We start from the raw sequence: 250,806 nt of genomic DNA, 5'->3' as shown, positions 1-250,806 counted from the left end.
TGAACCGTGGGCTTGTTGTGTTCACCTGTTTCTCAGATTGCAAACCGAAATTAACTCGTTCATTAATTGCAACGGCTATTTTTAGAGATACTATAGCTTAGCTAATTTATATGCGTTTTGTATTTAGGATAATCTACGAGCCGCGAGAGTGAATTTAATGTCACGATAGATTTTATGCTTATATTTTTTATAAAACTTTTTTTTTATGCTTGAAGAACGCACATTCTTTGCGACTTCTGTACCTTAATAGCTCTGGAATAATCACAGTTTTGTTGTATTCGCGGCTTTTGAAGTAGGCTAACCTAGGATAAAAACATGCCAGCTGTAAACGTCATAGGCTAGTCCCAAGTAAAATGTATTTGTAAATGTCTCTAGCTAAATTTTATCTGGCGAACCTGATCATGAGAATCTTTACGACGTGTTTTGGAGATAGCAAGAAACTACAGTGTAGCCTATTTTTTACAGGTTCATATGTGGGGGACTTATTTCCATTTCTCAATAATAATGCCCTAGATTGAAACCATATTTATTTACTCTAAATCTAAATCAATCCATGTATTTTAAGTCAATGTGTAGGAGTGGAAGATTCTTAAAAACCCATGCATTCAATTTTAAGCAATTTTTTTTTTTTTTTTTTTTTTTTTGCTTTGTTTTACTAGTAGACTAACTCGTCAAATATATATATAAGGCAATGTAGCTGCAAATATGTCCCTTATTTTATTGTACCAAACACCAGGATTTATGGTTCATACTATATTTGCATCTGAAAAAGGCTGTGGCCACACATGGTTCAAATTACAATGCTACTGGAGCCATTTATGTCTTCATGACAGATAAGTCCCGGTCTTGAAATGTTCACATCTGTTGTATGCTGAATCCTTTGATCTTTTTGTGTCATAGCCTCTTCTCTGACAAGCAATCAGGCATCTTAATATCAGGGAAATGTCATGTCAGCGAGCCAGGAAATTGAAACGGCCTTTGAGGAACATTGGATTATACATGCCTGTACTTTTCAGTCATAGCCATGATGCAAGCTATTTACAATATGACCATTAATTATTAGTTTCATTAAAAATTCTTCTGATATTTTCAGGGGAAAAGCTTAAAACCACTTCTTCCACCTGTTTGCGTTTGCCAATCATCGTATACTCCTCCTGTAAAGTTATCACACAGTAAAATATTCAGTGTTAAATCAACTCTTACAGAGTACATTTTGCTCTAATAGAGTGAAGGTGAGTTGAATTAACCCTGGATATTTTGCTGTCCACAGCTAAACCATTCATTATTTTGTTTGTACAAAAAGCACATCCATGCAGGTGGTCACAGTCCACCACCCATCTATCCATCCATCCATTATCTAACCTGCTTATTCCCAGTTGGGGTAGCTGGGGCACTGGAGCCTATCCCAGCATGCACTGGGGTAGAGGCTGAAAAGCACTCTGGACAGGTCACCAATCCATCAAAGGCAACACACGCCATTCACTCACACACTCATGCCTCCAGGCAATTTAAACTATCCAATTAGCCTAACCTCCATGACTTTGGACAGTGGGAGGAAATAGGAGTACCTGGAGGAAACCCAAATGGACACGAGGAGACCGACAGACAGGTCCTGGCCAAAATTCAAACTGGGGACTTATTTGATGTGAGGTGACTGTGTTATTCACCGCACAGGTAACACACTCTCAAATAGCTTAATAGTGCAGAATCTGTCCTCACAAAAAGAGTAAATATTTACATTTTGACAATAGTTATGAAGGCCCATCATTAATATTCCTAGTTCCCAAAATGTGGGTTAGGACCCACTGGTGAATTATGGAAGGGATTGTGGATCACAGAATTATACTTTAAAAAATTATCATAAAAATTGCATGGAAAAAAATGTGTACTGACATTCAATGCAGTATAGTTAAAACACTGTGCTTGTTACATGCAGTGCAGTAATTACCCAGTACATATAGCTGCTTTAATATATATCAATATATTGATTTTAATTGTAATTTAGTTAGGGATGGGTCACATAAAATGCATTCATACCTTAAGTGGGCCATAAATTGGCCTTTTTAGACCAAGAGAGGCTAGTTGTTTTTTTTTCTTTTTTTCATTTTATCAAATTTATCTAAGAATATAGCATGCCTATTGTATTTTATACAGTAGAGTCTACAGCAGTGGAACCAACAATATATTTGGCAGCACCCGTGGTATGGTGTGCTTAATGTAAGTCAGGCAGCATTGCTATGAGAACTGTTGCTTAATTGGCCCCCTAGCTAGCTGTAGCATGCCGATAGGTTACTATTTTGTCCTTATTGAGAGCTACATCACCAATCTGAATCTTTGACTGGAACTGCACCATAGGCTGGCAAGTGACATCCTCGAAGGAGAGAGGGGTCAGTGCTTCTCTTGTTGCTCACAAAATGTAAATGTGAAATACGGAAAGGCGGTTGTGTTCTGAATACTGCTGGTGCTGACCTGTTATTGACCCCCTCCTTACACAGTAAATATTTTCATATTAAATCATCTTGAGGCCTGGATGACTGATGATAAATGAATGTGAATGTGGTAGATTAGCTCAAAATGGATTAAAGGAACAATGTTTAAAAAAATGAAAAGACTGCCAGTTGACTCAGGGCATGACTAACAAAGCTGTTAGTATAGATATCAAACATTTCCAGGTCAGCTGCAACACTCATATGGAAATAAATAAAAATGCTGCAGTTTTCAGCTCTGTGCTCAGCTCTGACATTAAAGTGAAATATTGCAATGTTTTTTTCTTTAAAAAAAAAAAATGATATTCAAACGTTTCCAGTACAATGAAGACATAAGATAAGGGTCTGTGTTGGAACCTTAGCAAAAGCAATGGCTACCATAAAATGAGCTAAGTATAATGGAAGAACACAATTAGACAACACACTGTTCTCATTCTGTAGTACAATATTGGGCTTTCCCTCCTTTACCACAGCAGATGATCCACATGGCATGTGTCACAAGTCACAGTTTCCAACTGATAACATATTTCAGGAAAAAACATAACAATTTTGCTGTGTACTTTCCACAGAGCTCTGTTGATTGAGAAGTGCATTTCAGATGTTTTTTTTTCCCATGGATTATTTTCCTAAAATTGCTTGAATCAGTGTTACTGCACACAGGCAGAGGCCATTGAACTAATTGCAGTGGTGTTAACGCTGTTTATGCTGATCACTGAAACAGCATAATGGGATTTGGTTTGTTGCCTGTTCTTTGGTCAGTCTCGGGTTATCATTATGGATTTTCTTTTCTTTGTACAGTTGTATTGAGCAGACCTTCTGCGCTCTGCCCTTAACCCTCTGTGCTGCTCTGAGACTGGTACACAGATTCTTATCCTCCTCCTCTGTAGGAAGAACACCTCTAAGAACACCGTTTATCTGATGGGAATACAACTGCTGTGGGCCAATTTCCTTTCCTCGCAACTGAGCTTGAGTTATATCCAGTTGCCTTCCGGCACATTAGCCACGCCCCAGCACCATGCCTTAATACCATAGTGACGTTATGCATCCTGTCAACATCACAGACAAAGCCCAGGACTTCAGCAGTTAGCGCTAGTAACGTTTCTGCTTTATCAGTGCAAAATCACTAGGAATCCAGAACCTGCCATCTCCTGTTTTTCTGAATACTTGTGCTGCTAATGTCTCCATGCACTGATGTTTCTTATGCTGAGTGACACATATCTGCAAGAATCATTGCTCCCCCCAGTCAGGAGGTGAGTTTACGACTTGTAGCACATCCACCTGTCCAATGACGCCCTTCGACAGACACATCACCTCGACATACCTGCAGTAATGCCTACAGTACCTTTACTCCTATATACATTCTGCATGTTCCTTAACTGGATAAATCTTATTTGAATTTTGTTGCAGCGCAAGCCATGTTTAATAACAATGTTAAAACATTCAGTGATGTTGCTCTGTTACATTGGACAGTTGGTATAAAGTAACTTCTCAGCTATATGGCTCTGGGTATAATAATAATAACAATAATAATAATAATAATAATAATCAAAGATAGCTCTCCACATAATTTCTGCAGTTTTGTATTACAGCTCCCAGAATCGCACTGTATAATGCAGAATTTGAACTTGCTGTGACTCAAGGTCTCTGCTTCCCTCATAAATAAAGCACACACATCTGTGCATACCTATGAAAATGCCTTATAAATATTTTCATAAAGCTTTTTCTACCTTTTGTTTTGTTTCCCAGCAAGTGGTGATAAATTATTTATAGTCCTACCATTAAATGTAATTACGTGCATAGGTTTCATGTATGCAGTACAGTAATAGATGCACAGGATAAAAGGACAGCATCACCCTGTATTCCACATGCTTGGTTTAAGAAGGGAGGAGATTTATGTTGTTAGCTGGCCATCGCGGCTGACCATCGATTCCAGTGACTGTCACGTGACCTTGTCCTTACAAAGATCCTTGCAGATGTTGTACGTTATTGTGCAAGTACACTCATCACAGGAGCGAGACAATAAGCACAGAGTTATTTTGGTCCTTGGCATTTTTGGTTCTCAGCTTGATAGTGTTTTACTGCACCTGAATCTATTTTCAAGAACAATATATTTTAGCTAAATTGCCATCAAGGTGCCTGAACAGAGCTCTGGGACCCTGCTGTGAGCATGGTACTGCTGTAAACACCACCTAGAGCCTCCTACCACAGGAACAACCCAAAACCGAGACACTGTGAAGTCTTCATTAAGATAAAATGGCAGTCTGCAAGACATCAAAGTGATGATTTGCTTTATGTTTGGTGTCGTTATGAGTTTCACCATGATCAAACTGGTATTTTCTAGTGCCTGTAATTATTTTTGATGGCCTGTGTATTATCAGCAGGGAGCTTACTTAACTCATTGAATTTTAATGCACTTTTTTTCGTACTTTCACTTGAAAGGTAAATTAGTGTTTTGTTCTTAACAATGCACCCCAATCAGATTCCACGGATATGACAAGTCCTGCTAAATGAGAGATTTATGCTAACTTTATTAAATGAACTCTACAGTGGTTAGTGTCACATAAAGGACAAAATGTGCATCCGTTTGTGCTCGAGCAGCCATATGATCTGGATCTTTGAAGTGCTGGAGTTTTATGTGGAGATTTGATTTATCTGGCAATTCTTGAAATCAAGACTTGAAATGTGAAATGATGTGAGAAGATACAAGCCCCGGCATGGTCTAAAAGAACCGGGTCAGCATGGCTAGGGGTTCCATAGTGATGCGAAACAAACACACAGAATCATCCTAATGCAGGATTGTTCTGAGCTGCAAAATCTCAAACATACTTCATCCAGAGTTATGATCGAAAAAATAAATGCTAGCATGAAACTGTTCAAAGACAGGTCTTTGGTACATTTTTAAAAGGGGTAAATTCCTTTTGAACTCTTCACGGTTCAGTAATCTAGCCAGGGGTCTCATGCTTCATCTTACCCTCAGTTATTTCTGAAGTACTCTTGGATGATCTGTGGATCTGCCAGTTTTACATTTTAACCTCTCAGTCATGTTGTGATATTGTACATTACATATTCGAGTTATCTACCTTTGTATTTGTTTGAAAAAAAAGTACATATTTTCATTATAATTCTTGACTTATTGATATCCATCAGGAAATCACAGGTGTTGAGAAAAGCAATTGACGCTGAAAGCATAACTAATACACAAAGAAGAAAGAGAGCAGCCTTCGAATTCCAAGTGAAGGCTTATCGAGTTTTTTTTTCTTTCTTTTTTATGGTGCAAAAATCAATGATTGCTTATAGTGTTAAAAAATGAAACAAATCAAAATAAATATACAATCCAGTGACCCGGCGTGTGCAAAGCATTTCCACGTCTTCTTCAGGCGTCGATGGACGCCTGTTGATATTCCTCAATTTACAAAGGTGCTCCTCTTTGATCTTCCCCCCACTCTTATCGCAGAGGAAAAACAAATTCACAGCAGTTAGTTCTTCCTGCAAATCTTTCACAAAGGCAACTTGCCAGAGACAAATCCCTGCCTTTTAGGTCCCACTGACAGAACTCTCAACTGCAGCATTACAAGTGAGGACATGTGTAGATGAGGAAGATACAACCATTGCTTGTGAGAATAGGAATCATGATACACATGTCACTTTAGCTTTGAAATCTACTTTGGATGCCAGCAAAAATAATCCAAAAATAAATGAAAAAAAATAAACACATCAAAATGTCTTCTTAAAGGGAATCGCCTGACATTTTATTCATTTGGGCATTGCCTCTGTGCCTTTGTATGTTTTGTTTGCTAAACAAGTCACAGGAAATTGATGAGGGTCACAAGAAATTGATGAGGGTTCTTGGAAACCTAAGACGATCATGTTCAAATGAAGCATGCCCTCAAACAAACTTCCTGACTGCTTAGCTCTCATTCCTGCTCCTCCTTATGACAAGTGCTCGTATTTTTCAATGCTTCGGGTGTGGAAAAGCATTTCTACCAACAACTTAGAAGAGAGTGCTGCAAAGTAATGAAAATATTTCATTTTGCTTAAAAAACATAAAGAAATAAAAATAAAAAACATATATTAAGTACTTACCCAAATGGAGCCAATTCAGCTGGATCTATAAAAAATTATATCCTGTTAAATCAGTTAATTTCACAGTGCGGGTATGTGCCTTTATGGAGCACAGCTCCCAGGGTTATTTATCTGTACTGAAAAAAATCAAATAAACATGTGCCCAGGACTGCACCTATCTATAACCCAATCTCAAAGCACTGTTTTGGGTGTTAATACTCACGACAGGAAAAGATGAGGCGATCCTTCTTTCTCATGAATAAATTGTTCTTCAGTTGTTTTTTAATTGTTCCGTAAGTTGGTGGTGGTTGTCTGATCAAAGCACAGAAACAAATTGGTTCAGTGAAAGCCCACGATGGCTCTAATCTCTGACTAGGGCTGGGGACCCATTGTACTACAGTACCTGCAACGATACCCAGAACACATTTGTCACTCTTAAGGCTGGCTTGTATTGCTCTAGATGGCACCGTGGAGCCTCAACTGGCGCAAATGGGGAAAAATGATGATAAGAAATCTACTTAGAATGTTGGCCTTTTGACATCTGTGAGGTGGCCTGAAAATGCCACTAACACACTTCCAAGAGTTTACCCTGAATCACTGCCCAGTGTATGCTAACCATAGATCTGATTCTTCGCCTACTATGTATTTTTGTGTCTCAATTGCATTATCTAATTTATGTGTGTGCATACCACAGGGGAGTGAACATGCAATTTATGTATCAAGTTACACACTTCAACCCATTAAGAGTCTTCTATAAGTGGTCTTGAGTACGACATGAGCTCAGCACACCTACATTTTTTTCTTTATTACATAACAATGCATGGAAAACCTATTTGTTGCCATGGTAATATGCATTACTGGAACATGCAGTGCGAGGTAAGTGTTTGGTCATCCTATTAAAAATGGCTTTTGGCTTCAGAAACTAAATGATTCCATTAACTGTCTGCTTATTTAAAAGGCAGTGTCAAAGGAATTATAAGATAAAAGTGCAGCCCTTGATTCTTTTTTCATATTTTAATGAATGTCTGTATGTAAATAATATGTTTATAGAAGTAAAGCATTAAAGTATACATTTATCCCTGGACCATGAAGCAGTTTGTGGTTTTGCCTTTATCTAATAACTTATAATTAAATGGCTAGCACACCCAACATTTTACATTTTATTTTCTTATAGCATTTCTGTATTACATAGGCATTTTGGCATCCTGGCCTGAGATGCATGCATTTTAAATCAAGTGTTATTTTCCTGCAAGTGCATGCTGGTTTGAGTGGGGATTTGGTAGATATAGGCCTGGGGTGGAGTCTCACCGAAAAGAAGGTGTTCTCCGTTGAATTCCCAGTTACCTAAATCCTGGCCTGAGATTTATACCCTCTTAATCTAGTTTTACCTGCACTGCTTTTGCTTGCACAAAATGTGGAGTAAATATGGCAAGCCTATCAGCCCTGCTCTGGCCAGGGCTTTACAGCTCAATGGTCAGCAATGCAATGCTGATTAGTCTGATTCCTCCATTTAGTTTTCATGTCTTGGGAATTTTGAGAAAAAAAATCACATGGAATTGTCCATTGACATAGACACACTTGGCTACTCAATAAATATAAACATTGGGCCTCATTCACCAATATCTTCCTAAGTTTTTTCTTAAATTTGTTCTTGAGAAAATTCCTAAGAAAAGTCTACGTCAGATTCACGACGTGTTCTTAAACCGCAGAATTGTTAGCACGTGTTCTTAAAATGATGAATCCAATTGTTCTCGTAAGTGTAAAGCGCGTGCCAGTTGTTCCTAATTAGCATAGGTAAACGCCCCGCCAATCCCCATAAAAGGGCATGAGACTGCAGGGCCGTGTGCGCACACAGAAATCGAAAAGAAAAGTTGAGAGCGAACAAAATCAATAATGCCTAAACGAAAATCTAAAGACGATGGAGCACCGGACTCCAAATGTAAGACAAAATTCAGTAGTTCTGCAGTGGAGGTTTTGCTGCAGGAAGTGAACAGCAAACGATCTGTCATATTTAGTAATGTCAGTAGTGTATATAAAATAACACAAAAAAGATGCATGGGATAATATTACTCGTTCAGTGAACGCTGTATCCGGAGAAGGGCGCACAACTGATGAAGTAAAAAAATGGTTTGATGTCAAATCTGAGGCAAAATAAATAAATAAATAAATAAAAATACTGGTGGGAGTGGGCGCAAGGAATTGTGTGTTATGCATTCAAACGACAAAGTGCTTCTCGTCACATTAGTACCGCTAATTAAATCAAGCGGCAGTAAACTGCATCGGAGTAAACCCGTCGCTGCAAGAACACTGCACAAAAAATGTATTGCCAGTCATTTTGGTGTCACCCCCCTAGTAACGTTCTCTTCTTCAACATGTCCATGTGTTTAAAAAGTGTTACTTAAGTGCTTCGTTTGCATTCAAAATTTAAACATTTGCTTTTCCAGTATAGACCAAATATTGCATAATTGAAACCCCCAAAAATAAAAGGTCACTACAATGGTTTGATTTTTATCATTTACTCCCGCTGAGGCAACCACCCTCTGAGATAGAACCTGGCACCCTAATGCTTTGTAAAATAATGAAAATAATTATTAAAAAATATTATAAATGATAAAAATATTATTGTAATTTAAATCCTATAATATTATACAACTGTAGAATTGAAGAAAACGCAATAACCAATTATTTTGCATGTCAGCACTCAAATGTGCGTAAGTGTGCTCTTGAGTGTGTGTAGATTATGTTCTTACCTAAGAACAAATCCCAAATAAGAAAACATTGGTGAATGTCCGAATCTTCCTGAAAGCTGCGTAAGTGAGTTTTAAGAAGAAAAAATTCTTCTTAAGAACAGTTGGTGAATGAGGCCCATTGTGACATGATGTGTAAAAAAATTTGTATTGTAGTCAAGTCTCTTCATGAGCTTACTTACATAGAAATACAACAACAAAATGCAAGGACAATACTCATTAAAGGTTAAGCCATAAAGGGATGGGTGTGTCCTGCAATAGCTTCAAAACCCTGATAAAAGATGCAAGATAAAAATCATCCTAACCCCCCCAAAAAAAAAAAAATATATATATGTGTATATATTTTTATATATTCAAAGATCATTACTTGATTAAATTGCAGATGATTAAAAGGCTGCAATAGTTCACATTTTCAACCAAAAGCTGCAGCTTTTTAAAAACCCTTCAAATTATTATTTTTTTTTAAACAATCGCCATCCTGCGGGAGCCTGGCACAGGCACCGATGCAGCGGGATCTTGAGAAACACCGGCTGGTACGGGCCTCCCCTTATGCCAAAGACCATGAGTGCCCCTGGAATTTTCAGTCAATAAAGCTGAAGTCTATCACAGCCTCGCTTTAAATCCAAATCGATCGGGTGGACTGTGCACTTCTGTCAGCCGCATAATCACGGAGGAAACCACTCACAATCTCTAATCACGATCCCCCGCGTGCCCGCGGCTTCCACACCAAAATTTTCACAACGGCCTATTCATGATCTCATCTCCTCACGTGAAGAAAAACTGCAGATTTCTTTTAAAGCTGTTCCAAAAGTCCTCGCTTCACACTGAAATGCTCTGCGGCAGAATCTGAACAGGTTTCCGTTTGTGTGTAGCATGGATGAATCCCCCCCCGCTCCCACTCCCATCCGTTTAGCCGTTTCGAGGCCTGTCTTGCTTCCAGGAAAACACAGGCCCAGAATATCTGAGGATCAGCAGGAGAGGCAGAGGGAGAGAGAGAGAGAGGAACTCAGAGAGTGAGCGAGTGAGAGAGAGCAGGAGAGAGAGAGAGAGCCTGTGCCAGCTGGTTGTGTTACTGTGGAGCTGTTAATGAAAGATGGCCTCCTTCCATATCTCCCCATAGCTTGTAGATTGTTCGGTCACACTCCAAGACTAGTGTGTGATTGGGAATCAACTAGCCTACCAAATGAAACCTCAGGGCTGAGCCCATTCCCCCTGGGAGGTTACACCATAAACATATAGCTATAGAAAAGAGGAATCCATTTATTTAAACTTTGATCCAAATATCACATTACCTTATCGTATTTTAACATGTTTTTCCATCTGATTAACACCTTAATCTGATAAGGTATGATGATCAGATGTCAGATGGTGCTTTCCCCAAATATAATACCCTGTCATCAGTATGTTTGCCTTACATTCTGTAATGAATAATTGCATTTAGATATTTACATCATAGCACTCACAACACAGATGAAAACAGAAATAAGGAATATAAATGTGCAGAACGGTTGCGCAATTACAGATGGCCTATCCTTGCAATATTGGATTAACACACAAAATAAGTACTGTGGATTCTGTGAACGAAAATGTCCCATGTACCATAGCAAGACAACATTCATTTGTCCATTGTTTCACTTTACAAAATGACGGGTGGTAAGAGCTTCCCTAAAAAGGAGATATGGGCGACTGAGAGAATGTAGACAAATCTCGATGGTCAGAACCATTTCTAGTGTTTTTGCTATTATAATCATCTCTCTGTGACTTATAGTAGCCTTCAGAAAATATAATGCGTTGCCTGTCCATTGTTGCTGGATATTGCTCTTCCATGGCTAATAGAAAATCTATAAAGCATTCATGCTGTCCAATGTTCTGTTTTCTAAAGTTGTGCTTTACCTTTTCATCATACCATTGAAGACACCTTTCAAGCAGCAGCTCAGAAGTGTCTTCTGGATCCTTATTTATTTGTGTGATTTTTCAATTAAATTTATGAATATGACACGTCCTCTGCACACACACATCAGTACTTGAAATTCAACGACTTGTATACTCATCACCTATAAAATACTCCAAAATACAGTTGGGTTAGTCCTGGAGTGTAGCAAACAGCAGTATTATAAATGGCTTTGGGGATCACTGTACAATCGCAGAAGCATATTAGCATATGTTGATAAAGACATGGGAAAATGCCATCTAATGCCTTTCAAACTCCACACTGGCCTGCTATTTCATGTGTACAGAGTGCTGGTGCTCAGTGCAGCGATGTGCCCCATGGCCTGAAATGAGATCCTGGCCATGCTGGTGTGGACTACGGCTGAGAGTGGGGCGGCAGCTGAAGAATATGTGTGGTAGCCAGGGCATTCCTGGATGACGGAAGACAATTTGGTATGGCTCCGCAAGTACAATTGCACATTAAAAATCTGGGGAAGAAAATAGATAGGTTTTTTACAAATTAATATAACACATCTTGACATGCATAATCTGAGACATCTCCTGGTGTGTTGTGCACTTAAGCTACACCATGAGCTACAAAGCCAAATGATTGCTGTAATACAACAGAGTTGCCTGGGTGGTGCGAAAGGGAATGACTTCATTAGAGAGAAGCGAGTTACTGCGTTCATGAAATTGCTCGTTATATATTTTGTGATTGGCTTCGGCAATGAATTATTTGTTCACGGAACTGTAAAATGGCCATTCAGCTAGCAGGATGAAACCCGCTTGGGGAGGGATGGGAGCTATCAGCGGCTCAATAAAGCCTGAATCTCTCTCTCTCAGGACACATACTGTATGTCATGCATGTCTATATACTCTGTCAGAAAAAGAGAGTGTTGATGGAAAATGGGTAGATAAGATTATAAGAGCCAATGACGAGGGGGCTGTGATGTCTTTCAAAATCATTTGATCAGAACTTTGTTCAAGAATCAAACAAGATGCAGTGCCAACCATGTTGGAAAAAAACAACATGGAAGTGCTCAAAATAATGTAAGATGCTCATGTTAAAGTACACATTGTGAATATTGCATATAATGTGTTTTATTTACATTAGCCTATTTATAATATTTAAAAATATTTCACCAGGTAAATCCTTTCATGTTAAAATTATAAAACATTTTCTACATTTAATATTACTAATTGGCAAAAGACAGGACGCAGGACAAGTGAAGAGAGAAGTGTTAAGAATAATGCACTTTTTGCATTCTCTTTACGCTAATACTACTTACTACCTCTTCAATTAGAGTAGGGCTACTCAACTCCAGGTCCTACGAGCCATCTATTTGCTCCAACCATGCACTACACCGCCTAATTTAACAAATTATTTTGCCTCCTTGGTTTAGAAAGTAAGGTCATTGGTAAAATATGGTGGTGTAATACGTGGCTGGGGCAAATACCTGCGGAACCTGCATCCCTAAAATACTGGAGTTGAGTGGCCCTAAGTTGGGTTGTGGGAGAGCTAATCAGTTAATTCAGCAATTTTCTACTTTTCTTGTACTTCTGTTTCATATGTTTAGTGAATAAAAAATTCTTAGATGCATTTGGGGTTCAACACGCAAAATGTTTTAGTAAATGGCTGTTTGGATTGGCTGTTGCATAATAAAAATTACCCTAAGCAATGACAAATTACACATTGACCTCAGAATCCTGAGGGACAAACACATTTAGTAGACTATCAAATAGCGCTGAATTTAAGACTATCTAATTCACGTTTATTAATACTATTTTATATTATTTCTATTCATTAATATTTTTGGTTTGTCTTTTGTAATGGAAGCTTTTGCTTTCATTTAGAATTGGTTAGGGAATCTTTGGGTTGCAGGAGGCTGATAGTGTTGCTCTGCGGGAACAGGGATGCTGGAGTTGCTCTACCTTCACCCATACTATATGAGGAATAAATAATGAAGATACGTGCTTTGTTATTCTATTTTGTACCTCAATTTCACAATGTGTTTACTGCATTAATGACACTAAGATAAATTTGAGGTTAGATACATACAATCTACTAGGCTGTTAGGACAGCTACTGGATTCATTGTAGTTTTCCTCACAAAACAGACCATGATTCTTTTTTATATAATCCTAACAACTTTTAACTTTAAACCAATATAACCAAGAATTTGAAATGTTGTGCAAGCTTTGAACAGCCCAACACTATGAGAATAAATAAATAAATGAATTTGAACCATATTGAATTGACTGAGGTGCTGAGTTTACAAACAGTGAAATCATTAGAAAATTGATCTGCATTAAAAAGAAGATTGGAACTGCACGCTATGGATGGAAGATGCAAAAACAGTTGAGAGAAACTCAGTGGAACAGAACTAGTCATCACAGAATAGATGCAATACAAAGTGAAACACACAAAGATCTGCCCATTTTTGTCATCCTTTATTTCATTGAAAAAATTAGTCTGCTCGCAATTCAGAGCTTAAATTCTCAACCATTTTCCAAGTGAAGACTGATATAGGAATGTATCTGGTTTTCAGAGAAGGATAATACAGGAAGGTTCAGACAATGGTATCACTGTTGACAGAGATATGGTCCAAGGCAAAGAATGCTCCTTTGTGCAATTCCAGTGGTGTTTTGATAGTTTTCTACAGAGACAGGAGACTGGGGATCGTAGTCCTATTTAGCATACACTGGTACCACCATGTCAGCCTTCATCTGTCATGGTGGAGACAGCTGATACCATCACACTGGGTCAACACTTTCATCACTTCCTGTTTCCTCATAATGCTTCAGAAAAGGCAGAATTTCTCATATGGCTCTTCCCAGCATCTTCCCAGTTTTTGATTGAGAGTCAGTAATTATTCTAAGGATCACATTCTCACATATGCTTTTAATGTTTGAGAACTATAGGCCGGGAAAAAGGTAGAAGCTGGACTCCACCAGTACTGTCCTTAGACATACTGTCATTTCACTGTTCACATTGTCTATGTAACTCTATGTTTCATGTTAGATCTTCCTTATAAAATAAATCTCAGACTTCTGCAAAAAAATAAATTAATTAAAAATAAAAAAACAAGAAAAAATGGAACTTAAGGCTAAAACTCTTTTCTATGGTTTTTGTATGCCTGAATTTTCCCGTGTTAATATATTTTGTTGGAATCGGTTACAACAAATGGGATAGGCTTTAGCCCCCTTACAACCCTGACCAGGAATAAGCAGGTTAGATAATGGATGGATGGAGTCTCTCTCTTGCTCTTCTGTCTGTGTTTAAGTGTTTTCTCTTTAAACAAAACCCACGAGACAGCTGAAGGTCTTGACATGTCAACCTTGATGCCACAAAGAGACAGACCTGTATGTTCCTCAAAGGTTTGAAATGTCTTTTTCAAAGTCCCAGCACTCACAATGCAATGCTCACTGGAGTCGGTTGCCTGGTGATGTCACAATAACAGGAACAACGCTTCTGCATCACTCTGGCACCACAAACCGGCCACTCAATACCTGATCCATAGTGTCAAGCCTTACAGCCTCAACACCATGGATCAGTCAGGATCACGCCAGGCAAAGACAAGCGGAAAGGACCTGTCTTCCGTGTTCCCAGAAAATCCCGCTGTGCCAGCCACTCTAGCCTGATCAATGGAGCCCGAGTGCTCTAGGGCATCTACTGAAGGGACCAGCAAGCAGGTGCTCTGCAGAAGGCAGTTCTGCTCAGAGTGGAGCATTTCTCCAGCTCCCTTCCCTCTTACCCATCTTTAATGAACAATAACAATCTCTCTAATTCATTCTAATTGCTTCCCCACCAGGGGTGGTTATTTGTTAAAGTGGTGAAGTCTTATTAGGCGCTGAATGTTTTTTCTCCCGTTTCTCAACCCTTGTGTTGGTTACATTTTCAAGATTTCTCACCCCAATCATCCCTTTCCAGCATTAGTTTGGTCTGACAAATTATTTAATAGATGAAGTGAGGGAAAACTTATGGGGCCAGCCATAATGTTGGCTACTCTGTAGAATTGCATGGTCTAGACGTATATGCATTAACAGTTTTTGTTGTAGGAGTGTGTGTGTGTGTGTGTGTAAGCAGAAAGGTGGGTCCCCATAAACCAGGAAACATTCGACCTAACCCTGCAAACCACATATATGCATATGTGTGTGTGTGTGCGCGCGCGTGTGTGCATGTATGTGTGTGTACACGTGCTTGTATGTGTGACTTTTATAATGTATAATCTTTTATTAAACAAATGCAGCACCCTTGCTTTCATGCAAGACTGGAGGGCTTTTGTGTGCCCTGCAACAAACAACTGGGAAGAACTGTGACTGCTCCTTTTGAAGTTTAAATTATTAACAGATTCTATTCACAACCACAGGATGAGTTTTTTATGCTGAGAAATGTGCATCTGTAGGGAAGGAAAAATGAACCTGGTTATAATCAATCAGATTGGCTATAAAGGTTCAGATCCAAGGATTCTCCCTTACAGTAGTGTCAATTGTACATTGACTGAGCCATTGAAAGACATACTTTCCTCAGTGTGTTACCTTTGCCTGAATTTTACATTGCCTGTATTGGTTCCCATATTCACATGTACTTACATGAAGCAACTCATTCTATAGTGTATTGAATATTGAATTCTAGACCATAGCCCATATAATTTGCAAATAAATCAACAAATCCAACCATTTCTTTGAATACTGCCCATCTCCATATTAGCAATACAACTGCATGGCATTGAGAACTGCATTGGGACTCTGAGTAATGGACCATAAGTAAAAATAAGATTTGTTCTTGGGAATTGGCTGCTTTTGCCACTCGTTTCAGTGTCCAAATAAATCCTTCCAAAAAATATTCAAATAGAGACCGCTTTGTTATTTCATTTTCATAAACAGTAACTATGTCTGCCAAATATGGAATCTTTAGACTAAATGGACAGTGAAGACTTCACTGTGTAATCTTTACACATGCACATGCATCATATTATCAATATTAAAGATGAATGTATTTTCTGCGCACATGCTGTAGCCATTCTCTAAAATAAGAAATGTATGTGAATTGGAGCAATTATAAGGGTCAGGTGGTTTGGGAAACACAAAATTTGCTAAATGTTTTGGAGCGTATATAAAACCATGGCTGTTTCAGGTTAAAAGAAACATGCACAGAATAGGTGTACACCTGATATACCTGAACAATGACTGCAGCCAGGATTTACAAAGCAAAGCAGCCTCTGTGGGGGTCCGTGACATGACAGGAACACATTGGCAGCACAGCCAGTACAGCTGACTAACTGCAGGACAGTCTGTGAAGAGATACCCAGGGTCTGCTGTTTCATTATAATGAAGTGGAATCATAGTGACACATGCTGAGCTCTCTGTCACACACACACACACACACACACGCACACATACACGCACACACACACACACACACAGACACATGCACACGCACACATACACACACGCACACGCGCTCACACACGCACATGTACACACACACCCACACCCACAAACACACAGAACAAACACACACACACACACACACACCTCAGTTTGATGCATGCTGATCAACTTGCATTTTTTGCCACTAATAAAATGAAGATTGAGTGTAACAAAGCTGGGCGCTTGAAGGCCAAATGCAAATTTGGTTTTCATTTGAGTCAGATAACATGCGCAAATATAAACGTATTTGGCCAGTGTTCAATCGAAGTTTATGCGTGAGTGATAATTGATGATTCATTTTAAGGTTGCGGTGTGTGGGGGCTTGGTCCATTCGTTTCAGTGCCGAGCTTGAAAACAGCAGTGCTCAGTCTTTCATGACTGAGATTGAAAGCCATTCTGTAGATGTGTTGTAATTCTTTTTGCAATCCTGAGATTTTTTTAAAAGGAGTACAGAGTAAATAAATTAAGTGGTACTTCACTTTTGGCATACAGCCCCTAACTGGCAGCAGGCTATGGATATACAGATCATTCTGTAGCTTTGATTCTGTTTAAAATGGTTTGCTACAGACCAGAGCAATGTAATGAATGAGCAACCAGATGGTCATTTCAGAAAAGTCAAGAGATCAAGATTAGTTTGTTTAACGAGGACAGATATCTGAACAACATTGAATTTAATAATTTGGAGGGGAAACAACCAGTAATGAGAGAAGAGTACAAGAGAGGAAGAGATGACAGGGAGAGGGTCAGGGGTTGTAATTCAAAATGTGGTTCTGTCTAACTTTTTCTGTTTGTACATGGTGGGGCTCTGAGTTTAAACAGTATTTATAGGGTTGCAATGGAAAATAGGGTTACTAGTGATGGAGAACAATTATTGAAGTCGTCTTAAGGCTGATACAGATACTGAGTATCAGAAGGGAAGAGTAGAGTTGGTTTAAATTATGAATGCCAGAATCACTGGAGGAGAGAAAGAAAGGGAGGAGGGGGGGACAACCTTTCGTCAGTGAGAGTGGAGTGGGTAGGTGTAGTTAGGTGGGAGAGGATGATGAAAATGGAGAGAAGAGAAGAGGGAGGGGCGGAGCCAGTAGATCTGCCAGCAGTTTGGAATTCTTCCATGTTTCCTGCTAAGCTCAGGTTTGCCATCACAGCATGAAGTATGGAGGTGAACATTGGAATGAAGTTCAGAGTTGGTTCTGACATGAATGTACTGTCACAAGCGCCTTCTGAGGAATGCTGGCAACCACTTGAGAAGAGCCTCCACAGCTGCTCTCCCAAAAATGCTAACATGAAAAGTAGGGTAGAAAGGTTAATATCCTGGCATACATAAATAAACTTTCTGGAGACATTTCGTTCTCAAAATGGCATGCTACAAACGTAATTTATTTAACCTTTGGTTTAGTTTTTCATTTAGTTGTGTTTGCAGATTTTTTCCTACATCCATCTGTAATTTTGTTTCTTTGCTGCTCTTCCCTGGACCCTCTTGAAAATGAAATGCTACATCTCAAGGGATTTTATCCGGCACATCTCACGTCTAAATAAATTGGAAATAAAGGTCATGGCAGAGCAGTTAACACAGAGCTTTGAGAGAGCCCAAGAGAGCAGGATGGCCGAAGAGGAAGTGACAGGAAGCTGATCAGGTTTAAGATCAGGGTGTGTAACGTTAAGCTATAATAACTTGCACAGGGCAGTAGGGGCCAGTGAACCAAGGGGCACAGGTTCTATATTTTACTGCAGCACTAAAGTGAAACAGCGAAACTCTCCACTGTTTCCCGACAGCCATTACAATATGATGTAAAAAACAAAGCGTGAACCCCTTACAAACCTTCAGATTTATCAACATGGAGAAATTGCTTCTTGGCCCTTTAATTACATTGCATGCTTGTTTGTTGTTGTTTTCCTTTAAAAAACAACAACATCCAAAGTACTGTAATAAGCATGTTCGACTGCATACCTCAACACATTTCCAAAGCGCTTTCCAAGTTTGATATTTATATTGTATTTGGCTCAATGTTTTATCTGTGGATTGAACAGCTTGTAATGTTTGGATGCACTTAAAGGGGTTTGCAGAGCCTGTTTATTCTTAGTATTTTTCCATTGTCAGAAATCATATATTGTCCAGATGCCCATCTGAAACAAATCTCTCCAGATAACAGTTTGCATATCAGAGATTACATTTTCTGATTAATTAGTATGTGTGGATTGTTCCAGATGGGTATCTGGACAAAAAGACTTGGGAGTATATTGAACTTTTCCACTCTTCTAAATGCAATCCAGGATGCGGATATTATACAGCAATCTTTCAGCCACACTGAAATGACTCCATAGGCCGTTCCATTGGCTGCTTTCATTTCTCAATGCAAATTCTTTGTTGCTTTGTTGCTTTGAGCACTTCATGAATTCTGAAATCAGTTTATTAACTTGCTTGACGAAAGACAGTGGCAAATTAACAGGCACCATGCTTAACTTATAACGGATAGTTGTATCAGCTTTATCAATTCTAGCTCTAAATGACAGACAAAAAGAGGACAAATTGGCCAGACATCAAACTTAATTTTTTGAAGATAATTGCCAGGTATAATACGTAGGTATTTTAAACCATCGGGTACACGAAGGGTCATACTTGCTTGTCTGGTTTATTGTGCAGAAATAATTTAAGGGCATTGTCCAATCACAAATAACTTCAATATACTTTTGACATTTAATGGCCTTGGCAACCGATTCAAGAGCTAAAACAAAAAGAGGCAAAAAAAAAAAAAAAAAAAAGGCAATGATGGGTAACCTTGTCTAGTTCCTCTTTCAAGGGTAAACGAAGAGGAATTTATATCATTCATAACTACCACTGCCTTGGGAATGCTGTGAAACACATGTGATCCGTCTTATAAAGGAACCACCAAAACTTTTGCAGCGTGTGAACAAAATATTAAGATTCAGCTTGATCAAGTGCCTTCTCGAAAACCAGCGAAGCTACTGCGGCAGGAAAATATATGGATGGCTGTACCGTGCTCTTCATCTCAGGACCGATTCACAAAACCATGCCAACACCCTCAGAGTCCAGCGCGGTTTGCTCACAGCATGATTCAGAGCTGCGCAAATGGCTCATGACAAAATGAAAAAAAATGATTATGTGACTACCATCGGGTAATCTAGGCCAAGAGCACTAAGGTACTGTTTACTTTATCATCACCTTGCGAACTTTTAAGGATGGCAGTCTCAATTCATTGCCCTGGCTAATACGGGGGGCCAGGTGCAGGGACAGGTGTGGGGGCCAGGAGTTATTCCCCTACAGGTACAATAAGACATCTGGTCCTTGGACTGCCGCTCAAGCAACGGAACCATTGCAGATGGACGCAAATGGTGTGAACACAATACCATCATAATGCCATTTAAAGCCGGGGAGAATTTAATTCTTTTCATGCAATTAATGGCAGTGTCATAGTCATAGTGGATTACGTTTCATGCCACTGAATTGTTTTTTTCCACACACTAAATAATTTATAAAAAATGTATTAATTTTTCACATGATTCACCATAACATTATAACCCCTTAGTACATTTTCAAAAATACGTACATGGATATTTACTACTTCTCAAACTTTAGTCTCATTCAACATCATGCAGATAACTAAAAATATGTTTGATAAATTAATATATGGGCAATGCGTAAATCTCTCATAGTTACATATAGGAGGTACTGTATATGAAGTAGTGTTGTCCTATAAAACATCTGTTATGGCTGAAGACTCGTGGGACCCGGGGATTCACAACAAAATCCGCCAAGTCAAATTTAGACATAATTAGAGGTGACTGAGCACAAAAAAGCCGGAGCAACACCAAGAGAAAAACAAACTCAGAGGGCATTAGAATATCGAACAAGTAAATAAAACGAAGGCACACACACACAGCGACTAAACAACGTGGTGCAATACAAAGTACGAATGACCAATACCGATACAATGCATCAAATAAAAAGGTATCAATGTTGTATCGAACCCAAGGCATTAAAGCCGCAGCGAAAGCAGAACGAACCAAAGCTATCGCACGACTAAAGTGGCACACAGACCATCCAATAAACACAAAAGTTGGTAAAGATGGAAGGGTTGTCACGAGCGGGCCCCCAAAACATGGTACCGCTCAAGACTGCCAAGTCACAATTACCAGCAGCCAGTTCCAAGGCCAAAACATGTTTAAAGCACCACAATGTCCTTTTGCAAAAAAATAGATAAATTTATGAAGACGTGGTACAAATTGGAAACACATAAACAGGGCAGAGCCAATAGAACAGACCTCTCTCTCTCAGACCAGAACCGATCTGAGCTGTCTAAATGTAACCGGATTGCAATTCTTCTGACCTCACTCACACTGAGGGACAGAGAGAGTTGAACAAAAGGGGAGAAAAGAGGGAGGTGAGTCTTCCGGCCCACTGCTGACCTACACTGGTTGACTGGAACTAAAAAGGTGAAGAAAATAAAGAAAACAACCATTTGACCACAATGCCAACCAGCAGTGTTACTTATAAATTAACCACAATAATTAAGGTAAACTGAAAGAAAATCACAAGTATAACAAAAGAACAAAACCGAGTCGCGGTGTGTTGCGGTGCGTACCTGCAGGATCAGAGAGAGAGAGGCTGCCTCGAATTGCCATCTTATGGCGCGTGTGTGGCTTGCACCCGCAACCAAACAGTGCACACGCATCGCACAAAACACACGACACAAAACACACTCACATGACAGAAAGAGAAAATTACAACTAAATTCAAGTATATAAAATAAATAACTAGGATCTACAGGTACACTGGGGCAAAGAGCCAAACACGGAGCCTATTTATCACGCCCTTAACATGGAACATGGAAGTGAAAAGGTTCCTCGTGAATCCCTCATACCTACATATATGATCATATACTACAGAAATAAAACTGCAGAGGTGGCATATATAGGGAAGAAACCAATAAAATGTCACACATAAAAATCTAACACTGTTTCCGGGGCTGCAGATGAATAGTTTTCAACAAATATGAAACCAGAGCGAATGTGTCCTATTGGAGACCCAAATAACAAAATACAAGCGGGCCACATCCAGCCTAGTGTAGAATCATCGACTAACATTCCATCAGCCCAGTTCTGGTACACGGAGTCAGGCCTCATTTGGCCGGAATCTTGGCTCGGCTCCACGCCGAATCCATCGGCCCAGATGTGGCACTCCCGTACATTGGCCACGGCTGCCTTTGACGGGCCAGACTCTGTGTGTGACGGGCCAGCTGCATTGCCCGATTCCAATAACTGGAAATATCCCCAACCACCTGCATGCCTGCATAAATAAATAAAAGTATTTATTTGCTACATATTATGGAAAATGTACACTATATAGACCATGTGTGTGTCTATGTGTAAAAAGCCGTAGAAGAATGGCAGAAGTTAATCAGATACTTAGACATTTCCTCATTTTTTCCTGTGTGTGCGACCTAGTACAAGAGTACAACTAATGTCAATGAAAAAGTCAATTGAACCATCACATATGATGAAGAATGGGCTCAATACAAGTAATTGCATTTTTTTTTTTAACATTTTTTTATTTTTCAAAAACATGTTATCTAAGCTTGTCAGTTAGAGGTATTGAATAACTTGACCCTTTTACAGGCAGTACATGCTATTCTGTGTGCGATTTGTAAGGAGTATAACAAACATGAATTCAAACACATTTCTGGAAAAGAAAATACTTTTGAAATCCACAGAACTGAACAGAAATCAACGATTTAACAAAGGCTGAAGGAGACAAGAAAATGAGCCAACATATTGTGAATACTAGTACGTATTACCCAGGCTGTCATTACAAGGAAACGTAAAGGATTCTGACATTACTATCATCGTGTTTGGAACATTGGGGACCATGCAACTCATCTTCATGTCTGCTGGCCCTCTCTTTCCTTCCAAACATCCCTGTCAGATGTAGCCACAGTGTGGTAAGCTCTTCAATGTCTCTGTCTGTTGTGCTCGAGGTATTCCTGACAGCGTCTACACATAAACAAAAGCAACAAAACAAGCAAAGTTTGTTCTAAAAGTTATTTTATATGTTTATATATTTCTCCCCACAGTATTACTGTGAACGATTATTTAATATAACTCAAAACAACTTCCTGGTAACAGGGCTTCTGTAAGTAAGCAGCTCTTCAGCAAATAAGCATACAAACGTGCTAGCCAATACTACATCCTCACTGTTTGACAAAAACACTGGGACATGAAGTTTCACATCTTTTCTTGAATTCAAGCTTCAAGCCAGCTAAAAAAAACACAAATTCATTCAATCAACGATAAAAAGTTTTGTTATTAAATATTTCAACTCACTGAAATTTCAACAAATATTAAATTTACTGCTATTTCACTTGCTGCCGGAATTGTCTCCTCTTTCGCACATTGATCAAATCCACCAGGATAGCAGCGTAATCAGCAAAACTGACCAATGAATGCATGAGTGAACTCCCACAGACAGTCCTCATACATCGAAGCTTCATAAAAATGATTTTTTCCTTGGGAACAAAATGCTGCAGTCGTCAGTGTTTGTAAGTGTAAAATGCAAATGACGTGACACAAATTTAAGAACAGATGACTCCATTCAAGGCTTGTGTTGTTATTCAGCATCTTAACTGGATTCATGGATTTTAAAACAGCACATTGATGTATCCCCTGTAATTACTGACGGTTCTGGAGCATATTCCCTTATTGGCTATCACCCATAATTGCCCCCAAATCAATGAAAACGCATCCAGGCCAGATATGTCGATGCCAGAACTGGATCACATCCCCGTCGCCATGACATCCGCTGCCAAACTCAGAAGGGAGTCGACCCGAGTAACGCACACCGAACATAGATCTGAGCCGAGTGCACCATTACTCAACCAATCTCGAGCCGATTCAGCACGCTAACTCAGGAGTAATCAAGAGAAAGGGCCTTCCGTCAAATTACAAAGCAGAGAGTTGGCTCAGAAACTTCTAAATTAGTGATGAGTTTCCAAGTAAACTGAGGAAATTGTCATTTACACCCATCAGCATTAAAAAAAGCATTGGCTTATATACTTTTGTTTGTGCTGAACTTCAGCTTCAGCGTTGAAATGCATCAATCCGTTGGTGGTGGCTTTTGAAATGTAAATGATGTCAATGGGTCAAATCAGCTTTCATTTCGGGTAGCACTCAATGCAATTTTATGTCACCGAGAGCACTTTGCAGAGTACTGTTCTCAAAGACATATAGGGTGGGGACCAGTCTGAATTGTAAAAGCTGGGAAAATGATTGCTTAACTCTGTGACCCTTGCGAAAGCCACCGTACTCCCCCAAAAATACACTGATAAAAAGGCAAGATGTTACATATGTATGAGTCAGGACACAACATGCCAGTGGCGGCCAGTCCAACGGAGAACGTAATGAGAGAGAGTGCAGGGCCGCTGTTTATATCCTCGGGGGCTTGGAATGGATGGCCCAGAGCATAGTGATAAGCCAGAGAATACCGGGGGACAGGAACTGAGGTGTGAGGGTAAAATCCCTTGCAAGCAAATCACTGGAGATAAATATATACATATAGCCAAGACCACTCATGATTGTATTATACCTCAGCTGGCCTGGCAAAATCCACTCAACTGATTTGTGAAAAATAGCATAAGAATGCATCTGGGTAATGATACATAGTCTGGGTGATCAACCAATTTTTATAATTACTGTGTAAAAAAGTAGCATTAAAGGCATTTTAAAAAATGTTTATCATCCGGTTGATGTCCTCAAACTATATCATGCTGCAGGAATATAGCTATGCAACAGCATGCACATTATTGCTACACACACACACATAGACGCACACACACGCACACACACCGCTCAGAATGACCGTGGCTATTGAGCAGCGGAGGACACTAAGATGAGCTGAGAGTAACAGTAACAGTGAGGACACCACAGCCTCAGTATCAGGAAATTGCTGCCAAGAAAGGTCACACAGCTGATTTAAAAAAACTGGGAAAATACCTCTCCCTCTGTTCCTGCGTTTTCGGTCCATAATGAATGAATGATCTGGAAGTGCAGGATAATGAAACTAAGAAGAACAGTACCTTCCTGACCACAATAAATACTCACATTTTAATGGATTTTTCAACACATTGAGGAACGTGCAGTATGTATCAATTAACTATGCTAGAAGCAGTCTATAATAATAATAATAATCATTTATAATAATACATTCATTATTCTTCTTTTTCTCTATTCTTCTTCTTCTTACTATTTACTGCTAGCTTTTATACTTAAACACAAAGCTTTACATGTATTATTTAAAAAAAAAAAACAGAGGCACAATATGGTAAAAATAAAACAAAGCATAAATACAAAATATACGGAGAAGGGACAACAATACGATATAATGACATAAAACTTAATTAAGAGATAAGACCAAATCACAACAAATGCAATTAAATAAAATAAGTGCAATAAAAACAATAAAAGGGCAAGTAGCAAACAAAACATTGTTCGTGAAACATTGAGTTCAAAGCAAGTTTATTAAAATCTTTGAAGGGATTTAAAAAACAGACAAAGATATTGCTGCACTAATCTCTTCAGACGACTATCTAGTTTTTAAGCTAGAGCATTCAAAAGGACTGAATAATTAGTCTATGGCAGTCAGGAATCTGTATGTCTCTTACATACCTTTCACCGTCCCCCTCAGAAGCTACATTTACATGCAGGATATTTCATAATTCCGAATACATTCATTCCAGCTGAAGATTCCAAATGAACTGCGTGCATGCACGCTGAGTAAAGTGATCTGGTTACAGTGTCTTTAAAGATACTGCAAGAACAGATTTGAACTTTCAGTGCACCCAATGTCCTTCTGGAACATTTCTGGGTCAAAAGCTTTCAGCTTCTCTGTAGTCAGCACATGTGTGGCATGCTTTATGACATTAACTAAGAGTTTGCAATATTTTTTTCTTACAGAATGGAAGAATTCACCCTCAAGGTTACAAACATTTCAGTTTCAAACAACCCCCATTCTCAGGGGCTTAGTATCTCAGGTTCTACTGTGTGTGTGTGTGTGTGTGTGTGTGTATATACACACACACACACACACACACAGTATTTATTTGTTACAGTATACTGCATATTGAATGACAGATTCCCAGGGTTCAGTTTACATCTTACAAACATTGTTGAAAATGACCAATTGTTTCCAAAGTTTTTATAATTTGCCAATGTAACTGTCACACGCCAGCATGACCCCCTGGGAGGGAGATGTGGCATTGCCGAGGGAAACCGTTGGGTGCTGCATGGAGAGCGAGAGAGCACACCCACACAAACACAAAATAAAATAAATGCAATCTTCACCCTTCCCCCTCATGGGTTCCAGGCAAAAAAATAAAAATAAAACAGCAAGCTAAAATAACAAAGACAGTAAAACAGAACGGCAGCTTTATTCAGTGGATTACTTTTCTCCGTCTTGATAAAAGAAACAAAACTGAAATTCAACGCGACTCAAATAAAGAAACACGCTCTCTGTTCAAGTTCCTGGTCGTGACTCCAAACTCTGAACCAGGAGCTTGAACTGAAACACGCTCTCGGTTCAAGCTCCTGGTCTTGACTCCGAACTGTGGAGAGCAGCACACCTTTAAGCACCTGTGCTGATTAGACAATGCAACCCAGGTGCATGTGCTCTCTCCACCAGACGGCGCAGCCGAGACCAATTCGCCGCGAATGCCACAGTAACCAATTTGAGACTTATGTGTCACTGTCAAGGCATATATGTAAATTTTGAAAAGTAGAGGTCTACAAACTAAACTTTGTAGGAGTTCACTTCCCATTTCACCTTTCCCAGATTCCTTATAAATTTACTCTTTGTATTCTATCCAGCAGCTAGTTTTGAACCAACTGAAATTTCTTCTCTCGTTCCTTCCAATTTTGTCTCATCTTGATGTAAGTTGTTCATGCATTACTCTATCAAAATCTTTTTTTTGTAAGTCAAAATGTCATAGGTCTGGTCTGACACCACCTTTGCCTTCTCCAAAGAGCTCAAAGAAGTTTGTGAGGCTTGAGCGTCCCTTCAAATACCATGTTGGCTTTCCATGGATATACGGTTTTTCAAGGAACTTCTTCATCTTGTCCTGTATTTTACTATGTACTATCTAATGTAAGCTAACTGACAGGCTGTAGGTCCCTGGATCAGTCCCCTTTTTATATCTCAGAACTGCTAGTTTGGTTCAAGTCATCTGGTATTTCTCCATTGTTTGCATCATTTTGTGTGTGTGTGTGTGTGCATGTGTGTGTGTGTGTGTGTGTGTGCCTGTTTGTGTTTGTGTGTGAATGTTTACTGATAGCTTTTTCCAGACCTAGTCTGACCTGAAGGTGTGAAACCGATTGGGAGTCATGGTTTAGTCATGTGGATTGCTGTGTGACCTATTTGTGTATTCACCACAAGTTACTATGCCAGAAAATATTAAGAAAAATGGGAACTGAGTAAATGATGTGTCTTAAGTACATACGAAGCAGTGAGCACCATTCAGGTGCGGCTCATCCATTAATTAAACACATAGCATGCAAGGCTGCAAGATGAGCTCTCAGTGACTGAAGCCTTTGGCAAGTGATTCCTTGACCTAGTAAAATGAAAGTGCCTGCAATACTTTAGATACATATTTGATTCAGGTCTGCACATAAATGTTTGAAGATCTGAGAAAAATCACTATTTATTCAGTTTGTCTGTGCGGTAGACTTTATCATCCAATACCAAAGTAGTCTGAACATATGAAAACTCGAGGTGAAGATTAGCAAAACATTTAACACTCCTACCTTCATAAAAGAAAGAAAGAAAAAAAATTAAGATTTGCATTAAATACATATCACATGCAACAGGCCAGCAATTCAAAGATTTTCCATTAAAGGTTGGCACCAAGGTGATTAATGCACTTAAAAAGAAGATGGATGACAAGCAGTTACTACCTCTCCAGAAAAAACGGTTCTCTGCAGGTATACGCTTTGGAAAAGAATGAATCAACGGGTTGAATATGACACACAGGACAAGCTGAACCAGGGACACGAGAGGGCATTTAGAATAATGCATAAATTAACCGCAGATTGCTGGCTTGAGCAATTCTCCCTTTGCTCTTGTTCATTCTGGGCAGGAAATTCAACTGAATATCATCTGACAGATTCTTCCTGCTGAACCAAGGAGAAATATAGCATGCTGTAGCATTTTAATAGGTACCTCGCTTTTGCAGCATGATGAAAAATTAAATGCAATTTATCACACATCACACTCACATTTGTGCTTGTGTTTTTGAGGGTAATGAATCAACAGTAGAGGAACTGAAGTCACGCATACACGCACACATGGAACAAACAACCCCACCCCTCAAAAAAAAAAAAGCATATTTCGAACCCAACAGTTCAGGGAGGCAACACATCTACATAAATATGCTGAAGGCCCATAGAAAATTCAACTAACCAGAATTACAGTGGCCATCTACATCTGTACTTGCAGTAACTGCAAACTGTTTCCGTTTCTTTCCAATTTGTATGGCTCAATTTTTTTTATTGAATGGGTATTCTAGAAATATGCACGTTCATTTGCACAGGCACAACTGCAAAATATACAATGGGATTCGGTCAGAGGAAAATTACATTTGAAGATGTAATAGAAAAACGGTAAATGGCGGGGAAGGGCAAATCATAACAGGCTGCATTTTGCAATACATAAAGTGGATGGCTTCCTAGTGGTTTTAAAAGATCCCCAGACTAGAATTCTCTCTAGAATGTGTATTGTGTCTTACATCATTACACAAACCTCAAACTGTAAATGCTTTCAGATAGACATTAAAAGGAGATTCCTCATTTCAATCCTTTTCAGCACCATGTATCGATTCACAATGTTACCCTCATTGAAAATTGAACACTTCTGGATTTGTTGTCTTCTGTTCTTTGTTGTTGCACGGTCAGTGCCTCCGTGACTGAGATTACACGCTCGCAGACCGGCAAACGTGGAAGCTCACACAAACACAGGCACACGCGTGAGCTGTCAGTATGACTCACTGGCCCTGAGCTCATTCTGGACCTGCTGAGACCAGCTGGGGCGTCGAGAGGATGTGGGAAGTGAGGAGAATTCTGATGGCCAAACTACAGCATTGTGCATAGCTCACTCCAGTGGGGAAGCTCGCTCGCATCTGCAGTTTGTCTGTAGGCTGTCAAATCAGGGGGAAGGGGAAGGGTAACCCCCCCCCCCCCCACACACACACACACACTCCTGCCTTCTGCCTTCGGCCATCTAGAACCCAAACCCCACTTCTTGCTTTTTTCGTTTCCAGGTGTTTACGGTTTTGAAGTCCTAAGCCTCCTCCCCCCACGCTGAGTCACCAAAGACCCCAAAGAACCTGACAAATCCACAGCAGAATAATGGAGCATTTTATGAGTCAACACTGAAAGATAAATGACTATTTAGTTTCTTGCTCTCACTCACTCTCCCAGTGGTATTTATAGATTTCCCTCTCTTTCCATCTTTCAGTGTTTTTCCGATTCCTCGTTTTGGTCTAAGGACCTCTGTTCATCATCCCTCCCTATTGTTTAATTTACTGCCCTCCTACTGGTGAAACTGAAGGAAACATACTTGCCGCCCATTCATGATCTTGAAAATACATGACCGCTCATCTGCAAATTTTTATCATGACAAGCATTGTTAATTTCTAAAATGTTGCTGAGAAATTGGACTGTTTTTTCCCCCCTGGTTTAAGTTAACTACTAAAAGGTTTCCACATCTCAGGATGTAAACCATTCCCAGTGACATCGCATGGGCAGAGTGCCAGGATCATAGTGCCTTTCTTCAGTTTCAAAGCTCATTTTTTAAAAAGAATCTGCAGTATTTCATCATATTATACTATGTATAGGTTCTCCCATAAGTCATTCGCCTGAATTGTGCTGCAGGCTACAGTAGCTCATGGTCCACTGTTTTTTGACTACAGATATCAGGACTTTTTTTGGAAAGGGCAACGGTATGGTGTCATTGCCGCTGTATGGAATACCTGCAACTTCTGGGTTTCAAGCCCTTTACTGTAAATAGGTATGGCTGGTACAGTAAGGGCGTTTGCTAAGCCACATAGATTATACTGTACATTATACAAATCATTTTGTTGTCCCTAAACAGGGGCTTTGTGAGATGAAAAGAGGACTGTCTTGTACACAAGTTGATAATCTTGGTTCTTAAACATTAAAAAAAAAAAAAAAAAAACATAAACATTGGAATTTCTGCACCATTACATAAGCCTCTAAAACACAGTGGGCGTTAATAATCAAATAACCAACTCTACTTATTACTCATAAGCTTTCTAGACAAGCAAAGTGATAAATGTAAATTGCAGAGAAACATGAAATGATAATAAACACAGTGTACACACATGTACATGTAAATGTATACATACACACATTTGGTGGGCATCATGATTGAGCATTTCGTAGTGTAGTCACATGTCTGCAAGGGAGGTTTTCAGTTGCCGAAGTTGCATAAAGAAATGAAGGAGAGCACAGCATTGCTTTGGAATAGCCCCTGTTAAGATTCTGTGAGATATATTGGTGAATGTCTCATTGTAACTTGGCATATTTCAGGGAGTACAAATTTACACATACTGTATATACAGAACCTGCACATGAAAGCAACTGTTTTTTACCTTAACCATTTTTGACATTCTCTACAGCTTAAGGTCTACGGGCTTTCATTTTCAACTTAGAACAAGCACCAAATTCAGACTCAGAAACCAGGTGAGGTTAGAGTGAGATTAAGCTTAAGTGTGTGGTAACAAAGAGGACTATCACACACTGAGACTCTCCAGGGCCAAGACTGGGAACCCCTGCTATTGACCTACCATAATCTACAAAGAGCACTGATTGTGTGAACACTGCTGGGGGAAAAATAAAATAAAAAAACAACAAAGCAACATCTAAGGCACTGCTCAGTAATATTTCTAGCATGAGAGACGGAGGGAACCTGCGTGTACAGGAGGCGGAAGTGTCGACTGGGAAGATTTGAAGCCTCCATGGCCAGTGAATATTTCATGTTCAAACCGGTCTGTGCCATAAGTTACATCCTTAATCTAAATTTAAACAGATTTTAAGCAAGTAACAATTCCTCCCTCTCAGTGTCATGGAGAGTCTTATGATCCAACTAAGATCAGTGATTATAATAGATCAAACAGACATTAGATATGTAGACACAAACAGTGTGTACTGAAAGAAGTTGTTGTCTTTTTTATTTGTTTGGGTTAAAAAAAAAAATTCCAAATCACTCTCTAAAATTTCACGCCAGGCTTTATTGTCACTTAGATCACAAATCATTTTGCCTTAATTGTGATGAAAATAATTATCAGTTTGGAATGACAATTGATGATCCAACCAATTTTGGAATCGCACCGTTCTGCTTTGATTGGCCACAGCTCTTTGTGTGTCTTTCAGCAGTTATGTTCTGCATTGTGGCTTGACCAGGCTGCAGAGTGAATCACGAACTCAAAGGAAATTAACAATTAGACTTTATAACAGCAACACAGGAACAAACAAGGCCACAATGTCTGTTGCAAACCATCAATACCATCAAAAATATCCTAAAATGCAGAAACATAGCTTACTACACCAGACATAATTTTCAATGCAGTGGCAGAACACGGTCAGCAGAACATAGGCATGCAGACACAGGTTAATTCACAAGCAAACACAAACGTGACTGTCACAAACAGTGCGTTAATGGTTTAAACAATTTCAGGCAACAAGACACGTAATGGTAGGACATGAAAGTCTAGGAGCCGACTAAACACATGGCAACTCTGTACTGGAGAGGGCTAGGAGGGGTCGATCGGCGGAAGCCTAGGAAGTAACGGGAAACAGCCTCTACTGTGGATGCTTGAGGGCAAAAGCACTGGCTGCCCATTGAATTCATTGTAGAAATCCGAGGTGATTTAACAACTAGAGAAAACCTCATTGGTCTATTTTTTGTGATCATACATTTCATTATGTGCAGTATTTTTTAAAACAATAGTTGTTTTGGTCCAGAAGTCCAGAAAATATGTATTAAAATGTGCATATTTTATTACATAATGCATAATTTTCCGATCTGCTTTTCATATAAAAACGTAATGGTCATCAATTGAGTTTCTAAATACCATGGAGGATGTTTTATTTTGCCTTCAAAAGTCTGATATTCCCCATTCAATTTAACAGGAGCTCCAGTGTTTTGCCCTCAACACGCGCAGTACAGGCTCGCTTCTGGGACTTCACAAGCTTAGGTTAGCTGAAGGCGTGCTTGCCTGTCTAGTTAAATATGCATGTCTATGACTTAAACCTACCTTTCATGAGATAAAACAAATTTCCTGCTTTAGTGTTTGCTAAGGCCATAGACAAGACTCAGATTTGTGATGTTTAGGACAGGGAGTCCAGCTTGCACCGGGCGACATGCTGTACTAACTGAGCCAGAAAAAAAAAAAAAGTTATGTCAGCGGGTGGCATAATGGGAGGCATGCGGTGTAATTGCTGTGGAACTGGGCTTGAGGTTCTGAGGTTGTAGGTCAGATTTTCCTGGAGGAACATTGCTGTTCCCTGAAACAAGAATTCAGTAAAAAAAAAATCAGTGAAAGCCCAGCTGTACGGGTGGACTGCATGTAAGAAGAATGTAAAGTGCGTAAATCACCATGGACAATCTGGTTAATGCCTAGAATGTAGACACAATTTTTCAAACATCAAATTGTAGACATAACGGGTTTTAGAGGAAACACCTTTACCACCATAAGCAAAAAATCAGAACTGGAGATCAATACCTGTGGTGTAAAGGTAGCCTTAAAGTCTGAAGTTTGTAGGTTTTGACAATTGCTAAAGCGAAAACTTTTGTGAATTCTGGCTTTTATGCAAATTCTATTTTAAAAAGGCCTTGTCTGTCTCCTTTCATCAAGGAGGAACAATTGGCCCATTTGCCCACATCAATTGTAAGGTTATTGACATTTTGGCAGAGCAACGTGAAGCTGATTTAAATGGCTGCCAGTTTGCCCAGAGTCCCTAATGCAAAATCATTTCAGCATTACAGACCCCTACAAAGTAAATGACAGTTCCAAGGTGAAGTGGACTGAAATTTCTTTTTCTTTTATGAGACAGATAGTTTTCCCCCCCAAAAAAACTGGATTTCACATTGTCATTGGAGGTCTCCAACTTAACTTTGAAAAACTCACATTAAAGTAAAAAAGATATTAGTGGAAATTAATGGTGTATTTTCTACTTGCTTTACATAAAAAAAAAAAAATACTGCAGATACATACATGTGTCAGATTAACAGAAACTTGGATGGGAGATTCCCATTCCCTTGTTCTTTAGCATTTTTCCTCACCAGATTGAGTTCTGACAAAGAAGTAGAAGTAACTAGCCTGCTAGTTTGTCTGCTGCTGCCAGCCAAAATCTCACAGCTTCATGAACATCCTTAAAAATAGACTTTTGAAATTTGATTTACAGTAGGCTGAATCTAATGTTGAAGTTATAGCTTTGTCGGGGTACAAGCTGGGACTTCAAAACCTAATATTTTATATGAAGCTGGGCATTCAAAGATAACTGGGGCCTTTTTTTTGGTGGGGTTGGGGGGTGGTCGGGGTTGAGGTTCACCAATTGATAGCATGTTTTTGGAAGTACCTTGTGGGGGGTTTTGAATACAAGGTTTTGAAGTCCCAGCTTGTTTCTCCCCATGGTCTAGGTTGCCCATTTGTAGAAATGGCTATCACATTCATATTACATGGTTCTCTCAGTTCAACACATATTCAACACAGCACAAAAAGACATAAAGGGCATAATGTCCCTCTGAAGTGGCATGAACAGCAGTTTTTACTGCCAGGACTATAGAACACCAAAGTGCGATCATGCAAAGGTTGCCCTATCCCACCACATCCCTGTGCATCAAACAGCATCTGAGGCATCGAAGGCTTGTCTGTCATACATTAGGCTTTAAAGCCTTCAGGAGGGATGTAGACTTCTACAATTTAGAGAGCTAAAACCCAAACACTGCACAGTTAACCTGCTGTTGAAAGAGCAATATAGTTATTTCATAGATAGGACCTTCGAAAACTACTTTTAAAAAAACAAAGACATTGGAAAAATAGGTGATTTGATTTTGGTGAGCTATACAAAAGCACACGTACGCACAATCACACACACACACACGCGCACACACAAGCACACACACATACACACAGGCAAACACACTCACACATACACATACACACACACACACACACGCACACACATACACACACACACACACGCGCACACACACACACTTGCCCCTAAGCAGACTAAGCTGTCCCCTCAGGCAGGCTCCTCTAGTCCAGGAGGCTGAGACACACAGAAGGCTGTGCCCCGTCGGCCCCGCGCCGCATTAGGCACAGAGTCCCGGCAGACCCGTGGAGACCAGGGCAAACGGTGGTAAAATGCCAGCGTGCTGGAGCACACACGGAAGGTGTGATGAGGCAGAAAGGGAAGAGAAATTGAGAGAAAAAGAAGGTCAGATCTGATAAAAACCGCCCGGCACTCGAGGGGCCTGGCGGTCGAGCGCCCGCAGCTCCTGTCACCGTGATAGCAGAGAGGTGATGAGGTCCCTGAGGGCGGCTCGCTCACTCCACCGAGCAGGAGAGGGAGGCCTTATTCAGCCAGGGTCAGAGCGGAGACCACCGGTCACCCCAAGCCAAGGGGCCGGGCCCCCGGCCATCCGAAAGCCACAAGCCTTAATCCACTTCTGCTCATATACTGCGTAACAAATTCTGATTTAGGTCCAAGTGAAAGGCTGTTTTTACAGACTGCCCATATGCTCTGGTTTTTATTTTAATTAATACAACTTCCCTCGTAACTCAGCTGACGGACAGCAGTGCGAGAAGAAGCAGAGGCTGGGAAGGTGGTCTTAGGAGGCGAGCGAGCTGTTAGACTCTGAAGAAGAGGCAGAGGCTATGAAGCAACGAGACACACGTCTCTGTAGGACGAATCGCTCAGCAGCGCCATGTCAGATCCTCTTAAACAGAGCTAAAGATTTAATGGGTAGGGAGAACTAAATGAATTAACAGCATTCAGTTTTCTTGTCCTTTATAATGAGCATTGTGGGTTAGCAGGGAGGGACTCTTTTTTTAAAGCTTCTAATTAACAATGAAATACATTGGCGGTGGAGAAACCGTGCCTGTTTTCAAACAACCTTATTTAAAGGTTTGGAATGCTCTGAGAAAGAAGTACCTCTGAGAGCATTTTTTTACAGTCAGAGCCCAAAGTCATCTCTGAAAAACTCTCACTTGTTCATATTCTAAGTGTATAAGAATTTACATCAGTGGGAGAGGGATTATTTTTCCCCTGGATGAAATGAAGCATTAGAACATTACACGTCTGGGAAAAATATGCAATGCGGGTGCACCAAAGGTTTATTTTATATAAATGAACCCATTAGAGCACAATAGTAAGCAGTTCTTGCTCCACAAAGTATTCTTGAAGGAGTATTTCGTCCTTGCAGGTGAAAACCACAAGATAAGCATTCGTTTTGACTTATTGCAGGTTAAAATTTGAATGCAACCATTTGCAAGCAATTCACATGCATTCTGGGCTGTTTTCCAGATTTTTTGACCAACTGGTAAAATTATTTTAGCATAAAGCCGTATGCCCGCAAAACTGAAGTGTATTTTAATTACACATTCACAAAATAGCTGGGGTCTTTCACACTTGGCAACTTTTTACCAATATTAACATTTCTTATTTAAAAATGAATTTACTCATACATATAACAACTACATGGTTCCCATGAAAAAATTGTGCAATTGGTAAGAGTGGTAAAATGGTAAAAGTTACTTCATCACTAAATGCCATTGACCAAGGATCACCAAAGAGCGACTGGAGTTTTTGCATGGCTGTTTGTCACAGGATGACTCACTGGTGAGTCACTTGAGTCATCCTATGATCACTTGACTGGTGATCACTGTTATCTAACAATGATGCAGGAATGGCAATGTGAAGTTGGTTATTAGACCATTTTGTTTTTATCCCAAGTCTGAACATAGCCATGGGTGACATAAGGAGTATCACAGATTTACGAAAACAGGAATGTTCACCTGAATTTTTGGAAAGCCCAGTCATATTTTTCTTGCATCTGAAATTGATTATTATTTTAAATTTTTTTCTTTGTTTTTTGTTTTTTTTTTCTAGATACTGTTCAAGCTTATGTACATATATCTTAGGCAACTAAAGATTCAAGGTGAAGATAATGGTACATGTGTTTTAATTAAACTTGATATTAATGTACGAAGAAAACAGCTTCTTACAGTATAGCGCAAAAATTAAACCATGTTAGTGAGAGTCAACTTGTTTTTTTTTACGTTAACAATTACCTTCTAACTTTAACAATTACCTTCTTACTACCAGACTCACATTATCTGCTCAATAGTTTTTTTTTTTTTTGTTTGTTAACCATGGTCACGTGACCTCCATGGATAAATAAAACATTACATAAATATTTCAGCTGTTTAGTGAGGGCTCTTACCACTGCCAGGAAAGATCACTCACGCAATATGTGTGAGGATAAATGACAATACATATTCATCTTTTGTTGGTTCTTAAGACCATGGTTATTGGGGATTGAATGTCATTAATACACAATGTGGGCTAATAATGTGTTATGGTTATATATGGCCAGAAGAAACATTGTGTTCTAATTAAGGGTTGGAATAACAGCTTGTACGGAACAGGGAATAGATGCTTTTATTTGTTCATTTTTTAAACCCTGGCATAGCAACTTCTCTGCATGCACCAAACAAAACAGTTAGACAGATTAAATAGAACCATGTCTTTTAGTATATCTGTGTATTGAGCCTTGCAGAGTAAAAATGGTAAAAATTGTGAATCCAAGAAAATTTCTTTGAACTTATAAGTTAACATTTGTTACAATAGTATTAAATTATATTATGTTATATTCAATTATATGATGTTTTTTTATGTCATTAGCACACAATTTCAGCTAATAATGTGTTATGATAATGTATAGCCAGAAGAAATAATGGGCCAGATGTACTAGTCCTTTTGTGACTAGTTTCAGATGCAGATGCATGTTGTGCATGAAACAGACACGCAGGGCTGGAAGCGCAGTATGAGTGTCATCTGTGTGTAAGTCTTCACAATGTGCACATCTTTCCTTAATGCATATGCAATTACGAGAGGATCATGCAAATAGCAGGCAGAGATAGGGTGGCTGACTGTCTATTCCGTTCAATTTACTAAAGTTCACACAAATAACGAGGGTCGATTTCTGCATGAAATTTCTCCACCTCTGAAGAGCAGGTGTAAATTAAGGTGCAAGCAAGATGTAGAGACAGATATATGCCTAGAAGATTCATTTCAAGAGAGAATCTTTACAACAAGAATCACAGTATTTCAACTCACCAAAATGTTTGCTAAAGTTATGGAGCAGTCACAGAGAAGCTGTTAAAAATCTTGGAAAACTGAGAAAAGAGAAAAAATTAATTTGCTAAATTAACCAATAGATCTCATGTGCAGCAGTTGTTACTATGGTAATGGTAACAAGTGCTTGAAGTTGCAAAAAATCAGTGGCCAATTGCCGCTGGTAAAAAAAAATACAAGTAAATGCATTGATAAACTGGTGTATTTAATAGTTTTTAATTGAATGGTCTATCACAAGAAAATAAATGTTTTATTTTTTTGCCCTTAATAGAACATTGTTAGAAGCATGCTATAGTTACATTACTAAAATACTGAAGAACAGGGCAACTATGTGTTTGCATTTATTTTTTTTAAAGTCCGATTTGGTACATGTTATAGCCTACATAGCAAGGTCTGAGTCTTTGATGGAGTGTCTGTCGGCACTGACAAGTTAAATGTTAATGCAGCAACAAGAGAAGGAGCGAGTAGCAACAAGACATGTTTTTTTTTATTCCAAAAACTGACTAAAGGCTGCATTATAGCTACCATCCAAAACTGCCAAAAAATCACAGTGGAAAAAAAAAAAGACAAAAGTCATGGGATCCCTGATGCCTGCGACTTCTGTGACAAACACACAGCCATAAAAATAATTACTTTCCTGGATGAAATAAAAGATGACCTGAAAGTTAGCACACAACATTCCCATTCCATCATGGCAAAAGTCAAGATCTTTGCAGCGCTACACTCTCTTGCATCTGCATTAATTCACTTAACGACTGCCGCCAGAGCTGGAATATCACGGTTAATATTTTGTCCGCAGTGCTGGATACACTCTTGGGGCACACCAACAAATGCATGTATTTGCCCACATTTCCCTGCATCCAATGAAGATATTCCATACACTAAACAGGAGTGCATTGAATATCTTCAAGGCTATCTATCTGCTTCATGTGCGAAATGTGATTAGGAGGCAGTCCCATTCGCTGATTGCGTAATTACAGTGGCTGTAGCCTTCGAAAATAAGACGTTAATTTCACGCAGACTGTGAACGCACCAACATACCCGCATCAGGCTGTAATTTTTGCAGTAAGTTTTATGTATGTAAATCTGACCCAATGTGTTCTAATTAAGTTTTGAATAACAACTTGCAAAGAACAGGGAATACATGCTTTATTTGTTCTTTTTTTAAACCCTGGCACAGAAACTTATTTTCATGGAAAGAAATATGAAAAAAAATTGTTAAGGCAGAATAAATAGGCACATGTTTTTTTTGTTTAGTATTTCTGTGGATTGAGTCATTTAGGTTGGTATGTAAAGAATTGACAAGCCAAGAAAATTTGATTAAATTGAAAAGTTGACATTTCGGTTTAATCAGTTTACAGCATCATATAATTTCATCAGTGGTATGAAATTATATGATGCTATATTGGGATTCATTTCCAACAATTCAGACAGGATTATAATAGTTAAATTATGACATAACTCAACACTAATGCACAGTTTGCAATGGCATTGGGAAACTGCTGGATCAGGTGATTGATATTGGCTCTGTGATTGATGCCAGGCATTATGATTGTTTTAGCAATTAAAAAAGGTCAATGCCCTATTTTTCATGCTGGTCCTTTGTTTTTGCTAAATCCCCAGAGACAGTAACCGACATAAAAAGCCTAGCAATTACCCCTGAGAAATGTGCCTAGAGACAGACTGGAGCAGCCATAGGTCACCATGATGAATTAAACCCGAGATGACAGTTCCTGTACATGACATTGAGAGTTCTATCCTCAAGTTAAGAGTTTTAAATCACTACAACACCCTGCATTCAACAAAACCACCAAGAAACAAGTAAAAAAAAAGTCTGGTCTTTCCAGTGATAAATCTCTGCTCTGTATTCTGGAGCATGTATTTCGTACACATTGCAGAGATGATACCGATTCCACAAATAGAAAATGCATTTCCACTAGAATGAAGTAATCTCATGAAGTCTGATGTAACACCAGAAACATTGACTAATTTGCCACAAAATGGCATGAATGTACCACCAGTATCGTATAACATGCAGAAAATTAATTTTTCCTTCTGTGAGCCAGTATGACTTGAGTCTGTCCTTCATGTTACTGATGGTCATATCCATTCAATGTTGTACAGAACATAACAACATTAGAATAATCTGATACAAATGAGAAAATGCCACAATCTCATGAATATGGAAGATACACTCAAAGAGACCAGAAGGCATAAATCTTCTTTTGAAATTATTTTAATTGCAGTGGTGCATTATGTACAAAAGCAGAATGAAATAAAAAAGTTGAATCTCTGTGTACGAGCAAGCTGAATACAATGTTTTTATTTATTCGTTTATTTAGTTTATTTAATTAATTAATTTGTTCCAGTTGGTATGTCCCGGCTTGAAGCAGCAGTGAATATGAGGTGGCGTAAGTGTGAAATGAATATGTGCTCTGATATACTTCCAGAGTCTGAACACATTTCATTGGTTTTACTGTTCAAGCTGCCCAAAAAGAAGAAGAAAAGAAAAATGTCTACTTGTCCTTTTTAATATTCCTAATAATATTACAATATAATATAACATTATTTTATAATATTAACTGGTGTCATTATAAGGAGACTACATTAAAAGGTTTGGTCTCAACACTGAAAAGGTTAAAGATGTAAAGGTTTTTGAATCCAGCCTGCATCTGCAAAATGGTGTCACATGATGATGACTACCTCATATACCCCAAACATTATCGCGCTTTGATCTGCACACTGCTATTTTAGCCCAGAGGCAGAAGTACAAATGCAACCCATTTGTATTTAAAATGGATTGTTAAGAGAGAAGAACACATAACCTGCTTTTGATGCACCAACCTCAATGGAACCAAGGAACTAATGTAAAAAAAGAAAGAATGTTCCAACATTTATTTGCAGGCTTGTGCTAGACATATTAAATAAACTATTCAATAAACAAACAAACAAATAAATAAATAGCCAGGGGCTTAAATTCCTAATAAGAAAGACTCCTACCAGCCTTAAATGAAGAACTATAGTTCTTCAGGGGCACTGTTTCACCTTTGAATACATGTTCCCCAGTGGTCAGGACATGCACTGAAGGCTGTGAGACGCCGAGGTCTTTGAAAATGACAGAACGGCCCTCACTGTGGTTTGTGAACTTAAAGCCGCCACGCTGAGCAAAGAGCACAGCGGCTAAAGGGACTCCACTCCCGCCATGTACCCATCTGCAAGCCAGAGGCTATTTCACTCCCTGAAGGCCACGCTGCTCCACTGCAGAGAACGAGTGCTGTGGTCTCTCGCTGACATTTGGGAACAAAAAATACTAATAATAACAAAAAGAAATAATAACAACAACAACAACAACAATAATAATACTAATAATAATAATGAAATATAAATAAAGAATAATAAAAAAAAGTGTCAATTTCTGATTTTTGCATTTCTGTTGAGCCTTGCAACAAATTATACCTTTGCTGATAGGTGCCTCCTGGACCTCATGAATCATTAATGCACCCTCAACCTGTCATTAACATGCATTGGCTGCTCCTACAGCTGGTCTGAGATGGTCCTAAGTGCCCGGGAACCGGGTAAAAACACATGATTCGTTTAATTTAATAAATACCTTCATTTCGTGGCTGACCTCGCAAGCGGACCAAGGTCCTTTGCAATATGCATTGACGGCACTGTTAATTTTATCGAGTGGAATGACTACCAGAACTTGATATTACAAAACACTCAGGCTTGAATGTTACGGCATATGCAAAATTTGTTAGAAAAAAATTCAACACAACAACAATTACAACAAGCAGACAGAAAAGCTAGCAGATTGTAGCTAGCAGCTAGCAGATCTGCCATTTTAGTTGTGAATGTGAGGTTGTCGTTTGTCCAGAGGGTTCTCCTCTGAATCTTGATTGTCCTTTAGAATAATTACAAAGAAAATCAGGGAGCTGGATGCCATTACTTGCGGACCTTCTGAATATTTATGTGATGTAAAAATAGGAAACGGTCGAGAACAGAAATGGGTCCTCGTAGCATACAAAAGCAAAATTGTACATTTTTTTAATTAAAATGTCAAAAAAGTAACCTAAATATTTGAGCTCAGATAGAAAATACACCTCCCCTCAGTGCTTTGCAGGATTGATTATAATGGTTTTTGATTTTAATTTTGACCTGAACTAATTTATCTGAGGTCTGCTTTCTGGCCTTTACTGAGCTTTTTTGTTTTCAGAAAACTACAGTCAGTGCCATCTGCCCCAACTCATTTTGCACTGTAATAGAATAGTAATTCCTCCCCAAACATCACCAGTCCTGGATCACTGGCACCACTGAGTTGGTGTTTATGGGCTCTTAAACGCAGGTCTAAAGTACATTAGACAGTAACATAAAAATGAAAGATGTCGAACCCTGCGGAAAGGGCTAAACTTTTGAAAACAGAAAAATGGCTGCGTGTGGTATGCGGTTTTTATGAGCGCCGTCTGAGGGGAGACAAAAAGGACAAATGATTCACTTGAAATATAATCTGATACTGAGTTGGCTGGGTTCAAGGACTGTCAACAGCAAACAGGAGACATGAAAGATGTTGGGGGGAAAATGAACCCCTTGATGTTTTGACTCTTTTGATTTGAGTTTACACATTCAATCCTCAGGAGTTTGAGCACCGTGTGTATTCACCGAGGAAATAAATCTCTGTGTACACAAGCATTTAAATCACAACAACCAACTGTTACTCAGAGTTCTCCAGCTCTTAGATGAAACCCAGGGTTCAGTTACTGCAGAGCGGTGCCATGTTGGTCACATTCCAAATGTCATCATGAGCCTTATTTATTTATTTTACAATGTATGAAAAGCATCCTTTATCCATTGCTGCCCCCGCCCCTTGTATAAATTTAATTTAGATTGGCTTACTGCAGTGTAGGCTATACTCATTAAAAATACTAGATATATAAAGTTCTAACTCTCTATTAGAAAATGCATCCATTTATGATCAACTGAAAGTTGTTATTGCCTGTTGTGCATAATTTTGCTTAGAGGTCAATGTTAATTATCCTGCAATGTGTCTGGCTGCATAATTAATTGCCAACAAGGCCTGTATTGACCGCATGGACAGAAATTGTGGGGTGTAACAAGAACAAGGGAAGTGTAGTTGTTACTTTTCAAACAAAACATCCCTGTGATGTCTGGAAGAGGGCTGGTGGAATGCGCACCCTGTAGCCAGATTTTTGAAAGCCCTGTCTGCTGAAAAACACCTAAGAGTAGCTGTATAAAACACACTCAGGGGTAGATCCTCTAAAGCCGCGTTTCCACCAAAATTACCCGGAACTTTCAGTCCCAGGAACTACTTTACCAGGAACTAAAAGGTTCCTTCAGCCAATGGTTGTCTGCGTTTCCACCGGGGTCTAAAGTACCGCGAAGATTAGGCAAATTAGCCCACTGACCTACGAAAAAGCGACGTTGTCGTCGGTCCATCTGTCATATGATTTCTTCTGTAACCCCATACTACCACCGAAGTAGCCTACATTATTTTCTAATAACCGGGACAGCCCGGAGGGGTTTATTCCACTTATATACAACGGGTTACCAACAATGACTATATATGGTTACTTTTGTATTTATTGATTTTCATATCCTCTCAAACACATTCATTATATTTTTATGCGAACATTCGCTTTCATGTCTTGACATCCGAAGCGACAGAATGCATTCACATTTATATGTATAACTGGCAACAACAGCAGAAAACAGAAAATTGAGTAAAATTACGGCAGTCTGAAAAAGCTAAAGGGAAGATTACTAGAATTAACCTGTTATTTTACCCGGACAAAAAGTGCGGAAGGTGATTTCCAGTTTGCTTGTACTGTATCACCAATGTTAATTACGCAGAACTACCGCATACCTCACATTTGTATCAAACGTTTTGAGTCAGTTACAACGGGCTAACAAAGAAAATCCGGAAGAAAATATTCAGCAACCGAATTAATCCGTTTGAATGTTTTAGTACGTAATATGCTGTCCCAGCACGAATGCTTAGCATTTTATAAAACGAATACTAAAGCAAGAAAAGAGCAGAAGAGCACACGTTATAATTCCAAGACGTTGGCAGGCTATAACCAAAAGTAGGCTACTGCGCCGCATAACATACAAGTTTGATTTGAAGTTATTATGAAAATAAATTTGTTTGCCGCTGCATATTTTCAAACATGGCGGAAAATAAATACAACACAAATGCTGCGAGTACTCAATCCAATCAGTACCAATCAGAAATGTTCAGCGCTGCAAGCTCCACCCAAAAGGTTCCTGTACTTTCGGAAAGTACTACCCCCCGAGCAGGAACCTTTTGGGGGGTAAAATAGAGCCCCAGGAACTAATTTTAGACCCTAGTTCCTGCGGTGGAAACGCACTGAGTTCCTCAAAAGGTTCCTAGTTCCGGGGTATAGTTCCTGCGGTGGAAACGCGGCTTAAGTCAGTGGTAACCAACCCTGTTCCTGGAGATCTACCATCCTGTAGGTTTTCATTCCAACCCTAATTCGGGTCACCTGACTCTACTGATTAGAACCTCAACAAGATGTCTATCTGTTGAATGAGGTGTGCCTTGTTAAGGTAGGAGCGAAAACCTAAAGGATGGTAGATCTCCAGGAACAGGGTTGTTTACCACTGCTCTAAGTAATAATACCAAGCAAAATTAATGTTGCGTTTTGGACATCAGTTACAATTGCGGGCTATGCCATATTGATGAGTAATTTGCTAAAATATTTCTGCAAATCACGTAACCACACCAAAATAGATAGTGAGCTTCTTAAAAACCTTGGTAACATTCATGCCAGCCAGAATATTTAAAAATAGGTCAACAAATTATCCACTGAACATTGTAGTTCTCTTTCACATCTGGGTACCTCAGTCTTTCCTGATGCAAATAACAGAACAACAGTGACCATGGTACTGCAATGGCTTCCTGGGTGCAAGAGCATTGCAATCAGTTTTTGCGTTGCTCTTTTAGCCTCTTCTGTGAGTTATTTTTACACCTTTGTAAAGTGCACACCTAAGTGGGACCTTGGAGTGCAATTATTTGCACCCCCTAAAGTGCATTGACCAAAGTCTTGTAACCATAATGAATACACACAGCAGTGGTTGTATCCTTTCTGTTGCCTTAGGCGAGATCATGGACTGAGAAATGGGGGGGGGGGACTGTATGGATGAAGAGCAATTGTGGACCGGGTGGTGGGGTGGGGGGAGTGACTGCGGCATGGAACGGGTGAGGGGTGGTACACTGGGAGGGGAGGGTGGGGGTTGGGGGGGGGGGGTTGTGTGGATGAGGAGTGATTGCAGACCTGGGAGGGGCCTGTGCCCTCTGTCTATCATGGAGGCAATGCATGGGTTATGAATCCCGCCCCCCCCACCCAGACGGATGGTGCTCTAGGCCTAGGCCTCTTGGCCATGACTATAACAGGCTCTAAATACACACATAGTACTCAGCCTCAGACAGCAGGCATCGGCACTCACCTCTATAAGCCTAATTATACAGTGGGGGTGGGGGCGAGCATATTGTTAGTTAACAAGATGTGAACTGGAAACCCTTGTGGTAGCCCACTATATTTTTAAGTCCCCAGGCCCAGCTGAAGTAATGTCATATGTACTGAACATGACATCACAAAAATAAATAAATAAATACATACATTTCCGAAACAATTGTCAGTGCCATTGACAAGAAGAAAAAGTCTTTTGGTTCTTATCAGAAATGACTGATACTACTGACTTCATGTAACAAAACTGTGCTGCATATATAAAAGCACCTTTAAATGTACCATCTGCTAAAACAGTGGGTAAGTTACTATGGCATTATGCAAGAACAATTAATGACATACAATAGCAAACAAAACTCCCCTCTAATTCTGAACACATTTCAGTTTTAACATAATCGTTCTGCACATTTAAAAGGACTCCAGTGTGGCAAAATGCAGCAGAACACCAACTGGCATATCCCCCTGCTGGTTGATGTGATTAGCTTAAAAAAGCAGGAAAAGAAGGATGTGCGTTTTGTTAAGTGCTATGTTAAATGAGATTTAAATCTACCATTTATTTAATCCTCTGTAAATGAAGCATTATAATAATAAAGCAGTGTGAGAAATCAGTGAAATATAATAAACCTCCACAAAAATGCAATGCCTCAACCAACATCTGTTCCCTTTTTAATAGCACAGGTTAGTGTGGTAGCTTGGTGCCCTTTTCATGTACGTAAATCTATACTTAAAACCACACCAAAAAGAACTAGAGAGAGAGAGAGAGAGAGAGAGAGTGAGAGAGAGAGAGAGAGAGTGAGAGAGGGAGAGGGAGAGAGGGAGGAGAGAGAGAGAAAGAGAGAGAGAGAGAGAGGGAGAGGGAGAGGGAGAGAGGGAGGGGGAGAGAGAGAGAGAGAGAGAGAGAGAGAGAGAGAGAGAGAGAGAGAGACATGTTCATTGCAGGATGGATGAAAACTTGAATAACATATATAATATAATAGAATATAATAAACATTATCCAATGACATCAAAATGGAGTTCTACCTAAATCTGGAATTGGCAAGATATTTTGTACGTCTCTTCACACAAGCCACTCACTGGGCTATTTATAGATGAGTCCCCCCCCCCCCCCCCCCACTGCACACTGTATGTGAATGACAAAATATCTTGTGTGCTATGTTTGATTATCAGGAGTGATGACAGTAATGTGGTCTGGTTATTTTCACCGCATCGTGCAGTCACTGTTCCATGCTCATTGGCACTGTACCCAGACGTGTTCCTAAGTGCTCCTGTGCTTCACATTTAGACAGTCTACTCTTATTCATAGGCTGCATCTCAGGAGGCTACAATATGTGACACCATAACCCAAAACGTAAAGCAGTTGACTATGAAGTTAACCTGGGTTCTTGGTTTTCCATGATGATTTTAAAGGTCAAACAAAAACCAGGAAACTCTATGGAGTATGAAAGTTCACAGGTCTAATCCTGAGGTTTGGGGGCATCTCACACCTTTGACTTGATTTGGTTTGTTGTGGATTAAATAAAACAACCTGAGACATGTAACGACAGGTGTTCTTGGTCTGTTTGAAAGCGAACTCTGGGGTGTTAGCTCCGCTTTACATTTGTGCAGCATCGAAGCAAACAAATCCAGTTTAGATTTGAAGGTGTACCACTCAGAATGAACATGCTCAACCCAATAATGAATCAAACAGAATTTACCGTCAGTGTAAACCAAAGTAAAGAAGATGTGTCGCATATACACTGCATGGCCAAAAGTACATGGACACCTGACATCCAACATCGCATCAAAAGTATGGGCATTAATATGGAATTGGTCCACCCTTTGCTGCTTATATACCCTCCACTCTTCTGGGTAGGCTTCATACTAGATGTTGGAGCATTGCTACAGGGATTTGCTTACATTCAGCCGGAAGAGCTTAGTGATGTTGTGCACTGATTGGGCGATCAGGCCTGGCTCACAGCTGGCTTTCCAATTGATTCCAAAGGTGTTGAGTGGGGTTGAGATCAGGGCTCTGTGCAGGCCAGTCAATTTTTTCCACACCGTTCTCGACAAAACCATTCCTACATGGACCTCGCTATGTGCTCGAGGGCATTGTCATACTGAAACAGAAAAGGGCCTTCCCAAACTGTTGCGGAAGCACAGCATGTGATTGTATGCTGTAGAATTAAGATTTGCTCTTACTGGAACTAAGCGGCCTAGCTTAAAACATGAATAACAGCCCCAGACCGAGGTGTGTCCAGATACTTTTGGTCATATAATGTACATTGAAAGTTATATCAATAAGAGCACAGAAAATATTTTCAAAAACACTGGAAATATTATCAATTAGGACAAGTTCAACCAGAGAACCTGGAACCTAAGAGCATGTATAAATATGTGATAAAAGCAACAGAACCTGGACCACAAATCCAAGGTAGATTTGGTATGCAACCAAGGAACCTAATTTATAAAGGAACTTCATTTAAAGAAGGCTCTGATTGAGTGAACTATACTTGAAATTTTCATATATAACTCCATCTAGGTATACTTGCTGTACATTGAGCCTCAGAACTGATATGTTGTAAATTTTTTACTCCTTTGAGTTCTCTGACACTTCCAGTCTAAAAAGCTAAACACCAGCAAATGTGACGGATGTGACAGCGAAGATATCTGAAGATATTTTGTCTGGCTAAAATATTGTGATTGAGCCTGTGACCACAATAGAGCCCACGGCTTTGGCGATGCAATATCACTGAGACAGTGGTTCAGTTCTCAGCTCTAGTACGTAAATGCATCTATTCCAAAAAGCCCCTCTAAATTCCCTGTTAACCTCCACAAATATACATGCTTGCCTTCTTGACGATCCCCATTTGTGTCGTTGGACACCTCCATTTTGCCTGCTTGAATACTCTTACTTTGCCTCTGAGAAAACACCAATTTTTCCACCTCGAGAATTCCTAAAACCCCCTGTAATACCATTACTTGCCCCACTGTTGTGTATTGAAGTAGACACAAGCAGGGGGTTGCCATGATCCAGTAGTACTGGGAATACATTTACTTTGTCCACCCTCCTGCTTATTATTATTATTATTATTATTATTATTATTATTATTATTATTATTATTATGAATAATAATAATAATAATAATAATAATTTATTTATTTATATATATTTTTTAAATATATATATATATATGTTGTGCTTTTGTTCCTTTACTTAGGATCGTAATAATGTAATACTGCTTTAAACTGATATAAACTAGTGTTTCTGATTGTAAAATTAGTCTAACCTCACGGTTCTGTCCAGATGATTTGTGTGGTGGCACTGTGCCATCCTACTCATTAATGCTCTATTTTTTTTCCCATAATGACAGCCTGTCTGTCTGGTCTCACTGCCACCAAACTTCATTTGCACTCCAACTTGCAAGACAAATGCACTGAATGTCAAAGATCCTTCTGTGATGAAAACTTCAGAACCTTTACGACTGTTATATAATGTATCGAATACATGACGGATTATAAGGCACATCCCACTCAACACACTGGCAAGTTCCTCCTCCAGAAACGTGTAGCCAGCGGACCACAGCTGGTGCTGGCACGGTCCAGATTTGATCGAGAACATTAGGATGCACCACTGCACAGCAAATTAGCCTCGACTGTGAACATCACATGAGACTGCAATTAAGTTTTTAAACAATTTGCACAGTTTGATAGCATCCACTCTGATTTTAAATCGCCTGCATGGAAGTACCACATTGATAAAAGCAATTTTAGGTAAATTAAGAATAGGTCCTTGGTTTGGTATCTTTAATGAACAAACAGAATACATTTGAACACTGCTTTAATATAAATATTTAGCTGTGGGACAGTAAGAGGAAGAATAACCTTTGAAATAAGGTTTTTATTTCACTTTGTTAATATCTGTGCGATTTAAAAAAAAAAAAAAAAACCTAAAGGTTATTCTCGTAAACACTAACATTTCAAACTTTTGGCAATGGGATGCCCGCCCATTAAGTTTTCCCTCTGGAGACACAATAAAGGCCCTGTAATCAGCCCGCCTTTACTGGAGTTAAAATTCCATCTTTGCTCTTATTCCGAGGACACAAAACTCAGCTCACGCTTATCGCTTACATCCCACTCCTAATTCCCTTCATCGGTGAGGTCTGCTGCCAGGAACTCAGCTAACACAGAATGGCATGGCACCAACATTGTGAGGACGTTTTGTGTTAGCGGGGTCTCCACTTGAACTGTTCAGCGTCCTGTAACAGCCCATGAATGTTTCCGATTCTCTACAGTAACCAAATGGACTTCTCCAGCTTTGTTAGGGCTGGAGTGAAAACCTGCAGGACAGTAGGTCTCCAGGAACAGGGTTGGCTAAATCATCATTGACAAATATTATTCTTAAATACACATATGACAGTTATACTATAATCAGTATAGTGAGGTGATAAAAACATTTTCACAAACACTGCTCTTATTGAGTTCTATGGTCTAGCCTTGGATCGAAGTTGCACAGGAGGAGCACGTGTTTGGCTGTCGCATCGCCAAAAAAAGAGATGGACTCATTTGGTAAGATCCTCCTGCCTCACTGCACACTGTTGACTACTCCGGGTGATTGGATGGCAGTAGCCGGTGATTGGATGGCGTGAGCCAGCCCGCACAGCTGCTGCACTTCTATGACTCAGCTGGCCATTTGCAGAGTGGAAAAGAGGTGGCTGTCAGACTTCTCTGTGGGTTTTGGAGGATGTTCACAGAATTTGAGCAATAATGTTGAGAGTATATAATGGACACAGGCATGCACTATGACCCCCCCACTATGACCCCCCCCCCCACCCCCCAAGTACATGTTGTATTACCTTAACATAGAGTAGTTTATCACAGTTATGGTATTGGTATTCAATAACTAAGTATTCACCGTCTCTGGGACTAAGGCTGATGCTCCCCCCTGTTGTAGATTTGATTGATCTTTGAGAATAGATTTTACTGAGGAGAAAATCTAAAAACAAGCTGTCATTTGCATGCCACACATTTGTGTGGTAGTCTGAAACTGTAGTGCTTTATATGGGGCAGACATTTATGTCATATCTATGCGATTATGGTTACTCTATGTGCACGGATGTTAATCTAAGGCCTATGGCAGATGGCACTGTACATTACTGAAGCAACATTTAGATTCATAATACAGCCTAATGCGCAATCGCTCTGATTTCTTAGATGAAAGGGTGCATGCAACCTTTATCCAAGGTCCTGGAAGAGTAGACAGCAGTATAGCAATATCTCCTGTGATTCACTTACGTTTTCTGGAAAAAAAGCAATTTTTCTATCCCCATTTTTACTTTTCCTCCTAGTTTGGTTTGTTGGATTACATGTATTTGGTGTGTCTCATCATTGAAAAATCCTCTGTCAATTTTGGAGATTACAGATGAGCAAAGTGCTCGGTACTTTCTTCTCTCATCAGTCATTCAGTTATGCAGTCATTCCACTGGAGAAATACAGCTGGGACAAACAGGGACAGGCAGGTGCCTGAGGGACCACAGGAGTAACTCTGGTCCAATGGAACCACACACCCCACCCCACACCCCCTCACTTTCACCCCATTCGACTTCTGGCCACAGCTGACACTGGTTTGGTCAAGCTTAAATACCCGGCCATGGGGTGGATCGCTACACTGAGAGCTTCATGAAGACAAGCCACACAGAAGCAAAGACATGCTTATGATGTAGCGCTGCAGTGACATGCTGATGACCATTATAGGTCAAAACTGCCTTGATTTGTTAATGAATAGCTGTGAGCATTGAAACAGTGTGAGAGTACATTCTTGCTCCTCCCCGAGCCACTCATTAGCCCATGAATGGAAAATTCAACAGAAGTATGATGCAACAATTCTTTGACAACAGAGGGCTTACAGGCACATTATACCTTTAGATATAAAAAAATCAAAATTAAAATGAAAATAAAATCCCCCCACTGCTGTTGTTTATCACCTTCTCTCCCACAAGCTGCAGAACCTCAGTTTGTTTTTCCCTTCTGTCAACCTGCCATCTGCCAGCATTGCATTGAAAGTGAACAAAATGCCTCGGGCAAGGTCAGTTTTCATACTGGGGAAGTACTGGACAAATAGTGATATTACCTTTGGACTCTATGTTGAATTGTGGCAAAAATAAATATTCCATTCTTGGTATTATCCAGTAAAGTTCTCATCCAACTCCATTTTCTGTAACTCTCTCATAATTATACAACTAATTATGTTAGTTCAGAATGGTAATGTCAGGCCTAACAAGCCATATGGCAATAATTTTACAAAACACAAATAAAACAGCCCTCAAATCATAAACCTGTTCACTGGATTAGAACTGATCTCCTTCTGGGATTGGTCTGGAGGCTTTTAAATCAATTATAATCTAAAGCCTTTGAGGAACTTGTAATCAGATCATCTTCTGTTGTGTGTCATTTCTAGTCTTCTTGCTAAAATGGTGGTGGAGAGGAAGAAGGAAGATGTAACATGTGCTGGAGAGATGGTCTTCTCTCAGTTTCCGGGCCTGTTTATGAGCTTTAACTAAAATAATTTCTTATTGTAATATCCTGCCCTTAAGTTTGTACTTTTTTTAGGCCTTGGCCCTGCCTAAAACAGTCTGGGCTAACTCATTTCTTTAGGTCACTGGTAACCAGCCCTGTTCCTGGAGATCTACTATCACATAGGTTTTCATTTCAGCCCTAATTTGGCACCCATGGCTCTACTAATTAGCAGCTCAACAAGATCCCTGGCAGTTGAATGAGACGTGCATTGTTGGGGTTAGAGTGGGTTAGGTTATCTGAATGATATTTGGGAGAGTTTAGACAGCTTGCATTTTATGCCCATTGATATATATTCATTCATTCATTCATTGCTGCTGGGAGGCTAACTTTACAATGTGATCTAATTGCACGCAGATGAAGTAATTACAGTAGCTTAGATTAATACCATATGACCCACAAAACTACTGATACCTCCATGTTTAACAATTCTATTTATTAATCTGTTCCATCTATTTCAGCTATCAGCTGGTTCCAACAACATGATTTTTCATTTTATGTCCAGTTGTCAATCAAGCATGGCTATATTTCTGCATCATATACATTTCCCCATCATAAACAAGCACTCATCCATGTATTCCAGGCCAAGTCTTTGTCCTGATTATCTAATGATCATATTCATAGGAACAAGAATTTAACACGATACAATATCACATTTAAGTAATTTTCAGACACTCGATACCAAGAAATGAAACCATTAAGCATTAAAAATGGGGACTAAATTATTAAGTGACAGCACATAGTTGTCGTTAGTTTGTGAGGGACTGCAGAGGGATAAAGCTGCTCCTGTTCTCCTTTTTAAATACAAGCATGACTGAGTTTTGAACTGCCCTAGTGCCATCAATGTTTTTTAATTGCAGTAGAGGGAATTAGCAACTTGTATCTGATACCATCAGTTCAGAAATAACGCACACACATGCACGCACACAAGTGCGGAATTGAACTCTTGAAGTTATGCATATCAAAGGCAATATAAAGTACGCATAAGGGAATCCTTAAAGCAACACCAAGTCTATTGTTCAATATGAATGAAAAGGCCTAATTCCCCACAACATACGGAGCTAGCCCTTAAAGTTAGCTTCTGACAGCTCGCACTGGCTAACCGTGTGTTGAAGAGGATAAGGAGAAAAACTCTGCACGAGAACCCAGAGTTAATTAAAAGACAAGGGCATTAACATATTATAAAATGTAAATTCATGTACAAAAGCATGAAAGAGCAGTCAAAACAAATGGAAAATGGAAAAGATACTGAGAGGTACAGCAGCCTGGGTTTGAATGCGCATCCCTTTCCCTTTATTGGCCCTGAAAATCAGTATGGCCTGTGTTTGCAAGAGACCAGCTGTCAAACTGTTCTGGGAGGAGTGTGTGTGTGTGTGAGTGTGTGCGTGCACACACATGTATTCGGTAAGTGATTGACAATTTTAGTATCTAAGGACAGAGTCTCATAGGACAAAGCCCAAAACAGGCTTACCTGTCATCCTCAAGAATCTCAATACTACAACATGGGGATTTAACAGAGCTCGTATTGCTTAATTAGATATCTATCAGGCCACAAGGTCACAAACATGAACACAGGCACAAAGAGAGATAGACAGACATTAACAAAAGTTAAACAGTTTTGTCTAGTGCTTGCCTGCACACTCCATAATTGGATGAGAATGGTGTCTTTCTGTTTGTCTGTCAGGTCTGTGGATGGAAGAACGAATATTGCCTTGCAGCTGATTAAAGTTGAAGGATTCCTCAGCTCATCATTTTCTTGGCTTGCCATTGCATTTTAATGAATCAAGTTCATGACCTTTGACTTCTCTATACTGCAGAAGCTGCATTTTGTGATTGATTACGATATTTAAGCAATGGCATGTCTCATTAAGACAGGCTATATCCAACAAATCCGCCATCTTGAAACATGTTGTGGATTTAAAAAGCTGGGTGAGTGCACACATGCACGCAATTCACAAAACAATCCAGATGCATAATATTTGCATTTACTTACCAACAATCTTATCAAAAAAAAAAAATAAAATAAATAAATAAAAAAAACTCAATGCTAAAACTGTTTCCTGGAAAGCCATAGTTTGATGTAAATACATAAACTGTTACACCTGTAATATATAGGTACTGCATTGCCTGTTGCATATGGAAAAATCTGTGTTTATCTACTAAAGGTGATTATCACAGACATTGTTTTATTGTCTTGTATGAAGAAGGGGAGCAAGCACACACGCTTTAACTGAGGCTATGCAGACAAAATGACATTCACGAGACTGCTTGTCTGATCAAACACAGCACCGCGGCTACCCAGAGCCCGGCTGCTGGGACAGACTGCAGGGCACAACATGTCATCAGATACTGCTGACTTAGAGCGTTCTGATAGGACAATCTGGGATCCGCGACTTAGAGAATCTTAATGCTCATGCTGCCTGCCAGGATTATAATCAGGCAACCAAATGTTATCTCCAATTAGACAGGCCTCCCTAATCTGTGTCTATAATGAACGCTGCGGCAAATATGGAGGAAGCAAATGGTATATGCACGTAAACAAACAGACTGCAAAATGGATGCAGTGGATGTAACGTCTGCGCTTCCTCACAATCTCTCTAGCATATTACTCTTTTCATTGCTTTCATCCCACACCCTGTGACTATTGTACACCCTACAGGATAGAGCAATGCAATTGAGCCTGTGCCTAGTGAAGGATAAACTTAACCCCACCCAGTACCTGGTGAGGAGAGACCAGTTTTGTTTTGCTGCCACAGACCCCTGGTCACAGAGGGAAAATGATTTGGAGTTCACAGGATTCAGAGTTCACTGATGTCTCAACAACTGTCAATAACCCTGCAATTGTGGTTGGTGCCTTTGCTGAGTAAGCCACTAACGGAGCCATGACACAGTGTTTTGTAATGAACCAATCAGAGCTTGGCTTAAGATGCTGACCACATTACAGTACCTGTGCAATCTCATTGGTGCCTGGTATATTGAAGTCTGAATGCCTTAACAAGAGATGGGCTGCATCACAATAAATGGCCTTTTTGGAGCACATTCTCATGCTACTTTATCAGTTATCCACACATAACCAGATATGTCACCTACAGCAACTCGCTCAGTGTTTAAAATAGTAGCTAAAGAGGAAAAGATACACAAAAACGAGTGTTAGTATTCTGTATATGTATATACATACGTAATAATGACACCCCTGTCCTGTACAGTGACTTAAAACCTTAATAGTTTTATTGGCTGCAAACGCTAAACTCATTTTGACCTCTGAAAGGAAGCATTGTCATTCTTTTATCAAAGACAGAGTGATCCAATTAACTGAGCAGCAGAGAGAATCACAGTTACCGTACAGGAAAGACCCAGCTAACAGTACCATTTTTTGTATTGATATAAACAAAACAAAAGTGGGGAAAAAAACTAAACAAAAGGTTCCACTAAAGTTGTCACAATGCAGACTCATTTTTCATAATATTATGGAAACATTAAAACAAAATTGCACAATCTTGTTTTACAGCATTACTGTGTCACACATCACTGCTACTTATCCAGTGCTACATTGTAACTAACTGCCAAGAGTGAATGCATAAAATGTATTCAGATTTGCAGTATACCCAAGGGAACTCAAACATATTTTTTTGGTTTCAATGAGGGAGCAGAAGTCAAAAGTACAATGTGTTCCTGATAAGGATTTTATGTAAATGAGAGCTGCATCCAACTCAGTTTATCAATGTTCACATCGCAAATCCACATTTTTATATTTGTAGGCTAATATCCTCATGTTCAGCACAGATATTCTTACCGAAAGAAAATCACTTATTTCATACAATATAATCTTTCACACGTTTTACCTGTTTGAACGGAATATAAAATGACACATTAAAAAGGAGAGGTGCACTGGATCTCTGGCATTACTGATTACCAGAGAAATTTAACCTCAAAATGGGAAACGCTAAAACAGTCTGGGTGAAATCCGACACGACTAATAGACCGCAAATACAATTTTGCTTATTTTCATTCTGTGCTTGAACATGTAAGCTGACCCAGCAGAGAGTACAGCCCGAGTCGATATGTCTTAGTGGATTTTAAACAAAGTTACGGCTCTTTCACGTATCGATTAGACACAGCAAACATACCGAGGTACCATTACATGGCCGAAGTGAATGGGTCATTTCCTCATCCCGTGAAATGTACGAGGCAAATTCTCAGGCCCGGTGTAGTCTGTGCCGGGGCCATTTTGAACAACACGCAGTAGAGCAGTCAGTTCATTATCCCTTTTGTGGTTTTGCAGAAAAATGGCCTCACAAAATAGTTCCATGAAAATGTAAAAGAATTAAATTGCAAGAATGGGCCGTTCGGTCCATCTAGGCATGCCACTTTACCTACTGATCGGAATGCATCCAACACCAGTTTAAAAAAAAATCTGATTTCAATTATATCTAAGTATTTTAAAATAAAGATCATGTGGTAGAGCCAGAAGCCCTTGAGGTATTCAAGACCAGGCTTGGTCCTTGAGATGAGAGACACTCCACAGAGATAGAGGGGGCCCTGGCGATTAGATAGACAGATAGACAAATAGACTGAGATAGAGTCCATTATTAAAAACCAAATAAATACAAACACCAGACTCCTGTTACAATCAAGCAAACTACAGACTGAAACATCTTAAAACCAAAAAATAAACAATAAAACAAGATCATGCTTAAAAAATAAAAAAATAAACATTAAAACATTAGGCTTTTGTTGAAAGAACATGACAGTAGATGAAAAGACTCCAAAGGGATGAAAAGACTCTGGAAAAAAATTGTCCTTGTCTTTAGAATGATTATTCTTCTGCTATTCTGCTGAAGAAAGCCTTTGGGTTCAATGGATCGGCAATTCATAAATTGCAACGACCCCAAAATTTTCCAAGCATAGCCATTCCATAGCCATTAGCAAGATCAGTCATAGTGACCTATATTATTCTGCTTCTCAGTTCAAATGTATTCAAAAATATATTCTGTGTTGTTAGTCCATTAAACACTGTTGAATGCAATGATAGGGTTATTTTTTTGTTTGAATGTTCTAGTTAAATTTATCCAATTAAGAACCTGTTGAAAGGCCTGCTCTCCTTAAACATTTTTATTTCCCAATCGTGAGGTCTCTGCTTTTCTATCACTGCCAGTCCCACTAAACTAGTTGATTAGTTTACTAAACACATCCATTCATCTGTATGAAAAATTAGCATTGGAGCAAAATGAAGCATTCATTGCTTTAAACCTGTGGCCTCTTGTTAGGACCACAAAACTGATATATGGGACACATTCAAAGAAAAGAAATCAACGTTTGGGACAGCAGAAATTATTTACATTTTGTTTGTCCTTTCGGTCCTACGGGAAATTTAAAGACGTTGTAACAGGACGAAAGCTTATTTTATGGAGTGAAACCTCCAAGCTGTGCCTATCCCCAGCTCTGTCCTAACTGTCTGAGCAATGCAGTTCAGCCCCTGTGTATAAACAGCATTGCAAATGTCTTCCATATTACAAAACGTGAAAGAAACAGAAGACGGGAAAAATAAAGATATCATTCTTCGAGATAATTTCCCGTTGTGTTTTGACCAGTGTTTGACCAGACGCTCTTATTTAAAGCCTGAGACGCATTAATACTGACTTATCACTACCACTTGGAGGCCAGCAGCCTCACCACATGGCATGGCATAAAGTCTGTTTGCCTTAGGGACCGATAAAGCCGCATAAAGCTTCTGAATGTTCTTTCTTCTGTCACCAAAGCAGGCTCTCACACCCATAGACCTGTTTTCCCCCCTCCATAGACCTTATAGCAAAGGCTAGAGCGAATCGATTGGAGAAATTATGCCATTATAGTATATTCTATAATACAGACCATGAGACTATTACTGTCCTGTCTCAGTGTAGAAGGAATCATGGGAATTAATGGCCATGGCTTTCTGTGGTCACTTGTTTATAGATAACCATTATGTTTGAGGCTCTTCTCTCTTTACAAGCCGTCAATACAATTATTGTCCGGTGATGTGTGTGCAACCACCGAACAAATTACATCAGCTCTCATTGTTAGAGAGATTTTTCACCCGGTGCTATTGGGGCTGTGATTCTAGCAATCTCCTTACAAACAAGTGTACCAACAAAAATCTGCATCATCCTGGCGTTAAAATACCTGATTTTAATGCATAGGAATTTAGAAAAAGTTTTTTTTTGTTGTTGTAATGAATCCTGTTCTGGAATAATACATAAAATAACCATTCAAAAGCAGCACTGTGACAGATCAGAAAATATCTGAAAGGGGAGCTAGCAGGCTTATTTTACACTTGTCTGTTTTGAACAATATCTCTGAAATCAGTGGATCAATGGAACACAACAGCAGTCTTAGATGTGCAATATAAATCAACCCGGTCTTTTGGTCGTAAAAATGGAAGAAATAAGAACCAAATAAGCTCTCTTCAGTGACATCATACCTTACTGTTCCTCTTTCTTTAATAACATTTATAATGGTAATATCATGGGAGTTACGTGCACATATAACATTCAGTGTTTAAGACCAATTTTATACATTTAACACGTGATTTGCATTCATATTTAATGTGGGCACGTGATATTAAGTTTATGTGCCGAGCACATATATTAGCAGTCCTATCCCAATAGAGTCACAGGACTTCAAAATGCATGTTGAATGTCACTGTGTTTGTGTTCATTGGGTTTTGATGAGGTGCGGATACATAGCTGTCTATCCTTGCTAAGCCCAAAGGCTGTTATTTGGCCCAAAGGCATGCTTGGATTGGAGAAAAAGAAAAAAACAATGGATAATAAACCTGTATTCTTCAGAACATCACAAAAACAACTGCATTCTTTTTTAAAGTGATGAAAAGAAGAGAGTGTAGACTAAAAGTCACTGGTACATCTCACACCTGTCTATGCAGCAGTGCTGACAGCTGAAATATTGTAAAAAAAAAAAAAAAACACTTTAATCTCTCCCTGTCTTTAAACTATGGCTGTCTTTTTAGTCTCCTTTACTTTCCTATAAAATAATTTCTGCCAACAAGGCCCTTAGTCTATGAACATGGGTTTTTCTGATACCTGACCATGCACCAAAGATGTCTGACTTGTCTCCTGTCAGTGATAAAATACACTGAGTGAGCACAGTAAGGGCAAAGTGGCAAACGATTAGAAACTGAAGCAAAAACAATGTTCTTTCAGTCTTGAGACTTAATCAACTTAACATTTGCTATTAAACTATTAAACAATATGCATAATATCTGTATCTCTCATTTTGGGATGCCGAGTACTACCGTCTGATCACTGAAGTATCCTGTTGATTAGAGCACCAACCTTAAAAAACAAATAAACAGACTTGGTAACGCAACTCAAAAAGCAAACTAAAAGAAAAGCAGTTTCAAACAAGGTGCTGAAAGACACCCATGGGAGTTCCCACTGAAAATTACAAAATGCAAATGCAAAAAAGGCTTCCTGAGACAGCCACTTAAATATGCCCCCAAAGCAGCAAACTGAAGTAACACCATATCCTTGGACGAAACTTAAAAGGCAAACCTCTGACTTCTTTTGTCTTTTCAGTATGCCTGAAGAAATACCCCATGAAATACACCCTGGTCTGCGATTGAAACCCACCCCCCCATCCCCCCCACATTCTGCACCCCCTGGCTATTTACAATTCCTACATGCCTGGCTCCATAGTTACCAGGAGTGCGAGGAAAGCCTATTATTTCAATCAGTGTTAGAGGGAAGAGAAAGGGAAAAAAATTCAAATCAAATTGCTTCTAATGAAATTAATTGCTTCTAGTCATTTGCCGAAGATATAAAAACTGTGGCGACGCTGTAGTCTCTGCCTGTGTGGCCATGATAGCTAGCACAGGGACTCTGTTCGTGCCGTGTTCTGTGCGATCAGCTTACCTTTGCTGATTTTATCGTGATGTGTGCTGTGCTCAGTTTTGTCTCCATCTGCTAGGTCTTCCGTGTAAGCCCACCTCCCTAATAACAAGAGCCCCATTGTTATTTTATTATTTGCTACTAAAAGTTTTTTGTTAGTGTTGTTAATAGTTTTTGCTTTCTAAAGTAAGAAAGCTCTATAGGGGTGTGCTGCCTATTTTATTTCTATCTGCCTTTTCCCCCTGTTTTTGGTGAGCTAGAAAGGGTAGACTGCATCTTTATTTTTCTTTGCGAGACCTAGCCTAGTTTCTTTTTCTGTTCTAGACAGAATGAGTGTTTGTTTGTTGTTTTGGCCTTGGCTACCCCGAAGACACAATGTTTCCTTGGGTTGTTGTTTATAAAAAATAACACGTTCTCTGCTCTTTTCTGTTTCCTGCCTAATTGCTCCTTGCTTCTCCTTCTCCATTTTCATGTTACTCCCCACTTTTTCCCTAGACATTGTTACGGGACACAATAGTCGACCTCAAATCTGAGTCACCATGTTTATGAGGAAAGCTGACTCCTCCCCTTTATTGGGGGGGGGGGGGGTAGGGGGTGCCCACAGTTCTGTGGCAGGAGAGCAGAAAGTGCACGTTTCTTGCTACTAAAGACTACCGGAGAACACACATCATCAGAATTCTGTGCTTCATCCTCAACCTCGCGACCTCATTAACCGCAAGAAAGACCCCTACTCACCCACGCACGGCTGGAAAACTGCCTACTGGTAGCTCTCCATTTTCAAAAAAGACACTTTCCCATGGCTAAAACCGCTGATTGGACAAAAATATAACCCCCACCCCCCATAGAGAAACCCTAACAGGACACATCATCAGGTGCAGCGATCAGCCGGGGACACCTTAGCTATTTAAACAAGCTGCTTTTCCTCTGGAGTCCCATTGCATTCGTCTGCTTATGACATAGCGTAGACTCGGAGCTGCATTGAATAAGCTGTAGGGCCCAGCCGGCTCTCAGTGAGAAGGCTTCACCTTCTCAATTGCAGCACTTAGGAAGCCTAGCAGGTATATTTGTTCCTGTAATTTGCAGGACAGGGGCCCCTTATTAGAGGCAGTTGTTGTGGTTCCGGAAAATGAAAGAGCAAGGAAATTGTCCCGAAGTACATGGAGAGACATTGAATATGCAGTGCAAGCTGACGTTAGTAAGAGCAGTCACAAGTACTGTATGTGATCCTAGGGTATCACTTTTTGGTCTTTGCTGGTCATGGACGAGTTGCTGAATTATTTGGAGAGAGGCCAGCAGAGGAAATGCAGCAATATAATTAGATCACACTTATTTTAATTATTTGATTAACTCAACAAGGGGGGTTGGGGGGGGGGGGGGGAGGGGGAGGAGGGTGGAGAGCTTGTTTAAAACCTATTTAGATAAGCGCTCAGATTTTTCATGGTAATACGAGTCTTATTTATATGGGCAATTATATTACATTTTTATCCTTGTTTTGTCTTTCCTCTCCTTTCCTTTCAGTGTCCAGTTGTTTTTGTCGACCCGCCTTGGCACTACAGCCTCCTCTGTTGATTTGGAACAAGGAGGTGTACTCTCATGAAGCACACTACAGAGAGGTAGAAAACAATCTAAAGCAGCCAGCTGGTGCTTCTTCAAACCTAGACCTACATAGCTTCAGCTATTCAGCAGGAGAAGTCTGCGGTAAGGTGTCTGGAAATATGAGCTGGCCCTTTCACTGCCTGTTTGCAGGGTGAATATGAATACGGTAGCTAGCATTGCAGTTTAATCTCATTTGCAATTACTTATCTTATTAAAAAAAACAACAGCAGGAAATAAAACACGTTCTTGAACAAGATGTTAATCCCAGATATGCGGGTTTAATTGGGACTGCTGTGTTGCTTTTCTCGATATTAATGTTTTGTCACTCCTCTACTCTCATTCTCTACCAAGAATGCTCAAACAGTTCCTTTAATGCCCCTCTTTGCTGCATTCAACTCTTCCTGAGAAGGCCTAGAGACATAGAGAGACAAGCGTCTGGGGGGGATGCAGGGGGCAGTCTTGATTGGCAAGCACGTTTGAGAGTGATGCAGTGCTACACTTTAAAGCTGACTGCCAGTCCTTTTCCCCCCGCCACTGAAAGCTCAGCATATTCAATAAAACAGAATTTGCAGAATTTCTGCACGCGGAGAGTGCGTCTTTATTTATTTTATCTCCAGCTAAACCTGCTGCACTGAGAGTTTAGAAAGCAGAAGCTTTTTGGTTTTTCTCTTTGTCAGATGACAAAAAGAACAGCAAAATAAGCAAAAAATAAGTGCTTACCCATACAATCATTTACACACACTTACTGTACAGTGACGGGCTGCTTTGACTGAAAATCAATTAGAAACATTTTAGCTACATTTTGAGAGTTCATTCAAATCTCGCAATCATGTAAGGAGTCATTTCTTACTCTACTTTTTGAGACAGATGAAATATTTAAAGTTTTGTGTGTGGAGTCTTGACTGAGGCAGTTCTGATGTTTGTAGCAACCCCCACAGTGAAGCACATAATTGGGACTGGGAACATCGTATTGAGAAAGAGGGCATCTGCCAAGTGGGACTGTCCCTATCTCATTGCGCACCAGGGACTAATTAAGTCGGCTGGGTGCTTGCGGTCTTCCTCAGCTGAACAACGCACTCTCCTCTGACACAGTCACTGCATCCATTCAGAAGATGGACCAAAAACAAACATGGGTGGCAGGGCAATTCGCCCTCCCGAATATGCTGAAGGTGTGGCAGTCGTGAGATGGACCTACGAACACGACTGTGTTCCACACAAAAAAAGAGAAGAAATCGGGGATACAAATTAGCTAAACATATATATATATATATATATATATATATATATCCCAACATGCATTTGCAGTGCAAAGACTGCACACTGCAGCTAAATCCCCTATCAGGGGCAGGCAGGTGGAACTTAAAGACCGGATTCCCCCCAGAATGCAGAGCTCATTACCTCCCTGAAAGGAAGTGACATTTGTTTATTGCTTCCTAGCACACTTTTTGCCAGTCTTAGGGTCGTCCTATTACTTATAGCCTTCACAATTTATGTGACATGATATAATTATCATTGTGCACTTTATGTGCTACTGTGCAGAAATCATTGCTTAGATGGCCTTATTTCATTTACCAAATGGAACGGGGGGAGAAATGGTGAGAATGCAGAGTGCACTAGCTATATTAATCTGTTTTGTAAAAGAAAAAAAAAACTGATTTATATTTCATATATACGCTCTATGATAATGCGCTTCTGGTTCTGCAGTCCCTCTGAGGAAGCGAATAGGCAGGAGTAATGAAGTTTGAGAATGAAAAGTAAGCATTCATACAGGCTCTGTACATGTGGTACCCCCGCCCGCTTTTGAAATGACGGAACGCTCACACCATTTTGTATCTCGACTTTTGACACTCTAGACAAATTCTAAATGCAGCCGTCTTTAATCGAAATGTATGCGCCTTTGGTGGTAGTTCCTCACAGAATGCTGTATCATCAGTTACAGTGTGCAGTCCCTGCCAGTCTGCCTGGCCCTGCCCCTATAGCCGCCAGAAGCTATCGATATTTCATTATAACGTTGTTCTGTAAACAATGCAAATGGCGGCTATTGTTTTTGTTTTGTGTTCCATCAAAGGAAAACCCCTACTGAGGAGTTTATTTCTGTGATTGAGTGAGTCTCCTGAGCGAGGACGCAAGCTGAATGATCTCACGCACAGTACCGAGGGTTAAAAGGCACCCTGGCTTGCAGCTGCTGCCAAGTTTGTCATGAAATAGGCTAACTTTTCCCCAGGCAAATAGCAGAGCTTCTTCTAATCTTCTCGAGTCGTGTATAAATGTGTATTATTCCCACATTAAAACTGAAACTCATGTGGGCCTGTTGCCAGTAAGAAATAGTCACACTGTTGGCTGTCTTTGAAAAATTGCTTTGTGTTGTTAAAAAAAGAAAGAAAAGGGGTGAGGGGAGAGGGAGGTCTATTACATATACCAATTACATGGCCAAATCATTTTCTTTTCATCTTTACAGACCAAGTCCGGCATATAAATTTGAACTTGTAGCTCAGTTTTAACTATTTTTGTTACTTTTCACACCACAGTCACTGGAAAACCAGCACTGTACACACAATATTATGATGGCAGGTATGTTTTTACAGATTTTCCTGCTGATTACATTATCATAAATGCTCCAGGCCCTCAAAGAATACATCTCCCCATTGGACATTTAGCTACATCAGCCAATGAAAACATTGGATACACACACAAAATTGACATATATAGAACTACACATGGTTAAAAAAAATTTTTGTGGCCTAGGAAGTTACTTCTCTGCTAGCTCACTGGGTAGCGTGTGTGCCTATGGGACCTTTGGACGAGTGACAGGCACGGGTTCAAATCCCCTCTCTGACTCAGACGAGTCTGAAACGTGTTACTCTGGCTTGCTTGCTAACTAATAATTGCCTAAAAATTGAAACATTTGAATAGCTTTTTCATCTGTATAGTCTTTGTGAGAAAATGATTTATATTCCTGAAATCCAAATGAAATACACCCACACTTTAGACAATTTTGCTTTTGACATTTTGATGGAGTCCAGAGTTTGATACCCTGCTAACGAGTTGACAGACAAAGTGCATAACATTAGTACAGAAAGCTTTGAAATTAAGCACCAAAATCTGGATTGCTATTTGGTCTGGAAGGTAATGTTACCAGTTATATGAAAACTGGCATAGATAATAACTTCTTCACAGCAGGTATATCGATTTTCTTTAAGTAAAAACGGTCAAATCACATGTAAAATATTGGAGTCTATCATTAGAGACAAGTTGGAAATATTTCTTGAAAATAGCAACATCCTAAGGGATAGCCAGCATGGTTTTCACAAGGGAAGGTCATGCCTGACAAAACGTCTGGTATTCTTCAAAGAAGCTGCCAAGTGCTTTGATTGTAACTTATGATATTATATACTTAGACATCCTAAAGGCAGTTAATAACATACCACATGAAAGGCTTGTTAGTAACTTGATGACAGTATGAATTAGAGAATGTATTTCAGAGTGAATTTGAACTGGCTGCATGGTAGAACACAAAGAATAGTAGTAGGAGGGGTAGCATTGCTTTGAAATACAGCTTGTTTAATTTGTATGAGCTAAGACAGCCGACGTTGTTTCTTGTAACTTGGCCTAATTTTTACTGTACTTTTATTAGCAGGCCTAGACTTGTTTTTCTCCAGATAGAACATAGGATAAGTAATTTTAAACACTGAAAACTGAAATGCGAGTACTGTAACACCTGTCTGCGGCAAAGCTAAAACCATCACAGTGTTCCCAAGAGCAGGGGTCTTAGTGGGTGTCACAGGACGGCTGATAGCATTCTAGTCCAGTGGATAAGAAATACCTCACTTTTGATCTCTTGGGAAAGCTGCAGTCTACCTATCTGCAATAATCCCAGGTGAAGCGGTTTAAACTTGGTCCTGGAAATGGATTGAGAGAGAGAGAGAGAGACAAAGATAAAGTGAGAGAGAGAGAGAGAGAGAGAGAGAGAGAGAGAGATGCGGATGAGCAAACATTTACAACTGACTAGGCCCAGGCAGCGGTAATTCCTTCTGGTAGGTGGGTTATTAATCATTTAAAGTATCTCATTATCACAGTCATTTTAATGAGTTGGATGGTTTGCACAGAGCAGATTAACTGACATTTATTACCAAGCAAAAAAGCAGGCAAGTCTGCAAAGCCACTGTGGTGTATCATGGTGGGTTGGAATGGTGCCATTTGTTGTGTGTGTTCCTGCATATGGGGAGAGTGACACTGTGTGAATGGTTATCACATATGATCATATAATAATTATATGTTAATATAATATATATTTATAATATATATTACCATGTGCATTTCCACGTATACATTTTTTTTCATTGTGCTTCGGAGATTTATTTTCTTGTTTCATGCATTTGTATTTGTGCTTGTTTTTTTGCCATTGTGTTTCCATATTTGTATTTGTGTTTTGTTATTTGTTAATGTGTGTTCCGATTCATATCCGTGTTGTGGCTATGTTGTGTTGCTTTGAATATCTTGGCCACCATTCAATATGGATAGTTTTTTTCACAATAGGTAACTCAGGAGCTGGAGTGTCACAATCGGGAATTATCTGAATCTGAGTTCTCAAGGACTGAGAATTATGAAGTGGGAGATGCAGACATTTTCTTCATTCATTTTTGTGGTCACCAAACAGTGTTTGAAGAAAAGAAAAGTTTTTATTTGCGTATAAGTCGAAGTTCAGGGCCAGTGTTTACTGAACTGTGTAATTGAATAATACGCAGCCAGAAAGCATTGTTGTACACCCAATGTCGATTAACTTCAATGGCAATCATAGACAATTGTTTGTACAGTAGAGCCAATTAAATAAAAAGGCTTTGGTGATTGGCAGATTGGTGTAAGCATGCCAAGTCACTAGTACTTAGCATCATCAAAAGTTCCTGGAACTGTGACAGCTCAATCTGACGCAAAGTCTGAGGTACTCTGACATAAGCCTTTCTGATTGAAACAGGTTCGGCTAACACTGGTTCAACCGTCGCTGACAGTTGATGGAAGCGGCGGAGAGTCTGACAGCAGACCCTGACAGGTGACACCGGTATTAAATGTCATTGGCTAGCTCAAATCATGATGGAGTGAAATAACCAGCTCCTCAGTTACCTGCTAAACACTCAGCTGCAAACAATTACTTTGTAGATGCAAATAATTTGACGCCCTCAACCCATCTAAAGAGTAGCTACTTTTTGTGTTATCCACTGTTTCTAAATCTTTAACATACATTACAATATGGAATAAAAATGATTTTTGAAAGTATGACAGACTAATTGAATTCATACTAACTACTGCAGGATGTAGTTTCATCTGAGTGGATGTTTGTAGCAGAGGTATACATAAAAGTAAAAGATTACATGTTTTATTACATGAAGCAGCTGGAGATGACATCGAGGCTCTGTTGCTGCTTTACATATAATTTATCAGTACCTACTGTATTTGCTTAGTGGACCCCTTTATCCCAACAATTTAAATGCTACTTCCTTTTTGCACATCTTTTCATATTTATTGGATATTTTAGAAGTAATATAGGACGCAATGTAGTGTCACACATGGAATATGAACCTTTCCATCTCTGGTCATACAAACATCTGTCCTATCTCATCCTGATCATTTCCCTGCTGTTTGCTTGTATGCAGTGAGATGTGATATGGCAACGCATCAGATGGTACAAGATAGCATCCCCCCACCTCCACACACACACACAACATGTTAAAAGAAACAAAACTGAAATTAAACGCAACCCAAATAAGGAAACACACTCTCGGTGTGAGCTCCCAGTCTTAGCCCCGAACTTTGGAGAGCAGCACACCTTTAAGCACCTGGCCTGATTAGCTAACGCAACCCAGGTGCGTGTGCTCTCTCCACCAGACGGCGTAGGCGAGACCAATCCGCTTCTGCGGCGGACCAAACGCTACAGTAAGTAATACATAAAATATTTAGAAATATGTATAAATGGTGAAACTATTTTTTTCCCCATTTTTGCTAAAGATTCTGTAGTTCTCATCCATTGACCTCGAGGGTCCCCACTTAGGGAACATGTGTTATGGAGTATATGTAGGGGGCGACATAGCTCAGGAGGTAAGAACGGTTTTCTGGCAGTCGGAGGGTTGCCGGTTCGATCCCCACCCTGGGCATGTCGAAGTGTCCCTGAGCAAGACACCTAACCCCTAATTGCTCTGGTGAATGCAAGGCATCAATTGTAAAGCGCTTTGGATAAAAGCGCTATATAAATGCAGTCCATTTACCATTTACCATCCATGTAGTGAAAAGTGATCTTGTAAAAACTTGGCTCAGTACAAATGTGGGCCACCCACCTAGAACTTAGAAAAACTTGAGAGGAAAAATACAAGATCAATAAACGCAGGTCTTTCTGAAGAAAAAATCTTTTTAATGAAGTATGATCCCCAGGCAGAATAGCCATCACTTGCATGACAGCTAATGAAGACTTGAACATAAGAGTAAAGAAATATTTTTGCAGGGCAACTGAAAAAGTTGGATGGTTCGTGTTCAATGTGTCAAGAAGAGAGGAAAGATCATACTCCATACAAATTAAATCAGCAGGAAGCTCTACAGAAAAAAAAAGGAATCTCTCTGGTGGTTTCTATGGTAACAGTGAAAGGAAAGTGAGTCAAATAGAATATTGTAGTAAAGTTAACAGTTTTGTCCTCTGCAATAACAAAACAACAAAGCGAAGAGGAACGCAAATCTTGAATGGAGCAAGCAGCCTTTCTTTTGAACTCTCCAGATTAGACTTGCGTGGCTGGGTAGTTGTCCGCAGGAAGCGGTGTGTTCACAGGGTGTACGTGTGCATAAGCGCATGTTCTGCTCATGTGTCTCATCACAGGCTTATAAGGATTCCATAAGCCGAACATTTCTACATTCTGAACAAGGTGGTATATGGTTTTGAGTATTGGCCATTCTCCAGGTTTTTATCAGTGACTGCTAATTGCTCCCTTTTTTACATTTTTCAATATTTATCGGTGCTACTAATCATTCATCAGCCAAAGTGTCAGATCCACTTTTATAATCAATTATTTTTGGTTGCTGCACGGGTTCCTGTACATCTTAAATCAAAGCCCCTCCTGTAATGTGAATCTTATTTTTGCTGTAATATGCCCAGAAGCTATAACCTATTTTAAAACATCAATTGAAACTGAGTGGATGTTTCCTTCCTCAGGTGTGTTCCACATAGCATTTAGGCCACTTTTGTAAGACAGTGCTGTAGAACAATAAATATAACTTCATTGACAGGTCACCCTCGTGTCTTTTTGCAGAGCTACATTTACAACAGAAGTCTACTTGGAAGTTTCGATTTACAGTAATTTACAGTAAGGGTAGTAAAAAAAATACAGTACAGTTTTACAGTAATGTTAGCAATTACAATGTTATAAGGACGGTGTACACAGTGGTAGACTGGGCTTGTAACGAAAGTCAGGTTCGATTCCGGTAGGACCTGCGTTGTATCTTGAGCAAGGTACTTAACCGAAATTGTTCAGTATATCCCGCTGTATAAATGGATACATGTAAATGCTATGTAAAATGCAGTAAGTCGCTTGGATAAGGTTGCTAAATCCTGTAATGTAATGTTATACTGTGTTTGCATTTACAGTCTGATCACCATTCAAAATATGGTCTGATTACTGTTTAAAATTCACACACTGGCTACCATTTATTCAATATCAACTTGTGATTGCAGATTGTGCAGAAGCTGAAATGTATGATAAGGAACACTTGTTTTTCCTCACGGTTCATGGTTAAGCTCGTTGAAATTTAGCCATCTAGCAATGGGAACATTGAGCAGTCAAGACAAACCAAGGCAGTGATGTCACAACCTAGCTTGTTCGAAGATAGCTGCACCCTTGTACAAAAAAAGGACTTTAGTTTATTTTAATATGGCTTGATTTCAAATTTGAATTCAAGGCATATCTATGGTAAAAAAACGAACAAACCAGATCCACATTACCAAATGCCTCAGGTCCCCTTTACCATTAACTAATATGCTAGGGGCTCCGGTTAGCAAAAGCATGTTGTGCTAATACCAGATGGTCTGCGGTATGGACGGTCTGCATTGGAAATATATTTTAAAATTTAAGACAAATTCAGAAAAGAATAAGTATCATAAAATAATATAGCCTACTGACTGAAGAAACAATGAAGGTATAATCCAGCTTTCTGAAGCCCAAACCTCTGGCCTCTGCCAGTTTCGATCTTCTGCCCTCTCAGCTTTTAAAAACTTTTAGCTTTTTGTCTCTGGTCAAAACATTTACATTGAATGTGAGATATTGTTTTTTGAACACTTGCCTGACCTTGTGACAAGTTTCTGTTAAAAAAAAATCATGGTCTGAAGTGGTCTGTTGTAGTTGTGAGTTAAAAGCCTTCATTCCATTATGACAAAAAGGTTTAAAATCACAGACTCAGCTCACCTGAGCCTTCAGCAAGTGTGGTTGCAAACAGGAAGCAGATCATCCTTAAATCCCAAACACTAACTACACTGCTCAAAAGAAGAAACAAAATTTAAAAACAGCATGAGAAATGGGCATCAAAAAATGTAGGAAAAAATGTTCACATTTTAATGGACTGGCAAACTTAATGGGACAACATAGCTATACTGTGTCTTCCAACCCAGAGATCCTCTACACACCCTTCAGCAAAGTGACAAGTACATGGCAGTTGATTTGTCTTTAAAAAAACATTCAACAATTTTTACTTATAAAAACGGGAATAACCAGTGTCCTCATTCAATCTTGGAAAGGATGTCACTTTTAAGGTACTGACTTGATAGCATCATGCAATTCCTGCAGGTTTTTAAACCACAAATTCATGCTGCAAACCTGTTCTACCTCATCCCAAAGGTGCTCTATTGGATTGAGATATGAGGACTGTGCAGGCCAGTGGAGTAAACTGAAGTCACTGTCATGTTCGTGGAATCAGCTTGAGATGATCCCTGCTTTATGATGCCAGGTTCATTATCCTGCTGCAAGAATCCATTTTTAAAAAGGGTCGACGGAGCCATTCATGCTGTTTACGCCAAATTCTCACCCTAATATCTGCATGTCCTGGGAGAAATTAAGATTTTCTGACCAGATGACTTTCTTTCAATGATCAGTCATCATGTTTTATTGATCACATGCCCACTGTATCCTCATCTTCCTGTTCTTAGCTGACAGGAGTAGAACTTGGTGTGCTCTTCTGCTGCTGTACTCCATGTGCTTTGTCATGTTCTGACATGTTATGCGTTCAAAGATACCCTTCTGCACACCACTGGTGTAAACAGCTGTAATCTGAGCATCTGTGGCCTTTCTGTTATAATGAATGAGTCTACCCTTTCTCTTCTGACCTCTCAATAACAAGGTTGTTTTCGCTCACAGAACTGGCATTCACTCAATGTTCTTTGCTTGTCGTACCATTCTTGGTAAACTCTAGAGACTGTACAGCATGAAAATCCCAGGGGGGCAGCAGTTTCTAAGATGCTGTGGAAGCTCCAGATCTAGCGCCGACATTCATACCATGGTCAAAGTTGCTTAGGCCACGTCTTGCCCATTCTAATGTGTAGTGGAATAACAGCTAAAGTTCTTCACAATGTCTGCATGCTCTATATTTTGAGTTGCAGCCTGACTTCTGGTGCATCACAACCTCAGTGGTTATATCAGATGCTCAGATTGCCGAGCTATCCCACGACCTCAGAAGGCCTTATAATAATTATTAAACAATTATTATAATATAGCATTTTGGCTTAGCAAAGAAGAAGGGTAGAAATATACAGCACTTCATTACTATAATGCTGCACGTGGGCTAAAAAAAGTAATGGAGCAAAAGGTAGACTGTAAATATATACCTCATTTCTATATTTACTGTAGCAAAAACTTTACAATATTTCACACTATTGCTTGTTTATGTAGGCTACACTGCAAATCAGACAAAAATAAGAATAATAAAAAACTCTTCTTGTTCAGATGGCTTCAAAAGAAAAAAAAACAACAACAGAAATTCTCCTTCATGCTGCCTGACTCAGTCACCATTAGTGTGGCTATGGTCTCACCAATCAGAGGAGGGAAAGGAAGTCCCTTTGATGACATGTCCTTTAGCTGCTGATTTACACATCCCAGAGCTGCTTTAACAAGCTCGAGCTCCTTACCTCAGCAGATGGTCTCTAGGCAATCTTGTACAACGGAATGTGAATCTTAACCTGGTTTCGCCTGCGCAGAGCCCTGAGCTGGAGCTGACTTGCCAGGAATTATGGGTAATGGAACCCCCCCCCCACCCAAGGTACATGCACAAACTGTCTGTCAGAAAGTCTGTTCTTCCCAATTAGAAAATTCGTTCTGAATCTTCCTGTCAAAATAGTTATGGGTCTAAATGTGCTATCAGGATTCAAGAGCAGGGTCGGGCTCAGTCGAGGCTGTCATAGAACCATCCAGAGGGAACCAATCTCAGGTGACATTATCCCAGTGGAGACACCTGTCACCTGCAGCTCAGTAAGCCACTGATACATATTCACAAAGTGTCACAGCCTTTTCCAGAAACCGCACTAAATTAGAAAAGGAAAGCACTTTGTGTCAAGGGCTTTGGCTTAGCGCTCAGCAATTAAGTTTCAATCAATGCCTAAAGCAATTTAAATTATTTATTTTTGCAGTGTGTAATGAATTATTACAGCATTTTTTTCTTTAAATGCTACCACATCCATTTTAAGAGCTCACACTGTTTCCCATGATCAAAATACAATGTAATTTATGTCTCAATTAAGAGAAAAACATCAAACCCGTACGGGAGAACAAAACAAATAAAACTAATTTGCATTGCCATTGGTTTTGTGTAACAGAATTTATTTTCAATTTTTTTTTTTAAACCATGAAGGTTGGAGTAACAAGCTGTGTGTTTTTTTTTTTTTTTTTTTGCCAGAGACACATATTTATCACCTGTAGGTATTTTACAGAACAATATCTCAACTCCTGTTCAACAGGTATGCCAGCATATATTATATTTGTTTATTTGTCCTCCCCTATCAATTTGGAACATAATACTGGGTTCCTTGAAAGCTGGCTTGAGTTCTTTATTTTCAGTTGTGTGTTTGTATTCACTTATCCTACTTCCCATCTCATATTAAAAAAAAAAAAAATTATCTGAAACTATTTCATTGGCAGGCAGGCAAATTATGCATCACTTAAAACCTCAAAGCACTGAAACTTAGTTTGAAAAAGACTGTCGGGGAAGCAAGGATTAATTAAAAATATGTTTATTTTCTGAATCCAGCGGTTACAAAAGTCAATGCCCTTGTTAAAATGTTCAGAACTCTGAATACTGAACGCAAGTGGTATTGTGTGCTAGGACCCCTCATTTAACCTGCATAAATATATATATTTTATGAAACTTTATTTAAAAATTATTGCTGAACATGATAATTTTCAATTGAATTGCCAAATTAGTTGATAGGTCAGTCTACAGTAACCTGGTGGAATCAACCAACCAACTCCATATAAGGTCTTAAGACTAAATAACCAAATGAAATAAGTCAATTAGAATAATGAATTGATATCATACATTCTGTATTCACTGTAGGCTTACTACTTCTAATTTACAAAACAGAGAACATTAAACAAGACAGATAAGCCAGACCTTACCATAGTATTACTCTCGTCCAGTGTCAGCACCACAGGGACAAAGGAAACCAGCTAAAAACACTAAGGAACTCTAACAAAGGAACCACCACCCAAATAAAAAGAGGAAAATGCTTATTCCTCAAGACTTCAAAACGAACTGCGACACATCACTGCTTTTTCCTGTGACCATCTTAAACACCATGATGTTGCAATGGCCACATTGAGTGATGGTGTGGGAGGACGGGCCCATCTATAAGTTACCTTATGTGGTTGAAAGCAAGGCTAAGAACCGTGATATTATTATCAAAAGATTCATAAATTTAGCCTCATGAATATGTTAGAAGATAATTCACTTCAGCTTTTGAATACCTCTAAAAAGCACTGAAGTTTATTTCTGCTTCTAACAACAGAGATGATATTTGTAGACAAATGATTGTTAAATCCAGCCACTCTACTTTCAGGCAAACTAATTTCCATGTTACAAAACCAACCAACCAACCAAAACAAACACAACCACAACAACAAGCACAACCACAACCACAACAACAACAAGCACAACCACAACCACAACAGCAAAAACAACAACAACAATAATAATAATCTTATTTCTTAAAGGACTTTTCATACAATGGTCTGCAGCCCAAAGTGTGGACGAGCACTTGCTTACCTCTCCACACTGTTTATGCTTTACCTTTGGAATCTTCAAATGAGGATATATTTAGATAAGTGGCTTACTTTTGTGCAAAGCCATTTTGTGCTTTGATATAAAGTATAAGTGCTTTAAAATCAACTCTAAAAGCCACAGGTAGCCAATGCTGGGTAGCTGGGTAGGACAGGACAAATGATGCGAAGCTTTCGCTATGTTTGGTTTGTTTTGTCTTTTATTTTATCTCATTGTTTGTGCCCAGAACCCATGTGAGGAAAAGGAATTTGTGTCATTTGTTTTTTTGTTTAATTTTTAGTGAAAATTGGAATTGCTGAATCTCTCTGTGACCATAAATGATATCCCAGCATGTTACACTGGCTCAGGTGGTGAAACAATGCTCATTTCTGAGTTGAGCATCACAATTTATCCTGCCCAGTGATTTAGGTATAAATTATAAAAAAGGAGGAACAATTACAACAGTAAAATGAATAATCATAATTATGATAATTGCCTCAGTCAGGCAATCAGACTTTTATTATTTTTGTCACACTTTATTTGAAGTTTATTTATCAACCTTTATTTATACAGCGTAGGTTGACTTTTACAGCAACACGTTGTTAATATCCCCCAGTTGCCCAAACCTGCAATCTTTGGATTGTGGTTGGAAACCAGGGTACTCCGGGTAGCCCACACATTCACGGGTAGAACATACTAACTCCACACAGAGTTTGGATGACTCTAAGATGCAGGCTTAAGCATGTATTTGCACATTCAGAGTATCAGGGCCGGCCCTAGGATTTTCGTGGCCCTAAACAAACATGTTTGAGCGAGGGGATGCTGTTGGATTATGTCGAGCGGGGTCGGGGGGTCGGGGGTGGGTGCTGTTGAATTCTGTCGAGTGGTGGGGCGGGGTCCGGACGGGGTGCTGTTGAATTCTGTCAAGCGGGGGGGGGGGGGGAGGTCGATTGGTAAAATCCTTCTTACATTACATTCTTATGTTCTGTTGCCATTCCATTTAAAATTTATACTGCTAGTTCCGCGATAGGGGATGAATAACGTAATTATTAAAATAACGTTATTTACCTTAGATAAACATTGGATCGTGTGCCCCCCGCCCCCTCGTGGTTGGGTGGCCCTAAACAACCGCATAGAGTGTTTATGCCATGGGCCGGCCCTGCAGAGTATGATGGCAAAGGATAAATTGACCAAATTGTTATGCTGAGGGCTGGCAGAGACTATATGCAGGTCTGCAAACTGTTTCTGACATTTTACTATTTCAGTGTCCCCACACCAAATCAATGTCTTTTATGTTTTTAAATCATGACAAGAACTATCCATAGCTTGCGTTGAACTAACAGTTCATCATGTGCACCGAGTGCTTCCAACAGCTTTCAGTTTCTTCTGAATTGAAAAATCAGCTCCATTTCTATATGACATTAATACGTCTGTAAATAATTTGTGATGTTTTTTTTAAATTTGAATTTGTGTTTTTGCTATTGTCAACTATAGACAACTATTATTTTGCTGCGGTTCTTGGAACGAAAATCGGTGTTCTTATCTTAAACTGTTGCTTGTTTGTTTATTATTAAATAATTATCAACTTAAAAGTTTTGTTGATAAAAATTTGAATGTGATTGAGAAGTGGCCATTCCACTAAGCAATTAAAATTGAAATCTGTGTAATTTTATTTTGTGTAAAATTTGTGTGAAGTTTTGAATGGAGAATTGGTTGGCAAACGGGTGGTATAGTAGGATAATGTCTATCATCCTGGGCCACATTAATGAACTATTCTGCAAGTTACCTTTCAGAATGTTTCACAAAAGTCATTGGAATAATAAATAATCAGCGCTTTTCGTGAGTGCAGATTGGTCTCTGTCTTTGCAGGTTCAAGCCTGGACTGTATCATTAACTGACAGGAATAGATAGGCCTAGTGGTGGTACATATTCTGTACTATCTGTGTAGCAACAGGGAGCATTAGAGCTAGCCAGGGCTCCTTGGGTTACTGCTGAGCTAGTTCCTCCCAGCATTGTAGCAGCTAGCCACAGGCTAACCGTTTTTATCAGAGAGAAACATTTCTGCCCCGATTGGTGCGGGCTCTCCTGTAGTACTCCATACCTTATTACCCGTCCCTGGGAAATTGAAGGTGTACCATCCCTGATATGGTTCGCGCGCTGATATTTCTGTGTCACCGCACCCGCGGCAAATCGAGTCGCTCGGGAGAGGAGGAAACGTGCGGCGCCTAGTTAGCGAGCGGCCCCGCTGCCTCACACGAGGGCCGAGCCCACCGCCAGTCCTCAGACCCCCTCTCCTCTGCCACAGGAAGCAGAGGCAGGCGGACCGCCTGCGACGGCATCTGCATGGCCCACAAAGAGGCGCGCCCCGCTCCCCCTCTCCTTCCGAAGGAAGTAAAGTATGGCGGCGCCTCACTTCCTCCCAGGATGCGTCGGTTTTCATCCCGGTTAATGATTCGGTGGTACTGCCTGTCATCTCCTGCGCTACGGATTCCCACTCTGGGGTCTCCTTTCCCTCCGCACTCCTGTCTTCCCACCATTCTGTCCATTCATACGCCCCTTCAGTCAACACAAGCCTCCATTCTTATCTTTTCTTTCTCTGCTGGCTTTCTTTCAGTCCTCCTTGCCGTCTCCTTGCTGATTTTATTCCAGCTACGTTTGTTCATTCTTTTATATCAGCTGCAAGGCAACATTACCTGACTTTACCTATTCAAAAATGCTAAATTTCATAGATTACATGCACGTCCTTTGTAGTTGTGAGATTATAGTGGTGAATAAATATGCTAATTTATACAATAGAAATGTAGGAATACAGACTGAATGCTCCACAGCATTGAATCTAACCCGCACCTGTAATTCTGAAGGGGGGAGATGGCCCCTTTCCTCCACTAGAAAGACATTTATCTCATTATGAAATTAAGCATAATTAGACCTTCCAGTTTTGTACCGTGAAATGAAATGCCGTTCTTTTTTTGCCTCCTCCTTGCATTGGGAATTTTCTTCCATAATTGCATGACATAAGGTTTGAGTTTCACAGGGATATCCCCCTTCTCATTATTCACAGAAAATTACTTTCATCACGTATTTGCAGACTAAAATCAATTAGCTTTAGAACATCAGACCGTAAAAAAAAGCAAAATACTGATGTATTGGGTACGCCGTTCGGTGAGCTCGAATAGGAATGTGTGGCATTCGTGTAAATAAAGCAGTGAATGAGACACGCTCATCTCAAATGACGGAGCCCAGATGGGCCGAGGGTCCCGGTCTCGTCGTCAAACGTTCTTCCGCTCGTCGCGTTCAGTAAACCCTGCGGGGCTGTATTTGGTAAATTGAAAACTTTGAGGCCGCCACTTGCTGGCACCTATATCCTTTTCTTCGGCTCTGCTGACAGAATCCATCTGTCAGGGCTCCAAATTTTTCAATCTTTTTCAGTGGCCTCTTGTGAGCTGTTTGAGGAGTTTTCACACCCGGGCAATTTTCCTAGTTCTCTCTGCTGCTTTAGGAGGAGTAGGGGTCGGTGGGTAAGAGGAAAGCATAAGGAAATGAGTCAGGGATGTTCAGGGCGATGCTTCTCTATTTGAATGTTCATTGCTATATGGCACACAGCTTGTCAGCTTTTAAAATGGCTACTACAAGTGCAACTGACAGGAACTTCTTGTTAGACATAAGCTCATAGCTCCTGATGGGCCGTTGTGATGCTTTCCTGCCCTTCTAAAACATCACATGAACAACTATAATCCTATCTTTTGCAGAAGAGGCAGATTTACCAATTCCCTGAGTTGAGCTAGCATTAGGCTTAATGTAACCAATAATTACTAGTAATGGCAAGTTCTGTAATTACCACTATTAACTTGCCAGCTGCATTTGTGTAAAAAAAGGAGCACTTACATTTATTGGCAAGTAAAGTTTAGGATAAATGTTGATTGAATCCAGGGCAAAGTATGAGTGCATCAGCAAATTAGCAGAAACCTTGAATTTCCTTTTTCCCAGGTTACAGCTGAGCTGAGATGCATAAATTATAGTGTACTGTGTGCTTGAATGACAAGTTCCTCTGTCACCATTTTTCAAGATATGTTTATATTTCAGCATTCTGACATGGAGTGGCTAATTAGCCTTTGTGGGTTGAGAAGTCTGAGAACTTGTTGTATATGTGTACTGTTTGTTGCTCCACGTGTGGTTGTTTTAATATTGCGAACTGAAGAGTGGAAGGAAAAATTGACATTTAATGAACAATGAAGATTTGTATTATATCAGCAGAAGAAAAAACATGCAGCTTGGTTTTATCAGCAAATCTGTGTCATTTTTAAACATGTTATAGTACCAAAAGTTACATAATGTGCTCCATAGGAGAGAAAGACTGAAATAGCTGCCTGTTGTCCTACAGATAACAAATAGAGATTTCCCAGTTAGGCTTGCTGTTCTCACAATGAATACGTTTTCATAACGGCTGTTCAAAACCCAGCTTCAGCCACAAAAATAGAAAAACAAAATGTATGCATCATTTTCTCAAATAAAAGCGCATGGATATCTTTAAAGTGCGATTAATCTGAGTGGATGATGCAGGCAGCTCTTGCACAATAGTTCACTGTTGCAGTCTTGAGTCCCTTCCCCTGGACCATACCACCAGCTGTGCAGGGCCCCTTTGAAGTAGGGTGCCAGTCAGCTGACCATGTTCCTCTTTATCATGAATGTTAATAGGCTGCACTTCACAACCCATGCCAGGGTTCTCACTGAAGGGGGTACAATGGAGGAAAGAACCACACAGATTAAAACTCTCAAGCGGATCCTAAAAACGGAACCTTATCAGATGAAATGACTCTCAGGCAAGGTCTGCTGGTGAAGGTCCATTTCTCAATTTTAAAGAATCAGAGTTCTTTAAAAAGAGAGAAAGAAAATTGCAGAAGAGAGAAGAATTGCCATGAGGAGTGTCTTTTGGGAAGCATGACAAATGGATAGCAGAGCCACAGAAAGCAAATGTCTGGATTCAACCAAATCTTCGACCATACAAATGAATTTTAATTTTACATTCTCCAATACAGTTTTTTTTAAAAAGTCAATGTCAAAGTCAAGGATGAGCACTGAAGTCCAGGGAGATGTACTTTATATTTAAGATTGCAATGTGCTTGAATAACAATGTCTCTTACATCGATCAAAACTGTAAGTGCTCTCTAACTGGCTTTTGTGGAGCTTAGAAGTTCTTTTGCACCCTTTTAATAATACACAGAGCAGTGAGTGCACGCAGGTTACAGGACACCATTGAGAATGCATTCACAGAATACACAGAAGTAAGGCTCTGCTGCCACCTGGTGGTTTTACTGTGTAACTAAGTAGATGTTGGAAAGTAGTGAGGAATCAGTATAAAAAAGCGAATTTACAAAAGGCCAGGCTGTTCCTGGGTTTCATCAGAACTCCTACTCTTAATGATCAAACACCAGTGTCGATCTATTCTAGTATATTATGATACCCAAATAATTTGTATATTTGCTGTAGTACTTGGTTGAACCACAAGTGAGCATACAAATGGGCATTTCAGAACTATACATTGACATTCCAGTGCACCAGGAGTTACATAATGTATCTAATGGATCATTTGTCTTCAATGTGCATTTCATTTCACAACTGTATTCTGCAATACACCTGTGACCTGTAACCTTTGGCATTCAACAGTGGAGGCTTAATTTTGTCTAGCAGTGAAAATAAACACTGCAAATTAGATTTCAGGTGGAAATATAATACAGCAATACACACATATCCAGTGCTGATCTACTTAAAGCACAATTACACAGGTATCAGAACCAGTGGGATCTTGAATTCAAAAGACTGTTGGTACCATCACCAAAACCTTATCACTTATTTCATTAATTAAAATGACACATATTTTCTAAAGAGTTTGGAGGGCCTTTGAATGCTTCTATACTGTAAGTAGAAAAAGGAAAGGAAAAGGACCAAAGAACACAAAGGCGTGGCACGTAAGGGGAAGCTGCCTCCCACAACATGATGCTAATTGGATTTATTTTTGTAAAGGGCCCCTCGTATTTAAGCCTTAGTGAGGATATTTGTTTTTTACTCTCTCCTTTTTGTAGTTCTCAGTATTGTGTCTCCTTTCTATAATGCTGGGAATCTTGTATAGCTTTTCCTGTGACATAAAGAATGTATAAAAGTGCATCCTATGGGCCATTTCATGTTTATTCAATTGCAACATATTTACTATATGTGGATTCTGAGATTGTGTGGCTCAGGGAAATGTGTTATTGTCATAAATTCTTACATACCAGGTGTTATTTTATACGTTTTAATTTACTGATTCACTCATGGCTACCTTATCCTTATACAGACCTAAGAAAGCATACTTCTTGCTCTTGCATTGCACTGAGCTTTCAGTAGATGGCACCACAACCAACCATTGGAGGGGTTTTCATTATGACATCCACTGAGAATATGAATAATTGATTTAATTGGCACACACACGGCCATTCATTTTGAATTTTGTGATTAAATCTTAGATCATATTGTTATAACTAATTCAAATTCAATTAACTTACTTATCCAGCTACAGAATCTATTTTGGCTTGATACAGAACGCATATAAAGAAGTGAATTAATGTTTGTCACAAGAGAAAAACAAAAATGTGCAGTTTAAAGTGATATTAGCACTATTAGTAGTTTTATACATTATTAGAGTTTTATACAAAACCGGCCAATACTGAGTTATAAGTATGTGCAATAAGCATATGCAAAGTCTGAGGTCGGCAACAGTTATAGTGCTTTTGTATTTCCTTAAGCATAAAATACCTATTTTAAATAGTTCTAAAACAAAATATTGTTAGGTATACTTAGATTATCTGAATGTGTAATGAATGTATAATGTCTCTGAAAGTGTTACTGCATAATATTTTATATTGTTGCTATAATAATAATAATAATAATAATAATAATAATAATAATAATAATAATAATAATAATAATAATAATAATGTAGGTAAACATAATACAGGATGTGGAATGGAAATGGAATGGGAAAAAAGAAAAGAAAAAAAAAGGAAAAAAATAGTACACACAGTGTAAATGCTGGCCCCTAGTGGCATCGGCTGCAATGGCTCACCAGACTGTAGAGACTAGTTTATTCTGCTGGGCTGTTTGTGGATTTCAATTCAGTTTTGTGATAGAAAAGTCAAAATACTGTAAATAAGACGGTACATTTGTAGAACATATAGACATTTAATTGAGGGCCTACAATGGGAAGCATGGACTATATGTGTGTGTGTGAGAGAGAGAGAGAGAGAGAGAGAGAGAGAGAGCTGGAAAGCTGAGGAGCTGGGCAGCTGAGAGGTGGAAAGGTAATAAGAGAGAGATTCTGACCTTGCATTTTACCTTTTAAACTGATGAATTCTCTTCACTAGGCTAAGCTTGCGTGCTACCAAAAAATATGGCCACAAGCAACAGTTTGGCTTGATATCAAGTGCACAAGCATCCAGACTGATTTGATTGGAGCCACCGTGTCATCAATCCTGTATTAGATTAAATTTAGAATCAAGCGGCCCGGGTCCTTCGTCCTATGGCTATCAGACAAGAATGCCATCATTATCCGTCTTTTCTTCCGCGTCTGTTTTTCTGAGAAACGGGAATGAGAGAGAGGCTACATTAAAGAGATCTGCGTGGGTTTATTTGATTTGACCTGGAGGGGAAAAGGATGTGCAGCTTGCTTTTAATCTAATGAATTTGGAAATGTTTAATTTTGGAAATGGTGAATTTGTGCTGGAAGCGAAACTACGTGGCACAGGACTGTGACATGGCAGCTGCTGTGGTATCACAGTTAAACAGGGCACTGGGAAAGCAGAGGAAACCGAGAAGAATGGCTCCCTTGCTTGTCCTTATGTATTGCTCTACACATGCATTTCGTTACGCAGTGCTACACGCATGGATTTTATGCCACACCCTGCTCGTGCATTACACTGTGGATCACTGTGTACATGCATTACATATTACTACACACCATACTATATAATACTGTTATACTGTAATACATTGCATTACTGTGCAAATGCATTACGTTTGTCACAATTTTATAAATGTATACACATATTACTGTATATAATGCTTACTATTGCTGCTATAATAATAATAATAAACATCTGTTTTATGAACTCAATCTAATGAACTATAAAATTGCATGCAATTTAGACAGCTTTAAAAAGCCCTAATTTCCCTTCATTGCAGTGACAAACAGGTTGTTTCCAGAGACAGGCAGGTGCACAGGGGAGCACTTAGTAAATCCACATGTTAGTAAATACTGTTATTCTTTGCATTATTCTCACAACACCTCTGCTTTTATAACAGTTTTCATTTTTCTCAGGAGAGCCCACTGCACATGGAGGTTTCAAAACCCTGCGCATTGATTAGCCTGGTGCAACTGGTGCAGCGCTACAATCCTCGAACATCTCTCACAAGATAAACTTGTGGCCGCAAGATAAAATTAAATCCCCACTGTAAAAAGCAATTACGTGACACATATGTTACACGCACACACACACACACACACAACATACACATTTTATAGCTGAATACTAGTTGTTTGTAATGGTAGAAACTTTCTATTTTTCCCAAGAAAACAATTTTCACAAGCTACAGCACAGCTTCTTTTCCCTTGATAAAAAAGCAAACTACACAAAAAGGAAAAAAAAAGGAAAAGTATCTTTTAAAAATATACAGCAAGCTAAAGAAACTAAATATGGAACATACAGTCTAAAGGGGATTATGGGAAATGAATGTTTGGTATGATAAAAGGCATTTGTTTTTATACCAATGCCTTACAGCCTCTTTTCACAGTAACATTGTGGGTCCCAGGCTGAAATTAATATAAAGTCTTCAGCTAATGTCTCTATGGCATCTTATTTATGTTTTCCAGTGAAGGGGTTTCCTTCTACAGATCAAACATACTGTATTTATACAGATACTTGAGTGAAACGTGAATAAAAAGCAAGATGTGAGCACTGTGCAGTCATTTAGGGCCACAACCGTCCCTGGGCCACACAATTCAAGTTGTGATTTATGTTGGAGCACTTTGGAGCCACAATAACATTCCTGTTTTGGGCCACCAAAACCATGTGTGTCCCCCAACTGCCACTTCAAAGGTCAGCAATCACCACTGGTGGCTTAATATCCTCAGCCTCTGATTGGCCGGAGACATTGCTGTTGGAGACTTTGTTTGGCTTTCCACGTACATCAAAACTTCATGAGAACATTCCTTCAGCATTTGACACACAAGTTCACCCCATGTTTTTGAAGGTCTCCCCTGACTTTGAGTCTACAGCAGTCTCTCTTCACTACGTGTAGAGTCTCTTTGCCCTATATTTCTGTGCTTTTTAATGCAATGGACAGAATGGAACATTTTGGGGATTTCTCAAATTTGCTGCAGATTTTCTGAACCAAGGCACCGCACAATAACAAGTCTACTGCCACCAGAGCAAACGACAGGCTTTTATTAATTTCCCAAAATAATCTTTGTTCTTGGCAGTAAGATACATTTGAGCAATATCATATCTACCCACTGGCGAAAGCTCAGCTACTGACTGTGTGTGTGTCTGAAATATTAATAAATTAACCCCTCAACCCTCATGTTTGAAAACTTCTCCACTAGAAAATAATTACTTACATTCAAGTTGTGCATCAATCCATATTATTTGCCCACAGTGCAGTAAATTCCCAACTTTGGGCAGATGATAGTGCAAAAATGATAGTCACAGGGTAATATTGAGTCTTTATTCAACAGTAGATGAATAAAGACTCCATTACGGTCATTATCGCATTTACCAATATTTCAGTTCTCCATTTTATCGTCCTTGACCAGGGCAACACGTTCGTTAGGTTAGAAATACTACAAGGGCACTGTAAAAGTGAAATAATTGATGACATTTATTTAAGTTGAAGTGAAAACCTTAGAATAAGATGTTAAAAAAAATCAATTGTTACTCTTTGTAATGTCATAGGGTCCGTCACTATTTATGAAGTACTATGTCCAAACAACATCTATAGGGCACTTATTTATGAAATCCCTTTGGGTCTATGCCAATAGTACCACACTGCATGGTGCAGTCAGTCTCCACTGAGATTAATATGGGCGACTTGCACAGAACTTAGAACTTACATCATGAATTTATTCTTAAAAAAATATTATTATTATTATTCTTGTAATTGGTTAATTCTGTTGAGAATTAGTGTACTGTTGATGGGCCTCTGTTTTAAAAAAAAGGTCTACAGTTTAACTAAAAACTAACACACAGTATAACTAATATTTTAACTAAAACAGCTGTTAACTATACATTAATTAGCTTTTCATTTAGTATGTATTGCTTCTCACTCAGGAAACGTATGCATTTAGTGAAATTGTATAAGAATAAAAAATAGATATTACAGAATCACAAGAAATAATACAAGGGCATACATATCTTTTTGTGGGAGTATTACATCATATCTATGGTTTTTCATTGGGAAACATATTCAGGCATGAAAATCATACAGCTCCTGTTTCATTTGCCCCAACTGAAATAATTTACACCAAGTCCCATTACTGCAACTGGGATCACAGTGTGACTTGTGCTTCAGTATGATGCCTTTTTTACGAGCAGAAACATGGGATTTTATTTTGGCCTTTGTTTGTTAAACCACTGACCAGCTGTTTCATAATCCACTCCAACCCATTGTTTCATTTACTGACATAATTCATATTTATCACAGACCTGGCCAGGTTATAGATTGCCACCATCCTTAGAGATGGAGCTTTGCTATCTTTGATGCAGGGTGATAGTAAATCACCATTCAGTTGACGGGGGTTGGTCCTGCAAACATTTGTTTGAACCAGTCCCCCTCTAGGAATTAAAAATGGCTCTAATATTTTGATGCAAGTTTCCCAAATTTAAATCCCCATTTGACAGATAACTCTGCATGCAACAGGCATGCACTGTTAGTGTAATTCTGATGGCAACGTGTCCATAAAATTATCGTTTGTCTTTTCTGTGACATACAGGATTTAATGCGGTTTTATCTCTGAAAATCCCTTTGGAGAGAAACACCTGTCAAACCAATGAATGAGCTCAATGAACAGGAAACCAATGTATAAAAAAAAAAAAAAATGCAAGCGGCTGTATCAGACTCACCGACACTGGACGTACTGGATTCAAGAGCTGCCTCGCGATTGGCCGGTTGTCCTGCCGGCCAAATCAGCACAGTGACTGAAGCCTGAGCGGGAGCCGCCATTAACACGATGCACGGCTCATTATGGACATAATGTGAGTCCCGAGACCCTAATATCCAGCCTCGTTCCCCGTCTCTGTTTACCACGTATTAAAAGAGAATGGATCTAATAAACAGCTAAACATGCCCTGCTCACACAGCAGGGGCGCAAGTTTTACGACAAAAGAGACACAGTCGTCTTGTTACTGTATAATAAGAACTTAAAAAACACTTTCCGAGTCATTATATTTATGTGTCTTCGGGGATGTGCTCTGAACTTCAAAACAACACTTTCCGTATCATTATGTGTGTTTTGCCTTCGGGGATGTCTTCTGAACTTCCACCCTGAACAAGTACAAACAGAGAGAAATCACTATCACAATTATCCACAATCACGTTCTCCCGCGAATGTGCACAGATTTGTTTTGAATAAACAATTAATGAAAAAAGACAAGGGCCTTTTATGAACTTGTACTCATAACATCGCTGTATTTTAAACAAATGAACTCAACTACATTTATGAAGTTTTCTTGTCTTACTACACAGTACAACAGGCAGAGTTGTTATTGCAGGCCATTTTGCTGTGGACTGAACGAGTCCTTATCTCTGATGGTTGCCATGTTAAACCAGATCAGAAAGGATACTTGCCATTGACCTGAGGAAGGTTTCCTATGTTTTACTTTTTTGTCCTCTATCAGTGCTCAAGTCCAGCTCAAAGTCAAAGCAGATCGTTTTTTTAGGGAAGTGAGTGTTACTCTAGAAAAAGTCTATGAGAGAAAGGAGCAAAAGGAGCATCGTGCGCTAATCTGACAAAGCTCCTTACAGGGTCCTCTGAGGAGGAAGCAGAACTGCCCGACCGCTTGATAAAAGAGGAGCGGAAGACAGCAACAAAGCCCACGTCGGGCTCTTTGAAGTTAACACGGAAGCAGGGGCTCATTTCATTAATCAAATCAATGCATTTAATGAGTGAACTGCCAGTGCACTGCTGCTGTGGCATAGCCCTGTGACAGAGCTGGGCTCTCACAATCTTTCCTGGTGATGGTCAACTTTTATTATTATTAATTATTATTAATTATTATTAATTATTATTATTATGCAATAGAATTAATATGTAGCATCTTTTATTGTGAAGGGGGTGGACTCACCACAGTCACCACCAATATAATGCAGCTATACATGGGTGATGCATGGCAGTCATTTTGCACCAGAATGCTAATAAACACATGAAGAGGGAGGGGATTTTTTAACTGGGGGAAGATTCTGTGGCCAGACTGAGAAAGGACAACAGGATACCCACTAGCCTCTTCCAGATGTTCCATAGGATCTGTGCAATGTGGTAATAAATACACACCATATTGGTACGCCATTATGTGTATTATAACTAAAGGCTATTTGGCACAGCGTATAGTTAAAATCCTCATTTTGCAATTAACTTGATAATCCATTACATTACATTACATACATTACAATCCATGTGCTTGATTCGGATAATGAGAAACCTGAGTTAATGCAGTAAGTTATATGCAGTTCTTTAACTGTCCTCAATGGGGGGCAGTGCTGTATTAGACATAGATGTTTCGATTTGATACAGTGCTTTCCGTCAAAGGCTTTTTTCTTTTTATTTTTTAAGCTGCAGTTATTGCTCTGAACACAGTCACCATTCTTCTTTCAGACTGGCAAATTGTGCATGCAACATGGCAAGCAGAAAAACTGCAGGAAGTACAAGACTCAGCACTGAACAAAGACAACATATCATATTCCATTTGGTTCTCTGCAAGGAGCTCAGTAATGTGCATCCAAGTTTACAGGCTTTTTAACAAGCCAAGAAAAAAATTTGACACTTTTTTTTTCCTCTTTAATTTGTGATGGTGGTGGATCAGTTTAATCATCTGAACAGAGCTGCACTTTTATAAACTTTGACTGTGTAGGCCTTTTTATTTTTGGTTATATATCTGAGAAATGAGTCGCTGAAATGTTTTGTTTTCAGTAACAAAATATAAAGTTGACAGATGAGGACAGGATATTCAGCCTATCAAGTGATCTTTTTCAGAAAGTCAGCAGACAGAGCTAGCGCTACCTCAGCCGACCCCAAACAAAACCAGCCCTGTCAGGGCATGTGGCGTTCACCAGAGCCTGGATAATTACCAATGTTCTCAGTATTCCGGAAGTAATTTTTATCTCAACATTAAACACCGTATCGCCAGATTAGACCTCGGCTGAGACAACCTCAGCTGTCAACCCTGGCTGAGTTGTCCATTTACTTATTTTGTGCAAACTTGGACAAATTAAACATTTAATGAAATGCAGGGTCCATGTATACCCGGCTGTCTAACAGCTTGTCAAACCCAACTGGAATTTAAAACAATACCTTTTAATAAACAGCAGCAAGAAAATGATGTAAATGAAGCACTGGTTTGAATCTTCTCTGCCGTGGATGACTGGATGAGATATTCTAAACGCACATACAATATGGCTTAGAGGAGGCCTCGTTTCTTTAAAAAAAATAAATGAGAAAATGTTGTGATAATTATGACAATATTCCTCACAGTAAATAAACCAAATAAATGATTAGACCTGACAGAACAGAGAGGCCTATTTGCAACATGATTACCATGTACGTTTGATTTCACATGTCCAGCGTTTTGCCACATTGCAATGCCATTTAATTTAAAAGCACCAGAAGTTTTGCTTCCTGGCACTAAGAGAAGGCATTACATTTTAATGCAACTTTCTAGTGAGCACAACTTTGATATATTGCTTCACCTAATGTGCTGTGCATCTCTCTTAGAAAGAAATGACATCAGAACTAGATCGACTTGCTTTATCTAATATTAATGATGACAAATTTTAATTCATGGTTCTCCTGGGTCATATTTCCCAGTCTGAGCACAACTGTATTGACACAATGTGCATATATCAAAATAAGTGGGTTTTCTACATGAAGTGTGATTCTTTTTTTTTTTGGTGAATTCTGGCAGTGACTGTTTATGGTCCAGACCTGGTTGGCCTTCAGCTTGACTACAGGGAGAGGGACGGTACAATACGATGCCGCCTGTGGTTATATATGGCAGATTCGTTTCCACGTGTAGCTCCAGGTAACATGCCAGGACAAACCTGCAGTCACAAATCATTGTTCTACAAGGATGTAAGCTTTCCCAGGTGGATGACAGTAAGCTGCCACTGACACTAAGAGTTGTAGATGGACTGGTGGGTGGGTGTTGGGGGGGAATCTCATCAAAACTGCAAGCTGCAAAGTGCTTAGTCATGTCTCAGGCCCAGACAACACAGTGCATTTAATACCATTTGTCATCATTTCCAACCTTTTGTACCTACTGTGCAGGGGTTTTCTTTTTTTTACATTACTAAACAATCAAATCATTGTTTTTAACGGAATCAGTTGTGTATTATTAATTGATTACGCAAGATTGTTTCAGGATCTTTAAATCCTTGACAGTTGGGGAGCAGGTTCATTTTTGTAATTAGACGTAACATCCACCTGGCAAAGCAAATATTACCTATGCTGATCAGCAATGTTATATGTACATTCCAAACATGTAAAATTGTTACTTAATTGTGTACAAAGATACCTACAATAAGGGCACTAAATTGATAAACTGGGCTTTCAATTAATTCATTGTCTTCATTAAATAAATAAAAAATCTGAAACAAGGTGTCACAATGTAAATGTAAAATTGCTTAAATCTGAAGTCTCTTTTTAAGAAAGTGCACTTTGTATTTACAACTAGCACAATTATTCACACATGTCCTTTCTAAGCTCGAGAAGACAAGGCAAATTGTTTTTTGATTTTCTGTTTAATAAATTTTGGAGTCTCTGCTTAGCACACGTTGGCAATTTAATCATGCTTTCTAACAATAAATGACTTCAGAGTGACAAATGAGAGAGAGAGTGAGGCGATGCTGAATTAAGTGAGCCTAATATGGAGATTGCAATTTGGCCAGAATAAAAAATAATCAGTTTGAATACCCACTACACAGTCTTATTTCATAAACCAAAGTCAATTAAATAATTTCATTTAATTCTGAATGTGATTTCCACACAGATATTAATCATGGGGACAGATAACATCCCACTGATAGGTTCAGTTCCACTGAGATCTGTTCGGGGGGGGTAAGCTATAGTCTATTCTGCCTATTAATAACATCAGATAACAGTTAGTTCATTTAAGCGTCTCATAAAATGAAGTTTTAACAAGGTAAAACCACAAGGTCAGGGAATTTGCTATTCCAGACCTACACACACACAGCCAAACAAAACACAACAACAAATAGCAGTAAAATTAAAAAACCTAATCAGGTATTACATGTTTTAAGATATCTGTTTGTTTGATGTCAGTGTTAAATAAAATGTTTCAATATTGAACTCCAACAGAAGGGGAGGCCAGTCCTTAATTCCGTTAGGTGATTGGTCAAGCTCGTCAGCTGGTTCAAGGTCATGGCAGATGCGTGGACTCCAGAGAAACGTCTTTGAAGTCGGGGACGCGGCAGGGTTCCAGTCAAGATGACTTTGGATGTGCACAGATTTCCACTTGGATCCAGCTACAAAGGAAATATTGGAGGAAAAGTCTGTACTTGTTCCTGAAAACAGCTGTTGATGGGAAACAAAGCAGCTTGATTTATTTCGCAGATGGTGGCCGGCCAACTCTGTCTCAGTGATAAGGTGAGGTGCCGGTTGAGATGTGCAGCAAGGTCCATCAAGGTGCTTCAGAAGATGTGTCTGGTCGGTTGAACAGTGTCTTTACCCGCAGAGCAAAGTTAAGTTTTTGGTAAATTTTTTATGCTGACGTGATGGAACCCCACATGCGTTCCCTGGAACCACATTGGTAGATGATTTTGGGCACCCAAACTTTTGATTGGCTCATTGTATTGGAGCTGCCAATCAAACATTCACCACCTGTTTAAAGCGTATTAAATCGAATTCTTCGTTTTCTTCTCAAGGGGAATCAGCACTGATCAAGCAGTGAGTTTATTGCAGGCTCACAAGAGGAAAAGGACAGGTACTTCATTATGGTTGACCAGAGATGTTAATTGTGAATGTGACTCCTGAGAGAGATGCTAATTGTGAATGTAACTTCCTGACCACACGCGGGTCAATCCTGTGGTCAGGAAGCCAGAAGGCACAAACTTTGCATAGTTACAATGTGACAGTAGCTAAGGGCAGAACATCTTTTACAACTCATTATCAATGGAAGACCAAACGACACCTTCATTTTTCAAAATGTCCACAGTTTGATGTTTTTCCTATTTATACATTATCTGCAATTGAATGAAGTCAAACTACTTTTCAAAGATACTGAATTATACTTCCAAAAACCCTCTGTAATATTTCTTGTGGTAATTCATTCAAGCAGATGCTGCAGCTAGCTCTATCTTCTTTTTGTCTGACATAGCAACAGTCGCTAATGAGGGCGGGATATTTTATTTGCTGGGCGCACAGCGCTCTCTCTCTCTCTCTCTCTCTCTCTCTCTCTCTCTTACACACACACACACACACACACACGCACACAATTCCATCCACTCAAAACTCACCGTGTCATGGTCTCCAATGTTCTAAATGCATGGGCGAAATTAAACAATAAAACCGCGCTTAATTAGACCGTGCTGTAAAATGTAGCTGTCCGCAGCACATTTCCGCCCGGGTTTCTTTGGCCCGTTTCCCCCTCCTGAGCTCCAGAAGGCTGGACAGGGCTCGTTTTCAGATTGTTTTGAGATTTACTCACAGACTGTATATCTGCAGCGGAGGAACACGATGGGCTTCACCCTGCTGCAGTAGGGCAGAAATCTGAGGTTACTGCTGCATGAGCTGCCGATAGCCACCAGGTAGCTGCAGGCTGCCAGGGTTCATCAGTGAGAAACATGCCTCGCCTATAGGATGGCTCAAAGTGCAGAAAATGGACTCTGGCTCATGGGCAAATGCACTGGAAAAGTGCTCCTGTATGGAAATTCAAAAAAAAAAAATAATAATAATAAATTAAAATAAATTTCAGAAAATTAGACAAATAAGTTGACAAAGTGGCATATCCCGCAACTGAAAAATGTTTCAGATTGCATGCAGGGTATTGCTGCACACCAAGGAGACAGGTATAAAAAAAGCAAACTGGCTCATGAAATTATAATGTTTGAAAAATTATTCAGATGGTTGGCCAGAGAACAAAGCTTTGTTGGTTCAAAGGCTGCTGGACAGCCCTAATGATTTCACACTAGGTAAAAAAGAAGAAAGAAAACATTCCACTGGCATATAATTTCCCCATATATTTTATCTTCAAGCCAGTCCAAAACGGTTTTCACTGCATAATGAAACATTCAGCAGGATTTTAATTTATATACAGCGTTTGTTTAAACCTGCCACACTCAGTTTAACTCTAAATATAAACAAAGAAAATGCTATAAATGCAGTCAATGCACAAACATTATGACAATACCATTAATGGAAAAATAGATATATTTTTTTAAATCTAATTTCTTGATTACGCATCATCTTGTAGGATTGCTGGCTGCCAGGGGGCCCACGGCTCCCCTACTTTCAGATAACATAGATTTGCAATGTTCTCCAATTAGTGAATTTCTGTAGAATCTGTAGTTATTACACAGCACGCAATACTCAATTCTGAGTGGTCAGTTGAGGCATTCTGCAGTCAGTTATTTTTGAATAGATGGCTGCTGTCTTGAGTAAGGCCTCTGTTGTTAGACCGTCAGGATGCTTTATTGTATAAAAAATACAAGGGGGGAGGGGTTAAAAAGAAAAAAAAAAAAAAACTGATATTCTGGTCAAAAACCAGATGTCTGGCGACCCTACCGCCAAGCCAAACTTGATTCATGTTCAGGGACACCCAAATATTGATTGCTGGCTATGCCACTGGGTTGGAGTCAACATGTGAACAAAGTATAAAGCTAGTCAAGTGTGATTGTGTCTCAGTGGCAAGCAATCGCATATTTGACTGCACAAATACAACGGTAATGGTGAACCTTTCATGTACAACTAATTGGCTCACTAATAATTTTATCCACACTGAAGTTGGGGTCATTCTGTCAATCATGACGCCATTGCATTGCCCATTTTAACTGGCCCCTCCCCCACTTCAAAATGTATTCCGGCACCACTGGTTGCTGATAACGGTCAACGCTGGTAGAAACATGATTCAGAACCAGAACATGGGGTGCTTCACTACGCTTGCAATAATTTTCTTAGGCTGGAGTAGCGGGATTGAGATGTAATGCCAATGCTAATGTAAAACAATTACATATTCCGGTTATCCAAGACTCATCTCTCGATCCTTTTAGAGAATAAAGACACTTCAGACTGGTCTCCCACCTGCATATTACAGGAACATTTTTCCATTTCCACATCCGTATCTATTTCACACATTTCTCATGTTTCGAATTAAGATGCCCAGAACAGGGTTTAGATTGAGTCCACCGATTTAAAACACTTTTTTTTTTTGGTTCTTCACCCTCCCTATTTGTAATGTCCAATCGTATTCACCATCCTGGCTCATTACTGCATCCCCTGCTATCGGGAGAAGGCAAACAAGCATCACACCTGAGCTATCACACCTGAGTCTAAAAGATAGTCGCAGACAGACATTAGTCAGGGTGGAGGAAGGCACTTCCTTCATGAGCAGATCCTGTTATTGGACCAAAACCCTCCCTTCCCTTGTGCCAGCTGCATGTTGCCCTCTATGGCCAGCCACACTGGCACAGGCAGGATTCGATAGGAGTCCATGGAGCCCGTCCATGCTCTCAATCAGTGGGATGAGCCACCCAGCAGCCTTCCCATTCCTGATGCTTTCTTTTCTTTTTTTTTTTACACAAAATGCCACAAATGCCTTTTCATGTCTCAAAAAATATTTTAACTGACACGTCATGTAATTATAAAATATAAAACACTCCACTTTGAGGCACGGTGGACAAGAAAGGTCAGATTTGACACAAAACTGGCACTGTGAGTTTTATGGTCAGTCACAGCGGGCTAAATGACAAGTCCCAAAAGGAATATTGATTGAACAAAAAATAGCCTGAGAAAAGTGTGTAGTAGGAGTATGTATTTTTTCTGAATGGCAAAATGTTCTTATAATACAATTCAGAAAGGCATGAGGCTGTGGTAGCCGCTTGCATACTGACTGAGCACTGTCCCCAAAAGCAGTAGGGGGTTTCTCATTTGGACATGACAGGGGTGGCGAGCTAGAACACACCCTACTGGGATAGGGAACATGGCTGACCTCACCCAGATTCTCACCGGAATTTGATGGATGTGGTTACAACTGTTTTAAAGACTCCAGTGGGCTATGTCAGATCAATACTTTGACACAGACAAAGGAATACATAATCATATAATTCTCTCCCCTGACCTATTCTAGTCAGAGCAACAGTAGAAGATTGATTATCATTTAAAGGACCTTAATCCCCACTGCCTTAAAAAAATATTTTCAAACTGATTAGTGGAATGTGCAACAGTATGGATATCAGAATAATTATTAAAGACACACTTTCAAGCTGAGAGAAGAAATATTTTTAAGATGTTGAGCAACCACTATTTTAGTTCAGCGTTTCCTTTTTGCTTTTCCAATAATCATTATGGAGGGAGGGGGCAATCTCGCAGAGACAAAGTAATTATTCTCTACACAGTACAATAAACGGGCGGAAGCAAGATTTGCAGAATAAATAGAGAAACACATTACAAATACATAAAAAAATCAATAAAGTACACTCCTTCACTCAAGCATAACATTTGCAGGGAAGGTTGATTAAACGCAATGATTTCCATTGGCAACTAGAAGAGGCCTTGTGCAGTAGCCATCGAACACAGAAACATGCAGCAATCCAAACACCAAAGGGATGGCACCTATTTTTCCAATTATCAAATGCTAGCACTAACTCAAGGTGCTGCCGAATTAGGGTGTGTCCAACTCAGTTTATGCAATTCTGTGGCTCCAGGCATCAGTGCAAAGTTGTAAAAATAATTTAACTGTGGGTGTGGTGGGGGTTTGGTTTCATTATTGCCAATCAGATCACCCTATTTCTTTCGCTTTAAAAATAGTGTGTTAGCGCTGCAGCCAACTGCTAATTTGGTCATGACCGAAGAGCAAGCACGTTCTGAGAGGCTCCGATACGAGCCGCTCTGCAAACCATCACTTGTGACATCGAAAGTAAGGTGAGACTGAATATTTATTTCCCCCCTCAACCATGGTATATTTTCCATTTAAATGCCAGTGCTAAAAACAATACTAAATGGTTCCCGTGAACGATTCTGCAGTGTGAGTGTTCTCTCCAGACTCTCCAGGAGCAGGAGGCAGCTGGTAGAGACACACCCCCCACCCCCCCCGCCCCAGTCGGCCTCTCCATCGCGTTGCTGCTGCTAACTGTTTCAACTTGGCAGGCATTGCGCTTGTAAACCAGACGACAGGAAAGAAGATGGTGCAGTTAGTTCAAATTTACTAGGCCTATAGTTTTCTTTTTTTGTTTTTTTGCTGTCTATTTTTGATCAATACCACTATTTAAAATAAACCACTGAAAACAAAAATCACCAGTTCCACTAAGTTTCATTCATTTCAGACATGCACTTGACAAAATAAATGTGCACTCACCAGGGAAACAGCTCAGTCTGTGCTCTCTGGTGCACTCTGTCCCTCTGTAATCTCCATTGCAATCAGCACATGTGGCTCTGTGTCTCTCTGTATGAAAGTCCTGCAGTGTGTCCTCTCTGAGCTCTAGGTATTTGTATGCATAAAGGATATAATAATAAGTAGTGCAGAATTTAAAATGAGCACTATTTCCCTCAAAAGCTCATGGATCAACAAAAAGACTTATTGCTCTCTGACTCATTCAAGTCATTAGTTGTCAACATTGCCCAAACAAATTGTCTCTGTATTGTTGCTATGCCCAAGGTGTTTTTCACCCGAAGAAAACCGACAACTTGGCACCGAAAAGGCCACGTACTGTAGATCTCTGATTCATATCAAACGCAGCCTGCCATCACTGCAGCGGGATTGAGATGTAATGCCAATGCTACCATATGAAAACAGATATAAATGTGGGTATGTGCGACCTCATACCAGCTGCAGCGTTGGAGCAGATGGAGCAGAGCTGGCTAGCATCATAAATATGTCAAGAGATAAGTGTCCAGCCTGTTCCCCAAATGTTCAGATTTATATTTACGAAGGACCAAACTGAAATTATTGATGAACAGGCACAGTAATGGGTTTAATTCTTCTATCTATGTGTACACAAGGCAATATCTCAATTTGCCCTGTAATTGTGTTAAATATGTATGCAAAACCACCTTTTGCTTTGCTTAATATCCTTGCAGCAGTTCTCTGTAATTGCACGGGCTCTTGTCATGTGCCGTATATTATTTCTCTAGTAGAATGTGTTTGCTCAGTGGATATTGATTCCCTCATTATTTTCAGATCATTTTCATATTCATCTGGGCACATCCATTTATATCGTGCTTTGTTGTCTGCATTTCAGTTCATTATCACACTGCCAATAATGACCAATAATGAATTGCCGGACTAGGCCAGAGCTGAAAATATCCACCAAACGGCCAGTGTAATTACAGGGCAGTCGAGTTCTCTACTCGGCCTTGACAGGGTTATTGTGCTGCTGCTGGCCCCATGGTGATCCACAAAACCTTTATTTGTGCACCCCAGGTTTCTCTCTCTCTCTCTCCTCTCTCTCTCTCTCAGACACAGACACACAGACTCACACACTCCACTTTCTGAGGGGTAATTCATTGGTAATGAGATTTTGTTTTCAGTGGTCATATGCTGTCCAAGTCACAGGAGCAAACCAAGACATTTCTCTCTTGAACAAGACACTGATTGGTTAAAATCAGTGTCAGTCAATGACAACACATGGTAATTCCACCCCGATTGTGATTCATTACTATCTCACTTTTTGTTTCCTATTAATAACCCAAAATGAGATGACTTTCATAAAATTAAAGTAAAAAAAGAAAAATACTAGTTGAAATCTTTAATATTTCAATTTTAGAGCATGACTGTATATGACAAGAGCATATTACATTGAATTGAAATATTGGATGAACTGTCAGTTTTTCAGTCTGACATGCATTTGGGAAAGAAATGCACTGAAACCTGCACTTATTTACAACTATACACTGCAGTGGTTGCGTTATTGGTGAAGAGATAAAGTGGCATTAAAACAGAAAATTGATGACAACCACAAGATCTGCAGGATCTATCGAACACGAGACCGGCCATATTTGAACACGATGACATGTTTAGTGTCGTGCATAAAATGACAACCAGGGGCCTGCCTGGCATTTTCATGGGGATGTGAAGCAATTCCTTTAATTATTTTTAAATGTATTTATATGTATTAAAAGCTTCTTTAAAGTTGTGTGGCTAACTGAGATTTCAACAAAGATAAAAATAATCTTGATTAATTATTGGTGAGGAGGAAAAGGACCAGAGGAGCTGTTAGTGTAGGTATATTAATGACATATGCCACTCAAAGCTGTATCTTACTGTTTTTAGACGGATAAAACTATATTGTGCATGGCCCCATTAAACTGCATTGCAGAGCAGAGTAGAGCAGTTTTTGGGATGACCAAAGCTCGATGAAGAAAGATGTGAAAAAATCATTATCATTACCGATCAGCATGGTGGAAATATTTCAGATAAACAGGTGCAAGTTTAAAATAAAATGAAATAAAAAAATGATGTGATCCTTTAATATGCCTGATCAAAGTTATATTTATACAGTATATTAAGGTTTAGCCATATTCAATCATGCACTCTTAAAGAAAAATGAATAATATATTTTTAAGGATGTATGTTATGTTAATTATTTATGAAGCATTAATAACTGCACTGTAATTTAGTGCTACTGCAGTGACCCTTACTACTTGCATTAATCATGCAAAAACCCTTTCCATATCATATTAGTATAAGAGGGGCAGCACATGGATGACTTATATCATCAGTCAGTGGTTCCTACACTGTGCAGTAGGATCCACAGGTGGCTAATGAGGGAGTAGGGTGGGTTATCAGAAACACAAGACAAAAAATGTAAACGGCTACATGTTATAGATTTTTCTCTCTCATTAACACCGAATGGAATACTGCACTAGTTAGTGCACATTCCGTTATTCTGAATACGCTTACAACATTTCCATTCCAGATTTGGGGATTAGGCCAGAATTGAATGAGAAGTAGGTCAGAACAAATTTCTAATTTTAGTGGGTGATGGGTTTGGAAGCCACCAATCTCAATAACACTGCGAAAAGTGCACATCTGAATCACTGTTTACACTAAGTGAAAGATTGAGCTGACACAAGAGTCAGAGACAGGATGAGAGGAAAGGGAGAGTTATAAAAACATCCTGTGCATTTACACATGGCATCTCACTGTGATACATTTGTTACTAAGTGGTTTTATGTAACAAAATAGTTGTGCTGTGTAGTCCACCACACCCTATTTGCCAAAGATACATGTTACACTAGTACAAAGCCAATGCAATTTCAGTGCCCTATTCTGATACAAATACAGTGAGCACATTCTAATGCAAGAGCTGGTGCACACAGTGGATAGGGCATACATACAATGTTATGGCTTGTTTTGAGTTGAAAGTGCTGCAAAGTATAGTGTGACCAAACACTGCCCAACAAGTTAGCTTTCCACATAAATAAAATACTTAAATAGTGTTTCTGAAGTTAATATCTATAAACATGTTATGTGTGCATGTGTTTATTCATTAAATGTATTTAATTGATGATATTGTATAATGATCACTCAGCAAGCAATCTAATACAATCAGTGTTTCAGAAAACACCATTGCATTGATTCTAGGACCAGACTGAAAACTTCGTATTGGAATTCCATCATTACCCCAAATGGCCACTAAGAAAATTGCTGTGGGAGTATAACTGAATGCTAATACATAGTGGGTATTTTAACACACAATTTGGTTAAGTTATAAAAAAGAGTGACTGGAAAGGTTATGTTTCACCTCATCATTCCAGCGAGATGACCAACCTAGAAGTTAGTAGGCACTTTATATTTTATACAAAATAAATAAGTAAATAAATGAATAATTTATTTGCAAATTGGCTCATTTCAAATATTGAGAACTAAGTCAATGAATCATATAGGTGGTGATTGGTGGCACATCCAACTAAGCATAATTTGTTACCTGGCCTCTGATTAAATATATTTGCATTTTTAATTGATTGCTGACGGTATACTGGAAAAACCCAGTGTGGTTCCATGTTCATAAATTAATCTGACTAAATAATAACACTTCTTCGGGAGAAATAAGAGACGGTGGCCAAAATCAATAGACTTTGACACACTTTGAAATCTGAGACTCAGAGCATGTACGGTCACATTCTTCCATGACCTTTCATCGCCTCGCTGAATTAGAGACACTTCAAAAGCTATGCAGAGGCAAAACGAAAAGATACGTTTCACAGGGAAACCTGGCACCACTTATATACTGCATAAAGGGACCCTTAGAATAGCCCTTCGTGTTTTTATTTCAATTACAATCCAGTATTTAAGGGTAGGCACTGATATTCCAATAAAAAAAAACTTTTTCAGTCCCGGGAGCAATTTGACAGGAGCCGACTTGATATTAGTGTTTCATGTAAAGCCTAAACCAAATTATATATAATACACTGCAGGTTGCATGCTTCAAATGCAGCCACTTGATATTGAAATGGATACACACATTTAAATAGACTGAGTGAAAGTAAAACATTTTTCAAAAGGAGAAGGAATAAAAAAATCTAAATTTAAATGCTTAAATAACTGTGAACCTGAAAGTGGAGTCATCTTTTCATAGCTGCTTCCACCTACAGAAAGCCTAATGTTAGAAACTACTTAATGTCCAATTATATCATGATGTGCAAACCACTTTCTGAATTACCATGCAAAACGGTGTCTTTGTAAAATACTGAATGACTGAAAAGATTGCAAATTATATTTCAAAAAAAATTTCTGAAACCACCTCTAGGTCAAAACACTTCATTGTGTTTTTTAAGATTTTATGCGCAGGGCTCTGCCTTTAAGCTGTATTTGAGGTAGTGCGCACTGGTAGTTTTTAATAAAAAATAGTAAGATCCAGAAGAAGTCGTAATTATTCATATTAGGATTTCTAGCCATTATTAGTTTGTGTACCACCAATGTTACATGTCGTGGGTGGCACTTAATGAAGATGCAAACTCAGAAGTGCGCCACATTCATTTATAGAGATCATGCACAACTAAGGAGTTTAATGTAAAACTGCAAAGAAACATTCTTAGAACTAATCTACAGGGATCTCACTATGAGAGAACATCTCTTTATTCTGTTAGGTTTAGAGTTATGAATATTCATATTCATTTTAGCTCTGATGATATTTAAAGGTTGTCATGGCAGCAGAATTTCAAACACAGCTAGCTAAATTAAAGAAAATGGTATCGTCAAACTATTAAACATACATAGGCTTCTCTTGATAATCTTGACAAGCTAATCTTGATAGGATGCTCTTCTTCTCTTGGCAGAATATCCATGATGTTTCAGATTCTGTGTGTGTGTGTGTGTATTTGTATGTGTGTGAAAATGTATGCCATCACCTAGCTTGGAAGTTAATTTGCTGACAGGCTTAAGACAAATGCATTTTTAATCGCAATGTACGCAGCAACTGGTGTAGGATATTAGATGTATGCATAGAATAGGAGCCCCAGAGCTCAGTGAGCTCACAAGATGCCTCTCCTTTCTTACATAACATCTGCAACCAGACAGTACAGTTTGTACATCAAATGCTGTACAAACTGTTCTTCAGAATCTAAGGACTATGTGCTTATCACCATTTTCAAAATCACATGAAACCCTGCCATCAGATTCACTGGGTTGACTGAAGGTTGGTTAGGTAATAATTACCCCTACTTTGATCATTAAACCTCATTTTCTAAAATACATATGCATATAGTACATTGCATACATGGTTAATGTACTATCTTCCATTAAAGGATTATGCAGCAAAGAAGCTGGTATAAAAATCATAGGATTACATAGGCTTCATGTAAACTACGCATAAAGCCCCTTTGACTCCAAGGGCTTTTCAAACACACTGAAGCATCAATGTGCAATGGGCGTTGACTGGACAAACCATACCATATGGACCTAACATATTCCAGGAGGAATCCAAAAAAAGGATTGTGATGCCTTTGCACCTGCTAAGTGCCAGTCCCCAAGTACCAGAAATAAAGTGCTGTATCTTTGTTAGTGCGTTTGGAGATAGCAGCCGATAAAAGGTGCAGCCTCGGATGTAAAAAGATGAAGACGGTTAAATTCCACTCCAAAATAAGGCCTGGTGACCGATTTGCTGGAAGAGGTCAGTAAAATTGTGGGCTCTAGCGAATACAGCAGTGTGAAAGCCAGCGGCAATGGAATTCACCAAGGTGCTAAATTAGATCGGCTCTGTTTTTTTTGGACAGTGCAATTTCCTAATTGGTGATGGCATGGCTAAACTATCACAGGGATAAGAGGGGATGGGGTGGGTAGGCAGGCAGTTCATATCTCTGTATTCACAGCAGATGTTCACATTGTCTTTCCACCCATACCTGTGCTCTTCTCTTCACCATGGATGAACATATGAATGAGCATACCACGAGCATTCTTTTTTTGGAGTGAATTTTCAAGTCAATGGAATGGAATGCATTACTGCAAATTTGGGGTGAAACACCAAAAAATAATGCTCCAAGAACTTCTGTCCTAAAAAGGAAATAGATTAAATAGAAACATAGATTCAAAGGAAAAGAAACACCAAAAGCTCAATCAAACTATTAGCCTCTGACCCTTGCATAAGTGAATGTTCAATAAATATTGGCAGGCTTTTAAATCATGCTGAATTTGAAATTCACTTATGGCATTATTAATTCACATTTTTAAACCCTGTTCGTAATTTTTATTGCATTCTTTTGTTTTTAATGACTTTGCTGCAAGAATGTACATAATTGCAAGTATACCTGGATTTTATATGGAAGTGTACCCCATTAATGCATTTTGTTTCATTGTTCATATGAAATGAAAATTTCTGTTTACTGCTAATACACAGTAAAGTTTAATGAGGTTGGGGTAAATGTCAAACTAACCTGGGTGCTGTTACCCTATTATTTTCTTTTGCAATGCTGTTAGTGGCACTATGCTATCTACTTCATTAAAGGTCTCTTTGAAAGTAAAATCCATTAGGAGGAAGACAGCTCTTCAAAGACAAGTAATGCCTCATTATGTTACAATACATTAAGGCCTTTTCTGAACGTGTGGGTTAGGTTTACTATCCTTGGATGTATTGCATGGGCAGCAATTATGCTAACTTCTTTTTAAGTAATTGAACTCATTCAGTTTGGCCCATTTAAAACCAGGGCAAAGCAAGCCTTTACAGAGAGACAATGTGTGTTCAGGTGACCGACTGGAAGTAGTCAACACAGACAGACTCCCCTCGCTCATGACCGACTGCTTGTCAGTCTGTCAGGCATGTGTGACTCTAAGGGACCAAGAGAAATGTATATTAAATAAAATATATATATACGGCAAATACTGACATCAATAATGAGGCCCAAATGACATTGTAATTACAGAGGAGATATTTTTTTATTTTTCTTAGTCCCCTCTTTGCTCCAATTACTATTCTTATATATCTACTACTAATATCTCTACTGAGAGAAGAGGAAAGAAAGACTAGCTTACAGTTCTCATAATGTATAATATCCTTATAGCTGTTTTTCTTGAATATGGATCAACAGGATTTTCAGCATAAAAATTTCTAATGTTTATTTTAAATTTGGTCTCAACCCCCTTCCGTAGTAAACAGTTTGCTGGCACAACTTGAGGTTGGCCTCCTGAGGGGCAAATTCGGTTTGTAAACTCATGTGCAGAGCACCAAACAGACTGCATCAAACCATGACCGAGCCAGTGCCAACTGTAGCACTGAGTCCCACAGGGTGACACAGAATAATCTCAATACATTTTCCCAAAATGGTGGGCCTGAACTTAGGAGACATGCATGCATGAAGAATGGGGTGGGGGAGGGGCTGGAGCCCAACCCAGCGTGCATGCATACAGTATGGGCAATTTATAGTCTCCAGTTAGCCTACTGCCTATCTTTGGACTGTGGGAGAAAACTCGTCAAAACCCATGCGTGGTACACTGGGAAACTTGCGAAATCCACACAGATAAGCCCTCGGTCAAAATTCAGAATCAATACCTACTTGTTGTAAGCAGGCAGTGAATCACAGTAACACAATGCCCAGTTCTTTAGATGTAAATAAGTTCATTTTTTAACCAGAACCAACAGCAGTAGAACACATTTGCAGCCAGACATTATGACATATTAGTTTCCTTCCCTTTCTCTGGTTTGAGCCTGGTACCAATGATGTTTCACAGGATCCCAGCAATGGGCTCCGAGCCATATATCTTTCCCCCAAAATAATTTCATTGGTATTGTCTTCCTCTAATACCATGTTATTTTTCCATTGAAATGACACACATTTGCTATGACACACGATGATTAAAATAATAAAAAAATGAATGGTTTCAAGTGAAGAAAACAGTCTATGTCTTTAGAGGTTCCTCAAAATAACACATCCTCACTTTTGTATTATCCATGTATTATGAAACAGGATTGTTGTAAAGAAACCATTACCATGACAAATGAATGTCTTGAATGCCATTATATCTACAGGATAGATTATGCAGAAGAAAAAAGTAAAATCTAGCTAAAGTGCAAACTAAGTACAGAGGCTCAGTGGGATTTCCTTTCAACCTGGCATTTCAAACATTCTCACTGCTTATATATATTTTTCCCCATGTAGAACGAGTAATAATAATGCCAATTTCTCTTGCAATGACAGCTGCTATACTTGAGGAAATGAAAACATGTCATTTAGAAGCAGAAGTTGACAGGTACAGGTACTTTACCTTGTACCCGAGAGCTTGCAGGTTCAAATCCCAGGTTGACGGCACGGTTGGGCAAAGTCTGTATTTAAACCTTGGTGATAACCCTGGACACAACACTTTGCCTTGGATGAAGGTGTCTGCTAAATAAATAAAACGTGATCATAAACTGTACATTCAATGTGATTGACCTGCTAATTGGTATCAAATCATGAAATTAAGGGCAGTGAATGGTTCAATTCTTATTCATTTTACAGTCATCAATTAGCAAGGCCTGTCAATACTCAAAATAAAATACATTCACTGTCTGTGACCCACAAACACAGTTTGGTGAGTTAATCAGTAAAAATAATTAGCCTGACTGACCACTTGTCAAAAAATAAATAAATACAGTTTCATACATTTGCATTTATTTAAGTGTTGGCTGAATCCAGGCCCATCTTGGTGCTCCAAATACATATCAGCATTCTAAGGGTTGCACCGATAGCCAGAGGAAACAATGTGACGAAAAAGCAGTGAGGTCAAAGAACCTGGTGAAGTTTATTTATTATATATATATATATATATATATATATATATATATATATATATATATAGGGTGCCAGTTTCCATAATGCAGTGTAAAATATGCATAGAACAAAAACTGTACCAAACAAAAGGAAAAATAAAGGGAAAGAAATGCAGCCATTTGCTAAATTTGACTAACCGTGTAACTCACAGTTTGCTACCCAAGTTGAATCAGGACTGACTGGAAGAACTCTAAACTCACAGATTTTTACCAAGTAGCTCCTCCCCTGACATAAGCCACCATGGATTAAATCAATTAATTTACAACAGCCAAACTACAATAAATGAACAATACAGTAAACATGATATCGATCATTTCTGTAATTGGTAACATAAGAAAATAAAATAAAGGCAGTCGAAATTAGTTACACGCAAATTATAAATAAACACAAAAATTCCCCCCTGTCACTCTAGACTGCAGTGGTAGCTGCCATCTACCACCGTCTACATTAGGTTGTTTTGTCCCTTGCTCTGTTTGGCAGTGCAACGAGTGCGTGGAGCTGAAGCGCGGAAGTGAGTCTCTTACTTTAACGTTATGTTTGCAAATGGTCAATAAAAAAAACTGTTGTGATGTTTGTATTATCAAAACTGCGTATAGTCACAAACCAAACATTTAAATTGCCACAGGAATACATAACACAAACGCAATTCTTCCCCAGATGGAATAAAGCCGGCTTTTGGCCAAAACGGAGTTTGCGCTCCTTTAATAAAAGAACGAATCACTTATCACTGGTTCTCTAACTCGGTCCTGGGGGACCCCTGTGTATGCTGGTTTTCATTCCAACCTCAACAGCAATCCCAGAGTTTTAACAAGCTGTTAAATTTTCTTAATTGGGTGCTTTTCATGTTTTATAGCTGGGGTCCCCAGTCTTATCCAGAAAGGGCCAGTGTGGGTGCACACACCTGATCCTGATTCTACTAATCAAGGTGCTTAGCAATGACTCTAGTGATTGATTAGTAGAATCAGGTGTGTGCACCCACACTGGCCCTTTCTGAAACCCCAGCTCTAAAACATGAAAAGCACTTAATTAAGAAAAATTAACAGCTTGTTAAAATTCTGGGATTGCTGTTGAGGTTGGAATGAAAACCAGCATACACAGGGGTCCCCCAGGACCGAGTTTGAGAACCACTGACTTAGCTTACCTGCTGGTTGCGGGCTGATTCCGTGACAAGCGTGAAGCTTTTATTACAACCACTATTTTGTTTATCCAAAATTTTTTGAATCATGCAAAAATGAGAAACATTGAAAAATGTTGTGTTCAGCCTTAAAAATAATTTTGACTGCCCATCACTTGCATGTGATAAGGAATTTAGTAACATCATTTTAAGAGTTGTTTGTATGGCTAGGGTAGGCAGAGGAAATCATAGTTCTAAGGCAGTGGTCTCCAACCCTGGTCCTGGAGAGCTACAGGGTCTGCTGGTTTTCATAGTGACTCTGCACTTCATGAATCAATTAGAGCAGTCAGCTCACCTGGTGTCTTGGGTCTCAATTGGGTGCAGATTTTAAGGTGAAAATAAAAAAGGAGCAGGCCCTGTAGCTCTCCAGGACCATGAATGGAGACCACTGATCTAAGGTATACGATCAGGTGGACTGTTGCATCAGAGTCTCTGTTTCCCTTGGCAGTTAACTGCCTGCCCTGGTTAACCTACTGCCTTTCAATTGAGCACACTGCCTCCTGAGTGGGGAGAAAAATGTATGATTAATTCCAACATTAAAATTTATGAATGTTTGTAACATGTTATGGAGTTAGGCAGTGCCTGTCAGGGGTAAAGTTCTGCACAAGGTTACAAAATGCACTGCAGATATTGCTGCATGTGAATACCCAACTCGCCCGGGAAAGTTATAAGCTTGTGAAGAGGAACGTTCTCAAAGATCAACTGATGTCCTTGGTGTCAAAAATACCAAGGCCTGGGTTTTCAGTCGCATAAAGTGGGATGTGTGAAAATGTGTGAACTTGTGAAATTTTGGGCCACTTACCGGGGAAAGTATTTGGACTTTGGTCTTAGGCTGAAGAATGTCTGTATTTGACCCTGCAGGCCTGACAACTTTCTGAAGGATTCACAATGATTCATTCATGACCACTGTCAGGTTCACTTTGAATCCTAAGGTCAATAAAGAAAAAACAGAATATGCACTTTTAATAATGACTTCATCCCTGAATTTATGGAATGCAGGAGGACAGTGTGTGTGGGCAGTTATCTTATTGCAAAACATCCACGTTGAATTTCCTGCAATTTCTATTCTGTCAACTGATTTTGTTGCTAAACATAATGAGAAAGGGAGTTCTTGCTATCCAAACTTTTTTTTACAGAAAAATTTTAAATGGTTTGACTAATCTGACTCTAGTATATTATCCCTTTGGTAGATCTTCAACCTGGCAATAGACAAAGCAAATATTTTTTTTAAAATATGAAAATATGCAGGAGATCTAAGGGATATCTACCAAATTCATTGTTTCTCCACTCATATATTCAGGTTTTCCCGATAAATTCCCTTACAAATTAAAGGAAAAACTTGAATAAATGAGTGGAGGAACATGGTTTTGCCTTACCCAAACCATGAAAAACAGACCAAGGGGTGTCCAGATACTATTGGTCATATATTGTATATGCTCTAATTTTGTTGCTCGTAATTGATTGTAGGCACTGCCATACAGTACAACATACATTCTCCCCAATTTGAGTATGATTTCCCATGCTTTTAAATATGAAAGGATGTTATTATGTGCTTATTGCTGATTATTGTTATAGCTCTCTTAATGTGTATGACTATGAAATAGATGTGTGATGGGGCAAAAGTCATAACCTGGAGCAACACTAAAAAATTAGAAATGATAAATTGAAATTAAGCTTGTGAAAATAATTTGGAAATTATTTATTTTATTTTATATACATTTTACATTGACAGCTCAAGAGGAATGAGAGGGATCAAAGGATTTATCCAGTGCTCTTATAGGTAAGTTGTCTTTCCTTGTAATTAGCATCCAATAAGCATTGCTCAGAATTTCATGTTAATGCTAAAGCATTTAATGTGCTTAAGTGTTACTACTTTTTCATGTTTTTGGCTTTTTCCTATCAAACATTTGACAAATGTCTGAATTATTCCTTTAAAGTAATGCTTAAAATATTATGAAGAAAGCAGGGAACTATTGTAGTTGGACATACCAAGGATATATTCACTACGACACATTCAAGCTTTGTGTAAATGCTACATGAAAGCAGAAACCTGACTTATTTTTTCACCGACTCAGCCAAGACATACCCTTTTTATGTACACTTAGAGAACACCTATTTATTAGCCTTGTAGTGTTAAACAAATCAATACTTTAATCTCCTTTGATATCATGGTTTTTTTGTTCTTTTGATCTTCAAAAGTTACAACATTACGATTGAAAATCTGTTGGCAGAGCCAGCCCCTGGCATAAACAGAGCAGTCATTTAGGGCCACACCAATCTTCACAATTCAAGTTTTTTTTATTGCAACACATTCATGTTTAGGACCACCAGAACCCTAGGGCCAGCTCTGTTTGGTGGTGCCATAAACAGGCACACAGTATTTGCTGGCTTTTTTTTCTCTCCCTGGTCATGCAATACACATGCTGGCACGCATGCAAGACTGTTTAGAGATGTCCACACACAAAAACGTATTTTTTTTTACTTGCAGCTTTGCCTTATGATCAAAGTCCTATGGTCTAAAATTTCTCTGAATAAAAGGCTCAATTGAATCAGTGTCAATTTATAGACACGACTGAATTCTAAAGAAAGCAATGGAAGCACATCCCTACTGTGAAGTGGTCCTGTAATGTTAAATAAAGCCCTCCTCCTTTCATGATATATTTAAAGCACTGTTATGGAGCCAAAACAATTTGTCATTGAAAGGACATCCAAAATGCATGTTTTAAAAAAATAAAATAAATGCACATGAATACACAAGCAAAAAACCAAGCTGCTGTCAATTTAACAGTTGACCCATGCCACACTTCTCTTTCTGAAGCAGAGGTATTCATGTATTCAGTGCTTGGCTAAATAGTGACTTATTCTGTCACTGATGTTGGCTTATGTCAAGCAGTACACTCTTAAGGGGTCCACAGAGGTCAGCTGCTGACAGAAAACTAAATAAATATGTTATACTCTATGTCCCTATGGTGAGAACCATAATGTTCACATGACCACTCCGATACTTCAGCTGTTTGGTCTATCCGAGGGGATTTTTACCGCAGTATGCATACATATGATTATTGAGACAGGACTTGATTTCTAAAAATAATGACTCATGACATAATGTAACATTGAGAATTGTTAACTTAAGATGCATTATATGAACCTGACTTGGGCTTATAGTTAAGACACGAGTCTAATTGTGATCATACTTGTGACTTTGTTCTATGTCTCCTATCAGAATAAAATACTCAGGCACTTCTTGATTGCAATATTGGATAAGATCGCTCTGGATAAGATTGTCTGCTAAATTAATTTAATGTAGTGTGTTGAAATATTTTAGGATCAGTTGCCAATTAAGAGAACATGCAAGCAACATGACAGTTTTTAATTCAAAACCACATGAGCATAATTATTTTTTGAGGAAAATCTTCAATCATATTTATAATTCAATAAAACAAATTCCAGAAATGTCATGACATGAAATGTGACAGCAGTTGTGATTTTCCAGAAACCCTTGCACTTCCAATTGTAGTCGTGCATACTGCTTGCATGAGCTTCTCCTATAGATAATTCTTAAAAAATAGAGTAGAATCCTTAGATGAAGATTAACAAGTCTAGTTTTAAGATAAAAAAAAAAAAGATTTTCCTCTTTGACAAGGGCTTGATCCCGCAGATTTTCCACTGGAGCATATTGACTTGGATACAGTCTTTCATCGTGAGCTTAGAAGACAAAGAGTAGGATTAATCACAACCTTGCCCTGACTGAAAGTAGCAAAAGCTGCCACAACTGTGTTCACTCAATCAACTCAGTGTCTACTATCCTGAGTGAAGCCTTTAAGCTAAACCTTGCTGTTAAATGCCTTAAACTTTACTGTTGGAGATTTGAGTGGAGACCATGCTGGAAGCACATTGTAATTATAATCTTATGAACACATGTTGTATGCACGGACCCTGTAATTGCTATAGTTGTTGATGCTGTTGAAGTTTCTGATACAGTAAATGTTTGTATAGCTTTGATTTAAGCATTATTGTATTTTATGATCGGACATGTTATAGTCGGCTAAATACACAAGTTCAAAATGCCATGTTTATTACACTTTATTATAAGTTCAGGATTTGCAATTTGGCATGAAAGTAGTCTGATGAAATTTTGCTGACTAAGCAGTTGATTCCCCCACAAATATGGGGGAGGGGGGGTTAGATTAAGTGTATGGCTGTTACAGTTACTCTAAACTGCTTGATGCCTGGAGGTTGTGTATTTCCACTGAATCAGTGGTCTGCTCTCCCCCTGCCCCCACAAATGCTTGCTGTAATAATTGAAGAAGTCGGTGTACCCCTCCCCCCATTGCCTGAATAGTATCCCTTTGTACTGCCGATTGATCAAAAGGTTTCACAATTCTCGAGAGGTTCGTTTGAAGACCAGAGCTTTCCCCCAGTTCCCTTGGGAGACAGTTGGAGGCAGTGGTGATGGATCTGAATTTGATGATTGTAGAGAGGAAATGATTGTCCACCCCAGAGAGGGGGTGGGGGGGTATCAAAAGAAATGTTTGGACTCATGGTTTCAAATGAGAATAAACTTTATCAGTTGGAAATTAATGTGATCAAGGGCTGTTTGGCAGCATACATCGCAGTGATCATGAAAAATAAGTCTTTTATGGGTCATTTCAAAAGAATTGATGGTCGCTGGAATTTTCCATTGCATTCTGACTGTGCATGTGCTGACAGAACACCAGAGACCATCAACAGAAACCCTCCCTCAGGGTTCCGCTGGCTGACTATGTGCTACCCTATAGCACCTCCAGCCAAAGCCACCACTGGCAGTGGCAGGATTCTATTTGGTACCGCTGGATTTATCACTGTGTAGAACACATGCTTTAACTGAATATGGCACCAAAAACCCATGAATGCCACTTTTTTGATAAGTGAAATTGAAACTATAAAACTGAACCTTCTTTGGTCATATTCTTTCACTCATAGTGAAGGGCTGACTCAGCTCTGATACCCCCCCCCCCCCCCCCAAAGGGAGAGACTTTTAAAAACCTGACCTAGCGAATGCTTTAATGTTCCGTGCTTTGCACCGCAGCCTCACACCTGCGTTGGGCTCAAGTTTTTATTCACTCTGGTTCTGGCACCCACACCCACACACAGTCTCTATTACAACTGTAATACTAAGTCCTGATCAGCTATATATTGGTTTGTAAGTTAAAATAAAGGACCTTCTGAAGTAGACATCATGCGACTCAGTGAAAAAACATTGATTCCTTCCAATGAGTGCGTTGACAGCCAATCAGTTTGGAGAAGGCATATTTCGTAGTGATGATGGAACTGAGTTAAATTGAATGCAACACAGTACTGACTACAGCTGTTGATTACCCAAATGCCAAATTTCCAAAGGTAGGGACCGAGGACAAAGAGAACATTTTGCCTCATGACAATCAAGCGCTGATTGCATTTCTTTTTATTTACATTGCAATCCCTTTATTTGAGGGTTGTTGAGAATTAGCTGTCCGATTTTACTACAGTAAGAGATACTTCAAATATAAAAAAATCCATTTTAATCATGGACTAACAATAGGGACTTGATGGAGTAAATACTAAAACACAATTCTTTTTTTCTGCAGATTTAAAGTAATAATCTCAAAGATTTTCATTAAAATAAATGTCTGTTAAGTCACTATCTATCGCCGAATTAGGTAACACAATGGTGATTGAGCCTATTATTATATTAATTTATATTATTATTATTATTATAACTAATTTATGATTAAAGAACTGGGTGTCTGTGGCGACATTCCTGGGAAAAAATCACAAGCGGCGCATACTTAGTGACGTGTTTTCCATCACCCATCAGTGGTTGGTCCGCCAGAGACGGTAGGCGGAGCTAACGCAACAGGCTTGCCCTTCAACTCACTTGTGTGTGAGCGGAGTACTGTTTTTTCTGGTGTCTGCTACAATAACAGAGAAAGTTATGGAACCCTAAAAAGTTCTTGTGTAACATGAGAGGTCATATTTGTTGATGTAGATTTCGTATTACATTTGATGACAATGTAACGTTACTAAATTACATAGCTATTTGCACAGCTAATGCTAGCTACCGGACCATGTCAACAAAGGAAACATTAGTTTAGACAGCGTTGCGCACAGTATCCATCTCTCAGATCAGGTAACGTTGCGTTAGCTAGCTAGCTAATGTAATTAACACAATCTAATGTCAGCTAACAATTAGAAAAAACGCTAGCTAACGCTACCGACCAGTACTGACCTCGCCAACCGTCTCTCGAATGCAATGCTACCTTGTTGCAATGTAATTAACTAAAGGGGCAGGCAACGGCTCTGCTACTATCCAGTTCACACCACTGCAGTTTTCTCTGCAACATTCTAAAACCGTTTCGTCTCATTGCGAATCATTGATCTGAACTGGCCTTAACGTTACTGTTATTTACATTGCCATCAAGTTCATCAGTATATTATAATGATAGGAATAAAGCCGGGGTGTACGTGGATCAGAGCCGGGTCTGATTTCTGTGTAAAGATGTCAAGCCGGCGAAAACTAAATAAAAGAATACAGCAGTATGGATTAGCATTGTTGTTATTTTATTACGCTTCCTCATATGTTCCTTCAGCCTTGATGCCCTTTTTTGATGAAATCTCCTTCAAAAATCTCCTGTTTTTGTTTTACTCTTCTTGTTCTGACTGCTAATTTAACACCAAGCTCAGCTTTATTCTTGAACAGTTTAGCTAGCAAAACCAGAGACACCAGGGGTAACATTTTGTAAGGCAGTTGTTTCAAAAATATTACACAACAGTCATTCACGAAAAAGACTGTTTATTGTGCACGAGACACATAATTGCACGAGCCACAGCGAATCCCGCAAATTCTTCTCTGCAGTGTAAAGATGTTCATACCGGGCAAAAGGTGGATAAAGAACGTGTGGGGAAATTGATCATCACTAATTCTACCCCAGATCTGCTACAGCATTTTAACCCGGCTCGGCAGTGTAAAGACAGTTTAAGTTAGCCTAATGTTAGACAATGAATGAGTATGTACATAACATTACTTTTATAACAACCATTTTTTATTCAGTAAATAATAAGTGTTATAGTTGGCGTGGCCCAGGGGCCAACTGACTGACGTCACTCAGGCGACAATGGTTGGATCCGGTTGGATCTATGGGAAGTGAGGTCCACCTGCAATTACCGCTTCTCGCCATTGGCACCGCCATAGAGAACGAAACTGAAATCTTTGAGATTGTAACTTTAACCTGCTTATATGTATAATTTCTTTGTTTTCCTGTTGCTTTGATAGTATTTTAAATGAAAAAGTAAATAATTAAACTAACACAGATTAATATGACAAAACCATTAAATAAAACCAGAAATATTCATCAGACACTAGGAAAAATATGTTGGCTCAGTGTCCACTGTACAGTGCAAAAGAATGCCCAGGACAGTGAATACCTACAAGATAAATGCCTAACCTATATAATAATGCATATACAAAGGTTTGGAGTAATTCTATATAACACTAAAATATTACTGCAGTGATCTTCATGCATATTTACAGAGATTATGGATAATTATAAAGCACTTTATACAGTAGATAAGTAATAATAGTTATTATTAATATTTAATGGTCATCATTAAACATAATCTACATTCCATGTTATACTGCTTTTCCCTGCTTTAATTCTGACCTTAAATTGGGGCGACTTCATTTCATGGGGAATGCACATGGGGGAAAGCACGTAAGAAAGGGAAGTTATTCAATTCAAAAGATCTGCACACAAGATCGGCAATCAACATTTTTCAGTTAAGATGTAACTAAAGTGTTGAATAATTCAGCATTCTCCTGTCATCAGTGAAATCGTGGGATATGTTATATGTAGATGAAGGCAGTATACCACGGTGCATGAATCTTTAGCCTTTCTGAATGTATTTACTTTGGATCCTTGTTTTTTGCTGCCGATACTGATGGCGAATCCATGCGAGCAGCATCGGCGGATACCGATACCCAATCTAATGTGCCGTGTGTATGCAATCCCTTTGCACTGTCTGTGAGTTATTCTACAATGTGACTGTGAAGATGCACTTTACGTGTCTACCGCTTTTGGACAGCCTATACGGAGGGAATTGCGCAAAAAACAAACTACAACCAGGTTTGCGCAATAAATTCAGTTTCTGAATATATGTAGGATTCTATGATGATTGATGATTTCTATGATGGTGCAATGCATGTTTTTCATGTAGCCTGGAGAGGAAGTGTGGGCAGGAAATGGGAGGGGCAATAGTGTCATTTTGGGTCACTTAACCAATCAATGCAGGTGGATGTGAAAAACATGGCCTCGCCCACCCAAAATGGCCTGTTCAGCACAAAGAATAAGAATAACTCGCTGGATGTATATTTAAAAAAAAAAAATTGACTGGAATGTTTTCTTTTTCTTCAAAAAACTTTATCAACACATTTGGTAGACCTTCTGGAATAATATGAAATTGCTAAAAATAGTATGACGTGGGATCTTTAAATGCATGGAATTAAAACAATTAATTTTCTTCATCTGTCTGTACAAGGCCTTTCAGGTACTTTTGTTGGAGTTTTTAATGGTTCTTGTAAAGCTTTTTTATTTTGTTTAACTGTCCTCTGAACAACCGAAAATATTTATAAATTAAACATTTATGTACATAGCCATAATCCATCCCATAATCAAATGCTTGTAAACAGACATTTAAAAAGAGATGATGCTTGCTTGGTATTATAAAATGTGTAGAACAGTTTTACTCGATGTTTATCTGCCACACAAACGGGAAATTCGTTTGCACTGTTCATGTTCCACACTTCATCAGACCTTTGGCACTACCTGGTGAGATCACCAACTATTCCTTTCCCATTTTATGGCTCCAGGTGGATACACAGTTGGTTCAGAAAGTAATGTACTGCTGTGCTGTGAACGGTAAGCAGTCATACAGAAGCTGTTCCTATTAGAGATTTCTATTTTTTGCCATTAAGCCTCAGAGTACCGTGGCAAATGTCATATGATTTTAAATGGTCTCTATTCTTCAATGGAGGCTGCTTTGATATGGTTAAAGTGCTATTTTCATTCATGGTGTGATGTGTGCTCACTCTAGCTCTACTGCTGATGTTAAGGGCAATGCTACAAACATGATTTCTCTCCTCCTTTCATCTCCCATATAGAGTAGGGAACTGCACAAAGCTCTTAAAACATCACTAGTTAAGTGTGTGTGTGTGTGTGTGTGCATGTGTGCGTGCGTGCGTGCGTGCGTGTGTGTGTGTGTTATTTTTTTTGTTGAAACACAAAAAAATAAGGCACTTTGCAGTAAGCAGCTCCTCATCAGGGAACAACATTTGAGAAGGGCTTTCAAGTGCAGTGTGTACTCGGTTTAACCTCAGTTGGTGCTTTTCAGTGGATCTTGGCCAGTTTGCTCTCCGTCCCTTGATTGCAGATGCAGTTCTGGTCCACGATATTTATGAATAGAAGTGACGCTGAACAGAAACACCCAAAAAATATTGTTCAGTACTACAGAGCAACGGGACCAGAACTCCTACAGCTCTTTAAAGCAGAGAAGTGACAAGAAGCCAGAAAAACCCCTCTTCCTCTGTCAGCAATGGCACAAAGACTCTCAAACAGCCCCCAATCATACTTGCTGTCTATCAAATGCCTCTAACTCTGATATGACAATATTTTACTAACACAAGAGCACCAGTCCCTGCCACTTCCTTCAGTCACTCAGATTGACGTGAGAGTTCCTCTCACTCACTTTTATTCCCAGATGTGCAGCTGCCTCCTGCTGTGCGGTTATCTCACATAAGTAGGTGGCAAAATTAAAGGCAATAAAAAGCATTTTCTTGGGATGGTAGGTCTGATTAATTCACTGCTTGAGAATGACCCATGGTGGTGGCTCTGAAGCATTCAAAAGGTGCTTTTCATACTTAAAAAAAAAATTCTTGTAAAATCTCACAGTTACTCATCCTGGTGAAATCTGAGGGAACTGATTGTAGGAGCTGTAAACCTGTGAACATTGTAATTCACCCTGAATAGTGGCGCCTCCAAATACATATACAGATTGAATATAATGTTTATATTCAATGTATTACATACATATTATGTGTTTCTATTCTTGTATGTATGCTAGCCGTCACATCTGTGAACTGCCTCACTTGTAAAAAGCCACAATGAATATATAAATTATATCGGTAACTGCAGCTGTTATTTCAGAACAGTATTGCTGGATTAGAAATTTGTAGCCTTGCAAGGTTGTTCCATGGAAATTTGCCTCGCTAAAACATTTCAGCTGTCATTTAATGACTTTCGGCTATCTGTTAACGAGATCTAATACATCACAGTACATTCACAAAACAGAATAGTGATAAGTGGCTTGTGCCAACAAGCGTTCAGACTGTAGCCAAATCGGTAAATGAACGTGTCCCTGAATCGAGGAACGACATCTCTCATATGCAGTGTAATCCCTCAGTAAGGACAGGTTCACATGTCTCACACAGTGATGAGTCTGTGCTTCTCCTGTCAGTTCTGGTGTCTTTTAACATTTCTTTGCGCAGGTTTTTTAGCACATCTATTTACATTTATTCATCATGTGCACTTTCATGTCTTTATTTTTCATATTTCCATAGTTTATCATAGGTCCTGAAAAAGTGGAAATATCAAGCGGTCATTTAACTGTGTTGTGCGTTACTGTTTTGATTAAGCCAGCTGCTCTCGCCCCAGGTTTAAACAATAAACATCCGGTCAGCACAAGTACCTCCACCCATCATTGCCCTTTACTGATCATTTCCTCCCCTGAGGTTCCACTTATAATAAAATGGTTTACATGTAGCTTACATATGAAAGTATGACTGTTTTTTATATTACTCATGTATGGGTGGAAAAAGTCCAGGGAAACTCGCACTACACGGCTGAACAGATATGCCTGTGCATTGCTAGAGACAATGGTCTCACCCTACACATTGGGGGCTTACCGTGCGCAAAGTAAATTCTCTCATATTTATGCATGGAAATGCATGGCTCGGGCCATTGTCAGGCCCTCCTGGCTCTGATAAACGTGCGCTTGATGGATTGGCCACCCTCTTCACCTGACACGAACCCAATAGAGCTCTGTCTGTCAGGGCGCCCTGGATCCGCGTTCGTGCCGTCAGTGGCCATGGCTACGCAATCTCTCTGAGCCGCATATAGCACCTCTCACTCAGCTGAATCTCCTTTGCCAGAGTGAAATAAAGGCTCTGGTAATGAAGCTGCCATGCCTGATATACTCAATTCTTTTTTTGATTTGGGTTCGATTTGATGATTTGGGTTCAATTACATGATATACGACAATGGGTCATTAGTGCCATATCATTAATGTCGTTGATATATTGATTTGCCTGTATGTAAATAGTCCACTGCAGATCGTAATTTTTTTCACGAATTAGCATTTTTATCGTGTTCATTAATCAGTGAAATTCCCAGTTTTTCCTTATAAAGTCATAAATCTGTGGGCCATTGTCCAGAATTGAAATAAAGACCGTAAAAAATTTAGGAAACGCATGCTTTGGTTTTCTCATATCCCTGAAAACTGTTGGGATGACAGATTTAGGCGTTCCAAATTCCATCATCGCAGAAACAAAACAAAAACCATTTGCTAAAACAGTTTGATTGACTGAAGCAGGTTGACAAATAAAAAAGGAGGGAGGAAAACAAATAAAAAACAACTATTGTCAAATAGAGTCCCACCTACTGGTAGATTAAATTTGGGGAAAATAGGCATTATTTCAATAGAATACAAACAAATGCAGTCTTACATCCAGCATGGAATTGAATAATCAAAGAAATGTAAATCTGACACGGGTGGTACAGGTTTAGATGGGAAGCACAAAGACTGAGAAGAGCTGAAGTTGGTGCAGAAGGCTTCCATAGCAATAGTGATGTTGTCGGCGTTATTGTGCAGGGACAGTGTCATTGGGCCTGAAAGAGGTTTGAAAAATTGCATTTTTCTCACTACGTGTAAACACCCCAGATCATGCATATATATTGGAAATGTTTTCCCATGAACATTGTTGAGAAAAAAAAAAAAGTTAAAGGAAATAGTTGTGGCGCTTTGTGAAAAATAATTTGTTAGATGAAAAAACGGAAACAAATAAGCACACCTTTTTTTGGAAAATGATTCCATACTATGGAAATTCACAGGACCTATTTTTGCAAACACGTAGGCCCTTTACTTCTGTTCCAATGGTCTTAGTATCTAAATCAAGCAGGAAAAAATGTATTGAGCATCTTTAGTGTAAATCTTTTAGTTTCCTGGTTGGTGCATTCAAACCTCTCCTCACGTTCATTGGCAGCCATTCTGCCTTTGCAAGTTGCAAGCCCCAATTAATTTTTTTGAAAGGCTTGCACTTCTTTCGATCTTCCAATTTAGATCTATCTTTTTTTTTACTAGAAACTAAGTCAGAAACTTGGGTATATGATAAAACAGATAAGTTTTATATACAATAGGTAATACTAACTTCATATTCCAGTAAATAACACAGTCACCCATGCAGTGTGAAACGAAATGTTGCCAGAACAATATGACCGTCGTTCCAGGTAACAGATCAGTTAGTGTTAAAATCAGAGCATTTTTACAGAAAGCCAGCAACAGGATTCAACAAAATGTTCAATCAATGTTAGAGTTTGTGGTTATACAGTTACATTTACATATATTCAAATTTGTTGAAAATACAGCATGAACTCTGATTGTTGTTTGTTATACGAGTTGCCTATAGCTGCAATTTCTACCACTGTGTCTTATTGGTTGTCTTTGTAAAACAATGGCGGACTCTCACATGCACGTGAGGTTTTGGAATACACAAATCTGTCTGTCTCCTACAGCACAAACTTTCTGTATCCTAACACAAGGAAAAGAGCAAGCTGAAGAATCAATGTTTGTTTAAATACATGACAAAGTTAGTTTAAGTAATGGACAATTTCATCCTAGTGTTAGTCTAATGTTAAGGTTAGCGGTAGATTCAAAGTCTTGCGGGTTTTCAAAATTTTTCATAACAAGGCTAAGAGTATTTCAAGCCTGACAGATTACAGATAGCCTTGCACGGTCTTAGTGTAATAATCCTGTGTGATAAATTATCATAGTGAAAAGCCAACCCTCCCTTGACAAAGAGGTGTGGCCTAGGCTCAGTGCGGGGCATAGATGCTAATATCATGTTTTTACCAAACCAAAGATGGGTGGCTCTGTAAAAAAAAAAAAAGTTGGGCAGAGACTGATCACAAAAGAGCAGTGCACGGCACATAAACAGTGAAACAGCATGATCTCTGTTTAATTTCAAATGCATCATTTGCGTGACAAAATAGGACAATTCATAAGAGAGGGACATGAGTGCATTTTCATGTAGCGTTGTTTTTGTTCTCTTTTGTACTCTGATCATCCAAATACTCAATTTCAAATCCAATCACACCTGAGCCTCAGGTCCTCTATCATGCTTTCCTGGAATCTCATACATATGGAACAGGCCTTATTAAAACATGTTAATCTTTAAAATGTCTGCCTATTCATACTAATCTCACATTAATTTTGCACTTTCACCATGTCGCATATAGTCTCTGTGGGCAAATAGGTCAATGCTAATAAATCTGATTATCATTAGGTGAATAAGGACTCTCATATTCAGGTTTGTTTAATTAAAACTGGCCCCCTCAGCCTCTCCACACCATCACCTTGCAGTCTGAATAAAACGCTAACAATAATTTCCATATGTATGATATTTAACTGTTTTCCCTCCTCAAGCTGGTACGCCCAATCCCTGCAGAGTACTGTGCATCTTTGGCCAGAAAGCGGCACGATATTTCCTAGGCAACGGAGTGAACGCAGATAAGCGGAGTTACCATAGAGCCGCAGTGATTTCATTTAGCCACATTCAATTTCATATCCAGATTAAGAGGTGATAGGTACTCTAAAGGCATCTAAATGGACTGACTTGGCAGTGCAGGTTTGGAATTGTGCACGTCAGCGTATACGCCATAATCGGTAATGGTATCTGACATGCTGGAGGCAGCGTTTATTTACACCAGAGAGATGGACGGGGTATGAACGATCCTCCTCAGGACATTACCCCGGCGTAAGCTCTTGATTTCCAAAATCTCTCCGGGAATTATGTTCCGAAGAACGTCTAACCATCGTTGGATAGTCCAGATGTTTGCAATCAATAAATCGCATGTTTGGAGAAAATGCAGCCGATGTATTTTCTCCAAACATGCGATTTATTGATTGATATTCTCAAATAAACAAAATGCATTTTGATTAGATTCAGCGGGAAAAAGACGTTGAGTTTGATGCGTTTGAACTTGATTTGGAGTCTGGGGACAGGCCCAAGCCTCAGCGTAAGGATGGGGTTTATGGGGAAGGGAGGCTGGAGAGATGCTGGAAACAGTTGGTGTTAGAGGGTGAGGGTCCGCCACATGCCAACACTCATACCTGTGATAGTAAAACATGCATTTTTACTGCCAGTTAAATATTTGCTGAAGAAAACTTCTGTTCTGAGGGTATGAAGACATTATGGCCAGCATGCAGTTATCATGCAAATCAGCTTACTTTAAAATATCACTGTTTATCACAGGTTTGGCTAATCTAAATAAACAAGGCAAGGGTACCCATCTGTGTGTGTACATACATGTGTGGCTGTGAGCAAATGCTAAGTATTAATATTAAAAGCAATTCACCAGCTAGCTACAGTTTTCACATATTGGCTACTCATCAACACCTTTTTGTGAGTCATATTTTAATAGCCAAATAGCTGTATCAGTATGGCACAGTATGAATGCAATTCATGTTTGGTCGCCCAGCGTGAATACCAAGCAGATCGGTGATTTGTCCTGTGTAAGTGGTTCTCAGACCTCAGGGGTCACCTGGTATGGGAAGGGGGTGGAGGGTCTACAAGTGAAACTTACCATACCCAGGGTAACATGCAGCATATCTACTGCATTTCCTCCATTGAGAATCTATACATTGAGAATCAGGGATAGACAGCGGATTTTGTTTGGCTTATCTTGCCCTGTGAAGAGAGCCTCACTCTACCCATACCTGGGGAAGGCTTTTTTCAAAGGAGTTGGTTGGTCAAAGGCCAGAGCTTTCATATGTTCCAATTCAGGGCAGGTTGTGTAGTCTTAACATAACCTGCCCCAGACCAGGCTAACTGTGCAGCAGTTACAAGTTACAATGGCAATATAACCCAGTCAGCTATGCGATACGGAAAACTCAGGGTTAAAGCTTAAGTTAGCTTGTTAACCCCATAATCTTGCTTTGTAGTGTACCACCCTGTCATACAGTAATACATACTGTAAGTCTGGATGGTTCAGCTCTTCAGAATTCTACAGGAAGCCATGGAAGACATCCTTCTGGCCCAAGGAAACCAGTATCCGTATGCAGGTGTGATATGCACCACTAATAACCTCAGCCCTGAGAGGGAGGCACACAGGTACCGACCACAGAAACACATTCCAAACAAGACTATTCACCAAATAAAGCCAAAACAGAAATAGGTTTCAGGAAGCTCAATGCATAACCTAGGGCAAGCAAGGAAAATACGGCCCTTTGGAAGTACAGTACAAGGGCCAGGGACGTTCACTAAATGTGCTGCTTTTAGTTTTCCTGTTACAGCAAATAGTTCTGTTGATTCCCAGTCACAGAGAAGAAAAAGAAGAAAAAAAAACACATGAACAAACAGACCCAAAGAAACCCTGAAAATTAACATTCACACCGAATGCAGAGGCAGTCATCCTGAGAGTGCGCAGTGCAGAATCTATTTTTCTGATGCTATTTTCGGTCAATGCGTTTCATAACCAAATCTAACCAAACCAAACTGGTCGTACTGCTGAGACTCCTTAAGCGTAGCATTAATACATACATAAAATATTGAAAATTGTCATACAGTACATTCCAATAAATTATTAATAGCTCAGAAAACACAGCTAGTATAAATATTGATTGTTTTAAGGGCACGATCACGATGGGATTCACTTTTTTTTGGCATTTGCAGGAGATGTTGGATACAAGCTCTCATTCATAAACAACAGGATCATTTGCACAGCATTAAACATTCATGCTTCGAAATGCATTCCGAAAATGTTTTTCTGTGGCATTATGCTACTGACTGGAGAACAAGATGAAAGCACTTTTGTTCCCTAAGATGAATTGGCTTTCACAGCTGTATATCATTGTTCACCATACACTGGATCTTTTCTGTGACAGGACATTGTGAGTGGAATATTGACATGGAAATGGATTCTTCTGTCCACTGTTCAGGGTCTACAGTACCATAAAAAGCAATGGCCAGCGAGAATTTTACCAATTAAAGTCAGAAAACAAACATTCATAAAGGTGATTGGCTTCATAAATATTAGTTAATAATAAAATACTGCAAATATTAAACAATAATGGTAATGTATTTCTCATAAATTTGAATGAGAAACATTTCAGTTATAGTGTGGCTCACAACCATGCAGGGCAGCACCATCATGGTGTGACTGGGTGCTCCAAAAGTTTGCATGTTGTCCACGTGGGTTTCCGCTGCTCTGGTTCTATTACATACAGGCATTTGCAGACTCTTATCAGCGACACATTCAAATGTAACCCTACCCGGCATATGCGAAACCCTGAGAAGAGGTCAGTAGGTTCCCACTTCAAGATGCAGGTTAGGTTAACTGGAGAGTCTGAACTGAGCATGTGCGAGTGAATGGTGTGTGCCATGTGATTTTTTGGCTTAATGATCTCATATTGTGGATATATTCTCTCAATTATTATAATAAACCATTGCAAAATCAAGTCAATGAATGGCTTTTGAAGTTTTCCTGATATATTACAATTATTATAGGGCATATATTATTGGTTGCTGGGGAAGTAAGCACAAAAAAAAGACTTTGCTGTTTGTTTGCTGAAAGGGACTGCTGTTTTGCTGGTACATTACTGGAGCAAATGCAGATGGGCATCTATATTTATTAAAATTAACTTCAAATGCCAGGGAACTGTACAGAATTGACCTGGCTGTTCAGATCTGTGAGAGACGGGAGTCTCTCAGGTGCTTCATTATGGGGTTGCTTGGCCCGCGGTTTGATGAAAGCGCCTTTCTGTTCTAATTTAAGAGTGCTCATTCAGCGACAACTTGAGGAACAATAGGGGTATTATTTCAGTGCGTTATTGCGGACGGAAATTATCTTCCAAGTTCAACTAATCATTTGTATGTTAATTTTTCCCTCGCAAGTGAATAAATATTATCCTCGTAGCATAAATTGTTGATGCATTAAATGACAATCAGCCACTCTTCGCCACAACCTCATATTTAATGACGGATTCTGGGGGAAGGCTTGCTGTAATAATACGGTCCTAGGAAATTCACGATGGCAAAGGTCACTCATAGTTATTCTGTTAGCGGTGGAGAAGGGTGAAAGTTAATCTCATGGCTGAATTATAGGTAAATAATTGACATGAAGACAGGAAAGGTCATCTCTCTCTGTCTCCATATTTTTTAGGGAACTTAGGAATCTCTCTTTTTTACATTTTTCTTGAGTGTGTGTTATATATTGCAAAACAACCAGCACTCAGTTGATTCAGTAAGAATATTTCATTTCCATTCTTTTTGCAGTAGTTCACTAACTGAAGTGGGCACAAGTGGTCAAATGGGTCCTGGTGGACTAATACACAAGGAATGAAATAAAAGTGTTATTTTATGAGTTTGAGGAGTTCAACAAGTCAAACCAACTAATATATTCTCTAGATCTATTTAAATGTATATGATGGGGCACTCATTTCCCCAAGCAGGCTTTTGAGGTAAGTAAGTTATGCACTAGCATCAATCAGAATGTATCTCTGATAAAGAAGAACTAAATGCAGGTGATAGTAACACAGCATGACAAGAGTCAATTTTGGCCATTGCCTGGTTTGCTAAATTTGTATTTGTGTACTAAAAACAAATGAAAACAATGAAACTTCCCTTTACATCTGCCAAAATGAAAATGTTAATTAGCTAATGTAATTGTAAACTTTTCTATTACATTTGCATATCATGTGCGCATATATTGTGCCAAAATGTAATTGAAAACGCAGATTGCATGAACAATTCTTTGTTTGAGACTGCATCATGTATGTCAAAATGTTAATGAAAATGCAATAATCCCTTTAATGTTTCTTCTTCATTAATGTCTTATACAATGCTGCCATCATGCAAATATTGCAAGTTCCTATCTGTGACTGTAAATGAGCCAAAACATCAAATCCAAATGGTTTATTTGGTTTGGCAATGTGTTTTCTTTACCCTCCTAGTACTACCGAAAGTGAAAATGGATGCTGTGCAATTTGGATTAACAATTTCATTTCCTCTGTGGGTGCTGTTCCAACCCTGCCAAAACGTGATTGAAAGATTTACTGCAAATTAAATACTCATGGGCAGGGTTTCTGAGAGGAAAGGGAAGTGCTGCTCAACCAGATTCTGTTTTAACCCGGAGGATGAACTTTATTGCCTACGGAATGTTTGTTACATTACAAATACTTTTAATTAGCTGGCTGTCTATTATGTGTGGTGATAAGCCATGTCATGAGCTATAATGTAGACACTGGAGAGCAAGAGGTCTGTGGCCAGACTAAGAGAAGCAGCAACTGTCTCAGATCAACAACAGATCTTGGTTTGCTATTGCAAGCCCATCAAATGCCACAGTTGCCATCACTGATCTAGCTGTACAGAAATTCCCCTACATTTAGGGATAAGCTATATAAAAGTAATAAATTCTGGCAACCAACCAGCGCAGGCAATTTGCATTTAAATTAACACTTTATTTATCATTATGGCAACGTTGTACTTAAGATGTTAAAGGAAAAGAAGAGCATTGGATTATTGCATTTTCATTTACATGTTCGCACGCATGATGCATACTTGCTAATGCAATTTGAAAGAATGTGGTTTTTATTGCATCTTGGCACAATATAAACACACACGATAAGTAAATGAAACGGCTCAGTATGCAATAACATTTACATTAACCAATTCATGTTCGCATTTTATATTTTGGCAGGTTTATGCTTACATACAAGTCAAACGTTGACTGAATCCCACTGCAATTCAAGCTAATTCTGTACTGTTGTGTTTGGCTGTCTCAACCCAACAATGGAGAAAACCCAGAGCAAACCTGATCTGTGTGCGAATGAAGGATTGTAAATGTAATGCTCCCAGATGTGCTGGCTTTAATGGCTGTGATGCAATACTCTGACCACATAATTATGCATCTGCTGGACATTATCATTATTAAGACTGGTATTATTTTCAAAATTCAGAGCAGAGTGAGTGTCATGCCCACTGGTTCTCTCAATTGGCATCACTGGCCCTAAGCCCCATGGCTTTGTGTTTTTATGCAAGGTTCAACCCACAGGTTTGATCCCCAGATAGAAAATTTCCATTGCACCCTGAACAAGGTGCTTACCCAGGTGAAAATATCATACTTTGTGTTAAATTGCTTGTACTAAAAGTTCTAAATGCACCAATGTCGTACGTTTGTAAAATTTCTGTACACGTTTAGTGTACTTAGTTGTACTTAAGTGTATTAAATTGGGACCCTTTTTTTTTAGCTACTCCATTATTAAAATGAAAGCTATTCAATAAAAGCTATTCATAGCACACACTATGAATAAAGGTGACAGCAATAACCTTACACATTTTATCCAGAGCCAGCGATCTGCCCCGTTGATACACATAAATGCCGCATTAAACAAAAACATTTGTCTGGAGGAGAACTTGAAGTGACATTCGTACTTTATTGTTTGTGCATTTGCTCATATTTCCTGACCATGCAGTCATTGCATCAGAAGAGTACACTGCATGCTATGGTCTATTGGAAGCTGCCCTTATAGGATGCTGGGTAAGGTTGGAACTGGCATAGTCAAGATTACACAGACCGTTGAATTAAAATAATGCGCCACTCAGCAGCACACCTGTGTGTTTTTACCCATTCTCATCTTTATAGTATAGTGTTATAATTAGAGAGACAATAAACACAGTTTTGCCCATAATGGATTTATGGATTTCTGTTTATGCTCATTAACAGCTTGTGCACAATTTCTGGTCATTAGCAAGACGCAATGTGACTCATGAATGCTCTGAAAATAACATTAGAGGCATGAATGACTACTTTTTGGAATATTTAAAAATGGACTCCCCGTCACTGTCCAGCAGCAACAGAAAGAACAGTGCTGCTAATGGCTTGTTTATGGAGGACTTCTGTAACAGGGGATTTGAATAAGAGTTCGTAGAACTCTAGGCCACCACTGCCAGTAGCATGGGCTCAGTTCAGACCTAAGTCCGGTCTCTAACTGACATTTTTGCTGGGCAACAAGGATTATTAAGTGACTATTGGCATGGGTCATGAATGACATTAGATCTTAGGTTGCGTGCAACATTTCATTCCTTGGTTGATGTTTGCAATATAAATGTGCTTGGCCTTTCAGTAATTCTGCTTCATCATATTTCATCAACAGCCATATGCAAGTAATTGACAGCTACTTCACACATGCAAGACTGTTCTTTATGCCGTTTTACAGAACATGTAAAGAGTATATTCAGCACTAACACGATAGATGAAACATGTTGTAATGAACAGGACTATTCATTGATGGCAGAATACTTTTATGACGAGCTCTGTGGAGAACAAAATTGTACACATACCTTTAATACCCCTAACATGACGCATACATTATGCTGTGTGCATGGAGAAACAATAAATAGAAAATCATTCTTTTTTAATTGGAACTGTAATTGCTGCGTCCAAATGCATTTCATGAAGTACATATTATTGTACTATTTATGGCTGCACTGTTTTCTGAAAGAACATTCTGTACACTTTTCACACACAAGTTCTGATTGTCCTTAATAGTGCTGTATTTAAATATATGTTCAAAAAAAGAGAAAAATTAGTACATTGAAATGTCTCATTACAGAACGTCCTTTTCTTGCCGAGGTTATCAAGATAGCCTGTCTAATTTGACGAGTCATATTTCTTCCCATCACAATCAAATTGCTTTTCAAGGTGCAAAGCAGAGATGCGGTTGTCACGGCATACATATAGATTCAAGATGGCAGGACATAGGGTATTACCAAAAGATGAAAACAAATTACAGAATAATGTATTAGGGTGATATCAACAACTGAAATTGAAAGAGAAGTTTTCAACAGTACAGGGAAATAGCAGTAGGGTGAAAATAGGATAAAATCAAGGAGATCAAAAAAAAAGAAAAGAACAACAACATTTTTGAATGCCAATTTGAATGAACCGCTACCGTATAATCCGAAAGGTCAAAATCAGTGATTGAGTAATTTGAATGGTGGTATGGCACAGATAAAACAGATAAAACAGTGGTGGAAAATTACTAAATCAAGAAGTGGGAAACAAAACAGCCATCAGTCTCTCTTCATGCATAAACATTGCATATTATGCCTGACTGAGATGTGGTGTATATTCATATAGAGGTTACAGGACACTAAAAAGACTCCCTTGGATTAGCTGTCTCAGAAAAAATATGCAATACCTGTGAGAAACCAAGGAATGACATGGGGTCGAGAGAGAAACCAATGGCAGAACCATCCTACAGAGACATGGTCTCCAGGTCTGTTGTTATTCCTGCATGCAACAGGACCAGGTCTAACCACCAGCACCTGAGATTGACCCATGAGTAACAGACAGAGACAGTTTTTTCATGATTCTGATCACGGTTGCATGACTTGTACGATTTTGATATTCTGCAAGCCAGGTGTTCCAAAATTGCAACTTCAAATCTTAAGGCCCCCTAGAATGACCACCCTGAAGCTGAAGCCAATAAAAGCATGAACTTTTCACAACTGTATCAAACGCACACTACAGGCTACAATGCAGTCGCCCTTTAATATGCATGTACATGGAAGCGTGTCTAAATCATGTTATTATATGACAAATCTATATATAACAAAACAATTGTTTAATGATTACAATCATTATATGGATAATATTACCGAAGATACAGTATATGCTGATGTATATGATGGGAGATGGTGCAAACAAAAACCGAATCCTGTGGCCTGGCACCCCTGCTTCTCAGGGCTTCTCATTTTGAAAACACAAGACTTCAGGCAGTCCTTCAACAGGAGTCAATTCTTTTTTCTTGTGGCAAGCTTTGTGTTATTGTGTAATTGTGTGTGTGGTTTTATGTTTTGTCCTACTTGTGGCATGTTTAACTCTTGTACAGACAACACATACACCAAACGTGTGGTTTTCCAACTGGGGGCTTCACTGCTTGAAGGGAACAGTTGTTTAAAATGTGAACACGTTGGTGAGTGAGCACCAGACGCGCATCCTCCTGACAGCCATTGGAGTGAGGAGCTGGTTGGCGTACTCTTGTCTGGAGAGATGAAAGAAACCCACCGTGAAAAGGAGAGTGGGTGGTCAGATTCAAAAAGTAGATTTGCAAATGATATTTATTTCTTTAGAGTTTGGGTGAAAGATAAAAGAATGTTGTTACCTTTAATTGACCTTCTTCGCTTTGGTGGTGCGGACAGCGATCAAAAGATTCCTGTTGTGTGTAAATGATAGAATGTACAGGAGAACTAGGCTTTGAAATCCTGACAGGATGTATTTCTGAAATATGAATGAGCTTTTGATCTATTTGCGTCCCGCTGACTATTGTTAAGGAATTAAGAAGTAAGAACCTTTCCATTAGTGAAGGACCAAAGCAAATTTCAACTAGTTGAATCAGTTCAGGTTCCTCTGATCATGGCCTGTTTCCAGAGCTACATTAATGCTTTAAAAATGTTTAACAGGGGATACGAGAAGAGCCCATGACATTTCTGTGAATAATATAATTTCTTTGCATATGGCATTACTATACTCATTGCCATATGTTTCCATATTTTCTGGGGGAAAAATAAAACAATATTGTTCAGTCTATAAAAAGAAAACTATTTTTAGACATAGCAAGCACCTTAAAACTGTTTCTGGTTTTAATAAATTTCCCAATACAACCAATATGAAACCAGTGAATAAATAAATATGGGTATAACGGTTCATTTCTGTGGACTTGATGTTGCTGCATGTTGATATAACGGGATCAGGTCAAGAGGACTAGCTAACCAGTGTGATCGTCAAAGTAATGTGTGTGGTTCTGTGTCCCAGTATAGACTAAATTGGTACCTGAATTTTGAAGGATACATGAAAAAATCAAGCAATATTGATTTGAATCCATTGATTGTTGGCCGGTAAAAGCAGGGGCACCTGGTTGACATTAAATTTGCATTTCAATTACCATTCATTGTATTTTAAATGGGTAGAAGACAAAGAGAGGGGGAGAAAAGAGCGCAATTTTTTATTGCTAAAAGCACTTATCTCACTAATTAATAATTTCCAATCATATGTGCTCTTACTTTTGTGAAATTGGGGTCAGGTTTATCGAGGGGGGTCTTGTTTCTTCTTCTCGCTGATTACAGCTTGCACTGAATTAATATAATCCCTCCATAAATTTCCATTCAAATAAAACTAGACTGTGACAGCCGCAGTGACAGAAGGTTATTTTAAAGTCAAATACTAGACAGACCAATATACTATAGCCATTTACACTATTCATTGTGTCACTGTGACAGTAAATTCAATTAACACGCTTGTGTTGTTCAGGCTGCAAGGTAACCCGGAGCCGTATGTCACTTTTGCATCATGCTGTGAGATGAAAAATATACCTTGATTTCCTCTTGACTTATTTCTCCAGGTATGCCGGTTTAATTCTGTAAAGTGGAGAAATCCAATTCAATTACTGAAACAGAGGTGGTCTGTCAACCAAAAATCTATCGGCTCAGTCCGCATTCTGAAAGATTTTTGAAATCTGCCCTACAAAGAAATGGAGTCAATCATGTAATTTTTTTTTATTTTATTTTTTAGGATAAACAATAAAATTCCTGGAGTGTACTGTAATTCCACTGCATTCCTGTCAATAGAACTCCAGTCAACTGTGAGGATGCATACAGGTACTATTGTCATCACCGACAGGAAAAGGATATGGCCTCACTAAAAAAGATCTGCAATTTTCATATGCTTTAAAAAGAGTGGCAGTATAGCACTTGACAACAACTCAAATATATTTTAAAGGCATATCTATTTCTGCATTGCTAGAAAAACGTAGGAACTGACAATTATTTCAAATTTCTTGCCAATTAAATCTTTACAACCTCGTGCACTGCATGTTTTTCCATTGATCTTGTCTATGGGAATGAGGATGGTGTTGTGGAAATACAATCAAAAAGGCACACGCGTTAGCCAACTGGCTGATGCTCTTTTTGTCAGTTACACAACACTGTGATTACAAGTTTTAAACAGGTGCAAGCAATTATTTCTCTCTGTCTTGAACATTTTTTGACAGTATGCCAAAAAATGAATTATTTAGAAATTGTTGTAAATAATAAAAGCATTTTCTTGCCATTTTATTGATTCTTAAATATAACAAGCTTTATGTTACTAGTTCTCAGAGTTCACTTTCTGGCAGCAGCTAATAAGACATGAGTTTTGTTAGCTGAGCTTTTTTAATGTAATACTGAATGTATTATTTGTTGAGCATAACAAAGAAGTTGACTCAAATCAACATCAACTTCAAAATAAATGTCAATTCATTTGTTTATCTCTACATAAACACAGGATAGTGAGTTCAGTGATAGAAAGGATACTTGCAGCTAGCTTTGGTTGCATTGACTAATGATTGAGGTGCTAATGCCCCAGTACATCAGAGATGGGAGTGCAGCTTAGAAAATTGATTGGTAGCGCACACAATCTGCAGGGAAAGTAAATGATTTACTGAATCATACATTTCTCATTGACATGGTGCAGCCCATGTTTTGGTAATGTCTTCTCAAGAGAATGCTAGTAGGAGTTGAAGAGGCACAGGAGCTGAACAAGCTACTCCTTTTGTAATTTATATAGTACTTCACCACCCCTTATTTAAATATCCAACATTGTGGATATTGGATGTATGTGTATACATTGGGGACCAATGTCTGAAGACACTACTAAGCACTTATTGTTTCCATTATTTAGCAAGGGGTAATACAATTATGATACTCCGTCTGCGCCCACCCCTGCCCATAGCCACCGCCGGCCGTGTGTGTAGGTATTTATTGAAGGTCAGAAATTGTTAGTACTTGGTGTGTCTGCCATTAACTGTGATTACTGCCTTGACTCTGCTTGGCATTGATTCCACCAGCTATTGCACCACCTTATCTTTCATTTCATCACAGCACTTTTGCAACACTTCCCATAGATGATCTGTTGATGTTACTTGATATTTGGCCTTTTCCCTCTTCAACTGATACCACATACAGTGAACTCCATAATGTTTGGGAACAATTCACATGTGGTTAAATTGCAGATTCTCATCTTTTATTAAATTAAAAGAGATTTAGAAATTACAGAACTTTTTATATAGCTCCAAATTTCAGGGCACTGTAATGTTCTGGAAAAATTGCTTCACAGGTAATTCTGATATTGGAATCCAAAGCACCCATCCTCATCTTGAAATACGGTGGTGGTGGGGGGGGGGGGTTGTTATGGTTTGGGCAGGTATGGCTGCCACAGGTACTGTCTCACTTGTCTTCATTCACAATGTCAATGAATTATGAAGTGTTCAAGCAAACACCTCTAAAAACATGAGATGGGGCTTTGTCCTACAGCAAGGCAATGGTTGCAAAACATACTTCTAAAGCAAAAAAGGAGTTTTTCACAGCCAAAAACTGAAAAATTGATCTGAAAATTGAACATGTGTTTCATATGCTGCAGAGAAAACGTCAGGCAACTAGCCCCAAAGACAAGCAGGGGCTGAAGATGACTGAAATACAGGCCTGACAGCATCACCAAAAACGATACTCAACACCTGGTGATGTCTATGGGTCAGTGACTTCAGGAAGTCATTGCATGGAAAGAATATGCGACAGAGGACCAAACATGACTACTTCCATTTTAATAACCTTAATATGTCCCAAACATTAGGGTGCCCTTCTGAGTACCATTTTTCTTTTTTCAACACATAGTTTTTATGTTGCTGTCCAAAGCTGGTGAGCTGTAGCATACTCTGAGACTAAAGCCTTTATCTCTATTTCACTGAGTAATCTAATCCAGATATTCCTACTTGCAATGAGAGAGTTTAGTTCCAGATACTAAAAATTGAACTGCACACCACATCCCATAGGATTCTAAAAATAATGTATCTTGCAGTACCTTGGAACTACCCTTACCCATCTCATTGATTCCAACATGGACCAAAACTACTGAAATATAAATAAATGAATAAATAAATATAAATAATAAATAAATATAGACCAAAATGACCTCAATAATCCATGAAGAAAACATGCTCTTTTGTTTATGTAAGTCAAAGTTTGAACAAGGGCAAATACTGACTGAATTCATACCACTGTCTTTTGGCACTGTATAGATCCAAGAAAAAGCTCCTCTACATCTCTACATGTTTTTGGAAGTTCGCGCATAAAGGAGGCTGTAATTTGTTTATATTATTTCCATCCAAGGACGAGAACTCTGAAATGAATTCTGCACAGTGGTTATATTTATTTATTTAGTTATTTAATTTTGATCTGCCCCTGTCTTGAACCCCTTGTCAATATATACCATATTATATATAATGTCAACTTCCAACACCGAGCAAAAAAAAAAGGATAACTACAAACAACAGAACAATCAATTATTTATACCTGCATAAAATACCTATCTGAAATAATTTGTCTGTAGAATAGATACGCTTTGTAACACTACAGGGAATAAGTGCATTCTCAAAGTATACATGATACATGATTACTATTACAATAAAAACAAACAATGTTCTCCATGTTATTTAATCTCTCTGCGTCTTTACTTCCACTGAGGTGTTGTCTTTTCCTTTGACGATTAATCTCATAAAAATATAATCACATACAAAAATGTAATCATATACATTTACATTTACTAAAATTATGTAAAATAAAATCTGTTTTCCTCCAAATATAGTCCAGTTCTGCTTGGCCGAGAAAAGCATGCTTGGTGGTGTAGTGAGAAGGCACGTGAACAATCCTGGCTCATTAAGTGAGTCAGTGGTTTTCACATCTTACAGAAGGATTTGTGAAGTCAGAGGTGTGAATAAAGATAAGCTGAGATAAAAAAATTAAAAGAAAATCCCAGCAGAGGCAGCAAAATGGTGCCTTTTTCACATTCGTATTTCAGCACGTCCAATCACTGCAGTCACTCTTTCACAGTTACGCATATTATGGGCTGGATTTATTTGCAATGCTCCAACAACCGTCACCATGCACAATAAAATACTAATCAGTATGCAGATCCAGAATTTACTGTACATGAAATGTAATACAGTGCAATAGGGGCACAGTACAATCTGTGACAGAAAGGATTGTTTGCAGATGCGTGTGCATGAAATACCCAACATAATGTTGTTGCTTTGGGAAGCAGGCGTTACTTTGATTCAGCTTGAGCATTCTGTCATGGCTACCATTGGCTAATACTACCTAAGAAATCACAAAATTAAATGGAGAGAGTATCTCCGTCTCAAACGTCACTACTAACGTCCCTAAATACATTTTTTTTTAAAAACATTCACCGAAACCCATGGGCTCTGAAGTCACACAACATTAAAGAAGTTGATGAAAGAATACCGAAAACTGTACAGCCACAAACTCACCGTTCCAATAGCTCTGATACCACATTTAAAAAATGATCTTATTGTTTGGGTCAGTTCTCTTTATAAGACTGGCCAGTAAAGAGCTTTTCATTTTTCATTCTGATCTGTAATCATGGCAACGGTTTGCCTGCTAGTTCATAATGCTGCCTGAATCATTCAGAGAGGCATCTTTACTCGGTCTCTACAAAGCTTTACTGAAAACCATATGGCTCTAAAAAAAATGTATTTACTTCTCAGTTGTCACATTAGAAAAGAGCCCTACACACTAAAATAGCACTCTAGAAATGTAAAGGGAAACATAGGAGAGAGCAGAAAAAGTTCAGCGTTGGGATTCGCTGGTCATCAATTCTAGGTTGAAGAGAAAAGAAAAGATACAATATAAAATAAAGGATAAACATAGACTGTGCACAACATTGTTGACATTTTTAAATTTAGATTCTCTTGTCCATGCCATTTCTCACCTTATCAAGTGGAGCAGGAATATTGGCTGCTGGTATTCCTTTTTTAGGGGGCATATCAAACTGGAGTAGGTCATTAACACGAAGGACATTATCATCATTAGCATTATTATTATTATTATTATTATCATCATTATTAGTAGTAGTGTAAGGTAGTGGTAGTATGTAGTAGTAGTGTATTAGTAGTAGTAGTAGTAGTAGTAGTAGTAGTGTAGTGTAGTAGTAGTAGTGTGTAGTGTGTGTAGTAGTAGTAGTAGTAGTAGTAGTAGTATAGTAGTAGTAGTAGTAGTAGTAGTAGTATTGTTATTGTTATTGTTGTTGCTGGTGTTGGTTTTGGTGTTTGTTTTGGTGTTGTTGCTGGTCTCATTCCTGTTGTTTCACTGCAGTTGACAAAGATAGACAGATGACATTTTGGGCAAAACAGAAATAACTTTAGAAGACCATTTTTTTTTTGAGTTTTCAATTTTCTGATGTACACTGACTGAGTCTGAGACTTTTAATTGTCGTACAAGTGCTGTGGCCACATTGTTGACTGTAGGAGAAATGCAAGTTATGGTCAGTTGATAATGTGATGAATAAGATGTAAAACAGTAAACCCATTTCATTTTAATGGTCATGCAACCCTCTAAATGAGGAGTGGTACAGCTTCGGGACAATGCAATTCAGGATGCAAAAAACCATAATGACTGAGGTTTGCCTATATGGAGATCTGTTTAAATTATTCTAATACTCAGAAGCTGATATAGACCTTCTACCAGTGGTTTTAACAAGCAAAGCAAAATGTTTTACACAATTTCTTTCTCAAGAAAAACATACGTTATTTTCCGCTTTCATTCCAAAAATGACCTGCTGATACAGAATTATATTGTCAGTATTACCTACAATGTTCTCACTTTTTCATACATGTTTCTGTCCCAGTGAAGCACCTACTATTATGAGTAAAGCAAGGAAGCATCTGCCATTATGGCTAAAGTTACATACATGTCATATGCCACAACAAATACAATTCTATTCAAAGGCATAACTTTAGTTTTAATACTAGGAGGAGGGGTGGGGGTGAAATGCATAGCCTGCACCCCGAGAACTGCAACCATCTGGGGGGTTCCGGAGGCATATATAGTAGAGTATATAATTATATATGAAATATATAATTGAACTTTGACCTTTGAAAGAGAGTAAAAACTGAACATACAGTGGTAACAAATGACCTTGTACAAACCTATTTTACCATGTACAGAGCACGATCTGTCTCCCCTGTTGTGGTGTAACTTACCGTCCCAGCTGATGCCTGGGTTTTTATTCAGCATCTCAACGAAATGAAACAACACAATATCAGAGGCTCAGGTCCCATTTCAATGCCAATTGGAGTTCTGAAGGATTCGGGAAGCTCCAGTGCTCTTAAAAAAATAAATAAAAAATAAACATTTGTGATTTTTGTAGCTGTTATAGAATCAGGGCAAGAATTATGAACTTTCACATACATTGCCCTGGGCTGTTTTTTATGTTAATGGTCACTTTGATATGCCCTGGTCAATAAGCAGTCTTAGCTATCGTATTGTCTATAAATGTTGAATATACATACTAATCATGTGGAAAAAGCTGGCCGATTATTTTCAGCTCGCAGATGGGAGTGAGAGGCAGGTGCAGGGAAAATAAATTCAGCAGGGAATCCATCCCTCCTTGCTTTCCTTTTTCACTACGGAGCCCTGAAGATGACAGAGTCAAAATTAAATTTTCTTCTAATCTGAACCTGCAAATTACCATTTCAAATCCACAATCCATTCATTAGAACCTGCAAATTACTAATTGGAGCTCTTAGTTTCACAATTCATTCCCTCAAATGATTGAGAGGAGCTCTCATTTGAATTACTAATCATAGGGTACAAATTATGAAGTCTGAAGGTACTGTTTATGAAGCTGAGGTTATGAATGACTAAAGTGAAGGTTCGAATAATTAAATCAGAAGAACAATTCGTGAAATGAGGGTTCAAAGCTGTAAGTTGAGCCCATGAAGGGAATGCTCAGCAGTTAGGGGCTCGTTAACTTTTGTTTTGTTTGAGCGTAGTGCGGTTCATTTGCATTCTTGTATCTCTTGCGCATGACACCAATGGATATGTACACTGGCCCATAATTTGTTATGTTCATAGTCTGGGCCCTCCTGATCAAAGTGTGATTTTAAAACCTAGAAAAACTGTCATTTTTTTCTGCCCTGTTTAAAAAGAAAACACCACCTTATCACCACCTTATATAAGAAGTGAATTTACATGCGTTGTAGGATGTGGGGGTGTCTATGACACATGCAGAGTGGGTAAGAACACCAAACAGTTGAGACCGATTGCCAATGAATGCCCAGTGGCTATATTTATTTCATCCTGCAAAGCGGAGAATTAAAATTCATGTAATTTAGCATTTTTTGACTTGAGTGCAGACTGATATTTCTCAGTTGTGACTGAGGAAAAATGAGTTGTAAAAAAAATGAGGGTGACAGTTGGACATGGGTAAACATTTGACATCCACTAAAAGAAGGTTTCTAGAAATAAATAACTGGACAATAATCCATGGAAGGTTACATGAAATTTTATACAATAAATAATATTTTGTCTATGTCTAAACATGCTTGTCTCTGGAGTCTCATCAAACAGAAAGTCCACAGGATAGCTCAAATAAGAATTTTGCTGGTAAGAATCACCTTTCAGCCCATCCTGACTTTTCTGACTGGCTAAATCAAAAGCAAACAAGTTACATTACATTACCAGCATGTAGCATACGCTCTTATCCAGAGCTACTTACACAACTTTTGCATCCATTTATACAGTCGGATGTACACTGAAGCAATGCAGGTGAAGTACCTTGCTCAAGGGTACAACGGCAGTGTCTGACCCAGGAATTGAACCTGTGACCTATGGGTTACAAGATCAGCTCCTTACCCATTGTACTAAACTGCCACTACTGTTACCAAGTTACCAAGTACTGCACCCATAGACACTTTAATTTAATTTCCCATTGCTTCTAACAAAACCATCATACCCCTGTACAGCATTTAAAAATACTACAGTAGTAATAAAACTTAATTTAACATGAGTGTTGCTTGTAAATATTGCTGTCAATCATCATCTGTGCTTAATTAATGGCAATTATTTTATCAACTTTATTGAGGTGGCACATTATTGAGGTGGGATAATTGAATGAGAAGAGGCTTGACAAAATGGCTATTGTGACCCCTAGCTGGCGAAGGACTGAAGCACAGTGCAAGAAGACAGGGGAGACTAACTGGTGGCCCTAGCTATAAGCAATCTTGTCAAACAGTAAAAGTAGAATTTATTTTCAAAATTATCATCTTCATTTAATCTAACGTAGTTGTACTCTGTCAGAGATATTCTCTTAATTTCAACCACAACATTTTTTATCAAGGGGGGTACATTGTGCTTAACCGCTTGTTGATGTTAGTGTGTGCAAATATAGGGTGGAAATCAGATATTTTATTTTGATTTAATATTACTGCCGTAAATCTACAAGCATCAGAAACTCCACAGACAAGTGTTTTGTTTGTACATTTATTATTCTGTATTGTGTCTGTGCCGATGATCTAGGCTTACTTCTGTATAATCCGGTGCATTTATCTTTCTGGGTCAGTAATAAAAGGTGCAGAGGATATTGTTGTGTTGAGACATTAAGCATGCACAGGTAATATCCATTTTTCTGCATTGATAATGGACTTGCCTAGCAACAGGTTCCCTAGGCATCACATTTACCATGAATGTAGGTAAATTAATAAACCTAGGTGGGCTGAATGGCCTATTCTTATCATCAGTTTCTGACATACTTTTATAAAGTAATCCAGGCAGACAAACTCAGCTCAGCTTTAGAAAAAGAATATTTTCAAAATATGAAATCATGAGGCCAACATGAAAGGGGGAGAGCTTTGTATTCTGAGAAGGTAGTTTGTTAATGTCAAAGCTTCACCTTAAATCACCCTTAAAGAACACCTTCCCTGCTGTAATATAATTAATACCACCTGCCACTAAAAGGCTTCTGGCCAATGAAGATGGTGCTCATTAGGTGAATGCCAGTGCTCCAATGTTCAGTGTGTTCTTCTTGAATATTTTATATGCAGCCGCTCTGTATGGTAGTGCATGAAGATCAAAAAGCCCCTAATGTACAGTAAACAGGTGTGACCTCTTACTATCTGAAAGGATATACAGCCGTGTAGTCCCAGGCTCAAGCACGGATACTGATGAGGAATCGGGTTGTCATGGACACCAGCAGATAATTCTGCAGCATTTCGGTTGAGAGGATGCTGTCCTTCTTTATTGAAGATGCGGTGTCACGAAACCCAACCTCTACCACCAGTACACACTTTATTCTTCAAGCAGAAGCTTCTACATTTAACCATGTAACTGAGAGATTGTGATTCATTCTGGAGCTAAAGCTAATGGTGTTTATGAAAATTGGACACTCCAGTACTTGATAAACCCCATTTTTCTCCCCAATTTTAAATTACTGTGCCACTCACAAGGAAAACTGCAGTTGAAGTGAATGCACACCATAAATGCACTCACTCAAAGCCAGTCACTGTTTTCTGCAATGTGCGCACACCTGGAGACCTTGCACTGATCTGAGGAGAGGGGTATCTCGTACTGTTTATAATTGAGAACGTGTATCTGTTCTTACTAACTACATCTGAGAACGTGCATCTGTTCTTACTATCTACAACTGAGAACGTGTATCTGTTCTTACTATCTACAACTGAGAACGTGTATCTGTTCTTACTATCTACATCTGAGAACGTGCATCTGTTCTTACTATCTATAACTGAGAACGTGTATCTGTTCTTACTATCTACAACTGAGAACGTGTATCTGTTCTTACTGTCTACAACTGAGAACGTGCATCTGTTCTTACTATCTACAACTGAGAATGTGTATCTGTTCTTACTGTCTACAACTGAGAACGTGCATCTGTTCGTACTGTCTACAACTGAGAACCTGTATCTGTTCTTACTATCTATAACTGAGAATGTGTATCTGTTCTTACTGTCTACAACTGAGAACGTGCATCTGTTCTTACTGTCTACAACTGATAACCTGTATCTGTTCTTACTGTCTACAGCTGAGAACGTGTATCTGTTCTTACTATCTACAACTGAGAACGTGTATCTGTTCTTACTGTCTACAACTGAGAATGTGCATCTGTTCTTACTGTTTACAACTGAGAACCTGTATCTGTTCTTACTGTCTACAGCTGAGAACGTGTATCTGTTCTTACTATCTACAACTGGGAACGTGTATCTGTTCTTACTGTCTACAACTGAGAACGTGCATCTGTTCTTACTGTCTACAACTGAGAACCTGTATCTGTTCTTACTGTCTACAGCTGAGAACGTGTATCTGTTCTTACTATCTACAACTGAGAACGTGTATCTGTTCTTACTGTCTACAACTGAGAACGTGCATCTGTTCTTACTGTCTACAACTGAGAACCTGTATCTGTTCTTACTGTCTACAGCTGAGAACGTGTATCTGTTCTTACTATCTACAACTGAGAACGTGTATCTGTTCTTACTGTCTACAACTGAGAACGTGCATCTGTTCTTACTGTCTACAACTGAGAACCTGTATCTGTTCTTACTGTCTACAGCTGAGAACGTGTATCTGTTCTTACTGTCTACAACTGAGAACGTGTATCTGTTCTTACTATCTACAACTGAGAAAGTGCATCTGTTCTTACTGTCTACAACTGAGAACCTGTATCTGTTCTTTCTATTTATAACTGAGAACGTGTATATGTTCTTACTGTCTACAACTGAGAACCTGTATCTGTTCTTACTATCTATAACTGAGAACCTGTATCTGTTCTTACTATCTATAACTGAGAACCTGTATATGTTCTTACTGTCTACAACTGAGAACCTGTATCTGTTCTTACTATCTATAACTGAGAACCTGTATCTGTTCTTACTATCTATAACTGAGAACCTGTATCTGTTCTTACTATCTATAACTGAGAACCTGTATCTGTTCTTACTGTCTACAGCTGGTAAGCTGTGGGCACTGAGAGCATATTTAGAAGGAAAGAATTTGATGATAACAACAACAACAAAAAAAAAAAACATTTACATTTACACTGGAATTTATTCAAATGTGTATATAATCTATTCTTATGGATATTTGCACAACTTAAAAAGGACTAGAGACAACCTAAAAAACGATCAATGACATTACATTACATTACAGGCATTAACGGACACTCTTATCCAGGGCGACTTACACAACTTACACAACAATCCTAAAGGGACCTTTTTTTCAAATATAAAAATGCATGAAATTATTTCTTAAAAACACACACAATGAAAACAGAACATTGCAAGTTCAGTAAAAGTGAATTTGACAATAATAATAGCTGCACTTTTTTGTTCTCTTGAGACAAGATTTCCATTTGAAAAAGAATTACAAGTAACGTTCCTCCCAATTTTCTCTAGATGTTGTCTTTTCATAATGGATTGAGGATATAAACTGCATTCTTCTGTCACACATAAGTGAGTACATTATTAATGCTGAAGGTTCTCCTTAAATGACCCTGTGACAAGGACATCTTCACAATGCCTGTAATCAGTGTCTCTTTCCACTAAAAGGCTTCTGGCTGTAAGGACAGGCCAAATCTATTGTTAACACTGGCTGATTTAAGGTGAGCATTTGACATTAATTAAGTACATTTTCAGAATACATTATAACGTTATTATAATGTATTCCGTTTACAAGCACCAAAAATGTTGGTTCTCTTTCAGAATTAGTTTACTCATATTTTTCACCTCAAACTTGCATGCAACTTTGATTAGACACACCTCAATACTTTGTTTTATTTTGAGTGTCACAAATTGCAATTTTAATTACAGAGGCTATGGCATGAAAGCCGCCTCCTCGATAGGTATTTTGATGCTTTTATTTTGAAATTTATTGAACAAAGAGAGCCAAACACAGTTTAACAATCCACCAGGAAAACAAACTTGAAGGGCTAAGGCAAAAATCAGAATCAATTAGAAAGACTCAACGGTCAAACGTGAAATCCAGTCTGTCAAGAAAAGTGGTCACTATCCACAAGTACCAAGCACAGAATTAGAAGAACTAGTCTTCACTCGTAAATGGCAGCGTTTTCAGACCAAGTAATCGGATATGGGACAAATATAGACATAAAACTTACAACAGAGGTCGTAACAGGTTTAAGGTAATTGAATGACACCTGCATGATCCAATCTCAAGTCATGAAATTTCATCAACAATAAGTTTCACCACAAACCGTGAAGTGTATGTATAGGCATTGGATCAGGTTTGTGTGGCAGTGTAGCAGCATCGGTTCACTGAATTAACACCCTAACACCGTCATCTTTACATTGCTTAAATTGTAAATTGTCTTTGTTTTTTTATTTCACCAGTGAGAACCTGATGTATGAATTGTTCATCCAAGCGAATATATACATTTTTCATATGCAGCCACTTAAACTTGTTGAGGCAGTGTTGGGTAAACAATTTCACTTGAGAATGTTCTCTCAGTGTAGCCTTGATCATTAATGTACAAATAAATGTTTTTGGTTCTATGAGTAGTATAATTGATAGAAATATTACAACTGATAGAGCAAGAATGTACCATGCCTGCAAAGGATTAATAGAAAGCATGTATTTATGCAGTTAAAAACAGGGTAGATAACATTTCAGGGAGGATAGTAAAAAAATTTTGGTGTAATCACAGCTGGCTAGTGCAAAAAAAGTCCTCAAGAATCACCCTAGTGCATGCATTTGTCTCTTTGAGGACCAAAGAAGTGTCAATAGCAGTAAAAAATCAGAATAAATTGCCAACACAATGGGTGTGTCAAATCAGCTATTTTGATACACTGTTAAGAAGCAAAAAACAAACCCAAATGCAGATTTCACACTTAGAATCAGCTCTTGACCTTTTGTTAGCTTCCATGTGCACAGGATAATGATGCGAACACACACAGCTGGCCAAGAAATAGCTGAGCAGCCAATTGTCAAATTACTTTCGCTCCACAAAAATGGGAGAACTATGCATAAAAACTACCTGACTGGACTACCTGACTGACTAAGTCTCACAAAAAAGTCTCAACAAAAATTGCATGTCGCAACTTTTGGAAATGCAGATATTTACGGCAGGGCAGCCGTTCGGAAATGTATCCGAAGCTAATACAAAATATGCTCCTGGTGTAAGGATCACAAAACATGGACTCCTGGGCAGCGTAAAAAAAGCCTTCAACCCTGTTGTCAGTGGTTAAAAATGTTAGTGGATCTGTAATGGTATGTACAGCAATCTCATGGGAGTCATTGGGCCAGATGATTGCATTACATGGTTGTATAATGGCCAAGGAATATGAAGCCATTTTACTCAAGCCGGTGCGCCCTATGGTGCAAACACTGCTCCCTCATAATGACCCTATATTCCAAGATCATAATGCCCTATACACACTGCTGAACAAATTCAATAACATGGCCTGCACAGTCGCCAGATCTAAACACCATGGAACCTTAATGGGAACTTCTGGAATACAGACTATAAAGTAGATTTCCGCCTCATTCATTACTCAAAGAACTAGAGGCTGTCTTTAAGAATGTCCAATATCCCACTATACACAGCTCAGGACTTAATATAACAGCATTCAATGATGGACTGAACCTGTTTTGTAGGCAAAGGGGGTGGCCCCACTCCTTATTATACACATGATTACCCAGAGTGCACCTCTCCAATATATAACGGGACATTTTGAACTTTGATATCTTTGCCATTTCACAGGTGGACTAGACACCACCTAAAAAGGAGAATAAAAAATGAAGACTTTTTTTTTGGAACCAATGGATCTCAACACAAGATGCTTGATATACTTCCATTGCCGTAGACCAAACTGAATTTGAATGAGACCTCAAAATTCTGAAATTCTAACAATGAAATGTCCATTGACTTAACATGTGAAAGACAAAATGCTAATTAAAATCAGGCTAGCTTCTCAAAGTTTAAATAATTCCATAATTCTAAATGAACATGAGAACAATGGAAAAGCTGTCATGTGCCATTCGTGAGTGAAGATTAGTTCTTCGAATTCTGTGCTCCGTACTTGTGGATAGTGATCACTTTGTTTGACTTTGTGTGTGACTTTTTGGGTGGGTGGTGCTGGAGCCTATCCCAGCGCGCACAGGGCGAGAGGCAGGCATACACCCTGGACAGGTCGCAAATCTATCGCAGGGCGCACATGCCATTCACTCGCACACTCATACCTATGGGCAATTTAGAGTCTTCAATTAGCCTGCCTGCATGCCTTTGGACTGTGGGAGGAAACCGGGGTACCTGGAGGAAGCATGAGCTGTTCATTTTAATTTTCTTACATTACCAGAATGGTATAAAACCATCCAGAATTAAGAACAATCTATTTTCCTACAATATATTTTCCCCCATATCTATCTGTGCTACATAGAACACTGACAGAATGATGTGTAGCATGCTTGTGTGACCTTTTCAATAACATATGTGCATTTTAAGAGTGGTTTGACCAACCAATCAGAACCAGAAGTGTCAATTATTTGATGGAAATTCATTGAATAATGGACACTTATTAAAAGGAACCTCTTCAGCATAACTCAATGGACTTCATTGAGATATGGTGCTGGAATAATCCGGAGAGTTTGATTGCATGCCCTCAAACAGTCTAAGTGCCTTTGATTGAATCTGGCCCAAGGATAGGAATGATGTGTCATCAAGAGTACATCTGACAACTAATGATTATTCATGAAGCAGTGTAGCCAGGACAAAACATCACTTGCTACTGGTATTTTGATAACGCATAACCCATTCCTACGCAGATATTTACCTCACTTAATATTTAATAAATTGAATGAATGAATTGGGCTCCCATGTGCATCAAAGAATAAAAAGCAACTAGATTTAAAGTTTCAGAATAAACTCATGCATGTGATTGTATTTTTCATTGTATAACGTGATAACGTATATCTACGTATTTCTGTGTGTGGTACTGTGTGAATAAGGTGAAAAATGCAGAAAGGAAAGACAAATGACAAACTATGAGGACCAAGTGTTGTACAGGTTAATTTAATTGGGAAGCTACAGCATGGGTAAGTAGGATCAATCATGTAAGGGATTATTAATAGTGTGGTGCCTTTGGCAATTATTATTATTATTATTATCCTGAGAAAAAACAGAAGTTTGCATGGAAAACAGCCTGCTTTCAGGCTGGACCTGACAGCCTTAGCACTGCAGGTTCGAATCTGGGTTATGTCATTACACGACCACAACTGGGAATGCCAGGGAACTATTGGCTCTTTCCCACCAGGGGAATGGTGAATTTAATTCAGCCATATTTTTCCCTGGGTTACCTAGCTATGCATTCACCTGCAAGTGAGTTTCCAGGCAACAAACGCCTTACAGCACTACAGGTAGTACTCTCGTTTCCAGGTGACTGCATCAGATGAATTTAGTTGGTTCAACTGTGGTGCTCATTGGGTGCCAATGGCGCAGTGGGAAGAGACACGATCGGTGATTCCAGACTGTCTAGAAAGCAAGTACATATTTGTGAGTGTGTGTGTGTATTTATGACCATGTTTGCCAGGCAAATAAATAAATGATGTAATATAAAGTCAACGTAGCCTGAAGACACTGTGGTGAAGCATCAGAGGGAGAGTCAGTGTCAGTGGCTTCTCGTGCTTTGAAATGTCTGAGAGATTCTATTTTTTCTTTGACCTGGTGTACCAGAGAAGGGACATGGCATGACACTCAGGTTAAAGCTTCTCCCCCTGGTTATCTCTGTTGTTGTTTCTGTCGAAGGGAGCCCGGGCCTGATTGCTGTGATCAGAGACATCTGCGGTGACAGATGTTCAGTGAGGAGAAGTTGCCGCGATGCTCCGATCGCAATCTACACAGGTCGCCCGTCTCCCCTTCTTCGTCCGCTGTTAGGTCACCCTGGTCACACTTTGTGAGTGCTCGTGTACGTCTTCTTTGCGTGTCTGTGTATGGATGGAGAAACCACTGTCCTCTGTAGCATCTGAAAAGTGGACAGCATCACAGGGATTTGCTTTGAGCATGCTGCAGCTTGCACCACTGACATAATGAATATACTGACATACTGCACTTCCAGGCCATCAAAAACCTGCATGGATTATCATTAGCTGCAACTTTATGCTGTTTTGTAATGAATCTATTATCTTCTCATCTACCACTTTATGAATAATTAAATTTAGATGCAAAGTGTATGGCATTTTATTCAGGACGGAGTGCAGCACGGTGGGTAAGGAACTGGGCTTGTAACCGAAAGGTTGCAGGTTCGATTCCCGGGTAGGACACTGCCGTTGTACCCTTGAGCAAGGTTCTTAACCGAAATTGCTTCAGTATATATCCAGCTGTATAAATGATACAATGTAAAAATGCTATGTAAAAGTTGTGTAAGTCGCTCTGGATAAGTCTGCTAAATGCCTGTAATGTAATGTATTCATTAACCAAATCATTTATTACACCTTATTACAAGGAATTAAGCTCGCACACTTCAGGACATCCTGCATATTAAATATTCATGATGTCGGAGACATAATGCATTGGTTTGGATGCATTAACATTAGAAAATTAACTTACAGTGACCTTTTGTTGATTTTATGACTTACCAAACAGTTCAAAATTACTGCCACCCCATTTGTGAGGGGGTTTCTTGCCTTTTGTGAAAGCAGCATTTGTTAAGTTGTGGTAAAAGAAAAGCCAAATCTGATAATTAATATTAATATTAAGTCAAAATTAAAATTCACCAATAAAGGTCAAACTGCCTTGATTCCAGTGCTGCAATTTTATACCAAAAGGTCAGGTCTTTCAGCTATTTCTATGAGAGAATTATTTTCTGTCCATAAAAAAAAGAAAAAAAAATCCATCATCTTATTATGATAATGAACGTTTGATAATGAATGTTTATGAGTGTAAATGGAACATTCTTATATGTAATGGGAGAGTTTCAAATGTTTGGGATGAGCTATTTGCCATTTGGTCAGTCCTGGGTAGGGGAGTTAAAAGTTAAACAGTGAACCAACAAATGAACCAACAAAAAAAAAAAAAAGGTTGAAGTGAGCCTCTTCAGCCTGCAAGTGCAAAATCTTTTTAGATGGCATTATTTGCTTAGCAGACAGCCTCATCTGGTACAGCTGACCTTACATATTGAATAGCACTGATGTACTGTACACACCCAGATATGTTTTCAAGCAACTCAAATAAAATATGACTGTCATGCCACCTGAGATCCTTCACCACCACACCACTGCTGCTTTGTTTAGTCAAAACAAATTGCAATAAAAAGCCGGATGTGAAATAAACACTGGGCTTTCAGCAGCATTTTAAAAGCAATATACTGAGGTTCATAGGTACAGAAATTCAGACACCTATTTAATCTCTTTGTGGGAATTAGCTATTCAGCTAGCCGATTTGGTTGGTAGCTTGTCTGTTATATGAAAATGACAAAAAAAAGCAGTTTAACATCTACACTCTCAAGGCAAGCAAAATTTGTGAGAACAATAATATAATATAAATTACACTGGTAATACAATTGGCTATTTCCTGCAGAAAAGTTGGCGATACAACATAATCAGAAGTAAACCCTGTGGTAGAATTTCCATTATTAACAATCAAATGAGCCATACTTCTTTAAATGTATTCATTTTAGTTTATGACAGGATGCCCTGGATGAAATATAAAACTTTTATTCAAAACGGAATACAAGTGTAACAACCTTTTTTTCACAAACACAGTTTGACAAGTAAATTCTGGTGATGCAGTTCTGGATACATTCTGGTGATAGGCCATTCGTGAACAAGTTGGCTATTTCACTCGGTTCTTTTAGGTGAAGGTCAGGAACTGATTCACATATCTGAAGAACTGATACTTTTTTTGTATGAACACAGGAAAAATAGTTAGATATGATCATATGGCTTCTGAGTTAGATACGATCATATGGTGTCTGATTTTGGCAATAACGGTGGCCTAATAAACTATACCATTAAAACATGACATGATTAAGACCCTGAACAGCTTCATGGAGGCAGCAGCAATTATTTTTTTATTATTTAAAGTTTATTTTTTATTTATTACTATTGTTACATTAACTGAAATTAGTTGGCTAACATTAACTAGCTAGCTAAGTCAACCACAATGGATGACAAAAGAAAATGTATATTTGGGGCAGTTTAAATTTTTTTTAAAGTTCTATAATTCCATGCCGGTCTTTGCTCGTTTTAATGCTTTCACTTTTTAAGGCAGGCAAAATGCATCCATCCATGGTTTTGTAATTGTTGCATACAATCATTTTTTACTTTCATAAATCATCATAATGAACCATTTCAGGGTGATTAACAAAAAAAAAAAAAAACTTCTCTCCTCCAAATCCACTAGAGTTTCTTCTCCACCCCTAATCATCTTGAGAATAACAGATAAATGCATTTTATTGAGACAGATCCAAAGACTGGTGTTAATAATGGTGAAAGTACCCAGGATGATGTCACTACATCCTTCCACTGCAGTGCTATATGTTGAAATGGGACTTTCCACTTTCTGACATCCTGCCATGGATTTGATGGATTGGGACCTCCAAGCTTAGAAGTGCCTGTCAAAAATAGACTTGTGGTTAATCTGTTTCAAGGTTGAAATTTGGTAAGCATCTGTGGTGGTTTTGTGACACGGATAGATTGCTGTTCTCTCTTTTCACGTTTGTTACCTGGGAGACAGTAATAGATATGATGATTTTCAAGCACTCATTTGTGATTGGATAAAACACATCACATTGGGCTGTTGGGTAGGTCACTCTTTTAAAGCACAGTTTGTTGATGTTCAGAAGAAAATGAATGTGAGTGAGTGTGTGTGCCTGTGAAAATCTGCATTCTAAACTGACTGGCTAAAAGGTCTATGTGCTATATTTAAAGATAACAGCAATCATCAATACACTGAAATTATGAATACTCGTACTCACTCACACCTACTCAGTCTCAGTTTAATTGGTGAATGTTCTTCAGGGAGCATTTGTATATTCAGCTATATCATTTTTCCTGTGGATGCCTGTAGTAAGTTTAAAATTTGGTTGTGAATGTGCACTCACCCAGAAACTGTGGTCTCCATGAGCTTAGTTACTCAATTAACCAAATTTTTTTGGTTAGATTAGCTGATTGAACACAGCCAGACTTGATTTCAGCTAGCCCTGTTGAATCTAAACCTTACTCATATTTAAACCTTACCATCAGAGATAAGTAGTCACTACAAAGTTTCTACTAACACACTATGCCATGATCAAAGGAAATTTCAGAAGAGATGACAAAAAAGTTGTTCAAATGTCAATCTGTAAAGGGTTACAAAGCCATTTCTAAGGTTCTGGGAGTCCACCGAACCAGACTGAGAGAACACTTCATGCAGGAAATTTTTTCCAAGGGTGCAGCAACAACTCATCCAGTCAACAAGTTACAGAAAATCCCAGAAGAACATTCAATGACTGCAGACCTCTCTAGACTCAGCTCCACCAAGGTCAGCATATATGACTCCATAATAAGAAAGTGACTGGGCAAAAATAGGATTCGTGGAACAGCAGCAAGGTGGAAACTACTATTATTATAAGTTACCCATAGTAATAATCTCACCTTCCAGACAAGCTTGTTTCATGTTTCCAAAGAGCATTGAATTCACACTACTGTCTGAAGCTGGCAGCTGGTAACATTGACCTACCATAAGGCCCTTTTCCTATTCCCTTATGAGCTTAGTCAATTTCTGGAATTTCCTGCGCATTATGATTTTATTTTACATGAAGAGCTACTCCCCCATCTCTCTTACTGCATTTAATCTTCCTAATGAGTGTATACCCATCTTCCTCCCCAAGCCATGTCTCTGTAATCCCAACTATGTCATAGCTCCTGCTATTCATAGTATCCTCAAGCTCCAAAAATGTAACTTTTTATACTGCTAGCATATAAACAAAGACATTTCAGATTGTTACTGCCATACATCCTCTCCCTTCCCCTCGCCCCCACCTTGCTAAACCACCCTTACAAAATTTAGCCTTAAAAAAATAAGGCTAAATATATAAATCACCCTTAAAAACCTGAATGTGTAGCTCTGCATGGGTGTTAAATGGTGTTCAATGGAGGATGATCGTCAGACAAACACAAATCACATTATATACCTTAACTTTGAGAAACGGTTCAATGGTATTAGTTTGAAATGAATAAAACACCATAAAAGCAATTGACAGCCCAAATCCCTTAACTGAGTCAGATAACATCCAAAATGTATTTTTAAATTCGGCCAGTTACAACAATGTCATCAGCCCTCAATTCATCTAATTCATGATAATTTATTTTTGTCATAAACATGTACTTTCTCATATGCTGTGCGGAACATCCATTAGGGGTGCAGACTCTGACCACAGTTGGCACTGGAGTGGTCAGCATTCAATGCCGGGCCATGTGGTGCATCTCAGCAGCCAGTAAAATAACAAAGCATTAAACCAGTAAAGAAATTAATTACTAATCAGTTACTGCACTATAATGCTTCTGGGTGGTTGTGCAAGGTTTACCAGTCCCTACACTTGCAACAAGGCTTTAACTGCGCTCCAGTGTAATTAAAAAACACTTTGCACTTCCCTTAACTTAAATGCAAACGTCAATTCATTAAGTATTTTACCAAGCAGACTTCTTTAGTCCACTTATCATACATTTTACCCTCGCCTAAATCATTCATACAGAACTTTGATGACTCTTCAGTGTAAGGAGGCAATACACATTTGTCATAAATGAATGATGTAATTGAGTATTTAGTACAATAGGAACCAAAAAGATTTAGCATTCACATAATAACATTTTTGCTCTAAAGATTTAGGCTCCATCTTACTTAATGCATGTTTGGAAAATGACAGAATAGTCTGAGTGCTATAATTGTGATGGAAGTTACTGTTTAACAGAACTCGGCCTTCTATGTTTGTACTGTAGCTCTGCGTATACATTCTAGTAGAAAGTACTCAATGTCCCTGTTTTTCCCCCACAATGCAATGGCCTCTAATTCTCTGACAAAACCATGTTCTTTTGAAAGATTATAATTATCAGTGCACCACAGACAGGATGGTGAACATTTGCAGATATGAAGTGTTTTGTTAGCCATCCATAGTTCTGAATACACAAGACATTTGATTACAAAGGGAGCAATATTGTGTGACAGGGCATCTTCAGTGCGTGCTTTCAGTACTGCGAATTGCATATGATCAAGATAGAGGGGGAACTTTGAAGGGAACTGTTGTCAGCACTAGCAGCGATTCAGTTGGTACGAAGCTGTGGATTGATTTTTTTTTTTGGCTGCATTTAAAAGGAGAGAAGGATGTCAGGCACTTGGTCACGACACATGACACCTGGAAGCCACAGTGAATATATTAACAGCTTCAAAGGTGTCTGCCATGAATTAATTATAATGAGTATTATTTGCATGGGTGAAATAAAAGAAACCACTATCTAAAATGGAAATTGTAAAATATAAAATCCCATTTTCTTTTATTTCATAACTAAGGCTTGCCACCATGAAAAATAATAACATGACAGCTGGTAAAGGGCTGTGAACATCCTCATTAATGCGCACTTGAAGATGTTTCTGAAAACAATTTGATAGTCATCAATGGCATTGTAGAATAAACCACTGCTGGTTGGGAATTAATTAATGAACAATTTATTTCTGTATCTACTGTCCATGATAGAAGTGAGGGTAAATTGAATAAACTCTAAAGAGAGCTCATGAACAGATCAGCCCATTAAACGTGCAACAGGTAGCTGCTGGTAAGTCATCTTTTGTTATATTTTGTTTTTATTTAGCCATAATGAAAAAGCTGTGCCAGTCCAGAAGAGAGGTAGCAACATCATTCTCGTTGGCTACATACCTTCCAAATGTACTGTTTGAACAGTAAGTTACAATCTTACTTCTTATACATTATTATTATATTATACATTATACGTTATACATTACATATCAGTTCCTGAACATTTATAGTTGCCTTGCTAGTTAGGTAGCAGATATTTGCCGAATGCAGTATTTAAATGCAGAATTAGCTACTGTACGTGTAGTTTAGCTTTGGATATAGCCAAGACAATAAAATGTTTCAGTACCACAGCTCGTGAGCATTTTTAAAAAACTTTTTTATTAGAGTATTTCCATGGCAAAAAAGTAAACACCCACGTCATCTAAATCAGCATGTCTACAACTGACTTCATTTTCATTAGGCTAATTAGAAAACTGAGCAAGTTTTTTTAATTGGGTTTCTTATACTTTGTTACTTTGCTAAATTTCAAAAGCACTGAACCACTCATAACGCACATAGTATCACATCTATACCTATCCTTCAGTGCAAACTATGTTGTTATTATCAATATGTTATGCATATATGTATGTATTTAGAATTTGTACTTTTGTTCTTGTTGTTCTTTGTTACCATAGTTAACTTGCACCGGTACTATAACTTATTTTCAGCATCTTTACATGCTGGTCTGGGTATGTTGTTAGCTGGAATGTTTAATTTCATGGTGGATTAAAAAAAATCTGTCATGTTCTGCAATCATTAAAAAAATATGCTAAAGATTATTTAAATTGCCTTAAATCACCATAGCTAATATGACACAACTTTTGCTTGTTTTTTCCGCCAAGAATAATTTCAAAATATTTTTGGGCCATTTGCGAAAGCAAAATTCCAGTTTTCTGGAACTTTAACTGTAGTCACACCACCAAGGCATCAAGTGATTGTGTCCCACCCAAATTGACTTGGAGGTGACAATATTGCATCATTGGTGGGGATTCAACATGCTTACTATGTACTTGTTTATCAATATAACCTGCACCCAAGTGTCATATGACTATATCTTTCAACGTAAAGGGAATTCTAGACTGGTTTTCTTTTAGAAGAGTAGCAGTCCTCCTGATTAAAATGAGCTCTCAGCCAAATCTCTACCTGTAGCGAGTGCAGAGATATAGCCCCAAACTACTGTGTGTGCTACAGGTGGCTGCTTCACTATAGAATACAAAAGGGCAGGTGCTAAGGGCAGTCTGTGGGCGAGGATCACGTGGGTATCATTCACATGTTTCCACTTCTACTGAATACGAACAGAGGGCCTGGGTGTTACTACTGGGCCTGGAAGCCATTATTCTACTTGCTAGCAAGCTAGCCAGTAAAGAAAGAAAATCTGTGTTTATGGTATTCAGTTCACTTTACTTTCATGCTGAAGTTGTACTGAAAACAAAATGGCTCTTTCCTGTAGTGTGGCAAATTGCAAGGGTTTAACTTCAGTGAAAGAATCTATTTATTTTTGCCTGCTACTGCAAGGTGAAGGTGAGTGAAAACAATGGCTGACTGGAATTTGGAACACTAAATATCCCTCAGATACACCTGAGACGCAGCTACAAAAATGTCCGAATGTATAGCAGGCACTTTTCATCTGCATGATTTTGAGAGCATTCAGGCAAGACTACTGAACATTCAGAGCAACCATCTATTAGCTTGGTAAAGGCCCCCTTTGCCTAGTATGCAAAGTCATGGGGTGGTGTTTCCAAAATGGAATTACCCATCCGTTGCAGGTGTTCAAAAATGAGAATGGGTAGAGGTGGACGTCATCATGGTGTATTCCTCTACAAAATTTGCACCTTTTTCTACCGATATTTCTGTGTAGAGGTTTTTTTGGCCAGACACAAAAAGAGACTTAATCAGTTACACCTTGATCTCTTAAATGAGGTTAATGTTGTTTTTTTGCGGTGGAATTTCACTTTAATTTCACAATCATATGACTACATACTTTTCGCACAAAGAAAAAAAAAAGGAAAGACTGCATTTTTCAGTGTGAAATGCCTGCATTCCTGTAGCTGCACACGTTGATACTATCTAATTAGCGTGAACGTTCATGTTCATGAAACATTCATGCTGCACTTTGCACTGATTACATGTGTAGCAGCGACTACAGTACATGTGGAGAGTGTAAATTTGCATCGGTTTCCACATTCCCACTCGTGAATTTTAAATACCCCCGTGGGAGCGCGAGAACTTCTAAGCCTTTGGACTGCATAATATCACCAAAGGTGATTAAAAAGTAACAATAATGACTTAAACGATGTAATGAAAAAAGGGTACTGCACAGTTTATCCAATTTCGGGGCATGCATCCTTAAAAAGGTCTTTGGGTTTTTGCATTTCCTGACCACTGGGTTCATAGGTAATTGCAAGCCAAACTCACAATTGCCTATAGGGTAATGCGCACAAGGCACTTAAAGAGAGCATGATTTCACTCGATGCATCAACCGCAGTCACATTCGCTGCAATCGTGTAAATGAGCCTCTGGCCCTGGGATCTCGTTTGATATATCGCTGTATTGCCTGCGTCCTCTCAGAATGGCTGCATATCACTTTTGGGCTTTGCTCAAGTACCCGATTCCTCATTGCGGCCCATTTAACGTGATTGATGTGCGCCGCGTTCAAAGCTCGCGCTACGTGCATAGCTCGGCCTTGGCGTGGCTCATTAACGGTCTTGTTATCGTATTTAGATTTTGCATATTTTAAGTGTCGAAGGTCATTTCTGGGCTCCTTTTAAGCCAGGCAGCCAGAGAACGGTGATTACATATGCCAGTCTTTGTCTGCCTCACTCCCCGTCTTATAAACAGCATGCCTGAAGCAATCCATCTAAAATATTCCACGGTAATTTGTTTCTGTATGTGAGAGATGCAAGCCAATAGCAATTTTATGTTACTACTTGAATGGATTTATTTATTTTGTTCTTTTGGCAGTTCCCAATTTTGTTGCTCTTAAAAAGGACTCTTAACAATATTGTGTCTGGAAATTGAACGCAGCGCAGTAAGGCTGGTTGTATATTGACATTTTTAAAAATCTTTCTTTAACGTCATGCAAATTGTTCTAGACATCATTTGAGAGATGTCTATTTGATGTGTCTGCATGGGTTTTTTGCTGTTTTTTTTTTTTTACAGTATAATAGATAAAATAACAGACAGTTTAATAGATAAAAGGCTGTTTGTACATTCATAATCAAAAAAACACATTCCATCATCTGGTATGTCTCTGATGTTGGAGTATTTTTTTATCCGCATCTGTTAATTTGGTTTAATTGGATTCAAAAATGAAAAAGTTCAAAACAAGGTCTGCATGTACTGACAGACTTATCGCAAAAAGAAATGATGCCATTCATTTGAAATGCTGAAACTCAGATGATTAATGCAGGAGGAAAAAAAAAATCTGACAGAGAGGACAAGGTATGATGCAACCGACGCAAATGTCAGGCAATACTTCAGAGGGCATTACAGCATAAATTTCAAGCATGACCTGCCATTTCCAAAACATGTCATCATGTTGACAGGACAGCAGGAGGTTTATTTTGCTTTTGCATGTGTTTGATTATTGTTTAATATTTACACTTCATAAATGTGATTCATGTCACTCCATTCTTTTCTTTACTGATATTTTTAACTGTTTGTATCAGCAGGGGTCACTATTCAGCAAAATTAAATAAAGTAAAGCAAAGTTACCTACCTGCTTCACATTGCGATATCTGAAAATATGCATACAACACTGGTGAGCCTGAGATCTTAATAATTTCTGGATGGAAATTTGTGTTTTTCAACTCACACAATTTAAATAAAACAATTAAGGCCAATTACAGTTCAGTAAGGCTATTATTAAGTACTATTATTTGTAATAATCAACATTTGTAATTAATCAGTAAAACATTTGCTAGTATATACTACGGTATGTGATGTGTAGTTTCTACAGTACTAATGCATTAACCTGATATGTATAAATGCATACATTTATTTTAGACAACATTTTGACTCCCTTTCGGTTTGACTTATCTTGATTGTTTAAAAATTGCCTCTTCATTAACAGGGTGCTAATAATCCTGGAGTGGGACCAAACGAAGGGTGAGGTTTATTAGGGGGCCCGTGTCAGGAGGTTTCTAGCCCCAGTGAGAGCCATGGTGGCAGGAGGAAGAGATGCCTGGCCGCTCTCCAGCAGAACCTCATTATTTCTGAGAGGCTGACCACAGTGCACAAGTGTGCTATTAGACAAGAGAAGGAACAGGAGTTTGAAGAAGGTTTTTTTAATTTTTTAAGAGCCTTCAAATAGCAATAAAATATATATTTTTTTAATATGCTGGCAGTTTCAATTTAAGATTCAAGCCAATGCAGATGCGTGTCATACATATTGCAAACTAATGTAAAATAAAATGTACTGGACCGTATCCATGCCGTCTCATCGTGTAAGCCTGTAAGAGGAGACTATTATGAACCTCAATTGGATTTAGATGCAAGCTACGGTGTAGTAAACTATACTACCTGCCATATTACCATTACCGCACACGCTGTGGAAATATTTCATCTACTTTGTTTCAACTGCTTTGACAAACCTGTTCGCTTTGTCCAACGCTATCTCAGAATGTAAAATATCATTCCATCTAGACAAAAAGCTCGCAAATGTCTAAGACAATGCCCCACGGAAATGTGACTGCCACAAAACAAAACTGTCTGTGAGTATCTCTGTAGAAATCAGGATAAAATTACCTCAGAGTCTACCCCCTGACTGAACCTTGACATGCAATTCTAAAGTTATGATGGTGCTATGAACTCAAAAGTGTTTCTTTTATATTTACTTTAATTGGAAAATGCCATGGTTTAGACTGTAGTAATAGACTTAAGCAATTGAACAATAAATCAATTAAATCTCCATTCTGTACAGATTAATTTGCCGAAGAGACAAAAGACATCACCTTGAGCTTGTGCCAATCTCTGTAAGACTATAAAACTCTTGCGTCATAAAGTCAGCGACCTGATTCTCTCAGTTGTATTTAAAAAATGATTTCAAAAGTTCATTATTCAACTCAGTTTGTCACCTCAGGCTGTCAGTCACTAGGCAACCTCAAAACAGGTGGTAAATTGTATGGTTCAAGAGGTGATAGTTTCAATAGGACTGCTACTTGACTATGCATCAGCATATCAACCAATAATGACACACCAGCCAATGGGCAGGCCTGAAGCAGTTCACCTTCACACTGGAAAACAAAACTTACTTACATTTAGAATGTTATGAAAACAGAAGAAGAAAAAAACACGTGTAAAAAGGTGCCTTACTGATGAGCAGACCAGTTCAGTTTTGTATCCAGTATAATAGAATAATGTACAGTCACAGGAGCCCACCATTAAAGAGCTTGCAACAGTTTATGGTTCTTCCAAACTAGATTCACTTATATTTATTATACTTTATTTATTTTTTTTAAAAACTGTTTATTCTTTAGCAAGTGAAACCAAAAATAAACCATGTTTTGCCCAGAACACAGCAATTGAGTTGTTTCTCTTCAATGTTGAAAAGACAACTTTGAGAGATTTGAGAAATAAAACCATGGGGATCAGATAAATGTCCCCAATGGTATGTTAAGTACAATCCATTTTGCATTGCTCTTTCATTCACCCAGCTCAAAATAGCTCGAAACCTAACAGTGATGTGTTTGAAAAGCTTTTCTATCATAGACACTAAATATGGTGACTAGGTGTATTTTGTTGGAAGATTTTCCCTAATTCATTTCAGCAAAGGGTCATTTTGTTTGTCTTTGTCAATAATAATTATTTAACGCTGAGGGGGCAAAAACAATAGAGCAGATATAATTGCCTGGTCATAATTACTAAATTTTACCCAAAATTATCTCATGTAGTATAATGAAGTTACACCCATAAGCGTAGTTTTGGGCACTTTGTTTGTGGGAATGTGTGTGACATACTCTTTTGACTTACAAAGCCGTTTGATTCCTCCCTACTCCCAATCACCAAGCCATAATTTTTTGTGGTCAATAAAATATTGGTTTTGACGACAAACTTTGTTCCTTCTGGGTGGATTCTGTATGTCTCGTCTCTTTGGTTTTGGTTTGGTTTGGTTTATTATAAACAGGCCGGATAGAGCAAGATGTAACTGTGCACTGTTGAAGTCCAGACATGCCAATGTGGACATAGGTTTTCCCAGAACGGTCTACATTTGTCCATATGCATTGCACAAATCACTTTTATGCAATCCCACAATGCAGTGTCAGTAGATACAGGAAACTCCCATTATGGGTGCATTGCATGACATCTAACTAGGTGCATTATATCATGTATATTCTGTATATATATATATACATTCATTTTAAGTCTCATATTTTATGGATGGCAATGAGTACTTTTGTAAACATTCCCCCAGCAGAGTTTGGGAAGCCTCCTCCTGCCAGTGTTTGATACAGCTTTGACATATTTGAACGATTGATCTGATCTCAGGAAATATTCATACTTCAGTGTTTAAGGTACATCAAAGTACTGCCATCACCTGAATGAAGCTGCCATGGGAAAAGATTAAACGCATTCAGTTCAGTTCAGTGAAACCTTAACTCAAGGAATGCTGGCTGAAATGTTTTTTTTTGTTGTTGTTGTTGTCATAAGCCAAAACAGGTGGATAGTGTAAATAGTGTCCCTGTCTTTTAAAAAGACGTGAATTTATTTGTAGGTCAAAGTTAAGGACAAATTCTGTCTGGATCCAAGCCGTATTTCCTCAGTAAGGCTGTGTGTGCTTCGGAGGATAAAGGTGCTTTTCACCCCCCCCCCCCCCCCTTACAGAGAATCTTCTTTAGACAAAGAGTATCCATTCCCACTTACAAAGGATGCCCTTCCATGAGAATTTGGCAGAATTTCAGTTCTGCTCCCGTTTTAGACTTTAAATCCTATGATGTTCCCCTTGTGTCTGAAGCAGAAAGAGAACTGAATGCAACTGTAATGAGAGCTCTGGGTAAGAAAGGCTTACCAGAATATCATCTGCATATAAAGATATTAAATGCGATTCTGTTCCAGCGGAGGCCTTGTATGCCTTTGTGGTGGCTAATTACTGCTGCTATGGGTTTTACTGCCTAGGCAAAGGGACGAGATAGAGACACCCCTTGCTTTGTGTCGCATGATAAATCTAAAGGGTCACGGAGTCGTCAGTTTATTTTTATTGAAGCTGTAGGCGAGCTGTATGGTAATTTAATCCAAGAGATTAAAAAAACCTGATCCAAAATTAAAATTAATCAGGGATGTTAAGGAATTAAGTAATCCCAACTCTATTGAACAGCTCCTGCAGCATTCATAGATATTTATTCTTTTAGGGGTAGTGAGCCCATTAGCAAGATGAATAGTATTTGAGAGAAAAAAAAAATCATATGACAAGATCAGCTTTGGATAAAACTCAGCTTGGTCTGTGTGAAATTTAAAAAAATATATAATTATCAGTACCCATTATCCTTAGAATTTAGCTACATAGTAATGTAGGAGCCCACATTTAATAAAAATACTGGGCAAAATGAGCTTCTAGGTGAAACATCCTTATCTTTCCCTCTTTCAGTAATGTGATGACTGTGAGACACAATGCACCCAGATGTTTCCAATCCAGTGCTGCTCTAATTACACTATATAGTATCTGACAGAGAACATGTGAATTTGTATGCAATCGCATGAATAAAAGAAAAAAAAATCTCGGCTGACATTCAGTTTTGTAATATGTATAAACAGCTTCAACAATTTATGAAGTGACTTGTTTATTATGACTGTTCTCTTATCTTCTGACAGAATTGTAAGGTTCTTAGATCTTTAATCTCATTTGCACATGGACTTGATATACTGTAGGTTACATTTCAGTTCGAAAGCATCATATTAGGGAAGATTATCTGTGCCTCAATTCACCACTTCTATCTTTCAAAAATTATAATTTTGCACCAATATTTATATTTTTAGATATATTTCTTACATTTTTGTCTTTGGCCCTGGAAAATAAAGCATCGAGTTGTGTTCAGTTTGAAAACAAACATGCATGCACACACGCATACACACACACACACAGTTCAAGAGATTAAAACCTGTGTAACCTAAGCTGCCATCAATGATGTAGCCAGTATTCCATTTTCAAAGTGCCAGCCAGTGCAATATTGACTTATGAAACATCGGCCACTGAGGTTCTGAATAGTGTTTAAACACCGTTTTGCATAGTGTCACATAATAAAATCCGAGCTTTGAAATGCACTGTTGGGTACTGTACAGGGCTCGTATTCGGACATGGTCAAAAACATTGCTTTTACAAATTACTATTTCAAATTCTCAGTTTACTAATTTGTTCCCCATGATTAATTTTCAAGCCCTAAAATAAATCAGGGATTTGTGAGGGTCATATTAGTCGCTGGATGAAACTATAAAGTCTGAAATTAATAATCATAGGACAAAGATAACTGTATTGTGTGTATGAATGAGACAGGGTTATGGAGTGAAACATCTCACGTCAGCGAGACAAGATATAGGTAAAGGGGGCATTTTGTGTTTGAACTTACTCAGCATATTTATTTGTGAAATCAGTATCATACAGTATCGGAGAGCCAGTTTGTCTATGAAAATGCTTTGAGTGTCTAATTTGTTCCCCTTGGATAAGTCACAGCACACGCTGCCTTGGCAAAACTGTCTGCTGCTTCTAGTGTCACCGTCTAACAATTCAGTTTTTCACTCTCATTGTTATTTGAGGAAGATATTTGAACAGCAGTTCCAATTTTACGTGGTAACTGCGAGAAAGAGACGTATGAGGAAGTGGATGGCTCCATATGTACATGTCATTGAGAGGCCAGCCTGCTAGCAGCATTTACTGCAAGAGATGGTCTTACTCCCTGTACTTCCTCAATGAAGCCTTGTTGTATGCCTGCATAAGGGAAAAGCTGCATAACGTACAATGACATGGCCACAGACCCCCACTCTGCCCTGGGGGAGGGAAATGGGGGGTGGGTTCAGCAAGGCTGAGATGCTCCCTTCTTACCTTCCCCAAAAGAGCAAGCAGCCAGTAAAATGTGCCCTTTAAATGATTTTATTATTGCAGACAGTGCATTTCAACTGATATACCCATAGCACATCAAGTCAAGTCATTGTTTATTTAAACAGGGGCTCAACACAGTATACATTTAAAAAACAAAATAAATGATAATATACAGCAATTGGGCAACAACTTACAACGCTTACATAGGGCTATTTGAGCAGGAAATGAAACCAGGAAATGACCCAAACATGGTGAGTCATAGCAATTGGTACTTGTGTCGGTTGCAATGGAATGTGAGGTGTTTGAAATCTGTTGGGAATAAATGATTAATTAAGATGTATTAATTTGAAATACCATGGACATTTATATTAATTATATTATATTAATTGAGACATAAAATCTACTTGATGGAATGTTCCTCATTAAAAAAAGAAAATACTTGGCATATTTCTATTTTGATTCATATTACCCTTACCAGTACCCTACAAAATAAATAAATAAATAAATAAAATAAATGATTGGTCTAAGCAGTATTAGTATGTTAGTACTATTGGTTTCCTCTGAAATTTCAGCGAGTCAAATTCTCTGTGGGAGCTCTGGTGTTTGCACTGCCTACCCAGCTTTGGAGACGCAGTCAATTCTGAATCAATGTATGATGCAGTCAGCCCACAGCTTTGTTATTTAAGTATTTTGGGCTGTTAAATTTCTCTCTGTGCCCTTTCTGCAGAGTCTAGAGAGCTCTGTATTGACTTTGGCTACACTAATAATATGGAACACTGTAAAGAACTTTTGCACCTTTGTCTTTACCCACATGGATCTGAAGCATAAAACCAGGTGCATTGGCCTAATGTGATCCAACGTGGAAAAATGAGAGACTTGCACACTAGTGTATAAAAATGGAAATAAATCTGAAGAGGAGGCTTCAGCAGAAGTATTGTAAAGTCCATAGTGTTCGAAAAGAACAACCAAACAATGAATGTTCTGGTCTTCATCAGTGTCTGGATGCACAAAGAAAAGGTTCGGAAAATAAATACCCGCACACTAGCGTATAAAAATGGAGGGTATCCGAAGAGGATTCAGCAGAAACGTAATTTATTTGAAAGTCCATAATGCTCGTAAAGTAGAGCAAACGAACACCCGAACAATGAACGTTTCGGCCAGACCAGTTCCATCAGACCGTCATCAGTCTCTAGATGCACAAAGAAGTTTTTTTTTTCCTTAAATAAATAAAATAATTAAAAAATGTGTGTGTTGTGTTTACTCAGTTTGCCTTTGTCTAATATTACATTATGGTGAATGATCATCATTCAGTGTACCAAATATGTGGTTATAGAGGAAATCAGGAAGGGGGCAAATATTTTTTTCACAGCACTGTAGCTCAGTGCATAGTCTGGTGGGCCTGCATGTTGCCAGATGCAAACCTAGGTGGACAAGCATGGCCCCTGTGCAGGGAGTAGCCTTTAATAGCCTGTTAAAGTCTTGAAAAGTCCTTTTTGTTTATGTAAATTCTTGGGAAAACACATATTACATGACAAAGCCCAGTGATTCGCTTTGTGAAGCCCTGTCTTTTTCATCATTGATTAATGCTGAGCATGTTTGCTTAGATTTCATACAATTTACATTGTCTGAGCTTGTCAGTTAAAAAAGCAAACAATACCATTTGGTAATGGAGCTTTTTAAATGGGGATGTGATTAGCCTATGATTTCTTTTACCTTGGATGCTTGAAATGTGAAGTTCTACTGTGCCCGACTGTTAACAGCATGCTTTGAACCAAGCAATAACAGTCCAAACAACAGAAGGCATTTTAGTCCCCCCACTACTCTCAGTAGAGAACATATTCTTCAACAATACCTTACATAAAACCTTTCCAACATTGGAGGCCAGCACTCACAGTGTAGCAAAAGAACACTGAAAATAAGATATTTCTCACAGAAATTTCCAAGGGCAAGCACAAAAAAAAAACATAACCTTGGCAGCAGCATTTTGAAGAATGATAGAGCTATATCCAAAATACCTAAAATAAAAAATCTAAATTTTCCATTCTAACCATTAAAATTTACAGCTGTAAAGTTATACCTCAAAACATGGTGAGACGCTTGGATTTGTCCTCTACCTGGATAACCATGTTGAAACAAAACCAGATGCTTTTTGGGTGTTTGGTAGCTTCGGTTTTCGTGGATATGCACAGTTGGCATACTTTGGTAGAAAATAGTTCTTGATGAAACCGTGCACAAAAAGGTCTGTGGATTTTCATGAGTAACCATGTCATTATACTTGAAAATACACATTGCCAATGAGTTTTTCTAATGTAACTTTTTGGCGCATTGAGTGCTACAAACAATGGCCCTGTTGAGGTCCATAGTATCAGGGTGCACAGATATCTAGAAAACTTGTCAAATCTCAGCAAAACTACTGTATCTGGATGGATAGATAGCACACCGGTAAGTGGAAATATTGCTTTATTTTACATTTTTCGGAGAACTGCCCCTTTAAGAACATTTAAGTAGCCTTCTATCATGTACACAATATTTCAAAACTGTGATGTATTCCTCTCCATGCAGGATGCTGAAAAACTGGTTCATGTATTTATCCTGGTTAGACTACTATAATGCACTGCTGTTTGGGTGCTCAAGTGCTACACTCAGTAAACTGTAACTTATCCAAAACTCAGCAGCTAGAATCCTGACTGCAAACAGAACACATTACTCCCATCCTTGCATTGCTGCATTTTCTCCAGTACAATATTGGACTGAGATGAAAGTCCTCCTATACAGCATTACATGGGTTAGCTCTATATTCCAGCCTGTGCCCTACACTCCAATGACGCTGGCCAGTTGACTAATCCCAGCACTTCCAAAATGTTGGCGGGTGGTCGGTCCTTCTCTTGCCAAACTCCCACTGTATGTCTTCCTGCTATAGTTAGGGAATAAGAAACTGTCACAATTTTAAAATCACACGGGAAACACACTTTTTATAGCCTCTTATACCTCCACTGACCTCAGTCTTTTAATACCCCTGGCAATTAATTTGTATCTGTTTATTTGTGTGTTCAGTTTTAGCAGTTTTTGTGTATTAATTCTCATTTATGATTTTATTCCATCATTATTAACAGCTTATTTAATTCATTTTCACAGCTTATATGTTCCTAACTCTTTTGTGTCTGGCTCTTTTATTCTTTTTACGCCTTGATTTGTAACGTATGTTGTGATCTTTCACTTTAAACTGAAAAACTGAATCTTATTGAGTTTAGAGTGAATCTACCTCTGAGCATACTTCCCTGTGCTACCCCCCCATGCTTCCACCACTGAAGGCAAAGGACATATATAAGTTTGACAATTAAAGCTTATTGTGAAAATTCTCCCTGAAGGAGACATTTGTGAGAACTTTATTTTTATTTTTTCTGAATTTCATAAATTAGATCTCAGTATGAATGAGAAAATGGCAAACTGAGATACAATTCCACAGCTACAACTGGGGTAAAGAGAAAATCCCAGCTAATAAGTTCAATCACAAAAGAACAGCATGAAAGCTAAAGATAAAAACAAAATAAAATGCATAATTTATATCTGGCCCCATTTCCGTTGCTCTGAAAGCTTTTTTGTGCTGGAAAATGTGCCCATCTCGGAAAATTCCAAACAAGCTTTTGTTCAGAAACTGAATTATGACAGATGATTTGTCCATTTTTTTCATGAAAAATATTTCATAACAAATATATAGTGCCAACCCAGAAAAGCAGAACTAGTTTAAAAATCAAATTGAAAGGAAAATGTCCGACTATGGAGAACATAATTTATTTAATAAGTATGCATTTGGTCAGTGACCTGTAGATAAAATTATGTGAAAACAGAATGTGTTTGGAAGTGGTCTGAAAATGTCCTTGAATGACACAGTAACCTTAAATGTGTAACACAGAGTTCCAGGGCGGCATGGTGGTGCAGTGGGTAACACTTTCTGTGTTCGCGTGTTCTCCCCATGTTTGCGTGGGTACTCCAGTTTCCTCCCACAGTCCCAAGACATGCAGGCAGTGGTTTGAGTGCCCTCCAATAGATTGCCAACCTGTCCAGTGTGTATTCCTGCGTCTCACCCAATGCATGCTGGGATAGGTTACAGCACCCCCCCGCAACTCTGACCAGGATAAGCAGCAATGGATAATGGTTGGCTGGACATGGATTTCCAAGACATAGAAGTATATGTTGCTTTACATTGATGAAAACCAACAAAATTGTACACAACAAATGTAAAATAATCAAATATTCTATCGTGTTCATTTTGTAACAACTCACCTCATTGCCACGGACCTGAACACATGACCAACAAGATAAATGTTTTACCTTTTTTTTTTTAAATGGACATAAACTAAATAATTTATACAGATGGGAGAGAAATTAAAGGAAAAACCAATATAAAGTGTCTTAGCAAGGCCACCAGAACAGATTCAGTGTGCCTTGGCATAGATTCTCTGGAATTCTGCTGGAACGCCATTCTTCCAAAAGGAATTCCCTGATTTGCTATTTTGATGATGGTAGTGGAGAGCACTGTATAACAGGTGTCTGTCCAAAATCTCCCATTGGTGTTTCAATGGGTTGAGATCTGGTGATTGTGAAGGCAATAGCATAGGATTCACATCATTTTCGTATTCATCAAACCATTCAGTAACCCCCTGTTCCCTGTGGATGGGGTAATTTCCATCCTGGAAGAGATCACTCCCATCAGGATATATATGTTCCATCATAGGATAAAGGAGATCACTCAGAATAACTTTTAAAAAAAATTATTTTCAGTGACCCTTCCCTCTGAGGAGACAAGTGGACCTAAACCATGCCAGGAAAATGCCCCCCACAGCATATCACAGCCACCGAACCCCCTCACTGTAGGGGTCAAGCATTCAGGTCTGTACTATTTTCTTGGTGTACGCCACACATGCACTCACCCACTTGCCGAGAATATGGTGAAGGATGACCATATCACCTTTTCCCCTTCTCTGTAGACCACTGCCTATGATTTTTGCAACACTGAACTCTCAAATGTGCACTCGTTTTTGTAATGAGTGGTTTTTGCAGTGAAACCCTACTACTGTATAATATCCTGCAGTTGTTGACAGACTGTTCTTGCTGACACAGTCTGATCACATCCTGCATTGACATTCTCACCTGAGGAAGAGTTGCTCTTCTGTTTTTACTTACATATCGCGTGATATGATATTTTATCTGCAGGAACGGCAGAACTGCCAATATGCCAATTGCCACTATGCATTGTTTTTGTAAATATAACATGAAAAATCACACAAGTACATAATTATCAATTTTTCTACAATGGATTTGCATATGAGAGTATTATTGTAGTAGCAGCATGTGTTTGTGGAAATACAGCCTTGATGCGATGCACAATTTCTTGCTTGTCTGCCGTATATTTTCACTGTTCATATAAGTGCATTAATAATACCAAAAAAAAGAGGACACAATAGGACCAAGACGTCTGTTTCAGTTCAGAGGTCTTGGTCCTATTTTGCCCAACCCATGGTAATGCATACACATTTACTGTGGATCATGGTTATGGTTATACACTTTGTTGTATGTCGCTCTGGATAAGAGCGTCTGCCAAATGCCTGTAATGTAATGTAATGTAAATCATGGAACTACAAAACGGGTGAGAAGTCAGGAAAATTTTAGAAGACTCAGTACTGCCATGGCATAGGATTGTATACATTGGTGAACAAAGGAGTGTAAAAGTGAACTGAATTCAAAGATCAGACGTGGTATTTTCGCATTGGGAAAAAGATCTCATTACTAACAGTACTGTAATAAAAAATTATTTGTCAGACCACACCTTTCACTTCAGGTTCCTAAAAATTCTGTGGTCACATGGTCTGCAGGAACATGTGGGTAATTCTACTGTCTTTATAATTCTCACTCTTCACATGTAGCATTTTGCTGCTGTTTCTACATTTTAATTATACCTGCTGGTCTTCATTCGCATCATGTCTGAGTAGCTTTCACCTCTCTGGGAAAAACGTGTCATTTCCGCGAGTGAATTCTCGGTTGATGGGTATGATGGCTGACACTAGGATAATTGCAGCTGGCATTCCATGCCAAAAGGACAGATGTATTCAGAAGAGGCTATTAATTACTAGGTGGCAGGTAGAATAGTTTGAGCTATTAGCCTTTGTTATTCATTGACTCTTGACTGGGTATGTCCAAGTAATAAAGTACAATTTCTATAATAATAATAATAATAATAATAATAATAATAATAATAGATTTTACATAGCACCTTACAGAATCGCAAAGCTCTCCACGAGGGGTAAACCCTGAACTATCTGAAATTATATTTAAAATATTGAAACCCGGTCCTCCAAGTAAACCTACAGGTTGTCTATTATTTATAAAGATAAGGATTTTTACCTGAGTCAGTCCCCAAGTGAGGGAGGAGGGTGGGGTATACTATAAAGCCAGATTGTGAGGTTAGCCAGCTAATTTAAGGTTTAACCCAGGGTTTTCCATATCATGGAGCTGACTCACTTTTTATGGGGATATATCTCCAAGGTAACGTGTGCTGCGCGGATATCCTGGCATCTAATTGGATTCATTTTATTTGCTTTATCTTCAATAAATGGTAAGGGGATTGGCAACTTAAACAAAAGTAAATTTGATATATTTTTTTTTTAAACAAGTATTAAACAAATTTCTGAAGATGGATGATTAAAGAGAACCTAAAGAGAACTAGACAGGTAAGAAAAGAGAGAGAGACAGATTTATGAGTAAGCTGATATATTTCATTTATGATGATGAATTACATGGATCATATTGTCATTAAACGATGCAAGACTGCTTCTGGGGAGGAAGGCACTGTGTTAGCAACACACACACACACACACACACACACACACACACTCACAATGCATATTCCTTGCCAAGTTCATGGGAAAGACAGATGTTGTTTATGGAACACGTCTGAGTGGTTCTTAGCCAACGGCTGCATCAGGTGATTGCCCGTCACCCTTGGGAATGCTGCTTTTAATGTCAGCTCTCCCAGGAGAGCGGAGGGAGCCTTGCAGTGGAGCCCTGAGTTACCTGCGCTAGCAAACAGACGGCCGTTTCAGGTAACGGCGGGAAGCAGGGAAACGGGGGTGTTGGGGCGCTGCTCCACTGAGCTGGGAGAAGAGGTGTGCAGGGTTATTTCGCCATCTAATTTCCCAAGAACCCTGCCAGCCGGAACCGGAATGTATTGGGTTCAAAAGAGTGGAACTCTCTCCGAAAACCATGAGCATCAGCATGTTAGTCCTCGGCTGGTCTGGAAATCAATTTTGAGGGAAATGTGGAAAGAGCCATCAGGCCCTCTTTCTCTTCCTGAGTACATCTGAGTACATCTGTGCTTTGAGAAAGAGGATTTCTTTTTTCCTTTGCTGATCTTTCAAATATGTAGGCCAAAAGGCTGTGAAGAGTGACCTTGCCCTCTGGCAATGTCAGGACAGTACTCATTACACGTTATTGGCTGAATGAAAGAAATTCATGTATTACTTTTTCATGCGTATTTAACTCGAATTGCACTTTCAACCGGAAGGCATGCACTTTTTTTCATTTATTAACTACAGACAGTGAGTGAAATAGAGAAAAATAAATCTGATATTCAGCGGACAGATTTAAACGATGACCCTTGTTTAAAGCCAAGTGTACTGTTTCCATTCAACATCGCATTAGTCATATAAAGAAAAAAAAATCAAATTAAGACCTACCACCACGTTTTGTGCAACAAAAGAGCCATGCACAGCCACCCAAAGGTGATAAATGTAAGTTGTGTTTCGCCCACATTCATGATGTAGAAGTCGGTAAAAACCTGCTTCTACGTAAACAAGTCAACATCCCTGCCCCTCTTCTTGATTGATGGGTAGGCTAAGCATTATGTATTTAAATTGATCGAATACAATTGCACATATCCTGTTTATTTAAAACTGCCTGCGGTCAAGTTGTGACAGCCTGGACAGAGATTTTTTTGCTTCTTTTTAGATTCGCTTAGCGTTAAATCCTTTTAGTCTTTCCTGGCACTGTGTGTGTGTGTGTACGTGTACATTTATAGATGTAGCTTTCAAATCTATTGGCATCTTTGATCACAATTAGTGGCTTGTACAGAATTGTTAATGAAATAGGATAATAACTAATAATCATAAGACCATTCCTGTCCCCTTCATAATTGTAATTTGAATAATTCAGAAGTAAGATTATTTAAATGACTACATCATCATCACCTTGTAATTCTCGTAATTTTCTTAATTTTAATAACCACTTTTGTAATTGAAACTGATTTTTATGTGAGGTGCCCATTCCATTTCTCTTACATTAAAATCCTATAAGGAACTATTTAAAGGACATTAGGTTATGTAAATTGCTTATCAGTTTCATTGTCTCCATTAATGATACATTGTGAATGGAGTGGCACAAATTGATGGTGCAGACCTAGTAACGATCAGTCTGCGTGCCTCTTGCTCTGATTAGATGTGAATCTTTGGCTGTGAACTGGGACATGTTATGAATGATTAAGACTCAATTTATAGAAATTATAAACACGGATAGGCATAACATTTCATTGGGCGGTCTCATTTCATTGGGAGGCTGGGGGGAAAAAAAAAGTATAATTATATGCTATTTGTAAGCACAAGCCTCCGTGGGAAACGAAATGTACCCTGCCATTTAAATTCTAGCCTTTTTTTTTATTAAAAGAAAGTTTCTGTTGTATTATCTTTGCTTCTTGTCATATAAGCTTAAAAGCCTGGCTGTTAAATGCTGGTTGGATGGAGGATATCTTTAAATGATCAATCCTTGCAAGTTGGATTTTAGTGCTTTTGAAATAGGTATCATCCCCTGAGAAATATTTGCAGATTTAAAATACCTATTAGCCCTATTGTATAAATCCTGCCTTAGCACACAATCATAAGTTCATACGTTACAGCATTAAGAGCAGGTGAAAAAATCATAGACAGCAACACGACACAAATAGCAAACACCAAAGTCACGATGCCTACACCATCACAGAATCATAAATTCACTTCAAGCCACGCAGACCATTTTTTAGCCTTCTAAACTGACATGCATTACGCATCTGATTTTGTCTCAGCCATTGTTTTAGCGCTACTGTAAATGCTGTGTAGCTGTCTAATATGGATTGGTATAGTATTTCACATCTCTACTACTCTAATTGAAAAATCAGGCTGTCCAAATGTTGGTGACCAAAAATGTGTATAGCAATCACCTCTACCGGTTGAACTGGTTAATCTAAAACAAGGGTTGCTGTTTACATATTGTTTGAGAGATGGTGGAGCTAAGGCATGAATAATCTTATATAATGAGCAGAGATTTCACGTGAAAATGAAATTATTGAGCGTCAGGAGATTATGCCTCTTATAGATACTGCAGTGATGATTAGATATAGTTTTTTTTCCAGCCAAATACATTCAGCATTTGTTTATAAAAGGTACAAATTGGTTTAAAAGTATTATCATTTTCCTGTAACCAGGTAGTACAATATGCTAAATGAAAAAATTCCATTGCGTGCATGTTCACCTTTGCTGCATCTGTGCTCATTTGATGTCACATGAATCTAATTTGGGCCAAGGTATATTTAATCGATCCACACGTTTAAACATTACATGTTTCTTGAAACTTAAGGTACTATCCTTGATAACACCTATGTATTTAAAATACAAAACTTTCTAAATATTTTGCCCTTTCACTGTAATTTGCGGAGAGAGGGAGCCATTTTTTTCTTATTAACACAGAAACAGTTTTGGATACACGAGAGTAAGTCAGCTAGTCTGCTATCCTTTTCAACACAGTTGTGAGTTTGTCTGCAACTTGTTGTTTTGTCTTGTGAATAACGACGGATCCCCTAATACTGACATCATTGAGCTTAGCTTTTAAACAGGACTCATCCTGCATGCTCCAGTGGTGCCCATTACACTGCTGCACAGGAGTTCTGACTGATTTTCAAAACTCTTAATTTATCCCAGTTTCCCCCCCATCTATCTCTGTGCCGTGCAACCTGTTGTCAGAATTTCCACTTTTAAATATTCACGGATAGTTTCACCACTCGCTCAATTATTGACAGGATGTGACACTGGCAAATGCAAGCTTTCTCTAGGGTATGCCTCAAAGCAAGCTCTTTCATCTGCACTGGAATATAAGTGCTTGGCTCTCAGACCACACAATATGCCAGTCTCTTTGATCATATGGGTTTTTTTTTCCTTTTTCGGTGCCTGCTAAACACACTTCCAGAGTGCTTTACTGCACATTAGCAAATTCAAGTGACCCCTGGGCTGTTGCATCATTGTTTTCAAGTGAAAGTGCACCAGCACATTATTTTGATTGAAAACATTGTGTGAAGTGAAGTATGGGTATGGATTTAAAAGGCCACTGCAGATAATTTTTTTGTCCAACCTTTGTTTATGCTGACTGGGAAATGTATGTGGCTGGTACACATTATATCCGATGTCTGAGATCCATTCCTGTTGTTCTAGACCACAAACCTGAACCGTCTTCATTCACTTCCTCCATTCACGGTCTGTGTTAAGTGTTTTTTGTTCACATCCTTCAGCGCTATGAACAGTAAATTTTGGAATAAACTCCCTGGAACATGGAGTTGAACTTTTAACTCTCTCTGAGAGTTGAAACTGAACTCTTGAGTTGATTTTTAAAATGAACCCTTTCACACCATTCACTCTCACTTACTTAAAAATCCTTCCTCAGCTTATAATGCTCTGCCGGCTCCCTAATGCACCTAAGAGGTGCAGTGTTGCATTCATTCCTTGTGTGACTCAGTTTGTTTTGGCCATATGTATAAAAACAGCAGTGATGTGTACACAGTTTACCCGGTAAGGATGTAAATACCCTCAAATTAAAGCTGACAATATGAAATTTAACCTCATATTCACTATTTAAAATCCAATGTTCTGGATTATAGAGGCAAAACAAAAAAACAATACATGAATAACATTAAACACTGGTTAAATCAGAAGATAAATTAGATCCCCAACATTTTGGCAGTCACATGAGGAGACCTACCCATTGGCAGAAATTGTCCAGCACCATTCTTGCTCTCTCCCTCTACAAGTGAGAGTCCTGGACCCTTCGGGCAAGATAGTGCCACACCAGTGACACGAGCATGTGACATAAAAATATTTGTAGAGCCAAAAAAAAAAAAAAACGACAACAGACTGGGAACACCGACCTTGGATCAGAGCTTTAGTGACAGCTTCCACTCTTCCTCTGGATACTATGGATGGCCTCTCGTTGTAACAGACAGCCTGGCAGCACAGATGCCCGCACAGCAGTGCGTTCAGATCAAAGATGTTTCAGAGTCATGGTGTGCCGCGTGAGGCCATCTCCACAGCGAGGTGGAACGCTCTGGCGCCAAGCGACCATGGAACTGTCACATGTATTATGATCAGGAATTTATAACTACTGTACTTCAGCCAATCAACGCATTCCCTGGGACAATGGGAGGTGGAAGAAGCCAGTATAGTACACTGCAGTAAATCGTGTGGGTGTATACTAGAGGATATACAGGATACTTCTAAGGGGACAATGCTGAATATGCGTATTCATTCCATCAGACTGGCTGTTTTGTGATATAAAGTGGGATCATGCTGCTCTTTGGAAAGGTAGGTTTCTGTGGATTTGACATCCTGGATATCAAAGCACATAGTCCATCAGCACCATTGTTAAAGAAAAACTCTGTTCTCACCCTCAGGACATTTGTCTGGATGAGAGGTGTAATACATTCTCCCTACAGCCTTGCCTTCACTAACTGTGGGGAGAAAAAACTTTTTAAAAAATAAACCTTGGGGGCCTCTTGTCCTCATTTTAATCACACTGTCATTAGTTACACTGCGAAGCAGGTGTGCATCATTACATGTGTACCTACATTCCAATTGACCAGAAGCACATTAAATCATGTTAAGTGGTAGGCTCTCCTTGAATACACAGAAGGTTACCCAAATGCTGCAATGAAAGATTACCTATTCTAGCAGACCGCTAGAGAAGTGGTCACTATATTCTTGAAGACTGATTATGTGACTTGTTCATAGTTTACAACTCCTTACGTGCTCTGCCAGAAAGAGGAGACTCTTTATTTTGGCAGAGTAAGTAAAAGTTGTATAATGTTTTAACTAAACTGGAGTACATCCAAAGGTTGTGGCACAGCAGTGGGGGCCTAATGAGCCATTTGTAAGAGCCTACATCTTCAAATCTGGCTGAATTACGGGATAAAGTACTTTTCCCAGTCTGAGGCCATTTAGAAAAGTCTAATGAGGAAGGCTGGCTTCTGACAAGATGGAGGAGACACAATTGTCAACACCGCTTAGAGTGATGAGACACCGGGCGCTGTCGTTCATGTTCAGAAGGAAGGCTCAGTTTAATGTTTAGCCAAAATTATTTTACAGTTTCACTCACAAATGCCTGCAACAAAACCACAGAGGTATGCCTGCTGAAAGACTGCCGCATTATTGAAGTAACAGAGGACAAAAGCTCTCGTTCAATCATTTATTCAAGCAATCGAATCAAATATTTATTTTGTATATCACGAGTAACTTAACACAAAGCCAAATTGTGGAAAACTATGAATACCTTCCTAGAAGCAATGCAAAAAAAAAAAAAAAGTCTGCAAAAGATCTAGCTATGGTACTACTCTGAATTTCTAAGAGTGGTCCCATGATGACCAAGAGCCAAGTTGTTTTTAAGAACAAAGCTTATATGAAAGCTATTAAAACTCAGCTAAGCTGAGATCTTAGACTTGATCTCTGGAAATATTGACTCATGGATTTTTAAAGTTTAAACTACTATATGCAAGCAGACGCAGGTAAATGACAATAAACAGCAAGGAAGTAAGTACCTCTGTTCTTGGAGGAAGCAAACATCAGAACAGACAGGATTGGTGTTTGCACCCTCTAATTTCTCTATTTATTATTTTGCTCAGATACATATTCCAGGAGATAGCTAACTGCATTGATCTTACTCTGCATTCAGGCAAGGGCAATGACCTGAACTGTAGTATTGTCGTGACAGCTCAGGTCTTACAGGCTAATAAGTAGAAAATAAGACTATTTAACCTGCGTATACTATCATCCTGAGAGGCAAACGAAGGTCAAATAAAATCTATACTCCAGTATAATTTTTACCATTGGAATAGCAGGCAGCTATTTCCCCATAGGCCCCATTTCAATGAAACTGAATGGATTCATACCTCTTAAATGTGGTGAGTCTTTCACAAAAAAAAGGTCAACAGGGCATGTTTTCCAGGCCAATGCTTAATCAGTATGGAATTAACAGGTTCAGCTAAAGCACAATAATCATGTTAGATTTGTTGCAGTTGATCTGACAAAACGGGATTATTCCATCATTGTTCTGGTTTAGCTAGTCCCTTCCTTATCTCATGCAAATCTGGGGTTAGCAACAAGTGAATCTTAGTTCATTACGATTAGGCCATCATTTATAATTAAAGTCAATAAATATTTTCTTGATTTGGCCCCAAAACAATTGCTAATTGGTTCCCTTCAGTTCATACTCTGAATCTGACTCCAGGCACTGCTTTAATGTCTATTGATTCATGTTTCAGCATAGTACATTAATCGAAGACTATGATACTATCAGGAAGGGGGAAGGAGAAAGGTAAATTATTGACACTGAGAATTATGGGTATCTGTTTGAGATATTGAGCTTTAAAGTTCTTGTCGGTTCATTGGTTTTTATAACTCAGGACTTCCTAAAAATGGGAATTACACCTGGATTTGATATATTTTACATAATTTAACCACTATATAGGCAAAGATGATAAATATGCAATTTATTTGTTCATAACTCATTTTCGAGTTAGCAAAAAAAAACATTAGTAAGAACCCTGTAATTCTCACATCCCAATCTATAGTTATGGCAAAAATGCAAGCAAACCACTGACCCCCAAAACATTCAGGATAAAGCAGTCTGTTTTGCAAGTTCAGAAGCTTTGCAACTTTTTTTTCTTTTTTCCCCGCTATCGGCTATATTGTTGCAGACACTGCCGGAGCTATAAAGTTGTTCATTCCTAAGCAGGGATTGGTGGCCTGCAGTGTCAATCATACATTTTCTAAAGGTCAATTGACAGGCTTGAGGTACAATACCAACCAAGGAATAGGCAAAGTAAGAACAAACCACACCCATGAATGCGAACGATTAGCTGAAAGAGGAAGATAACAATAATTTAAAAAATCAAAATACCTGTTTTTTTATTTATTAAAATTGGTTAAAAAATAAAATAAAAACAACATTAGAAATATTCTCAATTCAAGTAAAAGAAATACAAAGAAATGTTTGAAGGCATTTACTTTGAGAAATGCATTTCACTGGAAAAATGTCCAAATAATTGCTCGGTTCTCACACCTCATCTAGTGTCTCTGGTCTGCACTGGCTGTGGACTCTAAGTTGCAAACAGAGACGGAGCAAATCTCCAGGACCAGGGCCACAGACCCCTAGACTGGCTCCATGCAGAGGAACTCATCTGCTGGCTGTTAGGAGAAAAGCAAGGTGGAGGTGGCCATAAATATCGAGGACTCATGGGAAATAAAAAAAGAGCCGTGCCAGCAAGCATTACAATGCTTCTTGAATACATCACTGTTTCTCGTGCTTATCATTACGATCTGGAGGCTCATTTAAAAAACATGGAAACCTGCTAAATGTAAAGAAAAGCTGAAGTCGGGCCAAAAGAAAGAGGGAAAATGAGCTGCGAGAATATTGTACCTCAGTAAACAAAAAATAAAAAACTTGAATTTCCCTAGCACAGCAGAGTGAGACTTGGTGTCAGGTGCCCTGCAGCATAAATGATAGATGTATGCGCAGAGAAACAGTCTGTTTGCCACCAGAAGTCTTGGCGAGCCACACCAGTGTCCCTGCATCATTCTCCTGTGCTACTGTGTTTTTTTTTTTTTTCTGAATATTTCCTCTGGTCTCTTTCAACTCAATAACTCTGGAAGGTGCAGCTGTGGTATACAGGTATACACATTTGGTTGATGGCTTCATATACACATCCCTGAATGTATTATGTATAACCTCCCGGTGTGTCATTCTTTCTTTCCCTTCCTACTTCAATCTGCTCTGCTCATAGTGAGGTCTTTGTGACATAGGATATTACCCTCATATCATGTTGACATTTTAAGAATCCTTGTTTCTGTTGTATTTTGAGGAGGACCATCTTGGAATAATTGGTCATTTACTGCTGCTTGTTGTTCAAGTTGTTCAAGCTATTTGACAGAATTCATTCATAAATTATTATGATGCTAATCTGTGAATGCTTGAATTATGACTTCCATCAACATTCCATCAACTTCCATGTTATTCTCACTGACCCTCGGTTTACAATAAATCTGATTGATTTGTTTATGTTGCCAGATATACTCTGAAAATGAAGCCACAGATAATCCATAATAAGTGGTCTCGTTAGTTTTTTCATCTCTCATGAACAGGGCAGCCACTCAGAGGCCCGGGACTGAATTCTGTGAGTGGGGTTGGCCTCGGAGAAACGGGCCATGCTCATTGCGCACGCGCTTCCATTTAGCGAGCAAACACACTTCTGACGGGCGATCTATCCCCGGATCTGCTCTGGCGTTCAAGTCACTCTCCAGACCCCGCTGTCGCTAGCAGCAGGCGTTTATTTACCACTGGAATGAATGGAAATTAAGATTTTCTTCAGTGCTTTTCAGGTTATGAAGACCTGCTGTTTCTGTTTATCTGGGAGCTGGCTGATTATGGAGGGTGAGCGTGTGTGTGTTGTGTGTGTGTGTGTGTGTGTGTGTGTGTAAGGGTGGGGGTGGGGGAGTGGGGGGGGGGGGTTAGATATTTATATGCATTAAAACGGTTGTGATTCAAAGCACATACAATTTATAGGCGTTTGAGGGGACTGTCAGTGGGATTCTGCAGCCAAGGCAGACATTGGACTTTTGAGAGCTATTGCATGCACTGCATTTTCAAGGCTGGGTAAATGTGCTCAGCCGTAGGTTAAAAAGGCCCGGTGACTGATGTCTCTTTTCCGTTACTGCTGCGACTGTGTTTCCGCGCCGCGGTAATGAACACAACCCAGTGATTACTTTATAATGCCTCATGATGTAGCTGCTATGATGACTATACACAAAAGTAGCAATTTTCCAGGAGATTTTTGCTGCTGGCTTTTTGTAATTTATTTATTTTTCATGATTGCTTGCCGTATTCATACTTTCTTTCCTGACTTACCTTGGCCCGGGAATTATTTTAGTAATGAATGCATCACATTTATAAAGGACCTTCGAGCTCTTTCAAATATTGCAATGGTTTTTTTACAACGAAGGAGATTCAGCTTCCACATGCGTGATGTTTTTTTTTCAGCCAGATCCAAACACTGGTCGATTGAGTTCGTTCAGTCTGCGTGGACAAGATGCACATGAAGTTTATTGTTCCAACACAATTACAAAGTTCAACTAACATACGACAGAGTGAAAAGAAGGCACAGCTGATAGGAGGCCTTTTTTCCCGAGGAGAGAACACATGCGTCTGCCCTCTCTTGGATTGTTCTTGGTACAGGGATACTCAAATCTGGCCCTTGAGCCCCGCAGCACTGCTGGTTTTTTATTCTGCTGTAATCACGGACTGATTTAGACCTGGGACACCAAGTGAGCGGGTTCTGGCCAATCAGTGACATTAATCAGTGATATTAATCATTAATCAATGGACAACTAGGTGGAGAAGAGCAGCAGCAGGCCCAGATTTTAAGTGTCTAGGCTGTAGGATGTAGACATGATGAGAATAAATCAAAATCATGGAACATTGTATTTATTTATTTATTTATTTATTTATTTATTTACTTACTTACTGCAGATACTGTCAGCCAGCACACTTTCCTGCCCCACAAAGACAGACAGCAGTGATTCCATTGATTCTGGAGAATCAATTAGTCTGATTTTGAGCGTCTGATTTTGATAATTACAAGCTGGTGATTGGTAATTGCTACATGATGCAATTTATCATTCATTTCCCTGTATATGGACAGATTGAGGAAAAAAAAAGCTAAACTGGCTTGATCTATGAAGGGTATTTCAAATTCATCTCAAGACAGAAAAGTAAGGCTTAAATTTGAAAGGTGGAGATAGTTGATTTGTTACATTTTAATGGCACTGTTCTTCAGTCATTAACCCCTTCATTCATATTCCAAATCTCACCAATTTTCAGCCTTTTAGTTAAATGAAGATGTCCTTTAGTTTGTTCTGGATCGTAAACTCCTCGACAACAGTGTGCAAAATCTGAGGGTGATATGGAGACCTATAAAAGATATATGAAGCAAAAGGTAATCAGTGCATTCTGGTACCTCTTAATGTCTCTAAATCTAGCCAGCTTTGTGCATTGCTGCGAATCATAACATTATTATATATTTCACTACAAATCAACAGTTTTGATTCATGAAACTGTGAAGGTCTATGATATCTGCAGGTCCAAAAACCTATCCAAAACTGAATAAAAATTATAACTGTTTTAGCAAATGGATTGTTCAAGACAGTAATTGACCGCTCAGTCTTAAAATGAACATCTTTACGTGTAAAACAAATGGTAAGATATATGTATATTTTTTCCATATTTAGTCACAGATATTGATAGTAGAATTATGAGGTATAATTACTAGGGATGGGTATGATTAAGATTTTAAAGGTACCAATGCTGCTTATCGATACTGATACTCTTATCGCTACTACTCCTCATAATTCTGAGCAAAAAAGAGTCATGTAGTGAAAGACTTAAGTTATTTTATTGTTTTTGGCAGAACATGACTATAGTTCTTCAGCTTCTCACAAGCTAAATGGGGTAGTAATTAGGTTTCAGGGCTATTGTCATCTCCCTACAGTGGGAAAATATTAACAACTAGAAGTTGTGTTGAATGTTCTGTGCAAAGCAAAAAGCACGCTCTTTTAAATGATAGGCAAATGTGATTTAATGCACCAGCCGATCAGTGCATTTATTTGTATGATTTACCTACCGTACCAGTGGCAACTGCCCACTGATTAAAAATAAAATAAAATAAATACACTTTTTACTGTTGTCACAGCTGTGCATGTTTTTTTTTCCCCATTTCTGCGCATAAAATCTATTGGTTAATTAAATAAAATAATGTTTTCAACACTCTGCCTCTCTTTTCAGTTTAAAAAAAATTGTTTTTTTACATTTTTAATAACGTCGTGACTACTCTCAGACAAACATCCAGCCTTTATTGCTTGGCTGTAATAATGAATTAATAATAATCCATATTAATAATCTGTTGTGTTTGATGATTTCTTGCTCGGGAAGTTGAAATAATGTGAATCTTTTTGCAAAGATTCTCTCAGGGCGTCTTCAATACCTCTACCTGTGTCTCCATCTTGCGCCTTGTTTTACACCTGCTCTTTGGAGTCAGAGAAATGTCACACGCAAATTGGCCCTCGTTAATTTAGCTAACTGTGGTAAATGTTACGGAATACATAAACAGCCAGGCTTACAATATCTCTCCGTTATTTGTGTGGTCCTCCCTTAAGCGTACCTTGCGATGACTCACATAGATCACACGCATGCTGCACTTCTAACCCTACGCGCCTCTTAAGAAGCACAAGATACACGAGACGCATGTTTCTGGGGCAAAATGCATCATATCAGCGTCTGAAAATAGTCGGAAAAGGCTTAGTAAATCTGGCCTTAGAACTGAATATGAATTCCAGGTCCCCTTGCAAAAATTGTGCACTATGTGAAGTCATTTTAAGGAACACTGATTATGACTGCTGACATGAAGTATTCAAACTGAAATCTTGACATTATTGTCTAAGTGCAGGAGGGGGAAAAAACGTGCACCCTGACTGGTCGACTTACATTCATATAGGTCAATTACAATAAGGTATGACTGCCATATGTTTGTCAAAAGTTCTGCCAGACAACAGATGAACTGTTTCTGCTGTGTGCCTTACTATAGTGCAAAATGATTTAGGTTTATCTGAGTTGTATTTCTTTTTATCTGACTTAGTCTGACTCTGTGGCAGAAGTGCCAGTCAGAAATTGAGAAATTAAACTTAAACTGGGAGTCTCATTCTCTTTTATATTGTTAGAGGTGGCGCTGCCATGGCTTCCTGCTGAGACAAAATAAAGCGTTTTGCATATTAAAGACTCCTTTTATTAATGATTTTTTTAAAATAAATACAAAGTTCTGTCTTACTGAGTGAATGCTGTGACAGTATGTCTCTTTGCTGTTTAAACTAGATTTAATCAATGTTTGATTTGTGGTACAGGATCTCAACAAATGTGGGGGAATTAGACATTCTGAGGTTGTGTCACTGCCCATTTAGCAATAAATTGGTGGCATGTGGTGCTAACATTTGGGGGACCCCTGATTTAACTGAATATGAGGTATAGAGATTGACAATAAAATTTGCCCCATGGTTCTTATTGAAGTTGGCATGACAGTCAAATGCAACTAGCTGCCCATTACATTCTGCTAAAGATATTCACTATCATTGGCATACAGTTTCTGTAAAAACAAAAGAGGGACTCCTAAATACATCACACCATCATGGCCAGTCAGCCAGTTGGAAAAAAAAATTATAAAACCTTGATACTACTAATAAATAGATTTATATGAAAATAAAATTTTGCCTAGGCCTGGATATATTCATATAAACATACATATATCCAAAGTACATTCAACTGCTTTGTATGCTAGAAATTTCATTTGGATGTCCCAAATCTTTTCCAGGATTTTACTACCGACATGCAGAATCAATACTGTTAACTAATTAGTCCAGTATAAAACATTAATTAATTAATTAATTTATTTGTATATAGATTTGATGCCATGCCATATCTTTTTTTTTTTTTTTTTAAATCTGTTTCTGGCAGAGTTTTTTCTTTTCCTGCCCTACAAACTAAATAAATGTGAACTTCCTTTTCTTCAGCAGGCCATTTCTAGTAAAGATAAGCTGCCCTTATCTCCACTGAAAACAAGTTTATCCGGCCAGTATCTAGTGTACTGCAATGGAAACCTTTTTACTCTTTGATTTGGGGGCTTTGTACATCTCAGGGACAGCTTTGCAGCAAAACTGTGATATGGGGAATAATGGGGTAATGGGCACAGGATCGGCATAAATCAGATAATTTGTCTGGAAAACCTTTATCCTTTTAACACGTTTTACAGATTCTATAACTGACAAATGATGAATGAGTTCTAGTGCACTGGCAGGAGGCTGTGCAAACTGCTCTCTAATGGAGGTGAGACGCATACAGTAAAATGTTCAGTGTAAAATAAAACCCTAATGGAGTACATTTGGTCCCAACCAAAATCATATAAACTCTGTTAGTTGATTTATTAGTGAGTTTTTTTTCTCTCTGCGCAGAGCCCCAGAGCACAGCTGCCTCCATGTGAAAGTTTTTTTTGGAGAGATGACAGGATGCAGACCTGTTTAACTTTTACTACCTGTACGGCAGTGTCAGTTTTGTTTGGGTACTTTCGTCTTTTCTTTGATCAGTCGGAACTGCAAAACCACCCAAAGTTTATAGGTGTTTGCGTACTGTGCTTTTTCATACGACCTATCACTGACCCATCCCCGACCAGCCCCACTTTCTGTAAACGAACTGATTCGCAATGGGAAACACCTCAGCACAATAACTGGAAGAAAACAGACCCACCACAGTTGTTTATATATCTGTTAACTCGTGGCGGTAGTCTGCTGGCTTGTGAGTGAGAGAACTGTTAAAAGCCGCTTTACCACCCACACAAAATATCCTTCCATGCTTCTCAGCGGTATTCCTACGCAGATGGGTCATGTCTAAGAGCTAGCCGTGATCTCCCTTTCTGGTCACTAGCATTGAGCAGCAGAAGCTTCCCTTGTTTCTCTTGTAGCTCTTAGTGGTCCAAACGTACTTCCTCTTAATTCATACAGTAAGGAAAGCACACGGTGATAATTCCAACAGTCAGGCTCAATGTTACTTACCCACAGCTATAAAATTCAATGAATAATGAAACAAATTATGAACATGTAGTAATAAAATTTACAAGCACTTTATCGTTGGTCATGGGCCCTTAGGGGACCTGGGCCCTGAGCCCAAACTGTCTGTAAAATGCTTTGAGGCCTCGGTCCTTCATGGACTATATCACTAAAATTTACTGAGTATGCTGCCGGTAAGATATGTATGTGTTTAGTGAGATTAAATCCAACAGACCTGGACGTGCTATTGATTAGTGAATGAAGGCTGCTTTAGAGCTGATTCAGATCAGAGCAATTCATTATTGACAGTACGATTTAATTAATATATGTTTAAGAGACTTGGAGAAATATTGGCAGTTAGTGAAATGTTCACAGCTTCACAAGGATGAAACTAATTATATTTGTTGATATGGGAGTTTTAACTGAATGGCTCAAGCCATCCATTTTTCCCTTGTTTACTGAATCCACTATACTGTATTTGCATTTCTTGGGTAGATCGCTTCAAACATTTTACTAGTACATTTAATTAAAAAAAATTTAAAAGTGCAAAAAATTCTAATAAACAAACAAATATTCTAACAAATATTTTCATTCTGAAATGAGACTTTGTTGACCCTTTTAGATGGTCTAATAAAATATGTAAAAATATGCTGCAGAAAGCTCTGATTGTCAAGACATTTCTCAAGGTAAGAAAATTAATTGATACCATTTTTACAGTGCAAAATCCCTTTTAACTCATAGATTAATGCAGGTACTAAAATCAGCATACACAGTGTGACAAGTTCAGCAATTACCAGCATGAATTTACAAAACTGGCGGTAGGAGAACAAATAAATAAACGAAAAACTTTGTGCGCTCTAAATCGATGTAAAGGGAAAAATCTTACTGAGTTCAGGCCCTAGTCCCTTTTTAATTTATGGTGGTATTATTTGAATATGTGATTCAAATAATTGTATTTATGTTGTCCCTGATATCCGGGTTAAAACATAGCACGCAGGGAGGTTGCTGCTTATTTCCACTCTTGCTGGGCTCGGAGCGTGGTACAGCCAGCACAGGCTTTGGACCCATCCCCATGGGGTTAATTAGGGGGCATCACTTCACTTCCCAGACAGTCATGCTAAATCTACAGAGAAACCTCAGAAACACTCAGCTGTACAGCTAACAACATGTCCTTTTACCAACCATGACGCATCGGATCCAGACCTGGTAATTAGCGAGACAGGCCCCACGGTCTCTGAAGCCAGACTCAAAGCACATTGTGTCCGCAGTGGCACTGGGAAACCTCTGCCATGAAACACAGGGGGTTAGCAGTTGAGAAAAGCAGTGGGGAAAACTCATGGAATGTAAGGGTTATTTTAATACTATATTTGTTGTTACAGGTTAATGGGGAATTAGTGGGACGGGGGGGGGGTGGTGAGGATTGAGCCTATTCACTTATAAATAATCTGATTATTTATTTATTTACTGTGTGTGGCATTGCAACCAACCATGGAAGTCAAACATATTGCTGTTCAAATTTCAACCAAGTCCACAGGAAACGTTTACCAAAAAAAAAAAAAAAAAAGGACATCTCTGCCTTAGCATGGTGGACAGTTGCTAATTGTGTTGCAGTGGGTACCTGAAATTCAATCCCAAAGCAGATACTAGATACCATTGATATGCTGGATTCATAGGTGGACATGCAATTGGGCTAGGAGTAGGGCAGTGACAATGGATGTAGTTGCAGCTGGTATACTTCTGGTTGTGTTCCCTTTCCCACCAATTTGGAATCACATTCTATCAGTGTCTATTTCTGCAGCATCTGCTGTTGATTCAGGAGAGCACAGACAAGCATGCTTCTCCAAAGCTCCAAGTTTTCAGACTATAGTTTACAAGTGGGGATTGCACATAATTTTTTTCCTGTCTCTTCATATGCAGCTGAACAGCTGGACTTGGGGGCACACAGTGGACCTGTGGGGGTCACTGGTGTGTGTCGAGACTCATCCTGGCAGAATAAAATACTCCAATCCCTGGATGATGCTCCAGGTGGCCTGTAGGGCTGTCAGCTACAGTAGGCACTGGCACAAGATTCAGATTCAGTAAAAACCCACGGGCTCATCCACACACTAGAAAAATTTGCTTTAAACCAGGAGTCACCCAGCAGCTTTAAGGTTACATGTGTTTTAATAGTAAATCCCCATTATGTAAAACAAACAAAAATAATCCTGTAGAAATAAACATGTTCCATGCTCAGGTAACTGTTTTGAGTCTGTAACAAATAAGCAAATGTTAATCTGTTAAGGTTTTACAATTAATTTATTTTCCCCCAACTTCTGTCTTGCATTTTTTCCAAGCTAAAACAGTCACATTCTGACTGAAGCCGATGTGCATTTCAGATTTAATTTGCCCTCAGACCACAGTATTTTATTAATATTTGAAAGTCAAAAGGGATTTTTTTTATCAATATGTTCTTACGCCTTACCACTGGCTAAATTAAACTTTGATAAGAAAATGAAGGAAAAAAAAAAAAGAAAAGTGACAGAGATCAGAGCAAAAAATAAATATAAATAAAAGAATGAGAGTAGGCAGTGGCATGTGGCTTTACTGCAGATATTTGTTTTGTCACTGTGACTGAGATGCTTGCCTGTCATGTTATTATGTGTCTTTCTGGAGCCAAACTAGCTGTACTGTAGCTGTGAGGATGCCCCCGGCTCTGCCTCAGCACTGTTGCTAATTAGAGTAAAAGTATACAGGTAGAAACATGGCATATTTCCTCAGAGAGACGAGCTTGATGTCCCGTGTCCAAGTCAAGCAATGTTTTTGTCATAAAAATTCAATTATCTCTTTTTCCACAGAATGAGTCAATTACATTCTCCGTGGATATTTTTACATTTTTTTTCCCTGGTCCACTTTCGTTAATTAGACAACAAATGTGTGATGGTAATTATCATAATTAAGCACATAACTACTGTAAATCTTAGCATCATAAAACACAAACATGAAATTATCCATAGCAGTAAAACATTTTGGGGGTTGTCTTGCAAATTCAAATTCCAAGTCTTGTGAGTTAAAGTGTCCTGCAAATTGTAATTTTAATATTTGGTTCTCTTTTCATTACTGGCATTAGTTGCCTCTGTAGGGCAGTTTACCGAAGTGTGCCCTTATCAGCACCCCAAAGGAAAACAGACTGTTTACTGTGTTGACAGGGAGTCAGTAGGGTGTGATAAAGAGGGAGTGCTCAGTTGCAAAACAACCTACTGGATCAGCATTATGTAAACCTTAGGTTCTCCATAATACAGTGTAATCATGTTTGTTATTGTTGTAAAGGCGATGTCTATTACTGATTGACTCTTACCATTACACACCTAGCAGTTTTAAGGTCCTAACAAACACATAGACCTCAGTATATCTGCACCCTGTGGTCACTTGCTCATACACTTGTTTTGTAGCAAGATACGCAATTGTATCTATGCAGGCTTCACAAGCCCGAGGCACGTCCGCATCTACCAAGATAGATAGCGATCTGTATGGAGCCACACTACTGACACAAAGCAGTCTCCTCCTTCTATCCATAACTGTTCGCACAGAGGAAAAGTTAAAACAGTATTTTGGAGTTGCAAAAATTGAGATATCATTTCATTAACCCCATTCCAATTGCACCAGGTAAAGCTGCACGCATTCTGTCGCTGGTTTGATACTTCCGCTGTTTGGTGTATCCTGAGGGGAATATTACACCTCCTTAATTTTCATGGCCAGAGACCCTTCCTTCCTAAGTGCACTGTCATTTGTTTGGAATTCCCAGTCAAGTTTGTAGGCCCGTTCCATCGCTGCAACCTTCACCATTAATTCCAGAGAATACCGTCAAGCATGCACAGAAAACATGTTTTTCGCGCTACAGTCCAACAGCTGAGCTGTGTAGTCAGTACATTGGAGAATATCACTTAATTTGCAGCTGGTGCTGGCAGACGTCTTGCTTCTGATATTTAAATGGAAGATTTGTATCAGTGTGATCACTAAAATGAAAAAAAAAAAACATGCAGCAACTGATAATTTCCAAAATGAGCATTTATAAGAACCACACAACATAGATTATGACACCATGGTGATGCAGCTAACATTTTGAAAGCAGTGTTTTAAAGCCCTTGACTGCTTCAGAACTGACACTACTAAAGGCCGGATCACTGTTTTGAGCATCGGCTGTGTTTGTAGTTGTATTGCCTGTGGCAAGGGGTCCGGAGACAAGATCCTGTTTTCTCCTTCTGTTTTTCCCCCATGATGACATGGTACGTGCTCCAGTTAAAACCCGTATTTAAACTTTTGTAATGTTGACCTTCATGCCGTGATTGTGGCTGGAAAAATGAATAAATTAGCTAGCACTTACAAATGTGACACTAGTAACACAATATTTTGCCTTCAAAAGGAAACACCTGCACTGTAGGAACAGACAAGTTTGTGTACATATGCAGTACTTTCACTGCACCTCGATCTAATGACATTAGTCAGACAGGTATTAGAGCCATGTAATGTATTAAACTGATTAAAGATTCCTATGAATGCATTCCCTATTGGTATGCAAATATATGCTCCAGGCTGTGGGTGTGTGTGGGTGTGTGCGCGCATGTGCGTGTGTGCATGCGTGTGTGTTTTTTTAATCTAATTTTATTTCTTTATTTTTTTCTCAACAATACTCAGGCTGGCTTGGTTGACCCCCTGAGCTTGGTATAAAGCATGTGACTGATTGGACCGAACAGCCGTAATATAAAAGGTCTGAATTAGGTTCTAGTAAGAACACTTACACAATATACTTGTTTTCCCCAATAGCCCAAACTGTCAAAAAAGTACACTGACTCCCTGGTAATTCCCACAGAGCGCACTATAAAAACTGTTAAGAACATTTGGCCATTTTTGCCGAGAAGACTTGTATTTGTTGGATTTTATACATGTGAAAGGTACTACTGTGTCAAATTGATGCAGGTACACAATAATAAACACTAACTGTTGTGGATTTAACTCAGCACCTTTTCTACACTGATAATTCAGAATTTTGCATCCATCCAAATCCAATTTTTCTTTTTGGCTTTTCGTGACAGTAGCCCTAGAAATCAAATGTTCAGTTCAGTAGCCTTTTTATTGCAGTTTTGGCCACTGGCGAGTGGAGAAGTAGGACACAGAAGGACTGAAACATGAACATAAATTTCAGCTCCACACAAAAAAACAAAAGATTGAATATCAGAGAAAGCAAAGCCGTGCATCTTTGCCTCGGGGGTGTCTGACCCAGGCTAAGGATGCATGCCTATCAATTATAATAATACAAGTGTCAGGTTTCATTTCCAGAAAAGGTTATGAAGTTATATGTCCAAACATCTGCTTCAAATGTTGTAGGCTGATTTACCTATTTTGAACTTTAAAACTTTTCTTCTTTCTAAATAAATAAATAAATAGCAGTAAACTGCAGTTACAGTGAGCTCCATAATGTGAGTAGATTTCATGGATTTCATGTGTTGGACATCACTGCAATGCCTATTACTGGGCTGTCGAAAGATTCCGGTTCAAATTTTTTTTTTATCTTCCCTCATCTCTCCTACAGGATATTGCTGATGTGACCCATGCATATTTTCCTTTAGTTATTATTTTTTCATTCAGGATTATTATTTATTTCCTGGGTAATATTAGCAATATCCACATGTTAGTCCACTTGGACTGTTTTGATAAAGTAAATAACACCTTAAAAAAAACGCAGTTTCCTTTGTAGGAATGCCTAACCAAGTGGCAGCCTCATTAATCAAGATGTGTTTTTACCTGAACATCCTGCTGTTAATCAAAGCTCACCTTTCATAAAAATTAATAAATTAATTTAACTACATTTACAAGCACCCTTGAGTGCATCGATTTTAATAATCTCATCTCTGGAGTACCTCTTCAAGAATTTCCCTGTATGCAGAGGAGAAAAATGAGCCAACCAATTAGCCACTCTATGGGCAGAGACAAGCTGATACCTGGAGATCTGTACTAGCTGCTGCTAGGCGAACAGCATTCGAGTTATACAGTTAAAAATGAGCGGTATATTTTCATTTTCGTATTAAATGTTAAAATGGCTTTTCATTCATAAGGCATCATCCATCCTGACCTTGGAAATCAATCAAAAAAGCCTGACCTTGCTTTGCTTCCACAGTGTAAAGCACTCTTGGTCCTGTGGAGATTCAAGCACTGTGGTAATCAATGTCTCTCAGGAAAAAAAAAAAAAAAGGTTGTGCTGTGATTGGCTGACACAGTCTTTTTTTTCCATGGCTGGCTGTCCATTGACAGTGCTGACAACAATGCCTGTTTTTGAGTTCAGTTACGTTAATTTATGAGATTCTCATTTATGCTGGGTCGGCTGTTGAAATAATTGATGTATAATTTCAGCTCTCAGGAAAGGTGCCAGGGATTTGTAAAGTTCACAGAAGGCCAAGCTTAAATCAGAAAACTCATTTCAGTCCAGCCAAGCCAGTTTTTTTTGTTTGTTCTTTTTTCAGTGTGGGCTACAGGAAACAGCTTGCAAAGCATCGGAATTATCCCCCTTACACCTCAAACGTTCAACAGCCAGTGAAATCCATTATGCCGGTATCCTCTGCTGACGTGCACCTTATAAGCATGTGCTCGTTGTCTGAATTAAGGAGAGTATATTGTAAATATGAGCTACACCACTAACTGCAACAGCTTATTTTGCTGATGGTGTCTAATGTTGTGCCAATCCTTCACCAAGCAGGGTAATCACCTGATAACACCGTTTGATTTTATTGATTTTATTAACACTGTATGGCACCATTTGACATACGTTAAGTGCAAAATTATGAAGGGGTGGGAGATTCTCCAACTTGGAACCTTGGAGGTTGAAGATATACAGTATGAGATATATGGTAAGAGAACAGAAGAGGTAATAGACAACGTGGTTTGCAGGGAGAGCAGAACCTGATCATCACTATCATTTGTGGTTATTGGAGCAAGAACAGACATGTTGTTTGTTTTACCTACAGTGTAGGTGGTAATATTTATTAGTAAGCAAAGTGAACTATTATTTGTTCTGTAGTTTTAACAGCATACATTAATCTTCTTGAAAACTGGTCATTGTATATTAGTGAGATTGCCCATTATGGCACCTCACCAACACACATACTTACCTTGCCACACACACAGTGGCCGCCAGTCAGTCTGAGATTTGCAGGCACAGGTGGTCTTCCGTGGTAGGAGGCTTTGCTGAAATACTAGCAAGCTAAGCGAGTTGAAAGCAAGTGCCTGCGTACACTGTCAGCTAAAAGCTTTTATGTTTTGTTTGCAGTGAAAAACTGCTTCCTTTCATTAAAATACGTGGCACCGGAATACTTGTTGTCATTCTGCGAGTGCAACACTTGTAACCGCTTTCTGTGTGCCACATCGTTTCTTCCTCGGTTGAGGAGACCGGGACAAGTGAAAAAGCTGGGTCACTCGTTTTCACACTTAAAAACAAAAACCTGATATGTCTTGAGAAGGGGTTCTCCAGTTCCTTCCACACGAGTGAAAAAAGATTATCCTGTGCGCTTGTTCTGTAGGGAATAGCTTTCCAGGTGTTATTGTACAGTCCAGTTAAATCATATTGAAGTGAAACAGAATTCCAATGGAGCCAGTCAAGCCTCCAACAGAACTGAAAGATAATCTTTATCCCTTCAAATCTGAAATGATTTATGGGGAAGGGAATTCCAAGGCTGACACAATGGGAAATCCATGTACCTGTTTATTTATTTAATTTTTTATTCATTCATGTAATGGTAAATCTGTTCGTGACAATTTGATGGTGATTTTTCTTCACCATATCAAGACAAGGACAGTTAATAAAACATTAAAAATGCATTGTTGTTGATTTTGCTGATTTCAAGATATTGCATTCACTGCTATAAAAATTAGAGCCACCCTTTTCAAGAGCAGTGGCTCTACTGACAAGTTTCTCATTGTGAAACAGAGCAGTAATGCAATCAGCCGTATTTGCTAAGTGTCAAGTTGGTACAATTATGTATGTTTTTATGCATATGTTATATTTTTAAGAAATGCATGTAGAAAAAATGACAAAAAAAGAAAACAGATGGCTTTGTTTCTCTATTTTTACATCTCATACTTTGGCAGAGTGATAAACAACCTGCTGTCATCCTCTCTTGTAAAAAAACTTACGGGTGTGAACTTACTGGTGTGGGCTTCCCTTTTCTGGCGCAAATATAAACATACCGTAAGAATTCAGGTTGTTGAAAAATTTACGACGTTGAGTGGAAATATGAAAGCCTGATTTTAAAAAATTCAGCAGAATAGGGAAGACGTGTAGTGTAGTGTAGGCTTGCGTCTGGGAGGTTACAGGCTCAAATCCAAGGTGGGGCACTGCTGCTGTATCCTTAATCTGAACTGCTGAAGTAAATATCCGGGGGTGTACTGCAAAGGAAGTGTAACATACCCAGGGTTTCTTTATGTTAAGTGGCTTGGCAAAACTTAATGACAGCAATCAGGTTTAACCGGTATCACCAAGGTGGTTATCAACTTGAGTTAATACGGGCTTTGGTAATAATGAGCCTATAGTGGAACAGCATACTCTATACTCAAGCAGGGCATTTTTCTCTCGTCAGGAAAAAATACTGATACGGACAGATATAAGGGACACTAAGAACATAAAACTATCATAATGGCAAAAAAGGCAACGCCATTAGCAACAACAACGCCTTGGAGCAGCATTGGAAAAAGATTTGCTAATGGTGCAAATTTGTTAGTTAATACCTTTTTTATCTTATTACTCATAATGAATAAATCTACACTCTTAATATATTGTCCTACCGTGTTTACCTTACTGCTTATAACGAATAAATCTGCATTCTTCATATATTGTCCTACAGTTTATTTCTAATGTGACAACTGCACATTCTAGAGCTCCTAAACTTTAAACTTGATACAGGATATTTAAAATTCTGCCTGAAGCAATCACAGTTTATTCATTAACTCAATAACAGTGAGACTCAAGCCTATCCCTGATCCATAATTAAGGGATAAGTGGATATGGACATGAAGGGCTCAAGAAGCTTGCATATGTAAGATATTCCATCCATTAAGAATCTGTATCTTTCAAAAGCTGGCAGATGTAGAGCTGGCAGATGTAGATCTCTAAAAAATTGGGGTCTCTACCCTGCAAAGAGACCCCCAAGCTCCACGGGATTCTCCAGGAATGGATACACATTTTTCCATGGAGTTGATTGTTCAAAGGGTGGTGCTTTAATAGTTTTAATCCATTAGCCTGCAACAGACCAGGTTAGCCATGCAGCATACAGTGAGTTACCATGGCTGTATCACCCGATTTAAAGTGAGTCAGCTTTGTGATATGGAAAACCCAGGGTTAAATCCCATCATCTCTTAAATGTATTTATACTATTATGAGTGAGTGTGCTCAGAAAATAAATACTAAAATAATATCATGTAACATATGAGCATCTCTTAAACAAAGTGGCATAGCAATTTTATTAGTTGAATGAGCATCTCTGCTCATTCAGTTGTTTAAGATTCAAGACCTTACAGCTTCAGTCATTTAATGAACAGGCTGATACCGTGGCAGATGTGTCCCAATTAATGGTCCTGTCTGTTTTTTTTTTTTTTTTGTGTGATTGGTATTGTATGTTAAATAATAATACTGCACATCACACTTGTTTTCAGGGAATTAAAATATTGCCTCGTTCTAAAAGAAAATTGTAGCACAGTGCACTTCTGAGTTAGCAAAACTTAAAATAGGCAAATAGGCAGCTGAAAAAAAGTATTTGTACTGTATTTGTACCCCCTTGAAGATCAATTAGCAGTGTGGGGATTGCCTGCCATAGATGCCTGCCGTATTAACAAGACCACCCCTAATTCGAATGCAGTAAGTTTTATGAGAAATCATTAGCTTGTAATTAACATCTTTTTTGCACAATAATCCCACGGGTTCCCGCGCAGTTTGGTGCTTAGTTTCAGTCACCTGGAATTAGCTTTTTTTCCCTGAAAATGCAGGAGTTTATCGAGGCTGGGAAAGGAAACACGAGACCTGGGGAAAGAGCACCTTTTCACAGCCAGCTTAACAATGATGGGAACCGTGAGCCTAAAATATGTGATTAAAATGCAAAACAACCTGAAAGCCAAAGCGAGCCCATTTAAGACACGGACAGCCAAAAGTAATTAGTTTGATCATGTTATGACAAGCTAAGGGACAGGGGAAATTATTGGAAAGATTTTTCTTTTCCTTTTTTGTCTCCAAATGGGGTGTAAAATGGGCTTCATGGAACTAGGACGGGGAATATCACAATTTAATATTTTTATTTTCATTTTTTTTTTTTCATCAGAGAATAATTTGTATAAAGTATTGGTCACATGAAACAAAAGAATAGTAGTCCAACAGAAGTCCTGCTCTAGGTAAGCATAAGAGCGTATCCTTGGTGTCCACTATAGGGGATGAAGGTGTAATACTGCATTCTGTCTCTCTCTCTCTCTCTCTCTCTCTCTCTCTGTGTGAGAGAAATTTTGATACACAAAACACACAGGGACACACTGATGTTTGTTGGTATTTAAATGTATACAAATATAGAAATTATTCTGAAAAATTCTCACTAGGGAGGTTTCCACAGTGCAGCACAGAAGAATTGTGCTGGTGAAAAGCATTTAAAAGAGACCTTTTAGCAATGAAATACCCCCTCCCACTGAGGGTTTTAGCCATGGTGTGGCTTCATGAGCACTATGATGGGGATCTACTGGTTAGGAGAACGACCAGGTTGTATTATGGAAATGATTTCTATGATGGGTCTTTCTTTGTCTTATAAGTGAGTTTGTCAGGCAGGAAGATATATGTATGCCATTCTTTCATGGTTCATCCCTTTGGAAATTAAAAGCACTTTTTAAGAGATTTGGGGTTACGCTGTTCTCTTTGCTTGGCTGCAAAGAAACTTCAGCTCAAAATGAAACTGGAGACAATGAGCTTATGGTATGAATCTAGCTGCTCAAGGTTCACTCACAGATGTGACATTTGAATGATGAAGATGAAGACACACCAGTGCTAAGGAGTAAATACCAATTATATTTCGCTGTGTATTCGATTTTTAAAAAGCAATAAAAAACCATCATTTTCAGAATTCCTGGGCTATGACTCTGAAAGTGTAATCAAAAGAAAATTGGAAGAAAGAAGGCTCTTGTTTTTGCCTTCTGAATTACCTGTCTTAGCCTTTGGTACTTGTGCATAAATTTCATAAAAAGTTACTGACAGTATTTACATGCAGAGAATATGTGGAATATTGGAAGATTCTGAATATAGTTTAAAATTTATATCAGATGTCTGCTCATAAAATTGGTGCTCTTGGTTTCAAATAACGCATCTAACCAAGCTTAATTTTTTTATTATCCTCTAAAATTTTCATTAATCTCAGTCACCGAATAAAACATTTTTTTAAGGAACATTGATTTGGAGCGCCATGTTATAGAGAGCATCAACATGAGAGTTCAAAGTTTGTACAGTGCGCTTTAACTTTGAGAACAAGAGTGATGGTAGTCCGAGAAACATTTCAAAATGCGTAAACTTTAGTATTAAAAATGGACATATATTCTAAATGCCCTTCATTGCAGAAAATTCAGCAAATGGTTCAGGAATTTGCAACCAGAAGGCACCCTAATGGATGTTGGTATAATGCTGCATTTGTATGACTAAGGATTTTGCAACTATATGTATTTCTTTATTCATCTTTTTGCTACCACCCCTAAACCATTAATTTGCTGCTGTGATAAATAAATACATTTAGATTGCAGTACTATTTCATACGGTGGCTCTGAAGTGCAAAACACAAAAACAAAAAGAAAATGCAAAAAAACAAAAACTTTCGGCCCTGAGGTGCAGATGCAACATACAAAAACAAAAAGGAGTGGTCCTGAGGTGCAGATGCAACATACAAAAACAAAAATGTGCAGCCCTGAAGTGCAAATACAACATACAAAAACAAAAAGGAGCAGCCCTGAGGTGCAAAACACAAACATACAAAAACTAGCAGCCCTGAGGTGCAGATGCAACATACAAAGATAAAAACTAGTAGCCCCAAAGTGCAACAGTGCACTTTGGGGGTACTAGTTTTTGTATGTTTGTGTTTTTCACCTCAGGTTTTTTTTTTTGTTTGTTTTTGTTTTTGTTTTTGTGTTTTCTTTTTGTATTTGTGTTTTGCACTTCAGAGCTGCAGGTTTTTGTTTTTGTATGTTGTATTTGCACTCCAGGGCTGAAAGTTTTGTTTTTTTATTTTCTTTTTGTATTTGTGTTTTGCACTTCAGAGCTGCACATTTTTGTTTTTGTATGTTGCATCTGCACCTTAGGACCACTCTTTTTTGTTTTTGTATGTTGCATCTGCACCTCAGGGCCGAAAGTTTTTGTTTTTGCGTTTTCTTTTTGTTTTTGTGTTTTGCACTTCAGAGTACCATATCAGAGCCACTGTAATTTCATTCCATGGAAAGCTTTAAATGTTTATGGCTGAAGAAAATTATAAAGGCATAATGTTTCCAGAACGCGCCATAACTTTGAAAAAAACAAAAAAAACATTCTGGGCCAGTTAGGGAGGCACTGCTACACACTGCAGCCTTGTTAGCTGTAAGGTTTTGGCGCCCGGCATGAAATAACGTTCTGATTATGGCATGCTTCAGGAACAGCCATTTTAACGTTGAGTAATAAAATATTTCAAGCTGGCGATAACAATATTTAGAATTTGTAATGAAATAGATAGTGTCTGGCAAATGCAGACAAAAGTACTACAAAACACTGTTTCCTTAAACTGAAGCAGTTATTTGTAAATATCTACATTCCTTATCAATATAGGATGTCACGGCTGGGACCTTTTATTAAACAGGCTTTGGCTTAAGCCGCAAACCAATGGGCAAAACATGGAAATAACTCATGGAGGAGGAGAGAGTGTCACCCCATTTCCGTGCCCTAAAAAACTGTCTGCAACTGTTTATTCCTGCACTTTTTTGCACCTTTTGGTGGCCCCTTTTTAGTAGTTTATTTAATGCACAATATGTACTAAGGTTCGTTAAGTGTCTACTGAACATTTTCATATAGATCTTGTTGCTACACTGTTATGGATACTTTTCTCTGTACTACTTTTGCTTTTGGTTAACCTACATAAGAGCACGTATGAACTTTTTAAAAAAGTTGCTATTCATAAGAGTGTCAGCTACATAAAGGCAATTCAGTCTAATGAGTCTATAATAGAATTTAAGATTATAGCCAGAATTCAATCTCAATTTGTCCTTATCTTCACAGATACAGTTTGGTAAATTACTTTTGGCCAACTTGCCAAACTGTGTTTGTGAACTAGTAAGTGAGACCCACAAGGATAACTCCATCACCACCTTACTGTCCATGGCTCTGTCCAAAAACCAAACCAACTTTAAGCAAAAAACATGGTGTGCTTTCTGGTAGGATTATTTCAATTACAAAGGGCTAGCACATTGATGGTCATGCCTTGCTTTCACTGCTCCTGAATGCTAAACTTTGAGTGCTTATTTCTTTCAAACAGTGCCCTAGATTTGGGACTTGAATGGACATTGTAAGCATATAAAAAACACAATTTTAGTGGAGTATTGATTTATTAATACAATGACCTCAAAGCCCATCCTCAGTGCTCAGAAAAAGGAGTCACCTTGCCTCGTGAACAAAGCACACACACACACAAACACACGCGTGCGCATACACTTGTCAGAAAATCATTGCTTCTGGCAGGAGAGGTTTCTGTGGTCCATACGTGTAAAATGCAGAGGCAGGTGCGCTTTAACACATTAGCATTAAGGTGCAATGCACATTTCCTTGTACCAGGCTTTATTGCCATTAGTTCATCCATCCATTGTCTATACCCTCTTATCCTGGGCCGGGTCTTGGGGGGTGATGGAGCCTATCCCAGCGGACACTGGGCAAGAGGCAGGAATGCACCCTAGACAGGTCGCCAATCTATTGCAGGGCACATGCACCCCATTCACTCACACACATACCTATCTACAACCATGTCGCCTTTGAGACTTCTTAAGAAATAAGTGAACAAATCATCTGTAACTCCTCTCAAGCTGCTCCCCCTTTGTACTTTGTGATTGACATTTAGAACTTCTGGACAACTTTGCTTCCTTACTGGCAATAGAGTCCAATTCCCTCTCTCAAAGGTACCATAGTTCCTCAGGTTTATATGCTGGGTCATCAGCTTTTCTGACTTACTGTTGTCTTTCATTTGCATCTTCCATGTGGTGCCAATCAAGTTAACTTTGACAACCAGTGTTTTATCTTGTATTCCTTGACTAATGATTTCAGCAACTCCATTTAAGGTTAACAGGATTCAAAAGATCTTTCATCATGTTAACTGTCAATGTTCCTTCGCTTGAGAACAGTACACCTCTAAAAGCATGTGTGAATGTGTTGTAAAAGCATGCGTTCATTATGTTAAAAGTACCTACTGGTCACAGGGGACATGCAAACTAGAATATTTTAATAGTTTCACAACTTTGCATTTTGAATGCCTCAGTGATAATAAACATCTTTGAATCTTGTGATTGTGGTTAATACTTAAATAGCATGGAGAGGTGGAGTGATGAGTTGAAAATTTGATATTTTATAGCACATAAAAAATTTAGAAAAGCTCAACCAAAGATTCACTCTTCTGCACATTGAGTAAATGGAAGCTTCCTGGCACAAATCTCCCAACTGGTGGTTTGGCTCCATATAGGATTATTGTGTCTCTTACGGATGTTTATATACTTGGGACCACTCTCAGGCTATTAAAGGCTACAGAGCTTTCACTTTTGCTTCTGTAATCTTCCCACAGCACAATGCTTCTTTTCCCATTATTACCTGGTTTAATAGACTCTATTTGTCAGTCACCTCCACCTCTGGAAAAAGAAAATCTCACCTTACCGAAACCATTAAGGACACAACAGGGCTTTAGAATGGCTCCAGCAATAAGCCCCAGAGTGTAAAGGGTAGCCTTTAAACTCTTTGTGCCCCGAGAATTCTAACATGATTTTCTTCTGAATGAGTCGCTGTGTGAATGGTATGAAGTAGATTTTTTTTTCTTCTGCTGAGATAGATTGTTTTCATAAAGTAAACATGGTCATGAAAATATTTCCAAAATTATTCCAAAAATATGGATGAATAAAAAACTGGAAAAAAGGTTGAAAAAATGGCAAGAGAAGAACATCAAAGTTCAGGGTCTCCAGTCAATGTCTGCAGTGCCAGGTTACTTTTTCACAGCATACTGCGTGTTCATGAAAATATGGATTAGGAAACGCACCCCATCTGGGCATTTCAACAGAAGCTGAAACACTGCACATAACAAAATCTTTGCGTCTCTGTTGAGATGTCTTTGTGCATGTATCATTTAAAAAAAATAAAAATAGGAAATGCTAAAATGTATGCAAGGGAAAGCTATATTTCAGTGTAGTGTGATCCACGATGTTAATTCCTTTTAAGAGTTGCATGCACAGTTTGGATTTCACATGTATTTATACATTTTTAATATGTATTTGTACATTCAACTGCTCTATGTGCTGCAGCAGTGAAGCTCTGTGAGTCTGAGCCATATGCCTATGAATCTGACATTCTGTGTGAAGTTAGAAATGTTAAAAAAAGGTTTTTCATGGATAAATAATGACTCATGGTATTTCAGCACTGTAAAACAGTATGAAGTCAACTGGCGGTGTGTAAATAAGAGACATAATTTAAAGGTATTAAATTACCAATTTATTGTGGTACTTTTTCAGAATCTTTGTAATCCAGTACATTACAAAATTCTGAAATATTTGAAATGTCACTGATGAGACAGGTTTCATTGCTAACAAGTTCCCAGTGGTCTCTGTGTGGCTATATGTATCACAATGTTAGCGGTTCCAGTGCAGTCTGCTGCAGGGATAACTCAACGGGGAAGCCAAACAGGGTGAATTTAGAAACATATACAATATTTATAGGCATACTGTGTAGGATTTTTGATTTGTAAATATTATAAAATAACTATGTTAAGGCATATGTATGATGCACTGGCAATCTCAGTTTAATTTGTGTACCCTTTACCTGCACTTATTATTCTAAAATGTGTTTGGGACGTTTCTGGGCATGATGCACTTTTCTGTGCAGGGAGGGGTGGGCGTGGCTACAGAGCCTGTGGTTTGGGATCAGATTCCAACAAAATGTTTGTTGATAGTCCTGCAGCTGCTAAGAAGCCTAGAAACAGCAAAGCAAAAAGACAACCTGACAGGGTCTCATTCAAAAATTAGTCAACCTCGGAATTACTTTTCTTCAATGGCATCAGCTGAAGTTCCCCAAGGGGATGAGAAGTGATGCTGTTTTCTGTTGGATCTGTTAGTAATGTTACTTTTGGCTAGTTACCTCATGCAGCTAGATGCCCGAGGTTGGGTAGCTTTTGTATTGAATTCTGTTCTTCAATTAAGATGTGTTTCCCCCCTATGGGAACTGCTGTTACTGTTTATAGTTGCTAACAACTTAAAAAAGGCTACGGATAACTTAATGAAGAAGTAATTCACTTTACAAGTATATTAGCTAGTGATAGGGCTGGGCGATATGTCGTAGTGATAATTATCGCGAGCAATAACAGTAGTCACCACTGTGCGGCATACCGCTTTTCTTTTTTTGTCTTTTTCTCTTTAATTATACCTGACGTGATAGCAAACAACCACGCTTTTGGAGGCCGCGTGAAACGCTTTCCGACAAAAAAAACATCACCTATTGCTTGACCGTAAGACAGCCAGCAAGGCCTTGCAGCTTCAGCATGATTGGCAGAAAGACATCACATGATCACACGGAAGCTGTGCGACGTTGCTGCTGATTGGCTGTCTTGGCTGTCAACACCCAGTCGGTAAAGGCGGTCATGTTTTTCTCCGGAAGCATTTTACACAGCCTCTTTAGTTGTTTAGTAACCCTTCAGGTATAATTAAAAAGAAAGGTGATATGCCATACGGTGGCGACGACCATTATTGCACACAATAATTATCACTGCGATATATCGCTCAGCTCTAGCTAGCGATGATTGATGCAGGCACTGGAACTTCACCAAATATGAGGGCATAATATTGGTAACCATACTGTCCAAGCCTGTTTACAAGAAGATGGCCCCTTTGGTCAATTGCAGTGTTTTTAGATTTAAACCTCCAGACAGCACAACTGCATTACAACTGAAACAGATATCCAAATCTGTGAAATAAGGATTAGCTGTAATGCAGTTCTCTGGTATATGTGGTTTAAACCAGGGGTTTAAACTCCAGATAAGACCATTGCAATTGACCCCATGAGACAGCCCAGCTGATCTTAAATAGGCCCCCAGTTAGCTTCATCTGGGAATATTTCAATCAATCAACACATCATGCACACTAATCTAGTCCGTTCATGAAAATGGTGAATAATGCTTATTATGCAGATGTTTTGTACAGAAAATAAAAATATCTGAAAAAAACACACCACATACCCACACACTTTTTTCAACACTTATGTGTTGTGTGTGTATACACATGCCTGATTTTGTGTACATATTTGTTTTTGTTTTTGTTTGTGCACAGAATTTCAGTGTCCACATTTATGTGAGCCTGTTTAAAAGTGTGTGTGTGTTTTTGTACTTTGTGTGTGTGTATTCATGTGTATGCGTCTTGTAGGCGGCAGTGTAGTATAATGGTTAAGGAGTTAGTCTTGTAACCCTTGAGCAAGGTACTTAACCTGCATTGCTCTAGTATATATCCAGCTGTGTAATTGGATACAAAGTAAGTCGCTCTGGATAAGAGCGTCTGCTACATGAATTAATGGCTGAAAAGCCTTCTGATGAAGTTAAGTGGAATTTACCGTGTCTTTCTAGCACCATTTACCAATAAATAATTGACTTGCTTAATTTGAATGGTCAGTATTATGTGTGTGTGTATATCAGTGTTAGTCTTAGTGACTAACAGTTTGCATGGTTTTGATTTAGCATGCTAGCTTGCAGGGATTGCCAGCCTGTCAAAAGTGCAGGCACTGTTGCCAGTCACACATAGCGACTGCTCTAATGTCACAGCTTTCATGATATTTATGTCTCAATGTCAATTTCAAATATAGTTTTGAAGCTTTTAAAAGTAAGATTCCAAGATAGCACTGGAGTTTTGCGTCATTTGGAGGCTAGCCAGCTTGTCACCTGTCACCAGTAACATCACATCAGCTGCTTTCGTGGCTACAAGCTAATGCATTGGGTTTCATTTGATTTTACTCTAAACATGTCTTTACTTTCATTTTCTGTATGTCTTAATGTCAAATTCAGGGTAAAATATAGTTTTAAAGGTTTTAAACATAAGATGACAAGATTGCACTGGAGTTGTGTGTCATTTGGGGGCTAGCCAGCTTGTCACCTGTCACCAGTCGCATCATATCAGCTGCTTTCATGGCTACAAACTAATGCATTGGGTTTCATCTGATTTTATTCAAAAACGGTCTTTGCTCGCATTATCTATATCTCAATGTCAAATTCTGAGTTAATGTAGTCTTAAAAGTTTTAAACGTAAGATGGCAAGGTAGCAGTGGAGTTTCGGTTACCGAGACCTAGCCCTTTGTAATGTTAGTTATTTCCCTGATCTCCCCTGCACTAACGCATATAGCCTACTGGCAAGAGATAGCCAAAGATTTAAGGCTGGCTAACATAGCTGGAAATACTAGTCCTGATTATTTACTCTTTCGTGTGGATGCTTTGATCACAATGCTGTGAGTAATTCTGGTATACACATTAGGTGCTCTTGACCTAAAGGGACTTAACAAAGAATTTAGCTGGTTGCCTTTGTATGATAATTCTGCACTGATGCCTCCATTTGATGCTGCTGCTAGACAAACAGCATCACCTTACGTGAGTTACGATGTATTTGTAGTTGTTTTTTTATTACTTTTTTGTAGCAGAAAGCAGGGAAATACTTGGGAAGATGCACCGCTGTAATATTATGTGCTTTTGTAATGTATTGTGTTTTTGCATCATTTTAATATATTATGGCAAAAGTATACATTTCTGCTATAAATATGTCTCTGCTATATGCTTTTCAATAGCACTCCCATGTAATGTTAAAGACATTATCACCATCAAAATGTCATTTAATGTCCCATAAGACATATTTCAGTCAGTCAGCATTCAACACTGCATTTTCTCTGAATGCATTTCTCTCCATTTATAACATCCAGCTGTTCAATATTTGCAGACCCGTTTCATCATAGCAATGCCTTCTGTGAACTGACAGAAGACATTGCTCCCACTGGATTGTCAGTTCAGTCACTGGCATACAATGAGACAAGGACACTCCCACTGACCCCCCCTCACTGGGCATTACTATGGAAAAATTATACCGCACTCCAATGATCCATCATGCCAAGTCCATTCACAAAACTTTGAGTGCCCCTGAATGTTCATTTTCAAAAAGCTATTCACTAGCTTGCCTTAACTTCTCCAAGAGACCCATAGAAAATATATTGTGTGTTTTCAGTCTTGAAAGTTTGCAGTGAATTATGGGTCCTGTAAGCTTTCAAGTCTTCTGTTAAGGGCCTCTGTAAGAGTAATTCCCCTGAGTGAGGTCTGTGAGGGTGGAACAAATAATTGATCGGGATGCAGCCCAAGTCTGACCGGAAACAAATCTTAAATTTGAGAAGAAAAAAAAAAAGTTTGTTTGGAACCAGAATGCGTAGCATTTTTAGGTGAACTTTGTGTGAAAGCATCCCAAGTTGCATAGTGCGTGATGGCAACGAGAAAAGAGGGTCTGTGAGATTCTTAACAATGTACTGCAGTCCATGGGGAAGAGGAAATGTAGCTGTATTAACAAAGGTTTTCATTTATCAGAGATTATGTCAATGCAGATTTGTACCTCTGGTGTTTTTAAATATACTAATTACAAAAATTAGGCTCTTTTTCTGAATCCTCCTTGGATGTAATGTACATCCTAGTGTGGAAAAATGCATTTTGAGGTGTATACTGTTATATAAATGGCTGCCTAGGCTCAAAGCTGATGCAGTTCCTTTGCACATAATTCCTAAATAAAATGGCATAAGTACTGGTGCAGAGGAATAAGAAAATCTGTGGTTTTGAGGGAACCTTCATTGTTGCACACTGATTATGGAGTTCTCGCTTTCCATGGTAAAGTATCACCTATAGTGAGATATGACAGACGATGTGTCAATTATTCACCAAAGTTAACAAAGGTACATTTTTAATAGCCACCCAACCATTTGGCAATATGTCACGAAGCAGTTCTGAAGCATGTACTATTGCAAGATTATATCTTGTTTATCAAAGGCAATAATTTAGCTGAGCTGACCGTTGTGAAATTAAATGTATAACAATAATCATGAACTGGCACTGTAACGCTGCACATGCAGTAGGTAACATCAAGACAATATTTCACTTATTTCACTTGTCAGTTTAACATGGTGTTATTATCATTGCAGTCAAAAGGATCATTTTCTTGAAGGTCACCACAATTCAACAACCAGACTGGACATGTGGCATAATTCGCCAAGCCGTACTCTACACTGGGAATGGCATTGCCTGCCTGACAAAAAAAAAAATGTGGCAAATTATTGAATGTGGTTTATGTGATGTATGGTTATAGCTGTGCTCCAATTTTTACCACTTCAGCATGCCTGTCATAATACGGTTCTTCATCAGACTAATATACACTTAGCTTTTAGTCCGGCTCATGAAATGTTCACGCTGTAAATGTCTAGCCGTTTAACAGCATGGGGTTTTCACCACAAACCTGTTTCGTCCCATTAAACATGCCACCGAAGTGTTTTGCGGCCTGACTAGCAAGTAGATTGAATCGGATCGACTGCAGAGTTTCAAAAAAGATTGCCCATTGTTTATGTCTGGATGGAAAGCAGTTTCGTCCCATGAGACTGGCAGTAGACAGGGAGTGAGAATCTATCCCCATGTGTTCTGATGTACCAGTTTTTCAGCTTAATTCACATTCAATGTATGTGTCCATGCACAGTTGCTTTATTTATTTATGAAAATTTCCAACGTTTGAAACCGTCTGTAAAAAATATACTGATGTTTAAGTGGGATGTATACTTTCTATGGAAGCTTAAATGTCTTTGCACATTCAGTTGTAGCAATAATTTGTGAGGTGGGCTTATTTGGGACACCTATGGATTTTATTGCTATACTGGATACCTATTAGGCTCAGTCCATAAATCTATTATTTATGTGATATATTTTCATTCCATGTATGAATAAATTATAAATTAAGTCATAAAACTTCAAATGGGAAGCGAATGTGCACGAGGTAAGCATTTGCAGATCTGGGGGTAAGATGCAAAAGATGGAATTTGAATCTAGTCTACAGTGAGCTTCATGATGTTTGGGAAAAAGACATTTATTTCTTAATTTGGCTCTTTACTCCACTTAGATTTTTTATTCAAACAATTCACATGTGGTTAAAGTTCAGATTCTCATCTTTTATCCTTCATTACCATGTCGAAATGACAGCACCTTTTTATATAGTCCCCCATTTCAGGCTCCATAATGTTTGGAACAAATGGCTTCACATGTGTTTCTAATTAGTCTGCTGTGTTCAATTGCTTCCTTAGTACAGGTATAAAAGAGCTTTCACTATGTAGTCTTTGATTGCCTTTGCAGTCTGCTATTGGTGTTTGTCAACATGAGGACCAGGATTGTGCTAATGAAAGTCAAGGAAGCCATTATGAGACTGATAAAAAAAAATGGGGGGGGGGGGGGGAGTCAAATGCATTGGCCGAACCTCATTAAGAAAAAAGAGAGCACTGGTGAGCTCAGTAATCACAATAGGCGTGGTAGGCTAAGAAAGACCTGTACAGTTGATGATCGTAGAATTCTCACCATTACGAATGAAAACCCCAAACGCCTGTCCGACATCAGAAACACACTTCAGGATGTGTCTGTGACTACTGTCCACAGAAGGCTTCATGAACAGAACTACAGATGAAAACCTCTAGTTAGCCTAAAAAAACAGGGTGGCCAGGTTATAGTTTGCTAAGATGTGCTTAAAAGAGCCTGCAGAGTTCTGGAAAGAGGTCTTGTGGACAGGTGGGGCCAGGATTCACTTGTATCAGAGAGATAGCAAGAGCAAATTGTGGAGGCCTAAAGGAACTGCCCAAGATTCAAAGCACCCCCCTCTCCTCTATGAAACATGGTGGTGGGGCTGTTATGGTTTGGGCATGTATGACTGCTACAGGGTCACTTGTCTTAATGATGTGACTGCTGATAGCTGCAGGAGAATAAATTCCGAACTGAACAAGCATGTCATACGCTGAAGAGAAAACTTAAGGCTACTAGTCCCCAAAACAACCAGGAGCTGAAGATAGCTGCAGTACAGGCCTGGCAGTGCATCACCAGAGAAGATACACAGCAGTTGGTGATGCCTATGCATCACAGACTTCAAACAGTGATTGTATGTGACAAAGTACTAAAGTCTACTTTCATTTTCATACTATTTAAACACTATGCCCCAAATATTATGGTGTCCTGAAATAGGGGGTATGTATAATTGGTGTCATTTCTACATGGTGAAACCAAAGTGTATACCCTTAAAAGCTGTGAATGCATACTTTTACCACATGTAAATTGTTTGCTATCAAACAATTTTGCTATCAAACAATTTACATGTGGTAAAAGTATGCATTCACAGCGTTTAAGGGTATACACTTTGGTTTCACCATGTAGAAATGACACCAATTATACATAACACCATGTAGAAATGACACCAATTATACATAACACCATGTAGAAATGACACCAATTATACATAACATTACTGACTGACACCTGACTAGTAAAAAAAGTGATATACCAAATCCATTTGATTGGTTGCTGGTTGTCAGTTTGAAAGATGCCCTTCAGTCCAGCTGTCCCCCGGAGGAGATGTTTTTGAAGTGAGTGGGAGGTGGACTGGGTTGATGTTTTCCTCTGTGATCTTGCTGTGCCTGTCCTGAGCGCTCCAGCCCTGTTTGGAGTGCAGCCGCTCATGGGAGCACAACCCTATGAAATGTTAGCAGGGGGGTTACCTCTTCCTCCTACTTGGACTACAAATGTGTAACGGCCTCTGTGGTGGATATGTAGGGATCTTTGCACTCTTTACTTTCCCTAGGATGGATAATAAGGTACTAGAAGTTGATCAATTCAAAAAAACATAATAATCAAACTAAAATTTTTCCACATGAACTAAAGCAGATGTACAAGAGCCATTTGAAAGAGCCATTTGGGAGTAATCTCCTGTCAAACATTTTATCTTGTGACAAAGCAGTGTCGAAAATGTCCTTCAGCTGTCATGCATGGCATTGGAAAGGCCCTTTTTCCGTAAGCATATCAAAGATTAACCCTATTAGAACATGGCTTATTTTAGATATTTTTTATTATTTAAAAAAACAATAAAAAACATGTATTTGGGCATAAACGGTTGTACAACAGTAACAGTCAATACCAACCACAAGGAGGTCAGGGGATCAGCAGATTGATTTTGTTTAATTTATTTTGGCAAGCAAAGATTATACCAGCACAGAGCATATAAATTAAGCTTTCAAAGGATATACGACATGTTAGTATGCTGCAAGAGGTGCCAAAGCTGGAGAGCTATAATTACCTTAGTGCAGCTGAAATCCCGCCAGCACAGTGTCTGGCATTGCACAGGATAAAGGAGGATCACATTATAATTAATTTTGATTGAGAAACATCCAAGAGATACTTAAATGTTGAGATAAGAAAAGTTCAGTTTCTGAGGACAAAATATACATTTCTTCTTATGTGGGTTTATGAAATGAAACTTTTCATAAAAATGGCATCTTGAAATATTACTTTCCTTTCTCCTGTAAAGTCTCTTAAAATGTAGTCCAAATACTTGTTCCCTGAAATGTATTTCTCAGATTTGGTTTGAGTCCCATAATAGTTGCATTCTACTGCTTGCACTTCAGTCATACTGTGGGTTGATCTATTTTTCTCTTCGAATAATTTCATTTGCCGCATATTTCAAAAGAATATTTTTCTCTGGCTTACTGCTCAGTGCAAAGTCCAAAATTAGCCCACTTTTGGGCTCTAAAAAATCCAGTGTTGTACCTGATGTTTGAAAATAGATTTTTTTTTTTGGGTTAATATCACACTTAGTGATTATAAATGTGCCTCTGTTGATACCATATTTTTTGTATTATTTGGAGTGACACGGATGTTGTCCACTACTGTTCACAGCTCTAGCTGTAATGTAATAAAATTATATAGGATTTTTCAGATATAGATTAGCTGAGAATTTATTTTTGTTTGGTTTTTGGTACAATACCTTTCCTTGCAGGGTTTGTTTCACCAAGAAATAGGCAGACTTTCCTGGTGAAATTGACTCGGACACATCAATATATGCCTATCATTTAGTGTTTGACAGACAATGTTGTCTTCAGAGAGCCTATTGTATTTCTTTTCATGATTTCGGAGGGTATACGTAGTTAAGTGTATGTCTTGTTAGATATGCTGGAAAAGGAATGCATAGAGCATTCCGTTTCCTATCGCTGATGTTTTTGGGAAATGACTGTGCCCGTGTTGTAGGTGGATAGCACCTCCAGCAGCTCCTCGGGTCACTGAGAGCACAGTGGCAGCTACAGAGCGCATCTGGCAACCTGCGGTTGGTGATAATGGTTGAGAGTAATTGCTCAACAGTAAGACACACAGAGGTGAGAGGCTGTGGCCAAACAATAAATAAAAAAAACACACTACTTCTGTTTTTACAGAACTTAAGGCCCTTCCCATAGTAAAACAAAAGGTGTGCTGTTTGATACTATTAAAGCACATTTTGATGCCTCAAACAAACAAAAAAAAGATTTTAAGATTTTAGCGATGTGTGTTGTTTCCACCGTTTTAACTGTGTCACAAGGCATGCACTACACTGTCATAAGAGTGGCATAACACCCATCAAAACCTCTATGACGTGATAGAGTGTATCAGCTTGTGACAGATGCCATTACACTCTCTTAATGTATGCAATGCAAATGATCAAATTGTTAATGTGAGGCTTTATTATTATTTCAAAATTGCCATGCCATTTGTCATGAGCTGTAATATGCTCACATAGCTGGCAATGCTCACATAGTATTATGCCATGCTTATGGGCTATGGTAGTGTTTATGTAGATTTTAATGTTGTATAGTTCAGATTTTACCATCAATTTCATGGTGCCTCGCATTTGTAGTGTTACACTGATCAGCAAATAATATAATTTTCAGAACACAGGTCATTAACATTATTAAATCCTTACTGTTTTGGCCTTTCCGCTCCTGCTTTCTCACATTTACTTACCTTGTAGCTTTTTGCACTTTATTTAATGAGATATTACCAAATACACCGCAACAAGTTTGCCAAAACACAACGGGTCAACAGCAAACTTTTCTCATTAAATGCATACCTTCAGCCACAACTGGTGTGAATTTAAATGCCAGTGTTTGCATTCAGTGAGAAATCTGTGTCTGACGGGGCAGGAGGTTTTGACACCTAGCTACCAGCCATCACCAACTTGGACTTGACAGTGTCACTCCCATGAGACACTGTATGGAGAGTAGGGTCCCAACGGAGAGGGCCTTCCTCCAGCAACACCACCAAGCAGGCCACATGGGTAAAAACCGATACCCGCAGGCTTTCAAAAAATCTTTAAAAAAAAATGCCATTTTAAACAATGAAGTGAAGGATGCGATGACTACATCATAGATATTGTGTTGGTTATAAATCCTGGTTAATCCTTGACATGATTTATGAAATGGACCGGCTTATGGATAATCATCATCACTGATATTATTTGAGCTGGATAAGGTCTGTTGAGACCATTAAGTCATTTGAGATATTTAATGAAATATAAAATAAATTATTTTAAATAAATTAAAGACAGGTGCTTTAATACTGTTTTACTGATTTTATCGTGTGTGCGTGTTTGTCGGAGGGTGGAGGTGGGGAGGGGTCTGTGGAGCACAGCAATTCATACATAATGTCTATGGAAGGTCATCTGTCAAAGTGTGGATCTTTTTTTGGTACCATTAATGACACGTGCAGGTACAGGTACAGTTTAAATGGAAACTTACTATGCTATTCCTCTCTGCCTCCTAAACCACACTTGGAGTACTTTTGTGAACCTCACACATTTTCAGTGTACTTCCTGTTTGGTGGAAAACTGATGGAGATTGTTACAGTTTGATAAGTTTGTCTGTGTTGTGCATCATTCTTGTACATAATTAATAGTATATTAACAATACATTATAAAAATGTAAGTCTGATTTGCTCCAAAAGTGAAAATAGTTGCCATTAGGGAGCTGAAAGGGAATTTTATTGTATTTTCTCTCTCTCTGTCAAGCACAAGACTAGCCACTAGCTACACATTTAGCAAACTCAGCATATTATTTAGCTGAGAAGTGGTTTTTATAGTGTCTCAGCCTGTCAGGACCAAACTCTGGAGTCGGGAAGTTTTCATTAGACAGGTAGCTTGTGTTTATTGTCACCAAGTGAATGCTAGTGTAATATGATTCCTGGTGTATTCCTTATGTTCATCTAATGATAGTTTGATGTCATCTGATTTGGGAAGCATTTGAACATGATTTTATGTGCAATATGTACTTACCTAGTCATAAGGAAAGGTTTTCAATTATTTTCATCTGGTGAACATGAGTTTATTATAATATGATTCTGGGTGCAATTGCATATATTTTGTCCATGCTATAAATAAACTACCTAGCTCTAAAGAGGGGTTTTCCTCCCCCTAGTTTCTGATCCTAGCCATTGAATCATCTTGAGCACTTAGGGTAAAGCAGAGGACTCTTTGTCTTCAATGTCCTTTTATTCTGGGAGAGTTAGCCAGGGGCTCAAGTCTGGCCACGGCTGTGCAAAAGCTGCACAAAGGTTGCTTTTCTGGAAACAGATTGCCAGGAGTCATTTGTTTGTGACCGTTGCCAGCTCGCTGAGCATCTTGAGAGGAAGATCCTCCATTTCAAGAATCAGCTGGACTCCACTGTTCAGCTCAGGTAGAGTTCCTGGAACTAATTAGTGCATATTTTCAGGAGATAGTGTGCATTCCAGTTCAGGGAAGGAGGAAGACTACAGACCAAACAGGGAGAGATGCTTGGGTGACATGAGAAATGTGTGTTTGTGCATATTTTGGTGGAATCCCCAAATACTGTAGTGTCCAATGAATTCTATACCTTTCAGTAAGTAGACTCGGTCTTTGATTCAATCGGGAAGTTCTGTAATTAAGTTTGTAAGCCAAGCAGAGGTATCGAGAAGTGTGGTCAGTCAACCTACGAACATTCTTCCATTTCAGCTCTGTGGAGAAAGTTAGAGGGGAGAGGAAAGTCGGAGTATATACTGTGTATATATACTATTTATTGCTATCATAGGAAATTCTTCATCACCCAAAATGGCTCAGAAGAGTTTTTCCGTACAGGTAGCATTGGACAGCAACCTGTGAAGAGGATCAAAATTTGTCAGGGACTGACAGCTTACCGATGAGGAAGTAAATTATCAGGAATCAGCCTGTTTGAGGATAAGTGCTTCTATATATTTAGACGGCAGGTGCAGTTTTCTATCTGCCAAGTGATGGCTTGGTGGGGCAGCATTCCCCCTACCTATACAGCACCGAGAGTTTGGCACTTCTCAGGGTTTCCTACAGAAATAATCACAATGACCACAAATAATCGACCCTTAAATAGGGATGTGTTACAGTTTCAGACAGCACTGTATGATGGGAACATGAAACAAGCTTGTCAGGAAGGAGAGACCGTTGCTATGGTTGAGTTCAGTTACCCCTCTGTTAATTGGAACTTGGTGACAGGGCAAGGAAATTATAGGAGTTTATAGTCGCTGTTAATGTTTTTTTTTTTTTCTTGTTTGTTGGCATTGTATGTTGCTCAGCCTACACAAGGAATATCAGTCCTGGACCTGGTTTTGTGTAATAATCCTGACAGAATTTGCATTTCGGAGCTAGTAGAGCCCCTTGAGAGAAGTGATTGGATCACAGTTAGTTTTGATGTAGGCTATTTTGGCAAATTTGGACTGCCTCCACCAACTTTTAACTTCAGACCTAACTTCAATAACTTTAAGATGCAAGATAATTTTAGTAATAAAGAGTAGTACAACTTCTTGAAACTATGGATGAAAAGTAGCAGTTTCCAAAGGGTTATTCTTGGTGTGCAGTGTAAATTCATTCCAAAATAAACAAACAAATGAATAAATTTTTCTGGAAGAATTTGAGGCATGGTATGAAATAAATGATAGAACTCAGAGAGATTAGGTAGAATACTACCACATATCTGTGCTTAGATTTTAAAATGTGTACCCTCTAAAAAACCTGATGAAATAAGAAATACCTGATGACTGGAAGCAAGGTAATAGTATATCAATATATAAGAAGGGGGACCATATTGATCCAGTCCTTTCTGTCGTTTAATTATTTCTTAAACAATTGTTTAAATATTAATTGAAACAAACATCGTAAGGAATATCCAACATTTATTTATTTATTTGTTTGTTTGTTTGTTTGTTTGTTTGTTTACTGGCTCCAGAGTAGAACACAAAGAGTATGGGCACAATGGATCTTATCTCAGCAAGGTACTGTGGGAAGGGAATTACAGTCCTACGAGGATATTTATTGGATCTGTATTGCATTTTCTCATTTGATCTACATAGGTTCATTGGAACCACATTTGTTAAATTTGCAGATGATACAAAACGAAAGGGTTTAAATCACAGTTTGTAATCTACTAAAGTAATAAAAAAAAAATTAAATGGAATTCAGAGGTGGGTGAAAACCTGGCTAATTAAATTCAGTATATCTAACTGGCTTACCTACTGAATACAAATTAAGACAGGACTACTTTATAGGGGAACGATATTAAACAGTGTTCAATTGGAAATATCTTTGGGAACGGTAGTTGATGAAAACCTAGCAGGGTCTAGGTACTATGCTGTAAAGAAAATGCTAATAGGATGTTGGGGTATATTGAACAAAATGCCAAGTATAATCCAAAGGAAGCTATATTGATGTGATGCAATACCTTTATCAGACTACACTGTTCTGGGCACACTATTAGAAAAACACAGACATGAAAACTTAGTACTTGAAAGATAGAAACTCAAGAAAGGGCAACTAAATTGGTCCCTGGTCTGAAATGTATATTTTATCAAGAAAGCATTCAGATAATTTATTAGTAAGCTTAGTAAAGACAAACTACTGAGGACTTGTTTTAGGTTTTCAAACTCTTAAATAGGATTGACAGTGTGAACTACAATAGATTTTTCCAGGCAGTAGAATAAGAGTCACAGATGGAAATTAGCAGAAGGTGAATTCTGCTCAGAAATATGGATTTGTTTCTTTACACTGAGAGTTGTCAATGCATGGAGCAGCTAATCAGACCATGTAGCAGAGGCCAGGACCCTAGGGGAGTTCAGGTACAGGCTTGAGACGACGGGAGAGACACACTATTATGTAGGTGAATGGCGACTGCAACATACTCTCTAGTCTGTAGGTAAATGGCAAGCTGGTCTGAACGGCCTTTTCTCATCATTATTCATTTTTATGTTTTTGTGTTCTTAATAGGACCTGAAAAAGTACTCAATAAAATGTGATCTCTATTGGACTTGGTATAATCTTTAAAGTTTAGTTAACATTGCTCATTTTACTTTGTACATAAACCTGGTATGAATCATTAAAAAGACACTTTCATACAGCTAACTAAACAGAACAAGGCAATTTTGAGAGAGTAGATTCCTGCGTATTAAACATAACTGGCAAAATGGGCTCGACTTTATTAATAAAAATTATGGCATACAGCCCAGAAGAGCAGGCTTTGCCCATTTAGCCTTTTTTTTCTTACTTTTTTTTCTCTTTCCTTTTCCTCCTTTTTCTTCGAGGCAATTCTTAAGTGAGTGGTCCTGCTTTCGGACGGCATGTGGTTTCCATCACAAATGTCCATTTGCGGACCATTAAATGATTGAATTTCAGTCCCGATGGTATCATTGGAACAGCTCTTAGTGTGTCTGAGGCTGCTGATGTGTACTTCTATAAATAGGACATACTCTTCCACCAGGGCTTTATCCCGCTGGATGCTGACCGCATCTCTTCTGTGTGGGATAAACTCACAAAAGGGATGCGATAAGAACAACTCTGTGACCCTGACGATATTCCGCGAACGTGTGTGTGTGCGTGTGTGCGTGCGTGCATGCGTGCGAGTGTATGTTTTGGTGCTTGTGATTGACAGTTAGCGTATATGCACGTCGATTGGTTGTAGCATGTGTGTTAGAAGCACTGTTTGAATTCAGTGTGTTTCGGAAAAATGAGACTGCATGCATATTTTTTCTGGGAGGAGCAGGTGTATGGAATGTATTGGAAGCAGGTGTTCAGCATTTTGACTTGTATATGGGGAGGCGGGGGCAGTCACTGTCTTTGTGTACACGTACACCTGTGGCAGTCTCCTCCTTTTACAGCTGTGAAATTTTGCCTGTTTTTAATACTCACATTCATAGATTTAAAAAAAAAAATGATATTGTGTCAGCTAGCTGTCACTCGTGTTGGTTTGAACATGTCAAGGTGATATGACCAAAAAAAAAAATACAACAAATAGAACAAATATCCTAATAATGAAAGAAAAATGTCAAAAAAACAAGCCCTTTACCGGGAAAACACTAGTATTCACAACAGTAGTATGCCAAAAAAATAAGACGTATGAAACCACAGCATACTGAACAAAACAAAATTCCACGAAAACCTAAAAATGGAGAATGTTTTGAATAATTTCCATACTGTTACGCTTGAATAACAAGACAGAATGCTGGCTGCAAGCTACTGAGTCTTTTATTTTCCTACTCTGAAACTCCCCACCCCAGTGCCCTAAATGCCCTACGTGATTTACAACATTCAACAATCACAAACAATATCAGCCATTACAGAGAATGCTAAGCACAATGGATTAATGTTGAATAATGAAATTATATAACTGAACAAAATATCTTATGAGCTGATGCAACACATACTAATGTTGAAGCTAATTTGAAATAGCCATTTCATTAAGACCAGTTATGTACGATTCTTTTCTCTTTTTTTCATTCCAGCTAAAGTTGCAACAGCACGTTCAATCTGTAATCCCATGATAAAGTTAGTGGCTTATCTTTATTCAGTAAACTGACTGGAGTCCTATTTACATTAGAATACCTACAAACAATTTGTCCTTGTGTTGGTATAAACAAAACTGCAGATTTTTTTATTTATCTCAGCCTACCGTGCATGAAAATGTTTTGCTGGGTATAAATGCAGAGTAAACATAAATGTCATATTTTGAAAAGGAACCAGAAAAAAAGACTCTGAATAAAGGCTATTTTAAGAAGCACTGCTCATGTCTGGAGCTGTTGAAATCTCTTGAAACAGGGTATCACATAAAATGTCTGTCTCTGTGTTGGAAGTTGTGGGCAGGTGTGATACTTGGTCTCCAAGTGCATTTGATATCGGGATATTAGGAAGACGGGACCCTTAAAGTCACATCTCTGCATCAAAGATGTATGCCCACAGTATGGGAAACAAAGAAGAGGCAAGCCAGCTGAACCGGTGGCAACAGACGTTCAAGTATGAATATAAACAATTATACGAAATCCCGAGCTGCATCCACTGTAAACAACGTTTTGTAGACTTTAACCAACAGGTAAAGTTTCAGATTGCAGCTTCTGAATAATTACAAAAACGATAGTGTGCAATTCAGTGACTGTCCACCCAATGTGTCATGAGGTGTTAGTAACACAACAAATTGCCTTCTTGTATCTAAGAATGTTACTTTAGATCTCAGAACACTAAGGAGAAATCAAAGGTCCAGAGAACTCATACAGAAAACAAAAAATGAACAGCCAATTTTTTTTGGTGTCGGATCACAGTGGTTAAAATGGGTGAATACTTACTAACTAGATGATAATAAAATAACAACAATATTGTTCAGACAATAACAGAGCAGCATTCCAAAATCATTACTGCAGTGCTCATTGCGTTCAACCATTTGACGCCCAGACATTTCCTTTTGGGGGTGGGGAGGGCGGCCGTCTGGGCTTTGTAAGGTCGAATCACACGAAACACAGTCCTGCAAGTGTTACACAATGGAAACATCAATTTGCATGTAAGGAATAATGAGTTAAATCGGGCCTGTACAGGACATTGACAAAACACAGTCATAGCAATTAGGAATCGTGCAATCAGCCAGCGCCAGATACAATGTATAGGCACTTTTCATTAAATTAGTGGCAATTATGCATTCGATTGCTAATATCACTGACTAATCACGGTAATTGATGGAAATTAAGTCACTCACTTTGTTTGAGCAATTTCACTCTTCAAATGAAATCAAGTCATTTTAATAATCAATTCACAAATGCAATCAAAGAGTATGACGTTTGGACAAATTAATGTGAATTGTTATACATGATAATCAGAAATAATGATTACAATCATGGCAGCAGACAGGTTCAATCTAGGGGGCATAAACATTGGCTTCAGTGCAATCTAGTGTGATTATTATTTTCTTTTAAAATCCAATATTCTACAATATTTTGGGGTGGGACTCTCAAAAGATTACAATGAACTGTACTTAAACAACAGTACTACAGTACACAACCGTACTCCACCCACCCCCCCTCCCCCCTTAATTACGTGAAGGTGATTTAAATGCATAAACGAGCAGCTGCATTTATATTGACAGAAAAATGTTTTGACAATATGGAATGACACCTGGTAGGGTAACTACCAGGGCTACCAGTGACAAAAATGAGGCTTGATTGTTTGTCAGAATTTTTTAAGAAGGCTGGTAAAGTAATAGACAGCTAGTTTTTGAAGATCTTACCGACAACGGTGTGCATCTTTAGCAATCCAGCATGGTGCCATTATCCCAATGGCTATTTGTTGAAGTGTGTCACTCCCACACTTGGAAGATTGCTGACTGTGGAGTTGATTACTGGAAATAGATTAATAGCAGACTTTCCTCCCCTGTGCACACCCTGATTGACAGGTTTGGTACTAGGGGTGGGGGATAGGGAAAAAAATATCTGTGGTATGAAGCAGAAACTTTTTACATCCAAATTGCCTGAAGACTGCAGTTCTGCTTTATGAGTTGGGAAGCAAATATTTATCTGCTGGCTTGGCACAGTCAACACAGCTTAATGAGCCATGCACATTCACACTGGACCAGAATATAGTGAATTCCTGCATTTGATTTAGTAGCAAAGCATTTTTTTCCCTAAATTTTTTTTTTTTTTAAATCATTAATTTCTTGTGATAATAGTCTCAGAAAGATGTATTTATTTCACTTTATTTTAGTGTTCTGAAAGTTCAGCATCACTGAAAATGTATCAATGGCCAAACAAACATTCAAGAGAAGCAAATATGTGCTCCTCGAGTGTGCCCTTATTTACACTCGCATTCAAACTTTGTTTTCTCATAAATTAACAATGAAAAATGGTGCATCTCAATGCAGACAAGCATGAATGTATACTTGAAAAAAATCCTTCCAAGTTTGTCAAGCAGTTGTCTAATTTGTTAACGGTGGCAATAAAGTGTATAAAATAATTGCTGGGGTCATTATTGAAATGGAAAACACGTAAGGGCATAAACCTTGTGAAGCTCAATCTTCTCAAATTTAGCTTCTATAATTAAGTGACATTTATTGAGTTCCTATCATTCTTTCATTTGCTACATTTTTCAGCTTCCCATAATTTATTTTAATTAATTTCAGGTATGCATTTTGATGAGGAAATGGAATGCATAGCAAAATCAGAGCACAACACATTTAATGTTGGAAAACACACACACACACACACACACACACACACACACACACGCACAGCTGGTTCTAGGCATCGGTGGCATAGGTGGTCTCCTAGGGTACCATTAGTCTGGGGGGCCCCAAAGAGGTCTGTAGTCTCTATCACCAGCACATCCCCTTACCAAGCCAGCACACACACACACACACACACACACACACGCTCATGCCCATACACACACATGTACAGCGTAGGAGAGGCCATTTTAACTTTATGGGAGGGATACTGTTTAGAAGCTAATGTACCTGTATCATGTTATGTGGGATTGTCAATGTCAAAGTGGACAGCTTCATGTCATTTCAGAACTGTATAATCCAAACAGGTTTTCATATTGTAGATGGAAGAAAGTTTCTTTCATTTATTTTTCTTTTTTTACAACAGAAGAGTACTGTGTCTTTCCAAGCATGGTATGACTGGCATTAGCCTACATGCTTTGAAGGACACAGGTCTGGGATTGATAAGGTGAAGGCATGTTTTTGGCTCAAATGTATTTATTGGTTAGCGAGGCTAATTATTCCTGATTAATCATTAAAACAATGAAGCCCCACCATCAGGTTTAGCTACAGAGAAAGTCAATGAAAGGTGTTTTAAATGACACTGCAATGCATCACAGCAGATGTGTGGATAATGAACTGTGAGCACTGCTACATCCAATAAAGCCTCCTAAAAACGTACTCAAAACGGTTTCTTATTTAAACAAGGCAGTTGAGCTGTATTTTCATTGTAACACTTAATCAACTTTCAGAACATTTTCAGCAAAATCATTTAGATTTCACATTTTAAATCATGTTTTGGTGAGCCAGTAATAATCACATGCCTAGGTGGCACACTGTAACACAGCCTTCGCAAAATTCTGAACTGTACTCCAGCACTACACTAGCATCAAGATACTCAACATGGTCTCAGTCACAACTATACTGACGCTTGGGCAGAAGCCCTTGTAGAAGAAGTGTCCTTTGATGTCACTTCTGGATGCTTTATGTAGACCCTCAGGGCTCTGTTTCCCAGAATCAAGGTTGCATGGCAACATAAACAAACAAAAAACATGACCTTCGTAATTGACTGCTGGTTTAAACATCCATGCACAGTATGCTCTTTAGAACCAACAGCATATTGTCCCGTAAATATTGCAGATATTAACGATTGATCTTAACAATTGCTGTTTTTTTGTTACTTCAGTACAGAAAACAGTAGCAATGGAATGGTTTGTTGCTAAGGTTCTTTGACTGGCCAGATCAAACATACTGTAAGACATTCAGTTTGGCTTGAGAAAACATTTTCTATACCTTCTACTCATTGTAAACCCACTTTTGCCTTGTGCCACGTACACTGGCACAATTCAGACATCAAAAAATGATTGAAGCCTCTATCCATTTGTATTTTTTGTCCGTGCCATATATTTGCCCATTGTGATTGAGTTTTCAAAATAGTGCCTTAAGTGGAAAAGGACTGAATCTAAACTGTGATTGCAATGCACAGTTTTATATTTTCAAACCTTTCAAATTAATTTAGAAATTTAATAATGCATGGTATTATAAATATAGCTTTCCATAAGTGATTTCAGTTTACATTCATAAGCCTGCGTGAATAATAGTAATAATAATACTGGTATGGCCAATCACAGAAGCTATTCCAAAAACAATCCCCTCTAGCTGTGTTAAGCAATTTGCTGAAGTAAATTGGCCGTGGAAGATTGGCATTGCATCAAGTCATATGGTTAAAAAAAATGCGGAACTGCTATTCCAGTGTCCACTGTAGACTTTGTATTTGTATTCCTGATTCCAACCATGATTTCTGATTCCAGCCATTTTTTAAAGAAGGATTATCACAAAAACTGAGAAAATATGAACAGATATGTTTTCATGATATATATTTTTTTTAATTCATCACCATAATCCACTACCACCAGATGTATTTTGTGGTTCTATTGCAGTTAGTTTCTCACACATTAATGTAATTAGTGAATGTACACTGAGAATCAGAGCTCATGTATAAATTGTCTAGGTGTGGAATTGATTGTATTTTCTTAGTGGATGTGATAATTTATGCTCCAGAGATCAAAGACTTGTAAAATGTGTTCCGTGCCAAAGCCTTCTCTATCAATAAGTGCTATAAGTCTAAAATGTAAACCATCGCCTATGTGCCAAATCTTTAGTTAGGCCCAGTGGTAATTATATCTACAGCAGGTAAAAACAGTGACTTGTATCTTGCTGGTTTTTGTCCAGTCACTGTCCCTGGCCATTTGACACTTAGAGGTGTATCTCTGGTCTAATGAGATTTGACCTTTTCAGTTTTTAGCCCGAAACTACTGTCTCAGGGAATTAGATACTGTGCGGTTTATTCCTGTATCACTGTCTCGGATGATTCAGCCAACATCTAAATATATTAAAACACACCTTCACGTGATACCTTTCATTTCATCAGTTTTCTTTTCTTTTTTGTGCTGCTGTTAATTTAATTTGTATGTTCTGTATGTGCAGTTAACATACTAATGGTTATATTATATTATATTATCCATCCATTATCTATACCTGCTTATCCTGGGAAGGTCTGCAGGGGGTGTTGGAGCCTATCCTACCATGCATTAGGCAAGAGGCAGGAATACACCCAGGACAGGCCGCCAATCTATCGCAGGACACACACACCATTCACTCACACACTCATACCTATGGGCAATTTAGAGTCTCCTATTAGCCTACCCGCATGTCTTTGGACTGTGGGAGGAAACCAGAGTACTCGGAGGAAACCCACACAGACATGGGGAGAAGCAGACCCACGCAGGCACTTTGACTACAAGCCAAAAGTTATTATCTAAATAGTAGAATGAACCGCTGAGTTTAAACTAATTTTGGGGCAATTTTATGTCCATAAACTGAATTTAAAGAGCGGACCAGGGGAGGACCATGAGACATGGTCATATTACATATTTATCTCATACTGTTTGACAAGCAGAAGTGTATCTTATCTGCCTTTTCATTTATATCATTGGTGCTTCTAGTGACAGGAATGCAAGAAACTAATTGTAGCAGTGGGTAATGTACAACAGCCATTTTGTGCCAACACTCACCACACTTCAGTTGAGCTGGAGAGGGAGGGGTTATCATGTCAATTACACTGGAGAACGATTAGAGAAAGCCAAGTTGGGACTTTGCCAAGGAAACAAGGGAAGCAAATGTCCTTTGTGATAAATGCCATGGGATCTTTAATAACCACAGAAAGTCAGGACAGTGGTTTAACGTCTCATCTGAAAGGTGGCATATTACCCATGACAGGGCATTCAAACAGGGCACAGTTTTTCAGGAGCCCTGCTGCTACAAAAACATCACTTCCAGCTGTAAGAAAGCTTTCCCTGAGGGCCTCCCATCCCAGTACTAACTAAGCCAGGCCCTGCTTACAGTAGCTTTAGTCACCAGGCAAGAGAAAATCAATGGGTCATATTTCACCCGTGCATCCATAGTCAGCCCATTGTGCTGAACACACGAGAACCAGGAAAGATGAGGTGGCCAGATGGATGGACATCAGCAAACAAAGCAAGCTGGGATTGCTTTACAAAATAATTAGTTAATCAAATATTGACATGCCATCATACAAAAAACTGAGTAATTGCAAATGATAACTATGGCCTGTTTTGCCTCCATACTCCTGTTATCATGCTTAATTATTCATCAGTAATTACTTACTTACTTAATATTATTATTATTATTGTTATTATGGCAGCATTGGGGTGGCTAAATTCCATGCAATTTTAAAGAATCCTTTTCCATAAATGATGGTACAAACTTTGTCCTCTGCCGCGGTATGGAAGCCGTGTAAAAATAACATACGGTGGCGTTCCATGCGTTTTCCACACCAGGCAGTTTTAAAAGGAAAGTCTGCTGAGGTGTACTGCCTTCTTCATTTCTTTTTATAGAATAGACAATTAGTGGGGAACCCATTAACTCCATGCTTGAGTTGCGGAGAGATGGAGAACAGGAAATTAGAGCTAGTCTTTATTTACGCAGGTAACGGGACATTAGCAATGGAAAAAGGAACTGTGTGACCCCTGGGGCACGGCACAGGATGTGGATGAATAGTGTGTCGAGGGAAAGCAGACAGCCCTTTTAATTAATTAAATTGTAATTTTGTCTCTCTATTTTTCAAGTTATTAAAATACTCATTCAACATGGGTATTCTAACCAGGGCATGTCTTATATTCTCTGCTGATTTAGAAGACGGTTCCAAGGTAGTTACTGTTTGTGACTGATGAATAGGATGGCAACGATAATTTAGGTTTCAGTGATCTTTGTTTGTTCTTTGTTTTAACAAATCTTAATTGCAACAAAGGGACAGATTCATCAAACAATTCCAAACAGGAGAAAAAAAGAGAATGGTGCTCAGATTGAATTTTGTTTTTATATTATATAAAAGAACAACTGATAAATATGATAGTGCTAATGATGCATGCAAGGCAAGCTTTCAAATCTTCTGTTTTTAAGTAATCGCCACTAGAATTCATAATAAAATGTGCAATATACTATACATTTGCCTAGCAGACATACTATCCAGGGTATTTTCCTAAAATGCAATTTTGGTTGAAAAAAAAAAAAAACGCAGTTCCTTAAACATTACATTACATGAAACATTGTGGAGCAAAGCTTACACACTTTGCCAGTGACAGAGCACTTTTACATGTTAAATTCACCACACTTTTCCCAGATACCTCAGTTATATTTTTCCTTTCCAGAAGGCTCTTTCATTTGAAGTCTGAGACATACTCCATTTCCATACCTAGGAAGAAAAATGCTTCTTCTTACCTTCCTCTTTTGGTATTCAGAGACTCTAATGAATAAAACATACAAGACCCAATTAAGTCTGGACTACATTCTCTCCCATTCAAACCTTGATGATCTTCCGACTGCTTTCTTAAAAACTGGAAATTAGCCTGCTTCAGTTACTTCTATGATACATTCACAAATATAAGAACATAACAATAGTCCTGAACACCAAAATCTGTGACAGTGTTTCCAGCTGTATGTGCTATTGTCAGGCTTCATTTCTTTAAAACTTTACCAGTGAAGCTTGTGAAAATGAAGGGGATGCTTGGAGATGCATAAGGCTATCCCTACTGTCCACATTCTAGCATTTGTCTGGTCCTTCTCTCTTCTGCCACAGCATCAATAAAGGTCCCATTGAATCCGCCCGCTGCTTACCTTCCAGGATAATTTCACATGGAATAAACCAAAGTGTTTTCACCATAATGATAACGTGATTTACCAAATTAGGAGGTGTTCCTGGATCAACATGTCTTCTTGTACTTGGAACAACATTCCTATAAACCAACAATTGTCCTAAAGAATTGTCATCAGCCAAACAATCTTCCACCCCTGAGCCATTTCAAAATTCCCTCAAAAACACACCAGTCTCCAGGGAGCTAAGCTATTTGTGCACCATAGCTTTGCATTTCTGTTTGCAAAATTGAACAAAACCATAGATTTTTACTGAAACTATTTTTGTGGCATCTTATTTCCATCATATGAGCACTATTAGTGGCTTGTATCTGTAGCTGAGGTAGTGCAGTGCCTAACTGAACTAAGATAGCTAGCTAGTCGCTAGTTCAGCCTTATGGGTTTAAATGGCCCAGGTGGAACAATACAAAAAAAGAATTTTCCAACATGAAACTTTGTGCTTGTCTCAATTTTTCCAATGAGCATGAAAAATAACACATTTACATTTGGTGCATATGCTACAACCCCCTACACATTATATTCATATTATAGAGGTTACAGAGAGTAACAAGGTGAAAAAAAGTGTTAAAAATGGTGAAATATCAATTGAAACTCTCTGGTCTTTGTAAATATGAAAGAAAAAGTTATTTTACTTTCTGTCACATGACCTTACTCCCTTATTTGCACTCACACATGTGCACACACCTGCTGTCTGGAGGATCTCCCCCAGCATGTGAAGGGGTTTTGTGTCCCTTACCACTGCTAACCCAAAACACAGCTCTACTAAAGGTTGGCCATTCCAAGAATAATTTTCTGAACTGAGTCAGGTCTCAGCAGCTCAAAGGCCCATGATTGCACACACTCAAACACACATACACACTCACAAATGGTGTTCCAAAAACTGACTGCAAGAACCGTCCTGACCTTTATTCTTCTGTGACATACCCACCATATGTTTCCTTCTATAGTATGAGAAACTGCAGTGTATCATCCCAAACTGTTTTATTTTCCCACGCTCTACACCACACACATCGAGGGGGAGGGGAAAATAGAGTTGTGTGTGATAGTGTGTGGGACTCTGTAGTGTGAAAAACTACAATATTTTCTGAGAACATTCTATTTTCCCACACTGCACCCCTCATACCGGTACATAGTGGGGTAGGGGGAAATAAGAGTTGTGTATCACTGAGTGCATCAGAGTGCGGGTACCTTCCATAATCATTGGCACACTGTCAGGGAGGTCATTATGAATAAACGATTTAGGATTCAGAAGGCCCTGGAGCAAATTTTGTAGGATGCAGACTTGGAGGAAGAGGTGTCTGAACAAGAGGACAATGTGGAATTCACTTCTGATCATGAGAGTGAATTTGAGGAGCATGACTCCCAGCCAGCAGAAAAAATGGCATATATTTTCAAGAACAGTCAGGTTGAATGAGAGTGCCACCATGTTCAGCCAATATACCAATACAATAAGGATAATTGTATTGTAGCTGATGTAGCACAGTGCTTATCTGAGCTAAGATGGCTAGCTAGTTAGTAGTTACATTTCACTGTTAGTAGGTAAACTTTATGGTTAGCAAATTAATGCTTAACTAATTAAGTTGTTACACTGGATAATTGGCCTATCTATCGAAAGAGTGGATACAATTTTTATGTGAAATGGCAACAAATTGGTAACATTAAGTAACCTTAGTTACAACAGGAAAACAATTGGGGAAAAAGGATTAACAACAATTAGGTCATTGAAAATCAAGACTTTAGTGAGCATAAACGTGCTATTAGACATAGAGATCATGCATCTCCAATAGCCAATCATTTTGCCAAAATGATTATGCTTTATGTTGCATAGGCATTGAAGCGGTAACCTGCAAAAGGAGAGGAGGTGATTTAGATAATTATGTATTAAGGAGAGAAATCTTTTTGGATTTTTCGGCTAGGGACATTGCATATATGGTCAGAATGGTCAGAAACACAAAATCACAGGGCAAACAAACCAGAAGGGAACAAGTCAGTGGTCACACATGAGATATAATCAACAAACAAACCAGAATAGCTAGTTGGGAATTGGAATCAAACAAAAATAGGGTCAAATATGCAGTCAAGTGAAAATATACAACGCACTAAGCATGAGTTCGTCAAGAGGTAGACTCCACTGCTAAGTGGAAAACTGCGGCATTTTCAAGTAACCGGAGACGGAAACAGCCAATCAGATGACGAACCAGAAAGGTAAACGCTAACTTATGAGACTTAAGTAACTTACTAACTTAAGAATGTCAGCACGCATTGACATCCGTCTAGCAGAATAAAAAAAGTGTCATGCAAAAATTGCTGTAGAACTTAAACAGTAAATACTGCTACTACTATGACTATGACAGATGATGATAATAATATGTAAGTTTCTTCCAAATTGCTCCTGGAATTCTGCAACATAAGTGCATAATGTTGTAAATATGGAAATATAAGTACAGTCAAGTACTTGGGGATAGCTCTTTGATGTATGAAGATACAAAGAAGCAATTTTCTTATGCAAATGAAACCAATTAATAGATGCCCGAGAAACAGTCTGACCTTTCTCAGTTTTGCTGATTAATTTAAATTAAAATAAAGAAAAGTTTTGAGTTGCATCCCAGGAACAATCAGCCCCCTGTGTAAAAAAGCAATAAATTCTCTGAAGCAACAACTTCAGGCCAAAAAAATAAAAATAAAAAATGGTTTTAAGAGGTCACAGAGCTGTGTTTGTGTGTGGCTAACGCTATGGATAGCTGGAAACAATAGGCAACCAGTTAATGCTTATACAGTCAATGTGTCATAAAATATAATGTGTGCAAGGAAAGATGTGTCATAAAACTTATCTGTTCTGTGATCTAGAGAGTATTTTGCACTGTGCTAAACCTGTCACTGCTACATTCCATAGATCTCAGCCTCAGATTGGACGTACAGTGCATTAATGACATAATGGAATATCTTTCCTTTATTAATCCTTTAAAATGTACAAACATCTTTATCAAATCCAAATTTAAGCACCTTTTCCTGCAAGATTGAGACAAAAATCATTCTTTGCTCACACATTTTATTTCAGGAACTAGTTTCTTTTTGTTACCCTTTTTTTGGGTTGTTATCCATATTATTATTACCTTACAGTAACTGAAATTTCACAATGCATAGAGAACATACTTGCATGCACTTCAATACATAGCAACACTATTAAAGTTACTATGCTATTCCACGTGACATTAATATGACACTGAATATTGCAAGTAATGATATTAAAACGATTTGAATAATCTGAAGAGATCTGTGCTCACTCTACCCCACTTTAAATGACTGCTGGAACAATGATTCTTTCAGAGGTCCCAGCACTTCATTCAGGTGCATGACCAGCACACACTGCCTTTAAAATTATCCAATCATCACTTACAGTATGCTCCATGAATGATGTAGTACGGCACTATAATCACTGCCCGTGGCTGTGAATTCATAGCGATGCTTTTGAATATGTTATTGGGAGTTATGTTGCTATTCTTTGCCATATCCAAATGCCTGTTTGTATCATTACCTCTACAATGCTGGTCGTGAGGATCATCGAATGCATTTTTCAGCACGATTTTTCACACTGCTCCAGCTGGAATTTCAGCAGGCTAAATGTCTGCTGAAGCTGTGATAAATTTGTTCAGATCTGATAGGAAAAATGTCAGAATCCCGTGGATTCCTTATATTTCATCCATCATCACAATGAGGTCATTACAATATTTCATATTTTTGATGCATGGCATCGCCTTGCATTCAGGTTGAAACATCAGTCTACGGCTTCAAAGACTCCAAGTCTTTTTTTATCCCCTCATTCCAAGTGATTGACCACAGCCATGTTCCGATGGCTCTAACTGAGTCATGAAGTGCTTGGCTCGTAATAATGGGCTGTCAGTATTGTACCCCTACAAGCCCCTCCGCTAACATCAAAGATCTGTCGGAAATCAGAATGAGAATCCACGATGACCCACGACACGCAACACGCCGACATCAGTATTCCACGCTCAAGAATGTTCCACTTTGAAACTCATCAAGTGTGCTGATTGGAATAATACACATACTTACACATGTTTTAAACCAAGCAAATGGGAGTATTTCTTTTTAAACTTTAGTTGACTTTAAGCTGTTCGTGAAGTAATAAAAACTCTACGCTTGGCTGCTGAATAAACATTTACATGAAACAACATACATGCGCACACACATGCCTGCCCACAGTTTAGCTGTTGAGAGGCACTTCTGAGATTCTGCTTGGGGTTCTTTTAGGGAAGATAAGAATTGATTACAGTCCCACCAGGTTAATAAGGTTGTAAGTGATTATGTGATTACAATTAGCCCCGTTTCATTTAGTGCTAATTTCATATGAAGTTCTCTTGTTTTAAAGTCTCACAGAAAGTTTGAAGAGAAAACTATCACAAGCCACTATATGTAGAAGCCATTGAGAGCAGAATGCACAATACAAACCTCTCATTAGCAACAAGAATCGAAAGGCTAGATTAGAATTCACCAGAAAAATGCAGAGACAAGCCAGAAGACTTCTGGAACAAAACCTTCTGGACAGAGGAGACCAGAATAAACCTTTACTAAAGCGAAGCAAGGTGGAAAGTGTGGAGAAAGGAAGGAACAGCCCACGGTCTGAAGCATAGCATCTCGTCTGTGAAATGCTGCTACCATACTTTTAGAGGGCACCGTGACTTGCGTGAGCTTTGCGCCAGATGTGCTGATTAAACAGTGGAATGTGGATGTACTACAGCGATTTAGATTTTAAATCTGCGTGCATTGGTGCCTCTGAAGTGGAATTTGCCGAAAAAACCTTGGGCAGAGGTCACTGGGAAAAAAAAGACAGCTTGCAAGCTCCAAGAAAGAAAAAAAAAATGAAATGCCCAGTTGGAAGAACTTTGAAATGAAGCCAGTGCTAGGAGCCATAGATATCATCATGTGGAAAGAAAAGGCAGTTACAGCACAGGTACAGAATGTGCAAATTCACTTATTGCCTTTATATACTTGTTCCTTTAAGCTCATTAGGTCGTCTATATACAGGCTGGGAACAGAAATGTCGTGGACAGTGTGTGAGTGTGTGTGTGTGTGTGTTTGTGTGGTTGCCAGATGGTGAGCAGGGGTTGAGGTTGCCAGATGGTGGCTGCATGAAAAGTGAACCGCAATTAAAGGACAGCCAAAATGACCGTCATCTGCTCCATCATCTCCCGCACGCACCCTGAATTAACACTCCTGTGTCTCTTGATAAGGTTAATTGCTCGTGTTTAACAGAAATCGCTATAACAGGTGTGTCTGTGGGGTGGGGCAGGGTGGGGTCGTGTGAGGGGGTGTCACCCGCCAGTGTAAGGGCCTTCTATTAGGTTGGGGTATGGTGTTCTTATTTTAGTTGGTTCACAGGTTGGATGAACTTGCATCATCTTCAGGAGTGCCTGTCAAAGAACAAGAGAAAACTCAATTCTAAATCAAAATGATTATACTTTAAAGTCTTTTTTTTTCTATATTTAGTTTTGATCTTGCTTACTTTTCTTCCTTTCTTTTTATCTAAGTACATCTTGTCCTGACCTCCTCTGGCTGAATTTTTCATATTACAGCTTTAAAAAAAAAAACATTGAAATTGGAACTTCTGTTGCCATTTAGCTGAATGATTGGTGGACCAATCAAAGAGTAGAATGGCTGCTTATATTTCCCACATGTATTTTCCTCATACTTTAAGCCAAAAGCAGTTGATGTTCTGTATGCTCATTCTGCCAATCATAACGAACACACATTTGATCCATTTTTTAACAATGATGTAAAGTATTTATATGTCTGAAAGCCTTTTCCACCACAGAATAGGAAAAGGAGAGTAAAAAATAGGAGTATAGCAATATGAGAAAGAGGACTGTGCTTTTAAGAACATAAAAATAATAGTAATGTTTGATTCTAAGAAAAGGCCATTCAGCTCATGAAGATTTGTCATTTTGTCTTAGTACTATTGAGTTTTGGGAAGAGTGACAAGGTCAAAGTATTGAATATAATCCCCACTTCAGATAGAACGATAGAAAGATGAAGTAGACTTTTATAATATCCATTCCTGTCTTTTTCTTTACGGAAAAAAATATTATATATCATTCGCTCACTGTCTAAAACAAAATTTTGAAAAATCATGATGTCATTAACTTTGCTGATTCCAAATATTACATCTGAAAAATTAAACCATTCAAGTTTGGGGATTTGAGGGATATTTATTTATTTTATTTTTTTTGGAGAAACTTTTCAGGGGACTGGATGTAAAGTGAGATACCATGACATTTCTCTGCAAAAAGGATATGTTGATTCCACTTCTGCAGTTGGGACAGAAAAAACCTATATCCCACAGTGAGGCGAAGATGGCACAACTGATGCCGACTGAGGAAGAGAACTGCCATTGATCAAAAAAGTAAAGGTAATATAAGGATAGATCCATTACCAATTAATCACAACTTCAATGTGAATTTTTAACACTGCATGCACTTTAAATGTCTGGTTTTTCAGGTTAAGTCAGGAAACTCCTAGATTTACTCTTGGAATATTGGGCAGAAAAAAAGATGAAAGCAGGGGGACTTTCGCTTCATTGTTTTAACTTAAAGTGTGTATGTTTCTGTGAATGTACTTGCCAGAGTGAGACATACTTATGACTGACAACTGTAAGCAACCACTGAAGGAACAAGGTGTCACCCCTCATTCACCCCCCACCCCCTGCCAACCATCCCTCTATCCCCGGCTGCTGGCCATAAAAAGTTAGATCCCTTCAAGGTATTGTCGTACATACTGAGGAATTCATCCAGCGATAGCAATAAGGTATGCAATGTACCGTAGTTATAGATCAATTACTGACAGGTCAATTACAGCCAGGGGTACACAGAAGTGGCTGCTTTTGGCTTACTTCACCGATAAGAGGCATTGTGTGTTTGGGTTTAAGTTCAGGTGAACCCGGGTCACCACCGTGTAATGGAAATGGCATGCAAGCCGCATGACCAAGAATGAGGGCAATTTTAAACAAGTGGGTCCGTTGAGAGTGGGCGTGGCCTGACTTAATTACCCTGAACTTAATTAACCTATTTTCAATGCCATATATATATATATATATATATATATACAAATTTGCAATATTAGACTAAAATATATTTTTTTATGTTGGAAAACACCAAGATTTAAATAACAGCAATAAGATGTAAATATAAGGCCTCGGTGGCTTAGCCAGGAATTGAAATTTCAAACTGACAAACTTTGGAACAAGCAAAGTTGTTTAATTGAGAGGGGAGAATAATTACTTTTCCAGTTTTCTGGTACTGTAAACCATAAATAAATAAACCTAAATAAATACTGCAGCAAATCACAATACAAAAAATATGTTTGAGACAGCCATGCATGAAATTAATAAGATTAAGATTGCAGTTAATTTAGATGGAAATGATCAGCTTGATCATGAGCGAGCCAGGGGTCTTTTACTCTGCTGCTCTGTCTTGGTAAACCATCACATAGCCTGAAAAAGAGGTGGTTGAAATTTTATCTTCAGCCTTATCATAGAAATCAACCTGTTTTCATTTAGCTTTGCTTGATTAACAAGTGTGCCAATTATCTGCTTAACCTGTACTCATAATTGTGTCTAATTTTGTCGTGTTCTCATTCATCACTTAACGTTTAGGAATTTAAATGACAAGAAATAGTTCAATTTAGTAAAATCAATGCAGTCATTACAAATAACACCATTTTAAATCCAAGACTTAATTAAACAACTTGAGAAAATCAATGTTTTCATTTAAACAGCAGAATCTGCACCAAGAACTTGTGTTTATAATAAATAAACAATGGCTGTGGACGCAGACAACATGCAGTAAATTTATGCACAACTCAACTCATGTAGTAAATTTATGCACAACTCAAATAATCTCTGGATATGGGAAAACAACTGTATGAAGAAGGGTGTAATGATGCTGAATAGCAACAATAATAAAGTTAAGAGTATTTGTTGATGATCGTCATGGATAATTATTAAAATAATGAACTGCTATATAAATAAAACAAAATAAATCAAGTCATGGCCCATGGATAATGCATTTTCTCTCAGTAAAGCTCATTTTGTGTTACTAAATGTTGCCCACGATTGTGTTTCATACGGCAATTTCACAGTCAATGTGGAATTGTGGGCTACATGTAGTGTGTGTGTGTGTGTGTGTGTGTGTGTGTGTGTGTGTGTGAGTGTGTGTGGACATGTATCACTATCTTTGTGAGAACCAAATGTCCCCACAAGTTCAAGAGGCTGTTTTAGGGTTAGGACATAGGGTTAGGGTTACAATTAGGTTAAGGTTAGGGTTAAGGTTAGGCATGTCGTGGTTGGAGTTAGGGTTAGGGTTAGAGGTTACGGAATGAATGTAATAAATGGGAAGTCCTCACAAGTATAGCAATAAATTATTGTGTGTGTGGACATGTATTACAATCTTTGTGAGAACCAAATGTCCCCACAAGGATAGAAAGATGAGGAAAATTACGCAAGGTGGGGACCTTTTGCTGGTCCCCACAAGTTCAAGAGGCTGTTTTAGGGTTAGGACATAGGGTTAGGGTTACAATTAGGTTAAGGTTAGGTTTAAGGTTAGGCATGTCGTGGTTGGGGTTAGGGTTAGAGGTTACGGAATGAATGTAGTCAATGGGAAGTCCTCACAAGTATAGCAATAAATTCTTGTGTGTGTGTGTGTGTGTGTGATCTGTCCAGCTGATAGTTTTTCATCTCATTTCTCACCATTTCTGAAAATAAATAATTAACATTTTAAAGTATGAACAAAATTTATCAGAGGATTAGCATAAAATGTCAAGTGCCAAATTGGCTGCTCTACTTGGAAAATCAAAAAAAAGAAAAAAAACAGGTGAAAGTAAATGTGAAGTGTGAAGTATTTTCCTGTAGAATGAATTTTCACCAAAATTATTTCAACTGAAAAACAAAAATCTAATTTTGAATGATATTTCTTTCCAATTTAACTTTCACATTACTTCTCGAGCAAACAATGCATTGTGTGTGACCGAGGCTATGAGGAAGCTACAGTATTAGTTAGAGACAGTGCAGTCAACACATGCTTCCGATTGAGAAGTTTCAGGTGACCACTAAGCATTACGGCTTTCTCTTTTTTATTGAAATGTTTTGGTTTGAGGGGTTGCCTTCTGTCTGGATTTTGGGTGGGGACTGTAGATGTTTTCACAGACTGGGGGGGGGGTGGGGAAGGGGTGGGTGTTATGATCATGAAACCAAACTGAATAAAGTCCACCTTGCATTGCAAATTAGTATTGCCAGAGACTAAACATCCTCACCATTTAATTGAATTGATTATCTGGATGGACATGTGGACAAATCCATATATGGGCTGTTGGCCTTGAGATTGACACGTGCCTTAGAACAACGATCTATGAGCACCTACTTCCAATGCAAAATTTGAGTGTATGTATAACAAAGTGTAAAACACACTATTCCACATCAAAGTCCAAAAGGTTTTTTTTTTCCTTCGGGATAAATTCTTGGGGTTTCAATGTTATATACAGCTTCAGAGAAAACATGTAAAAATCTAATCCCGCTCTACGTTGTGCATTTTTATTTTAAACCAGCAGCGTGTTCACTCTGACCTCAATTTACTAATTGCAGACATAAATTTCATAATTCATGCCCTCAAATTATTTACCAGAACCCTCCTGTGAAAGAGTAATTACGGGGTTTGAATTCGTAAATTGAAGGTTACAAATTGTAATCAGAGGGTGAAACATTAAGGAGGATGTTTTTCTCCTCGCTGTTTGACTGCATCGTCCCTGTACAGTACTGAGATATCCTTTCAGTTTAAATGTTACCTTTTTCTGCACCGTGGTGCCAAAATGAGCTGTTCAAACTAAACTGTTCTGTTAGTGACTCTAACGTGGAGGTACAATCTGCACTAAGGTATTTAGGTATTTATTATTTAAGACCAGTTACTCTATGCCCTTATTACACCATAATGAAGCAGACTTAAGCATTCTGGATTATGAATATAATTTACATGTTATTGGATAAAACAATTGGCATTATTCTGGTGATTCCTGAGCATTACGTACCCCAGGAGTTACTAGTGGCCACTCCTTCCAGTGGAATGTATTTCTGATGTCCTCCCGTCATTGTGTCATCATTTAATAATTTTGATTTAAGCAAAACATAGTGCATACATTTGAAACAACACCAATATATATTGCAAAAGGTTATGACTGCAACTTCACAAATATATGCTCAATATTTCCCATACTTTGGATCATACTGTATAGAATGGATCAATGGGAAAGCTTGTAAATTGACTTGCAGCTGTTTATTTGTCTCACAAGCTGAATTTTACACAGGAGCAAGTATTTGTATGTAATCACCCATGATTATGCAGAGCTCTGCTCCCCAGGTATAAAAATATGAACTGGAGAAATAGAATAAGCATAGTTTTCTACTAATGCTATAAATGACTGCAGCAGAACTGCAGTGGGGAAATGGGATAGGCAAAGGGGCTGCTCTTTCTGCTTGGACAGTTCTCCCTGCTGTACCCCAAAGCAGCGGAGATCTTCAGCACCACGGACAGCGACAGCCGCACTGGCGTGAGTGCATAACGAAGGTTCAGCTGCTCTTGCTGCTGGTTGCATTCATAAGCCCTGACATAAGGGCACTTTTTTGTTTGTGTTTATAAACACGTGAGATTCAACAGGAGGTAGTTTGGCTCCTAAATGTCAGTAACGTCAAGTTACTTTACAAGTAATGTAAAGTTGTGCTTGAGAAAAGCTCTGCCTAAATCTTTAGCCTTTTATTGCTGTTTATTTGAAAACTGCTCGAAGAGTAGAATATAATAAAGTGGTTTTTCAAAGTATTGCTTTTGCTGTATGGAGTGCATCATATGCTGTATTTTTGAAAATTGTTTATCATACCTTCTGAGAATTTGGCAACCTAAGAAGATCTGAACATACTTTTATCTGTGAATCTGATATTTGGATGTTCTTTGAATTTTGTGTTACAAAGGCAACCCATGATCTTTGTCTGGGGAGGGACCTCGTGGGGGTGGGGGGGTCTGCATCTGCCAGATCTGCTAGATTGTCTTGATTGAAATCCACCTGTTCATACCATTACCTTGGTTTCCAAAATGCCTGATTCATCCCTAAGCAAGCACTCCAAACCCTGGTGAAAATCAAATGTAGTCAAATTTTACACCATCACTGAAAACCAAGTGTTAAATCTAATGTAATATAGTGTTACCTGATCACTCCAAGCCCAGAGTTAACTCTGATGTAAAGTGGTGCCAGTCACACTAAACCCCTGAGTGTACATTTGTAGTGTAGAGCTCTTATTGTATCAATAGACACGGCAAGCATATCTTTCATATTTTATATTAAAATGTTTTGGATACAGTAACCTGTGACTGCGTGGTCCAGTCCCAGTCATGCCATTGCCAGCTATGGCTGGAGCTCCGTATTAGCAAGGCAACAACTGGCCCAGCCTCTCCAGAGAATGATGGGGGTGAGCTGGACTAGTTCTGTTTATCTCATCGCTCTCTAGCAGCCACTCCTGGTCAGACCAGGCGCCTGCAGATGCACAAACTGAGAATGTGCTGTCCCCTCCTTCAACATGGGCAGTATATGATTGGTCTGCAGGGTGGGAAATTGCGAAAATAGGAATCACATGACTTGAAGAAGTCAACTCCTAAAGTCAGCTAGAAGGGCTGCTGTCAGGAGATCAACAAGTTCAGTTGAGTTTGGGGTTGGGGAAAAATGGGATAAAATCAGGAATAAAATATAAATACATTTTTTACACTTTAGATGCAGTACATCTGAAGGGCTGATGCATTTATTGAAATTACTGTACTCAAGGAGACACAACACACAACATCTAGGACAAGCACAGTATTTTTGGCCTGTGGCAGGCTCTTTCTCTCTCTCTCACCTGTTTATATAATGGTTGGTTATTGTTTACTTATTATTCAGCCTATTGTTCACACAGAGAGGTATGCACAGAGACAGTATGCAACATAAATATTGACAATAACTGATTAGAGCTCATCACAATAATGCATTATACAATCAGCCATATTTACATGCTATGAATTCATAATTTGTAGGGTGCAGTCCTCAATCCACACAATCTATAAAATAGAAACTTCTCTGAATGCATGGCCCACCAGTTTGTCCTACAAAACAACAATGCTTCAAAGAATAGCTTTGTAATATTCTACTGTGCTCACCATTTTTAAATGAATTTGACAATAATTAGATGACATTGTGAAGGAAATAAACACACTGTGTTTTTACAATTGTGCCAAATAATGAAGCTGGCAAGCTAATTTTAGAGCACCCTATTTAACATGTTGCATGGAAAGTTCGCTAACTAGCTATTCCATGTGTTGGTTGGTTAGCTTGCTCTATCTCTGCTGTGGTAGTTAAATCATGCTACAACTTTATGAATCATGTCAGTAGGGCCACTGAAAAGACGTATACTATAGGTATACCGTAGTTTTAGCCAAACAAAAAAAAAAAGAAGGAAAATGAAAAATTGATAACTATTCATCTGATTATGAGGCAGGAAATTAATTTTTAGCTAAGGTTGGCAACACTGAATTGAACACTGATTGAAAACGTCCTAAAATGTATTCCACAGGATATTGTCTATGAACTTGACATGTCTTGGATAGAGCGCACAATATGCACACATTTTCAAGGACGAACTGCTTGCTTATTTACATCTCTGAAATAAGTCAGACTGATCACCAAGCACAGATGGATTGACAGGGTATTCTTTATTTGTAAACTGAAAGATTGACATGGTATCCTGCTCATGACATACATGTGGGCCTCACATGCCCATACAGACACTCAAAAGACTGTGTTTGAAAACACATTCGGTTTACCGGTCTATATTTTCAAATCTGTTTGGGTTGAAGGGCCGTGTAAAAACTCTGCTTGGATTCTGCGTTGGCGAGATGCAGAGCAGGTGTGTGCTAATGATTAAATCATCTTTAATTATGCATTTAATTAAATGCCCTATCTCATATCAGATTTCATAACTGTTCAAGAGTAGCACGAGGATTAAGGAGATAATAAGGAAGACACAAAAAGTGTTGGAGCCGGGGAATGAGAAATGAACAGTCAAAACAATCCCAGAGAACAAAGTGAGTATCAGTATGTCAAAACAATGCATTCCACTGCGGATGTCAAAAATACTCATCAGCCTCCTATGTGCCTTAGTATACCCAAAAGAAATAATTCCCTTCCCATTATTTGACTAGTAATCGGGTTCGATAAATATGCTCCTTTTATTTAAAAATATACTCTTAAGCCACACATTGATTTAGCCAAACATTGACTGTAGTGTTTTCTGTACACTATTGACTGTTTTTGCATCTCATTTTGCTCCCAACAGTAATTAAAATACTAGTTCCATCAAGTTGTATATTACATAGAAAGATTTGTAGCATTAAATAAACTCAAATAGAATACATATCGCACTGATATACATATGAGGCTATTATGGTCTTTTACACATATAAATTCTGTCAGTGTTGAATCTACACTGATAATTTTACACTGTACTGTGCATGTAGGGTTACCATAATCTGAGTAATGAGAAAATATTCAACTATTTTACTATAAGTCATTCTCCAAAGTTAGTTTAACAGGGGAACTATTTCTATGTTACTATGTTCTATGTACTATGTTAGTACAATTTGCATATTGTGTTGCAGATGTAATACAATATGCGAATAGATGTTTGCTTCCAAAATGTATTTTTGTGCTCTTGCAACTCCACTTTGTTGTAATAAACTTTTGATTCAGTCAAAAGCAGTGAAGTGCATATTGAGAACACAGTGAAAGTCAGTATTTGGTCAATTTGATAGTTCGGATTATCATACCTTTATATTAGATATTAAATCTTGTTGGGAGATTTGGTGGGGAACACATTTTGAGTGAGAATACATTTTCCGCACACTGTTCTGTCTATTATTGCTAAAAGCAATATTTGGAGAGGCAATAAATGTCCTAGCATGGCTTTATATATTGTTTAATAAGTAGGAACCTGTGTGAGATTAGCTTTGCATTTTTATTAAATTGCATTATTTATCTTATTTGAGGGGAGCTTACATAGTTTATATTTTACAAACAGCAGAACCCACTTGCACCGGATGTTTTTGCTGCCTGTATTCCTCTTAGGTATCATGTTTAAGGGAACAGCAGTGCTCTGCCAGGGAAATGAACATGAATCATTCTGTTTACAATTGTAATTACCTGATTACAGCACACTTCTGCAGATCTTTGGCTGTCATATCTTTATTATTTTAATAATTATAATAATAATAATAATACATGCATTATTTTCTTATAATATAATATAATATACAATGATGTAAAGTATACAGTACAAGTCTGGTTTACCTACTTTTTCTAGTCTCACATTATTCTGGGTTAAATAACAAGTTTCAGAAGACATATTCATTAGAGAATAAACATGAGAAATGCATTATACAGATCTGCTTGCAAGAATAGACACATATTTCTAGGATAAGCCAAGGTGTGATACTGGGTAGTGCAAATGGCTATAATGCCAGCATGGTTTTACTGGCATTAAAATTCAAATATTGTTGTAATGTATTGATAAATTACATCCTTTGTTTAAAAAGCAATTAACTGCATTAAGCCCTGTTGGATAGATTTCGCTGACACATTACAGATGAGCGGCCTGCTTTGAATATGACTGTAAGATTCATGGATCATTAAAAAATAATCTCAGGAAAAGGTCAGGTGTGATCTTCAGATGCAGCATGAAATACATGGGGGATAAGCATAAATGTTTAAATCCATTCCAGGCTCTCAATTATTTTTAATGGTAAAAAATAAATAAAGAAATATTATCTGCTTGCAACTTCTGTTCTTCAATGTGTCAAATCTTCTTGGGAATCCCCAGAAGGAAACATTGTTCTTCACTTTCCCCTTTGGTGGAGTCCAGTTTTGTTTATTTTTAAAAAAAGAGATGCCTACTTGCGATGACCTAACCAAAAAGGTGAGGCTGCTTTTGAGGGCAGCCATTATTTCAGAGAAAATAATGTTCCCTCATTTTGCCAGCAGCCCTAAGTGGTGAAATATCAAGGTCTTCTAACCTTTGTGTTGTCCTCAAATGCCCTATTTGTTTTCAGCATTAAATTTGATATTATATAGAAATAGTTAAACTTTGTCCTTTTATATTTTTTATAAAAGCAGTATACCATTCAATGTACACAGATTGTCTTATGAGTCTTTTTTTTAACCCTGCAGTTATGAAATTATAAGTCATAGAGGAACACAGTCATGTAGTATGTGCCTCACAACTATTACAGCAAAAAAATAAAAATAAATAATAATGATAAATCAGTTATAATGTCTATGAAAACAAGTGGGGTAGACTGAAGAAATACAGTCTCCCTGGACTGTGAAGTAAGAAAAAGTTATTCACTGATTTATTGATGAGAGACACAGAACATATTGATTTAAGGTTTAAAATTCAATGAAGCGGTTTATCACAGGGGGTCCAGTGAAGGTAGGTCTTTTTTGACCCTGTGGGCATGGGCTGTATGCTTTATATGAAGACAACACCAAGGGAAAGGTACTTCATACACATTTACCCCTGGATATTAATACACTGTTAACATGGCAAACTTGAATTCATTTTTATTTACGTTTTTTGTCAGTGTTGATCTGTGACAGCCTATGTCCCAAAATGTAGAATGGAAGCAATCAAAATTATGAATGGGGTGGCAAGGGGGTGGCATGGAGACTTTCAGGGGTGGCAAGACCAAAGCGTAGTTTTCATGGGTACAAAAGTTTTTAAAAAATGAATTTCATAATGTATCGGTTGATTTTAATAATTGGGCTCGTTCAAAAACTAGATTCAACCTTCAGCTGAAGTTCACTAAGGGGATGGACGTGTTGTGGAGTTAGCCTGTTTTCTGTTGCACTTGTAAGTAACGTTACGTTTAGCAAGTTACCATATGAAGCTAGATGCCCAAGGCTAGGTAGCTTTTGTATCAAATTCTGTTCTTCCGTCAAGATGTCTCCCCCCCTTTTTTCAGGCACATTGCACGTTGCCAAGGATGTAAGAGATATGAGATATAGATATTTTATCTCTTTGGGCAAGGTCTTTTTAGGAACAGACAATATGATTAATGCACTCCATAAGTGTGGATAGTTCCCATTTTTCATTGAGTAGCAAAGAGGGAGGGCTGACTAATTAGCACACAATTCACTGAGTCAAGTCTGTGCACTTCATGTGTTTAGTTTTCTAAACGCTGCATATATCTCTTTTTTGATAGAGCATTTTTTATACGGGCGGCAGTATAGTATAATGGGTAAGAAGCTGATCTTGTAACCGAAAGGACACAGGTTCAATTCCCAGGTGGGGCACTGCCATTGCATCCTTGAGCAAGGTAATTAACCTGCATTGCTTCAGTATATATCCAGCTGTATCAATGGATGCAATGTAAACTCTATGTAAAAATTGTTCAAGAAAAACCAACATAAAGTGTCTTAATAAGGTGTTGGGCCACCATGAGCCACCAGAACAGCTTCTATGCGCCTTGGCATAATTTCTACAAGTTTCTGGAACTCTACTGGAGGGATGGTACACCATTCTTCTAAAAAATATTCCCTCAGTTGGTGTTTTGATGATGGTGGTGGAGAGTGCTATCTAGCACGTTGGTCCAAAATCTCCCACAGGTGTTCAATTGAGTTGAGATCTGGTGACTGTGAAGGCCATAGATATGATTCATCATTTTCATATCAAACCATTCAGTGACCGTCCATGACCTGTGAATGGGGGCATTGTCATCCTGGAAGAGACCACTCCCATCACACCCATATATATGTATATATATACTCTATATGACCAATAATATTGGGACACCCCTTGGTCTGGGGCTGTTTTTCATGGTTTGGCATAGGCCCCCTGGTTCCAGTCAAGGCAAATCTTAATGCAATAGCATACAATAACATTCTAATCGATTCTGTGTTTCCCCAACAGTTTGGGGAAGGCTCTTTTCTGTTTCAGCATGACAATGCACTGGGCACACAGCAAGGTTCATATAGAAGCGGTTTTGTCAAAAATGGTGTAGTAGAACTTGATTGACCTGCACAGAGCCCTGACCTCAACCCCATCCAACATATCAATTGGAAAGCCAACCGTGAGCCAGGTGTAATCATCCAATCTGTGCCCGATCTCACTAATGCTCTTTTGGCTGAATGGAAACAAATCCCTGCAGCAATGCTCCAACATCTTGTATAAAGCCTTCCCAGAAGGGTTGTTATTGCAGAAAAGGGTGGACTGTCTCCACATCAATGCCCATAATATTGGATGACTGTTGGATGTCAGGTGTCCACATACTTTTGGCTTCCTCACATTGTTATACCTGATCTACAATCACATTGTTTCACAAACAGCTTTTCTTTTTAATTGCAATGAGTAACGGTTTCTATGCTTTGGTCATGTCTCTGGGTTTTTGGTGGCGCTATAGCCAGGGATTAGACAGTTGTCTAGTTCACCATGAAAACCTGCGGAACAATACGCATCATTGCCACTGTAATCCACTGGAGCCTTTGACATCATGTTTTTCACTTCTAGCCCTGCATATTGCAGAGGGGAAAGCAGGTGAATCAATAAAACAACTTCAACAAGATTTTTTAAAATTGTTTAAAAATAAGAAAATGAGATTAAGTAAAAACAAATGCAATACAGTTTAAACGAATCACAAGAGGGACAGCGTTAAGGATGTTACCACTATTCTACCTCAATCCCTGGACATTCTAATCTCTGCTAAATCTCCAGTAAAATAAAAAAATAAACACAAAGAAAATCTATTGACAAAAAATTGAGCATTACATTCAGCAAGACTTGTCATTTTCTTGCTCTTGTTCTATCACAGAGCCTTAAAGTCATCCATAATCTTGGGCAGCAGCATCCCCACACATAGGCATGCTCACCTGAACCTGCTCAGCTACCAACTCAGGTGTGGACCACTGCCTTTCATAAGCACAGCCTGCCTCTATTTTAAGGCATTCATTTTTTCATTTTTTTTAAATCGCTTATATTGGTTATATAACTTTTATTTTGAAATAAAAAAACCTGTTGAACATTGATTTTTATTGAAAGCCCTTCACCACTGATGTGAGTGTCATGAAAATCAAAACCGAAAGCTGTTAAATGAGCTCTTAAATGGGGGTGGCTTCACCTTGGAAAGAGTTGTATCTTTGGAACACAGAGATCTGGATTTGTATTTCAGAACCTATTATGGAGAACTCTGCTTTACAAAGCAACATGGATGAATGTGATTTGATGAATGAAAAGCAGTAAAACTACTTGGCTTGGTGTATCTGACGGCCTTGAAGTATACTGTTGTTTCCTAATATCCTGTTTGCGCCCCAAGTATATTAGCAAGCCCTACATTATTATGTTACATCATTGTGATATGTGTTAATCAAATTGCTGCTAGTCCCCCATGTCTAGCTTTACTCTGGCATCGTGCCTTCCGTGCCCTTTTTCTGATTAAAAAAAAAAGCTTCAAAATAGATGCATTTTGTCACCACCTCCATTTTGGTCTCTGCTCCTGGGTACTATGCTTTTGTGAGCCCTGACACCTGACTAAGCAGAAACACCAGTGAAACCATTATGTCATCCTGAAATGGGGACACAGTGCATAAAAAGTGCTGTTACTTCTACATGGTGAAACCAAAATTTGCAATTTAACCACATATCAATTTTTTGATAACAAATCTAAAATTATGGAGTACAGAGACAAATCAAGAAAAAATATGGCTTTGTCCCAAACATTATGGAGCTTACTGTATATCATAGGCAGGACTACAACAATCCCTTGGCTGCACAATCCCCTTTTTTTATTTTTTTTATTTTTTGGCTTCTCATGGTTTATTCCTTACATATGGGAGCTAACAGGACAGCCGGCCAGAATCATCCATAACCTACAAATTATAGAAATAAACTGATCTTTATCACACTTATATCTCATAGGTTGCCCATGGATAGGAGATTTAATAGGACTTAATTCGACCTGACATACACCAGGGTGTAAGGTTACTCAAAAGAGATTATTCGAGATTATTCACATTTCAGTTATAAATAAACTTAACATGCTGGCTGGCTTTCAACAGAATTTACGCGCTGACTTTTTACAAGTTTTCTCATGAGGCTAAATTGAAGTGATCTTTGGAGCAAATGAAATAGTTTTCTGTTAAGATTATTATTATTATTATTATTGATTTATTTATTTATTTAACAAAGATATTAAATCATATGTAAATTTGAAATTAAATTAAAAATTCCACCTATATATACAGTGTATATATATGTGTGTGTGTGTGCGTGCGTGCGTGCGTGCGTGCGTGCGTGCGTGTGTTTGAATTTTTATTGTGATATAAAGCAGGAAAATAATGTGGGACATTATGTTCAAAATGCCTTATATCCTGGCAAGACTGAACAAGTACTTAATATTCTTCAGTGCTCTTAAATTCACTCAATCTCCGCTCTCTCAGCTGGTGGCCAATTCCTTACTTGTTCGTGTAAAATTCTTTACGGCGATCTGAATAAAAGATGACATAGTGTAGCTGTAGCTGCAAATGAAATGGACACTTTCACTTTTTATTGCAAAGGCAATTTATTTGTTCTCCATAGATCTGTTTAAGAAACTTCTCGGAGAGTGGAGTTCAGCTAGTATTCAGAAATAAGGAAAATATATTCCGCGATGGAAGTCCTTATCAGGATCAGGACCAGGCAATGAAGCACAAGGTAGATTTTTTACTAATGGTATAGAATATTTTATTTCTATCTTTTGAATTATTCAGTCATGTCCCTTATTCAGGTACATCCCTTATTTTACTTGACACAGTCAGTATCTGCAAGATTCTCAATAGAAAAAAAAGCAGTGTGAAGGAGATGCCTTCACTGTAATTTGACATTGCATGTACTGAAAAATGTTTGTGTGGGTATGCATTTTTTTCTTTCTTTTTTTGGATAGTTTCATCTCAACAAAAACATGTCTTCAATGTGCAAGAATGCCCAGTTTTCCACATACAACGCACTTTTTATACATAAGTCATTCATTCGGACTTGCCAAATCTAGGCTGCCAAGTTGCAATGAACAATATTGTATATCTTAGCTCACAAAAATGTAAAAAGCTCTATGCAAAAGCAATGCTAACGTTTCCTAGATTATTTAATGTAACGTGGCCCTGTGTTTTTTTCATTTTACCATCTGAAGAGAATGTGGTCAACTTTGTGGGTTACATGAAAGTGTGAAATGGCAATCATTTATTGTGGAAATAATCTGCAATTCAGCTGTGTTACACTTGAAAATGATTTTTAAAAATGACTACACTATATGTTGAAACAATTATCTGCCGCCTGTGGTTCAGCTGTATGAAAAGCACATAATGAATAAAGTGAATGTATTATTATTATTATTATTATTATTGTATAAAAAACAGATTTTATTTAATTTTACATGGTGAACGAAATCTAGTTATTGTACTTTGAGTATGCTTCTAGAGCTAGCTTGACCTCACATTGGTTTAACTTTCACTACCTGTAGGAGTATGCCGCGTTCATGCTACACTATTGTGTGAGGTTGGAACCTACATGGCATAATTATGTGCAACATCTACCTATTCTGGCAGCTCTGTTTTTACTTACTTTCTAATCTTATCTTTGCTTATTGTAGTTCATTATTTCTTATGTTGTTTTTTACTGTTTTTCCTTTGTATACACAAGGACGCTCACAGGCTAACATTAAGCACTTCATTGCATGCTAACAACAACCTATTTGCTGTATTGTTGACAACATTTGACAAATAAACTTTAATTTGATTTAATCACTTAGCTAACAAGGCAATAGATTAATTAATAGGCAGAATTATAGCTTCAAGCAAATGTAAGTGTGTCCATCTAAATTACGGTATTGGAATTAAACTGGGAGTGTGATCATCTACAAAGTTTTATCCAAAACAGGCACCTCCTCCTGGGACATTCGGGATAAGTTTGTTTTGGAAGTTCCCCAACAACACCTCCTGACAAAACTTGTTGAAGTTTTTATCCTTTTTTTCTACTGAAAACCCTGAAAAGTGCCAATCTCTCATGCCCCACCAAACCATAACTTCCCAATTACAGTATTACTGGCTTTTTCCCTAAATTGCCCAAACATGCTGTTTAAAGCAATTGTATGCATTGTAGCTTGTCAGTTTCTCAGGTTTTTTGTACTATACAGTGTAAAATGCTTCTTTAAGCCTAGCTTTAATATAGTTTTCCCCTTTCTTACAGGGTCAATTTTATCCATTTTTTGTCTTTTTTAATGAACTCTTTGAATCTGTAGATAAAAACAAGAACATTGCGACTTTAATTGAATTGTGTTTTGAAGTTTGGGGGAATGTTGATTACATTCCAGCCTGCATCTCTGTAAACCTCATTTTACAAAACTATTCCCTGCCAAAAATCTGCCTTTATCAGTGAAGTATTATTTGGATAATGGGATTTCTTTAAGTGGGCAGTGTAGGAGTGTCATGTTTTCTTATTCATTTTCTCTGATTCACCAGAGTTCAGCGTTGCAAAGCCTTCAAAGCAAAATACCCTGTGGTTGACTATTTATGAAATTGATTTTTATTTTTATTTTATGAGACTGAATGCAAAAGTCATTAAGTTTGCTTTGGAATGTTGTATAAATATATTATAGCATGCTTTATGAAGGCTGTAAAGTCTGACCCAAATAAGATCATGAAAAAAGTCATATTAAAAAAAAAAATGAAATAAATATATTTTTTTAAACTGAAGAATGAAAATTATTCATGCATTGTGCATGATTCAGTTGGAACAGTGTGTGCTGATTGCTTTCAGATATTGTGGAGCCTCAATGGAGGAGTCAATGTGTTGTCAGACATCTAGCACTACGATTATGACCTTGAAGAAACAATGTAATTGAACAGGGCAAACTTTTTCAAGGTTCATATAATATTATATTGTTGGGAAAGTTAAAAGTCATTCTGATACCCTAATCTAGGCATGCAATCTATGGGCCCCACCTCCTGCAGAGCTGTCTCTGAAGAGACTCCAGAAGACAAAGCTCTTTATGGGATCAGAGGCCCCAAGATTCCTTTTGATTTTAAGTTTGAATGGAATTTGTGAACTTTAATTGAAATCAATGATTGAAAATCTTTGTTCATACAGATAATGGTTGTTAAAGATAACAGTTGAAATTTATAATTCTAGAAGCAGTTCCAGTTATAAGCGGAAACCAACACAGTTTGATTTGGTTTTCTCTCATGGAAAATACTTTGGAAAATATATTGTTAGAAAGCCAGTGTAATGGGAAACACGTTGGTTGTCTTTGGAGGTGGGATGCTGACTTGATACCTATGGGTCAGCCCCCAACAAGATACAGGATTTAACCCAATGTGGTATGCTTACAGAGAATCATTAAAGAGACTGTAAAGGTACAGTCCCCTCCAAAAGTATTGGGACAGCAAGGTCAATTCCTTTGTTTTTGCTATACACTGAAGACAATTGAGTTTGAGGTCAAAAGATGTACATGAGATGACAGGTCTGAATTTCAGCTTTTATTTCCTGGTATTTTTATCTAGATTTGTTAAACAACTTATAACATATCACCTTTTGTATCAGACAACCCAATGTTTAGGTGAGCAAAAGTTTTGGAACATGTGACTTACAGATGTTTCTTTTTGCCCAGATGTGTCCTGTTAGATTGATTGGTTAAACAATAAATAGTTTGAATGTCTACTCTTGGTTTTAGCCTTGGGTTTTGCCTGTGAAAACTGCATTTGTGTTATAAAAGATAAACTAACATGAAGACCAGAGAGCTGTCTTTGGGAGAAAAGCAAGCTTAGAAATCGATCAGAGCCATTGCACAAGCATTGGGGATAGCATGTACGACAACTTGGAATGTCCTGAAAAAGAAAGAAACCGCTGGCGTACTGAGCAACAGATATCAAACAGGTCGACCAAGGAAAACAACAGCAGTTGATGACAGAAACATTGTGAAAGCTGTGAAGAAAAACCTCAAAACATCAGTTAGTGACATCACAAACAATCTCCACAGGACAGGGGTGAAGGTATCTCAATCAACCGTTCGAAGAAGACTTAGAGAGCAGCAATATAAAGGCTATACCACAAGATGCAAACCACTCATCAGTAGTAAGAATCGGAAGACGAGATTACAATTTGCTAAGAAGCACAGAGATGAGCCACAAAAGTTCTGGAACAAAGTTTTATGGACTGATGAGACCAAGATTAACCTCTACCAAAGTGATGGAAAGGCCAAAGTGTGGAGAACGAAGGGATCTGCTCATGATCCAAAACATATAAGCTCATCTGTGAAGCATGGTGGAGGAAGTGTCATGGCTTGGGCTTGCATGGCTGCTTCTGGAGTGGGCTCACTAATCTTTATTGATGATGTAACTCATGATGGTAGCAGCAGGATGAATTCAGAAGTCTACAAAAACATTCTGTCTGCCAACTTACGGAGAAATGCATCCAAACTAATTGGGAGGAACTTCATCATGCAGCAAGACAATGACCCAAAACACACTGCCAACACAACAAAGGATTTCATTAGGGAGAAATGTGGAAAAAAAAAAAAGAAAAGTGGAAAAGTTAGACTGGCCAAGTCAATCACCAGACCTTAACCCAATTGAGCATGCATTTCACCTCCTGAAGAGGAGATTGAAGGGAAAAAGCCCCCGAAACAAACAACAACTGAAAGAGGCTGCAGTAAAAGCCTGGAAAAGCATCACAAAAGAAGAATGCAACAGTTTGGCGATGTCAATGGGTCGCAGGCTTGATGCAGTTATTGCAAGCAAGAGATATGCTACCAAATATTAAGTGTTATTTGCGTTCATCTACTTAAATACTCTCTGTTCCAATACTTTTGCTCACCTAAAAATTGGGTGGTCTGATACCAAAGGTGCTATGTTCTAAGTAGTTTAACACATCTAGGTGTAAATACCAGGAAATAAAAGCTGAAATTCTGAACTCTTGTCTCGTGTTCATCTTTTTATCTCAACCCCAAATGTATTCAGTGCATTGCAAAAACAAAGGAATTGGCCTTGCTGTTCCAATACTTTTGGAGGGGACTGTATATCTGTTAATGGCTTCAGACTACATTGTATGGGGTTAGAGTGGTATGTATTAAGCCTCAGCAACAGTACGATAAATCAGTTGCAATGCAATATCGAATTATATAAGTCTAAACATTTCTATCTGTTCATGTGTGCGGATTGAATGGGTGAACCTGCCAGATCAAATGTATACCGAGTTTTCAGTCAGTCACTCAATCAAATTTTAAATAGATTTACTGTATATAGTGGCAATGTCATACCTGTGAATGTTATTTGCCTTGTTTTCATAATAAAGTCTTTCTAAACCGCATTTAAACTGCAACTTCAAAAGTAAAATGTAATGTCTGATCAGCAATTGATGAGTTCTGAATCTGTCCACAGCCAAAATATATGGCAAACATATATGGCATGGCAAAGTCTTGAATGTATTCTTTTCAGTAAATTTAGGATCGTGGTTTCCTTTTATACTATAAAGTTTACTCCTGGTTTTTTTTTTTCTCTGAATTTGGAATGCCCAGTTATATTTGGATGCCAATCTCATTGCTCCAAAACCTCCTCCGTCTATTTGGGAGGGCACAGACAGGCATGTGCTGCCCTCTAAAACATGCTGCCGTCGGCCTCCATTTCGTTTCTCTCCGCAGACGGCTAGCTGAGCTTGCACTGCATCGCTTATTCCTGAGTGTTGATGGGATTTATTGATGGTGTAACTGATAGCCAGACTGCGCATTAGCGAGAGTAAGACTTAGTCAGAGCTGAGAATAAGCCCTCCTGATGTGTTCTATTTAGATCTATTTGTCCTGGAAAATGGTACGGAAATGGGGGTGGGTGCGGGGGTGGAGGGTGGGGGTGGGGGGGTCCAGCTGGTCTTCCACAGAGGTACATATAAGAGGGCTTCATTGAGAGCGGGAGCAGGGCAATTCTGGGATTCTGGTGGCGAAATGACTAAATATGCATTATATTATACCTTTTACTATTTACTGTTTCCACACATTCAAAACTAAATAGGATGCCCTTGAGTGCCAGTCGTGTGCTTGATTGAGTGCATGCCCCACCCAAAAGCCTAAAACGAATGCAGCCATTAACTAAGGGTCAGAGGGTGATGGTCAGAGCATCAGGCAAGCAGGGCAAAATGAAAGGCAGCAGGGGAGCATTTTGCTGTAGGAGGGCAGAGCAGCACATGTTCAGGTCAATCTGTGCATGTGCCTGATGTGCATCATATCTCCTGTGACCCTAGCTTTGGTGATTCATTTCCCTCAATAACCTTATGTTTTAACATGTTTTTAATCACACACACTCTATCTCTCTCTCTCTCTCTCACACACACACACACACACATATATATGTATATATATGGAGGGAGAGAGAGAGAGAGAGATCCTCTGATAATTCAGGAGGGCACAGTAGGCGCAGACCTCAAATGCTTTCATGCCACCCAAGTGCACTCTCCATACATCATCAGTATCTTTTAATGCATTGCTGTATGTATTTAAAAAGCATACACCCTTGTATATGTATAGACTCCACTCCACTGCACTCGAATGTTTCTCACTGTGCCCAGGACACAGCTCACAATTCCCTGACTGTTCCTACAGAACTGAGGGGAGTGACTTTCTCCTGAGGCGAGGAGAGATGGTCCTGAGCTTAAGGACGGTGATCAATGTAAATTTAAAAAAAAACCCACAAGGCCAACGGCCCCCTCATGTCATAGTATACCTGCAGCTCAAGCATGCATGTCCTTTGGGAGCCTGGCTCCAAAGCTGGGTAAGCAAGAATGAATGTGTTCAAGTCATTTTATACATCATCAAAAACGTGGACCCTTTTAGTACATTGAAACTATGTCCCTGTGAACTCAAGTGTGATGACCAGTGCTGTGACTGGTCACTCTTTGATAGACTGTTTGGAGCAGTAAATATGTTCTTTGAAACAGGCATTGAATAATGGAGATTTCAATGAAAACTCAGGAGAGAAACTTCCCGACAAACCCCAAGTCTGCTATTTTGGTTTTACAGGATAGGCATAAAGATCCCCAAGAGCCTTTACCCTCTTGTGTGAACTGTTGCTCCCCTTTTATACCTTTTCTCTATTTAAAAAAAATATTTTGTCATTGAAGTCCCCATTTGTAATAACTTTCAAACATGTAGTGCACTGCAACAGCAAAAAAAAAAGAATCTTTCCTGGAACACATTTCATAGCAGACATTTCAGGCAGATGGAAGACTTGGGTAGGGAAAGAGCATGCAAAACTACCCAAAGCAAACAGAACACATAAAACCATCAGATAACAGGGAAAGGGTGTCATCTGATGGTTTTCACATGGTTTGGACATGTCACAGTGTATATAACTGTAGATTTTGCCAGCTTCTTTTGGCCTGTACTGATTTAAATAGATCTTCAAAAAATACCTTAAAATAATGCTGAAAGTTGTGCAATGAGATGAAAACCTCTTCTGAACTAAAGCTTTGTGGAGATTATTGGCCAGTTTCATATCACTGTAAGCCTTCCATTTAACATAGTAGTGTAAAACCATTCTAAGGATATGTGGAAACTGGTGAACAAAATGTTCTTGTCCATGAAGAACATGTTTTTCATCCCTCCTCCACCCCCTCTTTTCTCACAAATTTGGAATTCGCTATCATTTTTATCAGTGCCAATTATTACACCTCCACTGTTTCTTCAGGAAAGCACGGATAAGCGTATGTCCTCCTCTGCAATGTGATGTCAGCCTGCACTTCTTATTGGGCTGGGCTCAGATGGACATGAGTCAGCGGACGACATTTTGTTTGCTGCTCAACAAGTGGGTTTCTGGACACCCGGTGAGCCAGCAGGGGTCGCTGGTGTGCAGTGAAAAACCGTTATCCCCGCTCAAAACTGAAACCCTCTCTTCCCTGGGTGATGCTCGAACCAGTTTTGCATCACCCTGCAGGACTGCCAACCACAGTCAGTTCTGGCATGTTCCAGATTCAATACCGGACCATGGGGCACATTTGAACAAGGACCGCGCCTTATTAGGGTGAGCAATTAAGCAGCCCCCTACACTTTTAGAACAAAAAACCGGGTCATTTTCATAACCGCATATGGCAATGTATTTTATTATTTTTATTTTAGTTTTTTTTAATAATTTTTATTTCATTAAAAACATTTGGCACCCAAAGTGGGGCTGTCCATTTCCCAACCTAATTTTGAATGTCCAGCTATCTCCAACCACAGCTGCTGCCAGTTTGGGAGAATGTGGACATTCGCGGTTCGTTTCCAAAAGACGTGGCGTCACCAGCTGCTTCTTTTCACCTCACAGACTACAGCTAAGCTCGCACAGAGTGGAGTCAGAGAAAGACCTTTTGTATGCAGCCTTGACTCACAGTCCACGGGCGCCAAATTGACCAGAAGGAGTCGTTAGAGAGTGATTATATGCAGACCCTTAACCGAATACAACCCCCCCCCCCCCCGTTCCCTGGGAGATTCAGGCGCCTATTGCACTTCGCCCTATGGAGCTACTCGCCACAGTCGCCACTAGCAACAGTCTGTATTCAATCTGAGACTGTGGGACTCATACTTGCGCCACAGCATGGTGCCTTAAACTGAACGAGCCACAAAGCAGCTCTGTGTTATTTTACTTTGTATTATATGCAAGATCAAAACATTAATGCGGAGTTAGTCACAAATTCTTCTAGAGTGCACCCGTGTGTAAATATGGTCTTTTTTGAAACGTGGTGAGTAGGTCATGTCTAGGGGAATGAAAATGCAGAATGCCGAATGCTTCATTTGAATGGCTGGTTGCAAATGTGTGTTTGTACTCATTGATTAATTAATGACTGAGCTGAATGCATGATCTGATGCATGACAGCTTGCCTAATAGGCTGAACCTCTGTGGAGTCATGGAACGCTGTTAAATATGTGTGTCTGTGACAAAGGGCTACGGAGGGGGTTCACAGTGTAATAGAGGCCTCATTTACTGAATGTGTGAAATACAGGTGATTGCGGATTGAAATCTTTATGTCATTCCTATAAACAAAGAACACAGGCAGTGAAGAATCATGTCAACAGGAAAACCACGATTGTGTGAACTGTTTATCTGTGTGACTTCTTTTAAAGATAGCGATAAGAAATAGCCTACAATATGTAAGGTATCTGCATTTTTATGATCAATATGATTTGAAATTTTTGTTCTAGAACTCATTGAGGGCTTGTGTCCACCTAAAGCAGTGGTTCTTTGCGCATTGGAATGCCCCCTTGTGTCCATACGTGAATCCTGACTGTCCCAGCACAAACCCATCCAAATTATTCAACATCCTTCACTAATTAGAATATAAAATGTACGACTTCCCCTATTATCTGCTCTTAATATGTTCTAAAGAAACTGCACAGAAAATGTTTATTACAATCCATGCATTGAAATTCCAAATCAAGGTGATTCAACATGGGAAAAATCCAACCTTTAAGCAAAGTGGCAACCAATGCTGCTGTTACACTATGTACACTATGATTCCCCTTTTCTCAATTGAACTAATTCTTAGGGTCTGATCTATCTGAATGTAACCAATATAATGGAGGGTTTAACAATTTACTGTACACATTCATGTTTACATGCTAATAGGTAATTAGGGTTAGTAGAGCTTGTAGATTTAATTACACAACTTTAATCTATAGTTTGGTATTTACCATTGACTCAGTTTAAGAAAAACAACCAATCGCTGAAATATTAGCCACTGACATGCCTCAGTTATTTTCGATCGGAGGGGGAAAGAAAAAGAATACAGAATGATGTAATCCATCTGAGGCCCTTGTTCCCACTGCAGTAATGTGCACCACGTTCCAGACACACTTGTGGCAGTGGCAGTCCTGTCTGGGACTCCATGGGGCAAAGCACAATTCTTATGTTGTGCAAGGAAGGTGGGCCTCAATCTGGCGCCCCCTCCCTTCTTACTGCTCAGTGGCAATCAACTCTGGCCAATCAAGCTTCTGAGAAATGGTCTGTATCGCTAAAGTATTTGCGCAGTGGACTGCGTAATAAAAATGAGCTGTCGAGTACATACATTTCAGAGAGGGTGTGTACATTACATACACAGTTGCTTTTTCCATATTTGCGGAGAATTCAGAGATTCAGAGTAAAGGTAATTTGGGATTAAATCTTTGTGTTCAGCCGGTTATAGTAATTTGCCCAAATGTTTATGGTGATGTTACCCAACAGTTAAATTCAAGACAGGTAAAGACAGAGCAGAGACTGTAGTGGTAAGTGGCAGAATGATCAGGAAAGATGATCACGAGAACTCCTACACAACACAACCTGAGTCACAGGGATTAATTATAGCATCTGTAATGAACAATACTTTCTCTGCACTAATTACGTCACCCTCAGCAGTTCTATATTTCCTTGTATCCTTCTTCACCATAGCTATTTTGCCCATTTACTGGGAGGAAATATATTTAAAATAATAATTCCTATGTAGAACTGCTGCAGGAGAACACAGTATAAGCTATGACATACTTCTTAATGGGGCGGTCAAGTGCAGCACCTTTCATGATATGCATGTCAAAATGTTTTGGAATGAAAAAGAATTCAACCTGTAGCGTCAGATATATTTTTAGAGTGGTGGATTTAACTGAAATGAAAATGACTGTGGCCTGCCCTGGATTCATTCAATGTTTATCCATTAATTATGAAACCTTTCCTGGAATCAGGTTTCAGGGCACTTTTTAATAGAGAAGATATCAAGGCGATGCTACACGCTCATATCTGATAGGATCTCCCTCGTGTTGGGTACAAAGACATCGTGTAGGAGTGAAATGGAGGGCTGTCCACACACATGCTGAATCCCCCCAAGGTGTTTGTTAACAGAAAAAAATCTTTTGTAACAACGAACACAAGAAGGTGCTTATTGTTACAGACGGGCTTGTAAAACATGACTATTTAAGGATATGTGCTTTGATACATTTACGATTTGTAACATTAGACTGATTTTATCCCTCACAAGCTCAGACCATCCCAAGCACGCAAGTGGCATTCTTCCAATCTAACTTTGATGTTAACCTTCTGTGTCAGTTTTTAAATGTCACCGGACCCATTGCTGTGTGTATTTGTGAAAATATAGAGCTATCTGACTGACACGAAAATTTGAGCTCCAGCGAAATTTGGGTAATCATGAGGCAGACCGTTACGATGTGAAAGGAGAGTTGGCCATTACTTTTATGCTTTTAAAATAACCTATCAGTCTTGATTGCTTGAAATTATATACCCCCGGCTTTCTTGTACTTTTATTTATTTATTTTTTTTTGCGGTTGCTATGGTTTTCCTTCAGTAAGGCAGCCCACTATTGCAATCAGGGTGGCTCTCAGTGTATGATGTTTGTCTCTCTGAGGATGACAGGGGATAAAATATGACTCCATTTGCATCTTATTTATTCGCTTATTTTTCCTCAGAATCCCTGGCCTGCCTGCGCCTGCCCTACTTTCCAGACCCGACAAACCGATTTCGTCCAACGCGATGGGGGACTGGGCGCGTGGGTAGGGGGTCGGCGGAGGTAATGGGAGAGTTCTCGCAACGTGAAAGAAGGTTGGGTCCTGATTTAAGGTGTCGTTATCCAGGCGTACGATCTGAGCTTCATTTCGCGAAACACGGCAGGTTGTCCCAATTCAGTGATCGGGCGTATCAGAGATGTATTTGGGGAAAGTTTCCTGATTGTTATTTATGTTGCTGCACTGCTTCTCACACCAATTCTTTAAGACACCAATCTCCTTTGTGCACAGTTGATTCGTGGGGGCCTGACTTCACTGTATCTGGCTTTTTTCATTTTATAACAAATTTTTTTGTTTGTTTTGTTTTGTTTCTCTTTTCTTTTTCTGCGCCGAGCAACATATATACATATACCGGAACTAAATATTGTTTCTCAGTGGCAGAGTGACTGCAGGTCCATTGGTGTAGCCATTATTTTAAATATGTGAAAATGGTTTTTGTGAGAACTCTATATATATTTAGGTTTTTCTAACTGAATGCATCAATTACAAATAAATGAAAAATGCTGGGAGAACATATGAGTCATTGTTGATGCCTTCCCAGAAATATTAGTCTCCATCCCTAGCAGAGATAGAGTATTAATTTTAAAAACAGGGCCAGTATAATGCCACCCCATGTTCCTGTGTCAAACCTAGATTACTCCACAGTTGTGAATTTCACTCCCGAAACTACCATACCCAATGTGGGAGGGGATGTCATTAAGGAATCCGTTTTAAAGTGAATCACTTCGCAACAAACGTGTTTTAACTTGGAATCTTTAACCTTTATTCCCATGTAACAGATGTATAGGCCTTAGTGTGTGTGTGTGTGTGCGTGCGTGCGTGCATGCGTCTGTGTGTGTGTCTACATGTGTCTGTGTGTGTGTGTGAAATACATTTACATAAACATCAATCAAAATATCCTTGTATAAGGAGTCTTCATAATTAAATATGTGTATATCATAATTCTCAGCCATATAATATAGACACCAATAAATTGTTAAAATTGGTCCATAAATTCTAGGGAAAAACAATGACATGCAATTTGAATGGTGGCTAATATGAACCAATTAGAGATTAGAGCAGTTAGAGAATACACAAAAAACATGAAAATTCAGTGTTAACTAGTGGCAGATGGACATAATCCATGTTAAACCACAACAATTATAATACATAATAAAGAGGGACATTCTGACCATTCGCCATGTGGTGAAACTGAATCTGTGCTTTTAGTATGCAATTTACCAAAATTCCCAAAATGTGTGCCTCCCTACACCTCTGTAATCCTCATTCGGGTTGGGCGATGCAATTTGAAATGCAACAAGTCCTGAGACCTTCAGTATGTTGTTGCTGAAGGCAGTTGTTGTTTTTTCTCTTTTTTAATTGAATGGAACTGTAAAGCTCAGATGTTTTTAATGCTTTGTTGTGCCGTGCATTTAAATGCCCCTTCAAAGGGTGACTAGGTTTTCCTCATTATTTTTGTGGCCAGGAGCAGAGTTTCTAAATTATATTTTGCACTTTGACCCCCCCCCCCCCCACCCACCCACCCCCACCGACATCGCACTCATACACACACTTTTTATTTTCTACTTTCTCCATCAGTAAAGACACCTGCTCTGCCTGAGTGAAATCACTTCCAGGGATATAAGATTGATGGTTGAATTCATTCATCGCCATTTCCAGTTACCTTTGACATACAAATTGAGGCACGTGTTCCGTTTTGTTTGTTTTTCTGCATATACGGTTTGGCGTGTTCGGCAGTCATCAAAATTAACTAGCCAAACTGTGTTTGTAAAGGAAAAAAACAATTGCTTCCATTTGTAAGTAAGTAAAATTTAAGAACGAGTCTTGACAATCCAGGCTGATGTCTTGTGTTCATTTATAAACTGCCTTTTGTCACAGGCTGAAGATAACAACCTCTTAACAATGCAGTGTGCAATTGCTATTGAAGACCCAAAGGAGGCAAGCTTTTTAAACTGGAAATAAACTGGGGAAATTCAACCCTTACGGTTAGGGAAATAGGCTAGTTACTGAGAGGTTGCAGGTTTAATTCCCGCATGTTTGTCAGAGAGAGGAAGATGCTGATGGCCTTGCCCATTGTAGCACTGTGAAACAGCACTTAACCCTCCAGCGTCATAATTATTATTTTGCCCATGTCGTATAATGAGCAGTGAAATTGTGCACTGACACAAAATTGATCAGGAAGAGCACAGGATCTACTGTACGGATGCTGAAATGTCTTATTTTCCTCACATCAGCTCAGGGACGTATATATCT

The 250,806-nt window shown here is 38.6% G+C and overlaps 2 long non-coding RNA genes across 4 annotated transcripts; one reads left to right on the top strand and one right to left on the bottom strand.

Moving 5' to 3' along the window:
• Positions 1–20,556: 20,556 nt before the first annotated feature.
• LOC135236343 (uncharacterized) lies at positions 20,557–102,836 on the bottom strand. Of its 3 annotated transcripts, none has more exons than XR_010324552.1 (3): positions 102,758–102,836; positions 102,076–102,194; positions 20,557–22,665 (listed from the first exon to the last, which is right to left on the bottom strand). It is a non-coding gene; the product is annotated as an uncharacterized LOC135236343 (long non-coding RNA). The 3 variants fall into 3 exon arrangements; XR_010324554.1 differs by having other exon boundaries at positions 102,076–102,191; positions 102,758–102,815; XR_010324553.1 differs by lacking the exon at positions 102,758–102,836 and adding an exon at positions 102,453–102,587.
• Positions 102,837–103,091: 255 nt separating this feature from the next.
• Positions 103,092–249,054, top strand: LOC135236344 (uncharacterized). The gene is made up of 4 exons (XR_010324555.1): positions 103,092–103,131; positions 105,527–105,574; positions 162,632–162,739; positions 248,458–249,054. It is a non-coding gene; the product is annotated as an uncharacterized LOC135236344 (long non-coding RNA).
• Positions 249,055–250,806: the final 1,752 nt, after the last annotated feature.

This window comes from Anguilla rostrata, chromosome 12 (genome assembly GCF_018555375.3).
Source record: "Anguilla rostrata isolate EN2019 chromosome 12, ASM1855537v3, whole genome shotgun sequence".
Lineage (NCBI taxonomy): Eukaryota > Metazoa > Chordata > Actinopteri > Anguilliformes > Anguillidae > Anguilla > Anguilla rostrata.
The sequence above is the reverse complement of the archived record's forward strand: the minus strand, read 5'-3'. Positions and strand labels throughout refer to the sequence as shown.